This window comes from Podarcis filfolensis (assembly GCF_964270895.1).
Source record: "Podarcis filfolensis genome assembly, chromosome: 16".
Lineage (NCBI taxonomy): Eukaryota > Metazoa > Chordata > Lepidosauria > Squamata > Lacertidae > Podarcis > Podarcis filfolensis.
Window position 1 is genome coordinate 8,004,660 of NC_139620.1, and position 241,532 is coordinate 8,246,191.

Consider the following 241,532-nt stretch of genomic DNA (forward strand, 5'->3'; position numbering starts at 1 on the left):
CTGAAAGCAACGCAGTCTTTAAAACAGGCGTCAGAAACAGCGAAGGCGCCTACCTAATATCACAGGACAGGGAGTTCCAGAGATTAGGTCCTGGCCACCCTGAATGACGGATTCCTTGCAAGTGTGGAGTGAACTAAATGCACAGCTCTGTTCTGTAGAACAAAGTGGCTGTTCAGGCCTATACTGGGTGTAGATCTCGTTCAATTCCCAGTACAGTGGTACCTCAGGTTACATATGCTTCAGGTTACATACGCTTCAGGTTACAGACTCCGCTAACCTAAAAATAGTACCTAGGGTTAAGAACTTTGCTTCAGGATGAGAACAGAAATCGTGCTCCGACGGCACGCCAGCAGCAGGAGTCCCCATTAGCTAAAGTGGTGCTTCAGGTTAAGAACAGTTTCAGGTTAAGTACGGACCTCCGGAACGAATTAAGTTCTTAACCCGAGGTACCACTGTAAAGGATTCAAAATTATTGCCTTTGCAGGGTCCCTTTCCAAACCCAACCCTGCCACACCCTGAAAGGCCGAAGGGCCAGTTTTTCTCCCTTACCTCCCCTTACTTCTCTCTCTCTCTCTCCTGATCTCTCTCTGTGTATTTTGTACACAAAGAGGTTTATTGTTCGGCCTCCAAGAAAACAGCTGAAAACCAGCTCCATTCTCTGCTGGTTTTAAGGACGAAGTCAGGCATGTTGAACTTCAGAAGAAAAAAAGATATACACACACACGGCCAGAACTCCAGCATCTCTCCTAGTCCCATCATCCCACTGAACGGTCCCTGGCCTCTTGTTGCTTAGCAACAGATTCCCCACCTGTCCCCTGCATCCTGTTTGCCACACCTGGCTGAACAGAAGGGAGGGAGACTGATGTTGCCAGGGGCAACTGTCCCAGCCGGGAAGACCATTGGGCCTGTTACTCGTGGGGGGGGGGGGGAGCCAGTGGCTGGGGATCCAGAGGCTGTGAGTTCAAATCCCCACATGTGCTTTTAAGAGAGCGTGATTGAGAGCCAGCATGGGCTAGGACCTGGGAGACAGGGGTTCAAATCCCCACTCAGCCATGAAGCTCTCTGGGTGGCTTTGGGCCTAATTTACCTCACAGGGTTGTTGTGAGGATAAAATGAGGAGGGGGGGGGGAACCTGGAGCTCCTTGGATGAAAAGGTGCTACATGAATGTAAGAAATCATATTATAATAATAATGCAGGATGCAAGACTTGTCGTGCTTCACAATTTCTCCCTGGGATTATTGGGAAGTGTAATCTCTGAAGGCTCAGGTGGGAGGAAGTTTCTAGTCCCTAGTGTGAACATGTGCCTGGGGGGGTGGCAAGGCAGCGTAAAACCTGCTCCTTCCCACAAACACACAGCTGCAGCTGCCAATGTGTATTTTTCTTTCAACTGTTGGTAATAACATTGCAAGATAATTACGCCTTTCAAATTATGCCTTTCGCCCAAAGAATAAACGCCCTCTCTGCTTGGAAATCGGCGGAGCAGAGAGAAGCTGAGAACCAGCTGTAAGTTAGCTGTGGGGGGGGTTGGGGGGAGGGACCTATGGCCCTCCAAATGTTGCTCAGAAAGGAATGCGGCCCTCGATTGCAGCATGTAGTTCTCCATTCGTGGCACCTCAAAGGCAAACAGAATTTATTGTGACTCAGCCCTCACAGATTGCAAAGTAGCACACCACCAAAAAAAAACCAAGCTTGTGTTTAAGACACCACGGAAGTTCTCTCTTTGTGGTCTGCAACACTGGGTGAAACCACCGCTTTTTCCTTTTTATGCCACTGGCCTCTCTCTCTTGCTTTCATGTCAAGGAAACTGAACCCTCCCTGCATTAAAGGTGCAGGAGCCCTCCTAAAATTAAAAACTGGCCACCTTCAGGCAGAACATTGATAAGGCCAAGAGAATCCTAATTTAGGCTCAAGCAAGAGTTGTTAATGGGACTCGGGTGGCGCTGTGGGTTAAACCATAGAGCCTAGGACTTGCCGATCAGAAGGTCGGCGGTTCGAATCCCCGAGATGGGGTGAGCTCCTGTTGCTCGGTCCCTGCTCCTGCCAACCTAGCAGTTCGAAAGCACGTCAAGTGCAAGTAGATAGATAGGTACCGCTCCGGTGGGAAGGTAAACGGCGTTTCTGTGCACTGCTCTGGTTCGCCAGAAGCGGCTTAGTCATGCTAGCCACATGACCCGGAAGCTGTACGCTGGCTCCTTCGGCCAATAAAGCGAGATGAGCGCCGCAACCCCAGAGTCGGCCACGACTGGACCTAATGGTCAGGGGTCCCTTTACCTTTAACTATCTTTCTGTAGTTATTTCTTTCTTTTCCCCTTTTCTCTCCCTTTCTATTTTTTTCCTGGTCTCTCCATTTCTTGCCTTTTCTTCTTTCTGAATTTCTTCTTTTTTTAGACCTAGTAGCTGTCTTAGTATATTGTAAAAAATATACTTTGCGATGGGTATGTATTTTTGAAGATCTATGAATAAGCCTCAGTAAATAAAGTTAATTTAAAAGCGGGGAAAGGGAAAAAAGAAAAGAAAAAGAGTTGTTCACAACCTGAGGAGAAGATGGCTGGATGCCAGCAGTCCCTCAGGACATATCCTGGCAACGAGATCATGTTCCTGCTTTTACCAGCTTCAATCTCTGGGGACCCCCCATGAAACTGCATAAGAGGGAGATGCTATACCACACCCAATTCCCTGCTTCACTGCTCAAGCTTGCCGTCCACATTCTCATCCGGTGAGTTGCTTTTAGCTCCTTTTAAACGGCTATGCAGCCTTAATTTCACATCCATCTGTACTTATCAACTGGCTTGCTTTTCCTCTCTGTGATGCTTTCTAGATTGTTTCCGCCGCTGCCTCAGCCTTCCCCAAACTCCTTCCCCCAGCGGCTCTTTTAGTTATGCTAGCTTGAACGGAGCCTCCTTGTGCAAGGGCAGTCTACCACAGAATGCCTGCTTCTGGGGGATGGACAGGGAAGAAGGGCTGCTGCCTTCAGGCCTCGCTTTAGGGGCTTCCGGGATGTCCTCTGTTGGAAACAGGATGCTGGGCAAATCCTTGGTTTGATCCAGAAAGGCAATATAGCAGTAACTCGCAACCAAGACTTGATTGGAGCCAGGCACTATACTGGCCAGGCAGTAGGCAAATTTAGGGGATCACGGCCGGTTCGGTTGCGCTGGCTTCAGCATGGTTTTCTCAAAAACAAGTCATGCCAGATGGATCCCATTTTTGATAAGAGTTACAAGCTTGGTGGATCAGGGGAATGCTGTGGACATTATCGTATCTTGATTTCAGTAGGGCTTTTGACAAAGCCCCCCATGATAGTCTTGTGGAGAAGCTGGTCAAATGTGGGCTGGACAAGGCAGCTGTTAGGTGGATTTGCAGCTGGTTGGCGGAGCGAACACAAAGAGGGCTCACTAACAGTTCCCCATCACCCTGGGAAATTTAGGTTTGATTTAGGTTTGATGAGGCCCTAAGCTACTGAAGGTAATGGGGCCCTTTATATGTCCAGCTGTCCTTTGTCAACAACAAATTGCCGCTGTTTTTTGTGCTGAATATATGCTATACGGTAATTTATGGACCTAATAGGTATCTAAAGCCATTTGCACATAACAAAATATGTATTTTATCAAAGTAATTGATACAGAAATGAGCAAACCAGTGATATTTTAGGGAGCAGGCTAGCAGGCGGGGCCCATGACTTACATCATAGGAGCCTACACAACACAAAACACGGTTGCTGAATGTAGGTTTTATTTTATATCTTATATTTTGGAAATGTACATCCAGGTTTTTTTCCCTTTAAATTTTTTTGGGGGCCCCACTCTGGGGCCCTAAGCTATAGCTTGTATAGCTCATACGTAAATCTGGCACTGCCCCCAGCCAACCAGCCCTCTTTTCCCAGCCCTAACTGGAGATGGCAGGGATCAAACTGGGAGCCTTCTGCACTCAAAGCAGGTACTCTGCCAGGGAGTCACAGCCTTCTCCCCTTATTTCTGGCTGGGGTCAAGCCCTTCCTGGAAGAAGAGGATGCTTTTTCTCTCCAGATGTCCACACAGATTCCAGATGTGCAAGTCACATGAGCTGCTCGGAGGCCTCACACCCACACAACCCTGCATGTTAAAATGTAGCTCTGGATTTTGCCCGTGGCTATCAGAAGCTGGCAAATCCCCAGCCTGAAATCTCTAGGCCAGCCAACGCCTTTTCCACATTACAACATCTCTTTGTGAGTCAGAGTCCAGCTAAATCAATCCAGATCCTTCATTCGTATTCGGGTTTTGGGAGAGACAATCGAGAAGGAAACTGGGCTCCTGTTTCTTGACCTTTTAGAAAGAGCTCACTAACTCGTCTGGGGTTGCTTGGAGATTCCAGGGCCGCTGTTGCCAAATTATCTTTCTGCCTCTGAAGAATTTCTGAAGAAAAGAAAAGAAATTCTGTCCCTGAAGAGCAGAATTAACATGTGAACAGGCAAAAGCTTTTGCCTGACACAGAGATAATAATAATAATAATAATAATAATAATAATAATAATAATAATAATAATTATTTATTATTTATACCCCGCCCATCTGGCTGAGTTTCCCCAGCCACTCTGGGCGGCTCCCAATCAAGTGTTAAAAACAGTACAGCATTAAATATTAAAAACTTCCCTAAACAGATGTCTTTTAAAGATAGGATAGCTGCTTATTTCCTTCACATCTGAAGGGAGGGTGTTCCACAGGGTGGGCGCCACTACCAAGAAGGCCCTCTGTCTGGGTCCCTGTAACCTCACTTCTCGCAATGAGGGAACCGCCAGAAGGCCCTTGGAGCTGGACCTCAGTGTCCAGGCTGAACGATGGGGGTGGAGACGCTCCTTCAGGTATACTGGGCCGAGGCCGTTTAGGGCTTTAAAGGTCAGCACCAACACTTTGAATTGTGCTCGGAAACGTACTGGGAGCCAATGTAGGTCTTTCAAGACCGGTGTTATGTGGTCTCGGCGGCCGCTCCCAGTCACCAGTCTAGCTGCAGCATTTTGGATTAGTTGTAGTTTCCGGGTCACCTTCAAAGGTAGCCCCACGTAGAGCGCATTGCAGTAGTCCAAGCGGGAGATAACCAGAGCATGCACCACCCTGGCGAGACAGTCCGCGGGCAGATAAAGTAATGGGGGAAGTGAGAAGTGTTTGTAGGTGACATTTCTGGACTGTACAGTAACGCTGTCCATGCTCTGGCGCACTGTTCTCCTGCATCATTTATTAATTGATATTTTATTGAAACATAAATTCAAATTTACATTCAAATATAAAGCAGTAAAGTGATACAAAAAGAAGGGGGGAATCAAAACACAGAACTGTGTAAAGGGGAGGGGAAAGTATTACATGAATATAGACAAAAAAATTGAGATTATTATCCCAATACTAATACAGTGGTACCTCGGGTTAAGTACTTAATTCGTTCTGGAGGTCCGTACTTAACCTGAAACTGTTCTTAACCTGAAGAACCACTTTAGCTAATGGGGCCTCCTGCTGCCGCCACACCGCCGGAGCCCGATTTCTGTTCTTATCCTGAAGCAAAGATCTTAACCTGAAGCACTATTTCTGGGTTAGTGGAGTCTGTAACCTGAAGCGTATGTAACCTGAAGCGTATGTAACCCGAGGTACCACTGTAGAAATATTAACAGCCTACTGCATTTTCTATACATTCGTTCCAGATATTGCTGTGTTTATCCAAGCAGTCTACATCTGTAAGCCATCTGTTCATAGGTTGCAAGTGTTATCATATGATCGATCCACTGATTAAAGGATATATTGTCTTCTAGTTCATCAACATCAGCCTCTTGGCTACCATGAGAGCGCGTAAATTCTGTTTTTGTTGTCCAGTTAACTTCCATACAGTAGGCATATACCTTCTCCGGCATGTTTTTAGCTTCAAATACAGCTGTATCACCCACAGGCCTGTCAGCTTGGTGATGAGTGATGCCATACGGGGTGAAAATCCCAGTAACTCTTACAACAAGGGTCTCCATAATACCTTTCAGCCCCTCCCTTGGTCGTGAGGCAGCGAGGGAAGTTCCCATTCTTTTCTTCCCTCAGAAAGTCTCTAGAAATCTAAAGGAGGAAGTTTCCTCTTTCACTTCCACTTCCTCCTTCAGATCTTCAGGCTTCTTAGGGAACTCAAGATTAATTCAGCTGAGTCCTACTTTTGGGAACTGTGAAGGGTGCATTTTGTGGGCACTTTCTCTCTTCCTGTCTCACGGTATGCTAGACCAAGTGTCCCTATTTCCCAGGGTCCACAGTCCCGGAATTGCAGAAGCCGCCCCGGTTTCTGATTCGATCCCAGAATGTCCCACTTTTCCTTAGGACGTCCCTATTTTCATCGGAGAAATGTAGGAGGGTATGGAGTTATGCGAGCCAAGGAGATAAGTACCGTATTTTTTGCTCCATAAGACTCACTTTTTTCCTCCTAAAAAGTAAGGGGAAATGTGTGTGCGTCTTATGGAGCGAATGCAAGCTGCGCAGCTATCCCAGAAGCCAGAACAGCAAGAGGGATTGCTGCTTTCACTGTGCAGTGATCCCTCTTGCTGTTCTGGCTTCTGAGATTCAAAATATTTTTTTTCTTGTTTTCCTCCTCCAAAAACTAGGTGTGTCTTGTGGTCTGGTACGTCTTATAGAGCGAAAAATATGGTAACTATACAACCTTTAGAAGACATCTGAAGGCAGCTCTGTACAGGGAAGTTTTTTTTTTTTTAAGTTTGATGTTTTATTATGTTTTTATATATGTTGGAAGCTGCCCACAGTGGTTGGCGCAACCCAGACAGATAGGCAAGGTATAAACAACAACAGCAGCAACAACAGCAACAGCAAAAGCAACAACAGAATAGGACATCCTATTTTCATCTGAGAAATGTTGGGAGGGGGAAGTAGTGACCAGAATTGGTGTCACTCACATCACTCTTTCCAGAATCCAAATGTGCACCGTCACTAGATAGATAAATAGATAGATAGATAATTTATTACGGTCGGAGACCAACTTATAAAACACACCTGGGGGTACAAGTCACAGAAGGAAAACACTGTCACTAATCAAAATATCTACATGGACTCCAGCTTACTTTCCAAGTTTGTGGGAGATAACGGATATTTCTATTTGTTATTCTTCGAATAAAGTAATAATTAAAAATTAAAATAGGCCCCAAAAGGTTGGCACCCCCTGCCTTAAAAGGCACAGGAACACCACACACACACACACCGAGTCTGGATGCTGGCAACCTTAATCTTTAACACACCATTCTCGGATCTATTTGCTAGCATGAGCTCATGCAGACGGTTGCATCACCTTGAACAGGATCCCAGCCCCACCTTGGTCACAGCTAACTGGATTTGAATTCAAGCTGCCTGAGTCACCGGTGGGTTCGGCCCTCTGGTGGCTTCAATGCCTGGTTAACCACAAAGCAGCCGTTTCAACACTGTGTTTGTTTTAGAGTTTATGTGATTCGTTGTTCCTCTTGGCTGATGAAGCAAAGGCTTGGCAGCGGAGATCGATGCCAGGGAGGCCGTGGGAACAGGTGGGAAACTTTGCCAGCTGATGCGCCGAGCATCATGTGCCGATGCTTAGAGCTGTAGAATCTGTGGCCCACCAAACCGGCAGGTGGGGTGTAGTTTAGGGACAAAGCACCCCAGCAAATATTTCACAAGCATCTGCTTATGAAGAACATACTGGCCTCGGCCCAGTGTACCTGAAGGAGCGTCTCCACCCCCATTGTTCTACCCAGGCACTGAGGTCCAGCGCCGAGGGCCTTCTGGTGGTTCCCTTGCTGTGAGAAGCCAAGTTACAGGGAACCAGGCAGACGGCCTTCTCGGTAGTGACGCCTGCCCTGTGGAACACCCTCCCACCAGATGTCAAAGAGAAAAACAACTACCAGACTTTTAGAAGGCATCTGAAGGCAACCCTGTTTAGGGAAGCTTTTAATGTTTAATAGGTTATTGTATTTTAATATTGTGTGGGAAGCCGCCCAGAGTGGCTGGGGAACTCCAGCCAAATGGGCGGGGTATAAATAATAAATTATTATTATTATTATTATTATTATTATTATTATTATTATCATTATCATTATCATTACAGTATTACCTTGGGTTAAGTTGAGTATGATCAGCACTGACTCAGGTGTTTCAGCATCCCTTCCCCATCGGTTCTATTTCCCCCAAACATGTTCATTCATTTATTTGTAATTTCCGTAAACATTGGGGTTCCCTTGGGGTCCGCTGCTCTCTCCCTCATGCGTGTGGGTGGCTCCCAAAAGCGGCACCGTCCACAGTTTTGAGGTGATTAGCGAAGGAAATCTGCCCTTTGGATCCGCCGAGATTTCCAGAAGCTATTAGTTAATTTGTTGTAAAGGTTAATGAATGGAGGAAACTGCTGGAGAGGGGAGAGGCTAATCCATAGAGAGGTGAATGCATATATATATCTACTGCAATAAATGCTTCAGGGGAAAGTGCTTCTGTTCAGGCTGCCAGCCACACCCTTTCCAAACAACTCCATTCCGCTACAGCCAGCCCCAACATTCTGCAGCCATTGGGCATGCTCAGCCCTTATTTGGCTCTGCTCGGTTCCTTTCTCTCTCCCTCCAAGCTTGCTGATATATCCGCCTCATTACTGAGGGATGCCATTCTGGCTGCATAAGGATCCGGGTTCAGAGAGCAAGTTCACTATTCACTTAAAAGGCTTGGGGATCCTATTTCAGCCTAAGGGCCACCTTCCCTTTTGAGAAACCTCCCAGGGGCCACATGCCAGTGGTGGGTGGGTGTCAAAAGTGGGCGGAGTGATGGGTGTAAATTTTCACTTTGGGCAGTAAGCTAGTTTCTCTCCTCATTCACAAATCCCTCTCCCTATTCTCCATCCAGGGAAGCCAGTGGTGTTATCAGAGTTCAAGGATATGGCCCAAGAGCCACATTCCCTTCTGGGAAACATTTTGGGGGCCACAGGCCAGTGGTGGGCGGGGCAACAGATGTGACAAGGGCGAGCTAGCAATAAATCACACAGAGTAAGTGAAGGTAACTCTTTATTCGAAACCGGATCTGCTAAAGAGTACCAGGCCTAGTAAGCACAGCAATTCTTCTTTGGTAGGCAGTTGCAGAGACTGAAGGCCCCCTCCTTCCCACAGCTGCCCTAAACCTCCTCCTTTCTCCAGTTTCCCCCAAGCAATCTGAGACTGTGCCTGTGCAAAGCTAACTTCTTCTCCCCTCTTTTCATGCCTCTTCTGGCTCTGGGAGACCATAGAAGAGGAGAGTTTGTTGCAGCAGGAGAGGGAGGCCAGCCTGACTCATCTCTGCCTCTTGGCCTTCCTACTCTCCAGTGTCACGGTCTGGTTTACGGGCGGTCAAAGTCCTGGTGGAGGATGTCGGGACTGGGGGCTAGACGGTGGGGTGGGAGCAGGAAGGAGAGTCAGGGAGCCAGGAGTCAGGAAGCCAAGGGTCAGAGACCCAGGAGTCAAGAAGCCACGGGTCTGAGGGTCATGAGACAAGGAGCCAAACGCAGCAAGGCAGGAAGCGTGCTGCTGTGGCAAGGAGCCAAAGGGAGATGCTGACCTTATATCCCTTCCCGGCTCTTGCCGCCTGGTGCTGTGAGTTACCAATCGGCCTCACCTGTGTGGCTGTGCCTTGCCTCTTCAGAACAAACTTAGGAAAGCCCCAGTCCTGCGAAGCCCTACCGGTCACAGGGCTTGGCTCCTGCACACACTCCTGACATCCAGTTTCTGCTTCTGCTTCTGCCTCTGCTTCTGGACTCCTCTCTGACACAGATTCTCCCCGCTCACTAAACCCTGTTACCTCTTCAGCTTCCGACACCTCCTCCTCCCAGTTTTCACCCTCTTCTCCCTCTGACCACTTGCACTGTCATCCCACTACCCATCTCCAGGCTCTGAACCTCCTTCCCTTGGGGGTCCTCCAGTCGATGCCTCCCACCATTCCTCTGCGTCCAACAAAATGTAAAAATTTGTCACTGTACAGTCGGCTAGCTTCCACACACACACAAACTCTCACACACCCCTCTCTGTTCTCCATCCAGACAAGGAAAAAGCATGGGCAGAGTTTAAGGGCACATTCCAAGCGATCAAAAGTACTCAAGGTGCGAAACATAAGGGCCCAATGAGGGGCGTGGTCTTGGGAGAGTCTTGTGGGCCAGATAGAGAGGCCTGGTGGGTCACATGTGACCCGCGGGCCGCAGGTTCCCCACCCCTGGCATATACAACGGAGTACATCATATGATTGGAAGGGACGCGGGTGGCGCTGTGGGTTAAACCACTGAGCCTAGGACTTGCCGATCAGAAGGTCGGAGGTTTGAATCTCCGCGATGGGGTGAGCTCCCATGGCTCGGTCCCTGCTCCTGCCAACCTAGCAGTTCGAAAGCACACCCCTACAAGTAGATAAATAGGTACAGCTCTAGCGGGAAGGTAAACGGCATTTCCGTGCACTGCTCTGGTTCTCCAGAAGCGGCTTAGTGATGCTGGCCACATGACCTGGAAGCTGTACGCCGGCTCCCTCGGCCAATAAAGCGAGATGAGCGCCGCAACCCCAGAGTTGGCCACGACTGGACCTAATGGTCAGGGGTCCCTTTACCTTTACATCATATGATCAGGGCTGCCTCGCCTGCCAACTTGAATGCTACGAGCTGCAAATCTAAAGTGCAGGGAGTGGGAAGCGTCGAGAACACGCTGGTGCCGGGTGTGTTCGCCCAGGGCTGGCCAGCCGTTCCCAGGGAAATCCCTACCTGTGCTAATGGAGCCCTTATCAACTTGTTTCCACCCTCCTTAATTGCAGAGTTATTCGCTGCTGCTTCTAATGTGCGTTTGCTTGCAAGATCTCTTTTTATGTATATTTTCTGCTTTGCAGGTTGAGCTTCCCAAGCTCTCACCCAGGGCGAATGCTGTATAATCAAAGGCTTTATGGCCTGAGCTGTCCCACAGGTTGAAATAAAGAAATTATCTATGATGAATTAAAAAAAATCCTGAAATATACTTTCCCTAAAAAACCCGAAGCCTTTCTCTTAGGAATGGTCGGAGAGGAGATTAGGAAAGAAGACCAAACAATGTTCCAATACGCAACGGCAGCTGCCAGGATATTGCTAGCGCAAAATTGGAAAACCCCTAATATCCCAACTGTTAGAGAATGGCAAACTAAGCTATTTGAATATATAGAACTAGCAAGGATGACACAAAAAATCAGGCATCAAAAAAACGTAAAATTTATTAATGATTGGAACAAATTCGTAACATACATAGAAACAAATTTAGGATACAATAAAATCACAGTAGGTGGAATATAAAACCTGCGAAGTATAGACAGAGGCTGTAAAAAGATACCGTAGAAAGATATTGTGGTGATATAGCTGTACGCCGTATAGCTGTATAGCGAAGCTGTACGCCGGCTCCCTCGGCCAATAAAGCGAGATGAGCGCCGCAACCCCAGAGTCGGCCACGACTGGACCTAATGGTCAGGGGTCCCTTTACCTTTACGGGGGAAAAGGACATTGGGGGATCAAATTAGAAACAGGGATAGCTTCTGTAAATCCAGGACCATCCCTGGAAAATAGGGACACTTGGAGGGTCTGGATCAGGCTCTTCGTATGTTCTTAACCATGTGGTCCTTCAGGAGGAAGGGCAGGATATAAATTTAATGAACAAATGAACAAATCCCGCCATACAGTTCACTTCCCTGCTTTCTCCTTTTCAGATCTTGCCTGGCCGATGGACATGGAGACGCCCCTCGAGAAAGCCCTGGCGACGCTTGTGTACACCTTCCACAAATATTCAGGGAAAGAAGGGGATAAGTTTACTCTGAGCAAGGGAGAGCTGAAGGAGCTGGTGAAGAAGGAGTTGGCACTTGGAGAGGTCAGTGCCCCAGCGGATCGGGGGGGGAAATAGTGGCCCCCAAACACAACGCGATATTGGGGAAACCAGTGTTCCACCTTCAAGATGTGCATCTTCCATCAGGACCACGGCTGAGTGGCAGAGCATCTGCCTTGCATGCAGAAGGTCCCGGGTTCGAGTCCTGACATCTCCTGGTAGAACTGGGGAAGACTCCCAGTCTGAAACCCTGGAGAGCCACAGACAGTCAGTGGCGAGGGGGCTGATCCTGATACACATCCTTGGAGGGGACAGGGAGGTGCAGCAAGTCAAAATGTGGGGCTTGCGCATGGGATAAACAGTGGGGAGTTTGGATAAGTCTTTCCTTCCTTTCCCCATCTTTCCCTTATTCACTTTATGCCTTAGTTTCCTTCCAGGTGACTGACTTTTCTTTTGCTGCCTCCTTCCTTCCTTCCTTCCTTCCTTCCTTCTTTCAGGGCAATATCCCATCTCAGTCTTAAAGTAAACCCATTAAAATGAATGAGCATGATGTAATATATTTCAGTGAATGGCAATGGATCTGAGTACAGCTCAGCCCCTATTCACACCATATATTTAAAGCACTATGATACTTCTTTAAACAGTCTTGGCTTCCCCCAAATAATTCTGGGAGCTGCGGTTTGTTAAAGGTGCCAAGAGTTGTTAGGAATCCTGAAATATACTCAGAGTCGCAAAGTGATTTCATGCTCTTTATTCAGCTCATAGTGGTGAGGAGGAATGAATGAAAGTCCCCTCAAGGTATGTGCTTTATATACATTATTTACACAATGGGCTGCACATGATTGGCTAATTCCGGAATTCTACTGTAAGCCAATCAGGTTGTGGATTCACTTCTATCTGGAGCATGATTGGGTGGTTCCTGCCAACCAATCATACTGCTGCATTGTTCTAGGACCAATCAGACTGCTGCATTCTGAATCCTATTGTTCTAGGACCAATCAGACTGCTGCCTTCTGGATCCTATTGTTCTAGGACCAATCAGACTGCTGCCTTTTGGATCCTATTCAACTCAGTACATAACAAGTCCCCAATTCCCTACAACTTCCAGAGTGGTTTAACAACCAGTCCTGCTTCCCAGGAACTCTGGGAACTGTCGCTCTGTAGCGGGAAATGGCCGACGTCTATTAACAACTCTCAGCACCCTTAAATCTTTGGGGGAAGTCATGACTATTTAAAGTATTAAAGGTAAAGGGACCCCTGACCATTAGGTCCAGTCGTGACCGACTCTGGGGTTGCGGCGCTCATCTCGCTTTACTGGCCGAGGGAGCCGGCGTACAGCTTCCGGGTCATGTGGCCAGCAGGACTAAGCCGCTTCTGGCAAACCAGAGCAGCGCACGGAAACACCGTTAACCTTCCCGCCGGAGTGGTACCTATTTATCTACTTGCACTTTGACGTGCTTTCGAACTGCTAGGTTGGCAGGAGCAGGGACCGAGCAACGGGAGCTCACCCCGTCGCGGGGATTCGAACCGCCGACCTTCTGATCGGCAAGCCCTAGGCTCTGTGGTTTAACCCACAGCGCCACCCGCGTCCCATTTAAAGTATTGGAGAGCTTTAAATGTATCACGTGAATACGGCCTCGGTTGGATGCAACCCTTAAGTTTTGAAAGAGAGTTAAATTTGTGAGGGGGGTTCAGTGCCCCCCATAATCAGACATGTACCCCAATCTCTCCCCCTCTCTTTCCTTTGCCCCCCTTTCCCTCGCAGAAGATGAAGGCAGGCGGAATTGACAAGCTGATGGGGACCCTGGACAAGAACAAGGATGATGAGATTGACTTCAAGGAGTACACGGGCTTCCTGACGGCCCTCTGCATGACCTACAACGATTTCTTCCAGCAGGATTCAAAATAAGGGAGAGGGTGGGTTAAATCTCCAGCAGTCGGTGCCCTGCATCACCCAGAGCCCATGTGGTAACTTTAAATAAAGGTCTCGACCTCCAGAAACTGGTTCAGCCATTTAGTCCTGAGGGTTGGTTGTTTGTAGCCACATGGAACCTTTGGAGAAGGCAGGCAGGATCAGTCCGGAGGCTACAACTTGTGGCCCTCCAGATGTAATTGGACTCCAAATCCCATCACCCTTGACCTGCTGCAAGACTGTCCCACATTTCTTTGGCAGTTTTCTTATTCCTTATGTATACTACTTGCTGGTCGCCAAGAGCCAAATTAATTATCGCCCTGGCTTTTGCATCTCCTTTCGACCAAGCAATAGTCACAGGGTCATCGGTTACATAGGTCCAAACTTCCCGAGAGGTCAAAAGTGCCTCCACCCGAAACGACCATAAGCTGTAGTTCTCATCTGTCAGCTGTGGGAACATCAGAGCGTTCTCAGTTCTGGAACCCAGTCAACCATTCTAGAACTCTTCCAGACCCACAGAACCACACCAACAGGAGAAGGAGCTTTCAAACCTTTCTTAAAGTCCAAAAATGTACAGTCATCCACTCAGCAGCTGGGCCCATAACCAAAGATGTTGGTTCTTTTGCAGACTAGTTGCACTGCAGAAGGCGTGCTGAGGAGACCACACATTCCAAGAAATGCAAAAGTAACTTTTGCTAGGTTTTTAATAACAAAAACAAAAACTCCTTTTACACTAAATTACAATATATCAGTAAGCATGACCCATCCACCAGGGTACTGAGAGAGCTAGGTGCTGCTCTTTATATACCATACCCAACAGCTTAATTATGGGACGCGGGTGGCGCTGTGGGTTAAACCACAGAGTCTGGGACTTGCCGATCAGAAGGTCAGCGGTTCGAATCCCCGCAACGGGGTGAGCTCCCATTGCTCGGTCCCTGCTCCTGCCAACCTAGCAGTTCGAAAGCACATCAAAGTGCAAGTAGATAAATAGGTACAGCTCAAGCGGGAAGGTAAACGGTGTTTCCGTGCGCTGCTTTGGTTCACCAGAAGCGGCTTAGTCATGCTGGCCACATGACCCAGAAGCTGTACGCCGGCTCCCTTGGCCAGTAAAGCGAGATGAGCACTGCCACCCCAGAGTCGGCCACAACTGGACCTCATGGTCAGGGGTCCCTTTACCTTTAAGTGGCATTTAATATGTGGACCCTGATTGGTTGGGATAACCAGAAATGGAGGAAGCTGGTGCCCTCCAGATGTTGCTGGACTACAGCTCCCATCATCCTTGACCATTGGCCATGCTAGCAGGGATGGTGGGAGTTGGGATCCAGCAACACCTGGAGGGCCGCAGATTCCCCACCCAAGTTTTAGATGCAGAAGGTTTCCCCCAGGATCTCCAGGTAAGGAGAGAGTCCTGTTTAAAGCCCTTGAAAGCCACTGCTGAGCTGTGTTGTCTATAGGCCAACACTCAGATTTGATATTGGCAAGCACACCCACAAATTGCCAACTTTAAAATGAAAGAGTTGACAGGGAGCCCCACAAGACGCTTCAAAGTCTTTTCTAGATAAGGAGACCAGTCTCTGTAGATCAGGCAGGCAGGAAGTTCTGCAGAGGCAGACAGGAAGTGTAATGCTTCCTTCTGCCACTAGGTGGCAATGCCCAATGAAAACCCAGCTGAGCTACAATCTCAGTGCCCTTTCCTTAGAGACAAAACTCAGATCTGCGTTTAAGACTGCAGTAAGTCCCAGTGGGTTCCACAGGGCTTACTCCAAAGTAAGTGAACCAAGGGTTTTCTGAGAGGGGCCGAGCTACGAATAATAATGTGTATTTATTTATCCTGCAAAGGCCAAGATAGGCTTCTAAGCAGTACAAAAGCCAATTTATTTATTTTTACATTTATATTCCACCTTACCTCCGAGATGATCAAGGTAGCATACACACCCCATTTTAAGGCAAAACCACGAGCCGCTGTTGTTAAGTTGTGGGTGAACATATCAGATGACACAGCGATTCTTCAAACAGCTCTTGTTTATTCAGAGGCCAGGACAGAACTGAACTGAAGGGTTCAGCCAGCCTGCTTATATAGAGCTCCAGAACAACGTTACTGCAGCAACTTTCTAAAACTATCCAAACACTGAACGTCACTTTTGATCCTTCATTTGCATAACTATCTACAGTATCCCCCTGCTGGCCCAGGGTGAGAACTTCAGTACATAACTGGTGTGGTAATGTGGAGAACAGAAGATAACCCTGGGGAGTTGAGAAACTGAAATGGGAAACATTTCAACCCATCCTTAGCTAGGACTGGGGCAGAGTCAGGTTCCCACAATGCCTGGAGGGACTCAGGGTCTCTCCAGTCCTGGCTAGAGAACACTTCCTTTTGTAATCAAAGGTTTCCTGTTGCACCTGGAGCGAACAGAGAACAGAGAAGCCCTCAGAGGCATGATCTCATTCATGCATGCTCATGTTTCCTATTCATTGCCATAGCAGGTTGATGTGGACTCAAGGCCGGTGTTTGTTCAGCCGAGGAGCTGGGCTCTGTTCCAGGTGAAAGGAAGGAGACCCAGCATCTGGGATGGGGTGAATTCACCGACGAATGATTTAAACTGTCATAAACAAAAATCTGCCCTTATTCCCTCGTGGGGGACACAAGAGCCCTGATAGAGTCCTTTGTAGGTTCTCCATCAGTCGGAGAAAATAACAGAGGCCAACCAGAGAATATTGAGAAGCAAAGCAGCTAGTAAGTCTGATCTTTATTGAACTGTTGCAACAGGGTGCTCCCCTCACACGCAGGAAAGGAGGAGGACCCCGAACAAAGGTGTGCCCACCCTTATATAGACATTTTAAATTGCCCGCCCTGGAGTCCAAGACCACCCCCAGAAACATCATACATACATCACAGAAGGGGTGTAACTCAAGACCACCCCCCAGATACATCATCCCTACATCACAGAAAGGGCGGTCTACAACAGAAATCTGAGTGCGTTGTTTATGTCCTGTCAGGCAGACCTGTCAATGGTCACCTGATTGGATACCCTGGAGAGCCTGGCCAGTCTTTTGCAATGACAAATAGTTCCTGAGCCAGGTCACAGGCTCACCCTATTCATACACAGACATACCCTTAAGACAGGATTTGTGAAGGAGGAGACAATGGGGAGGCTTTTCCATTTTGCTTCGACCTTGCAGAGAAATGTTTGAGGTCAATTCGGGAGGGACAAAATGGTTTCAGGACTTTTTGTGGGGTTTCAGACATGTGGCTTATATATCGATGTACGTGCTTGGTTGGTGCATTTATGAACTACAGTGGTACTTCGGGTTAAGTACTTAATTCGTTCCGGAGGTCCGTTCTTAACATGAAACTGTTCTTAACCTGAAGCACCACTTTAGCTAATGGGGCCTCCTGCTGCCGCCGCGCTGCCACAGCACAATTTCTGTTCTTATTCTGAAGCAAAGTTCTTAACCTGAAGCACTATTTCTGGGTTAGTGGAGTCTGTAACCTGAAGCGTATGTAACCCGAGGTATCACTCTATCTATCTATCTATCTATCTATCTATCTATCTATCTATCATCTATCTATCTATCTATCTATCTATCATCTATCATCCATCTATCTTTGCTGTTGTTTAGTCGTTTAGTCGTGTCTGACTCTTCGTGACCCCCTGGACCAGAGCACGCCAGGCACTCCTGTCTTCCACTGCCTCCCGCAGTTTGGTCAAACTCATGTTTGTAGCTTCCAGAACACTGTCCAACCATCTCGTCCTCTGTCGTCCCCTTCTTCTTGTGCCCTCCATCTTTCCCAACATCAGGGTCTTTTCCAGGGAGTCTTCTCTTCTCATGAGATGGCCAAAGTATTGGAGCCTCAGCTTCAGGATCTGTCCTTCCAGTGAGCACGCAGGGCTGATTTCCTTAAGAATGGATACGTTTGATCTTCGTGCAGTCCATGGGACTCTCAAGAGTCTCCTCCAGCACCATAATTCAAAAGCATTGATTCTTCGGCGATCAGTCTTCTTTATGGTCCAGCTCTCGCTTCCATACATCACTACTGGGAAAACCGTAGCTTTAACTATACAGACCTTTGTTGGCAAGGTGATGTCTCTGCTTTTTAAGATGCTATCTATCTATCAGACCTTAAATTTTTTATTGCAAAACATATATAAAAAACAAACCAATGGGCTGCAGAAGGCAGCAACCAGCAGCTTTCAGCCTGCAGAACTACCCACATCCAGCCTGAAGCAGACCCTTGCGCTACCTAATGTTAGGGCCGGCCATATCAAAGTTTGCAGAACTACCCAAAAGCACATATTTAGGCTGGGAAAAGAAAACCTTACGTGGAAGGGAACCCTGTCCAACGAGGGCAGAACATGCTCCGTGGCTGCAGGGTGTAATAATAATAATAATACTAATAATAATAATAATAATAATAATAGTTTATTTTTTGTACCCTGCCCATGTGGCTGGGTTTCCCCAGCCACTCTGGGCGGCTTCCAACAAGGATTAAAAATACATCAAAATTATATGGGGAAGGGGCGTGGCCCAGTGCAAGAGCAGCTGCTTGGCATGCGGAAGGTCGCAGGATCGATCCCCAGTGCCATCTCCCGCAAGGGTTGGGAGAGACTCCCTGTCTGAATTCCTGGAGAAAGCACTGTCTGTGTGCAGGTGTACCAGTGATCTGACTTGGTGTCAGGGAGATTCCTATGTTGGCTCACCTGGAATGGAAGAGAGCAGAAAAACCAGGGCAGCAAGGAGGGAGAACGGAATGGAGTTTCCTGGAAGAGGGTGCGGCTTGTTAGCTACAACCCTCAGCGGGAACACACGGCAACCTTTCCTTGCGGGTCGCATCTGTTTCAGATGCATTCAAATGTGCTCACAATCCTCTGGGCGGTTTTGGGAGGAAGCGAATGCTTTCCAAACGGTTCTGTGTCGTTCCGAGCCAATTTTGCAGGGCTGCTCTTGCCATGGTGTGTGGTCCTTGCCTGGGCTGCAATGCATGCATTTTACAGGAGGTAATTACGTTTGATCTAATGTGTTTTTCCCCAGAGAAAAAGGGGGGGGGAGAGAAATACCATCCATTACTTTTTAATTGGCAATGCGGGGTGAGGCAGGAGGCTGTTGCAGAGAAAATGAAAACTGGAACACAGAGGGCCAAAATAAACAAAGCAGCAGCAATTTTGCAGGGCGGAATTTAGCCAGCGCCCCTTGATCTGATAATGAAGGCATTGCACAATATGCAGTGAGGGGGCTGGCCCGTTAGGGGGAAAGGGGGTACTTGCCCCATCACCCTTGACCCGCCCCAAGTCTGCAGCTGCCTTCCTTCCTTCTTACAACTGCTTCCTCCTCCTTCGTCTCAGGGTTCCTCCTCAGCAGGGAGGAGGAGGATGGGGACAAAAGTAGGATTAGTGGGCTCTGCCTGTCATCGACTCTGGCGCCACCTACTGCCAGGCTCCCTGCCTTCTGCCCTACCAGTCAATCCCCACTACCACTGTGCACGAGAGCATCTCAATTTTGATTGGTGGATTTGATTGGTGGATTTGATTGGTCACGTGCCCTGTCCTGTATCGCAAAGAGGGGGGAACTTTATCAGATTGAGGACCGCCTCCCCTTCTTGGTAATGCTTTAGGGGCCACACACCAGTGTGGAGCAACAAGTGTCAACATTAAAAAAAACAAAAACAATTTTATTAAATTTTTACAAATTTCACATAAAACTCCAATACATAATATTTTTTTCTTTAGTTTTATTGACTTTCCATCCCATTTTCCGCGGTGTTTTTTAATTTGTGGCACCCTATCTTCGCTTTTTTAATATCATAACCATAATTCTTTCTGTTGCTCATAGTTCGAATCCTGATCGCAAATTCATCATATCACAATATTTATTTAAATAGTCCGAAAATAGTCAACTTTATTTTTGTACAGTAAGCTAGCTCACACACACACACTTATTTCCCCCAATCGGAGAAGTATAGAAACATTACCAGAGAGCAAAGACACGTTCCTGCCAGGCAAAAACACTCAAGGAGCGTGTCTAGCAAGGGCAGTGAGGGGGTGTGGCCTGGAGAAAGTGGGTGTGGCTGGGGAGAATTCCGAGGGCCAGGCAGAGAAGATGGAGGGCCGCTTTGGTCCACTCCAGCTCCTTTTGAACGGCCGTATCTGATCTGGCTTAAGGATAGTAAAGGTAAAGGGACCCCTGACCATTAGGTCCAGTTGTGGCCAACTCTGGGGTTGTGGCGCTCATCTCGCTTTACTGGCCGAGGGAGCCGGCATACAGCTTCCGGGTCATGTGGCCAGCATGACTAAGCCACTTCTGGCGAACCAAAGCAGTGCACGGAAACGCCATTTACCTTCCCACCGGAGCGGTACCTATTTATCTACTTGCACTTTGAGGTGCTTTCGAACTGCTAGGTTGGCAGGAGCAGGGACCGAGCAACGGGAGCTCACCCCGTCGTGGGGATTCGAACCGCCAACTTTCTGATCGGCAAGCCCTAGGCTCTGTGGTTTAACCCACAGCGCCACCCGTGTCCAAGCTTAAGGATAAGGAACTCCAAAAGGGAGAAGTGATGAAATCGCCCGTCTACAGGTAACCTAACACCCGTGCAGCAGACTGAACAGGCACCCTCATCACCCAGTCACCGTCTTCTCCACGAGGCTGACACATCCCGGATTCCTGTTTAAATTACAGTAATCATTTTAAAATTGGCACCAGTACGTACATGTTAGCAAATCGACTCGCGTGCAAACCGGTATCCTTTCATTCCACACACACCCTGTCCTATATGTGAAAGCCCAGAGAGAAAGTATGGTAGAATCTGAGGAACGTTGCTAGCTAGGGAGAGTGAGAGGTCTGTGTGTTAACAAGGGCGGAGAACAGGGACTAGGTAACAGGGTAGCATTGTACAGTGGTACCTCAGGTTACAGATGCTTCAGGTTACAGACACTTCAGGTTACAGACTCTGCTAACCCAGAAATAGTACCTCGGGTTAAGAACTTTGCTTCAGATGAGAACAGAAATCGTGTGGCGGCAGCAGGAGGCCCCATTAGCTAAAGTGGTACCTCAGGTTAAAAACAGTTTCAGGTTAAGAACAGACCTCCAGAACGAATTAAGTTCTTAGCCAGAGGTACCACTGTAGTTTGTTCAGGGTGCTGAAAGCTGTTTGGAGACCCTTTGGCAAACTACAGTTCCCAGCAATAGAAAAGTTGCACGCATATATTCATTATTTCTGCTTCCAGCCCCACCAACCACTGGCAGGTCATTCAGAAGGGAAGGTGGCCCCTTGTGTGAAAATGAGACGTCCAAGCAGATCTCCTTGGCAAGGCCACACACTCATTTATCGCTCTTAAAGGAACTGGTACAACTGGTTTTGTAGGAAGCAGGCAGAGGGTACTGTATTCTGAAAATATGAGGATGGGGGTGACCGGGCAGTGAGTCTTGCTGTAAGCCTTTGCCTGTTGCCATGCTTTGAAAAGGTACAGTGGTACCTCTGGTTAAGAACTTAATTCGCTCTGGAGGTCCGTTCTTAACCTGAAACTGTTCTTAACCTGAAGCAGCACTTTAGCTAATGGGGCCTCCCGCTGCTGCTGTACCACCAGAGCACGATTTCTGTTCTCATCCTGAAGCTAAGTTCTTAACCCGAGGTACTATTTCTGGGTTAGCGGAGTCTGTAACCTGAAGCATCTGTAACCTGAAGCGTCTGTAACCCGAGGTGCCACTGTAATTTCCATGCAGCAAGTTAGAAAAAAAACAGGCAAGACGTAAGGTGTCGTCATGCTCAGTTATTTGCATGGCTGACAAAAGAGGGGGGGAATAGGCGAGGGGGTAGGTTAGATATCAAGGAAGGGGGGTTCATCAGGGGTGGGGAAAGGGGAAAGGGGTAGGCTGGGCAGAGACAGCAGCCCCTAATATATATACCGTATTTTTCGCTCTATAAGACGCACCAGACCACAAGATGCACGTAGTTTTTGGAGGAGGAAAACAAGAAAAAAAATATTCTGAATCTCAGAAGCCAGAACAGCAAGAGGGATTGCTGAGCAGTGAAAGCAGCGATCCCTCTTACTGTTCTGGCTTCTGGGATAGCTGTGCAGCCTGCATTCGCTCCATAAGACGCACACACATTTCCCCTTACTTTTTAGGAGGGAAAAAGTGAGTCTTATAGAGCAAAAAATACGGTATGTATGTATATACACACACACGTTCTTTGAAAATGATCAGGGGATCCGGCTGTGTGTTTAAGGGCTCGTCAAATCTCAGTTTGATTTGAAGGGCGGACAGACGGACGCGGAGGGGAAACTGAGGCACAAGAACAAACGAAGGACTGAACGAACACCCGGGGGGAAAACTGAGGCACGGAGGAAAAAGAAGAGAGAAAGAGAGGTGGGTGAATGGATGGATGGAAGGGAAAGAAGGAAGCTCACCTGGAAAGGGAAACCGAGGCACAGAGCAAAGAGAGAAAGTCTGTGAAAGGAAAGAAATGACAAGTTTCTAGCCCTCTATGTGGAATTAGGGAAAAGGTCTCTCTTCCCTCCCCACTCTCTCTCTCTCTCTCTCTCACTCTCTGCACCTGAGAAGTGTTGGAGGGTTCTGGAACCTGGGAAAGAGTTAATACAGCAAATAAAGGTGGAGTTTGAAATACACAGAAAGTTTTGGGGTGGGGGGGGGCGTTGTTCCTCTTTGCATCCAATCAGCTGCCTCCCGGGACAGCCTCGGCTCCGCCTCCGCCTATTAAGTCCAGGCTGCCCCAGCTGTGAGCTACCACTTTCCCCTTCGCTTCCTGCCACTCAGCACCGGACCATCTCGCTTCTGGTAAGTCTTGAATCCTGTTCCTCCCACCCACGGTTCCTCCATTTCGTTTCCATCATCTCCTGACCTTTTGCAGAAGATTTCCCCGGTCCATGAGCCAGATGTGTAGCTTTTTCCCTCCAGATGTGCCCCTCCCTCCTCCTTCCTAGTTCCCCTGTTCTTTTTTCCTCCTTAGGGACAGTCGAGAGACCATTTCAGAGATGTGGTTTCCTAGGAATAGTTTGGAAAAAGTCGAACCTTTTAATATCCTTTCTGCCCTATCAGAAAGATCCTTTTCCCTAGCCCTCCCCTCCCTCGTTCTTCAGGGGGAGATCCGATAGGTCTACTCGGAAGTAAGCCCCCTTCAGTTCAACGAGGTTTGCACACTGCTAAGTACAGGAGAGCAGCTTAGCAGCGCGAGCCTATACGGGTCTCCTCGGAAGTAAGACCGCATAGGATGGCAGCGTAATTCTTACCGGGGCCCACGCAGAAGTTAAGTCCCATTTTGCTCAGTAGGGCACCCTCCCAAGTTAAGGGTGCAATTGATTATATATTGATATTGTAATTTATTTAACGGTATTTCGTCCCGTTGAGCTCAGTGGGTCACCCTCCCAAGTTAAGGGTGCAGTGGTTTATTTAATGATGTTCCTCCTCCATTCAAATATTGGGTGCTCTTTCGTTTAAAACCTCTTTCTTAAAAACCTTTTCATTACTTCTACTCTTCTCATTTAGGCGTCACTTTCTGCAAAAGAGAGAGAGAGGCGTTGAATTCTAGAGCTGTTCTAACTCCGGATTTCCCGTTTGCATTTTGGCTTCTGGTTAAGTCGCTTTCAGACTCTCTCTCTCTCTCTTGTACAGAAAGTCTGAAAGCGACTTAACTAGAAGCCAAAATGCAAACGGGAAATCCGGAGTTAGTACAGCTCTGGAATTCAACGCCCCTCTCTCTCTCCTCTGCCCCTCCCGGCGGTTTGAGATTTAAGCTGCATTAAAGGCGGTGCCTCTGGGCATACGCAGAGCGCTTGTCCTCTCGCCGCCGAACTACGGCAGCGAGCGCGTCGCTCTTTTGCGCTCAGGGAGCCGCTCCCTTGTAAATGGAAACTTACATTCCCTCGGCTTTACTCCCATTGGACAAGTTGTGCTTCCACACACCCCAAGCCTTTGCCATGTGGGGTTTTTCCACGGCTGCGGGGAGGGAGCGGGTGGGCGTTGCGCTCCGCACCCGAGGAATTTTGCAACCCTCTCGAGAACTGGGAGGCGCCCAGAGTCCAAACGGGGAGAGTTTGGAGCCTGACGCATGAAGCTGTACTGCAAGAGCGCAGGAAAAAGGAAGGATGTTTGGGGAGGGGGGGTGTTGGGGGACAGAAATAGGGAATTGCCCAAGGGTGGGGCACCACACGCACTCACGGTTCCCCCCCCCTCCATGCTTGCTTAGCTTGTGCCGCTTGCAAACTTTGCGCATCAAGACTGCTCCACACGCCCTCCTGGCCTCTGGTGGGGAGGCGTGATAATGCACACAGAGTCCCAGTAATTTCGTTGCTACTTTATTAGTAGAGCATTTGCATCCTGCATTTAAAGCGCTCTCATGCCGCTTTTAGCTGCCATGCCCTTTTAACTTCCCTACAAGCATCCTGTAAACCAGGGGTCAGCAAACTTTTTCAGCAGGGGGCCGGTCCACTGTCCCTCAGACCTTGTGGGGGGCCACACTATATTTTGGAAAAAAATAATAATGAACGAATTCCTATGCCCCACAAATAACCCAGAGATGCATTTTAAAGAAAAGGACATTTCCCAGACCGTCTGCGGGCCAGATTGAGAAGGCCGGATCCAGCCCCGGGGCCTTAGCTTGCCTACCCATGCTGTAAACTGCAGTTCTTTCAGGGAGCTGAAAGTTCCATGAAAACAGCCCTGTTCAGTCTTTTATTATGAAGGCAATTCTGTATTGGGAAGTGTTTTTTTAATGTTTAATATTTTATTATGTTTTTATACGTGTTGGAAGCTGCCCAGAGTGGCTGGGGCAACCCAGTCAGATGGGCGGGGTACAAATTAATGATGATATTAATGATGATAATAAATTACCTGCAGTTCCCAGGGTGCCGGGGGGGTGGGGAGCCATGGAATAAGTGGAATAGGAGTGTTTTCGATGGGTGTGATTATGTGCCATCCTCTAGAACAGGAACGGGAGCATCTGTGACCTATGGGACAACTACAGCTCCCATCAGCCAATGGCCAAAGGTGATGAGAGTTGTAGTCCAACAGCATCTTGAAGGGCCCGCAGGTTAGTGGTTGGACCACAACTCCCATCATCCTTGGCCACTTCTTGTGCCAGCCGAGGCTGATGGGAACTGTAGTTCCGTAGGGCGCCAGGTTGCTCCCCAATGCCCTCATTTCCCCAGGCAACTGGTCCCTATGCAATTTGCTCAATGGTGAGGCAGCACACCTGTAGGGCGTGGCTGGGCCTTGCTCTCTCTCTCTCTCTCCACAAATTTAGCTGTCGAGCACATGTCATCGGGCCTCGCATGGTTTTCATTTGCTACTGCGTTGGGGGGACAGGGGCCCTCCCAGGTGATGGTGCTGGGGATGCCCCAAACCGCAGACAAAGGGAGCAGCAATAATAATAATAATAATAATAATAATAATAATAATAATTTTTATTTATACCCCGCCCTCCCCAGCCAAGGCCGGGCTCAGGGTGGCTAACAACCAATAATAAAAACAAGTTGAATGAATACAACTTAAAAAACAAGATTCAAATACAACATTAAAATGCAGCCTCATCACAGGAGGAGAAAGGAAAAAAAGAAAGAGGGGGAGGGAATCAAATTGACTCCAAGCCAAAGGCCAGGCGGAACAACTCTGTCTTACAGGCCCTGCGGAAAGAAATCAGATCCTGCAGGGCCCTGGTCTCATGAGGCAGAGCATTCCACCAGGCCGGAGCCAGTGCTGAAAAGGCCCTGGTTCTGGTTGAAGCCAATCTAACTTCCTTAGGGCCCGGGACCACTAGGGTGTTGCTATTTATGGACCTTAAGGTCCTCCGTGGGCCATACCAGGAGAGGCGGTCCCGAAGGTACGAGGGTCCTAGGCCGTGAAGGGCTTTAAAGGTCAAAAGCAGCACCTTAAACCTGACCCTGTACTCCACCGGGAGCCAGTGCAGCTGGAAAAGCACCGGGTGAATATGCTCCCATGGCAGAGACCCCGTGAGGATTTAATGCGCTGCCTCCGTGCCCCTTCTGTTTGCCATCACACCTGTAGATAAGGTGGTGATCTTTTTCCGCCCAGCAAGAACACCCAGTATGCTTTCTCACTCTCTCTGAAGAGGCCAGATAAGATCACCACCACCTTAAAAAACCCCCATCTAGAAACCACTGCTGTTCTCATAAACCATGACGGCTTCAGGGTGGGTTGTTGATTCTTAAGATTGTGCAAAAATGAGAACTTGCGGAACTGGATCTTGAAACTGCTGCGGCTGACGCTGCCTATCATACTTTTTGCAGCACAGCACCTTGTAGGTTCAATCCCTGACTTGGAGAAAACACTGCCTGAAATTCTGACAAGCTGCTGGTGGTCAGTGTAGACAGTAGTGAGTTAGATGGACCACAGCTCTGACTCAATATACTGCAGCTTCCTCTGTTCCCAATTAAATCAGACCTTAATCCGGAACTATGAAGACTGGAATCTTACTTTATTTTTACTTATTTATTTTTAAAATAAATTTTATTAAATTTTCCACCGTGATAACACAAACCACAAAGCAAGATGCTACACAAAAACAGAAAAGGAAAAAGAAAAAAAAGGGGGGACAATAAACAGATAGACAATAATAACAAACTTAATTCTTCACAAATCCAACCTTTTAAACATCTTGGTTGACTTCCTCAAATCCCTCCCTTCTGAGTTTCCTTGTAATTAAAAGTAACAGCTTTCCAATATCATCATTAACTAAAACAATTTCCAATTATAGTCGCATCTTATTCACTTTTCTTAACATTCTGAATCCCATTTATTTAATTATAACTTAATTTAATCCTAGGCCTATTTGTTTCTTTCAAGTAATTTCTAATTTTTTATATTGCAATATTTATTCAAATAGTCCTTAAATTTCCTCCAGTCCTCTTGAAACTCCCCTTCTTTCTGGTCGCGGATTCTTCCAGTCAGGTCAGCTGGCTCCGAGAAGTCAATCATCTTCATCTGCCAATCTTCCACTGTTGGTAGTTCTTGCGTTTTCCAATTTTTAGCAAGTAATATTTGGGCGGCCGTTGTGGCATACAAAAATAATTTAACATCTTTCTTGGGTGGAATCTTACTTTATTTTTAAGGGAAGGCCCGCAGGCAGCTCAGCGAGAGAGTGGCTCCCTTGATGTGGGTTGGGACGAGAGAGTATTCTCCTCCTTTCATCACTCAGCTTGCAGCACATGAGCTTGCAGCACATTAAGCCTAAAATAATACCTCTTGCTGTGGCTTCTAAGACTTCTGGTCCTTACCACTTTGGGCATGTTCCTTCCCAGGATTAAGAGACCGCACCCTGTGATCAGCTAGGATGACAGAGTGCCACAAGGACACACTGTCTCCTGGCACCAAGCCATGCCAAGAGAAGATATCACAATGGGCGAGTGGGCCTAGTTGCAAGACAAATCATAGCTCAGTCGTAAGCCTGCCTGGCCTCTGTAGGAAGCTGTTTTGTTGAGTCAAACCATTGGCAGCGGCTCTCCAGAGATTCAGACAAAGGTCTCCCCCAGTCTAGCTGGATATTGAACCCAGGATCTTGTGCATAAAAAGCAGACACTCTTATCACTGTGCTACAAGTCCTTCCTTCACCTCTTCTTTCAGATGGGCTACCCTTTTTTAAAAAAAAAAGTATTATAAAGCAATGCATTATATTAATACTTTTTTTAAGCATCCTAAAAGCATTGGGAAACTCTCCCACAGACTGTGAGGAGAGGCAACCAAGTGACATCACAGGTGCTAGCCAATAGCCACCCTACATGCATACCCTTCCCAGTTTAACCCAAACCATGTTGCAAGCTTGTAGAACAAGTCCCCCCCCCCCAAAAAAAATTGCCTTGGGAAAACCAATTGCCTTATTTTTGCAGTGAATGTGGTGCTACCAGATTGACCTCAGCCCCCCCCCCAATACCTTCATCTCCTTAAGTGGGAATCAGTTGTCTTTAAATATTTTGTTTCTTTGGTGCAGTCAAAACAAAAACTGGAACCAACTTTTAAAAAGAAAAGGAATGTAGATAGTGAACCTCAGGCCCAGGAACTAAATGTGGGCCTCGGAGCTTCTCTGTCTAGCCCTTGCGACCCTCTCCATGTTGCATTTTTTCTCTTTCTCCTGAGCCATACCCCTTACCAGACCTTATTTCCACGTTCCTTGTTTCTGCCTGGCTTAGAAGTCCAAAAGAGGCTTCTTCCTAGCCTGGATGGAGGGTAGTGTACAGAGAAAGTTGCCTAGTGTACAAGGGCAAAATCCACATTTGTCAGGTCAGCCACTTTTGCCTGTGGCCCCTGGAAGGCTGTCCGGCCCTTAGGCTGAAGAAAAGTTCCCCAGCCCTGTTTTACATTAACAAGTGCAACTGGAACCCGCGCCTGCAGCTCTTTAAACTTGTTCTCTGCTGCTCATGCAGACGCAGTGATGCTTATGGGATTTTTATTAAATAAAATACACTGGTACCTCGGGTTGAGTACTTAATTCGTTCCAGAGGTCCGTTCTTAACCTGAAACTGTTCTTAACCTGAAGCACCACTTTAGCTAATGGGGCCTCCTACTGCCGCCGCGCCACTGGAGCCCGATTTCTGTTCTTATCCTGAAGCAAAGTTCTTAACCTGAAGCACTATTTCTGGGTTAGCGGAGTCTGTAACCTGAAGCGTATGTAACCTGAAGTGTATGTAACCCGAGGTACCACTGTACAGTAAGTGTGTTAGAGAGGTAAAGGTAAAGAGACCCCTGACCATTAGGTCCAGTCGTGGCCGACTCTGGGGTTGCGGCACTCATCTCGCTTTAATGGCCGAGGGAGCAGGCGTACAGCTTCCGCGTCATGTGGCCAGTATGACTAAGCCGCTTCTGGCGTACCAGAGCAGTGCATGGAAACGCCGTTTACCTTCCTGCCAGAGTGGTACCTATTTATCTACTTGCACTTGGACGTGCTTTCAAACTGCTAGGTTGGCAGGAGCAGGGACCGAGCAATGGGACCCCGTCGCGGGGATTCGAACCGCCAACCTTCTGATCGGCAAGTCCTAGGCTCTGTGGTTTAACCCACAGCACCACCCATGTCCCTTTGCGTTAGAGAGGTAGGCAGCAGGAAAGCTTTGGAAGGCCGGCTTTCCCCTCCCAATCTGTATAGCCTCTTGAACTCTCCCCGTTCTGTCTTGCCCCTTTTTCAGATCTCTCGCCATGGCAGCACCTCTTGACCAAGCTATCGGCCTGCTGGTTGTCACCTTCCACAAATACGCCGGCAAGGATGGCGATAAGAACACCCTAAGCAAGAAGGAATTGAAGGAGCTGATCCAAAAGGAGCTCACCATTGGACCGGTGAGGATGGGGGAAAGGACCAAATATGCTCAGAGTTCATGTTTGAGGACAAAGGAAGCTGGGGCTACACAGGGACACATCCTGTCTCTCGCTCTTTCTCCCCCCCTCCCCGCCAAATTAAAAGTTCTGCAATGTGACCATGGTTGGGTAGATTAATTCGTATGACCTACCGTATATCCCCACTGACTCAAAACGGCTTGCCCCAGTTGCTTTTCTCCCAGGGGGGAAATGATAATAATAATAATTTATTATTTGTACCCCGCCCATCTGGCTGGGCCTCCCCAGCCACTCTGGGCAGCCTCCACAAAGACCAAAAATACACTAAGATGTCACACATTAAAAACTTCCCTGAACAGGGCTGCCTTAAGATGTCTTCTGAATGTCAGGTAGTTGTTTATCTCTTTGACATCTGATGGGAGGGCGTTCCACAGGGCGGGTGCCACTACCGAGAAGGCCCTCTGCCTGGTTCCCTGTAACTTCACTTCTCACAGGGAGGGAACCGCCAGAAGGCCCTCGGCGCTGGACCTCAGTGTCCGGGCTGAACGATGGGGGTGGAGATGCTCCTTCAAGTATACTGGACTGAGGCCATTTAGGGCTTTAAAGGTCAACACCAACACTTTGAATTGTGCTCTGAAAAGTGCTGGGAGCCAGTGTAGGTCTTTAAAGATCGGTGTTATGTGGTCTCGGATACAAGGACACCCACCCACCCTAGACCTTTCCCCACAAGTGGAGAAGCATCTGGGTGGATGGAGAGAGAGAGCAGGGGGATATGAACGGGTGAAGCAGTCCCTTCATGACCCAGCAGTCTTCCGCTCTGGGCTAAATCCTCAAGAAATGAGCTTTTCAGTTAAAATTCCGTCAAATGATCAGGAAGCCACGTAGACGAATCTGTCGCGCGATGGCCTCAGGAAATGAGAAAGTGTAGGAGACAGGTGCCCGGGCAAGGTCTTAATCCCAAAAGGAGGGTATAAAGAACGCCTTCTGTGCATGTGCAGAGCGAGACTCAGACAGCATTAAAGGAGGAGCAAGGTGTCACCAACAGCATCTCCCATCGCTTTCCCCCACCTGCGATAAAAATAATGCTATTATTCATACTAAACCTTGCCTCCCCCCACAAGTTTCCCAGAAAATCGCCTCAAATGTTGAAACGGAAAGCAAAGGCCTTGCTCCACTGAGCATTCTAAATTCGTGATTTCGTTGTCTATTCCAGAAACTGCAAGATTCAGAGATACAGGCATTAATGAAAGATCTGGACCGCAATGGGGACCAAGTGGTGAACTTCCAGGAATATGTCACTTTCCTGGGTGCCCTGGCAATGATTTACAACGAAGCTTTGAGTTCGTAAATGTACACGCCGGTGGGTTGAGGTTTTGTGGTTCGGGATTATACCTCTGTAGGCGGTTTCACGTCCAATAAAATTTAAGTTTTGTAAAGTTTGGCTCCGCATCCGTGACTTTTACCAAAGAGATCCCATGGTGTGTGAACAGGTAACTCGCAAGTTCTACTCATTCAGCTTTACGTGCTTGGCAAAAAAGGAAAGGGGAAAAACGGAAATTAAAAAGGGGACCGGTTGGGGGGGGGAGACGGGCATTCCCACCCATAATTTCACAGAGTGTTTTGACTATGCTTTGCCCTCACAGAGCTACATTTCCCAGAATTTCATGAGAAAAGAGGTATTGATTGCTAAACAACACACACACTCTCTGTAAGGGGAATAACTGGTCTCGGCACCCCTGACTAACAACAGCTCCCAGAATCCTTTGGGGGAAGCCATGACTGTTGGAAGTTGTGCTTTAAATGTATGGTGCAAATGTGGCCTAAAAGCAGCGTCACCGATATTTTTAGAACAGCGGGCATATCTGGATTTTTTGAGGGAAGTGCTATGGGTGTCAGTCACAAAATGGCTGTTGGAGAGAGGAGTGGCATAAGTCAAAATGGCTGCCATTTTTACAAACAGCGGATTCCGGGGGGATCCTATATTCTCAAGGTGGTCCAAGCTGGCAGAAGCTGTCCAGAGTTTCAGGCCAGCAACAATTCCCATATCTACCTGAAGATGTGGCTGAGACCTATCACCAGGCCTCTTCTCATTTTCAGCATTGGCGCTCTAGTCACACACACACCCCAACATTTTTCGGATGAAAATAAGCACCTTCTATTCTATTATTATCGTTGTCATCATCATCGTCATCATCATCATCATCATCATCTATTTATACCCTGCCCATCTGACTGGGTTGCCCCAGCCACTCTGGGCAGATTCCAACAGACTGGTACCTCGGGTTAAGTACTTAATTCGTTCCAGAGGTCCATTCTTAACCTGAAGCACCACTTCAGCTAATGGGGCCTCCTGCTGCTGCCGTGCTGCCGGAGCACGATTTCTGTTCTCATCCTGAAGCAAAGTTCTTAACCTGAAGCACTATTTCTGGGTTAGCAGAGTCTGTAACCTGAAGCGTATGTAACCCGAGGTACCACTGTACACAAAACATTAAAAGAAAACCTTCTCTATACAGGGCTGCCTTTAGATGGCTATGGGGTTAAGAGAACTCCATACCCTCCAACTTTTCTCCGATGAAAATAGGGACGTCCTAAGGGAAAATGGGACATTCCAGGATCAAATCAGAAACCCGGGACGGCTTCTGTAAATCCAGGACTGTCCCTGGAAAATAGGGAACCTTGGAAGGTCCATAGTCAACACCATTGCAGCAGCATGTTTTGCAATTTAAAAGAAAAGATTTCACACAATAGCGCTGAACAGAAACCAAACAGTTGTTCCACAAAAGCAGTGTGCATGTTAAAAATATCATTAAAAAGATGAAGGGGCTAAAGAAGCAAGCAAAAGGGGGTGGGATTTGGGAGTAGGAAGCGAGGGCGAGTTGTAAGGGGAGAAGGGTTTGGTCAGGGGTGGGGAATGGGCAAAGGGGTAAGTCTGATTGGGGGGCAGGGGTTTGTACCCCCTAGTCTCACACACACCCCAACCAACGAACAGAAACAGAAGCCTCTTTAAAGAACATCAAGAATAAATTTGCTGAGTGGGATTCTGAAAGCCCTTTTGGGGGGGGACGACACAGAACATGGAGCCAGCCCAGAGTGCTGGGCCGATCTGGTTCAGTCTTGTCCACATTGTCCAGCAACAGCTCTACAGTGTTTCAGACAGGGCATTCCCATATCTACCCTGAGACGCCAGAGATTTAACCTGTGACCTTTGGTATGGGCAGCAGGTGCTCTCTGCCACTGACCTGGTTCCCTTCCTGGGTATAGATCCTTTTCAGCAGCAGCTTGTGACACACCACCCTGCCTTCTGCAGCCAAGCAGAACCCCCAGATTCCGTCTCTCTCAATGCAGTGGCAATTGCTGGAGGGCGACAGCAGGGAGCGCTATTGCCTCCCTGCTCTGCTGCTGAGCCAGGAGCGGATCTACTACGAAACTAATGATGCTTAAGCTTCAGAGCGCCTCATCCCCCAGAGACCCCAGAAGCAAATTTAGTCCATGTTGCTTAGCATTTTGAGGTCTAGTAGACACAATTTGAGTCACACGATTTATCTTTTGCAGTATGTATTTCAAGAACCCCCAAGTTTGAGAGGCAGTAGTACAGATGTGATAGAGAAGAAAGCAGTGGTTACCCAGAACCCGTTGCTGGTTGCGAAGGGGTCCCCATAACAGTTTGACCTTTGGGAACCCAAAAATGTTGGTCCGCCACTGTTCTGAGCTTTCCAGGGGAATCTGGTTGGGCTTTGGCTGCAGGATCTGGTTTCTTTCCGCAGGGCCTGTAAGACAGAGTTGTTCTGCCTGGCCTTTGGCTTGGAATCAACTTGATCCCCCTCCCCCCTTTTTCCTTTCTCCTCCTGTGATGGAACTCCTATTTGGGGACTTCCCTGGCTTTTTTCTGGCCCACGTAGGACCAGTCTGGATAGTTGGCCTTGGTGAAGATTTGACGTTTTCATCCCCAAAAGGTTTTTGATTTGAGTTTCTACTGAAATGAGGCTGCATTTTAATGTTGTATTTTAATCTTGTTTTGAAGTTGTATTTTAATCAACTGTTTTTATACCAGGTGCTAGCCGCCTTGAGCCCAGTCTTGGTTGGGGAGGGCGGGGTATAAATAAAATTTATTATTATTATTGTGGGGGGAAATGGACCAAGTGGACCATCTATGTCAGAGCTCTTCTCCTCAAGGAGTACCACTCATGGGACTGGCCCCTTACTCACCTAGTTAAAAGTGCACTCAGACTCTCACCTGCCAGGTAAGCTCAACTCAATGGGGTGGAGGGAGATTTTGCAGGTGTACTTAATCTTGTGGCACCACCAGGTGGCACTCTGGCTGCATAATTCTCCAGGCAGCCGTCACTCGCAAGTTTTGTAGTCTTACCAAAAAAATCTGGATCTCAGATGTGGAGCTTTCTGCTATTTATCTGTCAAATGGGAAGCTAGAACTTGAGTGCAAAGGCATGAAGGAGCAAGTTAATGTGGTTACAACACAGGCCACTGCCTGATCAGCTCAGGATTCCCGAGCGCTGGTACAATTGAGCATATCCTCTGACAGTCCTCACGTGATCATAGGGACATTTTCATCCCAGGAATGTTGGGAGGGCATGCAAATCTTTTACAGGCCTTTCAGGGAAGACTCCGTATCAAAAATTAAGCCAAGCAATGCTCAGAAACTGGAAGAGGCTGAAAGGATAGCAAGGAGGCCAACCAGCCACACCTTAGCTTAGTCTAAAGTTTGTTACTACCTAGTCTTGCTTCTGGAAAGTTATGGGCACTTTGTTTCCATGCAAATGATCTTGCTTCATATAGCTAAACCATGGACGAATAAGGCTCTTGGCCAATGCAAAATTCGGGGAGGAATAAGGCGATCGGTGACCACTAGCCAGGATGTTCTGCCTCCAGAATCGGCGCCAGAGTCGCAAGTGGGAAGAGTTGCCATTGGGTTTGGGTTTGCATTGGGGTATCTAGTTGGCCAACTGAACAGCTGCACGCTAAAATCAAGGGTAGAGAGTTGCTGAAAGCTCTGTGCTGCTGTTTTAACTATGGAATTCACTCCATAAATGCCAATAACGGGCATGAACTTAGATGTTTTTAGAAGACTGGGCAAATTCTCAGAGGATATGGCTAGGAATGGGTGCTAGCTACCTCCACAGTAAGGGCAGGGCGAGCGCACCCATGAGGCAAGGTCCGGCAGTCGCCCCAGGCAGTAGATCAGGCCTCTGAGGAGCCCACTGCTGCCCCCTGGTTAAGAGCGGTAGTCTCGTAATCTGGGGAACCGGGTTCGCGTCTCCGCTCCTCCACATGCAGCTGCTGGGTGACCTTGGGCCAGTCACACTTCTCTGAAGTCTCTCAGCCCCACTCACCTCACAGAGTGTTTGTTGTGCGGGAGGAAGGGAAAGGAGAATGTTAGCCGCTTTGAGACTCCTTAAAGGGAGTGAAAGGCGGGATATCAAATCCAAACTCTTCCTCTTCTTCTTCTCTGGCTGCAGAAGATGAGGCGGCCAAGAGCTGCCATATTCTGTTTTGCTTCAAGCCGCCTGGGCTGCCTCTGGGTCAGAGACGGTATCCTTCTGAATACCGATAGCTGGAAATGGCAGGAGGGGAGGCTGCTGTCGCACTCGGGTTCGGTTGTAGGTGCCCCATTGAGGCCCCTGAGAGAACAGGGATGCAGGACTAGATGGGCCATGGGCCTCATCCGGCAGCACTTCCCTTAGTAAATTCGTGTGCCCAAGTATCCCACTCAAGATCACATGAAACCGGTCCGGAGAATTTTGCATCGGTTTTTCCTCTTTCGCTGAGACCACGTGGCAAGCGGCTTCTGAAAACCAGGGGCGGATGGGCTCTTAAAAGTTTTGCGTCAGAAGCAGACCAGACGCCGGGGACGAAATGTAGCTCCGGCGTCGCCCTGAGCCCCTTCCTTGCAGATTTTGGGCAGCTGCTCTGGAAAAAAAGAGGACCCGAGGCTGGGACAGTCCCCACCCTGATCTGGCAGGACGAACCGCCGCCCGGAAAACCACACAAAAATCAGTGACGGAATGTTGTTATAATTAACATATATTTTAAAAAATAATAATAAAATCACTCTGGTTTATCTCTTCCACAGTGGGGGCGGAGGGGAAGGAAAGGTGAGGTATGGGCTGAACCCCAACCACAGCCCCCCCTACTTTGAGCTCCCCCCCTCCGCCCCAAACTCAAGCACAGAAGCCAGACCTCACGACAGATAAGGATGCAAAGTTACAAGTGCTTTACAAGAGAAACGCCCCCCTTTTTTTCCTCTCCCCCACATGTACACGGCAGCTCAGGAGGAGAGGGGGGGGCAGGAGAGAAGGGCAGTTATGTACATAATTGCTTTTCTTTAAAATAAAATTTTAAAAAAAACATGATTAGGCCAAAAAAAGAGAGAGAGAAAACGAGAACGTAACCCGCCCGCCCCCCCCAAAATGCTCTGCACGCTACGAAAGTCTCTATAGCTATCGGGTGCAGGTACGAAATATACACAGGAATAAACTTGGGGAAACGAAATGGCTGGAATTGATTTTGAGGGAGGGGGCAGACACTTGGATTCACACAAATGCGAGCTCCCCCAACACCCCGATTCAAGGGAACTGGAACACTAACACCTAGACTGCGTACGTTCTCTCCCGCTTTGGGGAGGATGCTGAAAACTCTCATGGCCTGCCCCCCCGCCTCTAAAGAGTACAGAGGCTTCTTCCCTGACCCTGGGGGGGTCGACCCCTGCCCCGGTCCCCTATAACCTGGGATTGCAAGTGCTCGTTGCAAAGTCCGGTCCCAGAGCACCCTAGGAGGCGTTTTAAGCTTGGAGGGGATGACGACACTTGGGGTGGAAAGGCAGGGTGGGCAAACACAATCTCCGCTGTCCCCAGCCCCTCTTGCCCGGCGCCTCTGGTTTAGGAAAGCAAAAAAAAAGTCGTCCTTTTGTTTTTTCGTGGCTCAAGAGGGTCCACCTCGCAGGGGTGGCGTTTCTCGGCGCTGCGGCCCTCTCCCTTCCTTCACTGGAGTCGGTCGGTGCGGAAAGAATCCTCGACGGCCGGGTCGGTCAGCAGGGCGTAGGGGTCGCTCAGCATGTTGAGTCCGTCCAAAGTGAGCGGCTCAATCCTCAGGTCCTCATCCAGACCCAGGGAGGAGGAGTCCATCTCAAAGCCCGGCATGCCCGCCAGGACGGTGGCAATCTCCCTGGAGATCCCGGGCGGGGAGTCCCCTAGAGGAGGGAAGGATTGGAGAGCAAAAAGAGATGTACAGACAAGGAGAAGTTTCTTCCTCACACGGTGCATACTGTAGATTCTGGCGTATTAGGCGAACGGGCGTATAAGACGACCCCCCAAATTGGCAGCTGCCAATCTGGGGGGTTGACTTATGTGCCCAGTCTTATACGTGGCAGCTTCACTGGTCAGCGGCAGTGGGCGGTGGGCTCCACGCCGGGAGGAAGCTGCCTGGCGAAGCTGCCCAGCAAACCCATACCCGGCATATAAGAGAACCCCAACTTTTTAGAGGATTTTCCGGGGTTAAAAAGTCGTCTTATACGCCGGAATCTACGGTAGTTAAATTGCAGAATTCTACGTGGGGCCGCCTTTGAAGGCGACTCAGGAACTACAACTAATCCAGAACGCGGCAGCTGAACTCGGAGCAGCCACCGGGACAGTATAATAGCAGTCCTAAAGGATCTACACCGACTCCAAGTATGTTTCCGAGCACAATTCAAAGTGTTGGTGCTTTTAAAGCCCTAAGCAGCCTTGGCCCAGTATACCTGAAGGAGCGTCTCCACCCCCATCATTCAGCCCGGACACTGAGGTCTAGCGCCGAGGGCCTTCTGGCGGTTCCCTCCCTGCGAGAAGTGAAGTTACAGGGAACCAGGCAGAGGGCCTTCTCGGTAGTGGCACCCGCTCTGTGGAACACCCTCCCATTAGATGTTAAGGAGGTAAAGAACTAAACAACTTTTAGAAGATATCTGAAGGAAGCCCTGTTTAGGGAAGTTTTTTAATGTTCGATGTTCTACTGTATTTTTATATGTGTTGGAAGCCGCCCAGAGGGGCTGGGGCAACTGAGATGGGAAGGGTACAAATAATAAAATCATTCGACAAATTCATCTATCGAAGGCTACTATAATTGGTGTTACACTTTCCCGAGGGAGGTTTGTCTGGCACCTTCATGCTATTTCGCCAAGCAAAAACGTTCCCTCTTCCACCAGGCCTTGGGCTGATCAATATTCTACAGTATTTTAGATTTGTCTGGGGGGGGGGGTGTGCGCGCGCTGCTATCCTGTTTTGCTTTTGTTCTACTTATTTGTGCTTTTATCCTGCATTTTCATCTTGCGAACCACCACGAGATCTTCGGATGAAGGCGGGCGCAGAAATTTAATAAATCAATTAAAATCAATTAAAATCACCACGATGGCTATGCTTTGCCTCTGCAGTTCCCAGAGCCGGCCTTGCACAAGAAACGCAGTTGTTTCAGACAGCGGATCCGGACAATTGCCTCTTCGCTCTTACTTTTCCTGCCCGAAAATATTAGGCTACCTGTCAAGTTGTTTCCCCCCCACCCAAGGTGGGTTTTGTTCCCTCCTCCTGTGAGGAGAACCTGAGCTTACAGGGTTAAACAGCTCAGAGTGTACATCCTGCCTACTGTGGGGTGGGGAGACTCTGTGTCACTTCCGAGAGTCTCAGTCCTTTGTTCTATTCTGCTAATGAATGATTTTAGAGTGTTGTGTTGTGTTGTACTGTTTTATTGTTGTTAGCCGCCCTGAGCCCGGCTTCGACTGGGGAGGGTGGGATATAAATAAAATGTATTATTATTATTATTTCGCTTTCACGTGAAGCAGACGTGTCTCACGACGCTGCATGCTGTGTTAGACAATGGATAGCTTTGCTGTAAATAAAGCTGCTTTTAGTTATTCGTACCTCTGTGTGAGATTTTGTTTTATGCACACTGAAGCACAGAAGCTTTCTCTGAACGCTGCTAAAACTCTGCTGTTTGCTCAGAGCATCGGAATGCGGACTGTGAAGCAGAGACCTGGCGCAGCTTTGGAAGCGGGCCGGACGCCAGGCTTATCTGGGCAATAAATCAAGGCTACACCTCCTCACTCTCTCCCCTTACCTGTGAGGATGATGTTGGGGATGGGGCCGTGGCGGTTCGAGTTGCTCAGGTTCTGGCGGTTGAGCAGGTGGGGGTCGTGCGTGCTGCTGCTGCTACTGCTGCTGCTGGTGTTTGTGGTCCCACTGCCCGACAAGCCCATGTTGTCGCCTTGCGGGTAATTTAAGGCACCCAGGTCGTCCGAGAAGGCGTTGCTGTTGAACGCGAAGCCTCCGCTCATGTTGTCCACGTAGCCGTATTGATCGAACTGCGGAAAGGAAGGATAGAGTGGGCCTGGGCCGGTTTCGGTGATACGTGGCAGGATGGGGCAGGTGGGGAGGACAGGCTGTGACACACACACACACACACACACACACACACACACACACACACACACCCCTGAGGCAGGCAGGCCCAGAAAACCACCCCTCGCTTCATAAGGAAGAAGCTGCCTTATGAATTGGCTGGAATCAAGGAGTTGCCAGTGCTTGAGGTGGGCAGTTTTAAGGTAAAGGTACCCCTGCCCGTACGGGCCAGTCGTCTCCGACTCTAGGGTTGTGCGCCCATCTCACTTAAGAGGCCGGGGGCCAGCGCTGTCCGCAGACACTTCCGGGTCACGTGGCTAGCGTGACGAAGCTGCTCTGGCGAGCCTGCACCAACGCAGCACACGGAAACGCCGTTTACCTTCCCGCTATAAAGCGGTACCTATTTATCTACTTGCACTTGGGGGTGCTTTCGAAGTGCTAGGTGGGCAGGAGCTGGGACCGAGAGACGGGAGCTCACCCCGCCGCGGGGATTCGAACCGCCGACCATACGATTGGCAAGTCCTAGGCGCTGAGGTTTTACCCACAGCGCCACCCGCGTCCCCAGTTTTAGGAGCCGCCTTATTTCTCTGTTTACGAGTTGTTTTGAGCTGCTTTTAATATTGTGTTTTATTGCTTCACCAGAGTGGGTTGATAACGATGAGGATAAGCAGTGTTTTTTTTTCTAAAAAAAAAGTTTAGGGGTACTCTCATTTTCCTACTTATATTGAAATACTGTCCCTCAATGAGGCCAAACTTAGATTCACAAAATGTTTAAGGGTATGCGTATCCACCAGGAAAAAAAGCATTGATGATAAGAATATGAATAAGAATATGGCTCATCAACATCCGATGGCCTTTAAAATGTGTTTTTTGGGGGGGAGGCCAAAAGGGCTGGCGCCCCTGGTAAGCCACTGAGAACACTTGCCACGCAGCTATGCCCTGCGGAGGACCTTAAGGTCCACAAATGACAACATTTTGGAGGTCCCAAGTCGCAAGGTGGTTAGACTGGTCTCAACTAGGGCCAGGGCCTTTTCAGTACTGGCCCCGACTTGGTGGAACGCTCTGTCCCAAGAGACTAGGGCCCTGCGGGACTTGACATCTTTCTGCAGGGCCTGCAAGACAGAGCTGTTCCGCCTGGCCTTTGGTTTGGACTCAGTCTGACCCTTATGTTTCTCTCCCCTTATGGTTTTGATCTATGGGCTACTTTTAAAATGAGGCTGCATTTTAAATTGCATTTTAACTTGTATTTTAAATTGGTCCCCCCCCGTTATGTTTTTACTGTAATTTTACTCGTGTTAGCCACCCTGAGCCTGGCTCTGGCCAGGATAATAATAATAATAATAATAATAATAATAATAATAATAATAATAAAATTTTATTTATATCCCGCCCTCCCCAGCCAAAGCCGGGCTCAGAGCGGCTAACAACAGTAAAATAACACATTATAAAATCAGTTCAAATCAAATTAATAGCAACCATTCGGCTAGAGTTCTGTGAGGATTGCCAAAGGAGGGGGTCAGGCTGTGCCCTGGCCAAAGGCCTGGTGGAACAGCTCTGTCTTGCAGGCCCTGCGGAAAGATGTCAAGTTCCGCAGGGCCCTAGTCTCTTGTGACAGAGCGTTCCACCAGATCGGAGCCACAGCCGGAAAAGCCCTGGCTCTGGTTGAGGCCAGCCGGGAGGATATAAATAAAAATGATGATGATGATGCAACTCCCAGACCCAAAAGGGGGTGGGGCAAGAGACGAGGAGACACCAAGTATACTCACGTTGCCCAGGCCGAAGTCACCCAGCTGCTGGCCGAACTGGTTCTGCAGCATAGAATTGGACTGGTAATGCATTGGGTAGGGGCACTGGGACTGCAAGTGCTGCTGCTGCTGTTGTTGCTGTTGCTGCTGGTGCTGTTGTTGCTGCTGGTGCTGGTGTTGGTGTTGGTGCTGGTGCTGGGCAGGCTGGCGCCCCTGCTGAGAGGCCGGCCCTTGCGCCTGGTGGAGGGACTTCTGATTCTGCGGCAGGATCATCCCTGGCTGGCTGTAGGGGTACGGGGGCAGCCTCTGGTCGGCCGGCAACTTGCTGGTGTCCAGCGGAACCCCCTGGAGAGGGAAGAGAGGCGTTCCAGTCCTGTTAAAAGGGAGTCTGCAGCCGCAGGGGGAAGGAGGCAAGGGGCTTCCCTACGCCGCTGCCCCCCGCCAAGTGTTGAGGCAGCAGGGTGCAGAGGGTTCAGTGGTGGGGGAGTTCAGAGGTGAACTCCACCCTCCCTAAAAAAAGGAGACTGTACCAATTCAGACTGCAGGTTGGGAACGGAACCATTTAATGCTCCCGCAAAAAGAGAGTCACTCCCTGCAATTCTAAAGACGAGCTGTCCTGGTTCGGGCCAAAGGGGGTCCATTTAGTCCAGCATCCTGTTTACACGGCGGCCCAGTGGGAAGGGGAAGTCCGCAAACAGGAGCTGCGTGCAACAGGAGTTCTCCCCTGGCTGCCAATTCCTGCACAGCCATCAGGACCAGCAGCCATGCAGACAACAAACCTCCTCCATGAATCTGCCTCCAAAATCACCACACAGCTCTTTTTATCCTACCTTCATTTTCTTTTCTCCCCCCTTTTTTCTTTTTTCCTCTCCCTCTCTTTTCCCTTTCTTCTTCTATTTTTCTTTTGTCCCCTTTTTAGATTTTAAAAGCATTTATCCCAGTGTGTTTACTGGTTTGTATTGGGCCCAAGTTTCTGGAAATCTCTGGAAATGTATTAATAAAAATAGATATTTGCCACACATAAAAAATAAAAAAAGTAACTACACAGCTCCATGTAGGAAATGCTTCACAGAGCTAAGCTTCAATGTCTTCCTGGTTAATAAGAAGTCACAATGTCTTCTTGTATTTTGCAAAACTGCCACAGGGGGAGGTTGGCAATTATATACAACTCTATGTCTGCTTTATAAAAGATCCCTGTGGGGGGAAATCTGTTGGAGGTTTAGTCACACCTACTGAGTTTGTATGCTTTTTTGCTGTTTGATCATGAAAACCACGTTACTGCGCACATCTCCTTATTTGCGCTGTTGCCTGGGAATTAATAACTAAATTCATTGCTCAACTCTTGAACAGTTCCTTTTCCCCCTTCCTGTTTTGCTATGGCTTATAGCTAAACAAAACTATTCCTGCATGAATCAGCAGGCTGAAGGAGCAGATCTTTTTTATTTTTTTTAACGCAGAGAATTCTGTGTTACCCAGAGGAACGTTCAAAATGGTTCGCTCTTACCCACAAGCCTGAAATGGTACAGCTCACTCAGGAGTCTAGTGGAAAGACCTGATTGAAGGAAAAGGAAGGAAAGGGAGAGATCAAGAGCTCCACCTAGTGGGCATATATTGAAGTAAAAAGTACCATATTTTTTGCTCTATAGGACGCACCTTGTTTTAGAGGGGGAGAACAAGAAAGAAAAATCTCCCCCTCTCTGCTCAGCACCCCTTCAGCGAAGCGGCAGGAGAAATGGATCCCCTTCCATTTCTCCTCCCGCTTGGCTGAAGGGGCGCTGCGCAGCTCTCCCTCTCTGCTGAAGCCAGGAGAGTCTTGCTCTCCCGGCTTCAGCAAAAGGAATCCGAAGCCTCCGGAGTGCAGAGGGACCTCCCGCTGTGCTCCGGAAGCTTCAGGCGGCTATCCCTGAAGCCTGGAGAGCGAGAGGGGTCGCTGCGCTATCCAGGCTTCAGCGAAAGCAACGCTTCGGAGGCTTCGTGTTGCTATTGCTGAAGCCAAGGAGCCTGCATTCGCTCCATAGGACGCACACACATTTCCCCTTAATTTTTGGAGGGGGAAAAGTGTGTCCTATAGAGCGAAAAAAACGGTATTGCTGCTTTTTACAGTCCATTTTCTACATCCTGCCGTTTTCCCCACCAAGAACTCAAGGTGGTACCTGAGTCCTGTTTGCGACTTCCCTGTTGGCCAGGCTTGGCACTGCCATTTGGGCAGGCTTGGCAATGGCCAAGGGCCTTAAGCGGTGTGGAAGGGACCCTCACCGCTACCCACTGGCCCCATCTCTGTTAATTTCATAGCTCTAAAGTCAGGGTAGGGCTGAGCCCTGCGCTTGGTGCGAGGGGGGCATGGATGACACTGTGCCAAGGCCTCCCCCCCCCCAAAGTCTGGCTCCTGGTTGGCCCATCTGAGAACAGGATGCTGGACTTGATGGGGACTGGGGCCTGATCCTGCAGAGCTGCTCTTATGAGTAACAGTGAGGGCCTTCCTGGAGGAATCTGATTGGCTTCTCTGAGAACAGGATGCTGGAATAGATGGGTGTTTGGGTCTGATCCTGCAGGGTTGCGCTTATGTGTCCTACACGGAGCCCTCAAATAGTCTCTGGGCAGGTCAAGAGACCCAGGTGGGTGAAGTGAGGAGAGGGGAGAGATACTGATTCATCCCACCACTCAGGACAATGTCTAATTTCGTTGCAAACTGGCTATGCAAGGAGGTTCCTAATGCATGTGTGCTGGGGGACAGGAGTTCTTATAATTTCACATTTTTTAAAAAAATCTTTTACATTTCGGAGGCCTGCCACATTTCTCAGAGAGGAAACCGGCTGCTTGCTGGTTGCCCAAAAGCATTGCATTCTCCTTGGCTGTCTTTTTAAATCAATCTCTTCCTTCACTGGCTCAATTGAACAGCAGGCACCATCTCCTAGGGAAAAGGCAGCTACACCAAAGAGGGAAGATTGCCTCCAAAACCCAGAGAGATGGCCATAGCTGTCCAGGAGGAATGAGTTGATGGGAGGCTGGGGTTTTGCCCTGCTCCTTACTGGCAAGAGATGAGGTCATTAAAGTCAGAGACTGGGAGAGAATGCACACATGCACAGGCCTGAACAGTCTCCAGCAGATGGGAACACGTGTGGATTTATGGATCCACCTGCGATGTTTATCTGAACGGCACTGAAGTTGCTTGAGCCGCATTAAGGTGTGCTGCGGCGCCTCGGAGGCAGACGCTTCCCAAACGGCCCAGCAGCCGGCGCGGTTGCTCCGCGGCCAACCCTGCTTAGACCCCCTCTGGGAATCTTTCAGAGGGAAAAAACTGAGGAACCGGGAAAAGGTTCTGGAAGCAGCCTAGAATAAACGAGTCCTTGGGAAAACATTTTCCAGCAAAATTACCACCTGAGAAGGAAAAGGAGGGTGGGTGCTTTTCCCTGGAAGCTGAGATGAGATGGAGGGACAGAGAAACACACGACGATGGAAAAGAAACAAATTAAAAGTTATCCTTCAAAAAAGGCAGAGGCCGAAAGCGAGCGCGCGAGAGCGCCCCGTGCGTACCTGCGTGATGGAGGACAATGTGGGTGACATAGTTGGCGAAAACTGTTTTGGGTGCGGCCTTCTCGAGTCTCCGCCCATTGGGAGGGTCAAGGGGCTGAGGGGGACCCTGCGGCGGGGCGAGGCGTTCAGGGGGGCGTAGGAGGAGGCGGGGGCGGAGGAGGAAGCGGAGGAGGGGGAGCCGCCATAGCTGGGCTGCTGCTGCTGCTGCTGCTGCGGCTGCTGCAGGGTGGGATTGGGCTGCCCCGATTGGCTGCCGAGCGAGGAGGGGAGGGAGGGGTTGCTGAGGGAGGACGAGAGGGAGGGGTTGCTGAGGGAGGAGGGCAGGGACTGGTTGCTCATGGAGGAAGGGATGGAGGAGCTGCTGGGGGACGAGCGGAGGGAGGGGTTGCTCAGGGAGCCCTGCAGCGAGGGGTTGCTAAGCGAGGACTGGATGCAGGGGTTACTGAGGGAACTCTGCATAGATGAGCACAGCCCTGTGGGGACAAAAAGAAAGAACAGAACGAAATAAATAAATGTGAGTTGGGGGGGGGGAGAGGAAATGGAGACACACACACACACACACACACACACACACACAGGCCCGGTTCACACCAGACGCCAAACCATAGTTGTCAACGTTTCCCTTCTTTTAAGGGAAATTTCCTTCTTCCGAATAGGATTCCTCGCAAGAAAAGGGAAAAGTGGACAGCTATGAGCCAAACCATGGAGTGGAAACGAACTAGCAGGTTCCCAGAAGGACAGTCTGTCTGCTGCCGCACGACCCTGGTTTAGCGTAGCATTAAGTTTGAACCTTGAAGCAAGATAAACCGCAAGCTCGGGTTTGGAGGATGTGCTAAGACCATGGGTAGGCAAACTAAGGCCCGGGGGCCGGATCCGGCCCAATCGCCTTCTAAATCCAGCCCGTGGATGGTCCAGGAATCAGCGTGTTTTTACATGAGTAGAATGTGTCCTTTTATTTAAAATGCATCTCTGGGTTATTTGTGGGGCATAGGAATTCGTTCGTTTTTTATTTTATTTTTCAAAATATAATCCGGCCCCCCACAAGGTCTGAGGGACAGTGGACCGGCCCCCTGCTGAAAAAGTTAGCTGACCCCTGGCTAAGACAAACCATGGTGTACTGCAAACCAGTGTGTTCCCAGAGTGATGGTCACAGCCACGGGACTCCGGATCACCCCACACGGTCATGTTGCTGCTGTACAACCCAGGACTAAACCACAGTTCAGCTTGGTGTTAGATCTGAACCCGGAAACAGGATAAACCATGAGTCCTGGTTGGCACAATGTGCTAAACCAAACCATGGTGCACTGTGGACAAGTAGGTTCCCAGAATGACAATTGCGCTCCCACCCAGTCTTGCTGCTCAGGTACGATCCAGGACTAAACCGTGATTTAGATTACCGTTAGGTCCGAACCCAGAAGAAAGAAAAACCATGAGCCCAGGATTGGGCAATGTGCCAAGCCAAACCATGGCTTCCTTTACAGGACCAAGGAAGCAGCAAAGAAGCTGTGTTCTTCACTCTGAGCATCTTTGCTCTGGCAACCCGCACATCCACCAAACCACAGCAAGCCACTGTTTAGCTCAGTGTTAGGTGTGAACCACGTTTCCCTCACGTGCACACACACACACACACAATTACCCATGGAGATACATGAACACCCCCTGCCCTGTGTGTCGCAATCTTGGACTGGGTGGGGGGGGCAATGGGAGCACACGGATGGAGGTGAGAACAGAAAAATGTCATGGACACATACTCCCACCACATGGGCCTCAGAAGGGAGTGGAAGGAAGACCTCCCAAGGGGGCTGGGAGTTGATACATGCCCACCACCCGAATGGGAGGGGAGAGGGAGCCCCCAGCTTATGCAAAAGTTATCGGGTTCAGAACCATGTCATAGATTCAGGTGCCAGGGAAATGGGAAAGACTGGAGACCATGGAAAGTTGCTGCCAGAGCAGATGGCACTGAGCTAATGACACTGTCATACTTAAAAGGTAAAGGGACCCCTGATCATTAGGTCCAGTCATGGCCAACTCTGGGGTTGCGGCGCTCATCTCGCTTTACTGGCCGAGGGAGCCGGCATACAGCTTCCGGGTCATGTGGCCAGCAGGACTAAGCCGCTTCTGGTGAACCAGAGCAGCGCACGGAAACGCCGTTTACATTCCCGCCGGAGTGGTACCTATTTATCTACTTGCACTTTGACGTGCTTTCGAACTGCTAGGTGGGCAGGAGCAGGGACTGAGCAACGGGAGCTCACCCCGTCACGGGGATTCGAACCGCCGAACTTCTGATCGGCAAGCCCTAGGCTCTGTGGTTTAGAAACCCGTTAATGAACATGCCCAACTTGGGTTCGTTCCTTTCGACAGGCCAGGTGTAACTAACAGATCCCACTAGTGGGAAGTCCACCAGAGGACTTATGCTAAGGCAACGGGACTTCCCCACTCTCTTCCCGGTGCCCCCACCACAATTGGCTTGTGTGTGTAGAACCCACACGGGAGGAGGAGAGGAAAGACTGCTCCGCCACTGCAAGCAATCTCTGCTTATCCGATGGAACAATCTCCTTAGCACTATGCCAAATTCCTCCCAATGGGTTTGTTCTGAGCAGGACTTGGCTGAATACAACCGAGAGTCGCAGCGTCTGATGGGTCGCATGCAACTAAGTCCTACCCAGGGCAGACCTACTGAAATGGATGAACCTGGTGGTGGGCCCTCCAAATGTTGTGAGACTCCACTTCCCATCAGCCCCAGCCAGCAAGGGCCAAAGGTCAAGGGTGAAGGGAGGTGTGGCCAGCAAAATCTGGAGGGCATCAGGTTGGCGGGGCAGTTGATCTAACTGATCAGTCGATCGACTAAACGCTGCAGCCCCAGTGGCCCTGGAGGAAGGCAATCTCCCTCTCTTGCCCAGCCATGTACGCCATGCTCCAGCAAAGGACGAATAAGGACTCCCTCTTAAGCTCCCAATTGTTTGTGGCCCTGTTTGGGACACAAAGGGGGTGGTTTGGTGAAAACAGCCCCCCAGGCCCAAGGCTGAGGCTGGTGGCCCACATCTAATAATACAGTGGTACCTCGGGTTACATACGCTTCAGGTTACAGACTCCGCTAACCCAGAAATAATACCTCGGGTTAAGAACTTTGCTTCAGGATGAGAACAGAAATTGCGCGGCAGTGGCACGGCAGCAGCCGGAGACCCCATTAGCTAAAGTGGTGCTTCAGGTTAAGAACAGTTTCAGGTTAAGAACGGACCTCCGGAACGAATTAAGTACGTAACCAGAGGCACCACTGTAATAATAATAATAATAAATTTTGATTATTTTTATTTACATCTGGCCTACAGAACAGACATTTCCTGTCCTTTCAGCTCCCCCATATCCCACGGTTTGGTGGTTTGAAGAAGGGCCAATCGTGGGGCTATCCTGTGGTTCTGCCCACTGTTTGGCTACACACACACACACACCAAGCCTTCACACACACACACACACACCCCGCCCCAGCGCTTCTCCTGAGTTCCCCCGCTGGGCTCCTCTGCGCACGGTCAAGGTGTCACCTGGGGGGTCGTAGCCGGGGCCGAGCCCCATGCCGCCGCTGATGCCCAGGTGTGTCATGGTGTTGGCCAGGTTGCCGGTGCTGCTGCCGCCACTCAGGCTAGGGTAGGCGGACTCCTCCGGGTCCAGCGGCGTGGGCAGCGGGGAGGGGAAGTGGAGGTTGGTGAGGTCCGGGAGGGAGCCCCCCGTGTTGAGGGCAGTGGGGATCAGAGGCAGGTTGGCAGGCTGGTCTGGGGATGGGAAGATGCTGAAAGAGAGACAGGCAGAGGGAGAGATGTCATTCTGGTGAGGGACTCAAGACTTCAGATGGGTTTACACACAGAGAGTGTAATGCATCACTTCAAATGCAGGTTGGCAGGTATCACATTTTTAATGCAATTCTCCAAAATCCCTGCAGTTAGAAAATGTGCACAAAACCTCTCCCCACCCCCGCACATGCATCCTTTCTAGCTGCAAGGAGTTGTGCTTCGCTTTTTTAACATGGGGAGGAAATATTCATTTAAAAAAAGAACAGAATTACATGATCACCATCATTATTGTTATAGGCCTAAATATCCAGCCTGCTGCAAATCCCCAACCTATCATTTAAGAGGGTAAGTTAGACACCGGTGAATCTATATTTACCGTATTTTTTGCTCTATAAGACTCACTTTTTCCCTCCTAAAAAGTAAGGGGAAATGTGTGTGTGCGTCTTATGGAGCGAATGCAGGCTGCGCAGCTATCCCAGAAGCCAGAACAGCAAGAGGGATTGCTGCTTTCACTGTGCAGCGATCCTTCTTGCTGTTCTGGCTTCTGAGATTCAGAATATTTTTTTTCTTGTTTTCCTCCTCCAAAAACTAGGTGCGTCTTGCGGTCTGGTGCGTCTTATAGAGCGAAAAATAGGGTATATATTAATGTATTTCCCACAATGCAAAATCGTAAATTATCAGGGCGGTATGCAATGGCCGGAAACAAACTTTGTTATAAGAATAAATAAAAGAGATGCCTGAGAGTCAAAAGTGAGGGTTGCCCATCATATCTCTGCTAGAAGGCTGTTCCCTAGCATGGGAATGGTGACACTAAATGACTGACTTGTGTTTGAGGCTGGAATTTGGGGACTGAGCCGGGATAGAAGGGCTTCCAAGTTGGAAATCTGCGCTGATACTTACTGGATCCCAGGCACCTCGCAGGACCTCGGACGGGCAGACGATGAGGAGAGCTGAGAGAGGAAAAGAGGAAGGTGGAGTCAACTGAAAATCAGCATACAGATATGGGGAACTTATTGGCCACATGGAGTTCCACTGCCTATGTGATCAAGGAATGCCAAATCATACAAAACAAGTGTCTGGGGGCTGCAGCCTTTGTCGGAATCTCAAACTGCGCACAATTCACCTACTTTTTTGGTGTCCCAGGGCTTCAGCAACTGCTTGCCGTCGTCCAGGAGACTCTCCTCAATGGAAGGCACATGGAAAGGAAACACTGGAAGAGAGGAATACCACAGAATCGTAGAATTGGAAGGATCACCATGAGGATCACCTAGCCCCAGGGTTCCCCAAACTTGGATCTCCAGCTGTTTTGGGACTACAACTCCCATCATCCCTGACCACTGGTCCTGCTAGCTAGGGGTGATGGGAATTGTAGTCCAAAAACAGTCCGTGACCCAGTTTTGGGAAACCCTGATCCAGTCCAATCCCCTGCAAATGCCGGAATCGTTCACCCAACATGGGGAAGAAACCCATGGTTCTGAGGTTTAGAGTCTCATGCTCTACCGACTTGAGCTACCCCCTGGGGTCAGGTGGAGACAGGACAGCTGGTCAGGCCAGTTGTGGCTCCTCCCCTTCAGGGGTGGAGCCTGGGGAAGCCACGCCCCTGTGGTGTTGAGAGGCAAGGCTGCAGGGAACTGCCGCTTCCCCAGCTGGGTCCACACCATGTCTCCCAGCATGCCCTGATCGGGCACACAGACCACCAGAGCATGATGGGAGATGTAGTCTTGACGTCAGGAAATGGTCACAGCGGAGCCAGTTGATTCTAAGGAAGCGGCAATGCTCTTTTTTTGGCAAGGGCACCCAAGTTGCCTTAAATTTTCCCACAGTGGCTGCCCCACTGTTGCAGCCATGTGTGGTTTTATTTCACAATTTCTTGCATTTATATCCCGCCTTTTTCTCCAGGGAGCTCAGGGTGGTGTTTGTGGTTCTGACCTCACCTCTCCTCACTTGATCACCACAAAAACCCTATGAGGTAGCGGAGGCTGAGAGACAGCAATTGGCCCGAGGTAGCCCTGCAAGCTTTGTGGATTTGAACTACGGTCTCTTCCGGGTCATAGTCTTAACCGCTACGCCATTGCCAACTCGACAGTCAGCGTGGGAGTTTTCAGTGCCTTTGCTTATATGGTGGTGGCGGGGGGTAGACAAACCCTTTTCCTAAGCACCATGGGAACAGGCAACCGAGCACCCCAAACATATAGGCCAGCCTTGCTGGCAAGGGACTCCCCCTTCTTGGAATAGCATTATGGGGCCTAAGAAATTCACCAGGCAAGGAAAGTGGGGGGGGGGAGAGAGAGAGAAGCAAGGAGACAGTGGTTACCTTTGCTATCCATGTCGTTATCCAAGTAACCTGAGGGCGGGAGGGAGAAAGGGGGCGCAGAATAAGATCAGTGTCAAGTTGAATCAGACTTTCAGCACCCTTAACAAACTAACAGCTCCCAGAATCCTTTGGGGGAAAGCCATGACTGTTCAAAGGGGGCAGCATGGTGCTTTAAATGTATAGTGGGAATAGAGCCAAATTTCCCTGGCTAGTCTGCTAATCAGCACATTAAAAAATAAAATAAAAATCAAGGAGACTGGATGGCACAAAATTGGGGATGTCCAGAGTCGTTCCCATCCTTTCCTCTGAGCCATCCACCCCTTGATGGGAGGGAAGAGGCGACCTCCCCCCCACCCGGCAGAGGAAAAGGGCCACTCACCGCTCTTGCGATTTGGAGGGGGGGCGCCTTGGGAGGGCCCCAGGTACGTGTCCTGGGGATTGGGGTTCATCACACTCGTGTGCAGGGCGGAATCAGAATTTGTTCTGCTTTGCAAGGGCAGAGGGGAGAATTAAGGGGGGGAGACAAACATTAGAATGCATCATCATCATCATCAATACTCCACCCATCTGGCTATGTTTCCCCAGCCACTCTGGGTGGCTCCCAACAGAATATTAAAAACACAGTAAGATATCAAACATTTAAAACTTCCCTAAACAGGGCTGCCTTCAGATGTCTTCTAAAAGTCAAGACAGTTGTTTATTTCCTTGACATCTGATGGGAGGGCGTTACACAAGGCGGGCACCACTAGTGAAAAGGCCCTCTGCCTGGTTCCCTGTAACCTCACTTCTCGCGGTCAGGAAACTGCCAGAAGGCCTTCGGAGCTGGACCTCAGTGGGGGTGGAGACTCTCCTTTAGGTATACTGGGCTGAGGCTGTTTAGGGCTTTAAAGGTCAGTACCAACACTTTGAATTGTGCTCGGAAACGTACTGGGAGCCGGTGTAGGTCTTTTAAGGACCGGTGTAAATGGGATAGGATTAAGAACAGCACAGAGGGAAAGGAGGAAAGCCAAAGTTTAAAAAGAAATGTACAACAAATTTGAAATCTGTAATTCATAGGTCAAGATTTGGAGGTTCAATAAAAATTTGACGCGTGAAGTCTTTAGAATTGCCAAAGCTGGAACAACAATGCAGGAGGTTGCTGTGGAAACAAGGGGGCAGGTGGGGAATGCCTGATATTCTTAGCACACAGGCAAGCTAGATAAGCTCATAGCTGTTCCTTCCCCAACACAGACCAAACCACTCCTTCAAATTTGACCCACAACCACACACCACCAGGGGGAGTCTGCTAACATCTCTCAGCACACATAGCAAACTGTTCTCCCAGGATTCCTTGCAAGGGAAGCCATGACTTGTCAAAGTGGTGTCATAGGGTTTTAAAAATGTATAGTAGTGGGAAGGGGTATTATAATTATTGTTACTGGGTTATGCATTTTGTGGTTTTATGCTGCAAACCGTCCTGTGACCTTTGGAAGAAGGGTGGCATTTAAGTAAGTAAATGTGCAGGTATGATATTTCTGAAATTTTGATTTACTTTGACTTTACTGAATGGTATTAGTTGTTTTGATGAATTTGCTGCTGTTTGCTTAATTTATATGCGACTGTGTTTGCCATTTTTGCTGCTTTATAATGCAACCGTGCTGGTCGTGAGCCACTTCGGGCTCGACATTTTGTCGCTGCAAAAGTGGAATATAACTATTAAATCAAATCCAATCAAAAGCTGCAGCTGCATGCACGTAATTCTTCTCCCTGTAGCTCCTGTGCAAAACTGTGATCTATACTGGGGTCTCTGTGGGGTGGGGAGAGCACCCTGTTTTGCAGGAGGGGCTGGATCTGTCTGCGGCGGGGCCAGTTCTTCTCCATGTCCTATCCTGTTGTTGTTGTTGTTTAGTCGTTTAGTCGTGTCCGACGCTTCGTGACCCCCTGGACCAGAGCACACCAAGCACTCCTGTCTTCCACTGCCTCCCGCAATTTGGTCAAACTCATGTTTGTAGCTTCAAGAACACTGTCCAACCATCTCGTCCTCTGTCGTCCCCTTCTCCTTGTGCCCTCCATCTTTCCCAACATCAGGGTCTTTTCCAGGGAGTCTTCTCTTCTCATGAGGTGGCCAAAGTATTGGAGCCTCAGCTTCAGGATCTGTCCTTCCAGTGAGCACTCAGGGCTGATTTCCTTCAGAATGGAGAGGTTTGATCTTCTTGCAGTCCATGGGACTCTCAAGAGTCTCCTCCAGCACCATAATTCAAAAGCATCCATTCTTCGGCAATCAGCCTTCTTGATGGTCCAGCTCTCACTTCCATCACTACTGGGAAAACCATAGCTTGAACTATACGGACCTTTGTTGGCAAGGTGATGTCTCTGCTTTTTAAGATGCTGTCTACGTTTGTTCTCCCAAGAAGCAGGCGTCTTTTAATTTTGTGACTGCTGTCACCATCTGCAGTGATCATGATCATCCTATGTGCTGCTTTTTCGAGGGATTTCCGTCTTCCGTGCTCCTCATTAGCGCCCAGATCGGAGGCAAAGATGCGGTGGGAGACCCAGGGCGGTGGGGATGGGAGAGAAGGAAGAGTCTCTGCCAATTAAGAAAGCACCCAGAGACCCAGACAAGGCACAGCCTGTCCGTCGGCTGGCAGGGGGAGGAAACGTGGGCAGAGGAAGAACAGCCGCTGCGTTGCCAAGCTCCCCGCTTCCAAAAGCTTCCCAGAGTTTTTTAACTGTGCTTTTGGGACCCGGGGCTGGGAGAAGGGCGAGGGAGGGAGTGACGTCACGGGGGAAGAATCCGTGTCGCTCCCTGGGGGAAAACAACGGGGGCATTGTTGGCCGAGCCCAGCAGAGATGCGTGCAACCAGCCGGAAGCCATTCCCTTGTCTACTGAAGCAAAAACGGGACTTCTTTTTTTTTATATAGAGGGGGCAGCAGCAAAAGATGGTTCTTCTGGGCCAGGGTCTCTCACGCAAATGGAGAACATGAGAGGGGTGGCGAGGTAAAATAAAATCTATCCCTGTGAGATAAGGGATGTGTGTAGGCAGGAAAATCCTTGCACCCGAAAAAAAAAGGTTTGTTTCAAAATAAAAACTGGGAATCTTGCACTAACCTCCCTGGTGAAATTTAAAAAAAAAAGATGCAGAAAATGAAATAAAAAGTCAGGGTAATAAATGGATAGCTTACGTTTTTTGTAACACAAATATGAAAATACTTTAAAGCTTTGCAAAGAGTAAGGCTTAAATGGTTTGATTCATTATTATTCCTATTGCTGTTATCATTACCTGCCCTACACCATTAAAACACAACGTTGAAAAAAGCAATTTGCAATCACAAAAACGAGTCCTAAAAATATACACCTCAAGGGTCAAAAGCCAGGGCAAAGAGGTGTGTCTTCTGCAACCTTTGGAAACTGAATAATGAAGGTGCCCGGTGCATCTCTGCCGGCAGGGAGTTCCACAGCTTAGGGGCCACCACAAAGTAGGCCCTTCTCCTGGGCCCCCGCCACCCTGAGCTACTGAGGGCAGAGGAGCGCTAACAATAGCAAGCCACCCCCCACCAAACTCAGAACCTGAGGGGGTCTGTAGGGAAGGAGGTGGCCTTTCAAGAATTTGGGACCTGTCATTTAGGACTTCAAACGGTAACGTGGGCATCTTGAATTGGATCAGGAAACCAACTGGCAACAGGTGCAGCTGCTTTAAAATGGCCGGTCGCTGCATATTGGACGGGTTGAAGTTTTGGAGCTGCCTTCGAGGGCAGCCCCACGTAGAGCACATTGCAGCAATACAATCTCGACGTTACCGAAGCACAGAATACCTTGGCCAAGGCATCTCTCGAAAGCATCTTTAGGAACAAAAAGTGAACGGCGAGAGGTGTTGCGGGCTTGGACATTTCTTCCCTGCCTTAAGACTAACTTTCTTCGATGGCTAACGGCAGCAGAAGATACCATAACAAATTTGCTCTCCAAGCCCGCCCCCCTACAAGAGATGATGCCTTCTTTCCTTCTGTACTCAAGACCACACACTTGCAGCCCAGTTAGCAAGGAACCTGGCACGGACCAAAAGGGGGAAGGAAATATAGAATCGAAAAAGTGGCTCACCTGTTGAGTGCTGCCGGCAGCCTAAACAAGTGTCCTTTCTCCATCGGAAAGTTCCCCCAGGGCATTGTCCTTCACAATGGGGAGGGGGAAAAGCAAGAGGATTACTTCTAGGGGACTAGAAACTTGGCAGGGGGAAGTAAACAGAGGAAAAGGAAGATCGGTACTGGGATGTGGGGAGTCTCAGGGCCCCCTATTCCCCTCCCAGAGCTACAATTCCCAGAGTGGTTCAGCGATCAATCTCTCTTCAGAGGGAATTCTGGGAATTGCCACTCTGGGAACTAACAATTACTGGTGACAGTTCCCACAATTCCTTGAGGGGAGCCATAACTGTTTGAAGTAAGATCATAGTGCTTTCTGCAGAAGGCTATCCCAAAATTCCTCTCCTCCGCTCTAATTACCCATAATGCTCTTGAATAGAAAAACAAGCCAGGGAGTCCTCTCAGGTCATCCAAAATGGGGGTCCCTTGGCATCGTTAATACCCAAACGTACTTTCTGCTTACCCAACAGAACCAACACGATGGCCAGAAATAATTACAATGTGAAAAACTTTATGAAATAATTCAAAACATCAAAACTAACAAACTGAAGTCTCTGAAAGTCTCTGAAAGTCCTTAATCACGAATCACGGTCCCTGACTTTACCCGGCGGAGAGCAAGCTGTGAAGCTTTGTATAATCAGCAAATGTCGCAGTTCTGATGCCCAACTCTGAACTCTGCTGTACAGTGTTTCCAGATAACAACTACTGTTTCATTGAATTCTTCATCAGCCAATTAGTTCAACACTCATAAGTAGAAAGATATGCAATTTCCTCATTAACCAATCTTTTTTTGAATAGATATTATATACATGAGAATGAAAAATACTCTGGAACAGTGCTCATGCGATTATGTAGTCACTGTTCCAGAGTAAAGTCTGGCACAGTGATTCATTTAAGGACTTTCAGAGACCTCAGTTTGTTAGTTTTGATGTTTTGAATTATTCTATAAAGTTTTTCACATTGTAATTGTTTCTGGCCATCGTGTCGCTTTTGATATTGCTGACTCATATTTTGCAACACAGGGGTTTTTTAATTACCCAACAGAACGGCAGGGGAAACTGCCCCCTTCCACCCCCACCCCAGGAAAACTGGGAGATGCATGCATGTGTTTTCAATACAGTGGTACCTCGGGTTAAGTACTTAATTCGTTCCGGAGGTCCGTTCTTAACCTGAAACTGTTCTTAACCTGAAGCACCACTTTAGCTAATGGGGCCTCCCGCTGCTGCCGTGCCGCCGCTGCATGATTTCTGTTCTTATCCTGAAGCAAGGTTCTTAACCTGAAGCACTATTTCTGGGTTAGCAGAGTGTGTAACCTGAAGTGTATGTAACCCGAGGTACCACTGTAGATGAAATGTATTACCAAACATGACCAGTAGTCTTTCAGTTTCACTTGGAGGCAGCCTGTCTCCCATCCACATTGCCAGAACATGCTCAGAGGTTCAAGAGAGGAGGCAGTGAAGGACTGGGGAGGAGGCGCTCTCCCAAGTGAAGCTTTCTCAGAGAGCTGTATGACATTTGACACAGCCTCCTGCTACAGGGACAACATTAGAGGAGGAAAGAGATTTTGAAAGTCCCTTCCTGTCTTAGGCAAAAAAAAGGGCCCCATTCTACCGAGGCAGCAGAACAAGGCAGAGAAATTCTGAGGCGAGAAAAGAACGATCTGCACCACTTCAGACCGCAAGGAGGGAACGTTTTTGGGGAATGTTCCCCTCCTTTAAAATATAAATACATTTCTGCAGGTTGGAAACAAGCCTGCTATAGTTAGCTGAACTTCTGATGGTTTGGGATCCTGTCCAACAAAGGCCACATTCGCACCAGACATTTAAAGCACTATGGCACCGCTTTAAACAGTGAAGAATTCTGGGAGCTGTAGTTTGTTCAAGGTGCTGTTAGGAGACCCCTGTTCCTCTCCCAGAGCTACAATCCCCATATTGGTTAAACAACCATTCCCTCTTCCCAGGTAACTCTGGGAATGTAGCTCTGGAAGGGGAATGGGGTTTCCTAACAAATCTCGGCACCCTGAACAAACTACAGCTCCCAGAACTCTTTGCGGGAGGCAGTGACTGCTTGAAGCAGTATCAAAGCACTTTCAATGTTTGGGGTGAATACAGCCATATTCTGCTGAGAGTAAAAAGGTAAATGGACCCCTGACCATTAGGTCCAGTCATGGCCGACTCTGGGGTTATGGCGCTCATCTTGCTTTACTGGCCAAGGGAGCCGGCGTACAGCTTCCGGGTCATGTGGCCAGCATGACTAAGCCGCTTCTGGTGAACCAGAGCAGCGCATGGAAACGCCGTTTACCTTCCCACCAGAGTGGTACCTATTTATCTACTTGCACTTCGTGCTTTCGAACTGCTAGGTTGGCAGGAGCAGGGATAGAGCAACGGGAGCTCACCCCGTCACGGGGATTCAAACCGCTGACCTTCTGATCGGCAAGCCCTAGGCTCTGTGGTTTAACCCACAGCACCACCCACGTCCCATGAAATTAATGGGCCTAAGTTACACATGACCATTAATTTCAGCAAATCTACTGCGAGTAGGCATAACATTGGACACCATCCTTTTTAGCAGGTGAGATCATACAGAATGGTACCCTCACACCTGCCATCTCTAGCAGGTCAAGCTGAGCAGGAGAGTGACTTGCGCAGGGGGAACCAATGAGCTTTGAGAACTGACCCCGAGTCTCCCTGCCAACAGTGCCAACTGCTACACCAAGAGTGGAGGAACCAAGTGGCCTTCCAGAGGTTTCTAGACTACAGCTCCCAGCTTGCCTGATCCTTGGCGATGCTGGTTGAAGATCATGGGCACTGGAGTCCAACAACATCTGGCTCCCCATCCCTGCATTTAATGTGTGATCCCTGATTGTTTGGGGCATCCGCTAGGAAGGAGCTCGTTTGCCATGTTGGCTGCGGGGGATGACAGGAGCTGAGAGTCTGACAACACCCACAGTGCACATCGCTTTGGCTACTTCCCTCTACCCGCCCATAGATATTAGCTGTGCCTCTCCTCTTCCATGCAAAAAGATGCTTAAGGGAGCTTAAGGCCAGGAGTTATGGACTGCAACCTTTCTGGGGGTTGTAAATTACAGCTCCAATCATCCTTGCCCACCAACCATGCAGACTGGGACCAATAGGGACTGGAAGAAGAGTTTGGATTTGAAGTCCCGCTTTATCACTACCCTAAGGAGTCTCAAAGCGGCTAACATTCTCCTTTCCCTTCCTCCCCCACAACAAACACTCTGTGAGGTGAGTGGGGCCGAGAGACTTCAGAGAAGTGTGACTGGCCCAAGGTCACCCAGCAGCTGCACGTGGAGGAGCGGAGATGCGAACCCGGTTCCCCAGATTACGAATCTACCACTCTTAACCACTACACCACACTGGCTCTCATGGAGTCCGACAGCATCTGGCCAAGAAGAAAAGGCAAGGAGATGGAGGTTTTCACAGTGGGGGGGGGGGACTTCAGACATCACTCAAGAGACGGCACGAGCTTTACCTCCTCCAGCTGGGTTCGGCCGGTGGCGAAACATAGGCAGGGCTGTAGGGGGAGCTGTCGATGTGAGCAGGAGGTTAAGGAAGAAGTTGGCTCAGAGATTTGATGGGGAGGGAGTTTGCTGCCATTAGAGCAGGACTCCACAGATGGAGCGGTGCAGTGGTTTCTATTTTTTTTTTTTTTTTGTTCGATTTCCGTTAATGCTCTTTAATCCCCAGCGCGGAGATGAATCAAAGCGGGGAAAGTTGTGGGTGGGGAGGGGAGGGGACACCTGCGGTGCAGGAGAAGACGCGGGAGGCCAAAAGGATATCTGACGCATGTAGCGGCGGAGCGGAGACATCATCCTCCGGGGATCCCGTTGCACCCGTTCCACCAAACCGTGGTGCCGCGTGCCGCGGGCAGAGTCCAGCGGCGAATGGAGGGGACCCTGGACGGAAGCAAGAAGGGAGTGGGTGGAAGCAGAATTAAAGGAAATAAATAATAATAATAATAATAATAATAATAATAATAATAATAATAATGTTATTTATACCCCGCCCTCCCCAGCCAAGACCGGGCTCAGGGTGGCTAACACCAGGTATAAAACAATTGATTAAAATACAACTATAAAATACAAGATTAAAATACAACATTAAAATGCAGCCTCATTTCAGCAGAAACTCAAATCAAAAACTTTTGGGGGGGATGAAAACGTCAAATCTTCACCAAGGCCAACTATCCAGACAGGTCCTACGTGGGCCAGAAAAAAAGCCAGGGAAGTCCCCAAATAGGAGTTCCATAACAGAAGGAGAAAGGAAAAAGGAAAGAGGGGGAGGGGATCAAGTTGATTCCAAGCCAAAGGCAAGGTGGAACAACTCTGTCTTGCAGGCTCTACGGAAAGAAAACAGATCCTGCAGGGCCCTCGTCTCATGAGGCAGAGCGTTCCACCAGGCTGGAGCCAGTGTTGAAAAGGCCCTGGCTCTGGTTGAGGCTAATCTGACTTCCTTAGGAGAAGTCATAAGAGGAGCCTGGTTGCTGGATCCCACCGAGTCCAGCGACCTGTCCTCACGGTGGCCGACCAGACGCCTGTGGAGAACAAGACCTGAGCATGGCAGCAACTCTCCCCCTCCTGTGGCTTCCAGCAGTTGAGATTCAGAAGTATTGCTTTCTCCAGCAGCAGAGGCGGAGAACAGCTACCGTGGCTAGCAGCCATAGGCAGCTCTCTTTCTCCCCTCTGTGAATTTGTCCAATCCTCTTTAAAGGCACCCAAGGGGTTTCAGAGGGACACAGGTGGCGCTGTGGGTTAAACCACAGAGCCTTGGACTTGCCGATCAGAAGGTCGGTGGTTCGAATCCCCGCAACGGGGTGAGCTCCCGTTGCTCGGTCCCTGCTCCTGCCAACATAGCAGTTCAAAAGCACGTCAAAGTGCAAGTAGATAAATAGGTACCGCTCCGACGGGAAGGCAAACGGCGTTTTCGTGCGCTGCTCTGGTTCGCCAGAAGCGGCTTAGTCATGCTGGCCACGTGACCCGGAAGCTGTCTGCAGACAAACGTCGGGCCCCTCGGCCAATAAAGCGAGACGAGCGCCGCAACCCCAGAGTCGGTCACGACTGGACCTAATGGTCAGGGGTCCCTTTACCTTTTAAGGGGTTTCAGAATCAGGATCTCCAGAGGAGAAATGCGGAAACACAGGTATGGTGCACTGCATTATAGGAGCAAATTCCTAGGGGCCAAGAGGTCTTTGCCCCCCCCCCAAAAAAAACATTGACGGAGGTTGCAGTTTAAATAGTACGCATGCGCTGCATCGTGTGATTGATTACGCGGGACTTACCTGTCCCCCAATATTTTATTCAAGTTGGCATTCCTGCATTCCATTACTTCAAAAGCGGGCATTCAAATGAAGAGGCCACTTTTATCTAGCTATATATCAGCATGGTATAATTTTGTGACGTTTGTTAATATACAGAAACGTGGATGGTCTCCATCTCAAGCTTTTAAGCAGATTTGGATTATTTGATTCCTATCCATGTTCAGGCCTCCTTTATAGCGTTCTCAATTTTCTTACCCCTGAAACAGGGGGGAAATTGGAAAGGGGTGTGTGTGTGTTTTCATGATTCAGATGTTTGTCTGATGCACTTATATGAGTAGATCCCTAAACGAAAATACTCAACATGTGCTTGCCCGGAAAGCTGACTTCAATCCACATTCTATTTGTTGTAATTAGGTTTAGTTTTCCTTTTATGTATACTAAAAGGGCATCTAATCTTCCTGTATGTTAAAAATCAATTACAAACGTGTTCTAAAAATGGTGCCCTGATTTAGGCTCTGCTCTTAGTGCCGTCGAGAAGAGAGAAAAAGGATAGACATAAACTGTTGGGGCTATGTGGAAACGGGCCGTGGAGACAGAGCACCTTGCCTTGCATGCAGGATTCAATCCCTGAGTTCTCCAGGTAGGGTTGGGAATCGGGAGAGGCTCCCTCCCTGAAACCCTGCAGGGCTGATGCCGGTCGGTGGAGACAATACAGTGGTACCTTGGGTTAAGAACTTAATTCGTTCTGGAGGTCCGTTCTTAACCTGAAACTGTTCTTAACCTGAGGTACCACTTTAGCTAATGGGGCCTCCTGCTGCCGCTGCGCCGCCGGAGCATGATTTCTGTTCTCATCCTGAAGCAAAGTTCTTAACCTGAAGCAATATTTCTGGGTTAGCGGAGTCTGTAACCTGAAGCGTATGTAACCTGAAGTGTCTGTAACCCGAGGTACCACTGTTCTTAGAGGTTTTGATCAGCACTGTAAGATGTAAGATCACTTAATGTCCCCAAGCCCCATAGTTATAATTCATGGGTTGCCATCTGATTTTATTTTGATCTTAATCTGATTTTAAGTTGTATTTTAATTGTTTGTTTCGACTTTTATGTTTTAAACGTATTATATATTTTGATGTTAGCCGCCCTGAGCCCAGTCCTGGCCAGGGAGGGTGGGGTATAAATCATATTATTATTATTATTATTATTATTATTATTATTACAGTGGTACCTCGGGTTACAGATGCTTCAGGTTACAGACGCTTCAGGTTACAGACTCCGCTAACCCAGAAATAGTACCTTGGGTTAAGAACTTTGCTTCAGGATGAGAACAGAAATCGCACAGCGGCAGCGGGAGGCCCCATTAGCCAAAGTGGTGCCTCAGGTTAAGGACAGTTTCGGGTTAAGAACGGACCTCCGGAACGAATTAAGTTCGTAACCAGAGGTACCACTGTATTATTACTGGCAGATGCTCAGTCATACACCCCTGCCCATTCTATTAGCACCTCTCATTTAACACCCCTGTTCCCTGGAGCATAGAGCGTCCTCCTAGACAGAGGGGAAAGGTAAGTGAGAATAATACCATACCACACACAGGCAACAGTGGGTGGCCCAAGCTTTCGCGAGGGACTGATCAGGGGAAAACCCCACACACCCACACAACTAGGCACAAGCCAACCCTCCTTCCGATTTACGATGTTTATCAGCCTGCTCTTAGAGGGCTGGTATGTCAAAAATTAAATGCCAGCGCCTCGGAATTTCAGATATTTCCCAACCCCCACCCACCTCAGTCCTGATCCAAATAAAGAGACCGTTCCCTATAGCCAGGAAGGGGGGGGGGAATCACGCTCACATGCAGACTCCTATAGATAGGTCGGAAAGGAGATTTTACAACTTCAGGGTTAATCAACACTCCTCCTTTACTACCAACTCCCACACTTCTGCTGGGCGCACCATAGAAAAATCAGATCCACTTCACAGCAGGGTTGTGTGGTGCAACTGTCTGAGCCACTAATTCAACAGGTCTAGCTCAGAGATGGGGGAAACATCACCTGTTAGGTTTCCAACTGGCCCCCTGGCTATTCAAGACCACAGAAGAGCTTTCAGGGGGGGCAGACAGTTGGACCCCATTCTGCCCTCATTTATCTAAGGCTCAGTCACATTGTGGAAAGAGAACCAAATTCGGGAAAGAAGCCTCTGCCAGAGGAAAAGCAGCCCAGGACCTTTGCAAGGCCTGCGTCCCCAGTTACCTGAAACTCAGAGGTGCCGCTCCCAATCTGGTTGACGTTGGGTAAAGAGCCGCCATAGTACGGGCCTCGACTGTGCGCCAAACGCAGCTTCTGGGCCTGGAGCTAAATCGGCGATTCAAGCAAAAAGAAAAAAAGCCATTTCAGTGCCAGAACATTTATTTATCCCTACTCAGCAAGGTTTATACGCCACTTAATCAATAAACAGATAGATAGACAGATATAATGGATACACACTGCGCACATAGGAAGATAGAGATCGGAGCGCTCTATGTAAAACATTCACGTGTTTCAATCTGCTTTTCGCTTTATCGCTGATCTTAATTTTCAAAAAAATGTTTTAAACGGCTGTGTTAAACTGTCTTTATGAAGTGTTTAACTTCTGTCTTTACTTCTGTACTTAACTTCTGTCAATTTTATTCTTTTTGTAAACCACTTTTAGGGTTTTCTTTTTAAACAATTAGCCAGCATAAAATTTTATAAGCTAAATAAAAATAAATGAATTTCAAATGGGTGATAAAAATGAACTTCATAAAGACAGTAGATGCTGCAACTTCCCCAGAGAAGTAAACCCCTCCCTGCACTAGAACCAGGTTTTGGGGGCCTCGTCTAAGCCGCCATCACCCCTCAATAACACACAAACATAAGAATCTAGGAAGAACCCTAGTGGAAGAGACCAAGGGCCCATTGAGTCCAACATCCTGTTCTCCCAGTGGCCCTGCAATACAAACACGGCAAAATGTGGGCAGCCAGGGCAATAGTTTAAGCATGCAGTTGTTTCGATCCCTTCCTTAAAGCCCTCTAATCTTGCAACTGCAGTCTTGTTGTGGTGCGTTGAGGTCGCCCCACAACCTCCGCTCTGCAAATTCTAGTAATGGGGGCGGTGGGAGAGAAATCTCTCCAATTTCCCTTCGGGTAGCTGAGCCAAGAGTCAGGTAAGTTCCATGGTGGTGGGTGTGTTGAAACCACTAGCTGGAAAACCCAAGTGGGGAGGGAGAAATGCTCTTGTGCCCGGGTCCTGCTTGTGACCTCCCCGCTGGGATATGCTGTCTGGCTACTGTAAGAACCAGTGTTCGAAATTCCCCGGTAGCCAGGCGTGTTTTGTGACTGGGAATGGTCTACTTGCACCCAATTTGAAATGTCTTTTTTTAATAAAAAAAATTTAATTTTTTAATTTTTTTTACCAACAACCAAAACACAAACAGTGAAACCACCCAGGTGGCTGATACATCGGGTATACATAATGAATAATAACATATTCAAATCAACCATATGCACAATTCTATATACATTAACACTCCTCCCTCCACAAGGTTTATTTAACTTTTAACATTTTAATTGCCCCAAATTGTTCAAACCTGCTCAAATAATTCAATATCTTCTCCAACCAATCCTCCTCCTTCTCACTGACCTTAAACCCTTTCATTTTGTGTATCTTCACAGTTAGAGATTCTAAAATTATTTTTCCGTTTTATCCTACATTGGTTCACCCCTAGCTCTTCTGCATTTTTCCAGTTACTCGCTATAACCTGTCTGGCTGCAATTACCATCAATTTTACCCATTTACATTCCTCTTTCGTTTCTAGCTCGGTGCTACTCAGGCTAATAAGACCCATTAATTTAGATATTTCCACCTTCCTACCCACAATTCCCGATATTTCTATACCAATCTGTTTCCAGAATTCATTAACTAACGGACAATCCCAATTCATTAACTAATGGACAATTGACCAATTTGAAATGTCTTGCTGCAAGTACCACGACCGACATCTCCACCACCTGGAGCGCAAGAGTAAAATTGCTACTGTGCACGTCGGCTGGCTGGCGCTATGGCACAACTTGAAGAGTAAAATTGCCACCCTGTGCTGTGCGATTATAGTGATTTCAGGTACCACAGATTCATTCCTTGGTTGAATTCAAAGTAAGATTGCCCCGTTTACATTTGTGGTTTCCAATTGACAACTGCGATTAAAAACGTGGCATTAAAAATGTGTCACCGATGTGAATTGTGGATTCGTTCACATGTTCTTTTTTGGGGGGGGGCGGAAATTACTGTAATTGCTGGAATGCGCGACTGAATTGTTAAAAAATCTTGTAAAAAATTGTGACCGGACATTCTGCTGCGGTGACTGTAACCTGGGTTTCAGGTGCCATTTGGCGAATAGCTTATATATCTGAGTTTATAAGAATGGTAAGAACAGGATGCTGGACTAGACCGGCCGTTGGGTCTGATCCAGCAGGGCCTTCTTATGCGGCCTTCCACACCTCTCTCTCTGGCCCTCAAGACTCTCCTCAGGCCACACTCCTCCTCACCAGGCCTGCTTTGCACCCGCCTTGAGCTTGGCCTGGCTGAGATGTGTCCTAGAACTCGGACCATGCCTCTCACTGGCATAGAAGGGTGTGCAAGAAACTAGACTATTATCATCAACATGGCTGCCCGCTTTTGCCTCTGGTCCTGCTTACCACTCAGCCAATACAGTGGTACCTCGGGTTACAGACACTTCAGGTTACAGACTCCGCTAACCCAGAAATAGTACCTCGGGTTAAGAACTTTGCTTCAGGATGAGAACAGAAATCGTGTGGTGACAGCGGCGTGGCAGCAGCAGGAGGCCCCATTAGCTAAAGTGGTGCTTCAGGTTAAGAACAGTTTCAGGTTAAGAACGGGCCTCCGGAACGAATTAAGTACTTAACCCGAGGTACCACTGTATATAGAGGACACAGATTTTATAAGATAGCAGAGGGAGCCTTCTGAGAGCATGGAGTGACTGGTTCCTGCCTCTTCTCCCTCCCTCTCCAAACTTATCGTGTTGACCATCTAACCGTCCCCTCCACATTTCCCAACTTTCACCATCACATTCCATCACCCAGACAGCCCAGAGTGCTTGCAGTTGACCGATCCTATGCAAAGGCGCCCTCAATCTGCATTAATTTAGATGAAGCACAGAGTTTGATTTTGGGGTTGTGGCAGAGGAAAAGGAACATCAGAAGGACACACAGATCTTTTACCACTCGTAGGGTAAAGCAATGGTATAAATCTCAGGCAGTAACAAAGAAAGGATTGGAATCCATTGGAAGAAAGGTGATTTAACTGGTGCTCTGATTTATTATTACTCGCCATGCAGAGTTCTTCAAGAGGCTTCCAAGTTCTTAAAAAGCCCTCCAGATGTTGCTGGACTACAACTCCCAGCAGCCAGCATAGCCCAGCAGCCAGGGATGCTGGGAGTTGTAGTGCAGTCACATCCGGAGGGAGGGCCAAGGTTTTCCCCATGCCTGGCATAAAGCCACACTGAAAGATCGGGGGGTATGCGAGAGAAGCCATGAAGTAAACGACATGGCAGACGCAATAATAAAAGGTCAGCAGCAAACACATGCCGTCAACAGCCAGCAAAATGATCACAAATCAAAATGCCTGGAAGAAAAGAGATATTTCTGCCTGGGGCTGAAAGAAGTCTTAACGATGGTGCCCCAGTGAATCTCACTGGGAAGAGTGTGCCAAAACTGAACAGCCCCCTCCCACCCTTCTTGCTACTCTCCAAACCTCCCTCTCGTTAAAAGAAAATGGGCTGGACAATATAATGGGAGGAAAGAGGGGCAGCTAGTAGCTAAATGGAACCTGAATGCCCAGGAGCAGTATACCTCAGAGTGAGCAGATGGCAGAGACACAGCACACAGGGGCTCACCAGTACTCTCAGGCTAAGCTAGATGAACCCTTGTTCTGACCCAGTATTACATTTATTATTGAAACATCAAGTTGGAAGGAGTCCTGGCTGAAGGTCATTCATTCTAACCCACCACCAATGCAGGGAATCTGCTGTTGCAACATTCCCTACAGGTGGGCCAGCTTCCCACTACGGTCTCGGTCCTGAAGGAGCGTCTCCACCCCCATCGTTCAGCCCGGACACTGAGGTCCAGCGCCGAGGGCCTTCTGGAGGTTCCCTCATTGCGAGAAGTGAAGTTACAGGGAACCAGACAGAGGGCCTTCTCGGTGGTGGCACCCGCCATGTGGAACGCCCTCCCATCAGATGTGAAGGAAATAAGCAGCTATCTTATCTTTAAAAAGACATCTGAAGGCAGCCCTGTTTAGGGAAGTTTTTAATATTTAAATCTGTATTGTTTTTAATACTCGATTGGGAGCCGCCCAGAGTGGCTGGGGAAACCACTGGGGAAATATAAATATTAAATTATTATTATTATTATTATTATTATTATTATTATTAGAAGGTGGGGACCTCCTCCACACATTGTGGGGATTGTAGCTCCCAACAGCCTCCAGTCATATGGGCACAGATAGAATCATTGAACTGCAGAGTTGGAAAGGACCATGAGGGTCATCTAGTCAAACCCCCTGCAATGCAGGAATCTTTTGCCCAATGTGGGGCTCGAACCCATTGCCCTAAGATTAAGAGTCTCATGCTCTACCAACTGAGCCATCCCATATACGACCAGGGTGACCTGATGCTTTGGGCTATGATTCCTGACAGCCTTCACCAGCACTTGCTTCTCCCGCTGCCAGAACCTGAAACAGAGACTCCTAATTGGCCCACTGTAGTCATATATGGAACGGGACGCGGGTGGCGCTGTGGGTTAAACCACAGAGCCTAGGACTTGCCGATCAGAAGGTCGGCGGTTCGAATCCCCGCGACGGGGTGAGCTCCCGTCGCTCGGTCCCTGCTCCTGCCAACCTAGCAGTTCGAAAGCACGTCAAAGTGCAAGTAGATAAATAGGTACCGCTCCAGCGGGAAGGTAAACGGCGTTTCCGTGCGCTGCTCTGGTTCGCCAGAAGCGGCTTAGTCATGCTGGCCACATGACCCGGAAGCTGTACGCTGGCTCCCTCGGCCAATAAAGTGAGATGAGTGCCGCAACCCCAGAGTCGGTCACGACTGGACCTAATGGTCAGGGGTCCCTTTACCTTTACCTTAGTCATATATGGGGAGCTGGCACACCTCAAGTTATCCTGGATCCAGGCCATATTGGGCTTTAAAGCAAGATTGGGAATTTGCGGCTTTCCATGTCTGGTTGGACTACAGCTCCTATCAGCACCAACCACTGGTCCTGCTGCCTGGGGTTGATGGAAGATGGACTTCAGCAGCAGCTGTAGGAACATGGATTTCCACACCTCCGCTTTAAAGCTAAAAAGCAGCACTTTAAAATGAGCCACATGTAACTAGGGCCACTTCGTCGCTTTTGATGTTATGCAGGTAACATTTAGGATCGCCTTCGACTTGTGCAAGAATGGAAAGAATCTCCCGTTTCCTCTCCTAGAGTTTTTCTCAGAGTGTATGAAGGTACCCTCTAGAGGAAAGGTGCTGGGGAGGCTCGTGCCAGCCAGAATCGCACCCTCCAACCAGGAAGCCTTGCTTCAAATCTGCAGGCTAAGCTAAAGCGGGGAGGGACCCCTACACTGTCCACAAAGGGAAATGGAACGTATAAACACAGGAAGTTGTCCAAAGATCAGATCTTTGGTCGGTGTAGATCAGTACAGCGGTACCTTGGTTCTCAAACTTAATCCGTTCCGGGAGTCTGTTTGACACCCGAAATAGTTTGAAAACCACCAAGGCGCGGCTTCTGATTGGCGGCAGGAGTTTCCTGCACTCAATTGGAAGCTGCGGAAGCAGTGTCAGATGTTTGGCTTCCGAAAAACATTCTCAAACCGGAACACTCACTTCCGGGTTTGTGGCATTCGGGAGCCAATTTGTTCGGGAACCAAGGTATCACTGTATTGTCTATGCAAAGGGCAAGGAACCTCAGTCCCAAGGACAAGATGCGGCCTTCCAGGCTTCTCTCTCCATCCCTCAAGACTTTCCCTACAGGTCTCTCCTCCCCTTGCCACACCCCCTCTCCACAAGCCACGCCCCTCCGCCACACAGGACTTCGACCAGCGGATTTGCCACTTGGCCCCTGGCTTATATATCTTGAGTTTCTAACACTGCCCCAGCATCTACAGGTAGGAAAGACTCCTGCCTGAAACCGTGGTCAGTCGCTGCCAGGCAGTGTTGGCAAAAGGAAGAAGAACCTGAGATCTTCCAGGTTGGAGCAGCCAACTGCCATTATTCCCTGCTAGCTTGGCCAATGGTCAGGGATGCTGACAGTGGGGGTTTTAGTCTAGCAACGTTTAGGTGCATCTCTAGATAGCTAGATGGAGCAATGGTCTGAGTCAATACAAAGCAGCTCTTTGGATCACACTATACTGTATATCAATGGGACACGGGTGGTGCTGTGGGTTAAACCACAGAGCCTAGGGCTTGCCGATCAGAAGGTTGGAGGTTCGAATCCCCACAACGGGGTGAGCTCCCGTTGCTCGGTCCCTGCTCCTGCCAACCTAGCAGTTTGAAAGCACCTCAAAGTGCAAGTAGATAAATAGGTACCTCTCCGGTGGGAGGGTAAATGGCGTTTCCGTGCACTGCTCTGGTTCGCCAGAAGCGGCTTAGTCATGCTGGCCACATGACCCGGAAGCTGTATGCCGGCTCCCTCGGCCAATAAAGCGAGATGAGCACCTCAACCCCAGTCAGCCACGACTGGACCTAATGGTCAGGGGTCCCTTTACCTTTTTATACTGTATACCCACGAAGCAGGTCCAGGTTTGCGCTTAAGAGCCTGTGCTTATGTTTTCGAGGTTCTCTGCACGTCACGGTGCAACATTTAACTGGCTCGTAAATCCACCTCTCACCCAACTAGAGGGAGGCAAATCTGAACTAGCTAACTGGCATCTGGCCTGTTTTGCCGCAGGGTGGGTTGCTTTTGGAGCCCTGAGGATGGATCTCTGCTTCATTTTATCTACCTAGGGGATCCTGCCTATCACAAGCCTTTCTGGAAGGACTGGTTTGAGGGAAAACACCTGAGCACGTCCCCTAGAGGTATAGAATTCGCAGCCTAACCAACCTGCCGGCCTGCCGTCGGGTGAAAATTAACCAGCCGTTTCTTGCGCAAACAGGGGAGCGCATCAACACCGCCCCGAAGCAGTGAGGTGACGTCACCCCCCCCTTTTCGAATCGGGGCGTGCGGCGGCAGACACAGGAGTCGGATTCCACGGAAGGGAGATTTCGTGTTCTATGCAAAAATAAAGTCACTAGACCTCGTGACTGCACAGAGATATCTAAAGGGGTGCCAAGGAGCAAAACTGGAAAGAGGTCTTAAGATTCCCAGCTATCCACAACCTTCTTAAGGGAATACGCCAAGTTTTAGGCAAAAGAGAGCAAAGGGCTGGGTAAATATTGCCAGCTTCAAGTTTCTAGTCATTGAGGGTTTCGTTGGTTCAAGTACAAAAAGGACCCATGATCAAGGCAGGCTTCTAAACCATACCTGGCTTGGTCACCTGGGATGAATACACAGCCAAGGGAGGAGAACTTTCATAACCTTGGGAGATAGCTGGGCTTCTCCATCCCCTACTTCAGGCCACTGATTTGACACCAGCGACCAGCATGTTAACAGGTGGACCAGTCAGTGCTGTTCCAGGCTACTAACTTCCACTGATATATTTGCAAATCTGGTTCAGGAAGGCTGGAACTATGGATTAGACAAATTTATGGTTAGCAGGAAATCAGCCCTGAGTGCTCACTGGAAGGACAGATCCTGAAGCTGAGGCTCCAATACTTCGGCCTCCTCATGAGAAGACTCCCTGGAAAAGACCCTGATGTTGGGAACGATGGAGGGCACAAGGAGAAGGGGACGACAGAGGACGCGATGGTTGGACAGTGTTCTCGAAGCTACCAGCATGAGTTTGACCAAACTGCGGGAGACAGTGGAAGACAGGAGTGCCTGGCGTGCTCTGGTCCAGGGGGTCACAAAGAGTCAGACACGACTAAACAACAACAACAAGGCATGCAAAAAGGTCTGAGATGATGAAAGGGGATTGGAGGAGCAGCTGTTGATATCTCAAAGACCTTGGCAGAAGCCAACAGACGTCTGCTGTTAGGGGAAAGGACATCTCTTCCATGTCAAAGTTTACTGATTCACCTCCCTTCCCCATAACACATGCACACTTTCATGGAATTGTAGAATTGGAAGGGACCCAAAGGGTAATCTAGTCCAACTTCCTGCAATGTCTCAACTAAAGCATCTATCACAGACGGCCATCCAACCTCTGCTTAAAAACCTCCAAGGAAGGAGAGCCCACCACGGGAGTCCATTCAACTGTCAAACAGCTCTGACGGTCAGAAAGTGCTCCCTGATGTTTAGCTGGAATCTCCTTTCTTGTAACTTGAAGCCATTGGTTTGGGTCCTACCCTCCGGAGTGGAAGAAAATAAGCTTTCTCCACTTTCCATGTGGCAGCCCTTGAGATATTTGAAGATGGCTATCATATCTCCTCTTTACCAGACTAAACATACCCAATTCCCTCAACCGGTCCTCATAAGGCTTGGTTTCCAGACCCTCGATCCTCCTCTGCACACTTTCCAGCTTGTCAATCACACCATTTCGATTCACACAAATGTGGTTTGGCAGAAGTCAAACAAACTTCGCATATATGTGGGATGTCATTATGAAAAAGAGTGGGCTGAATCCAATTAATTTCCACTCAGGGAAAACCAACTGAAATCAATGGAGCGAAGTTAGTCATGTCTATTCATGTCTTCATTTCAGTGGCCTTACTCTGAGCAGATGTAATGTTATAATTTACATAGGGTTGTATCCAACAAGTTCCTACACAATGGAGAAAAGCAATCCACCTAAATTAATTCTCAGGTGTCTGGACAGCTCAGGCAGGCCTCGCAAAGAGTTTTCCATTTCTCCCTCTGACCTGTCCAGTGATGTTCTCAGTGGATCCTCCAACCTAGTGGCCAAACGCTGGGAAGTCACCCCAAGTCGACAGGATGAAGATTCTTGGGAATTGTAGTTTGCTAAGGGTGCCAAGAGTCATTAGGTGACACCCCCCATTTCCCTCCTAGAGCTACAATTCCCACCATTCCCTGGGAACAGGGATTGATTGTTGACCCACTTTGGAAATTATAGCTCTTGAGGAGAACTGGGGGTGGGGTGTCTCCTAACAACTCTCAGAATTCTTGATAAACTACAGCTCCCAGGATCCTTTGCGGGAGGCCATGGCTGTTTAAAGTGGTATCGTCGTGTTTTAAATGTATGGTGCAGGTGTGGCCTTCCAGGCTTGATCTAACATGGCAAGCCTTCGCTGGAAACAGAGAAGCACTTCCTGAGTGCCACTCTTAAGTCCCCAAATCTGTACAGATCCGAGGGTGCGTAATACACTCCAGGTAGACTCCTGGCACAGAAATCCCCCAGGGCTCCAGCCTGACCCAACTTTGGCAAGTGATACCAACTCAACTCGCCAAGACAGCCGCATCCAATGTGCCCCTCCACCCCCGCCGAGGCCAGGCCGCTGTTTTTGCGTTTTCTCATCCTTTGCCCAATCTAATTTTAACCATCTCCGGGGAGCAGACTTTCCCCCTCTTTCCCGTGGGAGATTGTTCCAGATCTGCGGAATGAAAAGAAGAGGGGGGGACCTGCCCAACATTTTGCCTCGAGCACTGCAGAAGCCAGAGAGAAGACGACGACTTTATCAGCATATTCCCCAAGCATCGTTCAAAGCAAAACCTTTTTTTTTTTTTAAAAAAAGCCAATTGTCGAAATAATGTTTCCTAGTTGGTTATGTATCTCCAGATGTTCACCACATTTCACGGCCCTAATCACGATCAGGCAGAGAATCACGCAGGGAGATAAATGAATGAACCAACGACCTCAGCAAGTCTGTCAGGAGAGACTCATTCCTCCCTGGAAACCCAAAAACAATGGTAGAAGAAAACTCAAGCAAGAGGATTTCTGTTACAGAGGGGGTGGAAGAACCTGCCGCCCTGATATTGCTGGACTACAACTCCCATCAGTCCTGCTTGTCGGCCATACTGGGTGGGGCTGATGAGGCAGTATCCAGAAGACCAGAGAGTCTCTACTCAATGTATAAGAGCCACTTTTGACATGTTCAGCTTAGGATATTCAGTTGTTAAAAGACTGAGGATGGGAGAGATTTCTGAGTAACCCAGAGATACTGGCATCAAGTCCCCCTTCTGCCAGCAAGGCCTGAAGCTTGTTCGCACTATGCTGCTTAGGTCTGACCTAAGCCCTCTGTGAATGGCAATTCATGGTTAATACACCTGTGCACACTTTATATCCCAAGTGCCCTCTCTGCCCATGTTAGATAGACCAGTTTGCCCTATCCAAGGGAAGGGACATCTGCTTTGCAGGTTCAAACTCTGGCATCTCCAGGTAGGACTGGAAGAGAACTCTGTTTGAAATCCTGGGCAGCTGCTACCAGGCAGGGTAGTCAATACTAAGAAAGATTTATCAATGGTCTGATTCGGTGGATGGCAGCTTCCTATGTTCCAGTCTGTGGGGAAGATTTGCACCGATGCTCATCAAAATCTGTAGCTGATTTCAGCAGTTAAGCATTCTATACTGTAAAACACAGCAGTGTCCCCATCAAGCCCACCTCCCCTATTACAGTACATCCCTCCCCCAGATTCCTCCTCTATGGAGTGCTCCATGCCATTACCCAATCAGGCCAAATTCTCCCTATTCTCCTTCTCCCTTGCTTTTCCTTATGCGAGTGTTTCAATGACCCCCCCACCCTTCCCTAAACAGTGTGCTTCCACAATGGTCTCATCAGTTCTAACATTGATCTTGGGGAAAATGGGAACCCTCAGTCCTGAGAATACTACTCTTCCACAAGTCCCCTACACTGCAGTAGCCCACTAGTGACACCCACCTCAAATACACTAGGCCATGCCCCTAGATAAGGTCCCTCCATAACCTGATTCATTCACAGCCAACTCTCAAGCCATTGCTCTCCTACAGACAGTTCCACCCTCATTTACATCCTAAGCCAGCCATTCCCAAACATTTCATCCCAACAGACCACTTAAAAATGGCTCAGGGTCTCAGCAGACCACGTAATGGTTTTCCTGCCTGTTGCTGCAATCGTAATGTGCTATGCTGGATGCTGGATGATTCCTTAATAGATTTCTTATGAATTTTATCGAATTGCAATTTGAATTCCACAGAACTCCATCGATTGGGCAATGAACTGGAGAATTCCACAGATTTCAAATTGTAATACAAGAGAATATACTATAAGAAATATAGTGGGTAACCTTCCAGAGGGTGGGTGGGTTGCATGCCATTGGTGGACCTGAGGCAAGGAGTTTGGTGCAGCGGTTAGACTAGGGCTTGGGAGACCAGGGTTCGAATCCCCACTTGGCCATGAAGCTCACTGTGTCATTTTGGGCCTGTCACTGCCTCTCAGCCTAACCTAACTCGCAGGGTTATTGTGGAGGAAGAGACCCACCTATTTATCGTTTAAAAAGGTAAAGGGAACTCTGACCATTAGGTCCAGTTGTGACCGACTCTGGGGTTGCGGCGCTCATCTCGCTTTATTGGCGGAGGGAGCCGGCGTACAGCTTCCGGGTCATGTGGCCAGCATAACTAAGCCATTTCTGGCAAACCAGAGCAGCGCACGGAAATGCCGTTTACCTTCCCGCCGGAGCGGTACCTATTTATCTACTTGCACTTTGACGTGCTTTCGAACTGCTAGGTTGGCAGGAGCTGGGACCGAGCAATGGGAGCTCACCCCGTCGTAGGGATTCGAACCGCCGACCTTCTGATCGGCAAGTCCTAGGCTCTGTGGTTTAACCCACAGCACCACCCGTGTCCCTCTCATTTATCTATTAGAAAATAGATAAATAAGACAGCACCCAACACAGGGTGTCCGCCAATTCACATCCTTACAGCCACCACCATCTTCCCTAAGGCGCTTCCATGACCTCTCTCAGCACCCCCTCCCCTTATGACCCCCCATGACCCCAAAACAAGCCCCCCACTAGCTCTCCCTTTCACCCATTTAAGCACTTAAGACTCAACATCTCTTCCTCCAAGAGACCCAACGTCATCACCACCACCTTATCTCACACGCCCATCTTCAACTGAGGATGCCCCCCATGACCTCACACCCGCCTAGTCCAATCCACGCCCTCCAACTCTACCATTGGATCCCCACCACCCGGGTTCCCCCCTCCACACCCATCCTTAACTGATGCTGCACCCCAGGACCTCAACCAATCCACGCCCTCCACTTCCCAAGTCGGCGCCCCGTCATTGGCTCCCTTCCCACCCCGTTCTCCCACCCCCAAGACCGGATGTCGCTACCCCCCTATATCTGCCCCTCACCGGAAGTCGGTTCCCCCATTCCTCCGCAGCGCCCCCTCAGGGACGGACCGGCCGAGGGGCAGGCGGGCGGCGAGGCGGCCTTTCACCCTCACCTTCCCCGCCCCCCGTCCCGTTCTCCCTCCTCCTCCTCGTCCTCCTTACCCGTGTGGTGCCCAGCTCCATCATCACCTCCTCGAAGGCCGCCGTCTCCTCGGCCTGCCGCTGCTTCTGCAGCGCGATCTTCTCGCTGAACTTGCGGGGGTTGGACGCCGCGGCGGCGGCTGCCGCGGCAGACGCAGCCACGACGCCCCCCGCGGCCGGAGCGCCGCCCGACGACGACGAGGAGGAGCCCGGTCCGGCTCCCGCAGCCGCCGCCGCCGCGGCCCCGGAGCCCGACGCCGCCATCTTGGTCCGCCGCCGCCGCCTCCTCCTCCCAACCCTCCCTGGCCCGTGAGAGGAGCGGCGGGGCTGCAGCCTTCCCTCCCTCTCTGCGCTCGGCCGCGGGGCACGACGGGAAAGCGAGTTTGTTTACTTGCCTCGCCGACATGCGGCGCGCGCGGCCGAGGAAAGGCGGCGAGACTACGGCTCCCGGCGCGCCCCGCGCGGGCAATGAGAGGGGTGAGGACGCTCCGCCGCAAGGGACGACGGGAGGTGGAGTCCTCTCGTCCATAAGGCGCCTCCCCAAGCAGCGGCAGCGGGAACTACCTCTCCCGCCGCGCCCTGCGCGGACTCGGCTTTGGGGAGACTGGCGCATACTTTAATTTGGTGCGGGGTTAGAAGCGTAATGGTATTGATTTTAAACCCGTAAGCCGATTTAGAAGTTCCTTTGGGCATGTAAGCGGTATATAAATTATTATCACTGATTACATTTGTGAGGTCTATTTCAAAGAAATAACCGCTGAGCATGTGCAAAGTGCGTTTTTCTTAAATAATTGGTTTTCTTTTCTTTTTTTCACTTCTTTATAGCCATCTAACGAAACAAGCCCCAAACAACAAGTAGAGACTTAAAAAGAGACACAGGCTGCAATCAGTGTTCGAAATTCCGCAGGCAGGTTTCGCTACTGGCATGGGTCCAGTTGCATTTACAAGAAGATTTTTGGGCGCCACGTTGGCAACCACAGTTTAAAAACCTCTGGCTTAGTCCATAGTTCATTCCATTTCCATTGTGTGTGCTGCTTTTCTTGCCTGCTGGAACAAATGAAATGTAAGAGCAAGCGATAGTCCAGCATTGTCGCATTGTAGGGACCCCAGGGTCATCCAGTCCATCCCCCTGGCAAATAGACATTCCGTTGTGACAACTGTAACCTAGAGCTAAGGTGCGATTTGGTGCCTACCTTATATATCTGAGTTTCTAACACTGGCTGCAATTCTAGACACTTAACGTGCCTAAATCCACAGGTGGCCAATACCTATATTAGGACCAATCAGTGTCACAAGCTTTTTTTAAAAAAAAGAAAACAGAAAAGTACAACATCCAGCTTCAGAAGTATCACCAAGTTTTGGAGTTCGCTTTTTTTGAGAGTTTTTGGGGTGGCTCACAAATATTACTTTAAAGCTGGCATTGCCAATAAGGTGAGCTCCAGGTGTTGCCAAACTACAACGCTTATCCCTGAAGATCCTGAGGGCGCTGATGGGAGTTGTAGTCTCACATCACGAGGGCACCATACAGAGCATTGTGGCTGTGGTTCTGTATCGCTTGTAGATACATATAGATGAATATAAGGCAGAGTGAAACTGAAATGTCAAAAGTCCACCCACATAGGAAGCCACATCACCCTTTAGGCACTATTGCTTTCTGTTCCTTCATCAGAGATGCCTTCAACAAGTGTAAAGCGATGCATTTTGGCACGAAAAAAGTCTTACTTTTCTGTACAAGAGGTAAGACCAGATTTTGAGGGCACCTCTTTGCCAGGCAAACACACTTTGGGATAGAAAGTAGGGCCAGTGAGGGGCGTGGCTTAGGAAGAGGGGGTGTGGCCTGGGAAATATTCCAAGGGCCAGATAGAAAGGCTCGGAGGGCCGCCCTTGGCTCACCGGGCCTGAGGTTCCCCACCCAGGCAGAACTTTATATAAAGGAGGGGGGAGGAGGAACCTCGCAGAAACGTGCTCGAACCGCGGTTTTGCAAACAGCATTAAAGGATTAAAAATCAGAGGGGATTTCGTTCAAAGGGAAGCTGGAAAACGAGCAGATTGCAAAGGCAAAGGGGATCAGCACAGATCCTGCTTGCAGAGGCGAGAGCAGCCGAAAAGCCAGGGACGGCAGGAACAGCATCTGCCCCAAGGCCAGGACGCGCCAGAGAGTACACGAACTGGAACATTGCAGACCAAACAAGGCACGTATCTGATTGTGCGGCAGACGACCTAGGAAAGAGCAGGAGGAGGACAGGACGGCCTGTGCAGAGCAGCAGCAGGCAGGACATGCTGCCAAAACCCTTCCTTGGCCATTTGGAAAACTCCCAAAGAAGTCTGGGGGCTGGTCAGCGTCTTCCCAGCTTAAGTCTACCACGCAGGATTGTTGTGAAGAGGGAAGTGGGCACCCTGAGGACCCTTGCTGCAGGATCAAGCCCATCTCAGTCCGGCCTCCTCCTTTCCCAGTGGCCAAACCAGCTGCCTCAATAGGAAACAAGTCTTGGTGTACAATAATCATTTTTATTTATATATATAAAGAAATTGAAGAAATGCATTCAACCACCTGCGTCGTCACAGCCAGTTTGGACTCTTGAGTCAGTTTGGACTCTGAGGGAGCCAAACCCTATGCCATCCCACTCAACGGCTATGCCCCCACTCCCAAAATGAGATAGATTTTCATCGTAGCAAAAAAACATACAGTGGTACCTCAGGTTACATACGCTTCAGGTTACAGACTCCGCTAACCCAGAGATAGTGCTTCAGGTTAAGAACTTTGCTTCAGGATGAGAACAGAAATTGTGCTCCAGTGGCGAGGCAGCAGCAGGAGGCCCCATGAGCTAAAGTGGTGCTTCAGGTTAGGAACAGTTTCAGGTTAAGAACGGACCTCCAGAATGAATTAAGTACTTAACCCGAGGTACCACTGTACTTTGTTCTACCATTCTTTGGGAATGGGATCAGGAACAAGGAGCTCAGCTGAGTTCTGAAGCGCCACTTCAGGGGCCCTGTTCAATTTCCTGCAGGCTGGGGCCTAAACATACTTCCCAAAATCTTAAGGACTGGGAACTTCAGCTCTTTGTTTTTGTTTAACAAAACAGAAAGCCATAGCACAAATGGATAAGCACATGAAAAATCCACTGAAATCAGACATCATAAGTTCATCTTATTTTTTTTTTTAAGAAATATTTATTAAGATTTTACAAAGACAAATATACAAAAACACATAAAAATAAAAAATAAAAAATAAGTAAAACATACAAAAAAAACCAAGAAAAAATAAAAACAATTCTTTTTCATAACATAAAACTCATTTGCTTGTTTCTTTGACTTCCTCACACCTCCCCTTCTTGTATTCCCATTTAAATAATCAAATCAGCAAATCCTTACCCTCTTTCATTTATCTTATCTCTATAACTTAACATTTTATAACTCAGTATTTTCATCCATTATCAATTCATTTTTGCATATTCTTATTAACTTTGTTGCCAATACCACTTATTTCCAATCCAACATCATTTTAGTTTTGTTTTTTTTTTTACCTAATTACACCCTTCTTCCATATTCTTAAAGCATTACAGCTGGAAACCACTTAATTTCTATCCAACATCATTCTAACATTCATTAATTTTGCAATATTTCTGTAAATAGTCTTTAAATTTCTTCCAATCTTCTTCCACATCATAAGTTCATCTTAGGTTGGGTAGTTCGCAAGTCTCTGTGGCTTTGCACTTTTCTCAGAAGATTGATAAAGAATGTATAATTATTTTGGTAATTATGGTGTGTATATTAGTCGCCAAAGTGTTGCACGAGTCGTACTATAACACAAATGGGTGGCACAGTGTTCAGAGATGCCCAGTTCTACGCCAAAAACGAATTCCACATTCACCCCTGCGTAACAAGGGTTGGATCCAGCTAAGTGGACCTACAGCATTTTCTCTAATGTTAGTCCGACCCAGAGTAAAAGGTAAAGGAACCCAGACCCTGACTCTGGGGTTGCGGCGCTCATCTCGCTTTATTGGCCAAGGGAGCCGGCGTACAGCTTCCGGGTCATGTGGCCAGCATGACTAAGCCGTTTCTGGCGAACCAGAGCAGCGCACGGAAACGCCGTTTACCTTCCCGCTGGAGCGATACCTATTTATCTACTTGCACTTTGACGTGCTTTCGAACTGCTATGTTGGCAGGAGCAGGGACCGAGCAACGGGAGCTCACCCCGTCGCTGGGATTTGAACCGCCGGCCTTCCGATCGGCAAGTCCTAGGCTCTGTAGTCCCACTGAAATTAGTAGACATGACCAAGGCACCATCTGTACTGTACCACTGTCATGGCTTCCGCCAAAGAATCCTGGGAATTGTAGTTTGCTGCAGGTGCTGAGTGTTTTTAGGGCTGCAATTCCCAGAGTGGTTTAACAAGTAACCCCCCCCCCCTTCCCAGGAAACCCACAGAACTGTAACACTGCAAGAGGTTATCCTAACACTTACAGCAAAATACAGTACAGTGGTACTTCGGGTTACATACGCTTCAGGTTACATACACTTCAGGTTACAGACTCCACTAACCCAGAAATATTACCTCGGGTTAAGAACTTTGCTTCAGGATGAGAACAGAAATCATGCTCCAGTAGCGTGGCGGCAGCGGGAAGCCCCCATTAGCTAAAGTGGTGCTTCAGGTTAAGAACAGTTTCAGGTTAAGAATGGACCTCCGGAACGAATTAAGTACTTAACCCAAGGTACCACTGTACAGTGCCCAATTTGGGGGGGCTTGGGTAGCCCTGCCTTTAAAGTGACATGACAGTGCTTTAAACTTTTTTAAAGCAGGTTGGATTGCCATCTGTCATGGATGCTTTAGCTGAGATTCCTGCATCACAGAGGGTTGGACTAGATGACCCATGGCCTCCCTTCTGATTTTACGATATAACACACATGGTGTAGTCGAGTCCATTCATTTGACTTGTAGGAGAACCATTGGATACAACCCTTCAATTTCTTCCCTAGATGAGATTTTAGCACCCCCAACCCGTTCACTCCATTACTGGCCGTTCTGCGTTCTCACTGGCAGGTCCACGGATTCAACAGAAATTTCACAGAAGAAAGCTGCGTTTTAATGAAGGCAGCATGGGAGAAACAGACAAACACACACACACACACACACACACACACACACACACACACACAGAGTGGGTGGAGTAAAATGCCTTTTATTTGGGCCGCTCCATTCCCATCTCATTAAGCAATTTGGCACGGTCAGCCCCATCCGTGTTTTCATCTGGCGAGAAAGGAATGCAAGGGAGCATTTATTCCGAGGGCTCCGTGCGAAGGAAGGATTCCGCCGCCCACATCCTTTCATCGAGACCCTATGCGTAGGAAAAAAACAAAAAAAAACTGCCGCGAAGAAAGAACGTCAAAGCAGCAAACTGGCGGTGCTCGGCCAATGGCAAAACGGAGAAGGCAAAATCATTGCTGCAAGCCACTCAACCCGTCCCATTCTTCGCAGGTCAAACCCAACCAAAGAGCCAGCCTCTTTGCTGGGTATCGTAAATGCGGCTTTGGAAACGGCCTCTTGGCAGATCCACAGTGTTCCTCAGAAACTTAAAACGGGGATTCCTTTCCCGGGAGATTGGTCAACCCCATCTTATTTATTCTGAGTATTTGTACTCCATTCTTCAGCCAGAAGTGGCTTGTGTACAACCAATTATAACAAAACAGTCCTGGCCCTGCAGGCTTAACATTTTTAAACAAAACAAGAATTATCAAACTTGGGCACCAGTTCTTAAACGGTTGTTCTTATGAAGCTCAGCTTCTACTTTTCAGGGTTAGGAGGTGGCCTGATACAGCAGCTCTTTTGGGAAAGCTGACGGAACGAACTCTCCTTCTCAGCTCTCCTTTGGTGACAGTCCTATAATCATGGAATTGTAAAGTTGGAAAGGGACCCCGAGGGTCATCTAGTTCAACCTGCTGCAATGTAGGAATCTTTTGCCCAATGTGGGACTCCAACCCACGATGCTGAGATTAAAAATCCCACGGCGCAAGCTTCTGCTCTGGAGGACAGGACTTCAGCCAACGTTCCAAGTTACAAGGAAGGAGATTCTGACTCAACATCAGAAAGGGCTGACACTAAGAGCTGTTTGACAGTGGAATATGGGCTCCCATGAACAGTGTTCGAAACTCCCATTGTTCTAGGCGCATTCGCATGAGCAGTTTCCGAGCTTTGGGCACAGTGCTGCGCCGAAGATTTCAGATTTAAAATTGCAGGATGGAAGGAGAGAGGCTTTTCCTGCCTCCCCACTTCTAGCTACTCTGAAGACTGGAGAAGAGACCCTCTTAAGAATATTAGGGGGGTGGGCAGGGGAAGGACTAGACCAGGCATGTCCAAAGTCCGTTTCGGGGGCCTAATCCGGCCCACCGGTCAATTTAATCCGACCCCCGTGGCAGTATATCTCAAGCATGTTCACTTCATCAAATCTGGCCCTCTTTGAAAAAAGTTTGGGAACCCCTGGACTGGACCATGTGAAAAGTGAATGCAATATTTTAGCTGCAGTTCATTCGTTTTCAGCTTTGTATTCTTGTTATTAAAAAGTGCGCCTAGATATTCCAGGTTTCAGGTGCCATTTAGCTCCTAGCTTTCGTTTCTCAGAGGGACAGCCTCTCCTGGTACGCCCTGCGGAGGACCTTAAGGTCCACAAATGACAACATATTGGAGGTCCCAGGTCGCAAGGTGGTTAGACTGGTCTCAACTAGGGCCAGGGCCTTTTCAGTACTGGCCCCAACTTGGTGGAACACTCTGTCACAAGAGACTAGGGCCCTGCGGGACTTGACATCTTTCTGCAGGGCCGGCAAAACAGAGCTGTTCCTCCTGGCCTTTGGTTTGGACTCTGTCTAACCCTTGTTTCCCTCCCCTTATGGTCTTGATCTATGGGCTACTTTTATAATGAGGCTGCATTTTAAACTGCATTTTAACCTGTATTTTAAATTGTGTTGTTTTTCCCCCTGTTATGCTTTTGCTGTAATTTTACTTGTGTTAGCTGCCCTGAGCCCGGCTCTGGCCAGGGAGGGCATGGCATAAATAAAATTTATTATTATTATTATTATTATTATTATTTCTATCACTGCCCATGAGAGGTTGTGGGCTCCTTGGAGGGTTCTAAGCAGAGATTGGATGGCCACATATCCTGGATGGTTTAGTTGATATTCCTGCATTCCAGGGGGTTCGACTAGGTGGCCTTTGGGGACCCCTTACAACTCTACGATTCTGAGATTTGATGCTCTACTGAATGAAGGGAGAGGAGGCCTGATGGAGCCGGCCTGTCATCTTGCCCAAAAAACAGCCACAGGGAAGGGAAGGGAGGGCATTTTCAAGGCACGTACCAGGAGACTTCGGTTTCGCACCATTCCCAAATCCCTTGCAGTGCTGTGCACATGGGAAGGAGGGTCCAGAGCGGTGGAAATTTTGAAAAAACGGGACGGCGACTGCTATGCGCCCAGTTAAGAAACTGTATGCTGAACTTCCGTTTAAAAACCGCTCTGGATATTGAAGCTGCTTTCGTTTCCACCCACCGCCCCCGAGTATTTTCCAGACAGCGAAAACGGCTTGGGTCGTGGGCGTCTCAAGTACCCGCCAGCCTCCCAGAGACAGGAAACGGTTTAAGAACAAAAGCAGCTCAAGTCAACAAGCGATTGGTACCGAGCATTCGCAAACGCCTTATTGAAATCAAGGGGGTGGTCTGATCACTGAAGTCCCACTTTTAAATGAAAACAAAACCTATTTTATGCCTGGGAAAATTTGCTCTGAGTCCAACTTCTCAGACGTTCTTTGTCCGCAGTCATCTCAACTGGACCCTGCAAAGGCCTGTAGCTGCAGCTCCACACTTGTGATAATTCCAGATCTTGGGGCCCTTAAAGGTAAAGGTAAAGGGACCCCTGACCATTAGGTCCAGTCGTGGCTGACTCTGGGGTTGCGACGCTCATCTCGCTTTATTGGCCGAGGGAGCCAGTGTACAGCTTCCGGGTCATGTGGCCAGCATGACTAAGCCGCTTCTGGTGAACCAGAGCAGCGCACAAAAACGCCATTTACCTTCCTGCCGGAGCGGTACCTATTTATCTACTTGCACTCTGACGTGCTTTCGAACTGCTAGGTTGGGAGGAGCTGGGACCGAGCAACAGGAGCTCACCCCGTTGTGGGGATTCGAACCGCCGACCTTCTGATCTGCAAGTCCTAGGCTCTGTGGTTTAACCCACAGCGCCACCTGCGTCCTTACACTAGCCCAAAAATGACCCGGTGCTGAAATTCAACAGGGGCAGACCCCTATGGAAATTCACAATTGCTGGTTAATGTAAAATCATAGACACACAGCCACCCACACCCCAGGATCAGGTAGTCTAACCCAATGCAATGCAAGAGTCTTTTGCCCAATTTCTCATGCACCAAACATAGGTCTACGTTCTGTTTACACCAGGCCCATGGGTTTGACCATCTGTTAATACAGGGACAGGGAACCTGCAGCTTGCAGGGTTTTGCTGGATACAACACCCGTCATCCCTGACTAGACCTGACGCAAGTTGCAGTCCAGAAACGTACATCTAGAGGGTCAAAGATTCCTCATCCCTGATTAACAGAACAAGATTCACAGACACACAACCAACGTTCTGCACTTTGGCCTGGCAAAATGCTTCTGCGCAACTCAAAAATACAGACACCAGCAGGTTGTTCCTAAAACATGTCAGTTTAATGAAAGATACCTTCTAGGTGATTCTCTCTGTATCAAGCAAGCTTACAGCAGATTCATGAACACAGCTATTTTACATTGTCTCTCTCAGCCTCACGTGCTTCAATGGAAGAGGATCATTTGATCCACAACACTTGTTTTGCACAACTTTCACTTGAGCAAAACCCACAGAATTACCCCACCCCGGGCAGGTGAGGAAAAAAACTTTGGCACTTAAGACAGGGAATGCAAGAATTCCCCCACACAAAAAAACCCCAAAGGTGGCCTTGAAATGTTCTCCCCAAAGTGCTTGGGCTGGTCAAGGAAAGGAGGCAACGAAAATTTAAAAGTGTTTGACTCACTCAGGCCAACCAACCACACAGTACAAAACACATACACGCAAACACACACACACGGTTGGTGAGCCCTTTTGAAACAGTCAAGGCACCAACCTTTTAAGGCAAGACGGTTAACGAGCTGTGGAGATGGCAGAGAAGTATTTTGGCACCAGAAACCAGTTTGTTGTTGTTGTTTAAAAAAGCACAAACAAGAGAGACCCCCTGCCACACACACTGATTTGTAAAACATGGCAAACGGTTGTGTACAACAAGAGCCCTGGGTACATCACTTTGAGATATCAACCACATCAGAGGGGGTGTGGTTGTGCAAGGAAACACATAAGGAGGAGTGGTGACAACTCAGTTGCATGAAAGACCATGCGACCAGCCGGTGCAACGATATTCCAATTGCACAGCGGTTGTGTTGCGATTCCTCCGGAGCGCAGAATTCGAACTCTCCCCTTGCTCCAGCATGCAGAGGGTGACAGATACAACCCGACTGCCCATTTTTGAGACCTGCTTAATTCTTAAAACCCAGGGAAGGATTGTCAAGCCATCCCCACGTGCCAAATTTGGCTATGGTTTTATTTTCGTAGCTACGTACTCACAAGAGGGCATAAGCACTTAACACCCCACCAGACACTCTGATCTTGCCCCCAACTGCAGAAGCGCCCCAGGCAAGCAGGCCTAGAGCACAGCTAGGCCCAAAGGGCGCCTGGGATTGTGGGAACAGTCAGAGTGCAGGTCTAAAACAGCGTTCCTATTTTGAGAGGAAGAGGGAAGAATCTTTAAAAAGCAAATAAGCCTGTTTATCCCAAGTTTTGGACCTGGGTTCTAACATATAGGAACCCCACAGCAGGGGGAAATCAACAGAGTGGGATGAATTCCTGGAGGGGAATAACAAAACAAAACAAAAAAACAGGCTTGTGGGTTTTTTTGCAGGAATAGCGTGTGTGTGTGTTGTCGCCCTCTCCCATGTCACCAGACTGTCTCTGTTTTCTGCTATTTTTGCCTCTGGGGGGAGATCTTTGGGGATGTCTGTGAAAATTATTGCTTGCCTGCCTTGGGTTCAACCTCCATCCTCAAGTTTCTGAAAGTCAAAGCCCTGCGCGGTTTGGATCCAAAGGGATCCCTGAGTGAGTTTAGGACACAGATCGAGGGCATCTCTTCGCCCACCCACAACCCACGCTCCTCCTCCTCCTCCTCAGATCTTGATGAACAGGATGCTGGTGACGAGTGCGAAACCTGCCAGGAGAACGATGACTTTGAGGATGCGCTGTTCGGACGAGTTGAGCTCGTGGGGCAGGATCTCTAGAAAGGTGATGTACACAAAGGTGCCGGTGGCCAGGCCCTCGAGGACGCAGCGTGACAGCTGGTGGAGGGCCGCCAGGGGGGTCTCCGTCAGCACCACGCCCAGCCCTATGCCAAGGGGGGACATGATGGCGAAGAGGACGAGGCAGGCAGCCACCACGCGGGGGCGCAGCCGCCCCTGCAGGAGCTTGAGGCTGAGGCTGAAGGCGATGACGCCCTTGTGGATCAGCAGGGCCAGGCAGATCTCCAGTGCCTGGGCCCCCTCTTCCTGCAGCCCCACGGCCAGCCCCTCGAAGACAGAATGCAGTGAGAGGGCCAGGAGGAGGACGACCGAGCGGATGGCCGAGTGGGCGTTGAAGTCCACGTGGACGTGGGGGCGGTCCCGGCCATGCTGGTGCGCCAGTGGCCCGTCGGGCCAGCTCTGGTCCTGGATGGAGGCGGAGGGGTTTGCCGCCGCGCCAAGGAGGGCCTGGGTCTCTTCCAGGGATCCCACCGGGTCTTTGTAGGCCAGGACGATCTGCTCCAGGACCAGGACTAGGAAAAAGCCCATGGCCAAGATGAACTCCTGCAGGGGGAAATGGAGCTGCGGGAAGGAAGGGGAAAGGTGTGAGCACAGGGTCAGAGGCAGAGGTTTGTTAAGGTAAAGGGTAAAGGGACCCCTGACCATTAGGTCCAGTCGTGACCAACTCTGGGGTTGCAGCGCTCATCTCACTTTATTGGCCGAGGGAGCCGGCGTACAGCTTCCGGGTCATGTGGCCAGCATGACTAAGCCGCTTCTGGCAAACCAGAGCAGCGCACGGAAACGCCGTTTACCTTCCCGCCGGAGCGGTACCTATTTATCTACTTGCACTTTGACGTGCTTTCGAACTGCTAGGTGGGCAGGAGCAGGGACCGAGCAACGGCAGCTCACCCCGTTGCGGGGATTCGAACCGTCGACCTTCTGATCGGCAAGTCCTAGGCACTGTGGTTTAACCCACAGCGCCACCCTTTTGTTATGGGTCCATAAATAGGTCCATAAATAGCAACACCCTAGTGGTCCCGGGCCCTAAGGAAGTTAGTTTAGCCTCAACCAGAGCCAGGGCCCTTTCAGCACTGGCTCCGGCCTGGTGGAACGCTCTGTCTCATGAGACCAGGGCCCTGTAGGATCTGATTTCTTTCCGCAGGGCCTGTAAGACAGAGTTGTTCTGCCTGGCCTTTGGCTTGGAGTCAGTTTGATTCCCTCCCCCTCTTTCTTTCTTTCTTTCTCCTCCTGTAAATAGGCTGCATCTTAATGTTTTAATGTTGTATTTTAATCTTGTTTTTTAAGTTGTATTTTAATCAACTTGTTTTTATTATTGGTTGTTAGCTGCCCTGAGCCCGGTCTTGGCTGGGGAGGGTGGGGTATAAATAAAAAATATTATTATTATTATTATTATTATTATTATTATTATTAGGGACACTTTCATGCCAAACATTTAAAGCACAGCTATAACTTGCAGTGCCCTAAAATAAAATGTGATGAAAATGATGTATAGATGGTATCTAACACCAACTAAAGGGAGACACGGGTGGCGCTGTGGTCTAAACCACTGTGCCTAGTGGTTCTGCCAGCTCTCAGGAGAATGACACTGTCATTCCAACAGAAAGAGGGAGGGATTCACGGCGAGTTCCAGCACCTCTTTTCCTAGAAAAATAGCACTGTAAATCAATATATTGCGATGTTTAGCTGGCGATATGAAGTTGAAAATCAGGTATCGCCCAGCCCTAATGAACAGTAAATGACTCAGCGGTTTTGATGATTAAACGCAACATACCGTATTTTTTGCTCCATAGGATGCACTGTGCTTTAGAGGGGGAGAGCAAGAAAAAAAAAATCTTCCCCTCTCTGCTCAGCGCCCCTTCAGCAAAGCAGCAGGAGAAACAGAGCCCCTTCCATTTCTTCTCCTGCTTCGCTGAAGGCTCTGGAGGCTTCAGGCAGCTATCCCGGAAGCCTTCAGAGCGCAGCGCGAGTTTCCGCTGCGCTCCGCAGGCTTCAGGCTCCTTTCGCTGAAGCCAGGAGAGTCTATCCCTGAAACCTGGAGAGCGAGAGGGGTTGGTGCGCACTGACCCCTCTCGTTCTCCAGGCTTCGCGTTGCTATCGCTGAAGCCAAGGAGCCCGCATTCACTCCATAAGGCGCACACACATTTCCCCTTAATTTTTGCAGGGGAAAAGTGCGTCCTATAGAGCGAAAAATACGGTGAATCCTTCTCATAATAGATAAATAACTGGTGGCAAAATCTGGGCCTTCGCTCACCGTGACTCTCAAGTTGTTGAAGGCCTCATTAATACCGGCAAGGTAATCGGGGATCAAGTCCAGGAGACACGTAGCCAGGAAAACACCTCCAGCGAAACAGCTCACCAGGCTTAAAACCTTCCTTCGGGAATCTGTTGGGAGAGCAAGAAGCGTCAGAGCAGGAAAGAGGAGAGATGAAAAGATGGGGTGAGGGGGCGAGTGGGAAGAATAATATTTTGGCGCTGGTCTGAAATCGCCAAGCCTAACCTTGCTTCATATCGGGCTACGGAAAGCCGCAATCGACAGCTATCTGACAAGGCCACATCTTGCGTTATGCTTTTAAAATAGTGTCAGGAGATGCTTAATCTCAGGGTCATGGATCCAAGCTCCATGCTGGGACAAAAAGATTCCTAAATTGCAGGGGGGTTGACTGGATTTCCTTTGCGGTCCCTTCCAACTCTACAAATCTATAATGGCTTCCCCAAAGAATCTTGGAAAGCGTAGTTTGTTAAGGGGGAGCCGATAGAAGACACCCCCCAATTCCTCACCCAGAGCTACAGGTCCAAGTTCCCTGGTGAAGTGGGATCGATTGTGAAACCGCTGTGGGAAGTGTCGCTCTGTAAGGGGAATAAGGAAGTCTCCCAAGTACTCTCGGCACCCTTAACAAACTACACTTCCCAGGGTTCTTCAGAGGGAGCTATGACTCTTGACTATGCGGCCTAGGACCCACGTACCTACGGGACCGCCTCTCCTGGTATGCCCCGCGGAGGACCTTAAGGTCCACAAATGACAACATTTTGGAGGTCCCAGGTCGCAAGGTGGTTAGACTGGTCTCAACTAGGGCCAGGGCCTTTTCAGTACTGGCCCCGACTTGGTGGAACGCTCTGTCACAAGAGACTAGGGCCCTGCGGGACTTGACATCTTTCTGAAGGGCCTGCAAGACAGAGCTGTTCCGCCTGGCCTTTGGTTTGGACTCCGTCTGACCCTTATGTTTCCCTCCCCTTATGGTCTTGATTTATCGGCTACTATTAAAATGAGGCTGCATTTTAAATTGCATTTTAACCTGTATTTTAAATTGGTGTTTTTTCCCCTATTATGCTTTTACTGTAATTTTACTGGTGTTAGCTGCCCTGAGCCTGGCTCTGGCCGGGGAGGGCGGGGTATAAATAAAATTTATTATTATTATTTCTATCGCTGCCCATGAGAGGTTGTGGACTCCTTGAAGGTTTCTAAGCAGAGGCTGGATGGGCACCTGTCCTGGATGCTTTAACCTGCATTTTAACCTATACAGTGGTACCTCGGGTTAAGTACTTAATTCGTTCCGGAGGTCTGTTCTTAACCTGAAGCACCACTTTAGCTAATGGGGGCTGCCGCTGTGCCGCCAGAGCACGATTTCTGTTCTTATCCTGAAGCAAAGTTCTTAACCTGAAGCACTATTTATGGGTTAGCGGAGTCTGTAACCTGAAGTGTCTGTAACCCGAGGTACCACTGTATTTTAAACTGGTTTTTTTTCCTATTATGTTTTTACTGTGATTTTATTGGTGTTAGCCGCTCTGAGCCTGGCTCTGCCTGGGGAGGGCAGGGCATAAATAATTTTTTTTTATTATTTATTATTAATTCGCCATTCTTTTACCTGAAGAGCTGGTTGTGGCTCCCGGCCGCCGGAAGACCCACAGAGGAAGGAACCCACACAAGAGGGTCACCACCAGTAGCAGAGCCAAAGAGCCCAGCTTCACCTCCAAACCCGTGGCGGAGCGGAGAGCCACCACGTGGGCATAAGGCTCCCACACCATCTCTTCCAGCTGCGTCTCGTGCCTCAACTCGGCGGCCATCGCTCCGGTGCAGGGCTTCTTGGCCAACTCCAGGCTGAGCCCACAAAGCCCCGTAACCTTGTGCTTAACCACCGTGCAAGTGAGCAGAGGATTCGCCTCAAACTGCCACCATCCTCTTCATTCCCTGCCGGTTTTGGGGAACCCCAAGGGATTAAGGTCCAGGAGGTGTTCGTCCTGCAAGGAGGAAGAAAAGAGAGTGAAGGGGCGCTAGGAAACAAAGGGAACAGGGAACAAAGGCATTGGCAGGGGGGAAGCATTTTCAAGGGGCACCAGCAGGGAACCCAAACACTCATTTTGAAAGCCATTGCTGTTGTTGTATTAGAACTGAAGAAACGAACCTATGCGGCCAATTCTCCTAGTAGACCAGTATAAAGCAAGCAGCACACAAGCGGCACACAAAACATTACCAAACCATTCTACATCTTATATTAATACAGTGGTACAGAACCTAGGACTTGCCGATCAGAAGGTCGGCGGTTTGAATCCCCGCGACGGGGTCCCATTGCTCGGTCCCTGCTCCTGCCAACCTAGCAGTTCGAAAGCACCTCAAAGTGCAAGTAGATAAATAGGTACCGCTCTGGCGGGAAGGTAAATGGCGTTTCCGTGCACTGCTCTGGTTCGCCAGAAGCGGCTTAGTCATGCTGGCCACATGACCCGGAAGCTGTACACCGGTTCCCTCGGCCAATAAAGCGAGATGAGCGCCGCAACCCCAGAGTCGTCCGCGACTGGACCTAATGGTCAGGGGTCCCTTTACCTTTACCTTTACATCAGGTTACATACGCTTCAGGTTACATACGCTTCAGGGTACATACGCTTCAGTTTACAGACTCCACTAACCCAGAAATAGTGCTTCAGGTTAAGAACTTTGCTTCAGGATGAGAATAGAAATTGTGCTCTGGCGGCGCAGCAGCAGCAGGAGGCCCCATTAGCTAAAGTGGTGCCTCAGGTTAAGAACAGTTTCAGATTAAGAACAGACCTCCGGAACGAATTAAGTACTTAAGCCGAGGTACCACTGTACAAGATCTACTACAGAAGCCACAAACAGAAAACTCATTCAAATTGTGTCCAAAAGGAAGATTCAGTCTTTAAAGGTTCCTATAGCCAGGCTCCTGTAGATATCGACAAAGGTAAGTTTGATCAAACGAAGGGTCGGCGATGTTACGCCCATGAAGAGTTTAGGAAGTTTCGCCCATGAAGTTTTGGTTTATGCCACCAGTGAATGTTTATAAATATATCAAAACCGTGAGAGAGATTTTACTGAAGAAGCCCAAGACTCTTCATGGGCAAAACAGGTGACAAAAGCTGGGTCCCCTGTCTAACTCTTGTGTGTAACATCACCAAATAAAAGATTTAGAACGTAGAATGGTTTGGTAATGTTTTGTGTGCCGCTTATCTGCCGCTTACTTTATACTGGTTGTTGTATTAGAAGCAAAGCTGTCAACGCTTCCCTTTTTTAAAGGGAAATCCCCTTATTCCGAATAGGATTCCTCGCAAGAAAAGGGAAAAGTTGACAGCTATGATTAGAAGAAGTTTTATTTTTACCCCGCTCTCCCCAGCCAAGACTGGGCTCAGGGCGGCTAACACCAGATATATAAACAATTGATTAAAATACAACTTGATTAAAATACAACATTAAAATGCAGCCTCATTTCAGGAGAAACTCAAATCAAAAACTTTTTGGGGATGAAAACGTCAAATCTTCACCAAGGGCCGCTATCCAGACTGGTCTTAAGCGGGCCAGAAAAAAGCCAGGAAAGTCCCCAAATAGGAGTTCCATTTAATATTATTATTAATTATCCACCCTTCACCCTAAGGGGCCAGGGTGAGTCGCAACAGTTAAAACACAATGTGAAAACAGTTCAAAAGAGAGATACTCAAACTTTTGGGTTCACTGCTCCCCTTGATTCCACAAACTCACAAACGCACAAAAAGGATTATTCAGAATAGTGGTTTCCACAACGCACTAAGGAAGATAATAGCAGAACAAAACTGGAAACAGGAACAATTAATTGCACAATTACTCAAAATCCGGTTACAGCAATTTTGTTTATTCAACAAAACTGATGCCAGCTTTTCAAAGTTTGATAGTCCTTGGCACCTCAGCTGCCCCCCTGCATCCCCCTTGCCTCTTAGCAACCCCCTAGGAAATCCCACCACTGGTGTAAAACAACGTATGACACAGAAACAAGGTGGGTCTTAAAAAATAGGAGCTGTGTGGTGTGTCAACCAAAGTTTGATTTCCTCCCCACTCCAGGAGCATCGCAGGCACAGAGGAAAGCGGCCTTGCACCAAGTCAGGCCATGGCTCTATCTAGCTCAGTACTGTCTACACGGACAGGCAGCAGCTCTCCAGGGGTTCGGGCAACGGGACTTTTTTTAAAAAGAAGGAAAAAAGTGGAGAGGATTTCAGTAAAGGTAAAGGGACCCCTGGCCATTAGGTCCAGTCGTGACCGACTCTGGGGTTGCGGCGCTCATCTCGCTTTACTGGCCGAGGAAGCCGGCGTACAGCTTCCAGGTCATGTGGCCAGCATGACTAAGCCGCCTCTGGCGAACCAGAGCAGCACACGGAAACGCCGTTTACCTTCCCGCCAGAGCGGTACCTATTTATCTACTTGCACTTTGATGTGCTTTCAAACTGGTAGGTTGGCAGGAGCAGGGACCGAGGAACGGGAGCTCACCCCGTCGCAGGGATTCAAACCGCCGACCTTCTGATAGGCAAGTCCTAGGCTCTGTGCTTTAACCCACAGCGCCACCCACGTACCTATGGAGAGGATTTTAGAGGGGCACAAAAACCATTTGACCTCATGGCATTGTTGCAGGGCAGTCAATTATATAAATAATTATATATATACACACACACACACACACACACACACACACATTTGTGTGTGTGTGTGATTTTATATAGAAATTTTAAAAAATAAAGAATATAAGAAATAAATAAATAGATCATTTTGGGAGGGGGTGGTCATGAAAAACTCATGGGGCACAAGACATGCATCTCTTTTTCACGGCCTCTGACCCACCCTGGAACCTAAGGGTGAAGGGCAGTTGCCAAATCAAATTCTTAATACTGTAAATATTAATAAGTCGCCCCTACACTACACCAAAACAGCCCTCCGAGAGGAATTGTGTTGAGCACAAGACGATGGAGATACGTTCAACAAAGTCCTGTTGAAATTTATTCCCTTATTGCATTTATCTCTTTTTCTCTGAGCTCAAGGTAGCCGACATGGTTCTCCCAGCTCCTCATTGAATCCCCACAACCGCCCTGTGAGGTAGGTTGGGCTGAGAGGAGGAGACTGGCCCAAGCAAACCACATGGCCAATTTGGGGGTTTTAAACCCTGGTCAACTCTGTAAATCTCTGAGCTGTATCCTACGCTTCCGTATTAGCAGTTGTGACCGCTTAAAACAATTTTTATTTCGTTTTCTTTTCGGTAACTCCTTAGTTGTTACTGGAATTCAAATGGAAAAAAAGAAAAGAAGTCAAGCTGCAATGATGACCCCCAGCTCTAGAGTTGATCTCTGTAAAAAGCATAAAATGCTTTTAAAATTAGCCTTCTCCCACCATCAACAGGCATTCCAGGAAAAGAAATGGATTCCCCTTCTCCTGTCCGCAAGTGGAGAGGGGGACCTAAAAACTAAAAACCCAAACAACAGGGGGAGGAGGGGGAGAGATCTTTTTCCAGGCTCTCCTTGTTGGAGCTCGAACTGTAAAGGGCAGATTACGGATCAGCAGATCCTAAACCGTATTCTGGGAACTTCCTGGCCTCTGTTGCTGTAAGTGAGTCATGAGGCGGACAGATTCCGGTAATGTTTCTCCTGCCCAAACAGAGGGGGAAGGAGCAGGTTTCGGACTCAGAAATGCATTGACTGCTACAGCTGCAAAAACTGCACAGCGTGGGTAGGCAAACTAAGGTCCAGGGGCCGGATCCTGCCCAATTGCCTTCTAAATCCGGCCCGCAGACGGTCCGGGAATCAGCGTGTTTTTACATGAGTAGAATGTGTCCTTTTATTTAAAACGCATCTCTGGGTTATTTGTGGGGCATAGGAATTGGTTCATTTATTTATTTTTTCAAAATATAGTCCGGCCCCCAACAAGGTCTGAGGGATGGTGGACCGGCCCCCTGCTGAAATAGTTTGCTGACTCCTGCTGCACAGTGCCAGGACTCTGGCCGGTTCAAAAGGGATCCCGCTGCCGTCCAGTGCATTCACTTAATAATAATAATAATTTATTATTTATACCCCACCAATCTGGCTGGGCTTCCCCAGCCACTCTGGGTGGTTTCCCACAAAATACTGAAATACAGTAATACATCAGACATTAAAAGCTTCCCTAAACAGGGCTGCCTTCAGATGTCTTCTAAAAGTCTGGTATTTGTTTTTCTCTTTCGCATCTGGTGGGAGGGCGTTCCACAGGGCGGGTGCCACTACCGAGAAGGCCCTCTGCCTGTTTCCCTGTAACTTGGCTTCTCGCAGTGAGGGAACCGCCAGAAGGCCCTCAGAGCTGGACCTCAGTGTCCGGGCAGAACGATGGGGGTGGACATTTCCCCTTACTTTTTAGGAGGAAAAAAGTGCGTCTTATGGAGCGAAAAATACGGTAAATTATTTGCATTCATTTGCAATGCCCTTAACAATTTGGGTTCAGGGTTCCTCACGGACCTGCCTAGTTCCTTATATCTCTACCTGATCTGAGTGGAGATTCGAACCCAGGTTTCTCCCAGGTTAGGGCCAGCACCCTAACCACCACATCGAAATGTTATACTTCCGGTGCTTAACTTTTTATTCCGGGATAGATTTTAAACCATTTCTGATTTTTATGGTTAGTTTTCAAACAGGCTTGCTCATTATTGTCTTTGCTGAACTTGACGTACCCCATTCAGAGGGAATTGCGATAAAGGGGGATATAAATTTTCAACATAGCATAAATAAATAAACTCCTGTTAAGTAAATAAAAATAAGTGCATTCACTAGGAAAAATACAATATTCCAAACAAGCATTATAGCAAGGCAACTGACTTGCAAAGTGTGCATTATCAGGCAAAAACTGCATACAAAAATAACAATAATTCAAACTAAAATGTTGGTGAGTTTATATAAGGACTTAAAAAATATCCCAAACTGAAATGGAAATGTAGATGTGTGGATTTAAGATTGGAAAGACAAATACTGAAATTGCCAGATTCACTTTTTCCTCGTCTCTTATCAGCCACCTGGCTGCACAGACCACGATCATCGAAAGAGGAAGGAGGAAAGTTACAGTAATTCTGCCCAAGCCAACCTTATCAACAATCCAGATGTTTTGGACCACAACTTCGCACCATCCCTGACCATAATGTTGGCTGAGCAAGTAACGTCTTGAACCCAGGTCTTAGCAGTCCTAGTTGAACACGCTTATCCAATTTTTGCCAGGCAGTAGTGGGAGCAGGAGCAAAAAATCGTCTTCGTATACAGTGGTACCTCAGGTTAAGTACTTAGTATTTTTTGCTCCATAAGACTCACTTTTTCCCTCCTAAAAAGTAAGGGGAAATGTGTGTGCGTCTTATGGAGCGAATGCAGGCTGCGCAGCTATCCCAGAAGCCAGAACAGCAAGAGGGATCACTGCTTTCGCTGCGCAGCGATCCCTCTTGGTGTTCTGGCTTCTGAGATTCAGAATATTTTTTTTCTTGTTTTCCTCCTCCAAAAACTAGGTACGTCTTGTGGTCTGGTGCGTCTTATAGAGCGAAAAATACGGTACTTCATTCTGGAGGTCCGTTCTTAACCTGAAACTGTTCTTAACCTGAAGCACCACTTTAGCTAATGGGGCCTCCTGCTGCCGCCGCGCCGCCACAGCAATTTCTGTTCTCATCCTGAAGCAAAATTCTTAACCAGAGGTAATATTTCTGGGTTAGCGGAGTATGTAACCTGAAGCATATGTAACCTGAGGTACCACTGTATAAGCTTTACAAAGAGGCCCACAAAAGTTCCTAGTCCACAAAAAAAGCCTCTTAGTCTGCCTACAGCAGCACAAAGTCACTGGTGGTCTAAATTTGAGACAGAGGAGTGGAGAAGAATTTTAAAAAATAACAGTGTTTCCTGGTTTGGTCACCTGGAAGCAGTTTTCAATTCACCCCAGGTGAGAAGTCTGTTATTCGCCCCGGGATCTTACCACCTCAGGCCACCCAGCTTCCATCACAGGGATTCATACTTTGTCCAAGACTGCATGACATTCATTTTGCCAAACAAAATTTCCAAGCAAATAGGAATTCTGCGATTGGGGTAAATCTCTCCTCTTTGGATGAATCCAGTGTCTCAATTTTAATGGCAGACTCCAAAACTAAGATTATATAAAATATTACGCCATCAAAAGGCAGCCATATTTATTTACTTTGAGTCAGGATTTGAACCCTGGCCTGGTACACTAACCACTACACCACCGCTGCCTCCAACTTCCATCAGCTCCAGCCTGCATGGTCCATGCTCAGGAATGACAGGATTTACAGTCCAACAATGTCTAGAGGGCCACAGATCCCCTGTCCTAAAGAGGAGTTCAGATTCAATGCTTCCTGCCTTTATTTATTTTTGAACTACTTCCGATTTTTCATGGATTTCACAACACCCTTAAAAGGCACAACCGGTGTGCAAGTATATTGTGTTCCTCTCTCAGCTGCGGTTGTCTTGATAACCCCGCACTGTGTTTAGCATTTATGGACTGTAGTCCAAATAAATGGAAACGTGATCCAAACTGGGGCAGATGATGATGATGATGATGATGATAATAATAATAATAATAATAATAATAATTTATTATTTATACCCCACCCATCTGGCTGAGTTTCCCCAGCCACTCTGGGCGGCTCCCAATCAAGTGTTAAAAACAGTACAGCGTTAAATATTAAAAACTTCCCTGAACAGGGCTGCCTTCAGATGTCTTTTAAAGATAGGATAGCTGCTTATTTCCTTCACATCAGAAGGGAGGATGTTCCACAGGGTGGGCGCCACCACCGAGAAGGCCCTCTGCCTGGTTCCCTGTAACCTCACTTCTCGCAATGAGGGAACCGCCAGAAGGCCCTCGGCGCTGGATCTCAGTGTCCGGGCAGAACAATGGGGGTGGAGATGCTCCTTCAGGTATACAGGACCGAGATCCTTTCCAACATGCTAGCATGCATGATGCTTGGCCAGATTCTGGCAAACGTGGGGCAGAGGTAAAGGTAAAGGTAAAGGGACCCCTGACCATTAGGTCCAGTCGCGGACGATTCTGGGGTTGTGGTGCTCATCTCGCTTTACTGGCCGAGGGAGCCGGCATACAGCTTCCGGGTCATGTGGCCAGCATGACTAAGCCGCTTCTGGTGAACCAGAGCAGCGCACGGAAACGCTGTTTACCTTCCCGCCGGAGCAGTACCTATTTATCTACTTGCACTGGTGTGCTTTCGAACTGCAAGGTTGGCAGGAGCAGGGACCGAGCAACGGGAGTTCACCCTGTCGCGGGGATTTGAACCGCCGACCTTCTGATCGCCAAGCCCTAGGCTCTGTGGTTTAGACCACAGCACCACTTGCATCCCGGGGGCAGAGGTGCACAGCATTAATTCCCAGAGTGGTTTAACAATCAATCCTTCTTCAGTAAAAGCCATTGTGGTGTAGTGGTTAGAGCAGGGGTTGGCAACCTAAGGCCCATGGGCCACAAGCGACCCATGGGGGTCGATTAACCAGCCCATGGACCCCCGCTGCCCGCTCAGTCGGCTCCCGTGCGCCACGCTAAACTGGCACGGAGCAGAGCGGGGACCGCCTTCCGCGATGCTGGCCGGCTTCCCATTGGCTGCAGGAAGCTCTGCAGCCAATGGAAAGCTGTGCACGCCTTCTCCAGGCCAGAAGGAGCGCCGGAAATAGCATTTGCGCATGCATGCGCACTCCGGCCCACCGCAGCGTCTGCGGGACCATGAACCGGCCGAAGCCACAAGAACTTTGCCGACCCCTGGGTTACAGCATCAGACTAGGACCAGTCACTGCCTCTCAGCCAAGCCTACCTCACAAGGCTGTTGTGGGTAGTAAAGGAGGAGGGGGAGAATCATGTACGCCACCTTGAACTCTTGGTGGGGGGAGAAAGTTGGATATAAATGCAATAGAGAAATAAATTGGGAATTGTAGCTCTGGGGGGGGGGTCTCCTCTAAGCCCCCTAAGTCAGGGTTGCCCCTAAAGAATCATGTGAGATGTAGTTTGCCAAGGGTGCAAAGAGTTGTTAAAGGTAAAGGGACCCCTGACCATTAGGTCCAGTCGTGGCCGACTCTGGGGTTGCGCCGCTCATCTCGCTTTATTGGCCGAGGGAGCCGGTGTACAGCTTCCGGATCATGTGGCCAGTATGACTAAGCCGCTTCTGGCGAACCAGAGAAGCGCACGGAAACACCGTTTACCTTCCCGTCAAAGCAGTACCTATTTATCTATACTTGCACTTTGACGTGCTTTTGAACTGCTAGGTTGGCAGGAGCTGGGACCGAGCAACGGGAGCTCACCCCGTCGCAGGGATTCGAACTGCCGACCTTCTGATCGACAAGTCTAGGCCCTGTGGTTTAACCCACAGCGCCACCCGCGTCCCTAAAGAGTTGTTAGGAGACCTCTATTCCCTTCCCATAGTTACAGTTCCCAGAGAGGTCTCACGATCAACCCCTCTTCCCAGATGACTCTGGGAATTGTAGCTCTGTGGAGGGAGAAAGAGGGAGTGTCCTAATAACTCGCATCACCTTTAGCAAACTACAGTTCCCAGGATTCCCTGGGGAAAGCCATGACTGCTTAAAGCAGTATCAAAGTGCTTTAAATGTGCAGTATGAGTGCGACCTAAATCCTGAATTTAACAGATTGAAATTAGTAATCTCACTCAGATAGAGCTCGATGCAAGGTAGCCTGAAGATCTCAGTATGCTTTGTGGCCGAGACTGGACGGCGAGTGTTAGAAACTCAGATATATAAATTAATCACCAAATGGCCCTTAAACCCAGATTATGGTTGCCACAACGGAAAGTCTAGGCGCTTTTTTGTTGTTAAATGAGGTATTATTATTATTATTCATTTCATTTCGATGGCGCTTTATATTTTAAAGAAAAAAATCTCAAAGCCATTTTCAACACATTAAAACATCAAATACAGTGGTACCTCAGGTTGAGTACTTAATTCGTTCTGGAGGTCCGTTGTTAACCTGAAACTGTTCTTAACCTGAAGCACCACTTTAGCTAATGGGGCCTCCTGCTGCCGCCGCGCCGCCGGAGCACGATTTCTGTTCTCATCCTGAAGCAAAGTTCTTAACCCGAGGTACTATTTCTTGGGTTAGCGGAGTCTGTAACCTGAAGGTACCACTGTAAAACCAATCCAGAATAAAATGATCCTGGGAATTGTAGTTTACCCCTTACAGATCTGCAATTCCTAGTACCCAGTACCCTGAACTACAGTTCACAAGGTCCTTAGGGAGAGATGGGCTTTAAGGTATGGGGTGTCCGCAGCCCAGCGTACAACCATTAATGGACCAAACATATGTCGTGTCTAGTAATATCAAGGGGTCTACTCAGCGCAGGGCTAACACCGAATACAGTACAAGCTTTATAAGAAAGCATTAACTGAATTTTAGACTAAAATTTGGTGTGTATACCCACTTACCTGGGAGTAAGACCCATTGAATTCAACAGGCTTTACTTCAAAGTACAGATTTGAAGGAGAAAGGCCTGTAGCTCAAGGGTAGAGCAGCTACTTTGTACACAGAAGGTCTCAGGTCCAATCCTGGTACAGCCAGGAAATACTCCCTGCCTAAAACCCTGGAGAACTGCTGCCAGTCCGTGTGGGCAATACTGAGCTATATAGACCAATGGCCATATTAAGGCTGCTTCCTACATTCCTATTGGGTACCATGGGGGCTGGAATCTTACCATTATTTTTAAGGGGGGGGCATAGTTCTGTATGCCTGGCGTAAAATCCCAGGTCTAACCCTTAAAATCACTCCCTCCTTGAAACCCTGGAGAGCCGCTGCCGGTCAGTGCAGACAATACTAGGCTAAATGGGCCGGTGTAAGATGGAGCGATCCAGAAATCTTACACGACCCCCATCATCTACCACCCCCAAAAAATAGGAGGCCAAGGGGCAGAGACCGGTCTATAGCCCCCGAAGCCCCGCTCCTGCCCTCTCGGCCTTGATCCGCGACGCCGAACTCACCTCCTCCGGCCCCGTCGCCTCCCAACTCAACACAAGCTCCGTGGGAGCCGGGACGTTCCAAAAGGCGGGGCAATACGAACAAGAGAAGTCCCCCACCGCCAATGGGAACGCCGGGCCAGCGGGCCGTGTCACAGGAACATTCGAAAGGGCGGGGCGCAGAAGAGGAAAAGGCGCCCGGTCGGCCAATGGGAGCCCCGGTGACGCTTCTTCGATGTCTGGGCGTTCGAAAGTGGGCGGCGAGGGGGGGGGGAGAAGAGGTCCTGTAGCACTCATCTCAACCAACGGGAGCTTGTGGAAGGCGGGCAGAGCCGTATGATTTGAGCCAATGAGAAGGAGGCAAGCGTTCGTTTTCAATTTCTCCCTCTCCCGGGCCTCTGCAACAAGGCTTGGTTTGGTTTTGTTTTGTTTTGTTTTGTACACTCACATAAAGTAATATACTATAGATATAGATATAGTTAGATCCAGTGCTCCTCCTCCTCAGAGTAAACCCATTGAAGCTAATGTACATGACTGGAATTATAAGTAATTGGTACTAGGGGTTGCTGAAAAAGTTTAAAATAGGGATGCAGAAAAGGGAGTGAAATATACTCAGAGTCGCAAAGTGATTTCATGCTCTTTATTCAGCTCATAGTGGTGAGGAGGAATGAATGAAAGTCCCCTCAAAGTATCTGCTTTATATACATTATTTACACAATGGGCTGCACATGATTGGCTAATTCCGGAATTCTACTGTAAGCCAATCAGGTTGTGGATTCACTTCTATCTAGAGCATGATTGGGTGGTTCCTGCCAACCAATCATACTGCTGCATTGTTCTAGGACCAACCAGACTGCTGCATTCTGAATCCTATTGTTCTAGGACCAATCAGACTGCTGCCTTTTGGATCCTATTGTTCTAGGACCAATCAGACTGCTGCAGTTTGGATCCTATTCAACTCAGTACATAACAGGGAGGTATGGGGAAGTCGTTGAAATAAGGTTTAAGAAAAAGAGGTTATGAAATTATACGTGTTTATATGTTTGTTTGTCTGTGTATTGTTAGTTGTATTGTGTTTTAATTTATGTTGGAAAACTAATAAAAATTTATTTTAAAAAAAAGAAGCTAATGTACATGACTGACTTAGGCTGAATGGGTCTACTCAGCGCAGGACTAGCATTAGATACACACGCATGTATAAACTGCATATACTGTGTGTGTGTGTGTGTGTGTGTGTGTGTGTGTGTGTGTGTAATGGCAATACACTAGCCATATAGACCAATTGTCATACTAAGGCAGTTTCCTATCCTATTTGCTCAGTCCCATAAGGACTAGAATCTTACAATTTCTTTTGAAGGGAAGGCTGACAGTCAGTGTAGACAATAATTGAGGTATATATTTTATATTTCCACTTGAAGGTGCTTTGCACTTTAGATAAAATAATGGGGCAGATGTGATTGATTTGGTAGTGTGAGGTTGAGCAGGCTTTATCCTTTTTGTTGTAAGACAAATAAAACAGGCTTCGTCAACCTGGGGCCCTCCAGATGTTTTGGGCTGATGGGAGTTGTAGTTCAAAACATCTGGAGAGCAGAAGCTGGCGTAAAGTAGGAGTGGTACCTTTCCAACCAAGGCCCCATCTACACTATGCATTTAAACCAGTACCATACCACTTTAAACAGCCATGACTTTCTCCAGAGAATAATGGGAACTGTAGTTTGTTAAGATGAGAGTTGTTAGGAAGCCCGCTCTTCCCCAATCAGAGCTACAGTTCCCAGAGCCCCCGGCAAGAGGAATTGATTGTTAAACCGCACTCAAGAGTAGACCCCCTGAAACGCTCTCAACAGCCATCTGCCCAAGCTTGGGATATTTGCAATTACAACTGACTACAATGTGTTGTCTATGTGCTCATTTTCTTCCCCGTTTACTGAAATCATGGCAATCCAGCTGTTTACTGCTTCATTTTGAGTTCTATCACATGCATGCCAAAAACAGGGGAAGCGGCTTAATCCTGTTTGATATCATTTTCTCCCTTCTCCCATTTTCTTTTAAAACATCTGGGTTGTTGTGGTTGTTTAGTCGTTTAGTCGTGTCCGACTCTTCGTGACCCCCTGGACCAGAGCACGCCAGGCACTCCTGTCTTCCACTGCCTCCCGCAGTTTGCTCAAACTCATGCTGGTAGCTTCAAGAACATTGTCCCACCATCTCGTCCTCTGCTGTCCCCTTCTCCTTGTGCCCTCCATCTTTCCCAGCATCAGGGTCTTTTCCAGGGAGTCTTCTCTTCTCATGAGGTGGCCAAAGTCTTGGAGCCTCAGCTTCTGGATCTGTCCTTCCAGTGAGCACTCAGGGCTGATTTCCTTCAGAATGGATAGGTTTGATCTTCTTGCAGTCCATGGGACTCTCAAGAGTCTCCTCCAGCACCATATCCCCTAAAAGAAATGGAGTGGCCCTTATAGTCAACAAAAGAGTGGCGAAAGCTGTACTGGGATGCAGTCTCAAAAATGACAGAATGATCTTGATACGAATCCGAGGCAGACCTTTTAACACATCTGAGTAGGCTTGTCTAAACAAAATTGTTTTTAGCAGGCACCAAAAAGCGCACAGTGAAGAAAGTGCCTTCCTGTTGACTACACTGGCTGCCAATTAGTTTTCGGGCTCAGTTCAAAGTGATGCTTTAGACCTATAAAGAGCTCAGGACCACAGTACCTCAAGGACCAACTCTCTCCATATGAACTGACCCAGATCTTGAGATTATCCTCTGAGGCCTTTCTTCATGTGCTTCCTCCACAAGAGGACCATAGGGTGGCAACATGATATCGGGGCCTTTTCTGCAGTGGCTCCATGTTTGCCGAATGCTCTCCCCAGGAAGGTTTGCCTGGCACCTTCATAATACACCTCTAGGTGCCAGGCAAAAATGTTTATCTTCAACCAGGCCTTTGGCTGATTGACATCTTATGCCTTTTTCAAAGTGTTGTGGGAGCTGGGATTATTTGTTCAGCTTTGTTCTTATTTTTGTTACGCATTTCCTGTTTTTTATATTGCGATTTCATGTTGTGATCCTGAGATCTACGGATAAAGGGCGGTAAATGAATAAATAACAACATGCAGGGAGTTTCAAACTGCAAGTGCTGCCACATTAAAATATTGATTTCTTAGCAGTCCAGAAAGGGATATTATGTGGTTCCTGGCAAGTCTAACTTAGGTCCATTGATTTCAAGAGGTCTGCCCTGCATAGAAATGAGTGTGCTCCAGCCCCCGATTTCTGGCAATCTTATTTGTTGTTGTTGTTATTTAGTCGTGTCCGACTCTTCGTGACCCCCTGGACCAGAGCACGCCAGGCACTCCTGTCTTCCACTGCCTCCCGCAGTTTGCTCAAACTCATGCTGGTAGCTTCGAGAACACTGTCCAACCATCTCGTCCTCTGTCATCCCCTTCTCCTTGTGCCCTCCATCTTTCCCAACATCAGGGTCTTTTCCAGGGAGTCTTCTCTTCTCATGAGGTGGCCTAAGTACTGGAGCCTCAGCTTCAGGATCTGTCCTTCCAGTGAGCACCCAGGGCTGATTTCCTTCAGAATGGATAGGTTTGATCTTCTTGCAGTCCATGGGACTCTCAAGAGTCTCCTCCAGCACCAGAATTCAAAAGCATCAATTCTTCGGCGATCAGCCTTCTTTCTGGTCCAGCTCTCACTTCCATACATCACTACTGGGAAAACCATAGTTTTAACTATACGGACCTTTGTTGGCAAGGTGATGTCTCTGCTTTTTAACCTTATTTACTCAGAAGCAAACACTATCAAAATTCAATATGATTTTTCACTTTAATTACATTTCAAGCACACGGCTTCTGTCATTAATCGCTCACAGAACTGCAATTCCCAGCACCCTTAGCATGCTACAGTTCCCAGTAACCTGAATAAATGTGATTAGGATTTCGCCGTGTTTTCTGTTCTCAGGGCCGCACGGTGAAGAGTTCTCCTCCTCCAATTCAGCTCCGCCTGAACAGGTGAATGTGTTTACCTGACCCCTTTTAATTGGTTTAAGGCCTGGGGGTGGGCCTTGACAAGGCTGTTCCAGGATGCCAGGATCCTGTACGGAAGAAGAAGAAGAAGAAGGCGGAAGAAATGCTACCTTGCTTGAGGCAGGCTGGCTGCAAGTCTGCAGGTCGCTTACAGGCAGCGGGGGACACAGAGAGATATTTGAAGCGGGCAGGTAATATTTGAGCAAGGTAAGAGATGGGGGGTGGAAAGGACTCCCGAGTGGGAGATCAACTGATAACGCAGCTTAAATTTCAGCACAGGCTAATCCACTTCAGAAAAATCCACCGGGCAGTCGTGCTTTTCAAGGCGAACAAACCAATGGTTAAGCGAACTTTTTGTAGGCTTATGGCTCATGGCTGTGCAAGCTGTCAGGGCAGACAGTGACCCACCGACTTCAGTGCCCCCCTGCTCTCTGACTGAAACAACCAGTTCAGAGAGTGGCTCTGGTTGTCAGCTTCCTCCCCCTTAGCCTCAGTGTTCTCAGCAGGAAAATGGGGAGAAAACGAGGATGAATTGCCCCTGCCTCCTCCACCTACTGTTTTTTTAATTTTTATTTATTATACAACTCTGTATAGTAATGCTTCTTCTATCTCATGCTTGGTATTTTGCTTCTTCTTATTTACAGTTCTTAGTCGGTCTAAATTAATTTTGTTATATCATTTTTTTTGGGGGGGGGAGGGGAATTTCAGAAGTCTAGGGTTGCCATATTTCAAAAAGTGTAAATCCGCACACAAAAGTTGTAAATCGGCAATGACAACACTGTGCCAATACAGTGGTACCTCGGGTTACATATGCTTCAGGTTACAGACTCCGCTAACCCAGAAATATTACCTTGAGTTAAGAACTTTGCTTCAGAATGAGAACAGTAATCAGCACGGCGGCAGCAGGAGGCCCCATTAGCTAAAATGGTGCTTCAGGTTAAAAACAGTTTCAGGTTAAGAACAGACCTCCAGAACGAATTAAGTTCTTAACCCGAGCTACCACTGTATGAGTTTTTCCTGGACACTGCTTCTGGCTGCAGTATTTGTGTGTGGCCAGGAAATTTCGGACATATGGCAACCCTAAGTTGGGGTGTCCCTGATGGAAAACACTTCATGCCATCAAAACCACTTGAGCCTTCAGCAACAGTGAAATTACCTCCCAAGTGTCCCAAAAAAACCAGGCCAGGAAATCTTGTTTTTTAACCCAAGAGAACGGCGGTCATTTTGGTTGCCATGTTCTCATTCGATTTTGAGGCACAATTCCCACCCACCCCCAAAATCAGGGCTGCGATCTTCACCCCAAAACACATGTTTTGGGGTGCCATGCCCCCCAAATGCTTTTTTGGGCGGGGGGAGAACCGCAGTGCGAAATCATGGCAACCAAAATGGCCACCATGTTCTTGCAATAACAAGGAAGATGACATCCAGGAAGATGATGATGTCCTGGATTTTGGCTTCAGAGCGTTTGAGGGTATGGAGCGATGGGTCCAGAATTTCTCCCAAGCTGTGTGCCATCTCCTTCAGAGGAAGTCTAGGGTTACCATATTTTGAAGGGCAAAAAAGAGAGGACACGTTTGTCGACTTCTGCTTGGATCGCTCTGACGACTCTCATTTTACATTTTACCCATGAAAAAAAACACATGTCCTGGAAAAAGAGGTCGTATGGCAATACTATGGAACTCGCTTCCAGGAAAATGGGTATAAGATTGCAACTTTACCTCTCTTACGTTGAGTTTCAGCCTTAGGGTGCTCAAAGAAATCAATCGGTAACCCTTACTAGCAACCTTGTAAGGTAGACCACTCACTCTGAAATATAGCTCTAATGGGGGAAATTAAGCGTAATTTGAGATTTCAAATAGAACAGTTTTTATACGAGTTAGCATTCCTTTATGACATATACTGTACAGTGGAACCACAATGTGCAGGCCAGTCTTCATCACAAACCTGGCAAATTTGGAACTATACTCAATAATCAGATAATGCTATTGGTTTTTTACTTGCCTTTTTTGTTTTAACGCGTGTGCAACTGCACTCATTCTACGTGCCTGTTTCATTGTTTTGCTTGCCTTTTAAACTGTGGGGAGGTGGTTGTTTTTGTGGAGTGCATTTTTGCCTTTTTACATTGGTTTTTTTTTAATTACTTTTTTATTCAAAATTAAAACAAAACATATTATCCAGAAACATGTCATCCTTATTTCCCCCCTTTTTTCCTCCCTCCCCCACCCTCCCACACAAATCCCACCCCCCGACTTCTCTCAGTTCCAGTCTTTGATTTCTCTAAAAATGCTGTTTTCTGCATGTTACACAGTTGTATAGATCCTCAAACTATTTAAGTAATAATTATCAATAATTAATGTGAATGTTTATTCAAAACCAGCCAAGGAGTCCAGTTTGCTTTGTTGCGTCTTCAAATACTTTGCAAAGGGTTCCCATTCATCTTTAAAGTCACAGTTATCCTTGTCCCATGGCTTATATGCCAGTTTTGCCAGTTCTGCATAGTGCCTTTTTACATTGTTAACCACCCCGTTACCTTCGGGTGAAGGGCGGTGCAGTCATGTAGAATAATAATAATGATAATTTTCATCTGTTGCTATAACTGTTCTCTCTGTTTTTATACACAATCTCTACCCCCCAAAAAAGGTAGGGCATTATCACCCAATCTCTCCATATTGCAGATGGAAACCCTGAGGCCTAGAGAGGGTAGCTTGCCTAAGGCTACCAAAGGAGGTCAGGATTTGAACCATAGCTGTCAACTGTCCCTTATTTGGCGGGAAACTCCCTTATCCCTGCGCCGTGTCCCGCTGCTATCCCTTATTGATGATGTCCCTTAAATTTCCGGGGTTTCAAAGGAAGCAGCTATTCCCCCCCCCCCTTCCTCCCGCCCTGTCTGATGAAACTGAGAGCTGCAGATGGAGCATGAGAGAAAAGATACAGAACTGCAGCAGCATCTTTGTAGCTTGGACTTTGTTTTACGCAAAAAGTGGTTGCTGCTTGTAGTTATTTAATTGCAGTGTTTCATCAGCTGGTGTCTTGAGCAGCAACCTCTGGAAACGAAGGGCTAAAAACCGGCGCTGCTCTCCCAAATTATCTGGTCGCTTTTAACTTCGCACTTCAGCTGGTTGACTAAAATCCCTTATTTTGGCCGCTGATCCCTTATTTTTGATGCTACTGGTCCCTTATTTTCAAATATGTAAGTTGACAGCTATGATTTGAACCAGGGACTTTGCAGGTTTCTCAGCCGCTAACATGCTGTCTGCTCATCTCAGGCCATGGAGTCTAGCACCCCTACTCTCCCAGATGCCCTCCTCTTCGAGGGGCAGGAAGGATTGGTGCCCAACGGTGCCTTTTCTGCACCAATGTCCAAACCCAGCTTCCCGCTTCAAGACCACGCCTATGGACGAGTGTCAGAAAAGGTTTACGATGCCTGGGAAGCTGGCGAAGTACTGGTGAGTCAGGGCAAACTACATGGATAAAAAATGTTTTATTTGTCTGTTTGTAAAGGGGACAGGGAAACCCCTGTATTTCAGGGGGCTGGACTAGATGGCCTTTGGGGTACCCCTGGGGTGGGGGTCACTGCCAGCTCTACAGTGCTATAATCCTAACCTTCACGGCCGTTTTTCCAAAAATGGTAGTAGCAGAAGTGCCAGCAGAGGAAGAACGGATACCAAAACTTATGGAATATGCAGAAATGGTGAAACTTACTGGAAGAATAAGAAATCAATATAACTATATATATATATATATATATATATATATATATATATATATATATATACACACACACACACACAATAATTATTACAATATTATTATTACATTATTAATATTATTATTATTACAATAATCCCACCAATGTTTTTACCTGTTTACAATTTATCTGTAACTATTCAAGAAACCATTTCCCTTCATATATACACACACACACACACACACACACACACACACATGAATGGAAATGGTCACAGAATGGAAATCCGTAACCAAGTTACAGATAAATTGTAAACAGGTAAAAACATTGGCGGGAATACTGTAATAAACCTGCAGTTTCATAAGAGTATATATTTAAAGAAGATGAATAAATGAGCAAATTTAAGTTAGTTTGGATATGCAGAAGATGTAATAAACTGAAGGGGACCGCAGAAAGAGGGGGAAGGAAGTCAAGTTTTGAAATGTCGAAATGACTGAAAAATTAGTGAGATGTATAAACTTGAAAAGTATAAATAAAAAAATAATAATTAAAAAATAGAAAAATTCTAACCTTCATGGAAGATAGGGCTACCGATGGCTACCAGCCACATTGCTTCTGAATACCAGTTGCTGGAAGCCACAGGGATCTTGGGTTCGAATCCTGATTTGTGGTTTCCCATTGGGTTGGCCACTGTGAGAACAGGATGCTGGACTCAATGGGCCTGATCCAACAGGCTCTGCTTGTGTTCCAGTTTCAGAGCTGTGCCTCTGTCAAGTGATGGACAGGTCAGGTGACTGACAGGCGGGCGGCCTCACTCATCTGTCAGGAGTTGGCCGATGGGAATCATAGAATTGGAAGGGACAATGTTGGAAGGGACAGCAAGGGTTGTCAACCCCCTGCAATCCAGGAATCCTTTGCCCAACATGGGGCTCAAACCCACGAACCTGAGATCAAGAGTCTCGTGTTCAACCGACTGAGCTTTCTCGGGTGTGGCGGGGGAGAGGGGGAATGATAGAGCTACCCACCCCCAGTTGAAATTTCTTGTAAATATCCCTCCTGACACCCCAAGGGGAACAGATACACGCAAGCACTCCAAAGCAAGTACAGTGGTACCTCAGGTTACATACGCTTCAGGTTACGGACACTTCAGGTTACAGACTCCGCTAACCCAGAAATAGTACCTCGGGTTAAGAACTTTGCTTCAGGATGAGAACAGAAATCGTGCAGTGGCAGCAGGAAGCCCCATTAGCTAAAATGGTACCTCAAATTAAGAACAGTTTCAGGTTAAGAACGGACCTCCAGAACAAATTAAGTTCTTAACCCGAGGTACCACTGTACTAGCAACCCAACCGCATTCCTGCTGCAGGGTCGTCCGAGTAACAGTGACACAGAAGATCTCTTGCAATTCCTGATTAACCCAAACGACATCTACGAATCGAGAAGCCCCGTCGCCTCGCCAGAGAGTGACAGCGGGATCTCAGACAATCCCCACGCGGACCCCCCAGTGCAGAGTGAGCTTGGGCCCCCGGACATATCGGCCACCGTCATCTATGAGGTTATTTGTGACATGGGTATGGTGGAGGAGGCGACCGGACCTGATCCTGTCTTCTCCAACCCCTTAGGTAAGTGTGCAGGATTCTTTATTTTACTGCATTGCGTTGCATTCGTCTCCCAGCCTTTCCCGCAAGGAACTCAAGGTGGCATTCATTGGCTCTCCTCCTCCTCCTCCTCATTTAATAATAATAATAATAATAATTTCTTATTTATACCCCGCCCATCTGGCTGGGCTTCCCCAGCCACTCTGGGTGGCTTCCAAAAAATATTAAAATACTGTGATACATCAAACATTAAAAGCTTTCCTAAACATTAAAAGCTTCCCTAAACGTCATGCCCACAGAAACCCTGTGGGGTAGTTTAGGCCAGGGGTCAGCAAACTTTTTCAGCAGGGGGCCGGTCCACTGTCCCTCAGACCTTGTGGGGGGGCCGGACTATATTTTTTTTGGGGGGGGAATGAAGGAATTCCTATGCCCTACAAATAACCCAGAGATGCATTTTAAATAAAAGCACACATTCTACTCTTGTAAAAACACACTGATTCCCGGGCCGTCCACAGGCCGGATTGAGAAGGCGATTGGGCCGGATCTGGCCCCCAGGGCCTTAGTTTGCCTACCCATGGGTTAGGCTGAGAAGTGGTAACTGGCCCAAGAGCACACCCTGTGTGAAGGCCAAGTCGTGATTCGAACCCTGGTCTCCCGGGTCTTAGTCTGACGCTCTAACCGCTACACCACACTGCTGTGTTCAAGAAACTCAAGGAGGATGAAGCTATATCAATGGCTGCTAGCCATGGGGGCTGTGTTCCACCTCTGCTCTTCAGAGACAACATGCTCTGAATGACAGTTGCCAGGGAATACAAGTGGGGCGAGTTGTTGGTGTGCTCAGGTCCTGATTTATTTATTTCATTGAAAAGTTATATACCGCTCGATTGTGAAAGGAAAAGGAAAACCTCACAGGGGTTTGCAAAATCAGAAAACAATGGAATTAGTACTCAAGAAAAACAATTTAAAGCAACAATTTAAAATAATTGAAATCAACAATTAGCTAAAAACCAGATGAAAAGACATGTCAGTGTTCTACATGGTATTTAGACTAGGTCCGTCTGCCAAACTTGTCCCCTTTCTGACTGGCCCCATGCCTCTTTCGTTCCTCCCCACCAGAGAACTGGACACCTCCGGCAATACTCCCTGAGGCCTGTGCTATGAGCGAAGTGTCACTCGGGCTCTTGGAGAATGTGACCAGATCCAACGTGGAAGACATTCCTATGCCCCAGGTAAGTAATAATGGAACTGATCTTCTGGGGTGTCTTGTCCAGGGCCTAGTTTGCAATATGCATGCAAAGCTTTTTCATCCCACTTTAAACAGTCGTGCTTTCCCCCAAAGAACATTGGGAAGTGTAGTTTAAGGGTACTGAGAGCTGTTAAGAGGCTCCCCACACAGCAACAATTCCCTGATTGTTAAACCACACTGAGGGGAATAGGAGTCTCCTAATAACTCTCATCCCCCTTAACAAACTACACTTCCCAATATTCTTTGGGGGAACCATGACTGTTTAAAGTGGGATGGTGCAGCTTTACATGTATAGTGCGGATGGAGCCCTGGTCTGGCCTGGCCTTCTAGAGGAGCATGTGAAACAAGGCAGGTTAGGTGTTTCAGCACCACAGACAGCTCCAATTAACATACTTTGCTCTCACAAAGGCTAGAAGTAGACAGAGGCCTTTTGAGCCACTGCTTCCCATCCACCTCTCCTAGGCTGTACTCACATGGCTTTCAGCACCACAGACAGCTCCAAGTGAGCCACTTGGCTCTCACAAAGGAAAGAGGTGGCCTGAGGGCTTTTGAGCCTCTGTACCTCTCTCCCTTTGTGAGAACCGCCATATTCCTCCAGACTGGGACATCTTCTGGGCTCTCACCTGGACCTATGAGGTTGGTTGGGAGGCAGACGATTCCTCAGGGCCTGGGGGAGCTGCTTGCAAGCGTCCTGGCTCTGGCCTCACGGGCCCTGAGGCTGTGGGATGTGGGGTCCAGAGGGCCTTGACCTACCAGCCTTGGGCTTAATGAGCCTCAAATCTCCAACGTCAAACCGGAGTCAGATATCTGTCCCGGCTCCTTAGTTGGCAACTCTGCAGACTCATTGCTAGACTCTGCAAAATCCCAGGTGTCGCACACAGATGGTCATATCAAGGGACAAGAGTGGATGTCTTGACAGCACAAGCATTGTTGAGAGCCATCAGCATACTAGAAGCTTTTGTAGGGCTCGGGGAGTGTTACATGACCCGCCGTGGCTCACAGTTCTTATTCAGCTTCCATATTTGGCTGGTTGGCTCCTTCCTTTTGCCACAGGGGGGCGCTAGCGCGTAGTCCGCTACCTCCCTCTAACCATCACCACCGGTTTAGCAGGGATGGTAGACTGGAGCCTGACCCCTATTCATGACTCCAAAATCACGGAAGGCCTGTGATGAGTCCTGTGCTATTTCCACATTAACACCCAAAATACCATTATGGTGCATTCTGCACATGCTTAAAAAAAGGTAAAGGTAAAGGGACCACTGACAGTTAAGTCCAGTCGCAAACGACTCTGGGATTGCGGCGCTCATCTCCCTTTACTGGCCGAGGGAGCCGACGTTTGTCCGCAGACAGTTTTTCCGGGTCATGTGGCCAGCATGACTAAGCCGCTTCTGGCGAATCAGAGCAGCGCACAGAAACGCCGTTTACCTTCCCACCAGAGCGGTACCTATTTATCTACTTGCACTTTGACGTGCTTTTGAACTGCTAGATTGGCAGGAGCAGGGACCGAGCAACGGGAGCTCACCCCATCGCGGGGATTCAAACCATCGACCTTCTGATCGGCAAGCCCTAGGTTCAGTGGTTTAGGCCACAGCACCACTTGCGTCCCTTGCACATGCTTAGAGGCCCTCTTTTCCGGCCAATGCAGACAGCAGACGAGAATCCTAGCTGATGATGCAATAGGACCCCATTTGTGAAACGAAGCAGGTCCCAAAAGAACTATCTCCCCGAGAGAGGGTGATTTGCAAAGGGGTGTTGTGGCAATAACGGACGTTTGACGGTCTATTGATCCCTCTGCCACCACTGTGCCTGCTTCCCTGCTGCCACCAACCCGTTTCTCTCGGGTACACACTGAGTCCAGACAGTTGTTAACATCAAACCAAATAAACAAGTTTATTTTATAGGCATTAACAAGTTTATGGTTTCAGATAATTTTTCTTGTCAGTTTCTTAACCTTAGTTTCTTTACCAGCCTACACCTTCCTAATACCTTCTGTTTATCACAACTGTTTAACTGACTCCTCTTAACAGATTCTCTCACATCACACTAGCCCAACCCACAGACTTATCCTCCCTCTGTCTTCTCTAACTCCAGACTGACTTCTTAACAACTCTAACTCTAACTCCTCCCCTTGGGTTCCTATTGGTTAATCATTTTACTCTTGGTTAACCCTTTCCTTATGACCCAGTATGATGTCACACACCTAGGAGGGCAAATGCCACAAGCCAGCTAACACACTCTTCCTCTGCGGTGGGGCAGGATCCTTTCGAGCCACTGCAACTCCAGGGCCTCTACTTGACGGAGGAGGAAAAGCGGCTCCTGAGCGAGGAAGGGGTCTTGCTGTGCTCTGACCTCCCCCTCACCAAGGTACGTGGCTGCAGAAACCAGCAGAGACACTTCCCCCATCCCAGAAGGAACGGAGACCAGAAGTGATGAGCAGGGATTTCTTTCAGTTTGGTAGCTTTCCTTGGGTTATTTCTTAATTTTTTAAAAAATATGTGCATGTGGCTTTTATCTCTTTTTAATGCTACATTAAGATTTCTTTAGCCACCAGGCACTGTCGCCAGTGGCGAATTTAAAGGTAAAGGGACCCCTGACCATTAGGTCCAGTCGTGGCCAACTCTGGGGTTGCGGCACTCATCTCGCTTTATTGGCCGAGGGAGCCGGCGTACAGCTTCCGAGTCATGTGGCCAGCAGGATTAAGCCACTTCTGGTGAACCAGAGCAGTGCATGGAAACGCCGTTTACCTTCCCGCCGGAGCGGTACCTATTTATCTACTTGCACTTTGACGTGCTTTCAAACTGCTAGGTGGGCAGGAGCTGGGACTAAACAACGGGAGCTCACTCCGTCACGGGGATTCGACCCGCTGACCTTCTGATCGGCAAGTCCTAGGCTCTGTGGTTTAACCCACAGCACCACCCACGTCCGAGTGGCGGATTTACATATAAGCTAAACAAGCTATAGCTTAGGCCCCCACTCTCTTGGGGGCCCCAAAAAATTTAAAGGGGCAAAAAACCTGGATGTGCATTTCCAAAATATAAGATAAAAAACAAATAAAATAAAACCTACATACAGCAACGGTGTTTTGTGTTGGGTAGGCTCCCATGATGTAAATAACGGGCCCCATCTGCTAGCCTGCTTCCTAAAATATCACTGGTAATTATTTCACTATTAATATACTTCTTCTTAATTGTATTTCACTATTAATATCCAGTACTTCTTAATTGTATGTCAGTTCAACAATTACTTTGACAAAATACATATTTTGTTATGTGCAAATGGCTTTAGATACCTGTTAGGTCCATAAATTACCATATAGCATATATTCAACACAAAAAACAGTGACAATTTGTTGTTGACAAAGGACAGCTGGACATATAAAGGGCCCATTACCTTCAGTAGCCAAGGGCCTCATCAAACCTAAATCCATCCCTGACTGTGGCCCATTGGGAGTGGAAGGCATGGAGACTACCAGGAGGCGGGGCTAGAATCAATGAGAGGCGGAGCCAAGCAATGCAAGTCTTGTCCCCATCCTCCTCCCTGTCGAGTTCTCCCCAAAGTGTCTAAATAGTAATAGTAGTAATCGTAATGTATTATTTGTACCCCGCCCATCTGGCTGGGTTTCCCCAGCCACTCTGGGCGGCTTCCAACAAAGATTAAAATGTCGCACATTAAAAACTTCCCTGAACAGGGCTGCCTTCAGATGTCTTCTGAATGTCAGGTAGTTGTTTATCTCTTTGACATCTGATGGGAGGGCGTTCCACAGGGCGGGCGCCACTACCAAGAAGGCCCTCTGCCTGGTTCCCTGTAGCTTAACTTCTCGCAATGAGGGAACCACCAGAAGGCCCTCGGCGCTGGACCTCAGTGTCCGGGCAGAACGATGGGGGTGGAGACGCTCCTCCAGGTATACTGGGCTGAGGCCGTTTAGGGCTTTAAAGGTCAGCACCAACACTTTGAATTATGTTCGGAAAGCGCGAAAACCACAAAAACTGATCTCAGAGGCGCACTAGGAATCAGGCAAAGCTATACCCCAAAATCTATTTACAGTGGTACCTCGGGTTAAGTACTTAATTTGTTCCGGAGGTCCGTTCTTAACCTGAAGCACCACTTTAGCTAATGGGGCCTCCTGCTGCCGCCGCGCCGCCGGAGCACGATTTCTGTTCTCATCCTGAAGCAAAGTTCTTAACCGGAAGCACTATTTCTGGGTTAGCAGAGTCTGTAACCTGAAGCGCATGTAACCTGAAGCATATGTAACCTGAAGCGTATTTAACCTGAAGCATATGTAACCCGAGGTACCACTGTACTTATTGCATTTATATCCCACCTTTTCCCTCCAAGGAGCTCTGTACCTGGTTCTCCCCCCTCCTCATTAGATTTCCACAACAACCCTGAGAGGTAGGTTAGGCCAAGGGGGCAGTAACTGGGCCCAAGGTCACACCAAGCAGGGATTTGAACCCTGGACTCTACCAGGTCCAAGTCAGACATGCTAACTGCTACGACACCCTGGCTCACCCAGTCACCCCACTCATCTTCACCCAGCAATGACTTTCAGGTGTAGCTCGGGGACATATAGATAGATTATTGAAAGATTAAAAAGTAATGTGTATATAGTTGTAAGTGTAAAATAAGACGTGAAAAGGGAAGGAAAAGGAAAAGGAGAAAAGAGAGAGATAACACCCATACAAAACAAAAACAGAACTTATAGATATTACAAGATTGTTATTCTAGTTAACCTACATTTAACCTACTCAGGACTCAGCTACATTAGTGAAAAAACAGCGTTTTGAATGTGTTATAAAAATGCAACACCAGATGGCTCTGGAGAGTAAAAAATTGCGATTTTCTATAGCATTTTTTTCCTTTCGTTATAACATCTAATTTCTGACTTACGGTATTTATAGTGGGCGGTTTTCCTGGGTATAGATCCAACCTTAATACAATGTTTATAGAAATGGATTCCAAATATCATTAAATTTGTTCGTGACAAGTCTATGTGTATACTATGTGCAATATGTTCATGTGCTATGAGTTTTTACATACCTTCTATCTAATCGTTGAAGGGAACTGCAGTTTTATTTCTCCAGTTCATCAATACTTGTCTTTTTGGCCATAGTATAGGCGCAGAGAGTCCATTCATATTGTCCCTTCGTTAGGTTGTACGTATTTGTACATATTTTCCTCAGCAAATAGTTTGGGGATTTCTGAACTATATTCTGTGAGCTTCAAGCTCGCCCCAAAGATCTGTGTGCACCTAAAAGGTTCTCTCGCCCCTCAACTTCTTCAACAGGCTGAGGAACGGATCCTGAAGAAGGTGCGGAGGAAAATCCGGAACAAGCAGTCGGCGCAGGACAGCCGACGTCGCAAAAAAGAATATATTGATGGGCTGGAGAGCCGGTGAGAGTGGGGTCTGTGGCGTGGGGACCCCTGTCCATTTTGCATCCCAGATTCCCCTTCCTGTACTCCCAGCCACAAGGCACAGAGTAGAAATTCAAGCCAGTTTGAATTTAAAGGTGGACATACCTAATTTGGTATGGGACACGGGTGGCACTGTGGGTTAAACCACAGAGCCTAGGACTTGCCGATCAGAAGGTCGGCAGTTCGAATCCCCACGACGGGGTGAGCTCCCGTTGTTTGGTCCCTGCTCCTGCCAACCTAGCAGTTCAAAAGCACGTCAAAGTGCAAGTAGATAAATAGGTACCGCTCTGGCGGGAAGGTAAACGGTGTTTCCGTGCGCTGCTCTGGTTTGCCAGAAGCGGCTTAGTCATGCTGGCCACATGACCTGGAAGCTGGACGCCGGCTCCCTCGGCCAATAAAGCGAGATGAGCGCTGCAACCCCAGAGTCGGTCACGACTGGACCTAATGGTCAAGGGTCCCTTTACCTTTTATACCTAATTTGCACTTAACAATGCATGAACCAACCCCAGAACTGGCCCTACTAAACATCTTCCAAGACTATAGTGCCTACTCACAACACAAAGAGTTCATAATCCACTTACTCTCAGCAGCCAGAATCATCATAGCCAGACACTGGAGAGACCTGTCAGGAGTAAGCATAGACCAATGGTATCAAATAATATAAGAGACGTGGGTGGCGCTGTGGGTTAAACCACAGAGCCTAGGACTTGCCTATCAGAAGGTCGGCGGTTTGAATCCCCACGACGGGGTGAGCTCCCGTTGCTCGGTCCCTGCTCCTGCCAACCTAGCAGTTCGAAAGCACATCAAAGTGCAAGTAGATAAATGGGTACCACTCTGGTGGGAAGGTAAATGGCATTTCCGTGTGCTGCCCTGGTTCGCCAGAAGCAGCTTAGTCATGCTGGCCACATGACCCGGAAGCTGTACGCCGGCTCCCTCGGCCAATAAAGCGAGATGAGCGCTGCAACCCCAGAGTCGGCCACGACTGGACCTAATGGTCAGGGGTCCCTTTACCTTTACCTATCAAATAGTATGGGAAATAGCCTTATTAGAAAAACTAACCAACAATCTGAAACTGACACGGGGACAAATAGAGGAAGATGCCTTCACCCCGGTATGGTTCCCCTTTATCACATACACAGCCCAACAAGACAACAACAAGAACGCACCAACAGCATACGAATCAATCTGGCTAACCTGATCCAAAAACACGCACACACCCCACTCACACACAAAAACAAAGTTCACCACAGCCAGTCAAAGACAGCCAACCACACCTGAGGCCATGGGTAGGCAAACTAAGGCCCGGGGGCCGGATCCAGCCCAATCGCCTTCTAAATCCGGCCCACGGACAGTCCAGGAATCAGCGTGTTTTTCCATGAGTAGAATGTGTCCTTTTATATAAAATGCATCTCTGGGTTATTTGTGGGGCACAGGAATTCGTTCATTGTTATTTTTTTCCAAAATATAGTCCGCCCCACCCCCAGGGTCTGAGGGACAGTGAACCGGCCCCCTGCTGAAAAAGTTTGCTGACTCCTGCCCTAGGCCAACCCCAATCTCATTCACCACCAAAGGAATACAAACGAATAGTAAAGAGAACCTGCACAAGCGACGCTGACACAAAACCCCACACATACACTAAGTAAAATAGTAACATCGCCACCCGACCCCAACCCCAACCCACTCCCCATGACCCCCTCCACCTCTTTCCCCCTTTTCTTCCTAATGTATCACTAATGTCTCAACAAATGAAACTGATCTGTAGAAAATGTAACTTGGAAAAAGAGACATTACACATACTTTTGTAAACCAATATATCTTTAATAAAAATATATATTTAAAATAACAAATAAACCGTGCATGAACCGGAACACAGCCTTCCTTCGGAATTCACAGTTCTCTAAAGTCTGCAGTGCGGTTTTCCAGCCAGGTTAACAAAAAGGCATACCGTATATACTAGCACAACATGTGCCTATAAAGACGGCCGGCACTACCCTGAGACAGAGTGAGGCCATGGCCTCAGGCAGCTAATTTTGGGTGACATGGTAGGGCATCAAATCCTTCATCCTTTCCATCCCATCTTTACATCTCTGCAAATGCATTTAACATGTGATCCCTGATAGGCTGGGACATGTGCCTAGGTCAGGAGTAATGGGACTTGTGGTTCTCCAGAGGTTGCTGGACTCCAGCTCCCATTATCCCTGGCCATTGGCCATGTTTTGCTGAGGCTTGTGGGAGGTGGAGTTGAACAACTTTGGGAGAATCTTCTCCACCATGAAAGGTGCCTATTGGCTAGCATCCGTGACGTCACCAACTCATCTCTCTTTGCAATCTGTGGCACAGTTTCCCAGTGTGTGCAGGCTGTTTGGTTGTGTGTGTTTTACAAAAAGATGATAAAATACAAATGTACAGGTGAGGAATTGTAACTGCTTTCCCCCTTGTTCCTTCCTCGGTAGGGTGGCAGCTTGCTCTGTGCAGAACCAGGAACTGAGGAAGAAAGTGCAGGAACTAGAGACCCACAACATGTAAGTCTGTTACTGCCCCCCTGAAAGCAAGGTCCTTCCTTTTGTTACCAGCAGGCAAGAGGATAGTGTCCATTGGGAAAGCTTCACTTGAAATTTAATTGCCAGAAGACCAGTAAATCACACCAGGAACACATTCACCCGGAGCTATGCCAGCTGCACTGGCTCCCGGTGGAGTACAGGATCAGGTTTAAGGTGCTGGTTTTAACCTTTAAAGCCCTATATAGCCTAGGCCCCGTACCTATGGGACCGCCTCTCCTGGTATGTCCCACAGAGGACCTTACGGTCTTCAAATAAAGACATCTTGGCCACAGAGAGGTTAAAGGTAAAGGGTAAAGGGACCCCTGACCATTAGGTCCAGTTGTGACCGACTCTAGGGTTGCGGTGCTCATCTCGCTTTATTGGCCGAGGGAGCCGGCATACAGCATGTGGCCAGCATGACTAAGCCGCTTCTGGTGAACCAGAGCAGCGCATGGAAACGCCGTTTACCTTCCCGCCGGAGTGGTACCTATTTATCTACTTGTACTTTGATGTGCTTTCATTTGGCAGGAGCAGGGCCCAAGCAACAGGAGCTCACCCCATCACAGGGATTCGAACTGCCGACCTTCTGATCAGCAAGTCCTAGGCTCTGTGGTTTAACCCACAGCGCCACCCGCGTCCCTACAGAGAGGTTAGGCTGGCCTCAAGTAGAGCCAGGGCTTTTTCGGCCGTGGCCCCGATTTGGTGGAACGCTCTGTCACAAGAGACTAGGGCCCTGTGGGACTTGACATCTTTCCGCAGGGCCTGCAAGATGGAGCTGTTCCACCAGGCCTTTGGCCAAGGCACAGTCTGGCCCGCTCTCTCCTTCTGTAATCCTCATAGAACTCTAGCCCAATGGTTGCCATTAATTTGATTCTGAATTGATTTTAGAATATATTTTAATTAATTGACAATGATTTTATTTAAATTGTGCTATTTTTACTGTTGTTAGCCGCTCTGAGCCCGGCTTTGGCCGGAGAGGGTGGGATATAAATAAAATTATTTTAATATTAATTATTATTATTATTATTATTATTGTTTCCGTTTATAAAAGGCGCAAAGCATCATACCAATATCCGACCAAATTGGCATTTTATATCTGAGTTTGTGAACCATTTTCAGAAGCCAAGGGCCACATTTCCTTATGCACAACCTTCCAGGGGCCACATGCTAGTTTTTGGGGTGCCAGAGGCAAAAGTAGGCAAGGAAATGTGAATGTTAGTCAGCTGGTTGATATACACGCAAGTACACACAGCTCTGTCCTCCAGGCAAGTAAGACAAGGTTACCAGATTTTTTTCAATGAATCCGAGGGCGCTTTTCAACTTCATACTAAACAGATGGATTTTGTCAGGGGACTGATTTGTAAATCCAGGGACTGCCCCCCGGGAAACGGGGACGTCTGGTAACCTTAAAGTAAGAGGCATTGTCAGAGTTCAAGGATAGCAAAACGCTGCTGGGGAAAAACGTGTTGACTGCCTCTGGATGGGAAGGTTCCATTTAGCCAGCAGCAATAGACAATGTTTTTGTTGTTGTTTAGTCGTGTCCAGCTCTTCGTGACCCCATGGACCAGAGCACGCCAGGCACTCCTGTCTTCCACTGCCTCCCGCAGTTTGGTCAAACTCATGCTGGTAGCTTCGAGAACACTGTCAAACCATCTCGTCCTCTGTCGTCCCCTTCTCCTTGTGCCCTCCATCTTTCCCAACATCAGGGTCTTTTCCAGGGAGTCTTCGCTTCTCATGAGGTGGCCAAAGTCTTGGAGACTCAGCTTCACGATCTGTCCTTCCAGTGAGCACTCAGGGCTGATTTCCTTAGGAATGGATAGGTTTGATCTTCTTACAGTCCTTGGGACTCTCAAGAGTCTCCTCCAGCACCATAATTCAAAAGCATCCATTCTCCGGCGATCAGCCTTCCAGCTCTCACTTCCATACATCACTACTGGGAAAACCATAGCTTTAACTTTATGGACCTTTGTCGGCAAGGTGAGCAATAGACAATAGACCTATCTATTCTGCAATGATTTCACACACAGCAAGGTGAGCAATAGACAATAGACCTATCTATTCTGCAATGATTTCACACACAGCATGTGGCAAACATTCTGGCTCCAGATCTGGACGTGAGAAACTCAAACACCTTTCCTCTTACAGGTCCCTGCTGGGTCAGCTTCAGAAGCTACAAGGACTCATTAAACAGACCTCCACGAAGGCAGCCCAGACCAGCACTTGCCTCGTGGTAAATTGGGGGGGGGCAGAGAGCAAAGTGGGGGTGGTCATGCATGGCGATAAGACTCAACACCAGCAAAATCATTTTTCAGAAGAGAATTGCAGTGGGTGTGCAGATTTGGAGTGATGAATCTTGGAGGGGGTGTCAAAAATTCTGAGGGGAGAGAGAAAATACAGGGGTAGGAGCCTCTTTTCAGTGTTCCCCCTCCCTGGGAATTCCTAGAGTGGTTTAAAAACGGGGGGAACCAACCCCTCTTCTTCCCAGGGAACTCTGAGAATTGTAGCTCTGGGAGGGAATGGAGTGTCTCCTTAACAGCTCTCAGCCCCCTTAACGAAATGGCAGCTCCCAGAATCCTTTGGGGGAAGCCATGACTGCTCAAGGTGTCTTTATAAAGGCGTGGTTTGGTTTGAATGTGGCTTTGATGGGACAGGATCCCTAAGGCCTGTCTTGTATTGACATGCATGGACGGGTCTTCATTGTAAATTGGTTTTAGTGTTTGTATTGTGTCTGGGAGTCTGTTATGTGCTGAGTTGAATAGGATCCAAAATGCAGCCGTCTGATTGGTCCTAGAACAATAGGATTCAGAATGCAGCAGTCTGATTGGTCCACAGGAGCCACCCAATCCAACTTCAGGTGGAAGTGAATCCGCAACCTGATTGGAGAATCCCGGAATTAGCCAATCACGTGGGGCCCATTGTGTAAATAATGTATATAAAGCAGACATTCTGGGGGAACTTCCATTCCTCCTCACCACTATGAGCTGAATAAAGAGCATGAAATCCACTCTCGACTCAGAGTATATTCCAGAGTCGCTTCGGGTCACTTTGGCGAGGGAAGCAAGTAATCGATATAAATGAATGTGATGGAGACGATCACTCAGTTTACCCTCCAGGTGCACTCCATCTCCCAGCAGCGACAGCTCTCAGCATGGGCAGTGGTGAGGCATGATGGGAGCTGTAGTCCAATAACACCCTGGAAGGCCAAAGGCTATGTATCCCCGCTTTTGTTGTTGTTTAGTCGTTTAGTCGTGTCCGACTCTTTGTGACCCCCTGGACCAGAGCACGCCAGGCGCTCCTGTCTTCCACTGCCTCCCACAGTTTGGTCAACCTCATGCTGGTAGCTTGGAGAACACTGTCCAACCATCTCGTCCTCTGTCGTCCCCTTCTCCTTGCGCCCTCCATCTTTCCCAACATCAGGGTCTTTTCCAGGGAGTCTTCTCTTCTCATGAGGTGGCCAAAGTCTTGGAGCCTCAGCTTCAGGATCTGTCCTTCCAGTGAGCACTCAGGGCTGATTTCCTTAGGAATGGAGAGGTTTGATCTTCTTGCAGTCCATGGGACTCTCAAGTCCCTGCTTTTACACCCATGTAAAAGCGCTTAAATAAACCCTCTCTCCTTCCACTTCCAGATCATCATCTTCTCCCTTGGACTTCTCATCCTGCCCAGCTGTAGCTCCTTCCTTGGGGGGACCCAGGTTAGCCGGGTTGACTACAAGCCGTCTGGAGGTAATCATGGGGGGGGGGCAAAGTGGGATGAGGGTGTCAAGAGAGAGGAAGAACACGAGTGTGTGTGAAGAGAGGACAGAGATGCTCCTTAGGGTCCCTTCCACCTCTATAATTCTATGATTCTGTGGTGTCTCTGAGAAGATAGGGCAGGGGTCAGCAAACTTTTTCAGCAGAGGGCCGGTCCACTGTCTCTCAGACCTTGTAGGGGGCCGGACTATGTTTCTTTTGTGGGGGGGGGGGATGAACAAATTCCTATCCCCACAAATAACCCAGAGATGCATTTTAAATAAAAGCACACATTCTACTCATGTAAAAACATGCTGATTCCTGGACCATCCGTGGGCCAGATTTAGAAGGTGATTGGGCCAGATCCGGCCCCCGGGCCTTAGTTTGCCTACCCATGAGATAGGGTGAAAAGGTAAAGGACTGGATGGTTAAGTCCAGTCAAAGGCGACTATGGGGTTGCGGCGCTCATCTCGCTTTCAGGCTGAGGGAGCCGGCGTTTGTCCACAGACAGCTTTCTGGCAGTAAACCGCTTCTGGTGCAACGGGACACTGTGATGGAAACCAGAGTGCACAGAAACGCCGTTTACCTTCCCGCCACAGTGGTACCTATTTATCTACTTGCACTGGCATGTTTTAGAATTGCTAGGTTGGCAGGAGCTAGGACAGAGCAACGGGAGCTCACCCCGTCGCGGGGATTTGAACCGCCGACCTTCCGATCGGCAAGCCCAAGAGGCTCAGTGGTTTAGACCGCAGCGCCACCCGCGTCCCCTAACACACTTTTCCATCTCCTTTAGTGATTTCCCGACACATCTTGACCAAGGGCAGCCCTTCTGGTCCGGACGAGTCTCCCACCACCCGCAGCCCAGAATCGTCACATGTTCAAATGGAAGAACCCCGAGAGGACCCCGGCGCCAGCGACGGGGACCCAGCGGCCGCCAGAAACCCTGACACCGCCAGGGAGACCACGATCGCCAACACGTCTGATCCAGGATCACCAAGCGACGTCAAGGAAACTAATTCCAGGAGGCCCAAACAAGAGAAAGACCCTACAAAGCAAATGCACGCAGACGAGATGTAACAAAGACTCGGGATTGGATCTGCCAAGCAGAAGTCACAGCAAGGCGTCCAAGAATCCATCTTGGTGTTGTTCCTCCTTTTTGGGGCACACGATCCCGTTTCATGACCCAGCCGGGATCCCTTCTGGGATGGCACAAGCAGCCCAAGATCTCTAGTAAGAGAACAGCTTTTGAGGAAGCTCCCTGGCTGTTCTAGGGAGGCTAGAATTAGGGACTTTCTGTGCCAGTTTTGGCTGAGCTCCCGGGATGTATGGGGAAGCAATCCAAGGAGAGCCACAGAGCACGCGCAGAGTGGATTCCTGCTCCCCTCTTGTTGCCAAGTTAAATGCAACAAGCACAGGATCAGAGAAGTTGCCGCGTGGAGTTTAGGAGCACCTGCGAGCCCCAGCGTCTATCCCTCTCTCTCTCTCTCTCTCTCTCTCTCTCTCTCTCTCTCTCTCTTAAAAAATTGGAGATTTGGAGCTTGAAGTTTTAGGAAGGACAGGGCTGGAAGAAGAGGGCGCTGCGTTCTGCTGTTGGTTCTCCTATGTTCTTGTGCCTTTAAACTGGGGATAGGGTGCTGTTTTTGGCCAAAGGGAGACACAGTGCCTTGTGAGTAACCCTTTGGGGGCTGCATGACAATGGTGGGTGCAATGGGAGGCAAGAATCGGTGCAGTGCAGCAATGGATGTGACTCTTAGCTTTGTATAGTAGCCATGCATGCAAAGCACCCCCATTCCAGGCAAACCAGAGGGCTGCTTGATGGTTTCCTATAGGGGTCTGGTTGGCCACTGTGAGAACAGGTTGCTGGACTTAGATGGGCATTTGGCAAGATCTAGTGGAGCTCTTCTCATGTTCTTATGTTATGATCTTAAGCAGGGGTCAGCAAACTTTTTCAGCAGGGGGCCGGTCCACTGCCCCTCAGACCTTGTGAGGGGCTAGACTATATTTTGAAAATTAAAAAAAGAACGATTTCCGATGCCCCACAAATAACCCAGAGATGCATGTTAAATAAAAGGACACATTCTACTCATGTAAAAACACGCTGATTCCTGGACCATTATATATCAATATTGATATCAATAGACATAAAATTTTTATTGATTTTCCAATAAAAACAGCCAATCAACATATCCAAATCATAATCTAATGGGGTGACCGGACTATATTTTGAAGGGGAAAAAATGAACGCATTCCTATGCCCCACAAATAACCCAGAGGTGCATTTTAAATAAAAGCACACATTCTACTCATGTAAAAACACACTGATTCCCGGACCGTCCGCGAGCCAGATTGAGAAGGCAATTGGGCAGGATCCGGCCCCCCGGGCCTTAGTTTGTCTACCCATGTTCTTACACAGGGGTCAGCAAACTTTTTCAGCAGGGGGCCAGTCCACTGTCCCTCAGACCTTGTGGGGGGCCGGACTCTCTCTATATATGCATATATTTTTTAAAAAATCATTTTTATTGATTTTCCAATAAAAACAGCCAATCAACATATCCGAATCATAATCCAATTGGTGGGCCAGACTATATTTTGAAGAGGGGGGAAATGAACCTATTCCTATGCTCCACAAATAACCCAGAGGTGCATTTTAAATAAAAGCACATATTATACTCATGTAAAAACACGCTGATTCCCGGACCATCTGCCAGATTTAGAAGGCAATTGGGCCGGATCTGGCCCCTGGGCCTTAGGTTGCCTACCTATGTTCTTAAGACTACCCAGACAACTTAGCACTAAGGTGGTTGGGGGTTTTTTTTGGGGGGGGGAGAGAACAGGGTGGATGAAAGAGGATGGCAGACAAAGCCTGCCTCAAAGATGAAGTCATATCCCAGGAGAATATTGCGGAAGGCATTCAAAAGGACATGGCAAGACGAACGAGAGGCAATCTTTGTTTTTTAGGTGGTGGCAGGGGAACAGGAGCGCAGAAGGTCTGGTTTATAGAACCATCTCCCTCTCTTGAAATGAGCTCATCTCTTTCCGGTGAGCCAAACGTAGATTACTGAACCATTCAGGGAGCCCTCGCCAATTACTGATGCTCAGGCCTTGGCCCCAAATCATAGAATTGTAGATTTGGAAGGGACCCCGAGGGTCATCTAGTCCAACCCCCAGCAGTGCAGGAATCCCAGCTAAAGCATCCATGACAGGTGGCCATCCAACCTCTGCTTAAAAACCTCCAAGGAAGGAGAGTCCGCAACCTCCCGAGGGAGATCCTTCGACGGTCGAACTGCTCTTACTGTCAGAAAGTTCTTCCTGATGTTTAGCGGGTGTCAGGATTCCAGGTTCCCAGCTTGATAACACAGTAAGCATAGCTAATTAAACTGAGGATTTATTGCAAAAACAAACAGATAGCTCTGGATGGCCCTAGCAAAGCCTCCGGCATCATCACTCAAGATGACCCTTCTGAAGACTCCTTCCGGCGTCTCCAGCAGATACTGAACTTACGACCCTTACGTCTCTTGTTTTGCTTCCTGTCTAACAACCCTCCCATTCGCCGACTCCTCGGACTTACTAGATCAGCTCCAACTTCTTCCAGCTCTGAGAGGCTGTGTCACGGTCCAGTTCACGGGTGAGCAAAGTCCCGGCAGGGGACGTCAGGACCGGGGGCAAGATGGCGGGGTGGGAGCAGGAACGGGGGTCCAGAAGCCAGGAGTCAGGAAGCCAAGAGTCCGAGGGCCAGAGAGCAAGGAGGCACGAAGTCAGGGGACCGAGGATCAAGAAGCAGGGAGTCAAGAAGGCGAGGTTCAAGGATCAGGAAGCAAGAAGCCAAACGCAGCAAGGCAGGAAGTGTGTTGCTGTGGCAAAGAGCCGAAGGGGAAATGCTGACCTTATATCCCTTCCCGGCTCTTGCCACCAGGTGCAGTGAGTTACCAAGCGGCCTCACCTGTGAGGCCGTGCCTTGCCTCTTCAGAACAAACTTAGGAAGGCCCCAGTCCTGCAAAGTCCTATTGGTCACAAGGCCTGGCTCCTGCACACACACACCTGACAGGCTGTCTCTGAGTTTATTTGCGCCTGATTGTGCTTCCGGCAAGCTTTGGCTGTGTTCTAGCCTGCTCTCAGCTATTGCCTTCTCCGTCAGGGTCAGAAAGTGCCGAGGTCTGCAGCTGCCAGCTCTCCCCTGTCTGACTAACATCAAAGCCTCTCTGTTCCTGGCTGCTTTCTGCCGTTGGCTGCAAACCTTCACTGGGAGCTGGCTCATTCCTGACAGCCAGAATCTCCTTTCTTGCAACTTGAAGCCACTGGTTCGAGTCCTACCCTCTGGAGCAGGAGAAAACAAGCTTATTTCCTCTTCCATGGGGCAGTTCTTGAGATTTGAAGAGGGCTATCCTATCTCCTCTCAGTCTCCTCTTTTCCAGGCTAAAGATGCACGGCTCCCTCCAGGGCCGATCTTTCTGGCCCACAATCCTCATCCACTCCCACCTCTTTCCAGAACTACCCCCCCTTCTCCATCTACCTTCCTTTGTACCCTTCCTTGAATGTTTTTGCCTGGCTGGGGAGATCAGAACCGAAAGAAATCGCTGCTGGATGAGGCCAGCATCCTGTTCTCTCAGTGGCCACCCAGGTGCCCCAAAGGGAATCAGGATTCGAACTCAATACCCCTCTCTCCTCCTGCGGTTTCCAGCAACTGGCATTCAGAAGCATAACTGCCTCTGACCATGGATTCAGATCAGAGCCATCGTGGCTAGTGGTCATTGATAACCTTTTCCACAAACTTGTCCAATCCTCCTCCACAGCCATCCAAGTTGGTGGCAGGGAGTTCCGTAGCTTAACTATGGGGCTGTGTGAAGAAGGACTTTCTATTATCCGTCCTGAATCTCAGAGATGGGTGTGAGTTGTCTGTATAAACTAGCTGGGTTCAAGCGGATCAGAGATCCAACGCTGAGGAAATAGAAACACGAGCTTCTCTTATGATCCGATCCGATAATCTTTATTGTCATTGTCCCATACAGAACAACGAAATTGAATTAATCTACATCAGACATTCAAAAACCCACAAGCCTGCTATCCCAGCCTGGTTAGCCCCTAAAAACTCTGATACCCCATAATTGAATACAATACGCTCGCATAAAGACTACCCTTACACTGCATTTAAAACCAAACTCACATTTGGATAGAAACTGTTTCTCAGGCGGCTAGTCCTAGTCTTTATAACCCTGTACCTTCTTCCAGAAGGCAGAAGCTGAAAGAGATAATTTCCGGGGTGCGCACTATCCTGCACTATCTCTGCAGCTTTCTTATGACACCTGGAAGCATAGATTTGATCCAAGGTGGGAAAAGTGCACCCAATTATTCTCTCCGCAGTCTTTGCAACAGCATTGTTTTTTCCCTGACGGCGCAGCTCCCAAACCACACACACAGACCAGAAGTTAATACACTCTCCACAGTACAATGGGAAAATGCCATCAACAGGTCCCTTGAGAGATTATTTTTCCAGAGGATTCTCAGAAAATATAACCTCTGCTGTGCTCTCTTCATCAGGTCTTTGCTGTTTTCTCCCCAGGCGAGAAGACTGACCGACACCGGCTTATTGTAATGTGTGGCTCCTCCCACTTCTGCCCCCAGCCCCACCCACTGAGGCATGTGGCTCTCGGGGAAGTTGTCCAGGAGGAAATGTGGCCCCCGCCGGGCTGAAAAAGCTTCTTATCCATTTTCACACACACACACACACACACACACACACCAATCCAGCGCAGCACTGGGTTTCTCCTTGCGAGGAACTCTCTCGTACTCCTGAATCGAGGAGGGTGGGCCTCCCTGCACATGGACTGACCTGGGGAGGGAGTCAGCGGCTCTGCCTGGGACCCAGAAGGTTGGTGGTTTGAGCCCCCCAGGGGGCAAGATTCCTGCATTGCAGCAGGTTAGACTAGATCAGGGGTAGGCAACCTAAGGCCCGTGGGCCGGATGCGGCCCAATGGCCTTCTCAATCCAGCCGGAATCAGTGTGTTTTTACATGAGTAGAATGTGTCCTTTTTTTTAAAATGCATCTCTGGGTTATTTGTGGGGCATAGGAATTCATTCTTCTTTTTTTTCCAAAATATAGTCCAGCCCTCCACATGGTCTGAGGGACGGTGGACTGGCCCATGGCTGAAAAAGGTTGCTGACCCCTGGACAAGATCATGGGTAGGCAAGCTGAAGCCCAGGGGCCGGATCCGGCCCAATCGACATCTAAATCCTGCCCATGGACGGTCCGGGAATCAGCGTGTTTTTACATGAGTAGAATGTGCCCTTTTATTTAAAATGCATCTCTGGGTTATTTGTGGGGCATAGGAATTTGTTCATTTCCTCCCCCCCCCAAAAAAAAATATATAGTCCGGCCCCCCACAAGTGGGCTGTCCCACTGTCTGAGGGACAGTGGGCCGGCCCCCTGCTGAAAAGGTTTGCTGACCCCTGGGCTAGATGAACCTCAGGGTCCCTTCCAACTCTATGATTCTACTGTATTTTATTCGTTCTGCAGCTAAACCGCTCTCAATATTGGGAAGTTTCTCCTGCCTAATGTTCAACCGAAATCTGCTCCACTGACATTTCTACTCCCTTGGTTTTAATCCTACCCCCCAGAGAGACCTCGTCTGCCTCATGCGAGACAGCTGCTTGTGTGTATTTTATTTCCCCATTTTCGTATTTTCCCGTTAAAAGCACAGGAGCAACACTCTCTGTGTGTGTGGTTTTGTGTGTGTGTGTGTGTGATGCTCTGACAAGCAGGGTTGCCAGCTTCTGAGCCAGCCGCTGCTCCTCTGCTCCCACAATGTAAAAAAAACCAAAACACCCCATGTGAGCTCCATACCTGTGATCAGCTTAGGCCCAGCCTCTGTTAAAGACACAGGAGCAATGTAGTCAGGTTTACTTCTTGGTCAGTTGGCAACTCTGCAGAGACACCCGCGATGTCGTCTTCATGTAAATAAAATTGGTAACAGAGCTTGATTGATTCTTTCGGGCCGTGTTTCCATTTTACAATATGTCCTCACCTGCCGCCGCCCCCCTGGTTTATTGCAGAAGTTTCTTGACGCATCACCCCCTCCTCGCCCCCACAACGACATCACCGCCGCGCTGCCATATCGTGTAATTGTTGTATAGATCTGACGGGTCCTTATTATCTCACGAAGACAAATGTCAAGCATGGCAGGCAATAATAAAAAGGCTGCTTGCGCCTGACGTCTTCCATCGCTTGCTCCCAAACCCTTGGCCGAGAGAGGCGTAGGAGTCCTCATTAGTTGCTGCTGCAAAGGACTTGACTCATTTTCAAGATCAGGGTGGAGGAGGAATCAATCAAGTCTCTCCACTACGAGGACATTGATCCATGAGCCCCACGTTTGCAGCGGAACATTTTAATGAGGCAAGGCCCTGGATGGAAGCGCCGATGGGTGATCTCATTCAGGGGGTGGATCTCTTGACAACCTGTTCAGGAAGATCCAGGGGAGGGGGCAGAAATCTGATTTGGCTCGCACCGGAAGGTGAGCACTCAGGGCTGATTTCCTTCAGAATGGATTGGTTTGATCTTCTTGCAGTCCATGGGACTCTCAAGAATCTCCTCCAGCACCAGAATTCAAAAGCATCCATTCTTCGGCGATCAGCCTTCTTTATGGTCCAGCTCTCACTTCCATACATCACTACTGGGAAAACCATAGCTTTAACTATACGGACCTTTGTTGGCAAAGTGATGTCTCTGTTTTTTAAGATGCTGTCTAGGTTTGTCATTGCTTTTCTCCCAAGAAGCAGGCGTCTTTTATTTTCGTGGCTGCTGTCACCATCTGCAGTGATCATGGAGCCCAAGAAAGTAAAATCTGTCACTGCCTCCATTTCTTCCCCTTCTATTTGCCAGGAGGTGATGGGCCCAGTGGCCATGATCTTCGTTTTTTTGATGTTGAGCTTCAGACCATATTTTGTGCTCTCCTCTTTCACCCTCATTAAAAGGTTCTTTAATTCCTCCTCACTTTCTGCCATCAAGGTTGTGCCATCTGCATATCTGAGGTTGTTGATATTTCTTCCGGCAATCTTAATTTTGGCTTGGGATTCATCCAGCCCAGCCTTTCGCATGATGAATTCTGCATATAAGTTAAATAAGCAGGGAGACAATATACAGCCTTGTCGTACTTTCCCAATTTAAACAGCTATTCAAACAAACAAACCCTTTGGCCAGTTAAAACCCTATACAGAGATGGGGAAGTTGCAGCCCTCCAGATGTTGCTGGAATATCAGCCCTTGCCAGTATGGCCCAATCATCAGGGATGATGGGATTTGTAGTCCATGGGGAGGACCCCATGGGTTTGAATGTCCACTGCATCTTTCCTCAAAGGGCGTCTAGAACAAGTGTGTCTTCAGTGCCCATTCAGAGGCCTGCAAGGAAGGAGCCATCTGCGCTCCTAGGAGAGGGAATTCCATATCCGTGGAGCCACTACCAAGAAGGCCCCATCTCTTTACATTCCTTGCTGCAGGGGGCGCTCTAGAGAGCCACCCAGCCTGCAGCAGCAGAGCTGCAGGTCCAGTAATCTGGCTGAATTTCCTGCTTCTGGCAGGATGTGATTAATCCTAATCCTCTGGAGGAATCCATGATTATGGTTTTGTCCATCCCTTATGTAATCACCCACATGTCAGAAGCCTGCCCTTGGCAGAGAGAGGCAGAGTAAATAGGTCAGGGAACAGTGTGCGGGGAATGGGGACAACAACAGAACAACTGGTAGAAATGAGGCAAGATTTACTTAGAGGTGATGGTAGTTTGGGGGGTGTTGTTGTTAAATTAATCTCCCTAGCTACACCAACAAAAAAAGAATTTAAAACAATGACCTACTGGATTCCATATAAACAGAGTGGGGGAAACTTCTGTGGATTTAAAGAACAGACAGTAGTATGTCAGTGTCACCTTGTCATCTTTAAAGACAAAAGCACCCCCCCATTGGTCTAACTCAGAGGTGGGGGGAAAGGGGGCTCTTCTTGCTGTAGCTTTTCATGGGGGCTTGCATGGCCTGGGGTCCATTCTTCCCCCCTACCCGTAAGAAAACAGGCCCTCTCCAACATCTCTATGTGCAACAGGTGAGAGCAGAGGTAGGGGGGACAAACTATGTCCTCCCCCTAGCATAGAGCAGTGGTGTGGGACCCCCAGCCCCCCCCTCTCTCAAGCTTTGCATCAGCTTGCTTTGTGCCTTCTCCTTCCTTTTGGTCCCTACTGCTTTCTGTCCTGGCCTTGAGCACTTGCTGGACATTCCTGCAAGGAAGAGGCGGCTGCAGAGGTTGAGGGGGTGGGTTGGCCTCTTGGTAACTCCCCCCCCCCAGCTGCCAAGGGGAGGCTGAGCAGTCTGTTATGTATCTGGGAGGTGCAGGGTGGGGGCAGAAGAGGATGGTTTATTTGATGCTCCCCTCCCAATCAGAGTGGCTGGAGGGAGACTTAAAGCGCAGTGTGTTACGGTAGTATATAAACCAATGGCTTTCAGAAATATAAAAGCCTATAAAGCCGGCAGGATTTGCTCAATCCAGGCCTTTTCTTTAGGACATTTACCTAGAATCATAGAATTGTAGAGTTGGAAGGGATTCCAAAGTTCATTTAGTCCAACTTCCTACAACGCAGGAATCACAGCTAAATTCCAGAACATCATAAATTCTCCTGCCCGCCCCTCAAATATGTCCTATAAAACATCCTTGCTCAGACCTGTGCTTTTAGAATTTTGGATCATTACGTAGGGAAAAGATAGCCAAGTGCCATTTTTTGCCATATCAACTGCCAGATTGACAGTGGCACTAAACCAGGCATAGGCAAACTCGGCCCTCCAGATGTTTTGGGACTACAACTCCCATCATCCCTAGCTAACAGGACCAGTGGTCAGGGACGATGGGAGTTGTAGTCCCAAAACATCTGGAGGGCCGAGTTTGCCTATTCCATGCACTAAACCATCTCAGTTATTCTGGCAATCTGCATCCTTGCTTCCTGGCCAAAGCTAGCAGTCATTTTGCCATCTTTTGCTCCTCCTTTCACACACCTGCAAGCAAGCGAGGCAGAAATTCAACAGGTCAGGCTTTTTCCTTCCACAGCACAGAGTCGCACTGATGAAGCTTCCCCGCTTGCATTTATGCCTGCCAGACGGCCTTTAAAAGACACAGGAGTCCTGCTGGGAAAGGACAAAGCTAACAACCGTTTTCCTTTCCCCATCTCACAAAACAAAAACCACCAGGAGAGTTGCCAGTCAACCTTCTTGTGCCTTGAACAAGTGATTTGATGTGTCCAGAGTGAAAGATTTCTGAGCATGGAAACAGATCTGATGGTTTAACATATTTGCTTCCCGCCGGAAGGCTGATAGTGTTATCTGAGACAAGGCCCTCCCAAGCCAGCTTTTAAGACACAAAGTAAAGATGAAATCAATTCATTAAAAGGATAATGAACCTAACAACACTCTAGAGTCCAGCACAGCAAGTCCAGTAGAAACAATTCCGAACAATTTAAAACAGAGAAAGCAACAGCAAAATCAATAGCAGAGCCACAACAGCAACTTTTAACTCAGGGTTGAGGAGTCTCAGGTGCTGCGGTGGGCAAATGCATCCCCCCCAAAAATCCTTTTTATCAGGCCCTCGGGACTCTCCTAGATCAAACCTGCTTCACATACTCCTCGGGGTTTTTTGGCTGGCTGGACTTCCTTGAACTGTGACAACGCCACTTGCACACCCTCCAACATTTCTCTGATGAAAATAGGGACATCCCATTCCATAATGGTATTTATACCCCACACATCTTACTAGGTTGCCCCAGCCACTCTGGGCGACTTCCAACATACCGTATTTTTTGCTCTATAAGACTCACTTTTTCCCTCCTAAAAAGTAAGGGGAAATGTGTGTGCGTCTTATGGAGCGAATGCAGGCTGCACAGCTATCCCAGAAGCCAGAACAGCAAGAGGGATCGCTGCTTTCACTGCGCAGCGATCCCTCTTGCTGTTCTGGCTTCTGAGATTCAGAATATTTTTTTTCTTGTTTTCCTCCTCCAAAAACTAGGTGCGTCTTGTGGTCTGGTGCGCCTTATAGAGCGAAAAATACGGTATATAAAAACATTAAACATTTTTTTAAAACCCTTCCCTATCTAGGATTGCCTTCATGCGGCTCAGGGGTCAGATAACTCCATACCCTCCAACATTTCTCCAATTAAAATGGGGACATCCTAAGGACATCCCATTTTTTGACCCTGGCCCCTCCCACCACAAACATGTGCCCCCCCCTAATGTTTTCCTTGAGGAAAATGTGGCCCTCATGCTGAGGAAAGTTACCCCAGCCCTCCTTGAACTAGGAGGGTTTTTCAAGGCCTGATGAAAAGTGGTCGAGGAAGTGGCTGAGATGCACATCTCTCCCACAGGACAGAATTTCACTAGTACAGGGTCCATCGGAAAGGGCGGCCTGTTTTTCTCTGTGCCCCCAGACTCCTGTACAGTGGTACCTCAGGTTACATACGCTTCAGGTTACAGACTCCGCTAACCCAGAAATAGTACCTCGGGTTAAGAATTTTGCTTCAGGATGAGAACAGAAATCGCATGACGGTGGCGCGGCAGCAGCGGGAGGCCCCATTAGCTAAAGTGGTACCTCAGGTTAAGAACAGTTTCAGGTTAAAAACGGACCTCCAGAACGAGTTAAGTTCTTAACCCGAGGTACCACTGTAGTTAAGTCACTGATGGTTAAATTGGCAAGCTTAACTGGCAGAAGAACAAACTGGTTCATTTAATATGGCAATTAACTTGACAGAGGGGCAAACTGGCTCATTTAATATGGCAACCTTAACTGGCAAAAGGCACGATCCCTGATTTCCACCTCCCTCCCAATAACACTGATTACTTTGCTTTGAAAGTGTGTGTGTGTGCGTGCGTGTGTGAAGCCTTGGAGCATCATTAAATGTTTTCTGAAGAAAGCAAAGATCCAACTGTCAAAAGGATAAATGGATAGAGATTAACGTACAAGGCAAGGGAGTTTAGCCAGAGGGAAACTTAAGGCAGGGTGGGGGGGGGAGCAGGACAGGTAGGTGGATGGATGACAAACAGATCTTCTCTTTGCTTGCCTTTTAATTGCTGCTTCAGAGACAGAAACCAACCAGTGAGCTGTTTTGGGTAGTGTCCATTCTCACCCCCACCTGGAAATTTGGAACTGAACCTGAGACCTTCTACGTATAAAAAACAGTGGCTCTGGCACTGACCCACAATCCTTTCCTTAAAAATTAAAGAAGGATACTGATAAGCTGGAACGTGCACAGAGGAGGGCGACCAAGATTGGCTAAGAGTCTGGGAACCAAGCCTTATGAGGAACGGTTGAAGGAGCTGGGTATGTTTAGCCTGGAAAAGGAGAGACTGCGGGAGATATGATAGCCGTCTTCAGATATCTCAAGGGCTGTCCCACAGAACAGGCACGTCCAACAGGTAGATCATGATCTCCTGATAGATTGTGGGGTGTTCCTGGTAGATCTCTAGTCCCTCAGGGATCTCCTTCCCCACAAAATAAAAAAATTAAAAAGAATTTAAAAAAAAAGCTCAACTGCTCTGGCTTCCTAAGAAAAGCTGAACAACTTTGCCCTTCCAAAAAAAGCTCAGCAACTTTTGCTTCCTAGTGGATTATCAGATTAAGGTCCACTATTTGACTGCAGATTCAGGACCCTCAGCTGTGTGTTTTATATAATCGACTTTTTATTATGTTCTGTGTATATCGCAATGCTCATTCAGTTTCATTCATTCGTATATTCATATGTCTTTGCTTCCTAAAAAAACAACAACTCAACAACATTGATCCATCAAACGACAATGGGTAGATCACTGCCAGTTTTTTACACTGTGAGTAGAGTTGTCTGTTGGGAGTTGGACGTCCCTGCCATAGAAGACGGAGCAAGATTGTTTTCTCCTGCTCTGGAGGGTAGGATCTGAACCAATGGCCTCCAGTTACAACAAAGGAGTTTCCAACTAAACATTAGGAAAAACTTTCTGACAACTGTTTGACAGTGGAATGGACTCCCTTGTGAGGTGGTGTGCTCTCAAAGGAGGTTTTAAAGCAGAGGTTGGATGGCCATCTGTCATGGATTCTTTAGCTAAAGGTTGGACTAAATGACCCTCCAACTCTACAGTTCTATGACTCTAAGGATCTAGTCCTCATGGTTCTGAGTAAAGGGCTGCTTTACAGAGGGACATAGGTAGTTGCTTCCTACCGAAGCAGACCACTGATCCATCCAGCTCAGAATTACCTACACTGACTGGCAGCAGCTCTCCAAGGCTTCAGACAAGCCCTAGCTGAGGACTGAACCCAGGCCCTTCTGCATGCAAAGCAAGTGATCTAGGTATTCAATACAGGAGGGCATAGGGAGGGAGAGAGGGAGAATGAAGACAGATAAACAAGGCCAGGATTTCTAAGCGCTTTTGGACACAGCGACGCTCTCCAGCAATGATTAATTCTAATAATAACAGGACAGAATAATAGCAGATCATTAGGCTCAGAGATGCTTGGGGAGGAACATCAGAATCAACGGTTATTGGGCGGGGGAGCAAGCTAATTCGCAGCCCATTCTGCTCCCAGCAAAGCTGGGCCCCCGGCCAAGATGATGGATGAGGCTCTCTGTTCAATCTAATGCCTCCCGCCGCTTGCCAAAATTGCAATTTGCAGAGTAAACCTCTGATAAATAGTCAGCCAGAGGGGGGGCCCCCTCTCCCGCTTAAGCACCCCACGCAGCGCCCACCCCTGGGGGGTGCCAACAGCAATTTTGCACCCAGCTGTGTGCCTAGCTCTCTTCCCCACACCCACCCACCACATGCCTCCCCTCCTGTGGGGACACAGGCTGAGGGGGGGGGACCTCACTCCCCTCTCTTCCCAAGACAACCCCCACCCCTCCGCCTGGCTCGGAAGCTGACAGGCTCGCTCGCTCTCCTGCTAAGCCAGAAAAAAACAGGCATCAGACTTCAGCACTGTGGACAGCTCCTGTGGCTCTGAGCTCTCAGTCTCGTCTTGCTCTCTCTCTATCTCAGCCCTGAGCTTTCAGCTTGCTCTTTCGGATCCTGTCCACAATGGACCGCTCCCAACTGGGCTCGGTGGCCTTCCTGCTCTGCCTGATTTGGGCGGCACACAGAAGCCTCGCCACAGCCGGCCGGGCACCCCAGGAGTTCCCTTTCAAGCACACCTACCAGGCGCATGAGAAGGAGCTGGTGAGTAAAAGAGGCGAGGTCTGCGGGTGGTCCCCGTCCGTGGGCTGCCACGGTGCTGGGAGGGGGCAGCGGATAATTGCACCCGGTGGGCAAGGATGCACATAGGGGTTCGAGAGCCCCATAGGCAACCCTCCTTTGGGCATAATTGTAGAGTAGAGAGAGGTTCCCTAGGGTCATCTAAGTCGAACCCTCTCTGCCATGCGGGAAGCGCAGCTTAAAAGAATTTGTAAACCTCCCAGAAGAGTTCTGAGTTAGCCCGTTCCCCTGTGGAACGGCTTTTCCCATCCGAAAGTTTCCCCAAAAAAATGTTTAGTCGGAATCTCCTTCCATGTGATTTGAATGCGTTGGTTCAGGTCCTACGCTCCGGAGCAGCAGAAAACAAGCTTGCTCCATCTTCCATCCTTCGAGATATTTGGAGGTGACTATCCCATGACACCGATGCCCAAAGAGTGGTACCCAAAGATATTTACTGCCAGGGCAAAACAGATGTCCGCTTAATGGATTTGTGGTATAGAGCAGAACCAGTGGGATGCGTTGCACATCCCTATACAGTGGTACATCGGGTTACAGACGCTTCAGGTTACAGACTCCACTAACCCAGAAATAGTACCTCGGGTTAAGAACTTTGCTTCAGAATGAGAACAGAAATCGTGCTGCGGCGGTGCGGTGGCAGCGGGAGGCCCCATTAGCTAAAATGGTGCTTCAGGTTAAGAACAGTTTCAGGTTAAGAACAGACCTCCAGGACCAATTAAGTTCTTAACCAGAGGTACCACTGTATTGGGGAGAAGGTGGAATAAAAATGCGAAGCAGAAGCAGAAGCAGAAGCAGAAGAAGAAGAAGAAGAAGAAGAAGAAGAAGAAGAAGACGAAGAAGAAGAAGAAGGACCTGTCTCATAGAATGTAGGAAACTGCCTAATACAGTCAGACCATTGGACCATCTAGGTTAGTATTCCCTACACTGACTGGCAGCAGCTCTCCAGGGTTCGAGGCAGGGGACATCCCAAGCTCTCCCTAGAGATGCTGGAGATTTGATGCTGGAACCTTCTGCATGCAAAGCAACTACTCCACAGACCTTCTAAAGAATCAAGTGAGATTTCCGGCTCCGGTTCTGGATAAAGGGCTTAATGTAAAAAGAACATGTATTATACTGAATCCAGTCGTTGGTGCATCTAGTTCAGTATTGTCTGCACTGACCAGCAGCAGCTCTCCGGGGTTTTAGGCAGGGGACTATCCCAGGCTTACCAGAAAATGCCAGGGATTGAACGGGGAACGTCTACCACTCAGCTTCAAGCCCTCCAGGATGGAGTCTGTGTACCTTTGGTCTGCTCCAGCAAAGCACTTCTTAGGCCGATAGCCATGATTGTTAAGAATGGAGCCTCCAGTCTCAGAGGCAGTCTACCTCTGCAACCCAAAAATGGACCTTTTCTACTGTGGCTCCCCGCACGTGGAATGCTGTCCCCAGGGAGGCTCGGCTGGAGCCTTCATTAAGTGCCAGGCAAAAATGTTACTCTTTAACCAGGCCTTTGGGATGTGGGTGGTGCTGTGGGTTAAACCACAGAGCCTAGGGCTTGCTGATCAGAAGGTCAGTGGTTCGAATCCCCGCGACGGGGTGAGCTCCCATTCCTCGGTCCCTGCTCCTGCCAACCTAGCAGTTCGAAAGCACATCAAAGTGCAAGTAGATAAATAGGTACCGCTCCAGCAGGAAGGTAAACGGCGTTTCCGTGCGCTGCTCTGGTTCGCCAGAAGCAGCTTAGTCATGCTGGCCACATGACCTGGAAGCTGTACGCCGGCTCCCTCGGCCAGTAAAGCGAGATGAGCGCCGCAACCCCAGAGTCGGCCACGACTGGACCTAATGGTCAGGGGTCCCTTTACACTTTACTTAACCAGGCCTTTGGCTGATTGACATCCAATGCCCTTTCAAAAAGTGTTGGTGTGGGAATATTGAGTTGTTCTTGTTTCGATTATGTATTTTGTGTTTTCATATTGTGTTGGTTTTTTTCTGTTGAGAAACTCCCTGAGTCCTGCAGGCATAGGACGGTTTACCAATTTAATAAATAATAATAATACCCCATAGGCTAGGAGTGTGGAACCTGTGGTCCTCCAGACATCGATGGGCTCAAACTCCCATAAGATGAGCCCCCGTCTGGAATGGGTCAATAATAAGGCATGGTGACGACTGGAGTCTAGCCCCATCTGGAGAGCCAAAAGTTCCCCATCCTTTCCAGCTGACCACTGTAGGAGACAGGATACTGGGGTCGATGGACCTTAGTTCAGAATCACCAGGCTTCTTCTTACACTCTAGCCTTGGGTCAGCGAATACCAGTCTACTGGGATGTGCAAGGGAGGAGAGGGTTATGTTCTTCATTTGCTCCAACTTCAGAGCTGCCGCCGCAATTCAGAATAAGACAGTGTGGTGTAGTGGTTAGAGTAGAGCTGGGAGATCAGGGTTCAAATCCCCTCTCAGCCATGAAGCTCGCTGGGCAACCCTGGAACAGTTGCTGCTTCCCAGCCTCACCTACCTCACAGGGTTGTTGTGTTGGGATTAAATGAGGAGGAAAATGTACACCGCCTCAGGCAAGGTGGGGATATAAATGCAATCTAGCCGTCAATCAGGAATTGGTCCAAGTCTTTAGGAGAGCGGGAGGACAAAGGAAGCCAGCAAGATCATCCAAGGGGCTGGGAGAATGAGAGAGCGCTTGCAAAGGGAAGTGCGTGGCTCTTTAGAACCAGATCAGAGTCTGACCGCGGCTGTGGACCGGTAAGAGCAAACACAACCAGGTCGCCACCTCCCATTCTCCGCTATCTTGTCTGTGAGAACCAGGCTGACCTGCACTTGTTTGGGAGGAAAACAGAGCTGGCAACCAGGGATCCAGAGACGTATTTTAGCATGTGTTTTTCGGTGTTTATTCCGCCAGGAGATGAAACATGCTGGATCAGAAACAGCTTTGAGGATGTATCTATCTTAGACCAAGTTTGCCAGGCAGCCACAGGAGGCAGAGATAGAGGGTTGGGGAGAAGGGGGGGCCTCTGTTGCTGCTTGTACCACCAGGACCCATCACATGGAACCAATTGCATCATTTCTTGGATATGAGCCAAACAAGACCAGAAGATGCTCCCCACTTGCTGAGGAACAGAATTCTCTGCTAATAACCAGACCTGACACACTTAGTCTGTCAGATTCATCAGTGTAAACATTTGCTATTGACTGGGGGTGGGGGGGGGAGAACCCTGTTAAAATGTTAGAGAGAGAGGCAGAGAGAGAGAGAGAGAGAGAGGCGCAGAGAGGATCAGAGTTGGGAGAAGGTTCAAGGGTCATCTAGTCTGACCCCCTGGACATCTGCAATAATTTTTCCAGGGAGGGGAGCATAAAAATTGGGGCAGGTGAGAAGTAAAATACTGAAATTGAGGAGCAGGCTATTTTTAAATTATTTTTCATGCAATTTGAACGTGTTGGTTCAGGTCCTATGTTCTGGGGAAACAGAACAAGTTTGCTCTAATCTAAGAAAGAAAGAGTCTTTCAAATATTTGAAGATGGTACTGGACCGTAATGAGAACAGAGGATGCTCCTTTATACAAAGGAAGATCATTGGTCCATCTGGCTCAGTACGGTCTACACTGGCTGGCAGGGTCACTCCAGGGTTTCAGGCCGGGTTCACTCCCAGCCCTACCTGGAAATGACGGGGATTGATCCTGGGACCTTCTGCATGCAAGATGGATGCTCTGCCAATGAGCCACGCCCTTTTCTCCAGTTGCCGCTTCTCTGGGCTATGTGCATCAAATTCCACAAACGTCTGGACATTCCCCATCTGACCAACATTCCATCCCTTCCAGCATTCTGCTGCCTGCAGCAGCCAATCAGAAGCCTCCGAGAAGCCCTTCCACATCAGACCAAAATTCCATCTAGCCTAACATTCCGCTGCCACAGCAGCCAATCAGAAGTCTCTGAGAAGCCCTTCCACATCAGACCAACATTCCATCTAGCCCTGCATTCCACTGCCACAGCAGCCAATCAGATGCCTCTGAGCCCTTCCACATCAGACCAACATTCCATCTAGCCCAGCATTCCACTGCCACAGCAGCCAATCAGATGCCTCTGAGCCCTTCCACATCAGACCAACATTCCATCCAGCCCAGCATTCCGCTGCCACAGCAGCCAATCAGATGCCTCTGAGCCCTTCCACATCAGACCAACATTCCATCCAGCCCAGCATTCCGCTGCCACAGCAGCCAATCAGATGCCTCTGAGCCCTTCCACATCAGACCAACATTCCATCCAGCCCAGCATTCCGCTGCCACAGCAGCCAATCAGAAGCCTCTGAGCCCTTCTGCATCAGACCAACATTCCATCTAGTCTAGCATTCCGCTGCCACAGCAGCCAATCAGAAGCCTCCGAGAAGCCTGCAAGCGGGGCAATAAAGAAACAGGCCTTCTCCAGCTCTTGCCTCCCAGGAACTGGTATTCAGAAGCAGGTTCCATAGAGCTATTGTTCATGAGCAGTAGCCGTTGACAGGCAAATTCATGGATTATTCATTTTATTTTATTTTTCCATTTAAGTAAGCGGCCATCACAGCAGATGTTGTAACAGTGAGTGGAGTACAGTTATTATGCTCTGCAATGCTGACAGGGCAGGATTTTGGAAGATAGGTAGATGGTACTCCCCCCACACTGGCGCCATCAGAGTCGGACTTCGGGGCAGAAGTCCAGGGCCCCACTCAGTGGAGTGGTCAGCCAGGGTCCCCTGATACACCAGGCCTGGCTGAGCACATTTTGAAGGAGGTAATGTAATGCACATTACTATCTAAAGAGGCCCCCCGCAAGACCATTAAGTCCAGAGTAACATTACCTAACTGCACTGCTGATTCTACACTGGGGGGGACGGACATGCCCCGTGGCACTCCAGAACAAACTGTATGTGTTTCCTTGCCTTTGGAATGCTTCTCTTTTTTCATTCTTATGGAAATCGAGCCCATTAATCGCCTAAATATCTTATGATTAAAGGTAAAGGTAAAGGGACCCCTGACCATTAGGTCCAGTCGTGGACAACTCTGGGGTTGTGACGCTCATCTCGCTTTATTGGCTGAGGGAGCCGGCGTACAGCTTCCGGGTCATGTGGCCAGCATGACTAAGCTGCTTCTGGCGAACCAGAGCAGTGCACGGAAACGCTGTTTACCTTCCCGCCGGAGTGGTACCTATTTATCTACTTGCACTTTGACGGGCTTTCGAACTGCTAGGTTGGCAGGAGCAGGGACCGAACAACGGGAGCTCACACTGTCGCGGAGATTCGAACCACCGACCTTCTGATCGGCAAGCCCTAGGCTCTGTGGTTTAACCCACAGCGCCACCTGCATCCCTTATCTTATGATTAAGAGACCCCTAAATGGACAACAGAAAAAATGTTGGGGAAGATGCAAGTTCTTACTAGGTGGGATGAAGGTCAGGGTTAGGGAGCCTTTGACATGGTGCTGGACTACAACTCCCATCATCCCTGATCCCTGGCTGTGCTGGTTGGGGCTGATGGGAGTTAGAGTCTCAACAGAAGGCAACCATCTGAGGACAAGAGTCTTTAAAAAAAATGCATAGAAATGGATCTATGAAAGATCCAACCCTCCAGCGAAAAAAGTTAAGTGCATTTTTTCTTTTAGAAACCATCAAGTTTCTAGTCCTTAGGAAAAGGACGGGAAAGCTCATGTCCTCCAGACACTGTTGGCCATACACCAACGCAGCAGTTGGGGCCTACAAGTTCTTGACCATAATGCGTGCTCATTCCTTACAGCAGAAGTTGGGGAGCCTCTGGCAACTCCAGATGTCGCTGGACTCCACTTCCCATCAGCCCCAGCCAGCATGGCCAATGCTCAGGGATGATGGGGGATGTAGTCCAATAACACCTGGAGGGCCACAGGTGGGCCATAATAGCGAGCCATAATAGCTGCCTCTGGCCTCTTATGGTAGCAGGAATCACACCAGACGCTCTTCTCACACCTTAATAATTCCTCGACCTCTTCCTTTCCTCTCCAGCTGGATGAACTTCAGGAGGTGCTGGAGAAGCTGCAACATAAGAAGGTCTCCACTTGGGAGAAGAAATTCAACCAAGTTCCCAAGGTACCGGGCGCTGCCTGGATAGTTGCCGATGGATGCAGGGGATGAGGGCCAGGGAGGGAGGGACTGGTGCGAATGTTGGAACAGTATCATCCCACTTCACACAGGCATGGCTTCCCCCAAAGGATTCTGGGAACTGTAGTTTACACAGGCACGCCCCCCCCAAGGATTCTGGCAACTGTAGTTTGTTAAGGGCCCAGAGGATTAGTGAGGGGGGGACCCCTTATTCCCCTCACAGAAATACAATTCCCAGAGTTCCCTGGGAAGAGGGATTAATAGCAAAACTGGTCCGCCCTCCACCCTTAACAATGGTGCACCCAGGGGAGACCAGTGCCCATTGGGCTTGATAGGGTGCAAAGCTAGGAGCCCAACAGCAGGTGGCGCCAGAGCAAATGGCTGACGGAACTAGAGCCAGCTTGGGCTAAGTAATCCTGGCTCTGCTCTTCTCCTCCTCCCTCGATAAAGGCAGCACAAAATAAATCACTGGGCAAAGTTTAAAGCAAGCTTCCTCAACCGTGGCCCTCCAGATGTTTTGAGACTACAATTCCCAGCATCCCTGACCACTGGTCCTGCTAGCTAGGGATCATGGGAGTTGCAGGCCAAAAACATCTGGAGGGCCGAGGTTGAGGAAGCCTGGTTTAAAGTGTTATGGCTCCCTGCCCCCAAGAATCCTGATGTCTAGGGTGGGCAGGAGCCTGAGAAGGGCAGGAATGTGCGGGCAGAGGAGACAGGGAGGGAGGATGATCTGGGAGGAGTGGGGTTCTGTGCCCCCCCCCATGAGGCAGCTGGCATCATGGGTGGAAGAAGGGGGTCAGGATCAGGAAGACCATGCAGCCAGAGCAAGGAGGAAAAGAGAAGGAGTCAAGAGAGGAGCTGCAGGAGGTCCTGGAGAGCCTGTGGAGCTCAGAGAGGTGGTTGTGTGTTCAGAAACCCCTGCCCAGTCCACCTTGCCATTGTCTCCCCACTCAAGGAGGGGGCTGTACTACTACTACTACTAATAATAATAATAGTAATAATAATTTTTTATTTATACCCCGGCCTTCCCGGTTCAGAAAACCGGGCTCAGGGCGGCTAACAACAAATTTAAAACACTTAATTGATGCAACAAGAACCAGCATAAAATACAGTATAAAACGTGAATAACAATAAATTCAGAATTCAAAAATCAATTTAGGGGCGAAATCCCTCCAATAAACATTAGATGATCACCAGGGCTAGCTGGCTAAATTAGTCCTATTTGGGCCAGCATGGAGACCAGGGGAGAATGAGCTGTGGGATCCCAGAGCGGGTAATCTTCATAAAAAGGGGAGGGGGAGGGAAGGAAGGGGAATAAAAGATCAGGCTAAGTTCAAGTTGAAAGCCAGGCGGAATAGCTCTGTCTTACAGGCCCTGCAGAAGGACGTTAAACCCTGCAGTGCCCTGGTCTCATGGGACAGAGCATTCCACCAGGTCGGAGCCATCACTGAGAAGGCCCTCAATAGCGATGGGAACAGTTAAAACAGCTTCTGGTGAACTGTGGGGTGCTCAAATTAAATTCCAGTTGCTTGTCCTCATTGGCCCGGGTGTGGTCAGGACATCTGGGAACTGTAGTTTGTTATGGGTGCCAGGTTCTCGGGAGGAGAGCCCTGCTCTCCCACCCCAGAACTACAATTCCCAGAGTTCCCTGGGAAGAGAGGCCAACTTTTTCAACCATCCTTTTCCCCCCCTTCTCACAGTGTTCCTTCGGTGACCTGTGTGCCGTCAGGAAAGGCGCCCGGATCGGCAAGCTCTGCAACTGCCCCCGCGGATCAGCCTGCAATGCTTTCCTCCTCAAGTGCTTGTGAAATTATGGGATTTCGCGCCACACCTGTCCCTCCCCACCTGTGTCGGCGACCTCCCGCTTCCTGCCTCATTGCAACGTACCAGCTCCATGAGGGGGCAGGTTGTGATCCGGGGAAGTGGGCAAGCTTCAACGGAACCCTGGAGCCGGGCTGGGGAAGAAATAAAAGGGAGCTTCTGAGCATGTGCGAAGTACGGTTTTTTCCTGGAAATCTATGGATGGGTGCTAAAGGGAGGGGGCAATAATTCGGGTTAAAGGAGGTGGGTGACACAGCCTGAATGGCTGGAAGGCCAGGAAAAGGGAAATCATATATTTAAAACCCAAAAGATTCAGATGTATCCCAATAATAATAATAATAATAATAACAATATATTATTTGTACCCTGCCCATCTGGCTGGGTTTTCCCAGCCACTCTGGGCGGCTTCCAACAAAGTATTAAAATACAATAACCTATTAAACATTAAAAGCTTCCCTAAACAGGGCTGCCTTTAGATGTCTTCTAAAAGTTTGGTAGTTATTTTTCTCTTTGACATCTGGTGGGAGGGCGTTCCACAGGGTGGGCGCCACTACCGAGAAGGCCCTCTGCCTGGTTCCCTGTAGCTTTGCTTCTCGCAATGAGGGAACCGCCAGAAGGCCCTCGGCGCTGGACCTCAGTGTCCAGGTAGAACGATGGGGGTGGAGACTCTCCTTCAGGTATACTGGACTGAGGCAGTTTAGGGCTTTAAAGGTCAGCACCAACACTTTGAATTGTGCTCGGAAACACACTGGGAGCCAATGTAGGTCTTTCAAGACCGGTGTTATGTGGTCTCAGCAGCTGCTCCCAGTCACCAGTCTAGCTGCCGCATTCTGGATTAGTTGTAGTTTCCGGGTCACCTTCACAGGTAGCCCCACGTAGAGCGCATTGCAGTAGTCCAAGCGGGAGATAACCAAGGGAGCCTGCCTGGCGCTGAGATCCTGGACAGCAGAGGTACATTTCTCCAGCCACAATTAACACATGAACATTAGCACAAGGAATGCACACCACATCACTAGCAGCAGCAAAAAGCAAGAGGTGTTTCACAACCATTTCATGGTTTTATTAAATGCTAGACTGGCAGGTCGGTGTTGAGATGCCCTGGTCAGGCTTGCAGCTGCTAGCAAACCGTCCAGCCACCCTAATCATGAAGGCTCACATCCCCTCAGTGCCCATGCACTTCCCCAGAAGAGGGCTACTGAATTCCTGCCTTGTGTATTGGCTTTTTCGTACCTTCTGGCTGGTCAGTGAAAGCAATAGGATGCTGTGCGTGACACAGAGGCCTTTGGTTTCATCCAGTGGGGATCAGTAACCTCACAATGCAAACGACACTTGGGAGTTTGCTTCTAGCTACTCCCACCCGCCTTTGGGTTTCAAAGATTTGGGGCTCTTGTGCGAGAGACTCCCAGCGGCCCCTCTTAACACAGAAGAACATAGGAAGCCAGCTTATTTCGAATCAGGCCATTGCTCCATCTAGCTCAGCTTCGTCTACACTGACCGGTAGAGTCCCTCCAGGTCTCCCTCAGCCCTACCTGGCGATGCCAAAAGATGAACCCGAGAGCTTCTGCACTCAAAGACGAGTGTGCAGCCTGCAAATTTTCACACATTGCTTTTGATTTCATGGGTGTTCCACACACAAAAATATCAGAAAGAGAGGTGGGCGTGAGGCACTGGGCTTTTTGTCACTCTTGCCCACTCACAAACTGCCCCGCCCCACGACAATGGAACGCCTAAATTCCCTGTCCTCTCAAGCCCAGGGCTCTGGGCATGACCCCCCCACCCAAAAAAGAATCCTGGGAACTGTAGTTTTTTAAGGGTAATTCTGTGGTGGGTAAACTACATCTCCCAGGATGCTTTGGGGGAGCCCTGGGCATTAAATGTGCGGTGTGTATGCAGGCCAAGCTGACAAAATGCGAAAGTTGTAGCCAAACCCAAGGCATAGAGGTTTCACCAAGGTGCCCCATTCCTCCCTTTACCATCTCTGCTCCCCAGTTTTTTTCAAATGCAGAATTTTGCCTGCTCTGGCCTCAGTTCCACCAAGCTAAACAGATCCAGTTCTGTCCCATTTGGCTTCTGCTGGGCCACACAAATCTGCCAGCACAGAAAAAGAAAAGAAAAATCTTTTTGCCAGCACCGGTTACAAAGCAGAGCACGCACGTTCGGAAAGCTTCGTCGTGCTTTTAATCACATTGAGGTTTCTTACAGAGGAATCCTGTAGGGACGGCTGTTTAAAATAAGCCACAGTAAAGTTCTGGCGGCACCCCCCACCCCACCCCCAGACAATACACAGGACGGCTTTTTAAAAAAGCCAAAATAGAGCTACATTTTCCACACCCTCAAAATGAAAGGGCTTTGGAACTGCATGAATAAGGGCAGAGATCAGTCACTTTCCTTACAAGATTTAGAGATGCTCACTGGGGTTTCTGGTCTTTAATAAAACAGTGGTATGACTAGGGAGGTGCCGGGCTTGCTCCTTTGAATCCAACACAGTCTAGAGAGGCCGAGGAGTTTGCAACAGATTGAGGCCACGCAGCAAACCAAGTCAGGATGCACCACAGACAATGTGGGGAGCAGAACTGTTCGTCGTACAAGTGCCCAGGGTGTTCAGAAAACAAAGCAAGTTGCCCGTGTTTCAATGCAGCAGTTTCAGTCCAAGTGCCTTTAGGTCCCAGGTGTGCGAAGCAGCATTCCCTAGTGGCCAGAAGTGAAGGAGGGCAAATACTTTCCAATGAGGACGGGGTGCCCGTTCTCTCCTCCACACAGTCCAATGGAAGATTCGTTCCCACCGCTGCCCTCCAACCGCTGCCGCTAGGTTCTGTTCCGAAAAGAGCGGCGAGAGACCCCGGCGCCACTAGATGGATTCTATCTGCTTGCGCACTTTCTCCAAGGCTCTGCGGTCGAGCATGCGCTGCCGACATACCACCAGCAGGGCGAAGACGGCCGCCACGCCCAGCATGGCGCCCTCGAACTTCCAGAAGATGCGAGCTTCCATCTCCATGGAACGGCAGCTGCAAGAAGAAGGCAAGGTGAGCACGATCCTCTGCTGATGGAGACACAGAGGAGGGAGCATGCAGAAGGGAGCGGTGTGCGTTCCCATCCCAAGATGCCCCACACGACACAACAGCGTAAGGGAGACAGGGATGGCTGGAAAGGGGTGTTGGTTAGGCCCTTCACCTGCGAGTCGAAGCACAGAACGCATCAGACAGGTGAGTGAAAACAGGCTGGCTGCTCCCTCTAGTGGCAAACTGAAGAGCCAAGTGCCGTGGCTATGTGACTAAAGGTTGAAAGGGGCAGAGGGACTGAGAATAATAATAATATTTTATTATTTATACCCCGCCCACCTGGCTGGGTTTCTCCAGCCACTCTGGGCAGCTTCCGACAGAATATTAAAATACAAGAACCTATTAAACATTAAAAGCTTCCCTAAACAGGGCTGCCTTCAGATGTCTTCTAAAAGTCTGGTAGTTGTTTTTCTCTTTGACATCTGCTGCGAGGGCGTTCCACAGGGCGGGTGCCACTACCGAGAAGGCCCTCTGCCTGGTTCCCTGTAACTTGGCTTCTCACAGGGAGGGAACAGCCAGAAGGCCCTCGATGCTGGACCTCAGTGTCTGGGCTGAACGATGGGGGTGGAGACGCTCCTTCAGGTATACTGGGCCGAGGCAGTTTAGGGCTTTAAAGGTCAGCACCAATACTTTGAATTGTGCTTGGAAACGTACTGAAACGAGATGAAAGCTAGCTCATGGAAACTCTGGCATTTGCAGAAGAACAAATATTGGGTGGGATCTTCAGGGATTAGTTCCCCCTGCAAAACAAGCCTTCTCAGCAGCCATGGAATGCTGTCTGTCAGGAGGAACAGAAAACCAGCGGGAGGGTAGGAATGGGAGGGAGTATTCCTGACAGACGGGAGATCTGGTTGGCTGTCACCAGGGCAGGGGCATTCAAAAAGGAAAAGAAGAAGAAAAACCTTCTTGCTTCTCAGCTTTCAGACTGCCATGATTCCCCCCTTTAACCCAGAGGCTTACGGAGCCCTTCCTGCTTCAGTAGAAAGTTGTTAGCAGCACATCGTAGAATCGGGGTCCCCGAGGGCCATCAAGTCCAAGCCCCTGCAATGCGGGAATCTCAGCTAAAACATCCATGACAGATCAGTTACAGTAGGGGTTGCAGGCAAGAAGCATTATCAGAGACTTCAGGGACACATCCCAGCCAAGCACAGCCAAGGAGGCTATGAATCAATGATGGTGAGGTGTGTGGTCTGCAGAGCCTTAAGGGCCAGATAAGAGAGGTTTGGAGGGCCGCCTCTCACTGCCAGAGGCTCGCCTTCACTGCCATCCTGTGTACATAACTGATCTGCGACATTAGTAAGCACCCCTTGCTCCAGCAGGATCTGCCGCTGGCCACTGTCAGAGGCAGCACCCCGGGGTGGCATGGCCCGCTGCTCTTCTCCTCACAGTGAGCTCACCTCTTGTATTCGCCCTTCTTGGAAGCGCTGCAGTTGATCTGCTCAATGAAACCCGTCACGCTGCATTCTGGCATCGTTCTCTACAACCGAGAGCACATGTTTCATTAAATAACACAGCTGCCAAGCGCATGCGATTCAGTGCTTCGGAAAAGCTGTTGCAATAACCAACCGGGGAGCTGATCGCTTCTGACCGGGGCATGGGGAATCCACCCCTTCCCCATTCTGGTTTAATAGAATATTGGCTTTGCATCACACAAAGGACCCGGGTTCAACCCGCAATGGCATCTCTGGGGCTGAAAGACAGCCCTGCCTGAACCCCTGGAGTGCTCCTGCCAGTCAGTTTGAAGGCAATAATGAGCTTGATGGACACTGGTCTGAGTCAGTGTTAAGGCAGCTTCCTATTTAAGTTAGCCTTTTATTCAGAATCTTGAGGACTAGCATCTTTATTTTTAAAGGAAGGAATACAGTATAGATCAGTGATAAAAGCATCTGGTTTGTATGCATAAGGTCCCAGGTTCAACCCCTGATATCTGCCTGTAGGGCTAGGAAAGATTCTCCATCTGATACCCTGGACAACCGTGACCTGTCAGTGTAAACCAGGGGTCAGCAACCTTTTTCAGCAGGGGGCCAGTCCACCATCCCTCAGACCATGTGGTGGGCCAGACTATTTTTTTTTGGGGGGGGGGGGAGAACGATTTCCTATGCCCCACAATTAACCCAGAGATGCATTTGAAATAAAAGGACACATTCTATTCATGTAAAAACACGCTGATTCCCAGACTGTCCGTGGGCCGGATTTAGAAGGCGATTGGGCCAGATCTGGCCCCCGGGCCTTAGGTTGCCTACCCCTGGTGTAAACCATACTGAGCTCAGTACTGGCCTTGACATCATTCTACCTTCTGTGTTATTATTGTATTGAAGCTTCTGTGCCCGTTATCTTATTTTGTGGCATTAAACGCTACAGTGGATAAGATATGTTTGAAAGTGGGAACATCAACCTCTTTTGCACATATTTTAGTAAGCAGTAAAGGCGTTTCATTTTTACCCTTGCCCGACTTTTTGTTCCTGTCGGGAGGTTCACTTACCGCCTGAAAACTCTGGCAGGGAGCGCACTGCTGGGTCACCACGAAATCCTCGCTTTGCCAACACGGCGTGGCCCCAGGCAAACTGGCTGCAGGAAGCCAAAGAGGAGATCAGGAGTCAGCTTCAACAAAACAGACACACACAGCTCTTTATGCAGCGCAGAGTTAAGCTACACAACTCACGCTCGCAAGCGGCGGCAGCGGGCACTAACTTGGGTGGCTTTAAAAGAGGCTTAGGCAAATCCATGAAGGAAAATGCTATCAGTGTTTTTACTGGCTAGATAGGCCATTGGCCTGACCCGGCAGAACTGCTCTTAGTTTTCTCCTTCTATCATAAAAATAGAAGTCGTAGGCATCCAATAAAGCTGAACATTGGAAGATTCAGGACCAATCCAGAGCACACAGTTAACCTGCAGAACTTGTTCCCGCAGGAAGCAGAGATAGCCATCAATTTGGATGGCCTCAAAAGAGGATTAGACACATTCATGAAGCTGGACTATAAAGAAGGCTGATAGCCAAAGAATTGGTGCTTTTGAATTTAGGTGCTAGAAGAGACGCTTGAGAGTCCCATGGACTGCAAGAAGATCAAACCTATCCATTCTTAGGGAAATCAGCCCTGAGTGCTCACTGGAAGGACAGATCCTGAAGCTGAGGCTCCAAGACTTTGGCCACCTCAGGAGAAGAGAATACTCCCTGGAAAAGACCCTGATGTTGGGAAAGATGGAGGCCACAAGGAGAAGGGGACGACAGAGGACGAGATGGTTGGACAGTGTTCTTGAAGCTACAAACATGAGTTTGACCAAACATGCGGGAGGCAGTGGCAGACAGGAGTGCCTGGCGTGCTCTGGTCCATGGGGTCACGAAGAGTTGGACACGACTGAACAACTAAACAGCAACAACAAAGGCTATCAATGGCTACTAGTCACAATGGCAACGTTCTGCTTCCACTGTCAGAAGCGGCAATACTTTGGAGCACTAGATGCTAGGAATTTTGAAGGTGAGCAGAGAACTATTGATGTCAGGCTTCCCAGACATCTGGTTGGCTACCGTGAGAACAGGATGATGGACTAGATGGCCCACTGGTCCATTCTGCTGAGCATCATACTCAACAGTGTTTTGAGGAAATTAAGGGCCACACAGCCAAGGAAATGACACGCATTCAGATCTTTTGCAGCACAATTATATCATACCTCTCCCTGCCCTCCACTCCATCTCGGTTCTTCCAGACAAAAAATCAAACTACAAAACAAACTCACATAGCCAAAACAGATACAATTATCCTCTCTCACCTGGGTTTTTCCCATCACTTTCCAAAGCCACTTCAGCCAACCTGGAAACAGGACAGAAAAAGAAAGAGAGAGAGAGAGAACATTGCAGAGAGATTAAAATGATAAAAATGAGAGGTAATGGGGGCAACAGGCTAATCTGTCACTTTAAAGACAATTGTGGGCAGTCCTGGTGGATAAAACCAAAAGCCCGTCTAGTGCAGTTTCTCACAGTGACCAATCTGTTGCTCTAATGAAGTCCACAAGTAGGGCATAAAAGCCACAGCTCTCCCACTAGTTTATCCCCATCATCTGATTAACAGAGTCAGCTCCAGTTAAATTGGTGGAAAAAATAATTAAAGATCACGTTGCAAGATACAAAGAAGAACAAACCTTGGTGAAGAAGAATCAAACAGCTTCCGCAAAAGCACAAGGCTTGAGACTTTGTAGCTTAGAAAAAAGGGGGGGAGCCATTACTTTTAAAAGTGATATCGCACTGTTTTCAATGTATGGTGTGAACATGGTTCCAGGCAAATACATTTAGAGAAATCTTTAGTGTTGGTTGCTGCCTTCAGTAATGCACCTAAGATAAAATCTCTCTTGTTAGGTGCAGATGGTCATTTTCCTCTCGTTTTGTTTCTTAGACACGACTTGCAGCAGAGCATCAGACGCTTAACCTTAATGTTGTAAGCCAAAAATGGCTTATCTTCTGAGTTAAAAGGGATCCCTGACCATTAGGTCCAGTCGCGGACGACTCTGGGGTTGCGGCGCTCATCTCGCTTTATTGGCCGAGGGAGCCAGCGTACAGCATGTGGCCAGCATGACTAAGCCGCTTCTGGCAAACCAGAGCAGCGCACGAAAACGCCATTTACCTTCCCGCTGGAGCGGTACCTATTTATCTACTTGCACTTTGACGTGCTTTCGGACTGCTAGGTTGGCAGGAGCAGGGACTGAGCAACGGGAGCTCACCCCATCACGGGGATTCGAACCGCCGACCTTCTGATCGGCAAGCCATAGGCTCTGCGGTTTAACCCACAGCGCCATCCACGTCCCATTATCTTCTGAGTTACGCCAATACAACTCGAGAGTCAAGAGGAGTTAGGAGTCCATTGTTGTTTACTGCAAAGCAATAGGTTACAGTCGAATCTTTTCGCAAAACTGCAACCCCGCCCCAGAGTCAGGGCGATGGTATTTATCCCTGCATTGCCAGGGATTGGACTAGATGAATCCCAGAGACCCTTCCAACTCTATAATTCTATTATTATTTGTTTATCAAATTCTTCTCCCAGAATTACATTTTCCAGAGCTCCCAAAGAAGAGAGAGTGCTTGCTAAACCACTCCGGGAATTGTAGCTGGGCGGGGGGGGGGGGGGAATAGGCGAGTCACCTAAGGGCTCTCAACACCCTTAGCAAACTACATCTCCCAGAATTCTTTGCGGGGAAACCATATAAAATGGTATAAAAGCGATTTAAAGGTACAGTGTGGACTCACCCTTGCGGCGCTCAGGTGACCACCATTCACTTGGAAGCCCCACTTTCCCCTTCCCCAAAAATGCCCGAGGCCCTCCACCCACCCTTAGCCCCTCATAACTTACCCGGGGGCAGCAACGACGAAGCCCACAAGCGCAGCTATAGCCAGGCGCCATCTTGGCCCCATCATTGTTATGAGGCGGGGCTTCCTGGCACCTACTTCCGCCTCACTCATAACGCTCACGCGGCGCATTTTGGGAAGAAGGTTGTTGTTTGCCCCTTACGCACGCACTGCGCACGCGCGGGCCGATTCCGGGGAGGGGAGGAGTTCTGCCCCGAAGAGGTTTCAGCCCACAGTCTCTATGATGCCTCTACCGTGATTTCCGGTGCTCTGCCGCAGCTGGGAGGAGCCGCCATGTGCGGGGCAAAGAGTGGTTGTTGGGAGTTTGTAGGAAAGGGTTGGGAAGTGAAATGATGAGTGACGAGGACGAGACACTTTCTTTTGCTGTGGGGGTTTCAAATAATCAGGTCCTCTAACCTTGCGCCTAGGGAGCGTAAAAACTTTAGAACCTTTTTTTAATGGATGCAACCACAGCAGCTATAACTTTAATAGCAAAAAACTGGAAAGGTGACTCAATCCCCACAAAAATTGACTGGCAAGGGAAGTTGATAGAATATTTAGAACTTGCAAAAATAAATGGGAGAATAAGAGGAAACTCAAATCAGAAAGTGATTAAAGATTGGACAATATTTAAAGAATATCTTAGAAAGCGCTGTGACAATGCAAATCTCCTGACAGATTTAGAATGAATCTTGAATTACAAGGAAATTATAAAAGCAAAAATTTCTCTTGGTATGTAACAGGAAAAAACAACAAGAAGTCTGTATAGACCAACAATGCGTAAAAAATACAATGAGGTGAATCGGAAGTCAGTGTGTGTAATGTTAAACGATATGTTGTTACCGTTAGTGTCTATGGTTTGTTTGTGTTGCTTTTTGGTTTATGTTTTATGTAAATTGTTTTGCAATAAATGAATTAAACCAGGCATCCCAAACTCGGCCCTCCAGATGTTTTAGGACTTCTTCTTCTTCTTCTTTGGCGATCACTCATAGCTGAGTAAGATTGTCTTCCATGAACACGGTTTTAATAATGAGTCCGTAAGTGACTGTGGAGGCCAATTCTGGATCCACACGTCCTTCCACAGTGGGGACATTGGTTCCCTGGCGGGAGTTGATCACGGTGTGGATTTGCCAAGCGTGCCTTCCTCTTAGCACATTTCTCCCTTGTGTCCTGAGTTTGAGTGTCTTCAAAGCCCATGACACCTTTGGTAAAGGCTGTTCTCCAACTGGAGTGCTTGCAGGCCAGTGTTTCCCGGTTGTCAGTGTTTATACTACATTTTTTAAGGTTTGCCTTGAGACAGTCAACTTGGGACTACAACTTCCATCCTCCCTAGCTAACAGGACCAGTGCTCAGGGATGATGGGAATTGTAGTCCCAAAAACATCTGGAGGGCCGGATCTGCCTGCAGATCTGCAGGTGCGACCTTCTTGAAATGGCTCCTCCCACGAGGGAGACAGAGGGACAGGTAAAAGGAAAAAGGCGGGAGAAAGGAGACTGGAAACCCCTCCAAATATACAGTGAAACTGGTTTAACTTGCCAAGTTAAGTCTTGTGTGTGGAGGCATGATATACTTGTGAAGCCTAGAAACTGGAGGTTGTAAATCAGGCATAGGCAAACTCAGCCATCCTGATGTTTTTGGGACTACAATTCCCATCATACCTGACCACTAGTCATGTTAGCTAGGGATCATGGGAATTGTAGTCCCAAACCATCTGGAGGGCCAAGTTTACCTATGCCTGTTGTAAATCCACCCTTTTAGATAATGCTAAAGTGGAATTAAGATTGCCGGAAGAAATATCAACAACTTCAGATATGCAGATGACACAACCCTGATGGCAGAAAGTGAGGAGGAATTAAAGAACCTTTTAATGAGGATGAAAGAGGAGAGCACAAAATATGGTTTGAAGCTCAACATCAAAAAAAAGGAAGATCATGGCCACTGGGCCCATCACCTCCTGGCAAATACTGTAGAAGTAGAAGAAATGGAGGCAGTGAGAGATTTTACTTTCTTGGGCTCCATGATCACTGCAGATGGTGACAGCAGCCACGAAATTAAAAGACGCCTGCTTCTTGGAAGAAAAGCGATGAGAAACCTAGACAGCACCTTAAAAAGCAGAGACATCACCTTGCCAACAAAGGTCCGTATAGTTCAAGCTATGGTTTTCCCAGTAGTGATGTATGGAAGTGAGAGCTGGACCAGAAAGAAGGCTGATCGCCAAAGAATGAATGCTTTTGAATTATGGTGCTGGAGGAGACTCTTGAGAGTCCCATGGACTGCAAGAAGATCAAACCTCTCCATTCTGAAGGAAATCAGCCCTGAGTGCTCACTGGAAGGACAGATCCTGAAGCTGAGGCTCCAATACTTTGGCCACCTCATGAGAAGAGAAGACTCCCTGGAAAAGACCCTGATGTTGGGAAAGATGGAGGGCACAAGGAGAAGGGGACAACAGAGGACAAGATGGTGGGACAGTGTTCTCAAAGCTACCAGCATGAGTTTGACCAAACTGCAGGAGGCAGTGGAAGACAGGAGGGCCTGGCGTGCTCGGGTCCAGGGGGTCAGGAAGATGCGGACACGACTAAACGACAACAAAAGTGGACTGAATATAGAAGTAAGGAAAGCAAACCACGGTTAGGTGTTGTTTCCCTTGGGCCCATCACGTTCTGCAAGCTGTGCATCCTCAGCACCTTCTGAAATGGCCATTCTTCCGCCGGGGACTTTTCTCACTCCGCCCGCGACTTATTTCACGCCGCTTTCCTTTCCCCCACTTCCGACGTCGAAGCGGACGCTGCGCCTCTGGAGTCGCGCTGAAATGACGTGTCGGAGAGGCGGCGCTGCGAGGGCGCGGGGTCCTCTTCTTGCACGTGGCGGCGGTGGCGGCGGAGGAGGGTGTGACAATGGCGCCTCTAACGGCGGGTGGCGGAGGCGGGCAGGTGGGTGGGTCTGCGTCGGGCCCGGGGCTGGTGGTGAAGAAGGGCTGGCTGGAGCCCCGGCTTGGCTGGGGAGGCGGGAGTGGGAAGGGCCAGCTGCCCCTCCCCCCAAATCAATAAAGATCAATAAAAATACGTAGCAGACAGAGGTTCTGCCCTCCAAAAAGTAATCCTGGCTACGATCATGCGGGGCAGGGGCGATGAAGAGGTGGAGGGATGGGTTGCCAGAAAAATACAGGGCAGGGAGGTGCGGTCCGGGGAGGGGACATGACATTACAGTGTCGTATAAGCTAAACAAGCTATAGTTTAGGGCCCCACTATCTTGGGCCGCCCCCCCAAAAAATTGTGAGTCTTTGTAAATTGTGTTTCTAAAGGAACTTTTGTGATTGCCAAATGCCAATGGGTTTGCATTACTAAATTCGTTATGCATAAAACATCATTTTAATAAAAAAAATAAAAATTCATTCCAGTAGCACCTTAAGAGACCAACTAAGTTCATTATCGGTATGAGCTTTCGTGTGCTACTGGAAGGAATTTTTATTTATTTATTTTTGTTTTGACTGCGGCAGACCAACACGGCTACCTACCTGTAACTGCAGCGGTACCTCAGGTTACAGACGCTTCAGGTTACAGACTCCGCTAACCCAGAAATTTTACCTCGGGTTAAGAACTTTGCTTCAGGATGAGAACAGAAATCGTGGCAGCGCAGCAGTAGCAGGAGGCCCCATTAGCTAAAGTGGTGCTTCAGATTGAGAACAGTTTCAGGTTAAGAATGGACCTCTGGAACGAATTAAGTACTTAACCCGAGGTACCACTGTACATCATTTTAAGTTAGAGCTTAATAATTATTTCACTATTAATATACTACTTCTTAATTGTATTTCACTATTCATATACTTATTCTTAATTGTATGTCAGTTCAGCAGTTACTTTGATAAAATATATATTGTGTTATGTGCAAATGGCTTTAGATACCTGTTAGGTCCATAAATTACCATATAGCATATATTCAACACAAAAAAAAGAGCGACAATTTGTTGTTGACAAAGGACAGCTGGACATAAAGGGCCCCATTACCTTCAGTAGCTTAGGGCCTCATCAAACCTAAATCTCGCCCTGATTCCACCCCACCCCCCGCAAAAAAAATCTGGTGTTGAAGTGACTTCAAAGCAACCCGTTACAATCCACTGCAGCCTAACACGATGGCCCCTCCGGGATTTGTCACAGCACATAGACGTGGATTTGTCAATCTGCCTGCACTTGGCTACCCAGAGCTTAAATACATGACCTTTCACACACCCTTTCAGACACTGCATTTGGAGGGGATCCCTAACTTGGCGGAGAAAAGAAAGCTGAAGTACAGGACAAAACTATCCATACAGGACGCAGCGTTTTACATTGAAATACGGGACAATCCTGTATTGTACAGGACAGAGAGGGAGGTGGGCTTCTTTGCCTTGCCCTACCCCAGTGCCTCTCCACTTGGGAATTGGAAGGGTGATGGGCTAGGGTGCTAAGACCAGCCTGGCCAAGGCAGGTGGTGTTCAGTAGCTTGGTTTTTTTGGGGGGGTGCATTGATAGCGGAAGAGAGGTTGGCAGTAGAATGGGGTTTGCCCCTATGTGTGGCATTACCTAGAGGACAGCTACAACTTATAAGGGGGATCATCAGTAGCTGGGGAGGAGTTGGGGGGTGCATGCCAATGCTGTACCACCAAGTGGCAGACGGCCCTAAACGGCCTTGGTCCAGTATACCTGAAGGAGCGTCTCCACCCCCATCTTTCAGCCTTGACACTGAGGTCCAGTGTCGAGGGCCTTCTGGGGGTTCCCTCGCTGCTAGAAGCCAAGTTACAGGGAACCAGGCAGAAGGCCTTCTCGGTGGTGGCACCCGCCCTGTGGAATGCCCTCCCACCAGATGTCAAAGAGAAAAACAACTACCAGACTTTTAGAAGACATCTGAAGGCAGCCCTCTTTAGGGAAGCTTTTAATGTTTTTAATAGGTTATTGTGTTTTAGCGTTCTGTTGGAAGCCGCCCAGAGTGTCTGGGGAAACCCAACCAGATGGGCGGGGTATAAATAATAAATTATGATGGTAATGATGATGATACGTTGCCTCGTTGTTGCCCAAGGTAAGTGTGTAGCAAGGCAAGTTTAGGTCCACAGCATTGTGCGTGAGGTGGTGGTGGTGTATTTGAATATGTCTCTGTCTAGAACCAAGTTTGTTTTGATCGGCATGTGTGTATGTCAGAGCTTTCCAAACTGTGTGTCGCGACACTTTAGTGTGTCGGCTGCAGTGTGTAGGTGTGTTGCGTGAATGCTCCCTGTGAGAGGGGTTTGTTTAACCTCCAGTTTGCTAGTAAAACTGATTCACTGTGTCACAAAATGAAGCACATCTAAAAAGTGTGTCACCAACATGAAAAGTGTGGAAAGCTGTGGTGCAGGCCCTTTAGCTGAATGACAGGTCGTGTTTTTTATGCTGTTGTCACTGGATTGTGGAATGCCCTTCCCTTTGCCATACACGAAGAAGCAGCCATCATTTGGTTCACAAGTCTTGCGAAAGCTTCTTTTTGGCCAGGCTTTCCCAGACCCATAAGACTGGACTCTGTTTTACATGTGTGAATCCTCTGGATTTCTCTTTTATTTGATTGTATGTGCCTTTGTAGGGACGCGGGTGGCGCTGTGGGTTAAACCACAGAGCCTAGGACTTGCCGATCAGAAGGTCGGCAGTTCCAATCCCCGTGATGGGATGAGCTCCCATTGCTTGGTCCCTGCTCCTGCCAACCTAGCAGTTCGAAAGCACACCAGTGCAAGTAGATAAATAGGTACCGCTCTGGCGGGAAGGTAAACGGTGTTTCCGTGCGCTGCTCTGGTTCGCCAGAAGCGGCTTAGTCATGCTGGCCACATGACCCGGAAGCTGTACGCCGGCTCCCTCGGCCAATAAAGCGAGATGAGCGCCACAACTCCGGAGTCGGCCATTACTGGACCTAATGGTCAGGGGTCCCTTTACCTTTATGTGCCTTTCTATTGCTGTTTTATAGGTTTTTAGGTCCCCCCCCCTTTTAAAATTATGTATTTGGTTTCTTTAGGCCAGGCGTCCTCACCCTTGGATCCCTAGATGTGCTGGGAAGAAGCGAATTTGTACCCTTCAAAGCTCTACACAAGACCATGCACCAGCCTTCCTCACAGGTTTGCTCCCTTACCCATCCACATCACAGTGAATGCTTTGGTGAAAGGGTGGGATATAAAAGTGAAAAATAATACTACACATCTGAATTCTTTATAAAGGTACCCAATAGAGGGTTCTAGTCTTTTTCCTGAAGGATACATGAATTGCTCAGTAAGTAATTTTCTGTCTTGTATTCTTTTGTAGGGCTCTTCGCTCTGTTATAGGAGGCAATGCTGTACGATGTTAACTTCCAGTTCCAAGTTCTGTTTAGTCTTTCGCCACCTTTCTTAACGGTTTTATCTGCGTTCTGTGCTTCTTACGTGACAAAATGCCGAAAAGAAAATGTAGATTTTCTGTCGAGCTACAGAGGAAGTATACCTGTTTCAGAAGAGGTAGAGATGACTTCGAAGGCGAATGCCTGGTATGTAGACCGGGTACGTTCGTCTCTGTGGCACATAAAGGAGGACGCGACCTGCAATCGCACATGGACTCCGAGAAACACAAAATGGCAATTCGAGGAGAAGCTTCTTCAGCAAAATTGGCAAACGTTTTGGTAAAACCCTGTAACAGCAAATGGGAAGATGAAGTGACGGCAGCAGAAGGGACTTTCGCTTTTCACACCGTCAAACACCACCACAGTTATAACGTGATGACATGCACTTCAGGCCTCTTGAAGACAATGTTCCCGGATTCTGATATTGCAAGGAAGTTTTCAAGTGCAAAAACCAAGACAGAGGCAATTGTAAATTCTGTATTGGCTCCCGATTGTTTGGAAAACGTTCTGAGAAGCCTTGAAGAAAACGAAATAGGTTATTGTGGCGTTTCTACTGACGCGAGTAACCACGGTCCGGTCAAGGTGGTTGCAATAGTTATTCAGTATTTTGACTGGAAAAGTGGCGGTTTGCAGTCCAAAATAATTGAAATGAAAAGCCAACCCAACGAGAGTGCAGATACAATCTTTTCATACGTGAAGGAAACTCTGGAGAGTAAAGGACTGCTAAAGAAATGCATAGCGTTCACAGGTGACAACTGCAACACAATGTTTGGAGGGACACAGCAGGATTCAGAAGGAAGAAGTGTGTTTGCAAAGTCGAAGAGTGAGCTGGATAACAAAACTTCCATTGGTGTGGGATGTCCGGCACACATTTTGAATAACTGTGTCCATCAGGCAGCAGACACATTGGATGTCGACGTTGAGAGCATCATTTTCAAGATATACCAGTACTTTCATATCTATAGAGTCCAGACGGAGCAGTTAAAGGAGTACTGTGAATTTGTGGACACGGAATACAAAAAGCTGCTGTCTCACAGCAAAACACGCTGGTTGTCGTCCTTTCAAGGCATCACTAGACTCATTAATGTGTTTCCAGCTGTCAAGGCATTTTTCCTCTCGCAAAATAAACCGCCAACAGTGTTGCAGGAGTTTTTTGAGCATGAGCTTAGCGAGGCTTACTTATTGCACCTGCAGTCTCTGATGAGTATGTTTCACTCCTACGTTTTAGAACTCGAAAGGGAGAATAATTCGGTCGTGGAGATTCTGCAAGTTCTGCTTTGTGTCCAGAACATGCTAGCTGAACGCAGGAGCAACAGCTTCATGTCCCTGAAGGTCAAGAGCCTTCTGAAAGAGAAGCGTGAGGCGGGTCTCGGCATGGAGTGTGACAAATTCTGCGCAGAGGTTAATAGCTTCTATGACAGCTGCATAGAGTATCTGGAAAAATGGATGGAGCCCATGAAGGAGTTTTCATGCTTCATGTGGATGTCTCTTAGTGAGTCGCTAGAGTGGGACAAAGTAGGACCTTCCATAAAGTATCTCCTGGACAGGGATGTGTCCATAGATGAGGGGAAGTGCTTTGATCAATTCTGCAACCTCGAGAAGTTTGTGGATCAGTTTAAAGGCGACGACGAGTTCATTAAGCTCCAGGCACACCAGAAATGGACCAAGTACTTTGAGACTTCCAAAAACGTTATGTGCCACTCGGAACTTTTGAAGATGGCCCAGGGTTTTTTTGCCCTCGCGTCGCATCCTGCAAACGCGGGGTTCTCTTTCTCTCTGAGCAAAGAGAGAGGCAACCTATCCTTGGACTCGCTGCGAAGTATGGTGCTACTGCAATATAATTATAAGCACGTTACTTGCAAGGAATTTCACGCCTATCTCTTAGGCAATAAGCAGCTGTTGAACAAGATCAGATCTACGGAGAAATACGCTTGGGCCAAACAGCGTCGGACAGAAGAACGAAGTGCCTCTGAAAGTGTTTCAGGAATTTCATACAGCGTACCGATGTATTGAAACACATGTTCTATTTTTTTATTGTAATTTGAGCACATTTACTTTCACAATTGCTTACGTATTCGATTATAACCACTTCGATCGTTTGTATTACTATTATTTTAAAATGAGAGTCGTCATAGCGATCCGTAGTTAAAGATAGAAGTCGGAAAATGTGTATTCTTTTTCGCTCTTCAAAATATGGTATCCCTCTGTATCTTTGTCGTTTCTGTATACATTAGCAGGAGATGCTTCCCCAAGATGGCCGTCCCAGCTCAGATTGACTAGGGCTAGTTTGTTTATTTGAAATAATAGAGTGAGAGAAGGGGGGCAGGGTGTGGTTGATTGCCTTTGGTTAACTGCAGTGAGATTTGTTTGCATGTTTGGAGTTGGGAGGAGGAGGAAGAAGAAGAGAAGCAGTTTGGATTTGATATCCCGCTTTATCACTACCCTAAGGAGTCTCAAAGCGGCTAACATTCTCCTTTCCCTTCCTCCCCCACAACAAACACTCTGTGAGGTGAGTGGGGCTGAGAGACTTCAGAGAAGTGTGTCTAGCCCAAGGTCACCCAGCAGCTGCATGTGGAGGAGCGGAGACGCGAACCCGGTTCACCAGATTATAAGTCCACCGCTCTTAACCACTACACCACACTGGCTCTGGATGGATTGTTGGGTCAAGTAAAGCACATTGATTTGTATGGTGTTGGTGGATCCTTGTTGACTATGGCTAGTTTTTAAACGCTGCACCGATAACTAGTTTGGGCCAAGACTTCAAAACGCAGCAGGCAAAATAGCTGCCTTAAACAGCTGTTGTTTACAGTGGTACCTCGGGTTACATATGCTTCAGGTTACAGACGCTTCAGGTTACAGACTCCACTAACCCAGAAATAGTGCTTCAGGTTAAGAACTTTGCTTCAGGATGAGAACAGAAATCGTGTTGCGGCAGCGGGAGGCCCCATTAGCTAAAGTGGTGCTTCAGGTTAAGAACAGTTTCAGGTTAAGAACGGACCTCCGGAATGAATTAAGTTCTTAACCCGAGGTACCACTGTACAAGCATTCTCTGCTTGGCGAAATGGTCTCTATAAGTTGTCTCGTGCAGAAACTGCCTGGATATTAAGATCTGCAGCACAAGGCCTCCTGTAGCATCAGGTCAGGCTGGGAAAAGACGTCCTGCTGTTGTTAACTTTGCTGTCTGGTCTTTGACCATAATAAAGAATGATTGATTGTCCTAGCCCCTGTCTGAAGCATCAAAGAGATGCTACTAGTCAGTGTAGAAGATTCAGAGCAAGATGGACCAATGGCCCGATTCAGTAGGGGGCAATTGCTATGCCCCTCTTTAAATCAGCCCTTTATTCACTCAGAACCACGTGGACTACAATCATACTACAGTGGTACCTCGGGTTACATACACTTCGGGTTACATACGCTTCAGGTTACAGACTCCGCTAACCCAGAAATAGTACCTCAGGTTAAGAACTTTACTTCAGGAGGAGAACAGAAATCGCGTGGCAGCAGCGGGAGGCCCCATTAGCTAAAGTGGTGCTTCAGGTTAAGAACGGACCTCCAGAACGAATTAAGTACTTAACCCGAGGTACCACTGTATTATATCTGAGGGCAGGGCTGGAGCTGAGTGGTAGGTTATCTGCTTTGCATGCAGAAAGTCCCGGGTTCGATTCCCAACGGCATCTGCGGGTAGGGCTGGGAAGATCCCCTTCCTGAAACCCCGGAGAGCTGCTGCCAGTCAGTGTAGACAGTACTGAGCTAGGCGAACCAGTGGTCTGACTCAGTAACACCACCATTCCTTTTGTTGAATGTATGTGGGGCATGCAAGAAATGTTGCAGTATGTGGCCTGCTCCTTTCGGGGTGCCAGCCAGCCAGCTGCAGCCTTCCCAAGGTACTCCATTCCCTCCTTCCTTGTTTTCGCCTGGCTTCTAAAGACATGCAATGACAGCGCCAGGCAAGCCTTTCCAGGGACAGCGTTTCGCACACGGGGAGAAAAGGGAAGGCGGGAGCTAGACTCCAGCCACATCTGGAAGGCCACAGGCTTCCCATCCCTGTCTTAAAGGTAAAGGGACCCCTGACCATGAGGTCCAGTCGTGGCCGACTCTGGGGTTGCGGCGCTCATCTCGTTTTACTGGCCGAGGGAGCCGGTGTACAGCTTCCGGGTCATGTGGCCAGCATGACTAAGCCGCTTCTGGCGAACCAGAGCAGCGCACGGAAACACCGTTTACCTTCCCGCCGGAGCAGTACCTATTTATCTACTTGCACCGGTGTGCTTTCGAACTGCTAGGTTGGCAGGAGCAGGGACTGAGCAACAGGAGCTCACCCCGTCGCAGGGATTTGAACCGCCGACCTTCTGATCGGCAAGTCCTGGGTTCTGTGGTTTAACCCACAGCGCCACCCGCGTCCCTTATGCCTGTCTTACACCTGCACAAATGCATTAATGCACCATCCCTGTTGGGCTGAGGACAGGTATGAGGAAACTGTCCCCCTCCTGATGTTGCCAAACCACAACTCCCACCATAGCTCCATAGCTCAGTTGGTGAGAGTATGTCTATGACCCCCTGATCACTGGCCGTGTTTGCTGGAGCAGGTGGGAGTTGGAGCCCAAGAACATCTGTCCTTCTCAGGGTAGACCCGTTAGAAATCAATGACAAGTCTACTCTGGTTGCAGTGGTTGGTGGGAGTTGTCGTCCAACGGCACCTGGAGGGATGCACATATTCTGCACGCCTGAAATGCATGGGGGGGGGAAACAAAAACGTGGAGAATTAAGAATGGGATAACTGTGGGAAAGGCCTAGGAAAAGACTAGCGGTCACTGCAACAGGATAGAGAACAGGCATCATGCCCACACCATTTAAAATGCATTCAACAGACGGCTTTCTCCCCAAGAATTCTGGGAGCTGTAGTTTGTTAAAAGTTGCTGGGAATTGTAGTTCTGTGGGGGTGAACTATAATTCCCACAATTTTTGTTATTTTTTGTAGAAGTCATGTGGATTCCATGTGTGCTGCAAGAGCTTTGAATATATAGCGTGGCTATGACTAAAGATGCATTTTTGTTTTATTATTTCCTCCTTTCATAAAAAATTATACACTTGCTTGATCGTAAAATAAACCTCAAAGAGGTTCACAAAGATTACCGGTTTTAAAAAAAAGCTAAAAACAACTACAGTACAGTGTTTGAAACAATCTTAAAAAAATTAAAACCGGCAATAAACTAAAAAGATTGAAACACGCACCAGTGTTCTACATATCTGGGTACGATGCTTAAATCAGCCTTTCTCAACCTGTGGGTCCCCAGATGTCGTTGGACTACAACTCCCATCACCCCTAGCTAGTAAGGCCAGAGCTCAGGGATGATGGGAGTTGTAGTCCAACAACATCTGGGGACCCACAGGTTGAGAACCGCCGTGAGTCTAAACAAAAAATGTTTTTAGCTGGCGCCCAAAACAGCACAGTGAAGGCGCCTGACAAGAGGCAGGGAAATCCAAAATGTAAGTGCTGCAAGATTTGAAGTCTTTGCTGATCATGCGGTACGTAGCACCTCTCAAGGGGCACAGCAACAGCTCCCGTCCCCCCGCAAGAACACCCACTTTTTAATTTCTCGGGTTCTGTATGCCATGTGACAGAAGGCACTCCCCCCACCCCACCGACTCTCACAAGGCCTGCCACATTTAGTACAGAAGACATTCAGAAATCACGGCAAACATTTTAATACTGTTCAAAGGGTTCCCGAACAAAATTAATAATAATAACTAAGAGGCACACGTGGAATGTTGTGTGGGTCTTTTCTGGAGGGGGAGTTTCTGGGGGCACATTTCCAGGCTGCTGCGTAATGTGGGGGGGGCTGTGGGGGCAGAGGGTAATCAACCCCTCTTCCTCATGGGATGTTGGGCTGGGGCGATAAGAGCCCTTCTTACAAGCAAGAAGTTGCATTACATGGCGAACACATTCTCCCGGGAATAGGCTGGTTATGGGGAAAGTGTTGGCATCCTGTAGTGCCGCCCCCAAGTCAAAAAAGTCCAGGGGTTGGACATAGATGACCCTTTGAGTCCCTTCTAACTTCTATGGTTCACGGCGGCCCCAGTGCATTCTGACTCCACTGCAGCCAAGCCCCCAGCCCCACCCCCAAAATGGAATTCCCTCTATTATCTTGGTAGCGGTTCCCCCATAGGATTGCCAGGTTGGGAGCATCCCAGACCCTAATATTTCAGGGTCTAAACCTGAGAGCTAGGGACGGGCCCTGGGGGTTCTTCCTCTGCACTTCCACCACTGAGCCCTGGAGACGGAAGTTAATTGGGAGCAATATGCCGTTATCTGCAGCTGGGTCTTGCCAAGCTGAAACTTGGAAGCTGCACACGTAGTTTTCTGGATTAAAAAATAGCTTCTTTTTAAAAAAGGCACTATCGACCATCTAAGGCCTTCTCTGCTGCCTGGAAGGGGCCCAGGCAACCCTGGAGAATTGGGGTCACCCCCGGAGGAGTTCTGGCAACCCTAGACCCACATCCCTCGGGCAAGATCCCTTCCAAATGGTCAATATTCCCTACGGCCAAGAAATGTGGGGATGCAAAAGAAAAGGGGGAAGGGAGGGAGGTCTCGGCCTGCGAGCCCCACCTGCCGTCAGCCCCCACTCCCGGGGTCCTGCCCGGAAGGGTTTCTGAGCTTCGTGGAAGAAAGCGGAGGCGTTTGGAGCGTAAATGGTGAAAGGGGTACGTCCTGCGACAAGGCAAAGGAGCGACAGGACAGTCGCTGCTACACCACCGAACATTTACTGCTGCTTTTCTGTGATGCTTTCAGCTCCAAAGGGCCCTTGACGTGCTGAGCCTGGAGGAGAGAAGAGACGGACAATAGGGTAAGAAGTACTATTACACAGAGCACATCGTTGAACTGTGGAACTCGCTGCCACTGGAAGTGGGGACAGCCACCAGCTTGGATGGCAATGGACAAATCCACAGGAGGAGGAGGAGGAGGAAAAAGCTATCAACAGCTGCTAGCCACAATGGCTGCACTCTGCCCTCCATCGTTTTTGGGAAGGAGGCGTGAGGCTCTGACAGGGTCATACTGTCCTGTTTGCTCCTTCTCAAAGCCTAGTTAGCATTTTCCCAGCTTTGGGAAGAAGGTAGGTGGGCTCTAGGACCCCCCAGACCCTCCTTCCCAAAGTCTGGTGCCTCTCTTAGCTGGCTTTGGGAAGATTGCACAAGGTGGGGCATCAAATTTTGGCATCTATTATATGGTTAAGGTCCGTATAGTAAAAGCTATGGTTTTCCCAGTAGTGATGTATGGAAGTGAGAGCTGGACCATAAAGAAGGCTGATCGTCGAAGAATGGATGCTTTTGAATTATGGTGCTGGAGGAGACTCTTGAGAGTCCCATGGACTGCAAGAAGATCAAACGTATCCATTCTGAAGGAAATCAGCCCTGAGTGCTCACTGGAAGGACAGATCCTGAAGCTGAGGCTCCAATACTTTGGCCACCTCAGGAGAAGAGAAGACTCCCTGGAAAAGACCCTGATGTTGGGAAAGATGGAGGGCACAAGGAGAAGGGGACGACAGAGGATGAGATGGTTGGATAGTGTCTTCGAAGCTACAAACATGAGTCTGACCAAACTGTGGGAGGCAGTGGTAGACAGAAGTGCCTGGCGTGCTCTGGTCCAGGGGGTCATGAAGAGTCGGACACGACTAAACGACTAAACAACAAATATGGTTACCAGATTTTTTCCAATGAATCCAGGGACACTTTTTTTTTTTTTTGGAAGCTTAGTAGCAACAGGGAGTCAGTAGTGGGGATGGTGAGGCAAAGGACCCTGGCCCCAAGCACACATGCATATTGTATAAAGGTACAAAGCCCTTCTTTCGCACCCTGTGAAACATAAAATGCAAAGAATTTTTAAAAAACTGGGCAACGGCGCGCCACCTGCCCGTGACTCCCAAGCTTTCCACGATCTCCTTCCCCCTTTCCCCTTTGTTTTGACAGATCGGGGGAGGCTTGGGAGTCGCGGGCGGGCAACCGTTGCCCAGGACGGGTGCAAGGCGCAGGGTTTCTCTGCCATGCAAGGTGCAAACCTTTCGCACCTTGTGAGACAAAAATGCACAGAGTTTTTTAAAAAGTGGGCAATGGCCACCCGCCCGCAACTCCCGAGCCTCCCCCAATCAGTCAAAACAAAGGGGGAAGGGGGCCGGAGATCTGTACCGCCAGATGTCCCCGGTTCCCCTTCGGCAGTGGCAGCAGCAGTCAGCAGCCTGGAGTCAGCCTGGTAGCACAGTTGGCTCTGGCTGCCTCCAGGAGCTGCTCGCTGCCGTGGCGCCCGCCATTTTTCCTCGCCAGAAGTTTCAGCAAGGAAAAACGGCAGCGAGCAGCTCCTGGAGCCAGCCAGAGCCAGCTGTGCTACCAGGCTGGCTCCGGGCTGCTGAGGCTGCCACTGCCACGTTTCCCGGGGACGGATTTGCAAATCTGGGGACTGTCCCCGGGACATATGGTAACCCTAATCTATTACCCAAGTCCACCACTGGCTTTGATAGGCCCCAGCCACCCAGTGACTTCAGATTTCTCATCCACTCTTCCCCTCCTTCCTCAGGCTAGTTTCCAAACCCTGAACCATCACACCCCTGCTCAGGGAAGTCCCCCCCCCAAAACCCCAGCCCCTTCCTCACAGATTCCTCACCGATTTTTTGCTTGATTTCAGAAGTATGTCCCGGGCCAACGTGCTGAAAGCCTGGAGGGGGGAAACTGAGATGAGTCTCCATCTGACCTCTGTCACATTCGTTTATTATTTTAACATGCAAAAAATTGTTTCCCTTCACAACACCCCTGTGAGGTAGGCCTTCCTTTGCTCCCATTTAAACAGCCCGGTCACTATTTGGGAGGAAGGCAGCCCTCCATTGACCATAACATCCTTCTGGACCATCTAGAGGAGCAGGGGGCACTGTCATACAGTGGTTCTGCTCCTTCCTCCTGGGCTGTGTTCAGAAAGTGGTGTTGGGGGGATGAGTGTTCAGACCCCTGGGCTCTCACTTGTGGGGTGCCTCAGGGTTGCGTCTTCTCCCCCATGCTTTTCAACATCTACATGCAGCTGCTGGGAGAGATCATCAGGGGGTTTGGGCTGGGTGTCCATCAATATGTGGATGATACCCAGCTCTACCTCTCTTACAAATCGGAACCAGTGAAGGCTGTGAAGGTCCTGTGTGAGTGCCTGGAGGCAGTTGGAGGATGAATGGCGGCTAACAGATTGAGGTTGAATCCTGACAAGACAGAAGTACTGATTTTGGGGGATGGGGCAGGCAGGTATGGAGGACTCCCTGGTCCTGAATGGGGTAACTGTGCCCCTGAAGAACTAAGTGCCTTATGAATGCAGCACATATAGATGTTTGTGCTGTCTTTCTGAGAGTGTGGGGTGGCCCCCTAGCGCAGTCAACGGTCAAAGATTATGGGAGTTGCGATCCGCTAAAACAGCGGCAGGGATCTAGGTTCCTTCCCTCGTGCCCTGGGTCCAATCACATCCCAACCAATCAGGGATCACACACACCAAATGCACTTACGGAGATAACAAAGCAGGGATGCAGAAAACGGGTGCCTTTAGATGTTGTTAAGACTACAGCTCCCATCATCCCCAGCCAGCATGGCCCAGTGGTCAGGAATGATGGGAGCTGGAGTCCAACCACACCTAGAGGACCTCAAGGATCCCCATTTCCTGCTGCTGACTCTATAGTCTCCACACACACTTCTTGGCCTTTTATGCCGAAGCTGCAGTGACGTAGCCCTGAAACGCAGCAGCAAAATGCTGAAATAAATCAGTTTCTAGCCACTCACCTCCTCTACGTTCAAGCTGGATTTCGCACTCGTCTCAAAAAACCTGATCCCGTGCTCCTTGGATAGCTGTTGGGAAAAAAGTGGGGTGCTTGGAATGGGGGGGAACCTGTCCTAACGCCAACTCTTTGGCAACGCTTGCTGCACCCACCCCACAACCCATCTCAGTCTTCTCCTGACCCCATAGAAGAGGGGTGGGCAGGCATCAGACTTGCTTGGTTGACTGAAAGCAAGGAAAGGGTACACACAAACCTTCCCCCGTCACACACAGTTTGTTACAAAACCTGAACAGCTGCTCAAGTGCAAGAGCAGGAAGGAATCAGAGGAACTGATGGAAAGATTATCTTGGGTGAATGAATGTGACTTTTAATATTCCCTCCTGGATGATCACATCATAACTTGGGCTCCCTGATACTTCTTTACATATGACCCTCTTAATGGTTACTTTGGTTATTGCTTCATCTTTGAAAAACCTACACCCACCCAGATAGATAGATAGATAGACACACACACACACACACACACACACACACACACACACACAGAGCATCGTGATGACCTTACTTTTTTATGTATATAGGTGTGGGTGTGGAGATATACACCTATATACATAAAAAATTAAGGCTGTCATCACGCTGCAGTTTATGTGACCACCAAGAGGTGGCAGCACCAACGCAGGATGGCAGGCAGCCCAGGCAAACTGTTTAGGTGCTTCATAGAGCAAATCACTGTAAAGAGCTCCCCAACCTCACCATTAAATCCAAGTGCAGGAAGGTTTAACTGAGGGGGTTAGGCGCTCCAGAAAACCGCTCAGCTCTGCACTCAAACCTTCAAGCGCCCAACCCCTTGCGCCATTTCCTCCCCGCCACACCCCATCCTCTCTGCCCCGCCTGAGTTTGTCGCTCCGGCTGCATCAGATACCTTCTCTGCTCGGTCCCGGGGCACTTTGCGTTTGCCTTCCATGTCGCACTTGTTCCCCAGCAGGAGGCGCTCTACGCCGGCCGAAGCATTCTGCAGAAGAAGGGGGGGAGGCAGAGAGATCCAGACATCAACCAGGCAGGTTTTAGGCTTTCCCACCCCGATCCTCCACCTGTACCATCAGAAAAACCTTGCAGGATCAGACCAGTGTCCCATCTAGTCCAGAATCCTGTTCTCCCAGTGGTCAACGGGGATGCCCCATTGGGAAGTCCACCAGCAGGATCCGGGCGCAAGACCTACTCTCTGTTAGGATTATGATGTTCCGTTCCACCTTAAAACAGATGTGTGGATTGTTGTATGTCACATGTCTGTTTACTTCCGGCACAGCCTGCTGGGAACTTCCGTTGTGTATAGCCTTCACTTATGCTTTTGCTTCGACACGAAGAGGAGCAGACATGTTTTTCCTTTGTCCTGATGCTTAATAAAATGCTTCTAAATATGCTTACATAGGGACGCGGGTGGCGCTATGGGTTAAAGTACAGAGCCTAGGGCTTGCTGATCAGAAGGTTGGCAGTTCGAATCCCGTTGATCGGTCCCTGCTCCTGCCAACCTAGCAGTTCGAAAGCACGTCAAAGTGCAAGTGGATAAATAGGTACCGCTCCGGCGGGAAAGTAAACAGCATTTCCATGCACTGCTCGGTTCACCAGAAGCAGCCTAGTCAACCTGTATGCCGTCTCCCTCGGCCAATAAAGCGAGATGAGCACCTCAGCCCCAGTGTCGGTCACGACTGGACCTACTGGTCAGGGGTCCCTTTACCTTTACCTATGCCTCTGTCCACCCTTCCGTTGCAAAGAGTTCTTATCTCTGCTGGCTTGCGTGCTCAGTCTCTAAGGCTTCTGAGGCTCGAGCCGCAGTTTTGATGCTGTTCTGAGAACCGGAGTTTGCCCGGCTGCCGGCTAGTGGGCTGGAGCCAGCTGGGGGCTTGCCAATTGCCCCCGTCTCCCAGGATACAACCCAACACTCTTCCCACTACTTGCAGTTCCCAGCAACTTCACTGCCTGCAGCCATGGAGGGAGAACAGAGTCATCGTGCCCACAGTGCCATCCCCCTCCTGCCTTCCCGCCGTCTACCGCAAGGCGATGTCGGGTCCATAGCAGGGGAAGAAGGGCAGTGGGCAAGAGGGCGGATGAGAAAACAGGGTGGGCGCCTGCCAGCCGCAGACCCTCTCCATCCCACCCCCACCCCCCCTCTTTTCCTCATGTTCACTCACTTCCTTAATGCTCTTCATCCAGTTTTGGATGTTCTCAAAGGATTTCTCATCCGTGATGTCGTACACAAGGATAATCCCCTAGAAAGGAAGCGGGTGTTAATACTGGCTTGCATTTTAACAGAACGAACGGCAACGCAGCAAGCAAACGCATTTAAAAATCTACCCATCTGACATCAAGGTCAAGCTGCAGAAACCTGCTAGCATTTGATTGACATTGGAGTGTGACTGAGTTGAGAAATAAGACTAAGAGCACATATTAATATAGGAATGTATTAGATAATATGTAAAGAAATATACAATAATAAGAGTACATTCATTTCTAAAAAAGGAATATACAATGGGAAAGACAGGAAGTCTAGTGTGTTGGTATGTATATGATTTTGGGGGGGGGTTCATTTTTGTTTTTTTCTCTTTGTTCTTTTTTTGTTTTTGTTTCATTTTCTTTCTAGGTACATAAACTTTGTATATAATTTTTGTATACATGTTGGAAATTATAGTAAGTCCTGTAATGTAAAATGACAACGTTTACCGATGTAATATACGAATGTTAACAAATAAATAAAAGGCAAATTCAAAAAAATAAAGAAACCTGCTGTTTGTATATTTATCCCAGAATTCCAATTAAAACACACACACACACACACACACACACACACACACACACACACACTCTTACTGGCTGTAAGCTTCTCCCCAATGGCAAAATCCTTCCTTGGTGGCCTTGTTGCATCTTGGCCCTTTTGACCATATGTTAGCCCCCCCCCCCCCCAGGCTACAAAGATCCCACTTCTGACACCAATCGCATAATGACATTTCAGCCTGGCCAAGAAGCTGGTTATTGGAATTCCATACCATGGCTCCCCGGTAATACGCTGTGGTGATGGTCTTGAACCGTTCCTGGCCGGCCGTGTCCCTACAAGAGAAAGAAGTCCAAAATCGCAAGAGGCGGGGACCGTTATCTGAAACCTCCTCCCATCGGCACCCGTTCCGAAGCCTTGTACGCACGAAGGAAGAGCCTTGCTGCTGAATCAAACTCAAAGGCTCCTCGAGTCCAGCATTGTCCATTGCAGCAACATATCTGATGCCTCTGGGAAGCACAGGAGCAGATCTTCCCTACTGTTTATCCCCTCCCCCCCAGAGCAATTCATATTCAGAGGTAGACTGCCTCTGAACCAGGAGGTTCCATTTAACTCGTCTAGCTGATGGCCTTTTAAAGACTTCTCCTCCACGAATTTGTCTTGATCCCTTTTCAAATTAAGTAATACATGTGGGATGCGGGTGGCACTGTGGGTTAAACCACAGAGCCTAGGACTTGTCGATCAGAAGGTCGGCGGTTCGAATCCCCGCGACGGGGTGAGCTCCCGTTGCTCGGTCCCTGCTCCTGCCAACCTAGCAGTTTGAAAGCACGTCAAAGTGCAAGTAGATAAAGAGGTACCACTCCGGCGGGAAGGTAAACGGCGTTTCCGTGTGCTGCTCTGGTTCACCAGAAGCGGCTTAGTCATGCTGGCCACATGACCCGGAAGCTGTACGCCGGCTCCCTCGGCCAGTAAAGCGAGATGAGCGCCGCAACCCCAGAGTCGGTCACGAATGGACCAAATGGTCAGGGGTCCCTTTACCTTTAAGTAATACATATAAATCTTTATCTAAAGAGGAAGCCCCCTAACATTAGCAAACTCTGCCACAGATTTTGAAGGCATTGCGATGCTCGGACCCCTTTTCACCAGTAAATCCTCCATTCTCGGGTCCCCAAGATGTGGTTGGACTACAATTCCCATCATCCCTCATCAGCAGGCTACGCTGGTTGAGGATGATGGGAATCATAGTTCAATCACATCTGGGCACCCAAGAGTGGAGGGACGCTGGTTTTAAACTGTTGCTCCCCTCCGATCTCGGACACAAGCTGGATTTTGAGCTGTGTTTCCAGTTAAACTGGGAGCATCTGAGCTTGAGCGGAGCATCACTCTCAAAGGGGATGACGAGCCAGCTATCAAACCCACATCACAGGCACCACAATATAATATGAAATAAATTAATTACGCATTGGGGGTAGCAAGGGGATCTCCTGACTTTTGTTCAGCCTGAATCTGCAGGTGATCAATTTCATTTGGATGAAATGAACATTTTGAGAGAAATATTTTTTAAAAATACAGTGGTACCTTGGTTTATGAACTTAATCCGTTCCGGAAGTCCGTTCTTAAACCAAGGTGTTCTTAAACCAAGGCGTGCTTTCCCATAGCAGTGGGGGAACCCAATTTACAAATGGAACTCACTCAACAGGAAGCGAAACATGTTCTGCTTCCAAGGCAAAGTTCACAAACCAAAATACCTACTTCCGGGTTTGCAGTGTTCTTAATCCAAGTTGTTCATAAACTAAGCTGTTCCTAAACCAAGGTACCGCTGTACTTTCTACTTTTCCAACACCACACATTGCATTATAAAGCTCTATCCCAGGGGTCAGCAAACTTTTTCAGCAGGGGGCCGGTCCACTGTCCTTCAGACCTTGTGGGGGGCCAGACTATACTGGGGGGGGGATGCACGAATTCCTATGCCCCACAAATAACCCAGAGATGCATTTTAAATAAAAGGACATGTTCTACTCATGTAAAAACACACAGATTCCCGGACTGTCTGCGGGCCGGATTTAGAAGGCGATTGGGCCGGATCCTGCCCCCGGGCCTTAGTTTGCCTACCCATGCTCTATCCTGTCCTCATTTTAGCCCTTTTCTTCCTTTCTCAACCCAAAGGGTGCTTTTTCAGACCTCCTTTCTTCAAATGCCTCCGTCTGAAACTCGACTTTCCCCCCTGAAGCCCAAACTCCCCAATCCTTTTATCTCCTGACTGAAATAAACCAAAAGCACAGAGTTCCCTGCCTCTGCTCATTTGGAGACTCCTGCCTGTCTCCTGCTCTGCTGTCAAAATGTAGATTTGCAAGCGCCTTGGGGGCAGAGACTCATGAAAGGTTTACACAAGCACATACCAAACCTGCAGCTTGATCCTCTTCCCTTCTATGTCCACTGTCCGGATTTTGAAGTCGATCCCTAGATAGGGGGAAGATGGAGTCAAGCTACTCACACACACATATATAGGCTCACACTCTAACAGAATCATAGAATTGTAAGGGACCCTGAGGGTCATCTAGTCCAACCCTCTGAAATGCCGGAATCTCAGCTAAAGCATCCAGGACAGGTGGCCATCCATCTCTTAGGAACACAGGACACAGCCCAGTCCTACCTGGAGAGACCTCTCCCTGAAACCTTGCAGAGCTGCTGCCAGTCAGTGTGGACAGTACTGTACTAGATAGTATAAACACTGACAACTGGGAAACACTGGCCTGCGAGCGCTCCAGCCTTTACCAAAGGTGTCATGGGCTTTGAAGACACTCGAACTCAGGACACAAGGGAGAAACGTGCTAAGAGGAAGGCACACTTGGCAAATCCACCCCATGATCAACTCCCGCCCGGGAACCAATGTCCCCACCGTGGAAGGACGTGTGGATCCAGAATTGGCCTCCACCAGGCATAAACTCGGCCCTCCAGATGTTTTGAGACTACAATTTCCATCACCCATGACCATTGGTCCTGTTAGCTAGGGATGATGGGAGCTGTAGTCCCAAAACATCTGGAGGGCCGAGTTTGCCTATGCCTGGCCTCCACAGTCCCTTACAGACTCATTGTTAAAACCGTGTTTACGGAAGACAATCTTACTCGGCTACGAGGGATCGCAGAAGAAGAAGAAGAAGAAGAAGAAGAAGAAGAAGAAGAAGAAGAAGAGGAGGAGGAGGAGGAGGAGGAGGAGGAGGACGACTAAAGGCTACTTCCCAAGTTCCAGTTTATTCAGTTCCATGAGGACTAGAATCTTAAAACTATTTTTAAGAGAAGCCCATACCTCGGCAATCGAGTGCCCTGTCACATGGATTCTGCCAAAGATCTGCACACCCAAGGAACACCCATCTCATAATAAGCACCCCAAGAACTGGAGTTCCCACCTCAAGGAGCTACGATCCCCAGCACCCTCCACAAACTACAGTTCCCAAGATACTTTGAAGGAAGTCATGTGCTTTCAAGTGGGGGGTGGGGGGTGGAAGGACCCTGGATGAGAAGCAGGGAGGTGAAGATCTCCCAGGGTGGGAGACAGGCAGAGGAAAGAGAAGCTCCCGGGTGACGGCTGGGAAGGTCTGCCATTTTCTGTGGTGGCCAAGTTTATGCCTGACGTTTGGACAGAGAGAAAGGTTTCGTATCTGCGCCCTTGGGTGGGCTGTGGTTTTAGATACAATGCTGCTCATTTTCTCCCTCTGTATGTTTTATGCTGTTGTTGTTATGCAGAATAATAATAATAATAATAATAATAATAATAATAATAATAATAATAAATTTATTTAAAAAACCCCATCTGACTGGGTTGCCCCAGCCACTCTGAGTGGCTTTCAGCATATATAAAAACATAGTGAAACATTAAACCTTAAAAAGCTTCCCTAAACACGGCTGCTTTCAGATGTCTTCTAAAAGTCAGGTAGTTGCTCTCCGCCTGGTTCCCTGTAACTTCGCTTCTCGCAGTGAGGTAACCGCCAGAAGGCCCTTGGCGCTGGACCTCAGTGTCCAGGCTGAATGTCGGGTGTGGAGACGCTCCAGGTATACTTGTACTTCTAATACTTACTTTATTATGTGTTTCTTCTACAAGACTAGTTCAAACTGTTACTATTAGTACATGAGGTTCTCTTTTGAAAAAAGAACGAATTCCTATGCCCTACAAATCACTCTGAGATGCATTTTAAATAAAAGGGCATATTCTACTCATGTAAAAAACACGGTGATTCCTGGACCGTCCGTGGGCCGGATTGAGAAGGCGATTGGGCCGGATCCGGCCCCCGGGCCTTAGTTTGCCTACCCATGGGTCAGGGTGTCAAACTCTGATCTGGGAGAGACCAGGGTTCCACTCTAACGTTACCAGACGCCCCCGTTTCCCAGGGACAAATCAGTCCCCATCTATTTAGTAGGAAATTGAAAAGTGTCCCTGGATTCATTGGGGGGGGAAATCTGGTAACCTTATTCCAATCCCCACTCAGCGCAAATCTCACTTGGCTTCTCCGCCTACCCTACCTCTCAGGGTTGTTGTGGGGTTTAAAGGTGGAGGGAGAGAATCGTGCCCTTGCGTCAAAAGGTGGGATATCGATGCGTTTGATGGATAAGCAAACAAACGTCTTGGGGGGATTCGGAGTGGGAGAAGGAGGATGCGAAGCCTTGAAGATCGAGGTGCAAGGGGGTGACAGAACCCCTCCCTTTCCCCAGATCTCCCCAGAACCGCCCACCCCATTCCCCTGGAACCCCCCTCGCCGCCCCCCAACCCCTCTCACCGATGGTACTGATATAGGTCCCGCTGAAGTTGTCTTCTGCAAAGCGGATGATCAGGCACGTCTTCCCCACTCCACTGTCTCCGATCAGGAGCAACTTGAAGAGGTGATCGTAAGATTTGGCCATGGCCCCCGGAGAGTTGCAAACTTGGGTTTTCCCCCCTCTTTCCTGGGAAGAAAGAAAAGAAAGAAATAGAAGGGGGAAAGAGAAAGAAAGAGAAATCAGAAAAGTTTAAAGGGGGGGAAGGGATGAGAAGTTGCGAGGTGGAACCCAAACTCCTCCTCTCGCCCAGTAACCTTTTTTTCCTCCTCTTCCTCCTTCTTCCCAGCCAGCGGGAGGCTCAGACCACTCCCCCATTCCTCCTCGCTGGAAGGCCAGGGAGAAAAGCCGCTTGCCCCCCCCTTCGGGCAGGGAGGGGTTAAGCCAGCAGGGCTGAAATGTCTGAGCTGACTCAGCCCCGGGAGGAGCGGATTTCTTCAATGGGCTCTTCTTCCCCCGCCCCCGCGCGCCTTGGGCGGCATGAATGAACTTGGCGCTGCTGCTCATTCATGCCCCCAAAGGGAGAACTGACGCCTGGGGGAGTGCGGCGCAGTGGTTAGAGTTCCGGGACCGGGGAGAGGGCAGGGTTTGTAATGTCCTGCTCAGGCCACCATGAAGCTTGTGTCCTTGAGCCAGTTGCCCGTCTCTCCTACCTTACAGGGTTGTTGTAAGGGGGATGGGAGAGAGCCAGGCATTCCACCTTTTTTCAGCACTAAAAAGTGGGATAGAAACGGGATACAGAACTAAATAAGAGCCATTCGCAAGGCGCCTGACCACTGATAGTGTCCTTGAGCATGTGCAAAGTACCAAAGGGCCTTCTCGGTGGTGGCCCCCGCCCTGTGGAACACCCTCCCACCAGATGTCAAAGAGAACAACAACTACCAGACTTCTAGAAGACATCTGAAGGCAGCCCTGTTTAGGGAAGCTTTTAATGTTTGATGCATTACTGTATTTTAATATTTTGTTGGAAGCCGCCCAGAGTGGCTGGGGAAGCCCAGCCAGATGGGCGGGGTATAAACAATAAATTATTATTATATATTATTACTTTCCTTGAGTTGCTGCATAGCGACCTTCACACCTCACGCACATGCGCACATGTTAAGCTGGCGTATGCCCCATACTTTAAAGTACCGTACATGCTTGCACTCCAGGGAATCCTAAGAACTGTTGTTTGCTTCTCACAGAACTACAGTTCCCAGCACCCTTATCAAACTACAGTTCCCAAAGAGGTTCACAACATTAACCTACTATATTAAAAACAAAACAAAACCCAAAGGTTTCCATCTTTTATTATCTGTAAGGGGCAGAGAGTTGCTGGAGAAACAGGCAGAGGTTCAACACGTGAAACGCTCCCCTCCATTTCTTCTTTACGCCAGGAAAAGCCTCCATTTCGTTTCTTGTTTTCTAGTGGAGGAAAGGCGCAGGATTTTGGTCTGCTAAGCACACCAGGAAAAGAGGGTGTGATCCTGCATCTCGATTTGAGGAAACAATGGCCTGTCTGTATCCGTTACTCCCATCCACTGACTTCAATCGCACCATGTAGAGTTAACAGCAGGGGATTCCGGCAAATGGTCAATTGGCTTAGATATTTTTAGACTGCATAAAACTCCTGATGTTGATCAGGGAGTTGTAGAAGAAATCAGAATAATAAAGCATAAATAAACTTTTAGTTGCCATATTTCAAAAAAGTGAAAATCCAGACACAAAAGTCGTCGAACAATTTTTGAAGGGAAATCACCAAAAATGACACTGCCGGCACTGACTGCAGTATTCTGGCTACATCCAGTAAATATCGGACGGACTTCAACTGGTAGTTTGGGAGCCCTCAGTGGGTGAGAGCCTGATCCAAGGAGAGTGGAAATAGAAGCACTGCCACCGTGAAAATACATGGTAAAAAGTTAATAAATGGCTCACCAAATGCATATTTGGATGCTGGCTTGTAAGACATGCTTGGATCACAGAATGAGAGAACGTGGAATGTCAGAAACAGGAATTGATTATACATATGGTGAAGGTCTGTAGGATCGATTTAGTGTTTTATTTTGTTGCACTGCAAGGCATAGCACTGAGGAGAAGGAGAAGAAGAAGAGGAGGAGGAGGAGGAAGAGGAGGAGGAAGAAGAATGAATGTATACCCCACCCATCTGGCTGGGTTTCCCCAGCCACTCTGGGCAGCTCCCATCATCATCATCATCTTCATCATGTGATAAAACATCAAACATTAAAAAGTTCCCTAAACAGGGCTGCCTTCAGATGTCTTCTAAAAGTCAAATGGTTGTTTATTTCCTTGACATCTGGTGGGCACCACTACCAAGAAGGCCCTCTGCCTGGTTCCCTGTAACCTCACTTCTCGCAGGAAGGGAACCGCCAGAAGGCCCTGGGACCTGGACCTCAGGTCCAGGCTGGACGATGGAGGTGGAGATGCTCCTTCAGGTATACTGGGCCGAGACTGTTTAGGGCTTTAAAGGTCAGCACCTACACTGTTAGATGTGATTTTTGTGTTTTCCTGTTTAAATTTTTTTTTATTAAGACTGTAAACTCCTGGAGGGCAGGGATCTGTTTTTTACCCGTATGATTCTTTAGGGTGCCATTAACAATGCTGATTGTGCTGTATCACAATACAATTCTAGATGCCAGCTGAAAACATTATTGTTTCAGCAACCCTCTCCAGAAACACATCATTTAGTTATTTGTTTTAAATGTGTTTAATTCTTTTAAATTGTTTTTAGTGATGCTTTTAATTTTTGTTTTTAATTGGTCTGTGTATTTCATGTTTTATATAGAATTTAATCTGTTTACTGCTCAGGGATTATTGTAAAGAAATATTATACATTTCCTAAATAAAAAGAACCCTATAATGTACTGATAGCGGTTCAGTTCTCTGAGAAACTGCACCAGTGATGCAGAATTCATCTGCAGAAATGGTTTCACTGATTTTTATAGTCTGTGGGAATGGTTTTACAGTTATTGCTTTTGGAAATTGTAGTCTCTTTTTTTGTATTTTATCATATTTTACATTGTCATACACAACTTGGATGGCTTCAGGCTTTGAAGCGGTTTATAAATGTGTAAAATAAAGAATAAATAAATATGAAGAGAGGAATTCCAAGGTTTGCAAAAGTGTGTGTGTTTGGGGTTGGGTGAAATCCATTAGGATGGCTGTTTAGAAAACAACAACAACAGATAGACACTTTGTTGTTGTTTAGTCGTTTCGTCGTGTCCGACTCTTCGTGACACCATAGACCAGAGCACGCCAGGCACTCCTGTCTTCCACTGCCTCCTGCAGTTTGGTCAAACTCATGCTGGTAGCTTCGAGAACACTATCCAACCATCTCGTCCTCTGTCGTCCCCTTCTCCTTGTGCCCTTCATCCTTCCCAACATCAGGGTCTTTTCCAGGGAGTCTTCTCTTCTCCTGAGGTGGCCAAAGTCTTGGAGCCTCAGCTTCAGGATCTATCCTTCCAGTGAGCACTCAGGGCTGATTTCCTTCAGAATGGATAGGTTTGATCTTCTTGCAGCCCATGGGACTCTCCTCCAGCACCACTGTTATAGCACAATGAGGACTGAATAGGCCAACGATGCAGAAAATTCTGATTGTTCAGGTGAGGGAATGGCAATCTGGGATGGGATGCAGTCAGACTGGAATGGAATATCCTGGAAAACAGCATGGATGGATGGCAGCCAGAGCAGCAGCTTTCCATGCTGCAATATTTTGTTGCAGATTCTGCTTTCTTGATGGTGATGATGATGATGATTACTAGTCAGATGAGATAGAATCATAGAATCATAGAATCATAGAGTTGGAAGAGACCACAAGGGCCATCGAGTCCAACCCCCTGCCAAGCAGGAAACACCATCAGAGCACTCCTGACATATGGTTGTCAAGCCTCTGCTTAAAGACCTCCAAAGAAGGAGACTCCACCACACTCCTTGGCAGCAAATTCCACTGTCGAACAGCTCTTACTGTCAGGAAGTTCTTCCTAATGTTTAGGTGGAATCTTCTTTCTTGTAGTTTGGATCCATTGCTCCGTGTCCGCTTCTCTGGAGCAGCAGAAAACAACCTTTCTCCCTCCTCTATGTGACATCCTTTTATATATTTGAACATGGCTATCGTATCACCCCTTAACCTCCTCTTCTCCAGGCTAAACATGCCTAGCTCCCTTAGCCGTTCCTCATAAGGCATCGTTTCCAGGCCTTTGACCATTTTGGTTGCCCTCCTCTGGACACGTTCCAGTTTGTCAGTGTCCTCCTTGAACTGTGGTGCCCAGAACTGGACACAGTACTCCAGGTGAGGTCTGACCAGAGCAGAATACAGTGGCACTATTACTTCCCTTGATCTAGATGCTATACTCCTATTGATGCAGCCCAGAATTGCATTGGCTTTTTTAGCTGCCGCATCACACTGTTGGCTCATGTCAAGTTTGTGGTCAACCAAGACTCCTAGATCCTTTTCACATGTACTGCTCTCAAGCCAGGTGTCACCCATCTTGTATTTGATACATGCAGGGAGGAAGAGGATAGATCTAAGCTAGAAGAAGAGTCCTAGCTCAATGGGTAGAGCTTCATCTGCCTTGCAAGGAGGTCCCAGCTTCAATCCTCAACGGCATCTTCAGGTAGGGCTGGGAGAGAGACCTCTGCGCAGACCCCTGGACTGCTGCTGCCAGTCAGTGTGGGCAGTGCTGAGCCAAGATGGACCAAGGATTCCAGCCCAATATATGGCAGCTTCTTATGTTCCTGGGGTGGAAGTACCTATTATAACTAAACAGAACCCTCAGTATTGTCTTCACCAATTGGCAGCAGTTTTCCAAGGCTTTGCAGGGAAGTCTCTTTCCCAGCCCAACTGGAAATGCTGGCAGGAACTGAACCTGCGGCTTTCTTGCATGCAAATCAAATGCTCTCCCACAAGGTGGGAGCCTCTACCGCTGGGTGGTCTGCACTGTTAATAAGCAATGTTTGCCTCTTGCAATGGATTGGAGTTCTCAGCTGATTTAAAAGCAAGACTTATAGGCAGTGGCAATTATTAGCTTCCTCTGGATTTAAAAAAATAAAAATAATGTTGGAATACTATACAGTGGTACCTCGGGTTACATATGCTTCAGTTACATATGCTTCAGGTTACAGACTCCGCTAACCCAGAAATAGTGCCTCAGGTTAAGAACTTTGCTTCAGGATGAGAACAGAAATCGTGCTCCAGCGGCGAGGCAGCAGCGGGAGGCCCCATTAGCTAAAGTGGTGCTTCAGGTTAAGAACAGTTTCAGGTTAAGGACAGACCTTCAGAACGAGTTAAGTACTTAACCCGAGGTACCACTGTACTCACTTCATGTGGCAGCAAATCCAGCTGTGCTCACGGGATTTAATTTTGAGTAAGTATCTATGGGATTGCTTGATCCATCATTCCTCATTCTCATCTTGGCTAACGAGCCACGGCAGAAATATAGCCAATGAATAAAACGGAAATAAAGAAGTAAATCTTGCACCCAAAAACCACTTGGCAGCAGGCGAATGCCACAGCTTTCACTGGTGGTTCTAAGGCTTGCAATTTGCGGTGGGACACAGATTTAAGGCAGGAGCCCACTTTGTAATGGGCTATGTAACATCAGAGAGAGTTATGGCGCTGGCATCATCATCATCATCACCCTTGCCATGACATCATCTGCCTCCATAGCCCAAAGTGCCTATGGAAGAGCTGGTTCACACCAGGATGATGTCATACCAGGATGATGTCACTCCATTCCCCACGTGGGGTTTTTCATTCACTCATTTATCAAGTTATTTTGATCCCTGCCTTTTAGGGATCACAAGGCAGTTTACAAAACAGGAACCAGGCTTAAAACACGACATTTATTTTTTTTAAAAAAACCCTAACGTAGTCCTATCAAAATTAGACAAGTTGACAATAAGTTCAATGAAATGCTTGGTGGTGGTGGTTTGAAAACCACAAGAAACAGGAGGGCAGTTCCAGAGAGGATGGGCCATCACTAAAAAAAATATTCTGTCCCTGGTACTCACCAGCTTTTGAGGCGGATATGGGAACCCAGGCATGTTCCTAGATGTGCAAGTGGTCCTTCAAATAGCTGGGACCCAAACCATTTTGGTTTTACTTGTGAATACCCACATTTGAATGGGAGCCCAGAAATCAGGAGATAACCTGAGTCAGTGAAGCAAGAGGCGAAATATGTAGGTCGGGTTTTGGCAGCAGTCTCCAAGGGGAGCCCCCTGTACAAAGCATTACAGTAGTGCAATCCAGACATGACCAACATGTGTGCAATTTGAGGAGAGGCCTCTTTTTTCCTAGACAAGGCTGGAGCTGGGGAAGCAGCCTAAGGTGACTGATGCCCTTTGTGGCCACCTCAGCATCTCCATGTATAGAGGTGGGTTCAGGAAAACCAACAGCGATGTCTGAATGCTTCATCGGAGTGAAACTTCAGCCCAAAGCAGCATAATTTACTGTTTTATTACAAATACTACAGCTGCTGCTACTACTACAATGGTACCTCAGGTTACATACGCTTTAGGTTACATATGCTTCAGGTTACAGACTCCACTAACCCAGAAATAGTACCTCGGGTTAAGAACTTTGCTTCAGGATGAGAACAGAAATCGTGCTCCGGCGGTGTGGCGGCAGCAGGAGGCCTCATTAGCTAAAGTGGTGCTTCAGGTTAAGAACAGTTTCAGGTTAAGTACGGAGCTCCGGAACGAATTAAGTACTTAACCTGAAGTACCACTGTACTAGTCAAATCTTACTTCAAGGAACTCAGAGCAGTCTCCGTGGTTCTCTTCCCATTTTATACTTCTAACAACCCTGTAAGGTAGATCAGGCTGACAAGGGCCTAATAATAATATTAATATTTTTATTATTTATACCCAGCTCATCTGGGTTTCCCCGGCCACTCTGTGCAGCTCCCAACAGAGGACTAAAAACAGAATAAAGCTTCAAACGTTAAAAACTTCCCGAAACAGGGCTGCCTTCAGATGTCTTCTAAACGTCAGATAGTTGTTTATCTCCTTGACATCTGATGTGAGGGCGTTCCACAGGGCGGGCGCCACCACCAAGAAGGCCCTCTGCTTGGTTCCCTGTAACTTCACTTCTCGCAGGGAGGGAACTGCCAAAAGGCCCTCGGAGCTGGATCTCAGTGTCAAGGCTGAAAGATGGGGGTGGAGACGCTCCTTCAGGTATCCTGGGGATTTGAACCCTGGGTTCCCTTGTCCTAGTCCAAGAGCCAGTGGTGGGGCTGCCATGTCAGACTAGGATCTGGGAGACCGGGGTTCAAATGCTGACTCAGCTGGGTGACCTTGGGCCAGTCACTGCCCCTTAGCCAAACCGACCTCACAGAGTTGTTGAGGGGAGGAGATGAGGAGAGAACCATGCATGTCACCTTGAGCTCCTTAGAGAAAAACAAATAACAAATAAACTCCTTAACCACCCCACAGATGGGGCTGGCAGGATGTGACGTCCAATGTGGAAAGCCACTCTGGTGTATTTGAAGGTGCGAGGTGAGTTTAGACCTGGGTTCAAATCCCCACCCAACCATGAAGCTCGATGGGTGAATTTGAGCCAGCCTACCTCACACAGGGACACGGGTGGCACTGTGGGTTAAACCACAGAGCCTAGGACTTGCCAATCAGAAGGTCGGCGGTTCGAATCCCCGCGACGGGGTGAGCTCCCGTTGCTCTGTCCCAGCTCCTGCCCACCTAGCAGTTCAAAAGCACCTCAAAGTGCAAGTAGATAAATAGGTACCACTCCGGCGGGAAGGTAGACGGCGTTTCCGTGCACTGCTCTGGTTCGCCAGAAGCGGCTTAGTCCTGCTGGCCACATGACCCGGAAGCTGTACGCCAGTTCCCTCGGCCAAAAAAGCGAGATGAGCGCCGCAACCCCAGAGTCGGCCATGACTGGACCTAATGGTCAGGGGTCCCTTTACCTTTTTTAGGTTACCTCACAGGGTTGTTGTGAAGCTAAAACGAGGCGTGTCTACACTATCCTGAGCACCTTGGGAGGAAAAGCGAGGCATGATTAAATGCAATTGTGAATGGTTTTAAGCTGTAAATTGTAAGTTGCTTAAAACTGATTCAAAGTTGTTTTTCAAATATTTTCAATGTGTGTTTTCATGTTGTGACCCGCCCTGAGGCCTGAAGGTGAACGGCAGGTCATTATTATTATTATTATTAATAATAATAATAATAATAATAATAATAATAATATGCCGGGAATAGAGAAAAATACCTTTATATCCCTCTATTACTTGGCTCATTTATCTTGTTTTCATGAAACCCTCTCAAAATGGCAGCCTGGCGACACGGCTGCCCTTCTCAAGAAGGCCGCCTCGCCAGTCCCTCTCTTCGCCTCAACGCGACCTTCCCATCATGGCGGCCCTCCCGCAATCCGCTTCCAACCAGGGGCACTTCCGTTCCCGCCCCATCCCCATCCCCTTTCCAAAATGGCGGCTGAGAGGAGCACCCCCCGTGGCGTCGTCGAAGGAAGAGCGCGCAGGCTGGGTGAAAGGTCGAGGTGGCCACGCCCCCTTTGGCTCGGCTTCCGCCCGTGCGGGGAAACCCCGGAGCGGATATAGCGCCCTCTCTTTCCGGTCTGGCTCCTTTTCGGCCGTAGCTGCCTCCACGCGAACATGCCTGTGAGTCCTTTGCTGGGTCTGGGCGCCAGCGGAGCGGCGAGGCCTTGGTGCCCCGTCCCTCCCCGGCTCGGCCTTTCGGGCCCCGATAGGTTGGGGAAAGGGGGTCGCTCGTGGTCGTCGCCTTGGGCTTCCACCCCGCTCCAGGCGCCGCATCGCCCTCCGTTCCCTTCCCTCACACTTCCCTGGTCGGGGATGGGAGGCTCAAAATGGCGGCCTGGGGAGGGAGGGGAGATATTTACTTCTCTGACTCCTCCCCTCTCTCCGCTTTTTAAAAATGTTCTCCGTTAATAAGAGATTTATATGAATAGTAACTTGATTTTGAAGGGAAAGGAGGAGCAGAGCAGCCTGGGAGGCGGGTGCCAGCGAAACCACTTTTCCCAGCTGAGGGTCATCTGGTCTCGCTGCGTTATTTTGTTTAAAAGTGAGCCTATTTTAGTCGGTGTGTATGTGTGCGTGTGTATGTATATATGTATATGTATGTATTTACGTATGTAGAATTTGTATCCTGCCTTATTCTCCAAGGAGCTCAAGGTGGCGTACATGATTCTTCCCCCCCCATTTTTTTTTAATGCCCCACAACAACCCTACGAGGTAGGTTAAGCTGAGAGGCATTGTGTGAGCTTCACGATTCAGGGATTTGAACTCAGGTCTCTCCCAGGTCCTAGCCTGACACTCTGACTATACACCACAGTAGCTCTCTACCTTGCAAAGTTTTCTCTTAGGCCATGTATACTTAGATACGTATTTATGGCTTTGGAGATTTCAAAAACAAAGCAGGTTTGTGGAGACTATATTTCCGTGAAATCTTGCAACAGTCCTGGTTGGTTAATAGGCAGGCAGGGGGCAACGTTGGCCAGTGCCCTCAGTTGAAGGGGTTCTCTGAGGCCACTTGATAATATTTGAACTGGGGGCTTGAGCAACAACTGCTGCTAACCTGGCTTTCTAGAGGTGGTTGTTCTCCATGCCACCAAAGCACTACTCATGGTTTGGGGTTATGGGAATTCCAACAGGTCACTGGTTCCTCACCCACATAATAAACATAGTTGTTGTTTGTATGCTATAAGCATTCATGGCACTTGAAAACTACCAGAGGATCTTAAAATATGGTATTTGGGCCTTTGGAGTTCTTTCCCCTTTAATTGACTTATGAGTGCATCCTGAAAAGTTTCCTCTTTTGGCAGACCTGTTAAATGGAGATCTTCCCCAGTCTGCATCTGTACTGGAATTGTTCGTAAAGATGTTTTTCTCACTTGTGTGCAGCCCTGAACTACTTTGGAAGGGTGGGGTATAAAATGAATAAATTCACCGATAATAAAAGACTGTGCTTCATGGAAAAGGGGGGTTTTGAGGAAGGGGGTTAAGGGGGCATTGCTACCTTTTTTTAGATCTGGTAGGCATGGACCCCCTCAACCAGGTTTTCCTAACCAAATCGCTAGCTACTTAACATGAATATGTACACGAGTACTTTGTTAGTGGCTTGGGAGTTAAATGTGTTGTGGGGATTGAGAGGTTTGTTCTTCATTCTAAAGTCCTTGGTTTATGGGCATTCCCTGCAGCTCGCAAAGGATCTCTTGCATCCCTCCCCTGAGGAGGAGAAGAGGAAACATAAGAAGAAGCGCCTGGTCCAGAGTCCCAACTCTTACTTCATGGATGTGAAATGTCCAGGTAGGGAGTAGTGTGTTAAAACGAGGCTGGTCGTGTTTTTATGTCCTGCAACTTGTATATACAGTGGTACCTCTGTTTTCAAACGTAATCCATTCCGGAAGCCCGCTTGAGTTCCAAAGTGTTCAAAAACTGAAAGCGGAAGCCTCAATACAGAAATCTCAAAACTGAAGCTGCATTTCCTGTTTGACTTCCGAGGTGCATTTCCGGGTTTTTGGCGTTCGAGTTCCGAAACATTCGACTACGGAGGCGATTGAAAACTGAGGTACCACTGAGGTTTTGGGCAAGGGGCTGGATCACGTATGCAGTCACATAGTTCTACATTTTTTCTCACACTCTATTGTAGTTCGCTGCATTGCGTTGCTGGGAGCTCATATGGGGAGGGGGAAAACCCTTGCCATTTGCTCAGGCATGTGAACTGGCAGAAGGTGTCTGTGTAGGAAATGAGGCCTCTTGTCTTGGGGTTACAGAAAAAGAAATACGGTTACCTCAGAAATTGTTGCTTCTATGGTAAAATACCTGGCCTTGGAAAGGCTATACCCCCATGTGTGATTCGGCAGGCAGGTAAAGAAAGTCATGGCCTTCATGCTGGTGGCAGCGAGATTGGGCTTTCGCCTCTTTTCATCTTCAGGAACATCTGCCTTACATCAAGTCAGATTATTGGTCCATCTAGCTTGGTGTTGTCAACACTGACTGGCAGCGGCTCTCCAGGGTTGCAGGACATTCCCAGCTTTTCCTGGAGATGCCAGGATTTGAACCTGGTACATGCTGCACATGAAGCAGATGCTACGGCCTTCCCAAATAGTTGGTAAAGGCCTTACTTAAGCTAAGGTGTTTTGGTTATGTACAAATAGAAAAATTGGGACATGGAGCAAACAAATCACAGGTTTTAACTGCAGCTTGCAGTTTTAGTCCATATAAAGGATTTGAAGCAATACAGGTGATTGAAAGGAGATAGGGTGGTGTAGGTTTGTCTCCAAGGTTGAAACGCTATTCTAGCAATTATCCCATTTAGCACGTTTTCTGGTTAAATTGTCCCAATTTTCTAGACATTATACATTTTGGAGATGCTCCCTCTTCCATTTCTTTGAAGTGGATCCAAAGTGATGTTTTTTCTTTTCCCTCTCTCAGGTTGCTACAAAATCACCACTGTGTTCAGTCACGCTCAAACAGTGGTTCTGTGTGTCGGCTGTTCAACTGTGCTGTGCCAGCCCACTGGGGGAAAGGCAAGGTTGACAGAAGGTAAGCAGGGAGAGCTTAATTGGCTGTTTTTAAAGACCTGCTCTTAGAGCAAATCACTTCTGCCTTATCTCCTCTGTTCCTTTGCCATTTTCTATTGCGGCATTTAAGCAGTGTGTGTCTTAATTGCACCCCTTCCCTGTTATTATGTAACCTTCCCCCCCCCCTTCTGTAGAGGTGGATGGTTAAAGCTGCTTAGAGCAGGTGGAATCTGGAAATGGGTGGTTGGTTTTTTAACCTGCCCTAAGGCAGTCTGCCGGTTTTCTTTTGCTTTTAAAATTCACAAGTTAGGTAACTATTATGTCAGGCTTTGTAACAAAACACACTGGGGTTCATTCAGATAACAAAAGGGAAGGTCTGTGGCTATCACTTTCTGCAGTAACCACTTTGGGTGTGGGGATATGCCTCCAGTAATTAAGATTTTGGGTATTATGGATAGAGTCTTAGGGGAGTGAAGGGTGACTCTGTTTTTTGCTTTTAATCGTGTGACATAATTGGAATAGCCTTCTGTAAGACTTTCTTTAAACTCTCCCGGATGCTGTGCTCAGGAGGTCGAGAAGTCATGTGTAAATAAGAGCTGTTGTGTTTTCTTTTCTTTTTGTTCACTGTGTGGCCTTCCACCCCACCCTGTTTGCAGGATGCTCCTTCAGGCGAAAGCAGCACTAAATTAAGCAGATGTTTGTCCAGGATGGGTGGGGCTATGTGCACAGTCGTCGGCTCCGGTGCGGAGGATCTCAAGAGCATGGACGGTGGGAGTCCCGACACAAGTGAGATGTGAGCTGCAACTGTGTGGCTCTTGAGGATTTCAGCTGTTGCTGCTGCCTCTGGAATAAGGAGAGCAAAAGATGGCTTTCGCACTGTCCTTGTAGCCTCACCCATCTGACTCAATAAATTTTGGATATAAAGACAGAATCGTGTTTTCTCTAGTGTGTGCGTGTGTTGGGGGCTGGAAGTTGGTTGCTGAGTCCAAATGAGCTCAGCCAGTGTGGCTGCCTGAGATTCTCTGGATCTAGCTACAGGGTTAAAATAGAACAGATTCTACAGATTAATAGCTTTACCTTGTTGTAAAATGTGGAAATGGGCAGCACATAGCAGATACGCAACAAAGCAACTTCTGTGCATTCCGCTGCCTGAAAGGGGCTTCTGTCCCAAGTGAAAAGGCCAAAGGGTCTTTAGAACAGATTGCCATGTTCTTTTCCAAGTTCTTCCAACCATGCCTGCCCTTCCTATTTAATGAAGACAGCTGCCACAAGTTTCCACCAGTTTACTTTTTAACACATGGCTTATAGGTGCCTCCGCGTCCAGCGATGGTCATCTTCGAACGCTCCAAAGCCAGGCCTGAGTCCTGTTCCTGACACTGGAATAGTGATTTTGCATGCTGGGTGGAGAGGAGAGGTACCCTGGAAATAAAATGGGGTGGGTGGGAAGAGAAAGAGCTGTTTGAAACCACCTATAGATATGCTCAGAAATGGTTTGCCAGTTGGAAGACAATCCAGCTGCTGTGTGTGGCTGTTTGAATACCATGTTGTGAAATGCTATGTCGACTGCTGCAAGAGAACCCTCTGGGTAGTTGCGCAGCGGGACCAAGAAACCCAAAGATGACAAATCAGAGGTCTAATAAGCCAGGCAATGCGAGGGCGGGCTCTGGAAATGTTTCGTCCAGAGTCCACATTCTGGTGACCTAACCACCTGAAGATAATTCCAAAGGCCACCTCACCACACCCTAAACATACTTTTGAATAAACAACATTTGATATGAATGCAGGAAGTATTGGGGGAATCTTCTTTTCAACTCACCTGTCTGTACCATGCCTGATGTGGGAACATACACTACAGGGACTGCCTGTACTCTGCTCAGGAAGGCATTGTAGGCTGTGGGGGTCGAAGCATCACGTCAAGGTTAGTTCCACCTGTGCAAGGCACTCTGAGGGTCATCCAGTCCAACCCCCGGCCATGCAGGAATCTCAACTAAAGTATCTGTGACCAATGGCCATCCAGCCTCTGCTTAAAAACCTCCAAGGAAGAGAGCCCACAACCACCTTAGCATGTATTTGCTTTCCCCTGTGTGTGTATCTATGTACCGTATTTTTCGCCCTATAGGACGCACGTTTTCACCTCCAAAAATGAAGGGGAAATGTGTGCGTCCTATGGGGCGAATGCAGGCTTTCGCTGAAGCCTGGAGAGCAAGAGGCATCGGTGCGCACCGACACCTCTCGCTCTCCAGGCTCCAGGAAGCTATCCACAAGCCTTGCATGCCCGGGGGGAGTTCCCCCAGGTGCGCAAGGCTTGCAGGCGGCAGCCTGCAGCACGGAGCATGGGGCGCCCTCCGGAGGTCGCCCCGTGCTTCGCGCAGGTGTCGGCAAGCCTTGCGCACCGGGGGGAACTCTCCCCGGGCGCGCAAAGCTTGCGGGCGGCAGCCTGCAGTGCGGAGCACGGGGCGCCCTTCGGAGGACGCCCCGTGCTTCGCACAGGTGTCGGCAAGCCTTGCGTGCCCGGGGGGAGATCCCCCAGGGCGCGCACGGCTTGCGGGCGGCAGCCCGGAGCACGGGGCGCCCTCCAGGGGACGCTCCGTGCTTCGCGCAGGTGTCCGCAGCCTGCCGCTGGGGCAGACATAGGCCAGCCCCATAAGCTCGGGGGACAGCGGGGAGGCGCAGCGCCGCCATCCCACTGTTCCCCGACCTGGTTTTGGGGGGGGGAAATAAAGGAAAAAATTTTTTCCTTTATTCCCCCCCCCAAAAAAAAGTAGGTGCGTCCTATGGGACGGAGTGTCCTATGGGACGAAAAATACAGTAATCTTTCCCATCAATTTGAGGCAGGCAAGTATTCCTGCAAGGGCGGGGTGGGGGGAGAAGAGTTGGGGCTGGAGGGCACAGCATGTGGGCTTGCTGGTTCCCCACTTGCTCAGAAAGGCCTGGTTCCTCCAGGGTATATTGTGCCTGCCTTTGCGAATCCACTTACTGAGAAAGATGACCATGGTGGATGCTAAAACAGCAAAGATGGTGAAGAGGAGGACCTGGTAGGAGTCCACAAGCTGCTTGACAAGGCCTGCTTCAGCACACTGATCTAGGAGGAAAGATAAGACCTGTCTGCTCTGGTTTGGTGCAGGATATCCCCTGTGACCTTCGAGATGAAGGCACAGGCCTCCGTTCATGCATCTGGTGGCTTGACTGCTCTGGTCCTTACCAAACAGGTGCCTGTCTGGCAGTGCCCGCATTAACACGGCAGCCCTCTGGCCTGTAAGGGTGCAGGAGAGGTTGACGAAGACGGGTGCTGCCATCTGCTGGAGGGATGTGAGGTTGACCACGCTGACTGGGAAGATGACAAGCCCGGGCATGTCCACCAGATGGAAGGGGCGTCCCACTTGGATCACTGGAGAACTGGGCTGGGCCTTGGCAGGAAGGACGGAGGGAAAGTTGAGTCGTTAGGAAAATAACAGCTGCAATCCAAAGGGGTCTGTTGCTCTGTCGCAGCAACAACAGTGGCTTGTGGCACCTTAAGAGACAGACCAGGATCTATGCAGGATTAGCTTTTGCGGACTAGATCTGCCTTAAGCAGCTGCAAGGACCCTTGTTCTCACTTGGCAAGGTGTCTCTGCATATCTTGCGTTCTCCCTCAGTGGAGGAGGTTATTATAATACTGCTTGTCTACTGATAAAAATCAAAGCTGGGATGGATCTGCTTGTCTCTAAGGTGCCCTGAGACTTAAGTCTTTAATTGCAAGCTCTACACAATTGAGCAACAGGTTTGTTTCCTTAATAGTCCAGAAATGACCAGCCTCCTGTTGTTTCAGATCAGGTGTACATGCTCCCAAACTAATGGCTTGTATCCAGTGTCAGTCCTACTCACGGCCATAGAAACTCATCAGTGTGACTAACTTAAGCCCATTCATTTAAATATGCTTGCTCCGGGTAGAACTTAGCTGGATACCAGCCCATATATCACTGCTACAGGTTGAATCCACCTTCCCAATTTCTATCCTGCCGCTTCCTCCACAAGGAGCGCATGGTGGCAAACAGAATTAAATATAAGACACCCTTTAAACAGAATTAAGAACATCTAGAAATGTTTTGAAAGGGCCACATAAACTCCCGACTATTGATTTCAAGGTTGCTGGGAAGAGTATATTTCAGCCACCAGATGCCTAGGTAAACAGGAGTGTTTTAAACTTCCTCCTGAACGTTAAAAAGTCAGGTAGATTGTCATGCCTCACCAGGAAGGGCATTCTGTAAAGGGGGAGCCACCAGTAAGAAGGCCCTGCAATGGGTCAGTGCTAACCAGGCAGTTTCCTGCTGGCTCGTAGGGCCTGAGATGACTGAAATGATGTATGCAACTCCTTGCTCTTCATAACCATACATGTAGACCAGGCGTGGGGAACCTTATTATCCTGAAATGGACCCAGTATTCAAAGGCTGGTTGTAATGTGGACCAATGCTATAAGCATCCCTTATACACCCAGCAGATGGCTGCAGTTTATGGGAGAACCTGTCCTGCATGTCCCAGAGATCTCAGAAGCCAGTGCTGCAGTCATCTGGAGCAGGGCTTTTATGTGGCTGCCGCATCTTAAGCCTTTGACTTGCCTCTGTTTCTTCAGTCACTCGCCTTGCCCCCAGCACCACGATTTCCCTGCTCAGCTCTGTGCTGCTGAAGACCACTTCGGACTGGTTCATGTAAAAGGCAGGCAGAAAGGGCACCGAGAGCCTCTGTGTCCCCTCTGGGCTCTGATCGCTGAGGAGGGAGGCCGTCACGTGCACCGAGCCCCCAGCGGTGCTCAGCGCCAGCAGGTCGGCTTCCGGCTGGTCTTTCACGGTGATGATGCAGGCGTAGAGACCTTGAGTTTGGGAAGAGGGAAACCAGATAGAGAGCTGCCCTGTACTGACTCAGGATGCTGGTCCACCTTGCTCAGCTGGTCCACCTTGCTCAACACCAGGCATGGGGAACCTTGGTCTGAACTACAATTCCCATCAGCCCAAGCAAGGTTGGCTCAGTGGTCAGGGATGATGGGAGTTGTAGTTCAGCAACATTTGGAGCACTACAGGTCCCCCCCACTAGTCTACACTGAATAGCCGCAGTTCTCCAGGATTTCAGATGGGGAACACTCACAGCCCTTCTTGGAGAAGCCAGGGATTGAATTTGGGACTTTCTGCAGATGTTCTACTCCTGGGCTGTGGCCCTTCCTTCTAAGGTTCCAGTCCTCAATGTTCTAAATACAGGGCTGATTTAAGTAGGAAATTAGGAAGCTGTCATACTGAGGACGCAGGTGACGCTGTGGATTAAACCACAGAGCCTAGGACTTGCTGATCAGAAGGTCGGCAGTTCGAATCCCCGCGATGGGGTGAGCTCCCGCTGCTCGGTCCCTGCTCCTGCCAACCTAGCAGTTCAAAAGCACGTCAAAGTGCAAGTAGATAAATAGGTACCGCTCCGGCAGGAAGGTAAATGGCATTTCTGTGCGCTGCTCTGGTTCGCCAGAAGCGGCTTAGTCATGCTGGCCACATGACCCGGAAGCTGTACGCCGGCTCCCTCAGTCAATAAAGCAAGATGAGCACCGCAACCCCAGAGTCGGTCACGACTGGACCTAATGTTAAGGGGTCCCTTTACCTTTTACATACTGAGTCAGGCTATTTCAGACAGGGATTCTTTCCCAGCCCTACTTAGAGATCCCATTAGGGATTGAATCTGTGACCTTCTACATGCCAAGCAGATGCAGAGCACTGAGCTGTAGCATGCCTGGGAATGTTTTTAACTTATGATACATTCGTATGGGCAAAACAGAGTTAGAGGTGATGGTAGTGAGCTAGGATTGGGAAGTCCCTGGTGCAAATCTGGGGCATAAATTCTCACTACAGGGCCCTGGGCACAGTATTTTTCACTCTGTAAGACGCACCTGACCATAAGACGCACCTAGTTTTTAGAGGAGGAAAACAAGAAAAGCCAGCAAGAGCCGCAGACATGCTCGCTCGGCACGGCTTTTTAAAGATAGAGCGGCTCTTGCTGGCTTTTCTGGGAGGTGGGAGAAGGGACTGACGGGCTGCCCTCCATCCCTTCTCCCACCTCCCTGGAAAGCCAGAGCAAGCTGCGCAGCCAGCAGAGCAAGAGCGATAGCTGCGCAGCGGCTCTTGCTCTCCTGGCTTCCCAGTGAAGCAGGATGAGGGACGGAAGGGGCTCCGTAAGGGCTCCCTTCCGTCCCTCATCCTGCTTCACTGGGAAGGCAGCGCTACAAGCGGCGCTGCACAGCTCTCCCTCTTGCTGTGCTGGCTGCGCAGCCTGCATTCGCTCCATAAGATGCACACACATTTCCCCTTACTTTTTAGGAGGAAAAAACTGCGTATTATGGAGCGAAAAATACGGTAACTCTCAGTCTCCCATGACATCTCAACTATGGGGGGAATAATACTGATTGACTTTACAGTGGGGTAGGGAATCTTTGGTCCACCAGATGCTGCAGGACTCCAGCTGCCATCATCATAACCCCTGATCACTGGCCACGCCTGCTGGGGATGATGGGAGCATCTCGGAGGCTGCAGCTTCCTCACCTCGCTGTTAGAGCTTATGGGACAGGGGTGGATGTGTGCAAGGCTGTTAAAGCTGAAAAGGTTTTAAATGGCGAGATAAAAACATTGACCGGGCTACTGTCGGAGGAGATGCCGTGCCTGTGACGCTTCCTCCGCTACCTTTATCAGTGTAGAACGCAGACCGGGCATGAAAGATCCTCTGCGCTGGGATGTCCGGGAAAATCATGCTGAACTCCACCTGACAGGTCAGGTGAGATTCTGGGGAAAGCAGGTCTGTGATGGCACGAAGCTGGACAGAACTGCAAGGACCTGAAGGGATAAAAGGAGACAAGGGTGTGATGATGGAATAAAGGGACATGATGCCCTGTGAACTGTCCTCAGGCTGGCGGTGGTCAGGAAATAGAAGCTGGAACCATGCACAATTTGGCATGAAACCAGACTTGATGAGGATGAGCCCAACCGAAGGAAGCAAAAACCTAAAAATTGGAAAGGGGAGATCTGTTCTTCCTTTTATTGCCTAAGCAGTACTGGAAAAGGAGGACAAGCCATACCTTTGCTACATTCTGAAGTGGGAGGGGGATCCCCAAGAGAGGAAGAGGCGTACAAAATTGTAACTAGCTAGAAAAGCTTTTCTCCCTCATCATACTAGAATTCAGGGGCCGTCCAATGAAGCTGAATGCTGGAAGATCAGGAAAGACAAAGGCAAGATCCTTTTCACACAGCGCACAGTTAAGACAATGAGAGTTGCTTCCACAAGGAGAAACGGCTGGACAGCTTCAACACAGGATGAGACAATGCCATGGAGATTAATGGTACCAACTGCTGCTGGCCAGAATGGTTGTGTTCCCCCTCCGCTGTTGGAGGAATTTGCTTATCCTGTAACAGGACATTCCTCTGGGCACCCAGCAAACCACCCCTTAAAGAGGGAAGAAAACTGCACTTTCAAAAGCGAGAATGAGTGGTGGCTGAGGGGACACGCGGCTTCTCCTCGCAACGTCACCTCTAATCCAGCCAGGGTGGACAGATTTATTTTTCTACTTAGACTGGGCATTTGCCCTTCCCAGCGTGCGCCCCATTAACAGTGGGTGGGGGCGAAGCGGCTGTGCCTTCCACCCTACCTCGGAGGGTTGTTTTAGTGCCACTTGTGCTGACGAAAACCCGGAACTCGGAGGAGTTTGGAGTGTTGGTTAGGTACTGTTTGGGACCGAGGTGAAGGCTGAGTCTGGAGGAGCCCCCGATGACAACCTGGAAAGAGCAAAATGGTGACTGCAGGAGGGTTTCAGAAGTGGCTGTTTGCTAGCAGGAATTCACTGCCCAAGCAAGATTGGGCCTAACTCTGATTTTTAAAAAGCAGCAGTTGGGCAGGGCATGTTGTCAACTGGAGTGGCAAATCAATGGTTTCTTAGTTTTTAAGTCTGTTATGTACTGAGTTGAATAGGATCCAAACTGCAGCAGTCTGATTGGTCCTAGAACAATAGGATCCAAAAGGCAGCAGTCTGATTGATCCTAGAACAATAGGATTCAGAATGCAGCAGTCTGATTGGTCCTAGAACAATGCAGCAGTATGATTGGTTGGCAGGAACCACCCAATCATGCTCCAGATAGAAGTGAATCCACAACCTGATTGGCTTACAGTAGAATTCTGGAATTAGCCAATCATGTGCAGCCCATTGTGCAAATAATGTATATAAAGCAGATACTTTGAGGGGACTTTCATTTCATTCCTCCTCACCACTATGAGCTGAATAAAGAGCATGAAATCACTTTGCGACTCTGAGTATATTTCAAAGTCCATGCTCCGAGAAGGTCTTTTATTCCCTGAAATGACTCCATTTCCTCTTTCCACGCTTACTCTCCTGGCTAGAAACACCTCCCATGATGCCTGCGTGATGGTGCTGCCTTGTTTTTCTGGTCCTTACCTCTCGGTAAGTTTTCACTATCCCTGGGATGTCGTGGAAGACGGTGGCCTTCCCAGCGTGCTTTGCGAAGGCCGCTCCGCTCAGCGTGTCCATCTCAAGGAGGTCGCTTGGAGTGATTTGCCATGTCCCGGGTTCCCCTAAGGAAAGGAAAAAAATGCTGTTGCCTCTGTGTTCAAGGATTCCGTGAGGAGAATAAGGCATGTTGTCCCAGTTGGTCAAGGCTCCAAGCTAATGCTTTATTTTTATTTTTTAAAATAATTTTATATTAATTTTTGAACATATTAATTATCATAGACACCACAAAACTTCACGTCTTATACAATCTTTTTGGACTTCCATCAGCACCTCTGATGATTCACCATTTTTATCACTTCTTCTGCATTTCTTAAATTCATATTGCCTTTAATTATCTTAACTAACAATCCTCCTCTTTATCCAATTTTGCAATAATTCAAATTATTCACCTCACAAAAGTTCTTGCAAGCCTACAAATCTGCTTTATTTTTTTTATTCATCCATCTCAGAAAGAAATAAAAACATGAGGGAGAATATGAAGCAGCGAGCAGAGGCAGTGGAAGACGGACACGAGAAATTAAATAACTTTTACTCTCTCAAGGAAAACACTTCTTTGCATGCCTGGGGCATACAAACTAAAAGCCATGACACCAAAGGAAAAAAGGACTGGGAGGGAAGAGGAAAAGAAACTCGGACACTGTTTCTTAGGGAGCAGTTCTGCGCTGAGCACTGTATTTAATTTACTCTGGGATGGTCGTGTCTTCATTTTGTTTCAAAAGCAAATGGTGCTAATGGCCTGGAGGAACTGTGGAGTTGGAAGGGACCACAAGCGTCTAGTCTAAACCCTGCAATGCAGGAATCTTTCTCTCAACGTGGGGCTTGAACCCGTGTCCCTGAGATTAAGAGTCTCATGCTCTACCGACTAAAGTGCAAGCAAGCAGTCCTCTAATATTTTACACAGCGGATAAAAGCGAAAACAGCTGCCATCAAATGAGCTACAATAGCTTTAATTTCCCAATCCATGGGATGTAAAAAATGTGTTCTATTATAGGAAAGATGGATGAAACCAACATGCGTTAATTGATAGGGCAATGTTTCTCACCACCACCAAACACAGTGCTAAAAGGAAGATGCAAACTGACAAGTTACTCTGTGCCGGGAGCTAGGATCCCTGGATCACTTGCTACTGACAAGGAGCCCTGATAGATCAGTCCCGGGCATCACAATTATTCTCTTGGCTTCCTCATGTCGGGTCCCCTCACACATGGCTTTCCTCACACCACTGGAAGGACTGTCTTGACACTGTGTCCCGTTATGTGCTGGGTTGACTGAGATGGGTACAGGCAGATTTCTCCTTCTTCAGATTGAGGACAAACCCACGGGACTGAAGCGTGCTTTATATTTAAGCCATTTTACGCACAAAGTCGCAAAGAATGCAGCTTGTGTTTCTTCACTGAGAGCAGCCCCTTCCAAAATTCGCACGGGGCCGTTTTGAGGGTCACCAAGTAGAGAGAGAGAGAGAGAGAGAGTCCAGGCTGGGTGTGTGTTTTTATAGGAGGAGGGGACAAGGGATGCTTGGCATTCCAGGGGATGCTCTCTGGGTTACTCTTTTGTCCTGAAGACGTGACCGAGGCTTAATTTGCGGTGCTTTGCTGAAGGCACAGCGGCCATAAAACAGCAGCCGATGAGCCAGAGGCTGCTTCCATTATGCATCAAGGCCTTTTAAAAGTAGCAGTGAGAAAAGGAACCCCCCCCCCAAGCCTGGCTGCCCTGGCCCCATTGCAAAGCATAGATGGGAAAGCAGTAAAGGACTGTGCTGGGAATCAGCAATGGGAGAGCAGGACTGGGGGTGATGAGATGAGGCTTCTTTTGAGACGCAGCCAAGGGGACCCCTGCTAGGTTCCAGGCAGGGGTGGGCTAATCCATCCATTTCAGTTCCTCTTTATTTTTCCAATCTTGAAGTTCAGTTCCCCACAATCGGGGAAAAAAGTCCTCATGCAAATCCACTATCATTTTAGTGCGGATTTCTCCTACTGATACAGACATTTTGTATGCAATTTTGCTTAAGGTACTCGTTTCTTTTGCAAAGCAACTTTCCCTGAAACAATACAATTTAATAATAATAATAATAATAATAATAATAATAATAATAATAATAATATATTTATTATTTATACCCCGCCCATCTGGCTGGGTTTCCCCAGCCACTCTGGGCGGCTTCCAACTGAATATTAAAAACAATACAGCATCAGACATAAAAAACTTCCCTAAACAGGGCCACCTGCAGTTGACTTTTAAAAGTAAAATAGTTGTTTATTGCCTTGACATCTGCTGGGAGGGCATTCCACAGGGCAGGCGCCACCACCGAGAAGGCACTCTGCCTGGTTCCCTGTAACATGGCTTCTTGCAGAGAGGGAACCACCAGAAGGCCCTCGGCGCTGGACCTCAGTGTCCGGGCTGGATGATGGGGATGGAGATACTCCTTTTGTTATTTTCACTAATATGCACATGCTTCATGCTACTATTTGCCTTTTTTGGACACCTCACCACAATGCAAGGTTTGGAAAAGCCAGATCCTGAAGGACGGCTGCTTTCTTTTCAGATCCCTGTGTTGTTTCAGAAAGGCTAGTGGACAAGCTGTAGTTTGTTAAGGCTGATTTACACTCCCCGCACCCTGAAGAAACTACAGTGTCCCGAATTCTCCAGGACCGTTAAAGTGAGAAAAGAGTTCTGTGGGTGCAATTACAATGAAGGTCCATGCATGAGGATGGGGTCAGAAGCAGTTCCAGGTCAAAGGGCAGACCTTTCAGCTAAGCGGAGCTCTGGCAGTTGGGAGAAGGCTGGTCCATTTGACTGAGTTATTTCTAAGCCGCTTTTCATTCAGATGAATCTCAATGTGGCTTACAAACAATAAATAACTATAACCACCTAACACCACAAAGACTGCATGAATCCTGTAAAATAATTAACCAAACCATCAATGAAACGATCTATAAAAACCTATGAAAAGCAACTAAAAATGAGCTAAAACTTCACCATTTTGGCAAAAGGCATATTATATGGTTAACAAATCAATCAAATTCCTGCTGAATTTCAGTTCCTTTTTCTTAAGAATGCAAGAAGAACCCTTCTGGATCAGGCCAGTGGCCCATCTAGTCTAAGGTTACCAGATTTTTTTTCAATGAATCCGGGGACACTTTTCAACTTCAATGGATTTTGTATGGGGACTGATGTGTAAATCCGGGGACTGTCCCTGGGAAACAGGGACGTCTGGTAACCTTAATCTAGTCCAGCATCCCGTTCTCTCAGTGGCCAATAGGATGATCCAAAAGGAACCCCGCAAGCAGGACCTGAACACAAGAGCAACGGTCCCTTCCTGGGGTTTCCAGTAACTGCTAGTTAAAAGCATTACTGACCGTCGAGGCAGAAGGTATCCTCATCCTCCCTACATCATCTTCTGAGGCCCTTCTTCGTGTGCCTCCTCCGCAAGAGGTCAGGAGGGTGGCAACACGAGAACGGGGCCTTCTCTGCAGTGGCTCCCCATCTGTGGAATGCTCTCCCCAGGGAAGTTCGCCTGGCGCCTTCATTGTACACCTTCAGGCGCCAGGCAAAAATGTGTCTTTTCAACCAGGCCTGGCTTGATCTACATCCTATACGCTTTTTTAAAAATGCTGGCTGTTTTGGGGTTTTTTTTGTGTGTGTTGCTGGTTTTGTTTTGATTTTATGTATTTGATATTTTATGTGGACCGCCCTGAGACCTTCGGGTACAGGGCGGTATAGAAATTAAATACAGTGGACGATTGGGTTGCGAACATGTTCCGTGCAGGAGGCACGTTCGCAACCCGCAGCGCCACATCTGCGCACGCGCAGGTTGCGATCCGGCGCTTCTGCGCATGCGCAAAGTGCGATTTAGCATTTCTGCGCATGCACAAGCACCAAAACCCGGAAGTAACCCATTCTGGTACTTCCGGGTTTGGCGCGGTGCACAACCCGAAAATGCACAACCTGAAGCGTCTGTAACCAGAGGTATGACGGTAAATAATAATAATAATAAATACATTTGTGTAATCCCCTTTGAAAGCAACCCATGTTGGCAGCCATTGCTGCACCGTGCGGGGAGGACCTTCCCTAGTTCAGCTATGCGCTTGCGTGAAGACGGGCTTTATATCTGCCCTCAACTTCTCTTTCACTTCCAGGAGGCAGCAACTGCGGCTGGAGACCAGCCCACTGACCTTCTTGGTTGACAAGAGGCGTGCTGAAACACACCACGTCTCCCACGGCAAGCGGCTCGGAAAGGTTCGGCTCGATGGCGTGCTCCACCGGGACAGGGATATAATCCGCCATGCCTGGGTGCTTCTCGTCCCAAACGCCCACCAGGGTCACCCCCCTGTTCACAGCCTGGGCGACGTAAGTGTAATTCTTGTTGCTGGGTCGGATGAGCAGCAGGTCATCTCTGGGGGAACAAAGCAAAAAAATTGACCCCGTGAGGAGTGTGTCAAGCAGGGATACTGCAGGGTAGGGTTCCCCAAACTTGGCCAACAAGGTCAATGGTGCCTTCTGCTCTGTGGACCACCAAGAGATCGGCTAGGAATTTGATGGCGCCTGTGTGGGCTGGGACTCTGAATGAATACGCTAGAGTGGTAAAGGTAAAGGTAAAGGGACCCCTGACCATTAGGTCCAGTCGTGACTGACTCTGGGGTTGCGGCGCTCATCTTGCTTTATTGGCTGAGGGAGCAGGCGTACAGCTTCCGGATCATGTGGCCAGCATGACTAAGCCTTTTGGTGAACCAGAGCAGCGCACAGAAACGCCGTTTACCTTCCTGCCGGAGCGGTACCTATTTATCTACTTGTGCTTTCGAACTGCTAGGTTGGCAGGAGCAGGGACCGAGCAATGGGAGCTCACCCCGTCGCGGGGATTTGAACCGCCGACCTTCTGGTTTAACCCACAGCACCACCCGCGTCCCTACGCTAGAGTGGTACATTTTTTTTAAAAAAATAATAATTATGTTCTAAAGCAGGGTGGGGATTGAAGGTAGATCAGGGCCTACTGGTGTATATCCAGGAGATCTGAAGTATTCTGACAAGGATTTATCATTCCCAGTAGGAACAGGTGGGCTCAGTGGCGCAAAGGACTTTATCACACCTGCGGCTAGTTCACAAGCTGCAGATGTTCCTGGGTTGTCTAGCCACAAGTTGGAAAGTAAAATTTACTTTCTAGAGGGCTGCCTACAGAATACAGTTCCCTGGGAAGAGGGACTGACTTTTAAACCACCGTGGGAACTGGAGCTCTGCGGGGCAAATAGGGGGATCTCCTAACACTTCTCAGCACCCTTAGCTACAGTCCCCAGGATTCTTTGGGGGGAAAGCCGTGGGTGTTTAAAATTGCATCGTTGTGCTTTAAATGTATGGTGTGAGCGTGGTCATTATGGCGGAAATAATTTACTTCTACAATGCTTGTTCGTTATCCTGGTAAGGGAACGTGTTTGAAATAAAACACGTAACCAAGAGAAATAACAAGCCCAAGAGATCCAGTAAGAACGCGGTTTATGAAACGACCGCACAGTAGGACGGCTCAACTTAAAAGTGGTTGTATCCTGTACTTAAAAGTCGCCTCAGTTGGGCCACATTCGTGCCATACATTTAAAGCACTATGGTGCCACTTTAAACAGTCATGGCTTCTCCCAAAGGATTTTGAGACATCTGAAAGCAGCCCTATTTAGGGAAGCTTTTAATGTTAGATGCATTACGGTATTTTAATATTTTGTTGGAAGCTGCCCAGAGTGGCTGGGGAAGCCCAGCCAGATGGGCGGGGTATAAATAATAAATTGTTAAATTATTATCATTATTATTATTATTATTATTTGGGAACTGTAGGGCACTGATGCTGCTAGGAGACCCCTATTCCCCTCACAGAGCTACAGTTCACAAAGTTCCCTGATCAGAGGGACTGACTGTTAAACCACTCTGGGAGGGGAATGTATGTCTGTATGCTCTCAGCATCCTAAACAAACTACAACTCCCAGGATTCTTTGGGGGAAGCCATGACTGTTTCCTTTCAATGTACCCAGCAGATGAAGCCTGGTCATATAGGGTGGATATGACTTAAGATATCATCCCGACATTTATCCTGACCATCGTGATGACTGCGCCTTGCGTACTTTGTTGCATGAAAACACCCTGGACCACAGAAGTGGCCAATGTTCAAGTTCCCAAAAGGACAGATGACTTTCCACAAGATGGAGAGTGGCAATTTCCCAAGCAAGCCATGCTCACGATGCGGGACGCGGCCCTTTCCCAAGTGTGCCTTCCTGAGCCGCACCTGTTCAAGGCCAGGTGAAGCTGGGTGCTCTGGGCGTGGAACTTCTCCCCGGTACTGTCGTAGAACTCAACGGCGAGGGTGAGGGACATGCCCAGGGGAAACGCACGCAGGGGCACCCGGCTGGCCGTGTAGAGCTTGGGGGCACTGCTCAAGCGCAGGTAGGACACCGGGGCCACCTGGGAGGGGGGGAAAGGAAAGGATGTATCGGTTTTTTCCTTTTCAATCACCATACCTGGAGACTTCAAATTGATTCATCTCAAAAACATTTGTAAGGAAAGCAAATGCCAGGTGTAGCCGAACCGATACACATGGACATAAAAATATACATAAGAACTGCTCATAAAAACAGTTCGACCAATACAATGAAAAAGAAGAATCTTAGATCTCAAGGGAGGCCAGACTGCCTTGTCTAAGCTGAGCAGCCTTCACTGTGAATTTAGCTACACTAAGCACTGCAGACCGATCCGAACCAGAGAAAAGATCTTCTCCATATCACTGGAGACAAACAACACTCTTTACTATTCCATCTGTTGTCCTACCTACCAACACCTGGAGGTTGCTGGCTCCCTGTCCCAGATGTAAGTGGTCCTCTTTAAGCAAGCTGCTCCAGCACTTTAGTGCGACATTCTGATCTTTTTGCAAGACGTGTATCTTGTCTTGCCATCTGCTTCACTCCCCGGCAACTTTATAATATAAGAAGAGCCTGCCGGATTGGGCCAATGGCCCATCTATAGTCCAGCCCTTAAAGCAGAACCCGAACACACGAGCAACTCTCTCTTCCTGCAGTGTCCAACAGCTGGCATTCAGAAATTTCACCTCCAAATGTGGAGGTAGAGCATAGCATAGCCATTGTGGTTGGCAGTCCTCAACTTATCCAGCACTGCATTCTCCCCTTCAGTCTTTCAGCCCCTGCCCACGGCGTTCAGGGACCTCCTACCTTGGAGCATTCGCGGAATCCACAGCAGCCACTACCACCTCTTCCCAGAGCCTCCCTTACCCGCACTCCGGTGATGACAGTCTGGTTGACGCCGAAGAGCTCCAGGGCTGTCACCTCCAGCACTGCAGTGCCTGTGACAGCTCCTGCCTTCAGGAGGCCATGCCTGTTCTCCTCAATGACAGAGGAGTTGGGGAAACACTGCAGGATCTGAGCGTTCACAAAGGCTGCCCCGTCCCTAAGAGACAAAAGAAGAGTCACCATCCCTTCTGTTTGGGCTGGCAGGTGGAAGGGTTGGACCAGTTATGTTTTATAGCCCAAGGTGGGTGCACAGGCTAGAAGGCAACTGCCACAAAGGATGGAGGGGCTGCCAAATTTAGGGTGGACTACGCAATTTCGGCAAGCATCCCATTAGCTGCACTTTCCAGAAGCGACAGGGAGACATTTTGGCATGGGGTGTCTACTTTGTACTGCTTTTAAATCTATTTGCTGCTGTCCAGTTTTTCGGCTGTGCTTATTGTGTTTTGCACACCACCTTCAGATATACATGTGGAAGGCATTCAATCAATCAATCAACCAATCAACCAATCAATCGAAATCACCTTACTCAATCCTAGCTGGAAGGTGGGATTATTTACCCAGCAGAGAGAGAGAGACAGTGTGTGCCAGGATCGCTGAGAGGGGTGGATATAGCTGGGGCTATATCTGGCCTGCAAGTGGAGGAGGGAGGTGTCCCACACCCCCTGCCTTAAGGCAAGCAAAAAAATGATGGTGTATAGGCTGACCGACCCCCCAAACTGGAGACATTTTGAAGACAGAAATTTGCTGCAAATTAGCATCTCTGTAGTGCTTCTACTTCTTCAAGTTAATAGTGGAGTCTTTGTCTTTGCTCCCCATCATCATTGCTACCACCTACCTGCCACTTCCCCCCTTTCCCTGCCCTACCTGTTTGTGAGTAACTTGAGCTGTGAGTTCATGGACATCAGAATCTGCTCTGCAGAGCACTCCGGGGAGAAGAGCTGCAGTTTATCAAAGACCTGTAAGGGACAGAGCAAGGATCCTGCAGGCAGAAGGAAGGGCTGGGACGCACCCCTGTTTTAACGTTAACGGCTGGCATGGCCAGACGCAGCAGAGGACTGGCAGCAGTGAAAGAGGACGAGGCTGCCTGAAGGGGGCGCTTACTAGTATCTGCACTTCATCCGAGAGCTCGGAGAGGTGTCCTTCAAACTGCCCAGCATCCGGGTCTGAAGCCTGAACCGTGACTTGGATGCTCGTCCGCCCAGCTGCCTTCGTGTGCAGGACCATGGCAAAGTTACTTTCTGGAATAAGCTGCAGGGAAACCTGGGAGAGAAGGGATGGAGCTGCAGGCTTCCTGGAGAGAAGGGATAGGAGGATCCAGCAGTGCCCAGTGCCAGTGGCGTAGCGTGGGTTGTCAGCACCCGGGGCAAGGCAAGTAATTTGCGCCCCCTAACCTGTGGATTTGCGCCCCCTAACCCATGGATTTGCGCCCCCTAACCCTAACCCCCAGATGTTGCGCCCGGTGCGGCCGGCCCCCCTGCACCCCCCACGCTACGTCACTGCCCAGTGCCCATTGAGAATGGTGGGGTGGAAGGCAAGGAGCTGGCCAGTAGGTGGCGCTGGAGGCAATGAGAGGCAGCACCAATTCATTCTAGTTTTGTCCTCCGCCCTCCTCTCTGTTGAACTCTACAAGGGCAACAGTGAGACTAAGGAGGAGGAGGAGGAAGCTGCCAGGGAGAGCACCCGTCCCCTGTATTCGCTGTAGGTAATGTAATCAAGTGGGGACTGGCTGAGGTTCAGTAGGACCAACGTTGGATGCAACCCACAGTGGCTGAGAGTTGACGTGTGCCCTGAGAGACAGATCCATACCTCCGAGTGTCTGGGAAGGAGGTCCAGGACATCCCGCTTGCTCATGGCCCAGTGGAACGTCAGCGCTGGGTCGGCATTCCCAAAGGAGAATGGAGTCAAAGTGCTGGTCAGGCCAACAACATATACAGGCATCTACAAAGGAAAGCGCCACTTATTACTTCCCAGCTTTTGGTCCTCTCAGGGCAAGAGACGTGTCCTACCACGGAGACCAACGCATGTACAGTGGTGCCCCGCAAGACGAATGCCTCGCAAGACGGAAAACTCGCTAGACAAAAGGGTTTTCCATTTTTTGAGCTGCTTCGCAAGACGAATTTCCCTATGGGCTTGCTTCGCAAGACGAAAACGTCTTGCAAGTTTGTTTCCTTTTTCTTAACACCGTTAATACAGTTGCGACTCGAGGAGCAACTCATAGAACGCAGTGTACATAGTAGCCTTTTTTGAGGTTTTTAAAGACTTTGGTGATTTTTGAAGCTTTTCCAAAACTTCTTTTGCAGCCATTTGGTAAGTTAAGCTTTTAAAACTTTTTTTTGGGGGGGGTTGGATTTTGGGTTGGGGTGTTTGGAATTCAAGGACTTGGTGTTGGGGAGGGGTTTGCAAGAATCTGGAAGCTTGTGGTTTTTTTCCTGCATTTTTATGATTTTCTGTGACCACTGGGCCACTCTGCTGTTTTTTAAAAAAAATTCTGGGTTTGAATTTTGAAATGCTCTTTACAGTATGTGTGACTTTAAAGAGCACTTAATAAACTCTTGTTGTACCAAATTTGGCTTTGTTTGGACTTTTTTTGACCATAGGAACGCATTAATTGATTTTCAATGCATTCCTATGGGATTTCGTGCTTCGCAAGACGAAAAATTCGCTAGACAAAAAATTCGCGGAACGAATTAATTTCGTCTTGCGAGGCACCACTGTATGCTGCCTCAAGGATGCCTGGTTCCTTATATCCCTGCCCAATCACAGAGCTCCTTGGGCGGAGTCACTGTTATGGTCCCCGCATGGGTCAGATGCACAAGCTCATATCCACCAGGAGCCTTGCATCCAGTATTGTGGAACCCGATTCTCTGGAATGCCCTCTCAGCTGAGAGGCAACTCAGACAGGCCTCCTCCTCTGTTGAGCTTCCAGCACCTACCAAAATCTTTTTTTTTTTCGTTTTAACAACCAGCAGGCATTTTAATGAAACTTCTTTTTAAAAAGTTATTGTACTGTTGTTTTACCTGTACGACACATAAAGACGGTTGCAATTAAGTGGCAGGTAGTTGAAATAAATGAAATAAACATTAGAAAGACTGTCCTAACACACAAGAGACGTATGACGTGGAACAGGATAACGCTGGAAGCGGTGAGTCTCGTTCCAGGAGATCAGCCTTTCCGCTCCCCCTTGTTTAACTTAATTCCAGCAAGCTTTTTAACTGGAGTCTGATTTTACAGTTTAAACTCTTTTTAAAAAATGTATTGGGTCCCCTATACACCGCTTAGAGACAACTACAATTTGCAATATGCAATTTGTTGAAGTGAAATAAAACAAACTGGGGTGGGATCCTTAACATGGGCTCAGTTCAGGAGGGAGAAGTCAGCCCCGCCTGTCTCTCGGTTGCATGAAATGCTAGTCCTACGCCGGGGAGGGCCACTGACATTAAGAGACGTGACTCTGAGTAGAACTTAGTTGGCTACAACCTTGTATATCCACAGAGAATATGTCCATTGGTGATTATAGGGCAGACCTACCTTGGTCCCCGTAATGAGCCTGGTGGCAGGAGCGTGGATTCTTATCGCTCGCAGCTGAACAACTTCCAGGTCTACTTGGTCCTGGTAGGGGAGAAGCAGGAGAGAGACCAGAAGAAAAGGCACAGTTTGCTCAAGATTACCCAGCTGCGGGGGGAGCTCCTCTGCAGCAGGCTGCCAAGTGGACTGGCAGCCGTTGGGGGAGCCATGTGCACCCCACACTTGGGACCTGTAAAGTTCCAGGAGCAACAAACAGAAAATGTTATGGAGTGTCTGGCCAGATGAGATGCATCTTTAGCCTGACGGCAACCTTCTGGGGACCTTGTGGCAGTGGTGGGCGGAGCCAGAAGCAACATTGGATGGAGCAACCAATAGGAAGTGGGGTGTATGTGTGTGTAGAAACTAGCCTACTGTACAAAAAGATGTACAGTGGTACCTCGGGTTACAAATGCTTTGGGTTACAAGCACTTTGGGTTACAAACTCCGCTAACCCGGAAGTACTACCCCAGGTTGAGAACTTTGCCCCAGGATGAGAATGGAAATCGTGTGCCGGCGGTGCAGTGGCAGCAAGAGGCCCCATTAGTGAAAGCGCGCCTCAGGTTAAGAACGGTTTCGGGTTAAGAACGGACCTCCGGAACGAATTAAGTTCGTCACCTGAGGTACCACTGTAATTTGCATTCGTTGTTCTGCCCGCTTTTGCTTCTGGGCCCCCTTCCTACTGAAATACAGTCCCCAGGAAGTTAACAGTAAAGAAAAGGTTTCACATCCCTTTCTTTTTGTGTGGGAGAGATGTTTTAATGAAGTAGTTTGTTAAAAAAATAGAACTGCCTTTTGAATTTTTTAATGCTGGTTTTATTTTATGTACACATTTGTTTTTGCTTGAGTTGCTAAGGCAAAAGAAGCAGCTAATACGTTTAATTAATAATAATAATAATAATAATAATAGTAATTCAAGCTCCAAGCTGCTGTTTCTCACACACTCCCCTCAGCACAGCAGTGACCTCAGACCCCACACCGTTCAGCAAATGAACAGCTCACTCAGGAGACCACCCACAGTCATGAAATGTTCACAATTCCTTAAGGCACTGACTGCTCATTCCCAACAATCAAGGCAGCCAGACTCAGGCCAGCCCGATTCTCAGCATCACGCTCTAGTGTGGTCAAGGAACAGGACACAGGGTGGGAACCAGTACCAGATTTACATATAAGCTAAACAAGCTATAGCTTAGGGCCCCACTATATTCAACACAAAAAACAGCGACAATTTGTTGTTGACAAAGGACAGCTGGGCATATAAAGGGCCCCATTACCTTTAGTAGCTTAGGGCCTCATCAAACCTAAATCTGGCCCTGGTGGGACCTATGGAAACTGGAGGAGGTGCTAGCCCTCATGGTTTCATGGGGAGGGGAAACAACTTAAATGGTGAGTTCGAAAGTTTCAGATTACAGAGGAGCAAGTGAGCATTTGACGTCAACAAGGAGGAGGAAGTACCTGTGAAAAGACAATGACTTTTCCTGTGTCTTCGTTGACAGCCCGAATGGTCCCAAGGATTGTGGCTGTGCCCACAGCCTTGGCCAGGACCTGCCCCACTCCGTTAACTGTGGCCACAGACTGGTTGCTTATGGAGAAGTGAATGAGGGACTGGGGCTGTGGGCCGCCCTCTGACATCACCTGCAGCAGATCAGAAGAAGGCGGCAGAAGCATCCTGGATCATGACATCACCCTGCCACCAGCTGGGAACAACGCCCCCCTCCCCCTCCAGTCTATCACAGAGAGGACCCTGGCCTACATCAGGAGTGGGGAAACCTGTGGTGGGATTGTAAGGTAATTGAAAAATTTTGGGAAATGATATACAACGAATTGAAGAAAATGTTCCATTTAACATTTTTTTAAAAAAACCCGAGGCATTTTTGTTGGGGATTGCAGGGAAAGATCTGCCAAAAAAGCTGAAAAACATCTTCATGTATGCGACAATGGCCGCGAGAGAAACTGATTGATCATGCAAAATCAATTCAATGCAGTTTGCTAATGAATTTATAACTCAATTAACTGAGAGAACAAGCAGGCCTGCCCTCCCTGTGCAGTTATCTAAACCTGTGATGAAAGGGCAGAAAAAACTCTGCTTTACAAGCAGAAAGAAGGAGTGAAAGTTCTAGGGAAGGCAGAGACAGGGAGTATGTGGCCCTCCATAAATGATGGAATCCAGCCCCCAATGGCTGGGGCTGTTAGGAGTTGGGAGTCCAACAGCATCCAGAGGGTCACTGTTCGCCCCATCCCTGTTCCTGGTAGCAGGGCTGTATAGGAGACATTTCAGGACCTGGGAGAGCTCCCAAAGAAGGGAGGTGGCACTGGATCAAGCTCATTACCCAGTAGCAAGGATTAGGGGCAAGGAGGAGGCTCTCCAGGACCTTGGATAGCTCCCCGAGGTAAAACCTTTGGTACTGGGAAGAAGACAGGTCTGGAAATGTAGTTCAGTCTACACTATACATTTATAGTAGTACCACAGTACTTTAAACAGCATTGGCTTACTCAAAAAAAAATCCTGGGAACTGTCATTTGTTAAGGGTGCTAAAAGTTGTTAGGAGATTCCCCTTTTCCCCTCCCAGAGTTACAATTTCCAGAGTGACTTACCAAACAATCCCTTTACTCAGGGAACTCTGGGGGTTGCAGCTCTGTGAGGGAGAACAGGGGGTCGCCTAAGAACTCTCAGCACTCTTAACAAACCACAGTATCCAAAATGCTGTTTGGAGCTGTTTTAAGGAGTATAATACTCCTTTAAATGTATAGTACAGATGGGGCCTGGATCTGCTCTCCTCCAGTGGAAACATGGATTGCATCGACTGACATGATCCTGTAGGCACAGTGACTCATCTCAGGGTAACCTATGCCGAGGAAAGAAGGAAGGAAGGGTGGGAGGGAAGGGTGGGAGATGGGCATAGCCAATAGGATGGTTTCATCCAACTGATACTCTGAACTTACCTGCATCATGTTGTGTGGAATGAGGGTTATTTTCTCTGGGATGAGCTTGAATGGTGGGAAGACCTGGCAAAACACAACAGAAGTCAAATTTGGCCACGTGGGAATTGAGGCTGTCTTTAAAAACACACACACACACACACACACACACACACACACACAGGACCAGCCTTCCCCAATCTGTCGTTGCTGAACTTTAATTGCCATCGGCCTCAGCCAGGACGGCCAGTGGTCAGGGATACTGGGAGTTGTAGTCCAGAACAACTATTAAGGCACCAGGCTGGGAGAAGGTTGTGCTATAGAGTCCATTATCTTTTCATTCAAATCTGCAGCCAGGGCCAAAAGAACATTTCACAGAACTTGCGCATGAAGTTCTTAACACCTCTGGTTCTAAAACCACAGGAGACATTTTTTGCAAACCATTTTTCCTGTGTGCCTAGGTTTTTTGACAGCGCAGTGACTGCAATTCCTTACCTCCACTTTCCGAGGCGCCGAGGTGAATTTGACTCCCATTTTGTCCCAGGCCACGGCCACTAAACTTGTCTGCCCCACAGCCATGGCTCGGAGGACGTAGACTTCGGAATAGTCACCCACTTCTTCCATTAGCCTGCAAGGAGAGGTTTGGTATGGTTGCATTTTGTCCAACCTGGGCACCAGGACAGGCCATGCTGATTTTCAGGCTGGTCTCTGGCACCCATCTTCACACTGCTGAACAGCTACTGTCCTGGGCATGACACTAGACAAATGATGGAGCTCACAAAAAAAGAAAGATCGGCTGCATGACAACAAGAGTTTCCCTGCCTGGGATAAGCGCTGCCATTTTCAGTGTGGCTGCCATGGGAAGGGCTTGTCAAACGTGCAACAGCCATCCCAGAGACACCAGCGGTCGAACCTGGGACCTTCTGCACTGCATCTGAGTTATGCTCCTTCTCTTAAAGAATAAAGCAAGATTCCAGACCTCATGGCTTTGAATAATGACCTGATTTTAAAAGGAGCATTGGATGCTATCTTAGACCCCTGTTCCATCTAGTGCAGTATTTTCTACACTGGCCAGCAGCAGTTCTCAGGAGTTTCGGACGGAAGACATGCATAGCCTGACTTCCTAAAAATCAAGTAAGATCCCTCACAGTTCTGAATAAAGAGCTGGATTAAAAAGGAACATTGGAATATGCCACATATGGAATCAGTTTGTCTCACTTACTACAGTGGTACCTCTGGTTAAGAACTTAATTCGTTCCAGAGGTCCGTTCTTAACCTGAAACTGTTCTTAACCTGAAGCACCACTTTAGCTAATGGCACCTCCCGCTGCTGCCGTGCCGCCAGAGAACGATTTCTGTTCTCATCCTGAAGCAAAGTTCTTAACCCGAGGTACTATTTCTGGGTTAGCGGAGTCTGTAACCTGAAGTGTCTGTAACCTGAAGCATCTGTAACCCGAGGTACCACTGTATTGCCTACAATGATTGGCAGGGACTCTCTAAGGTTTCAGGCAGGGGACGTTCCCAGCCCGGCCGGGAGATGCCATTGGGGATTTAACTTTTTTAAAAGGCAGACTGAGCTACGGCCCTTGCAGTTTCGGCCACAAGTTTTGACACTGTGGACTTGGTCGGTTTTGTGGGTTTCAACTGTTTGGGTGCCTTGTGAGAGCAGGGAAGGAGAACGCATTGTGATCCCAAAGATGACCTCTTAAGAAGCAGAAGTCAAAGCATAGGAGACGCCGGGCACTTACGTCAGTGTGACAATGGGGGAGGCTGCCTTCAGCTGGAGCCGCATGTAGACAAAGTATTTACTCCGGAAAGGGTACCGGTGATGTCCCAGGACGCGCACGGAGACCAGCACCGATTTTCCGACCTCAATCTGGGGAAGAAGGCAGAGGGTTCCAGGGTGTCCTCAACTTGGATGGCTTCGAGAGAGGATTAGATAAATTCATGGGGGAGAAGGCTGTCGAGGGTTACTAGCCATGATGGCGACACTCTGACTCCAATGGTTGGAGGCAGCGATGCTTCTGAATACCAGCTGCTGGAAACCGCAGGAGAGGGCTCTTGCGCTTGGATTCTTGAGCTTGGCAGAGGGCCTTCTTGGTGGTGGCTCCCGCCCTGTGGAACGCCCTCCAACCAGATGTCAAAAAGAAGAACAACTACCAGACGTTTAGAAGACATCTGAAGGCAGCCCTCTTTAGGGAAGCTTTTAATGTTTAACAGACTACTGTACTGTATTTTAATACTTTGTTGGAATGGGCAGAGTAATAATAATAATAATAATAATAATAATAATAATAATAATAATAATAATTCTGCCTGGGGGCTTCCTAGAGGAATCTGGTTGGTCATTGTGAGACCAAGACGGTCTGATCCAGCAGGGCCCTTAGTCCACGTCAGACCACTGGTCCATCTAGCTCAGTAGACTGACTGGCAGTAGCTCTCTAGGGGTTTCAGGCAGAGCAGCCACCTGGAATACCCAGAGCTGCCACTGGGGATGGGACCAGGGGCCTTCTGCGTGCAAAGCCGATGCTCAACCACTGAGCCGCGGTTCTTCTCACACATAACCCAGTACCCCTCCAGATTTGGCTGGGACTCCAGCCCCCTCCAGCGGAAAAGCAAGAGGACTGAGATGCGGAGTCAGACAAAGTAACATTCAGTGCATGTGGCACAGGGACCGCGCTCCCCAAGGCGACAGGGTTTCTACCCGTCCCACTGCCAGGTGATGAGCAGATAACAGCAAAGGTTGCTAGGTTCGTAGCTGGGGCAATCAGAATAAGGGCCACTAACTGACTGCCGATTCAGGACTTTAAATTGTGCTCTTATATCAAATTTCCTTTTCTGCGTATACTGTAATGTTTTACGGTTGCTATGGCCATTGGCTCTTGCGAATACAGTGGTACCTCGGGTTAAGAACTTAATTCGTTCCAGAGGTCCGTTCTTAACCTGAAACTGTTCTTAACCTGAGGCACCACTTTAGCTACTGGGGCCTCCTGCTGCCGCCGCACCGCCAAAGCACGATTTCTGTTCTCATCCTGCAGCAAAGTTCTTAACCCAAGATACTATTTCTGGGTTAGTGGAGTCTGTAACCTGAAGCATATGTAACCTGAAACGTATGTAACCCGAGGTACCACTGTAAAGTTTTATCTTATCTACCTGCCAGGTGATGTATGTGTTCCCTTTGTAGCGGCCCTGTGCAAAGGGAAACCCACTCTCACAAATCTCTGCAAATCCAGGCTACGCAGCCAGTGGCCACTCATTCCCTCTGACACCCCTCCGGCCAGCTTACGCATACTCATCATACCTTATCAACAAGATCCACTTCCAACTCGTACATATTGGAGATGCGAAGGTAGGCTGTAGCAGGTCCCAGGAAGGCCAGGCACAGGTCGTAGATCTCCAAGGTCAAAGAGCCAGGAAGGACAGGAACCACCTGCAAGGAAAGTGACAGGAGCAGTCGCTCGCAGGGTAAAGGCGACATCACTTGTCAGGCTGTATGAGATGGCAGGGCCCCGATCCTTTGGCTTTTGAAATAAATTTGATTACTACAGGAACCAGTGGCGTAGCGTGGGTTGTCAGCACCCGGGGCAAGGCAAGTAATTTGCGCCCCCTAACCCGTGGATTTGCGCCCCCTAACCCGTGGATTTGCCCTAACCCCAGATGTTGCGCCCGGTGCGGCCGGCCCCCCCTGCACCCCCCACGCTACGCCACTGACAGGAACTCTGTAAAGTAAGAAATTGTGCCAGAGCAGCATTTTTTCTTTTTGCCTCCTCCTTCCGAGTCCCTTTTCCTTTTGTGTCTTGTCTCTTAAACCAGAAGCCTGAGGCTGTCTTACCACTGATGCTTGCAAGTCCCCCGAGAGCTATTTTTTGGCTGGAGAACAGGGTTAATACTTTGCTTTACAAAATATATAGACCGCTTAAACCAAAAGGAAAAGGAAAGGGGAAGGGGAAGGGGAAGGGGAAGGGGAAGAGAAAGAAAGAAAGCTGTCTAAGTAGATTACACAAAATAGTGTAAAATATTTATCGTTCAAAAGCAACAACTGATACGATGGGTAAGATGTAAATACAAGTATACACAATGAAAGCATATGCCTGGGTAGGCTTGCCTAATAATATTTACTATTTTTGGTTTGTTTATTAAATCTGTATACCGCCCTTCATCCATAGATGTCAGGGCAGTTCACAACGTGATAGTAATAAGAAGAAAAATAATTAACAATAGCAATAATATGGAAGATGAACCTATATATTATCAATTTAAGAGAAGGGGAAGAATAGCTGGCAGGAGATCCTGAAGCCCTAGCTTTCTCTCCTCATAAAGGCTCACAGAGCAACACACTTTGACACTCACCTGTATGGCACTCTCTGTTTCCAGGTAAGTGATGTTCACCATCTCCTGTGCACTGCTGTTGACAAGGAAGTAACCGGACCCTTCCACCAGCGCAAACACTTCCTAGGCAAAGCAGAAGGGGGGGATATCCACACCAGGACCACAAAACCACTCTTTCAATGTTGCCACACAGAGCACTGGCTTACCTGGGACTGCTCTGTTTAACTCAAAGGTCAGAGTTGCCACCGTTGCCCCATTTTGCCTCTGCCAAAGTTCTCCACGAAGAGCCCCTGGTCTGAGCAGGGTTCCTCACCACCTGACCCACACCCAGCTCCTTGGCCCCTACCTTGACATCGGGATGGTTGTACACGGTGATGTTATCCGGAACCACAGTCACGTCCTCGACCAGCATGAGTTCCACGGCGGCAGAGGCAGGGGAGTTAGAGACCTCCTGTGTGCAGAAAGGGCAAGAAATGCTGCCTCGGGGTGTTTCCGCAGAAGGAAGGCCAACGGCAAGGAAACCTGTGCCCTTTTTCTTTTCCTGCAGGAAACAGATCTGTGCACACCCAAGAAGAACCAAGGAAAAGCCCTGCTGGGACAGACCCAATGGCCTATTGAGTCCAGCACACTGCTCTCCGCGTGGCCCAGCCAGATGTGGATGGGAAGCCCGTGAGCAAGACGCAGGCCTCTGATACTAGAGGCAATACAGCCATACTGATTAGGAGCCACTGATACGTCTTATCCTCCGCGGATCTGTCTAAGCCCCTTCTAAAGCCGCTTTAAGCTGACCGCCTCATGGCGTCCCTTTTTGTCTCTCCTAAATATCCCGACGGTCAGCTTCCTTGGATGATCCCAGGTTTTCGGGTACAATGAAGGAGAAAAAACACCTCTCTGCCCACTTTCTCGACACCATTTTGCATTTATTTATTTAATGAAATCCCTATGCCGCTCGACGGTAGGGGAAAAGCTCAAGAGGGATTTACAAAAAAGAATAGAACAACGACATTATTGGTGGGTGGGTGTGTTAAAAACCATTTAAAACCTTCAAAAACAATAAAAATGAACAATAAGCTTAAAACCTCATTAAAACACATGTCAACGTTCTGGGTAAAGGTAAAGGGACCCCTGACCATTAGGTCTAATTGCAGACGACTCTGGGGTTGCGGCGCTCATCTCGCTTTACGGGCCGAGGGAGCCGGCGTACAGCTTCCGGGTCATGTGGCCAGCAGGACTAAGCCGCTTCTGGCGAACCAGAGCAGCGCACAGAAACGCCGTTTACCATCCTGCCAGAGCAGTACCTATTTATCTAGCTGCATTTGATGTGCTTTTGAACTGCTAGGTTGGCAGGAGCTGGGACCAAACAACAGGAGCTCACCCCGTTGCGGGGATCGAACCGCCGAGCTTCTGATCGGCAAGTCCTAGGCTCTGTGGATTAACCCACAGCGCCACGTTCTGGGTAGGCTTGCCTAAACAAAAGTGTTTTGAGCAGCCGCTGGGGAAGAGCACAGCAAAGGTACCTGATTGATGTCAAGAGGCAGGGAGTTCCAAAGTTTGAGTGCTGCTGCACTAAAAGATAAATTTCTTACAAATGTGGGACAGGTATTACAGGTATTTATGAAATCTAGCAGCAGGTAACTAACTGCATGTGATACTGGATGAGTTCTGGTGCCTACCTCCCCTACACATACTTGCAACCCAGGGGGACTCAGATGGGGCAGCTAATCTGGCATGTTAGGTATCCCTTCTCATGGCGCCAAAGCTGATAGGATAGAGAGCCCAGGTGCAGTTTTCTCCCTTTTCCATTGCAAAATGTCTTGAGAAGCTTAGGCAGTAAGGTGTTCTCTCCTTTCTTAGGGAAACTGGGGTGTTTTTTTGTGGGGGGGGGGGTTTCTGATGAGACAATCATATTGTGAGATGTGGGAGAGGGCAATTGTTTCTTTTCTGGTCTTGACTGGGGCATTGGCACTCTAGGGCCCCTGATCCCCTGCTTCCATGGCTTTTTGCTGTTTTCAAGACCAGACCAGGCAATTTTTTTCTATAAGCTGCCTTGAGTTCCTGTCAGGGAATAATAATAATAATAATAATAATAATAATAATAATAATAATAATAATAATAATACATGGCATCTGTAACAGTGCCTGTTTGCAAATTAGAGCAGTTAAGTGGGCATATATGGGGAAGGGTGATCTGATAGGTAAATTGTTAAGGGCTTTATATACTACAGTGGAGCCTTGGTTGTCATACATTTCTGCTCCCGAACACCGAAAACCCAGAAGTAGCTCCGGTTTTAGAACGATTTTTGGAAGCTGAACGTGATAGGCGGCTTCCATTCTGAGTTTCCCTATTGTATTGAAGCTTCCGCTTTCAGTTTTCGGTTTTCGAACGTTTCGGAAGTCGAACGGTCTTCCGGAACAGATTACGTTCAAAAGCTGAGGTTCCACTGTATCAGTAACACCCTGAACTTGGCCTTGTAGGAAACAGGCAGCCAGTGCAGTTTTTACATATGTATACCATGTTTATAGAATTGTATAGTTGGAAGGGAGCCTGAGTGTCACCTAGTTCAACCTCCCTGCAGTGCAGGAATCTCTGCTAAAGCATCCAGGGCAGATGGTCACCCAAACTCTGCTTAAAAACCTCCAAGCAAGGACCCGAGCACAACAACGCCCTCTCCATGGAACAATCTTTCCCTCCACTCACTCTTGGGCTCCCTCTCTCGGAATATTTCACAAAGTTGACGGAGATCAACACCGTCCCTTTGATCTGCCGCACCTCAAGGAGCTGGTGTCCTGGGACCAAAACAGATGCAGACACGGCATCGGGAGGGAGAAAAAAGGAAGCAGAAATTGAAACAAATGTATTTTAAAATTGCCATTCTTACATAGGAAGGGAGGTGTGAGGGAGACTGCATTCTTGCATGTGAGATACAGTAAGTTTTATTTTTTAAAAAATTACAGGGATGAGCAAAAGGGGACTTGCCAGGTGGGGCGGAGCCACAAGAAGAAGAAGAAGAGTTTGGATTTGATATCCCGCTTTATCACTACCCGAAGGAGTCTCAAAGCGGCTAACAATCTCCTTTCCCTTCCTCCCCCACAACAAACACTCTGTGAGGTGAGTGAGGCTGAGAGACTTCAGAGAGAAGTGTGAATAGCCTAAGGTCACCTGGCAGCTGCATGCGGAGGAGCGGCGAAGCGAACCTGGTTCACCAGATTACGAGTCCATCGCTCTTAACCACTACACCACACTGGCTCATAACAACACTAACATGCTGGCAGTTGGGACGCTGTTGCTTACTGTGAGGGAGAGGAGAGAAGTGGCAAGGAGGCCAGTGTGGTGCAAACACACCCATGGAGCCAATCCAGCACACCTGCCGATGTGTTTGCACCATGCCAACCCCCCCAATTCATCCCAGTAAGCTGCAGCAGGACAGATGCTTCTGCAGCTGAGATAGTGCTACTGTGTATTGTAGAGGTTAGAGTGCTGGATTAAGACATGAAAGTCCAGGGTTCAAATCCCGACTTGGCCATGAAGCTCACTGCCCCTCAGCCAAACCTACCCTACAGGGTTGTTGTTTTGGGGAGTAACTACTACTAAATGGTGAGTACCGGCACCTTTTTTTCTAGAAGAAGAAGAAGAAGAAGAAGAAGAAGAAGAAGAAGAAGAAGAAGAAGAAGGGTTTGAATTTGATATCCCGCTTTATCACTACCCTAAGGAGTCTCAAAGTGGCTAACATTCTCCTTTCCCTTCCTCCCCCACAACAAACGCTCTGTGAGGTGAGTGAGGCTGAGAGACTTCAAAGAAGTGTGACTGGCCCAAGGTCACCCAGCAGCTGCATGTGGAGGAGAGGGGAATCAAACCCAGTTCACCAGATTACGAGTCCGCCGCTCTTAACTACTACACCACGCTGGCTCAAGAAAAGCAATGGGGGGAAACCATGCAAGGCCACCTTGAGCTCCTTGAAGAAAAAGGTGTGACGTAAGTGCAATAAACAAAACGTATTTTTTGCTCTATAGGACGCAACCGACCATAGGACGCACCTTGTTTTAGAGGGGGAGAATAAGAAAAAAAAATTCTTCCCCTCTCTGCTCAGCGCCCCTTCAGCGAAGCGGCAGGAGAAATGGAGCCCCTTCCATTTCTCGTCCTGCTTGGCTGAAGGGGCGCTGCACAGATCTCCCTCTCTGCTGAAGCCAGGAGAGTCTTGCTCTCCCGGCTTCAGCAAAAGGAACCCGAAGCCTGCGGAGCGCAGCGGGAACTCATGCTGCGCTCCGAAGGCTTCAGGCGGCTATCCCTGAAGCCTGGAGAGCGAGAGGGGTCAGTGCGCACTGACCCTTCTCGCTCTCCAGGCTTCTGCGAAAGCAACGCGAAGCCTCCGGAGCGCGGAGGGAGCACTCCCACTGCGCTTCGGAGGCTTCGCATTGCTATCGCTGAAGCCAAGGAGCCTGCATTCGCTCCATAGGACGCACACACATTTCCCTTTAATTTTTGGAGGGGAAAAAGTGCGTCCTATAGAGTGAAAAATACGGTAATTAATAACCCATTTAAAGATGTAAAAAAAGCCCTGTGGCTCAGGCCAGTGGCTCATCTAGTCTGGCATCCTGTTCTCACAGCAGCCAACCAGATGTCCAGGTGGGAAACCCGCAAGCAAGGTGTGAGAATAACAGAAACTCTCCTTTCCTGTGGTTTCCAAATTGCGCGGCGGAAGCAGGACTGAGATAATAAAAAAGCACTGGTTGTGGCAGTTCTAGCTACAGGGGCTTGGATGGTCTCCTCATTAAAGGGCCTGGGAACATAAGAAAAGCCTGCTGGATCAAAGCAGTGGCCCCTCTAATCCAGCATCAGTTCTCACAGTCGCTAACCAGATGCCCCAATGAGAAACCCGCAAGCAGGACTTCAAGGACACCACCACCCTCCCCATGCGCAATTCCCAGCAACAGGTATTATTTCGGAGGCGTATTACTGCTTCCGGGAGCGGAGGAAGAACATAGGCATTCTGATTAGTAGCCACTGGTTTCTCTGCTGAAGCGCGACGCCGAGCCATACCGTGGAGCCTGGTCTGTCCAGTCCCATCATCCTTCGGCACCATCTGCATGGACCTCGGTAGAGCGAAGTGAGCGAGGCTTTGATTGGCCGATATCCATTCCAGGATTAGGGAGGTGAAGTTATCAAACTTCCGCCGGTGCTGGTCGAAGAGAGCTAGCTCCAAAACGGTGTTCCTCAAACTGGACACGGGGACCTGCAAGGCATCCCAAAAGACACCGGCGCCAGCCTGCATTTAACGGCGTGCGAGATGCACCTGGGAAAGGACCACATCTTTGTGAGCTACGGTGCCAAAGCACAGAAGCCCTGCAAAGCAAGGGCAGGAGAACTTGAAAGGTACTGATGATGACACCTTGGAAGATTACATACCATGTTTAACTGATCGGTCCGTTGGACTGATTCTGTTTTAAAAGCTTTGGTCTACTAAAGAAAGATAAAACCCTGATAACAATGGCTGGCAGCAAATATAATAATAATAATAATAATAATAATAATAATAATAATAATAATAAATTCTATGTCGCCATCTGACTGGGTTGCCCCAGCCGCTCTGAGCAGCTCCCAACAAAATATTAATATACAGTGGTACCTTGGTTCTCGAACGGAAACCGTTCCAGAAGTCCGTTTGACTTCCGAAAACGTTCAAAAACCAAGGCGCGGCTTCCGATTGGCTGCAGAAGCTTCCTGCACTCAATCAGAAGCCGCGGAAGCCATGTTAGACGTCCGGCTTCCAAAAAACATTCACAAACCGGAACACTCACTTCTGGGTTTGTGGCGTTCAGGGGCCAAAACATTCGAGTCGCAAGGTGTTCAAGATCCAAGGTACAATTGTATTTAAAAGATATATATTAAAATCCAGTGCTTTTCTTCTAGGAAAAGTGGTGCTGGTACTGCGTACCCTTGAGTGCTCCCAGAAAAAGCACTGTTTAAAGTCTATCGATCATCTATCTATCTATCTATCATCTATTTTCCCTACAAGGACTTTCCTTGCAGTTATACAAACTTTCTGAGCCCAATTTCTGGCTAAAAACCAAAAAAAGACCGTCCAACATCTCCCCAAGATTCCCAAACAAACGGAGCGCATTGAGGCACTTCTAGCTTTTCCCGGAACACTTACCAGCTGCTTGTGGTGCTGAGGCAAAGGGCAAGGCGGAGTGCCAGCTGCCAGCTTATACACAGGTGTCATGGCCATGCTGGCAGGGTGGGCACAAATGAACCTCACTTGCACCATCTCCACAGCGGGACTGGGGTTTAGCACACCCGGATGATTGCCCACCTGGAACGTAAACACCTTTGGGGAAGCAGCAAAGGAAGAGTGGTTGTCAGCCAGCAGGCTTTGCAAATGTAGCCAAGCATAAAGTTTAGATGTAACCAGAGCCTTTGGACAGGGTCAGTTTAAAGCGTTAGGCTAAGAGAGACAAACGTTGAAATCTCCTAACTACTGAATCTGGAAAGGGGGCATCACTGTGGATGGTGCACACAGCTAGAAGGGAGAATAGGCCAAGCACAGATGTAGCTATCATAGCGCCGTTTTCTGTAAGATGCGCCAGCACCATGGAGGCTGTGCCTTTCCTTATCGGCCATTACGTTTCATCATCATCATCATCATAACAACAATTTATTATTTATACCCCGCCCATCTGGCTGGGCTTCCCCAGCCACTCTGGGTGGCGTCCAAAAAAATATTAAAATACCGTAATACATCAAACATTAAAAGCTTCCCTAAACAGGGCTGCCTTCAGATGTCTTCTAAAAGTCTGGTAGTTGTTGTTCTCTTTGACATCTGGTGGGAGGGCGTTCCACAGGGCCGGTGCCACTACCGAGAAGGCCTTCTGCCTGGTTCCCTGCAACTTGGCTTCTCGCAGTGAGGGAACCCCCAGAAGGCCCTCAGTGCTGGACCTCAGTGTCCGGGTAGAACGATGGGGTGGAGACGCTCCTTCAGGTATACTGGACCGAGGCCGTTTAGGGATTTAAAGGTCAGCACCAACACTTTGAATTGTGCTCGGAAACGTACTGGGAGCCAGTGTAGGTCTTTCAAGACCAGTGTTATGTGGTCTTGGTGGCCGCACCCAATCACCAATCTAGCTGCCTGTTAACGTCTTGGGTGGGGGGAGAATACGCACACACCTTCCTCCTACCTGTTCCCCCAGCTCCAGGCATGTGATCCGATAAATGTACTGGTTTTGCTTCCTCTTGGCCGGCAAACGAACCTCCACCACGTGGACTTTGTCCTTATGCTCCACTCTGAGCTCCAAGAAGAAGCGAGATGGCTCCAACACCCATGGGCTGGGCCCTCCCTCGAACACCATCTCCTTCACGGAATGCCAGGTCACCAAAGCCACCTCCACGGGGTTCACAGCCTAGTCATTATATAAAGGAGTTAACACTGCCTTGGCCTGCAAAGAATTGACCCAAGGACCCGCCCACCCTCGGTTCCACATCTGTAATTCTTCCAATAGGGAGCTCTGTGCTTTCTAACCACCATTCTCACCCCTAGTTCCTGGGAAACTAGTAAGATGATAGATCAAGGTTGCAGACAAAGAACATCAAAATGAAGGACTCTGTTTTGTACTGAACTAGACCATTTAGCTCAGTATTGTCTACACACTGACTGGCAGTGGCTTTGCAGGGTTTCAGGCAGGGGAGAGACCTTGCCCGACCTGGAGATGCTACTGCTGGGGATCGTAATCTAGGACCTTCTGCAAGAAAAGCAAATGCTGTGTCCCTGAGCTGTGGCCCTTCCCTCAGCAACACAAAAGGAATTCAAAAGAGAGAACAGAAATAAACTGTAGTAATAATAATAATAATAATAATAATAATAATAATAATAATAATAATAATTTATTTATTTATTTATACCCCACCCATCTGGCTGCGTTTCCCCAGCCACTCTGGGCGGCTTCCAACAAAACACTAAAATACAATAACCTATTAAACATTAAAAGCTTCCCTAAACAGGGCTGCCTTTAGATGTCTTCTAAAAGTTTGGTAGTTATTTTTCTCTTTGACATCTGGTGGGAAGGCGTTCCACAGGGAGGGCGCCACTACCAAGAAGGCCCTCTGCCTGGTTCCCTGTAACTTGGCTTCTCGCAGCAAGGGAACCGCCAGAAGGCCCTCGGCGCTGGACCTCAGTTTCCGGGCAGAACGATGGAGGGTGTAGCACCACCCTCCGCCCACTACTACCATAGAGTTGGCGCCTCCTCACCTTGAGCGGTTCGTAAGCAGCAAAGGTGGCACTCGTGTCAAAATACTCCTTGTAGATGGTGGCGCTGGCTGTCACCAGTGTGTGGCCGAGAGACTTGGCTGCTAGATGGATGGTGGAGCAGAACTGTGGCCCAGCTTTCTGCTTACCTAACAAACAAGAGCACAACTGCACAGGAAGAGTGATTGATCTGTCAACCAACTCCAAAACTGCAATGAAGGAGCAATAGCTTGGCAACCCACCCAAGGGGCAATCGCAGTGCCCCGTAACTGTGGAGTACGGTGGAGAGCACAATGGGGCATTGGTCAAGAGTGGGTGTCCTTCTAAAGCCTGTGGGGAGGCCACCCTAGCAAACAGCCATCCCCCGAATCTGCTCCTCAGTCTGCCCATGCAAACATTGGGATATGTGTGAGGGGGAGGGTGTGCTATTTTTCATTTATTATTAGGTGTTATGTACTGAGTTGAATAGGACCCAAAATGCAGCAGTCTGATTGGTCCTAGAACAATAGGATTCAGAATGCAGCAGTCTGATTGGTCCTAGAACAATAGGACCCAGAATGCAGCAGTCTGATTGGTCCACAGGAGCCATCCAATCCAGCTCCAGGTGGAAGTGAATCCGCAACCTGATTGGCCTACAGGAGAATCTTGGAATTAGCCAATCACGTGGGGCCCATTGTGTAAATAATTTATATAAAGCAGACATTCTGGGGGAACTTCCATTTCCTCCTCACCACTATGAGCTGAATAAAGAGCATGAAATCTATTCTGGACTTAAGAGTAGCACCTTACTCAAGGTGCTACTGGAAAGAAAAATTTTTTTTTGTTTTAAGAGTATGTCAGTGAAATATACTCGGAGTCGAGAGTGGATTTCATTACTACTTTCTTTTTCTTTTGAAATTTTGCACCCTTAAGAACTTTGCACCCAGGGCAACTGCCCCTGTGGCCCCACCCACACAATGGCACAGGCTCCCAGGATTCTTTGGGGGAAGCCATGACCGTTTAACATGGCGCAGTACTGCTTTAAACGCCTAGTGAAGATGAGGCCTAAAACAGGAGGCCAGGAGAGGACCGGCTGCCCATTTATGTTAGGGAGCAAGTGAAGAGAGCTGCCCTCTTACCCGCTTCATCCAGGGCGAACACTCCTTGCTTATCCATGCCGACGTCCAGGGGTAAGAGTGAGCAGTCCGTGAAAGCGATGGTCTCCCCCGTCTCTTTCTCAACGTGGTACATCCTGAGTGGGACTTCCAAGGTCTGTCCAATCTCAGTGTCTGCATGGAACGGCAAGAACTCCATCTTTGAGAGCTTGAGCACATACACCTGAGTGGAGGCAGGGGGGAAGAGTCAAAGAGCACATGAAAACATCTTCATGTACGCAACAACGGCTGCCAGAGTTTTAATAGCACAAGGATGGAAGACTGAAGAAACCCCAACTAAAGAATCATGGCAAGAAAAATTGATGCACTATGCAGAACTGGCAAAACTGACATACAAGCTACAGGACAAGGATAACTGTGACTTTAAAGATGAATGGGAACCTTTTACAAAGTATCTGAAGACGCAACAAAGCGAACTGGACTCCTTGGCTGGTTTTGAATAAGCATTCACAAACTTTTTATTGATAATAATCAGCTAAATAGTTTGAGGATCCATACAACTGTGTAACATGCAGAAAACAGCATTTTTAGAGAAATCAAAGACGAACTGAGGGAAGTCGGGGGGTGGGTGGGTTTTGTGGGGGGAGGGAGGGGGAGGGAGGAAAAATGGGGGGAATAAGAATGATATGTTTCTGGATAATATGTTTTGTTTTAATTTTGAATTAAAAAGTTATTAAAAAACAACAACAAAGAGCAGCTAGGAGGGAAGAATCAGCTCTCTAGGGATTCAGAACGTCCCAAGGCATCTCTTCAGACAGAGTTTGAAGCCTGTAGGGTGGGGGTTTGACCCAGCAAGCAATTCGACTTGCGCCAATGCTGCAGAAAGACTTGCCTGTATTTCCCCAAAGTGGAAAGGGTTCTGCACATCTCTGGCTTGCACGGCGGTTTGGCCCTCAACCAGCCCGGCTGTGACCACCCCTTTCACCGTGACGGTGGCCACTGTCTGATTGGAAGAGGTCCACGTGAAGTTGCCGCTTCCTCCCTCCACCTATGAATAGTTGGGAGAGCAGAAGCAAGGGGGGGAATACAAAATGCACAGTTAAGCCTGCACCCCCAGAACAGAGTAAGATGATGATGCTCTCCACCTGGGTGTTGGAGAGAGCATGTGTCACTGGATCAGAAACAGTGGCCTCCATTGGTGAAAATACAAGCATGGACTCACGTGGCCAATGGAAGGGGACTGCAGGAATAGGAAACTCAATGTAGCAGTGGCCTGAACTAGTGAGGAGGCCCAACCTCAGGTCCCTTCTGCTAGGGAGGTCAGATGGTCATCTATGGTTTCTGCAGTAGGTCTTCCTCAGCGGCATGTCAGGGTGTCTTTTTCACCAGCCTCCTCTTGTAGACAGAGAGGCTAACACTTTTATTCCATTTGGTATTAGCAGAGATTCTCATGGGTTGCTTCCGGGTGGCCTGTTTAATTTTTAATTTTTTGGTAGAATATTTTATAATAAAAGGACATTGATGAAAAGGAGCTCTCCACCCAAGTGAATGGGTGGTAAAGTGGCAAATGCAATTCAATGTAAGTAAACAAGTGTAAAGTGATGCATGTTGGGGCAAAAATACGTGAATTTCACATATACAACAATCTTTATTATGGTCCAGAGACCCAACAAATCGTTACAAAGCAATACACGGGTGCCACAGGTGGTGGTAGCAGCCACTGGAATCTAGCAACAGGTTAGATGCCCCTCTTACAGGAGATAGGGAAGGGGACATGAGCTATATGGGACTCTTGCTTACGTTTAGTTAATGCATCTGAGGACTTAACAACAGTGAGCAACTTTCCTTAGACGGAAGTAATGAGTTCAAAGCAAGGGGACCTGCCAAAGCTAGATGGCTTTCAGGCAAAATTTCTACGATCTCTGCTGCAGGTACCCAACTGTGAATTTCACATATATGCTCATGGGGTCTGAACTGGAAGTGAGCGAACAGGAACGAGACCTTGGGGTTGTAATGGATAGCTCAATGAAGACGTCGACCCGGTGTGCAGCTGCCTTGAAACAGGCAAATTCCACCCTATGGATCATTAGGAAAACAATTGAAAGGAAAACTCCCTGGGTGGGATCTCCCAGGGTGGGAGACTGGGGGAAGAAAGGGAAGTTCCCAGGTGAGAGCTGGGAAGGCTCACTCTCCTTTTTGTGAAATAAAGGTTAAGATATAATTTTGATAAAGGGCTGTTCTTATGTTCTTAAAAAAAACCCTGTAGTGTACTCAGCCACATATAAGAAGGAAAACTGAGCAGCGACACTGTCAGATAACCAAATCATTAAGTGCATCAACAAGGCTTCAAACTATCCATGACACAGCCTCTCCATAAGTAAGCATGAGTGGCTGCAAATCTGACAGTGACTTCACTTCTGTTTACGCAGCTGATATGAGGGAACCAGACATTGTCAAAATGATCATGTTTCATTTGGCTCTTAACAACCCTTCTGTGTTGTGTTAGATGCAAAGGGAAGCTCTGTTGTCATACACAACCCATTGCTTTAGGGCTTTGTCGCTGGAAGCTCCAAAGGCATAAGTAGGTCAAAACGGTGGAGGGAATGGGTGCCATATTTCCTGCGGCAGATGGTTGCAAACATTTATACCACACTGAGAAATGAATAAAGGGCATTCTAGGGGATTTATCTCCCCAGGTCTTGGTCAACTTCACCTGAACTCTGTACCGGTACAAGACGTCCAGTGGGTGGTGTGGGAATGCCAAGAAGGAGGGCGTCAGCGTGATGGGAAGGTAAATCTTCACTTCCTGCTTGTGGCTGATGGGCGGCTTTAAGAAATCTTCTGAACCACTCTGAAGGAAAGGGAGGAATGATTGACCTGAATTTTCAGTCTTAAAAGAAAAACAAAAAAGACGTACATAACAAGGAATAAATATTGAAGCCTGCAGGGCTAGCAAAATATCTCAAATTCCTAGCCTTCCACATCCAATGCTGAGACCCACTATTATTATATTATTGCAAACCCATAAATCCAGGCCAAATAATATCCATATGCTACTATGACAAAGGAACTATTCTTTTACCTGGAGGAGAACAGACACCAGCGCGGCTTCAATGACGGTGACGCCATCCTTCAACACCCGAACTACGTGGTAGGAACCATTCACTGAAGATATAAACTCTTGAAAGTATTCTTGGGGGAACTGGTGAGTTATTCGAAGATTCTGGAAATCAAGGGGTGAGGGGGGAATGTTGTCAGAAGAAGGGACAGTGTGACATCAAACACTTTATCAGGAGCACAGCGAAAAGGTCACAGATCGACAGAATCATTGTGTCCTTGGAGTTGACTCCAAGGAAGCCTACAAGGCTGGAAAGGTGTTTTCAAATTCTTCAGTGCCTGCATCCAATTTTTAAAGACTCTTGTTGTTTTTTGCAGACCCAACACAGACAGGCCAGTGGCCCATCTAATCCAACATCCTGTTCTCACAGTGGCCAACCAGATGCCTCAGTGTGAACTCCACAAGCAGGATTGGCCACAAAAGCATTATCTCCCCTCTTGCAGTTTCTAGCAACTGGGATTCAGAAGCATTAATCCCCCTGACTGCAGAAGCACAGTCATCACGCCAAGCACCCGTTGACAGCTTTGTCCTCCATGAATTTCTCTAATCCTCTTCTAAAGCCATCTGGCTCGGTGGAAATAATAATAATAATAAAAATTATTATTATTATTATTATTATTTAGTTATACCCCACCCATCTGGCTGGGTTTTGGCGGCTTCCAACCGAATATTAAAAACAATACAGCATCAAACATTTAAAACTTCCCTAAACAGGGCCGCCTTCAGTTGTCTTTTAAAAGTAAAATAGTTGCTTATTGCCTTGACATCTGCTGGGAGGCGTTCCACTGGGCAGGCGCCACTACCGAGAAGGCCCTCTGCCTGGTTCCCTGTAACCTCACTTCTCACAGTTAGGGAACCGCCAGAAGGCCCTCGGTGCTGGACCTCAGTGTCCGGGCTGGACAATGGGAGTGGAGACGCTCCTTCAGGTATACTGGGCCGAGGCCGTTTAGGGCTTTAAAGGTCAGCAGCAACACTTTGAACTGTGCTCAGAAACGTACTGGGAGCCAATGAACTACAGTGGGAGTGAGTTCCATAGTTTCACTATGTGCCACAAAACCCCTCAGTCCTATGCGTGTTCCTCAGAATTAAGTCCCACTGAATTTCGTGGGGCTTACCCCAAATATGTCTATACTGGATGACACTTTATGGTTGGAATCCTATGAACATTTACTCTGGAATTTGGGGTGTGGGTGTGATTTCAGACATAACATGCACAGGATCTCATTGCAAGTTAAGGCTGGCATTTGGGAGAGATCTTTGAGCTTCTTTCCCAAGCTGACACCTACTCACATCGGACGGGTAGATCTTGGTGCTCGATTTGTCGTACACTTCGACCGTGATGGTGTACTCTCGCTTCACTTCTAGGATCCACCTGTTGCCGGGCTGGACAGTGAAACCTGCAATCAGTTGCACAACGGAAGCCAAACGAAAAGCATTTCCGTAAGATGAGGCAAAGGAAACAAACTGCATGGTCCTAAGTTTCACATTTAGCGACTGGGGCACCCGGCATCGTGTTCACTGGACGTTGCCCATACTTGGCTCCCTTGTTGGCCTTCTCTTCTTGAGAACCTCAACCTTAGACAACTCGGTCGTCTTTCTTACGACTAGCCCAGGGGGTTGTTGGCTTCCTCTTCCCCCTTTGCCCTTCCTTTTTCAGCAGGGAAGAGGATGATGGGGACAAAACAAGAGTCTAGTTGGCTTCACTTATCATTTGCTCTGTCTCCACCTATTATAGGTCTCTGCCTCGAGTCCTACCAGTGGCAACGGGCACCAGCCTTCACTGCCACTGAGGACCTATAAGGACCTCTTCTAAGTTCCCTCCCTCCCCAGAGTGATAGAATCCAGCTCCATGCTGACCAGAAAAGGTACAGGAGATAAATTGCCCAAGAGGATGGCTGCAAAGGGAGTTACAGGCTGCACAGCAACCATACCTCTAAAGCACATCCTGGGAATTGTGGTTTGTTCAGGGTGCTGGAAATTGTAGCTCTGTGAAGGTTAAATCACAGCTCCCAGGATTCTCTGGGGGAATTAATGTGTTTTAAAGGAACGGTGTGCGCACAGCCCAAGCTGTGTGCCCGACCTCTTCCATCCCCAGCTTTGGAGGTGAGGCCAGATGCACATCGCCACTGTCACCCACATCACCCTCTTCGTTAGGAAAAAGCCCAAGTGCCTATATAGTCAAAACTCTGCATGGAGATGCAGGAGGGACCGTTTACCTAAATATCCAGGCTCCACAACGTATATGCTGCAGTTGGGAAGTCCAGAGGAGGCTCGCATGTGGATGTCTTAATCTCTTCGCTAAGGAATTCGGCCTCGTCATAAATTGAGAGGAGGATGAAAGGGGCAGAGTGTTAAGTTGTGGGTGAACATATCAGACGATACAGCGATTCTTTAAACAGCTCTTGTTTATTCACAGGCCAGAAAAGAACCGAACTGAAGGGTTCAGCCAGCCTGCTTATATAGAGCTCCAGTACAACGCCACTGTAACAACTTTCTGTAACTATCCAATCACTACAAAAAAAAAATTCTTTCCAGTAGCACCTTAAAGACCAACTAAGTTAGTTCTTGGTATGAGCTTTCGTGTGCATGCACACTTCGTCAGATACACTTTTTTTTTTGTTTTGACTATGGCAGACCAACACGGCTACCTATCTGTAACTATCCAATCACTAAACGTCACTTTCAATCCCTTATTTGCATAGGTGGACCTGAGTGAAAACTATCTACAGTATCCCCCTGCTGGCCCAGGGTGAGAACTTCAGTACATAACACAGAGGATGTTTCACATTAAACACGGGGTTGGATCCAATATGGCGCTACACTGAAACCACTTAGCGGTATGCTTGTTCTGCTAGTGAAATGTTTTGCCCCAGTAGAATGTTGTTGCACAAGAGCAGGCTTCTTCAACCTCGGCCCTCCAGATGTTTTGAGACTACAGTTCCCAACATCCCTGACCACTGGTCCTGCTAGCTAGGGATCATGCGAGTTGTAGGCCAAAAACATCTGGAGGGTCGAGTTTGAGGAAGCCTGCACAAGAGAATGTATTAGCAGGTTGCCGACAACTCTGGTCACATTCATACAGTGCATTTAAAGCCCCATGATGCTACTTTTGACAGTCATGGCGGCTTCTCCCAAAGATTCTGGGAGTTATCATTCATTAGGGCAGGTGAGAGTTGCTAGGGGGCCCCTATTCCCCTCATAGAGCTACAATTCCCCAAGTGGTTTAACCCTCAATCCCTCTTTCACAGGGAACTTGGAGAATTATAGCTCTGTGGGGGGAATAAGGGGAGGGGGGATCTCCTATCAACTCTTAGCGCACTCAACAAACTATAGCTCCTATAATTCTTGCATGATGAGTTTCTGCTGGTGCAGCGGTTGTGTTGGGATTCCTCTGTTGCACAACATTTAACACACACACACACCGCTAGTGCATGAGCCCCTGTGCAACAATGAAAAGTGGGTGTGCTTAGCCTCTTGGAAGCTATTCAGACATGCCTCAGGATTTCAGGGGTCATGAGTCAGGGAAGACTGAAACAGCTAGATGCTTAGGAATAATAGGTCAGAAGGTACCCAAAGATTGGGGGCGGGGGGGGGGGAATATTTGTGTTTGCAACAACGGCTGCCCCGATGATTTATGCACAGAAATGGAAAGAAGCAGCAGCTCCAACCAAGGAGGACTGGCAGATAAAACTGATGGGAGCAGTCTGAGACGGGTAAACTTACAGAAGAATAAGGAACCAGGAAGAAAGAACCTTTAACAAAGACTGGGGAAAGTTTGTTGAACATTTGAAAAATTATTGTAAGCAACTTAAAACATTAGTGGGGTTTATATAAAACGAGAAGTAAAGGCAAATAAAGGATTTTTTTTAGAGGAATAAACAATTAAGGAATTAATTTAAATATGCAGTAGTAAAGATAAAATGAAAGGAACCACAGATGGGGGTGAGGGGAAGTGAATTTGATGCGCATTTTTTGTTTTGTTAAATAATTTGTTTGATTGTTGCAAAATTGGAAAATGATAAATAAATTAAAAGAAAAGAAACAGCTAGCTGCAGCCCGGTCTAAGTTCTTTAAGGATACTTTTATGGACTAAGACCAGGTTAACCTGTCCCAGCTGAATGGCGGTGATGGTAGCTGTCTTTGCATCCAGTTTGGCCACGGGGAGGCCAGACGTGTTAGGCGCCTTCACTGCATCTTGTAGCTCCAGCTCATAGTGCTCAAGAGGCAATTGCACCTCTGCGGAGATAAAGGGCCGGCCAAGCTCAGTCAGTTATTCCCAGCCATAGCTGCTGCGCTCAGGTGTGTTCTTTACACAGCCTCCCTCTCCCACCCCAACCCAGCAGGGATGTCAGGGCAGTGATCAAGTGTTGCCTTTGGCTTCAGTGCTATTCAGAGTAAGTATGATTCAATTTTCCAACTCAATAAAAGCACTGAAGCTGGGAAAGGCAATATAGGCCAAAACTAATAGTTAGAGATAGGAGCTGTAGTCCAATAAAGTCTGGAGGATGGCAGATCTGCCATCACTGGTACGTATCCTTCAACCAAACCACCCTTACTAGTGATTGAGCTTCACCGAACACTGTGGGGCTGACTTCTGAATAAGCATCAGTGTTAGAAACTGAGGTGTGAAAGCTAGGAGCTAAATGGCACATTAAACCTAGGTTATGTCTCGCCAGAGTGGTGCATGCTCTAGTTATCTCCCGCTTGGACTACTGCAATGCGCTCTACGTGGGGCTACCTTTGAAGGTGATCCGGAAACTGCAATTAATCCAGAATGCGGCAGCTAGACTGGTGACTGGGACTGGCCACCGGGACCACATAACACCGGTCCTGAGAGATCTGCATTGGCTCCCAGTACGTTTCCGAGCACAATTCAAAGTGCTGGTGCTGACCTTTAAAGCCCTAAACGGCCTCAGTCCTGTATACCTGAAGGAGCGTCTCCACCCCCATCATTCAGCCCGGACACTGAGATCCAGCGCCGAGGGCCTTCTGGCAGTTCCCTCATTGCGAGAAGTGAGGTTACAGGGAACCAGACAGAGGGCCTTCTCAGTAGTGGCGCCCACCCTGTGGAACACCCTCCCATCAGATGTGAAGGAACTAAGCAGCTATCCTATCTTTAAAAGACATCTGAAGGCAGCCCTGTTCAGGGAAGTTTTTAATATTTAGTGCTGTACTGTTTTTAACACTTGATTGGGAGCCACCCAGAGTGGCTGGGGAAACTCAGCCAGATGGGCGGGGTATAAATAAATTATTATTATTATTATTATTATTATTATTATTATTATTATTATTGGCGCAACAACGGAATGTCTAGGCGTGCTATTTTTATAACAAGAATGCAAAGCTGAAAATGAATGAATTGCAGCTAAAATATTATGTTATTTTTCACGTGGTCTAGTCCTCCCCCTGCTCACTCCCCTAATATTCTTAAGAGGGTCTCTTCTCCAGTCTTCAGAGAGTAGCTGGAAGTGTGGAGGAAGAAAAAGGTCCTTCTTTCCTTCCACTCTGCAGTTTTAATCTGAAATCTTAGGCTCAGTACTGCACTCAGAGCTCAGAAACTGCTTGCGCTAATGACATTCCCTGTCACAAAATGTGCCTAGAATAGTGAGAGTTTCTGACACTGGTAAGCACGTGTAGGATTTCGCAGCCAGGAGACTAAATTATGCATAGAGTCACCCAGAAGATTAGGAATGTACCTGTGATCTTTCCCTGAACTATTTTGCCAACTTTGTACTTAATGTAGGCTCCGACCAGCAGGTAGACATCATAGGAAGGGATTAAGAATATGTTCTCCAAAACCAACAGGCGCACCAGGGCAGCAGCAACTTTCTGGAAGATTGAGAAACCACCACCAGGGGCACGCAGAGAGAAATGCACACATAAAGAAATATATTATTATGTTTTGCAGACTCTTTCAAAACTGAAAAAGGACTGAGCGATTCCATCGCATTATATGCCCCCTCCTGGTTGGCATTCAAGATAGTTGCTTTTGTTTAATCTCCACAGGGTTCAGGAGCAACGATGGCTCCACCAGACCACTTTCTGCTCGTTTAAAACTGCCGCCTGTCATCTCCACTCCATACATTTAAACCACTCTTAGAATCACAGAATGAGTTGGAAAGGACGCCAAGGGTCATCTAGTCCAACCCCCCTGCAATTCCCCTGGGAATTGGTTTGCAAAGGATGCCGACAGTTATAAGCAGGACCTCTGCTCCTCTCAGTAAAGATAAAGGTAAAGGGACCCCTGACCATTAGGTCCAGTCGTGACCAACTCTGGGGTTGCGCGCTCATCTCGCTATATAGGCCGAGGGAGCCGGCGTTTGTCCGCAGACAGCTTCCGGGTCATGTGGCCAGCAGGACTAAGCCTCTTCTGGTGAACCAGAGCAGCACATGGAAATGCCGTTTACCTTCCCGCCGGAGTGGTACCTATTTATCTACTTGCACTTTGACGTGCTTTTGAACTGCTAGGTTGGCAGGAGCAGGGACCGAGCAATGGGAGCTTACCCCGTCACGGGGATTCGAACCGTCGACCTTCTGATCGGCAAGCCCTAGGCTCTGTGGTTTAACCTTTAACCCACAGCGTCACCCGCATCTTACAGAGCTCCTATTTCCAGAGTTCCCAGATTGTTAAACCACTCTGGGAACTGTAGCTCAGCGTATGATCTCCTAATTGTCACAGCTAAAAATTGGCCGCTGTTTCTTTAATGCTAAAAGAACTAAGTCAGCATGAGTCAGCGGCCTACCATGACACATGCAACCTTTCACCAAAGTGTACCCGCATATATAGAGTGGTCAATGTTAGGGTTGGGTGTGGGTTGGTTGGATGGTAGAAAGCTGGTTCTGCTTGGTGTGTGTAAAAGCTGTTGGTCATGGTTGGAGAAGAAGACTTTTTAAGAATAAAAGCAGCAGTACTCTGCAAGAATACTATTTCTCAAAGACTCTTTTGTGCCTACAAAGGTCCGAGGACTAGGCAAAGGAGTAAAAAGGAGGTCAGAACCTTTTCTTTTTCAAACACTGACACTAATAACTCTATTTAACAAATGACAGTTTCCCAGATTCTTTGGGGGAAGCAGTGACTGTTAAAGTGGCAAAAAGCACTCTGAATGTATGGTGTGGCTGTCACCTCTATAGCTTTGGTAGGCCCTGACCTTGCCTTGCACTGCTGGGATCCCTCTGGGAGTACTCACCTTGTAAACAGGCTCCTGTATTCGGACCTTTACGACAGCTGCGCCTGTTTTGATCCCTGACACCAGAATCCTATCTCCTTGTTTCTCCTCTCTTTCCATCTCAACTACGTAGTCGGGCGGAGAATATTCTGCCTCAGAGTATTTTAAAATCCTAAAGAAACCAAACTGGGCTTTTACTGGGAGAACAAAGGTCTGTCACTGCTTTAAGAGTAAATAAACAAGCAGGGTGAAATGTATAGGGTGGGTGAAAAACCTGCAGCCGCTGTTAAGACCCCCCAAACCCATCAGCCCCAGCCAGCATGGCCAGTGGACGGGTGGTGGCGGCGGCCACTGGAATCTAGCAACAGGTTAGATGCCCCTCTTACAGGAGATAGGGAAGGGGACATGAGCTATATGGGACTCCCGCTTACATTTATGCATCTGAGGACTTAACAACAGTGAGCAACTTTCCTTAGATGGAAGTAATGAGTTCAAAGCAAGGATGCAATGGAATGAAATCTCTCAACTTCAGCAGTCTACCCAGGGGAGCACACACACAGCCTCCCGTGTCGTTTAGGATTTTATTAATCACACTTGGCCATTTGAGGTTTCGTCTTACCTAATTTTGCTCGAGAGCTCCACGTTTTCCAACTCATCGTCCTTGGCGATGCTCCACTCAAATTCCAACCCCTCCAAGCTGCTGAATGTGTTCCCTGCAGGCAGGATCCAAAAACGAGCCCAGGCTCAGGGCCAAAGGAGATGCGATGTGATGATGTCTGTCATGTAGCTTAGCTTTGTATGACTGTTTTTTTGTTTTTAAGTCACACGGGGGTGGGGAGGGAGGATCAGGACCATAGCATGAGGGGTGAGGGCTCGTACCCTCTGACCATGCTATGGTCCTGATCTGGCTTTTGCTCCAAAGCTATCTCACCTTGAGATCCTTGCTGGCAACAGAGAGGAAGATGCTAACAGGTCTTGTTCCAAAACTATGTGAGTGTGAAGATGAGCAGAAACATCAGGTGAAATACAGAGAAGAATGCAAATTAAGTTGTTGTGGATAAAATAGGCCACGTGCTTGCTAACTTTAGGCATATACCATAAATAAAGAGCACTGTGACCTATCTTGTCATGTCAAAAGAGAGAAAGCAGAGTCCCACTAGCAGGTCAAAAGGGTGTATCAACCCCAGAGAGAAAAGTAATTAAGAATAGTAACAATAATGTAGTCGAGTGCTATGCAGAACTGGGCTTATAAATGACTGGCTGCCTCATACCCAGCATTGCTTGTGAATTCTAAAAAACAAAACAAAAAATCAGTGCAGTTCTGAAAGGTGCACTTTGCTGTCTGGATTCAAAACGATGTCCAAAATTTGGTTACAATATTTTAAGAGGTTTCCAAATGCAGAGCATACAGATACATTTCCAAAATATATAGTAGGTGTTCCGTGTGTCACAGGCTGCCCCTGGTAAGATTACCTTCAGCATCCAGAGCTCTCACACTCAGCTCGAGTGGGGAGTCTTCCACATAGATCTCTCGAGTTCGGGAGATGATCTCAACATGGTCTATCAGATCCACAATGACATCACAACGAAGCAGATGACCTGTCACTGGGAGGAGGAACAAAAGTGGGTGTCTCCCACCCACCACATGTAATCCTGTATCTGTGTTTCATAACAGGGGAAGAATAAGGGTGGATGTGGACAATCCCTGCTTGTCTGGGAAACTTTTCTGAGCCCCCAATTTGCTCATTCAGTGATAAAGGGAAGGCACACTCTGCACATGCTCAGCGTTTGGGGTTCTTCATTCCCCAGGTTTGCATGGCACCCTAGACCCCTATATCCCCTATCCCTATAGAAACAAATCTGTTTCAAAATTCCCCTTCTTTAGCTCACCTACCTGTCTCCTCTGCTAAAATAACGCTGGCCAGCTTTGTGGCCTGTGTAGAGCAGGTGGTCAACAAAGCTTTCTGAGAGCAAGCCGTCCCATTCTCGTACATTGGATCAATGGTGACTGTGTCATGGCGTGTGGAGTACCTGCAGAGCAGATGAGACAAGGCTTGCACGCTCCTGTGCCCCTCTCTCAAGGAAGAGCAGAGAGATGCAAATGTGGAACTGAGGCAGCAAGGAACCCTCCATCTTCTTGGTGGCAAGGACCAGCTGCCACTTGGCTCCTCCCCTTCGTCTCCATCAGCAGCAATTCCACCGGGTCCTTTGAGCAGCTATGTAAGAACTAGTACCCAAATTTGCTCAGCTCCCTCTCCCTCCTCTCATTTTTTGGATGGTGTCTTTTGTAAGCATTAATATTTTTTTTTAAATAATTTTTATTAACTGGCCAATCACATCAAATTAAATCACATCACATAAACTCCAAATTACAAAGCCAAATTTTTAAATTTTGTTGGGGGAACCCATACTTCAAGATCCAAAGGGGGATTCAAATCATCTTCTTATTACTGCGTTAGTGTCCAAATCAGTCCCAATCAGTCCAGACAAAGTTCATAATTCTATCCAGTCTTATCTTGGTGTTTCCACATCATATCTTGTTCATATAATTTCTCTTTTTCTTTTACGATCTCTTCTGTTAGTCTCCTTAAGCCGATAAGCAAATATAATAATCCTGTGTGAATTTCCCGTTCTTCCAATCTAAGTCCAGATGGTTTCCATATATCTCCTTCGTAGATAACATCACTCTTTCCATCATAAATCAGGCATTTTTCGCTCTTAAATCCCACAGAGGAATTTATCCACGATATATAAACAGCACTATTTCTCTCTTTCTCCTCCCAGACCCAAGAGCTCCAACAATGCCTCCCAAGATGGCGACGGCATTTTTAACTGCGTCATTCCAAAACTCTTAACTTTCCAGCTTCGTCTTGAAACATTGCTTTGGTTCGAAAGTTTATCTCCACACAGCCTTAAATCACAGCTTAAGTCCTTAAAGTTCTGACTTATTAGGGGAGGGGATTCTTGTTAAATCACGTGAAAAGGAATGGAAGGTTTTCCCCCCCTCCCCCCTCAGTCATTTGCAATACCGTATCTTGTCGTATCTTCTCATATTTTATTCTTGCCTTGTCATCAGAGATCTCTTCTGTCAGCAGTCTTTACTCCCCCTTTTTCCTTGAAGTATGTGCAATTTATCTCGTCCAAATTGTTTCTTTTGAAGATTCTTGCAAACTAGAGGCGCGGATCAGAGACGGCATCAAGGAGTGCCGGAATCCCACAGGAGGGCTTTGTGCCTAGTGCCCCCACCCCCACAAATTCGGGGGTGGTATAGGGCACAGCAGGCAAGGGCCGTCCCCCCCATAATCCTGGGGGGGTTAAGGAGGCTAATTACCCCCATCATAGCCTCCAAATTACCTCGTGTGGGTCGGAGAGATGTTATTGTCAGCCATCTTCCGATGCGCCACCTAGTGGCCCCCTGTAAGCATTAATTTTTTTAATGATACATCAATTTGAGTGCTTTTGCGGGAAGGCAAATATATCAACCTCACTATCATTTGCTCATCAGTTCTCTGTTTTTATGTCACTGCCACTTGCTACAGCATGAGGTGCATCGGTAGGAGAGCCATTGGTGGTGCAGTAGTTAGTGTGTTGGACTAGGAGTTTAGGAGACCTGGGTTCAAAATCACCCAACTCAGCCATGAAGTGGACTAGGTGTCGATACCTCTTTCGGCCTAACCTACCTCGCAGGGTTGTTGGGAGGATAAAATGGGGAGTTTTCAATTAGCAATAATCAAGGCTTAGATTAACCTCATTGAACTCCTTGTGGAGAAAAAGGCGGGATGTAAATAAATAAAGATGTATGGAAGTGAGAGCTGGACCATAAAGAAGGCTGATCGCTGAAGAATTGATGCTTTTGAATTCTGGTGCTGGAGGAGACTCTTGAGAGGCCCATGGACTGCAAGAAGATCAAACCTCTCCATTCTGGAGGAAATCAGCCCTGAGTGCTCACTGGAAGGACAGATCGTGAAGCTGAGGCTCCAATACTTTGGCCACCTCATGAGAAGAGAAGGCTCCATGGAAAAGACCCTGATGTTGGGAAAGATGGAGGGCACAAGGAGAAGGGGACGACAGAGGACGAGATGGTGGGACAGTGTTCTCGAAGCTACCAGCATGAGTTTGACGAAACTGCGGGAGGCAGTGGAAGACAGGAGGGCCTGGCGTGCTCTGGTCCAGGGGGTCACGAAGAGTCGGACACGACTAAACGACTAAACAACAACAAAATAAATAAAACACTGCGAGTACATTCCTATTTTTCTGGATCTTGAAGCGGCTTAGCATGGTTCCCCATCTTCCCTGCCTACCCCAACACGGAGCATTTTATCTTCAAAACAACTCTGCAAAGCAGGTCAGGCTATTAGACTGCAAACGGCCAACAAGTGCTTCTGGCATTAATGAAATGTTGAACATGTTCCCACCCTTGGCCCCGCCCACCACGACGTCACTGTCACGCTCACGTTTTCTCCGCCCAAGCCCCGCCCCTCTCGCAAGGCCCCGCCCCTCACCAGGAGTAGCAACCGCCCTCAGCGCCCAGCACGAAGGGGACGCGCTTGTCCCGGCTGAAGGGCAGCAGCACCTTCGGCGTGTTCAGCTTATAGGCGCCGGCCGGCCTCGCCAAAAGCGCCAAGCAAAGCAGTAAAAGGGCCGGCCTTCCTGGAGGGGCCCAGCCCAGCCCCATCGTCGGAAGAAAACCCCCAAGCTGCCGCGGCGCAAAATGGCCGCGGGATCCCTTCTGCCTCGCACGAGCCCTAGTTCTGCGCATGCGTCGGCGCTTAGGAACCTTGTTAGCACGCTGGACGTTCTGCCCGTGCGCATGCGCGTTCTCACCTTTCCCACCCCTTCGAGTACTCGCGCTTGGTCTCTCTGCCGTTTCCCGCCTCTCCACCGGTCTCGGTCTGCGCATGCTCCATCTCACCTCGCGGCTCGTTTTGCGGTTTAAGCTAGGGGCATGCGCAGCCCGGGGTCGGACTCGAAGCCTTTGCTAGGAATTTTGCATTGTTCCTAATTTAGGCGCTTCCGACGGCTGCAGCCTTAATTGAGGCAAGGCACCATGAGGTCTGCATTGCTTGCAGGCAGGTCCTCTCTTAATCCAGGCATGGCCAAACTTGGCCCTCTAGCTGTTTTGGAACTACAATTCCCATCATGCCTGACCACTGCTGTTAACTAGGGATGATGGGAGTTGTAGTCCCAAAACAGCTGGAGGGCCAAGTTTGGCCATGCCTGTTTAATCAATGAAGGAAGGCAGGAGGGCTTGCACTAACCCAGTGTTTCCCATGCTTGGGTCTCCAGCTGTTTTTGGACTACAACTCCCATCATCCCTTGCTAGCAGGACCAGTGCTCATGGATGATGGGAGCTGTAGTCCAACAACATGGGGACTTGAAGCTGGCCGGCTGGCCTGTTTTTCACAGGACAGGGCTGCTGCAAAGATTTATTTATTTTTAAATGGGTGGAATAGAGTTTAGGCCTGTCACTCAGTTCTTAACTTACCATGCGTGGTCACTGGAGGGATAAGATGGTTGCAGACTTCTGCCAGTCACTTTGTCCCTTAGCCTGACCTGTGAGGATTAAAGGCGTATATGGGAGTGGTTTTCAACCAGTGTGCCGTGGCACCCTGGGGTGCCTTGAATGATGGTCAGGGTTGCTGTGGGCAACACTGGCCTCTGTTCCTTTCCTTCTCTTCCTCCTCTGATGCCCTCTTGTGTCTCTGCCTCCCAAAGGCTTGCACAGCTGTTTGTTGCAGCAGCCCTGGCTACAAGCTCTGCAGGCAAATGGTGCGTCTGGGGCTGATGAGGGGTCTGCTTCCCCAGCCCCTCTGGTGCACTGTAAGGAGGCACCTCTCTTTGGGGTGTGTGGGGGCAGCTCAGAGACCAGGGGTGGCGGCAGCGGCTGTCCAGAGAACTCCCGAGGAAAGGGGAGCAGAAAGGAGGCTGGGGAAAGACTCCGCAAGGGAGGGTGTTCAAAAAAGGGTGAGAGGCTGCTGGCTCTGCAGGTGTAACTGGGCTCCTGAGCCCCGCTGGGGTGCTGCAGAAAGAATGTCAATCAATCAATCAATCTTTATTACGGTCCAGAGACCCAACAAATCGTTACAAAGCAATGCACAATTCAGACAGCCTACCTCCAGGTTAAACAAGCATTTTGTTCAAACTTAAAAGATAGGGATCATTGGTTCTTGCAACCACTGATAAAAACTTCGCCGCTGCTAATGTTCTAGCGTTTGTCCGGTCTTCCAATAGGAACCTGACATAGTGAGCCTCTGATTTCCCCGGGAAAGGTACCAGCAAGCGTAATATCAGTTCAGCCCTAGCTTGCTCATATTTTGCACCGTGCAGCAAAATATGTTTTATAGAATCGATGTCTTGAGCACACGAGCGAAGTCTGTCCTGGTAAGGAACTCCTCTCAACCTGCCATCCAACACCGCAGAAGGAAAGACGTTTAGTTTGGCTTTGGTGAATAACCTTCGATAATTTGGTACTGTGAGGTTTTTAATGTAAGGTGTTAACTTAAAGACATGCCCAAATTGTACTCCTTCTGCCAGCGGACTACAGACTGCATGTGATCAAGATCGCAAGTCACTGTGTGTATGATCCCATAGTCTTTGCTCTAACGTCTTTAGGGCGCCTTCATAACCCAGGTAATAAAGTTTGGGGGGGGGTGACAGACCAACAGAGGTGGCTTTTCTAGCCATGGTTTGCAGAAAGAATGTAGTTGGTTAAGGGAGCTGTAGACCGAAGGTTGAAAACCTCTAGTGTATGGTATGAGAAGAATGCTACATACTGTCCTATTCTTTGGAGGTGGCATTAGAGAACTTTGTAAATAAAAATAATGTATGCCTACCCTCTTAAGTGTCTAAATGCCTTGGCAAAGAGGTGGCACAGTATTTGCACCACACCCTTTAGAAGTGCTGTCAAGACTGGAACAGTACACTGCAGGAATGCCCTTGCACGAGGTCTTTAGTAATACCCTTTTTCTCTGGCATATTTTTATCTGCAGGGATTGCCAACATGGCACGCCAGTGCCACTCACAAAACGTATCGGTGGACATCCCCTCAAAATTCCACAGTGGGCAAGGAAAGGTTTTCTTTTCCTTCTCAGTCCCCGTGTACACTGAACTCTGTTCCACTCCTGCATGGAACACACCATATTAAATATGTCTGCATTTCAGCATGTGCCGGGATCGGACGTCCACCTTCCCATAAGTTTTGAACAGGGGAGAACAAGCAAAGAGTTATCTCCCTGGAAACATCTGTGGTGGTACCCGATGTAAGTTCCCCATTGATAGGACAGCTGATATATGGAGGTGGACAGTTTGCTCACACCATCGAGCAACTGAAACTCCAGTTCCGTCAGGCACCTCCTATCCTTGAACTGGGTTAAGGTAAAGGGACCCCTGACCATTAGGTCGAGTCGTGGCCGACTCTGGGGTTGTGGCGCTCATCTTGCTTTACTGGCCGAGGGAGCCGCCGTACAGCTTCCGGGTCATGTGGCCAGCAGGACTAAGCCACTTCTGGCGAACCAGAGCAGCGCACAGAAACGCCGTTTACCTTCCCGTCGGAGCTGTACCTATTTATCTACTTGCACTTTTGATGTGCTTTTGAACTGCTAGGCTGGCAGGAGCAGGGACCGAGCAACGGGAGCTCACACCGTAGCGGGGATTCGAACCGCCCACCTTTTGATCGGCAAGCCCTAGGCTCTGGGGTTTAACCCACAGAGCCACCCGCGTCCCTGAACTGGGTTAACTGGCCATTATAAGAACAAATTGTTTAAGAATTGTTGCAAGAGTATAATTTCCCCCTCTCTTCCTTTGCGCGTATGTGGGCTGTTATTTTTTAATTGTAAGCCTGCGGACAGGGACAGTCTCTCTTAATGGAGGGATCCCCTCTGGGAGCCTTTTTAGCTAAACAGTGGGACACAAATGCTCTTAATACCACCATGATTCCGTCTTTTTCTGCTCTCGCATGTGGCAATAGTTTTGTGTTATGCCACAGCACCCTCCCCAAATTGCACACACAGCTGCAGGAAACCTTTGGCCATCCAGATGTTGCTGAACTACAACTCCCATAATCCCTGATCACTGGCTATGCTTGCTGGGGCTGATGGGAGCTGTATTTCATTGACATCTGGTTCCCCAATGGCTCCCCGCATTTGCGTTGAGGAGTTGCATCCATTGATCCACCCACTTTATACCATCAAATGCATGTGGTCCTAAGAAGGTTCACTGCACCCCTGCCTATAGGACTTGGAAGTTAGTATAGTGGTACCTCAGTTTTTGAACAGCTTAGTTCTTGAACTACTTGGAACCCGAACGGTGCAAACCTGGAAATAGGTGTTCCGGTTTCAAACTTTTTTTTGGAAGCAGAACATGCTCCGTTTTGAGTCCCTACGCTGTTCGCTTCCTTTCTGAATGTGTTCAGTTTGTAAATTGAGTCCCCCCCCTAATTGGAGACTTCCTCTTCCTTTCTGAGGGTTCCATTCTGTCGGCTGTTGAGTCCCGAGCACCCATGAAACACGGAGGTGATATTTGTAGCTTATATTTGGTGCTTTCGTTTTCCCTTTTTTTCTTCTTTTGCATTTGTGCTTGTGTGGCTTTTTCATTTTCGTGACTGTGGCTTGTGACTTGTTTTTGTGACCGTGTGGAACCCAGTTCAGCTACTGATTGATTGATTGTGTGATTGCTTAAATGGATAAAAGCAGCAAAGTCAAGAAAACCATTAAGAGAACAACTGTAAGGTAAAGGGACCCCTGACCGTTAGGTCCAGTTGTGGACGACTCTGGGGTTGCAGTGCTCATCTCACTTCACTGGCCGGTGGAGCCAGCATACATGTGGCCAGCATGACTAAGCCGCTTCTGGCGAACCAGAGCAGCACAGAAATGTCATTTACCTTCCCGCCAGAGCGGTAGCTATTTATCTACTTGCACTGCATGCTTTCAAATTGCTAGGTTGGCAAGAGCTGGTACCGAGCAACGGGAGCTCACCCCGTTGTGGGGATTTGAACAGCCGACCTTCTGATCGGCAAGCCCTAGGCTCTGTGGTTTAACCCACAGCGCCACCCACGTCCCCTAACAACTGTAGAGGTAGTAAAATTCATGTTAAATTTCTGTTTTAGGGGTTGTTTTT

The 241,532-nt window shown here is 48.5% G+C and overlaps 11 protein-coding genes and 3 long non-coding RNA genes across 22 annotated transcripts; 8 read left to right on the forward strand and 6 right to left on the reverse strand.

Annotated features, from left to right (window-relative positions):
* Nucleotides 1-812: 812 nt before the first annotated feature.
* On the forward strand, nucleotides 813-13,792 carry LOC310751909 (protein S100-A5-like). Of its 3 annotated transcripts, none has more exons than XM_083591675.1 (3): nucleotides 813-955; nucleotides 11,679-11,836; nucleotides 13,557-13,792. In XM_083591675.1, the coding sequence occupies exons 2-3, from the start codon at nucleotides 11,693-11,695 to the stop codon at nucleotides 13,698-13,700; spliced, it is 288 nt and encodes a 95-aa protein (XP_083447801.1). In that variant the 5' UTR covers nucleotides 813-955; nucleotides 11,679-11,692; the 3' UTR covers nucleotides 13,701-13,792. The 3 variants fall into 3 exon arrangements, with proteins under 3 accessions (XP_083447801.1, XP_083447800.1, XP_083447802.1); XM_083591674.1 differs by lacking the exon at nucleotides 813-955 and adding an exon at nucleotides 2,513-2,717; XM_083591676.1 differs by lacking the exon at nucleotides 813-955 and adding an exon at nucleotides 7,242-7,357.
* An 8,559-nt stretch (nucleotides 13,793-22,351) lies between these two features.
* LOC310751911 (protein S100-A6-like) lies at nucleotides 22,352-30,427 on the forward strand. Its single transcript, XM_083591681.1, has 3 exons — nucleotides 22,352-22,493; nucleotides 28,847-28,994; nucleotides 30,205-30,427. The coding sequence occupies exons 2-3, from the start codon at nucleotides 28,857-28,859 to the stop codon at nucleotides 30,337-30,339; spliced, it is 273 nt and encodes a 90-aa protein (XP_083447807.1). The 5' UTR covers nucleotides 22,352-22,493; nucleotides 28,847-28,856; the 3' UTR covers nucleotides 30,340-30,427.
* On the reverse strand, nucleotides 27,318-28,840 carry LOC310752032. Its single transcript, XR_014542808.1, has 2 exons — nucleotides 28,374-28,840; nucleotides 27,318-28,130 (listed from the first exon to the last, which is right to left on the reverse strand). It is a non-coding gene; the product is annotated as an uncharacterized lncRNA (long non-coding RNA).
* Nucleotides 30,428-35,012: 4,585 nt separating the features above from the next.
* Nucleotides 35,013-74,521, reverse strand: CRTC2 (CREB regulated transcription coactivator 2). Its single transcript, XM_083591097.1, has 14 exons — nucleotides 73,681-74,521; nucleotides 61,377-61,478; nucleotides 57,657-57,775; nucleotides 57,352-57,411; nucleotides 53,822-53,890; nucleotides 50,126-50,229; nucleotides 49,747-49,776; nucleotides 48,560-48,642; nucleotides 48,333-48,382; nucleotides 47,187-47,431; nucleotides 43,648-44,120; nucleotides 40,135-40,458; nucleotides 38,088-38,331; nucleotides 35,013-36,195 (listed from the first exon to the last, which is right to left on the reverse strand). The coding sequence occupies exons 1-14, from the start codon at nucleotides 73,921-73,923 to the stop codon at nucleotides 35,987-35,989; spliced, it is 2,355 nt and encodes a 784-aa protein (XP_083447223.1). The 5' UTR covers nucleotides 73,924-74,521; the 3' UTR covers nucleotides 35,013-35,986.
* LOC310752046 lies at nucleotides 44,127-127,421 on the forward strand. Its single transcript, XR_014542821.1, has 2 exons — nucleotides 44,127-44,728; nucleotides 126,879-127,421. It is a non-coding gene; the product is annotated as an uncharacterized lncRNA (long non-coding RNA).
* LOC310752030 lies at nucleotides 63,529-64,452 on the forward strand. Its single transcript, XR_014542806.1, has 2 exons — nucleotides 63,529-63,854; nucleotides 64,086-64,452. It is a non-coding gene; the product is annotated as an uncharacterized lncRNA (long non-coding RNA).
* On the reverse strand, nucleotides 82,341-98,451 carry SLC39A1 (solute carrier family 39 member 1). 2 transcript variants are annotated; one of them, XM_083591472.1, is made up of 4 exons: nucleotides 98,245-98,451; nucleotides 87,876-88,248; nucleotides 86,264-86,394; nucleotides 82,341-84,573 (listed from the first exon to the last, which is right to left on the reverse strand). In XM_083591472.1, exons 2-4 carry the CDS (start codon nucleotides 88,072-88,074, stop codon nucleotides 83,884-83,886), a joined length of 1,020 nt encoding a protein of 339 aa, XP_083447598.1. In that variant the 5' UTR covers nucleotides 88,075-88,248; nucleotides 98,245-98,451; the 3' UTR covers nucleotides 82,341-83,883. The 2 variants fall into 2 exon arrangements, with proteins under 2 accessions (XP_083447598.1, XP_083447599.1); XM_083591473.1 differs by having other exon boundaries at nucleotides 97,696-98,272.
* On the forward strand, nucleotides 102,226-121,934 carry CREB3L4 (cAMP responsive element binding protein 3 like 4). 2 transcript variants are annotated; one of them, XM_083591365.1, is made up of 10 exons: nucleotides 102,226-102,441; nucleotides 105,501-105,680; nucleotides 107,289-107,544; nucleotides 108,637-108,749; nucleotides 111,023-111,130; nucleotides 114,051-114,157; nucleotides 116,632-116,700; nucleotides 118,864-118,948; nucleotides 120,344-120,440; nucleotides 121,240-121,934. In XM_083591365.1, exons 2-10 carry the CDS (start codon nucleotides 105,504-105,506, stop codon nucleotides 121,521-121,523), a joined length of 1,296 nt encoding a protein of 431 aa, XP_083447491.1. In that variant the 5' UTR covers nucleotides 102,226-102,441; nucleotides 105,501-105,503; the 3' UTR covers nucleotides 121,524-121,934. The 2 variants fall into 2 exon arrangements, with proteins under 2 accessions (XP_083447491.1, XP_083447492.1); XM_083591366.1 differs by having other exon boundaries at nucleotides 102,226-102,425.
* Nucleotides 127,422-134,234: 6,813 nt separating the features above from the next.
* Nucleotides 134,235-142,732, forward strand: LOC310751890 (cocaine- and amphetamine-regulated transcript protein-like). The gene is made up of 3 exons (XM_083591646.1): nucleotides 134,235-134,638; nucleotides 140,653-140,736; nucleotides 142,449-142,732. The coding sequence occupies exons 1-3, from the start codon at nucleotides 134,501-134,503 to the stop codon at nucleotides 142,554-142,556; spliced, it is 330 nt and encodes a 109-aa protein (XP_083447772.1). The 5' UTR covers nucleotides 134,235-134,500; the 3' UTR covers nucleotides 142,557-142,732.
* Nucleotides 142,733-144,724: 1,992 nt separating this feature from the next.
* On the reverse strand, nucleotides 144,725-151,887 carry JTB (jumping translocation breakpoint). The gene is made up of 5 exons (XM_083591615.1): nucleotides 150,968-151,887; nucleotides 149,397-149,437; nucleotides 148,111-148,196; nucleotides 147,026-147,105; nucleotides 144,725-145,574 (listed from the first exon to the last, which is right to left on the reverse strand). The coding sequence occupies exons 1-5, from the start codon at nucleotides 151,093-151,095 to the stop codon at nucleotides 145,418-145,420; spliced, it is 492 nt and encodes a 163-aa protein (XP_083447741.1). The 5' UTR covers nucleotides 151,096-151,887; the 3' UTR covers nucleotides 144,725-145,417.
* Nucleotides 151,888-153,758: 1,871 nt separating this feature from the next.
* On the forward strand, nucleotides 153,759-160,013 carry LOC310751692 (uncharacterized protein). 3 transcript variants are annotated; one of them, XM_083591177.1, is made up of 3 exons: nucleotides 153,759-153,885; nucleotides 156,973-157,072; nucleotides 157,257-160,013. In XM_083591177.1, the coding sequence occupies exon 3, from the start codon at nucleotides 157,381-157,383 to the stop codon at nucleotides 159,337-159,339; it is 1,959 nt and encodes a 652-aa protein (XP_083447303.1). In that variant the 5' UTR covers nucleotides 153,759-153,885; nucleotides 156,973-157,072; nucleotides 157,257-157,380; the 3' UTR covers nucleotides 159,340-160,013. The 3 variants fall into 3 exon arrangements, with proteins under 3 accessions (XP_083447303.1, XP_083447302.1, XP_083447301.1); XM_083591176.1 differs by having other exon boundaries at nucleotides 153,760-153,893; XM_083591175.1 differs by having other exon boundaries at nucleotides 153,801-153,893; nucleotides 156,973-157,171.
* A 3,000-nt stretch (nucleotides 160,014-163,013) lies between these two features.
* Nucleotides 163,014-175,090, reverse strand: RAB13 (RAB13, member RAS oncogene family). The gene is made up of 8 exons (XM_083591592.1): nucleotides 174,657-175,090; nucleotides 172,284-172,344; nucleotides 170,159-170,219; nucleotides 169,307-169,384; nucleotides 168,040-168,129; nucleotides 167,122-167,187; nucleotides 165,977-166,027; nucleotides 163,014-164,140 (listed from the first exon to the last, which is right to left on the reverse strand). The coding sequence occupies exons 1-8, from the start codon at nucleotides 174,778-174,780 to the stop codon at nucleotides 164,069-164,071; spliced, it is 603 nt and encodes a 200-aa protein (XP_083447718.1). The 5' UTR covers nucleotides 174,781-175,090; the 3' UTR covers nucleotides 163,014-164,068.
* Nucleotides 175,091-183,166: 8,076 nt separating this feature from the next.
* On the forward strand, nucleotides 183,167-187,130 carry RPS27 (ribosomal protein S27). The gene is made up of 4 exons (XM_083591687.1): nucleotides 183,167-183,317; nucleotides 184,874-184,982; nucleotides 186,111-186,221; nucleotides 186,856-187,130. Exons 1-4 carry the CDS (start codon nucleotides 183,312-183,314, stop codon nucleotides 186,882-186,884), a joined length of 255 nt encoding a protein of 84 aa, XP_083447813.1. The 5' UTR covers nucleotides 183,167-183,311; the 3' UTR covers nucleotides 186,885-187,130.
* Nucleotides 187,131-187,467: 337 nt separating this feature from the next.
* Nucleotides 187,468-237,168, reverse strand: NUP210L (nucleoporin 210 like). Of its 3 annotated transcripts, none has more exons than XM_083590931.1 (40): nucleotides 236,921-237,168; nucleotides 234,313-234,449; nucleotides 233,892-234,023; nucleotides 233,038-233,131; nucleotides 232,440-232,590; nucleotides 230,949-231,081; nucleotides 229,333-229,488; nucleotides 227,469-227,537; nucleotides 226,543-226,649; nucleotides 225,217-225,357; nucleotides 224,848-224,985; nucleotides 223,027-223,182; nucleotides 222,159-222,357; nucleotides 221,044-221,189; nucleotides 219,977-220,198; nucleotides 218,956-219,129; nucleotides 217,842-218,034; nucleotides 215,502-215,590; nucleotides 213,150-213,254; nucleotides 212,825-212,926; nucleotides 211,776-211,904; nucleotides 210,223-210,350; nucleotides 208,971-209,103; nucleotides 208,500-208,562; nucleotides 207,012-207,191; nucleotides 205,524-205,604; nucleotides 203,801-203,932; nucleotides 203,096-203,254; nucleotides 202,859-202,950; nucleotides 201,977-202,151; nucleotides 200,980-201,155; nucleotides 198,893-199,113; nucleotides 194,646-194,782; nucleotides 193,845-193,971; nucleotides 192,886-193,035; nucleotides 190,795-191,045; nucleotides 189,402-189,606; nucleotides 189,177-189,281; nucleotides 188,016-188,090; nucleotides 187,468-187,618 (listed from the first exon to the last, which is right to left on the reverse strand). In XM_083590931.1, exons 1-40 carry the CDS (start codon nucleotides 237,091-237,093, stop codon nucleotides 187,530-187,532), a joined length of 5,625 nt encoding a protein of 1,874 aa, XP_083447057.1. In that variant the 5' UTR covers nucleotides 237,094-237,168; the 3' UTR covers nucleotides 187,468-187,529. The 3 variants fall into 3 exon arrangements, 2 of the variants coding, with proteins under 2 accessions (XP_083447057.1, XP_083447058.1); XM_083590932.1 differs by lacking the exon at nucleotides 236,921-237,168 and adding an exon at nucleotides 236,720-236,835; XR_014542639.1 differs by lacking the exons at nucleotides 187,468-187,618; nucleotides 188,016-188,090; nucleotides 189,177-189,281; nucleotides 189,402-189,606 and adding an exon at nucleotides 191,318-191,429 and having other exon boundaries at nucleotides 190,937-191,045; nucleotides 236,921-237,166.
* Between the last annotated feature and the right edge of the window lie 4,364 nt (nucleotides 237,169-241,532).

Excerpts from the sequence above, each read along its gene's own strand:
- LOC310751909 (XM_083591675.1), top strand. The coding sequence starts at position 11,693 with ATGGACATGGAGACGCCCCTCGAGAAAGCCCTGGCGACGCTTGTGTAC. Across the intron at positions 11,837-13,556 it reads AGGAGTTGGCACTTGGAGAG|AAGATGAAGGCAGGCGGAAT; the intron begins GTCAGTGCCCCA and ends TTTCCCTCGCAG.
- LOC310751911 (XM_083591681.1), top strand. The coding sequence starts at position 28,857 with ATGGCAGCACCTCTTGACCAAGCTATCGGCCTGCTGGTTGTCACCTTC. Across the intron at positions 28,995-30,204 it reads AGGAGCTCACCATTGGACCG|AAACTGCAAGATTCAGAGAT; the intron begins GTGAGGATGGGG and ends TGTCTATTCCAG.
- CRTC2 (XM_083591097.1), bottom strand. The coding sequence starts at position 73,923 with ATGGCGGCGTCGGGCTCCGGGGCCGCGGCGGCGGCGGCTGCGGGAGCC. Across the intron at positions 53,891-57,351 it reads GCCGAACCCAGCTGGAGGAG|GACAATGCCCTGGGGGAACT; the intron begins GTAAAGCTCGTG and ends CCCATTGTGAAG. Across the intron at positions 48,643-49,746 it reads TAACGACATGGATAGCAAAG|TGTTTCCTTTCCATGTGCCT; the intron begins GTAACCACTGTC and ends CCTCTCTTCCAG.
- SLC39A1 (XM_083591472.1), bottom strand. The coding sequence starts at position 88,074 with ATGGCCGCCGAGTTGAGGCACGAGACGCAGCTGGAAGAGATGGTGTGG. Across the intron at positions 86,395-87,875 it reads AGCCACAACCAGCTCTTCAG|ATTCCCGAAGGAAGGTTTTA; the intron begins GTAAAAGAATGG and ends CTCTCCCAACAG. Across the intron at positions 84,574-86,263 it reads TCAACAACTTGAGAGTCACG|CTCCATTTCCCCCTGCAGGA; the intron begins GTGAGCGAAGGC and ends TCCTTCCCGCAG.
- CREB3L4 (XM_083591365.1), top strand. The coding sequence starts at position 105,504 with ATGGAGTCTAGCACCCCTACTCTCCCAGATGCCCTCCTCTTCGAGGGG. Across the intron at positions 111,131-114,050 it reads CTGACCTCCCCCTCACCAAG|GCTGAGGAACGGATCCTGAA; the intron begins GTACGTGGCTGC and ends CTTCTTCAACAG. Across the intron at positions 116,701-118,863 it reads GAACTAGAGACCCACAACAT|GTCCCTGCTGGGTCAGCTTC; the intron begins GTAAGTCTGTTA and ends TTCCTCTTACAG.
- LOC310751890 (XM_083591646.1), top strand. The coding sequence starts at position 134,501 with ATGGACCGCTCCCAACTGGGCTCGGTGGCCTTCCTGCTCTGCCTGATT. Across the intron at positions 134,639-140,652 it reads AGGCGCATGAGAAGGAGCTG|CTGGATGAACTTCAGGAGGT; the intron begins GTGAGTAAAAGA and ends TTTCCTCTCCAG. Across the intron at positions 140,737-142,448 it reads AATTCAACCAAGTTCCCAAG|TGTTCCTTCGGTGACCTGTG; the intron begins GTACCGGGCGCT and ends CCCTTCTCACAG.
- JTB (XM_083591615.1), bottom strand. The coding sequence starts at position 151,095 with ATGCGCCGCGTGAGCGTTATGAGTGAGGCGGAAGTAGGTGCCAGGAAG. Across the intron at positions 147,106-148,110 it reads CCTGCCAGAGTTTTCAGGCG|AGAACGATGCCAGAATGCAG; the intron begins GTAAGTGAACCT and ends TCTCGGTTGTAG. Across the intron at positions 145,575-147,025 it reads AAGAAGGGCGAATACAAGAG|CTGCCGTTCCATGGAGATGG; the intron begins GTGAGCTCACTG and ends TTCTTCTTGCAG.
- LOC310751692 (XM_083591177.1), top strand. The coding sequence starts at position 157,381 with ATGCCGAAAAGAAAATGTAGATTTTCTGTCGAGCTACAGAGGAAGTAT.
- RAB13 (XM_083591592.1), bottom strand. The coding sequence starts at position 174,780 with ATGGCCAAATCTTACGATCACCTCTTCAAGTTGCTCCTGATCGGAGAC. Across the intron at positions 172,345-174,656 it reads GACCTATATCAGTACCATCG|GGATCGACTTCAAAATCCGG; the intron begins GTGAGAGGGGTT and ends CCCCCTATCTAG. Across the intron at positions 166,028-167,121 it reads CCAGCTTGAACGTAGAGGAG|GCTTTCAGCACGTTGGCCCG; the intron begins GTGAGTGGCTAG and ends TCCCCCCTCCAG.
- RPS27 (XM_083591687.1), top strand. Across the intron at positions 184,983-186,110 it reads CATGGATGTGAAATGTCCAG|GTTGCTACAAAATCACCACT; the intron begins GTAGGGAGTAGT and ends TCCCTCTCTCAG. Across the intron at positions 186,222-186,855 it reads AAAGGCAAGGTTGACAGAAG|GATGCTCCTTCAGGCGAAAG; the intron begins GTAAGCAGGGAG and ends CCCTGTTTGCAG.
- NUP210L (XM_083590931.1), bottom strand. The coding sequence starts at position 237,093 with ATGGGGCTGGGCTGGGCCCCTCCAGGAAGGCCGGCCCTTTTACTGCTT. Across the intron at positions 213,255-215,501 it reads CCGAGAGAGGGAGCCCAAGA|GAGGTCTCTAACTCCCCTGC; the intron begins GTGAGTGGAGGG and ends TTCTGCACACAG. Across the intron at positions 193,036-193,844 it reads CACTAAAACAACCCTCCGAG|GTCCTTGCAGTTCTGTCCAG; the intron begins GTAGGGTGGAAG and ends TTATCCCTTCAG.